The 288,358-nt window shown below is 35.9% G+C and overlaps 9 protein-coding genes and 1 long non-coding RNA gene across 11 annotated transcripts; 4 read left to right on the top strand and 6 right to left on the bottom strand.

Annotated features, from left to right (window-relative positions):
- The first annotated feature begins 61,601 nt into the window (after positions 1-61,601).
- Positions 61,602-63,507, top strand: LOC145806830 (protein FAR-RED IMPAIRED RESPONSE 1-like). The gene is made up of 5 exons (XM_082904662.1): positions 61,602-62,601; positions 62,678-62,832; positions 62,915-63,001; positions 63,081-63,305; positions 63,409-63,507. Exons 1-5 carry the CDS (start codon positions 61,602-61,604, stop codon positions 63,505-63,507), a joined length of 1,566 nt encoding a protein of 521 aa, XP_082760788.1.
- A 6,411-nt stretch (positions 63,508-69,918) lies between these two features.
- LOC145806689 (pentatricopeptide repeat-containing protein At1g18485-like) lies at positions 69,919-72,372 on the top strand. Its single transcript, XM_082904264.1, has one exon. The coding sequence runs from the start codon at positions 69,956-69,958 to the stop codon at positions 72,368-72,370; it is 2,415 nt and encodes an 804-aa protein (XP_082760390.1). The 5' UTR covers positions 69,919-69,955; the 3' UTR covers positions 72,371-72,372.
- A 640-nt stretch (positions 72,373-73,012) lies between these two features.
- On the bottom strand, positions 73,013-76,774 carry LOC145806690 (uncharacterized). Of its 2 annotated transcripts, none has more exons than XR_014350119.1 (4): positions 76,446-76,774; positions 76,102-76,337; positions 75,250-76,023; positions 73,013-73,638 (listed from the first exon to the last, which is right to left on the bottom strand). It is a non-coding gene; the product is annotated as an uncharacterized LOC145806690 (long non-coding RNA). The 2 variants fall into 2 exon arrangements; XR_014350120.1 differs by having other exon boundaries at positions 76,441-76,575.
- Positions 76,775-106,200: 29,426 nt separating this feature from the next.
- On the bottom strand, positions 106,201-133,315 carry LOC114291083 (transcription initiation factor IIE subunit beta-like). The gene is made up of 7 exons (XM_082904661.1): positions 133,161-133,315; positions 110,077-110,113; positions 109,651-109,710; positions 109,422-109,493; positions 107,242-107,373; positions 106,970-107,086; positions 106,201-106,857 (listed from the first exon to the last, which is right to left on the bottom strand). The coding sequence occupies exons 1-7, from the start codon at positions 133,313-133,315 to the stop codon at positions 106,645-106,647; spliced, it is 786 nt and encodes a 261-aa protein (XP_082760787.1). The 3' UTR covers positions 106,201-106,644.
- A 7,224-nt stretch (positions 133,316-140,539) lies between these two features.
- On the top strand, positions 140,540-170,359 carry LOC114279426 (stomatal closure-related actin-binding protein 1). Its single transcript, XM_082906614.1, has 13 exons — positions 140,540-140,842; positions 141,856-142,151; positions 142,784-142,912; positions 144,889-144,981; positions 146,690-146,830; positions 147,670-147,738; positions 161,332-161,415; positions 162,865-163,045; positions 167,441-167,557; positions 167,725-167,783; positions 168,431-168,565; positions 169,646-169,795; positions 169,915-170,359. Exons 2-13 carry the CDS (start codon positions 141,873-141,875, stop codon positions 169,957-169,959), a joined length of 1,482 nt encoding a protein of 493 aa, XP_082762740.1. The 5' UTR covers positions 140,540-140,842; positions 141,856-141,872; the 3' UTR covers positions 169,960-170,359.
- A 220-nt stretch (positions 170,360-170,579) lies between these two features.
- LOC114273606 (molybdopterin synthase catalytic subunit) lies at positions 170,580-173,408 on the top strand. Its single transcript, XM_028215432.2, has one exon. The coding sequence runs from the start codon at positions 172,678-172,680 to the stop codon at positions 173,236-173,238; it is 561 nt and encodes a 186-aa protein (XP_028071233.1). The 5' UTR covers positions 170,580-172,677; the 3' UTR covers positions 173,239-173,408.
- An 11,844-nt stretch (positions 173,409-185,252) lies between these two features.
- LOC145807902 (uncharacterized) lies at positions 185,253-186,659 on the bottom strand. Its single transcript, XM_082906900.1, has 4 exons — positions 186,579-186,659; positions 186,399-186,503; positions 185,919-186,295; positions 185,253-185,459 (listed from the first exon to the last, which is right to left on the bottom strand). Coding segments are annotated over exons 1-4 (540 nt in total). The 5' UTR covers positions 186,636-186,659; the 3' UTR covers positions 185,253-185,458.
- Positions 186,660-188,071: 1,412 nt separating this feature from the next.
- On the bottom strand, positions 188,072-188,959 carry LOC145807706 (uncharacterized). The gene is made up of 2 exons (XM_082906369.1): positions 188,461-188,959; positions 188,072-188,346 (listed from the first exon to the last, which is right to left on the bottom strand). The coding sequence occupies exons 1-2, from the start codon at positions 188,734-188,736 to the stop codon at positions 188,152-188,154; spliced, it is 471 nt and encodes a 156-aa protein (XP_082762495.1). The 5' UTR covers positions 188,737-188,959; the 3' UTR covers positions 188,072-188,151.
- A 14,285-nt stretch (positions 188,960-203,244) lies between these two features.
- On the bottom strand, positions 203,245-205,048 carry LOC145806829 (serine/threonine-protein phosphatase 7 long form homolog). The gene is made up of 3 exons (XM_082904660.1): positions 204,943-205,048; positions 203,740-203,816; positions 203,245-203,631 (listed from the first exon to the last, which is right to left on the bottom strand). Exons 1-3 carry the CDS (start codon positions 205,046-205,048, stop codon positions 203,245-203,247), a joined length of 570 nt encoding a protein of 189 aa, XP_082760786.1.
- An 8,937-nt stretch (positions 205,049-213,985) lies between these two features.
- LOC114273767 (G2/mitotic-specific cyclin S13-7) lies at positions 213,986-217,077 on the bottom strand. Its single transcript, XM_028215663.2, has 9 exons — positions 216,786-217,077; positions 216,334-216,466; positions 216,076-216,121; positions 215,751-215,972; positions 215,518-215,643; positions 215,179-215,427; positions 214,918-215,085; positions 214,627-214,811; positions 213,986-214,474 (listed from the first exon to the last, which is right to left on the bottom strand). The coding sequence occupies exons 1-9, from the start codon at positions 216,826-216,828 to the stop codon at positions 214,324-214,326; spliced, it is 1,323 nt and encodes a 440-aa protein (XP_028071464.2). The 5' UTR covers positions 216,829-217,077; the 3' UTR covers positions 213,986-214,323.
- Positions 217,078-288,358: the final 71,281 nt, after the last annotated feature.

The following is a 288,358-nucleotide window of genomic DNA, read 5'->3' as shown; positions in this document are numbered from 1 at the left end:
AGGAAAGTGGGTGGACGAGCTGCCCAATATGCTCTGGGCATATCGAACTACGCCGAGAATATCAACAGGGGAATCCCCCTTTGCCATGGCTTATGGCACAGAAGCAGTTATTCCGCTGGAGGTCAGCATCTCAGGAATCAAAATCCAGGGAGTAGAGAACGGAACTAATGATGTACTCTTAGCCCGAGATCTGGATCTTCTAGAAGAACAAAGGGAGAAAGTTGCGATTCAACTCGTAGCGTACCAGCAACAGCTTGCCAGAGCTTATAACAAGAGGGTTAACCCAAGAGAGTTCCAAGTCGGCGACCTGGTCTTGAGAAAAGTCGTCGGCAACAAAAAAATCCTAGAGAGGGGAAGCTTGGCCCAAATTGGGAAAGACCCTACAGAATAATCTCGATGCTGGGTAATGGGGCTTATCGGCTTGAAGATAATGAGGGCAAAGAGTTGCCAAGGCCTTAGAACACTTGCAATTTGCAATTTTTCTATTATTAGAATTCCTTTGTTTTTTTGTCATTTACCGAAGTAAATAAATAAAGATTCAGCTTGGTTTTCTTTTTAAGATACTTGACATTGTCTCTAGAATACATGTATAATGAGAACCCAAGTAGAACTTAGGTTCACATGAGGGCAGAGAGAGGCGAAATCATTGTTTAACACTTGTTGAAATTTGTGGACAATTTACAAGTTGAAATTAAACTGAAATCATTATTTAACACTTGTTGAAATTTGAGGACAATTTACAAGTTGAAGTTAAACTGAAATAATTGTTTAACACTTGTTGAAATTTGTGGACTGTAACAACCCCAATACTGTTTACTGATTAATGACTGATTGATTACCGATAACCATCGATTACCGTTAAACTGAATTGATTATGACTGATAATTGAACTGACTAAAAGTACGGAACTGACTGACCGAAATTGAAACTGAATTGAACGAATACATCTGTTTGAATTGCATTTTATCTGTTGACTGTTTGTTTGACCTGTTCGTGTTATATGTTTAAACTGCTAATTGAAGGCCTTATCGGGGAGCGAATCCGGAATTGATTAGTGTTTTATGATCCTCATAATTAATGTGATTTTATGGTATAATTATTTGAAAACTGATTAGGTATGATTAAATTAGATTAAAATAAGCCAATTAAAAAGTTGGACTTAATTACCGTTTTGCCCTTGAGTGGGCCACTACCTCTATACCTTGAGCTCATTATACTTGAGCCAAAAACATTTTCCTCAGCCCATTCCTTGTGCTCTAGCCGACCTTAGAGAGAGAGAGGAGCTAGAAGAGTTGAGTTCAACTTGCTTCATTGTGAATTGGCTAGAATTACTTGAAGAATTGAAGGTTGATTACTAATTTGAGCTCCCTCACTTCTAATTCTACACCTAAGGTAGATCGTTCATCATCTTAATGATGTCATTGAGCTAGTTCTTGCATGATTCATGCTTCATTGTAGAACTAAGTCATGATTTGGTTCATTGTTGTTGAATTGAAGCTTAATTGTTGCATGCATGTACATATATTGAAGTTTTGAGGTTGTAAGTCCATGTTTCCTCACATGCATGTCCATCTTTTGGTCATACTCCATGAATTCATCATGTTCTTGAAGAAATGAGTCCATTTGAACAAGCTTTGAAGGTTGAATTTGGTTTGAATCCATGCATGTTTGCATGTTCTTCATATTCTTGAAAATGGGTTTGAATATGGTTTTAATTGACTCACCTTTGGGGCTTGAATTCATAAATTGAGCTTTGAAACTTGTTATACATTGAATTTAGTTATGTTTTCCAGAATTTGGGCCCAAGAGGTCGAGTTTGGAGTGGTAGAATGCTTGGTTTGAGCTTGGGAGGCAAATCTGGAAATTCCAGATTTGGCTTCCTCGCTCGAGCGAAGGATTCCCCGCTCGAGCGAGCACCTTTGTCCAGGGCTCCGCTCGAGCGACCATCGCGCGTAAAATCACAGCATCCAGTATTTTTACTGTTTCGACAGACCGCTCGAGCGAAGGATTCCTCGCTCGAGCGAAGCCTTTGATTTTGGACTTCCGCTCGAGCGAAGAAAGTCTCGCTCGAGCGAGGCTCCTATTTTCAGCAAAGTTTGCAAAATGTTTTCTAAGTGTATTTTTGCATTCTCATCCCATCCTAGGCATTCTTAGGCCTAGTTTAAGACATCTTGATGAGGATATCGTTGTAGAACACACCAAGGCAAATTAGGGATTAAGTTATGATATTTCCCAACTGTGTAGCTTAGTGTGTGTTCAACCTGTGAACTGTGTAGGGTTGGCGACTGGGGAGACACGCTCTAGCATACCGTAGCCCAAACTCTGTGAGTAACAATTGTGTAAAGATATGTTCAACTGATATCTTTTGAATACTGAACTGAACTGTTTACTGAACTGGTATTACTGAATGAATGTATGTCCTTTATTTCTGAACTGTACTGTGGCATCCTTAGTACCTACTGTTTACTGTTACTGTTACTGTTACAGAGATCTCTGTCGGTTCCCTCGTGGAGCCACTACTGTTTACTGACTGATGGCCATCATTATTGTTCGGTCTTTTAAGACCTACTGTTACTGTTATGCTAATGGATGTACCACATGTGACTGTTTACTGTACTGAACAACTGAAATACTGATTGAATTGAACTGTTTTCATTACCGTAAGGACATTCATTCTAAACCTCTTTACGCATTATGTTATTCACTGGGCTTTAGCTCACTGTTTATATATATATGTAGGTGCTCAGCCACCAGATCGGAGCTAGGAGCGTGGGTTAGACTCCAGTTTTGTCAAGCCAGCCTTTGTGCCTCACTGCGAGGTTCCGAGTTGCCATACTATGGCTTTGGGGTGTTTTGTTTGTTTCCCCCGTCTGTCTCCTTACTGTTTGGATTACTGTATAGACTGTCAGTTACTAACTGTACTGTTATCAAGGGATTAGGTCCCTGTACTGTGTGACTATAAATTTTGTATAGACTGTACTGTTTGTAACTGTTTGTATATGTATGAATGCATGAAAAAAATCTTTTTGGCATACAGACTGTCACAGCTCATTGGACATTGTTTAATTACTGTATTGGCTTCCGCCAGGCCCTGTACTCTGTTTTACTGTATTACTGTTAAGCAGGCCTTCGATAATCTCGGATTACTGGCCGGTTACGGTGCTAAACCCATAGGGCCGGGTTTGGGTCGTGACAGAGTGGTATCAGAGCGATACTTACCACGAGTTATACCGCACATACGTGTCCAAATGAGCTATAGGGTGTCCTAGAAAAGTGATTAGGGCATCTCATGAGCATGATAAGTGTGTGGTTATGTTATGACTGAATACATACTAATGTGGTAAACTGTTAAACAAATGACTGCTTATGTTTAAAACTGTTATAACTGCTTATAGTGAAATGGACAATGCAAATGAACCTGAATCCTCATCTACTGAGGCAAGAATGGAAAGAATGGAAAGAATGATGGAACTGATAACTGCTAGACTTGAACAACAACAGAACCAACAGCCCCCACCTCCTCCTCCTCCGGTACAGCCGGAACCTAATGTGAATGTGAATGACGGGGATATAATTGCTCTGACCCAGAAGTTCAACAAAATGAAACCGCCATCCTTTCAGGGAGGCCTTGAACCGTTAAAAGCTGAAGCTTGGGTTCTGGAAACAGAAAAATTATTCGAAGTGTTTCCGTGCTCAGAAGCGAACAAAGTATTGTTAGCTACCTTCACCCTACAAGAAGAGGCTAGAAGGTGGTGGATGTTGATCCGTGATACAAATACTGTTATGACTTGGGCTTAGTTCAAGGAGTCCTTCTTTGAAAAGTACTTCCCACAATGTGTCAGGGATAGGAAAGTAACTGAGTTTGAACAACTGAAACAGGGCACCACGTCGGTTGCCGAATACGAAACAAAATTTACTGAACTTGCCCGTTATGCACCGCATATGGTGGATACTGAGTATAAGAAGGCCAGGAAATTCGAAGGTGGCCTTAATGTTGCAATCCTTGATCGAATAAATGTGTTGAAACTACCGACTTTTGTGGGTGTTCTCGACCGGGCATTGATGGCCGAGTCGAACATTGCAGCAGTGAAACAATCTGAAACACCAACAACTGAATGGCATGGTAAAAGGCAGGGTTTCAAATTCAAGAAAGGCAAGCACAACCCAGCCAACAAGAAACAGAATAAGGGGTCGACAACTAGCCCCAGCCAAGGGAGTGGTTTCATACCACCCTGTCCTGAGTGTGGCAAGAAGCACAAGGGGGTCTGCTACAAAATATCTGGAGCCTGCTACCGGTGTGGCAAGGTGGGCCACATGGTTAAAGACTGCCCCTCTGCTCCACAAGCCAGTAGTAAAGCTGCACCAAGCGCAGCAGCATCAACTGTAGCACCAAAGCCTAACCCCAGAGCTACCGGGAAAGAGCCTGTGAGGCAAGGCCGAGTGTTCGCACTAGTACCGGGAGATGTGCAGAATACCGAGACCGTTGTGTCAGGTATTCTCTCTATTTGTACACAAAATGCATATGTATTGATTGATTCGGGGTCTACACATTCTTATGTATCGCATGCTTTCTCACGGAAATTGAATAGACCCTTAGAACCTATGAACTATCTGCTAGCCGTATCATCACCCGTAGGGGGATCCATGACATGTGCTTATATGTACCCCGCATGTGAAATTATTGTTGGGGATGTGCATCTGTTTATTGATTTACTGCCATTGAACATTGATCATTTTGACGTAATATTGGGGATGGATTGGTTACAAAAATATCATGCCACCATAGACTGTGTAACGAAACAAGTAGTTTTCCGTCCACCTGGTCTACCTGAATTTGTGTTTAATGGGGTTGGAGTAGTACCTCCCCCGTATCTGATTTCATCTGTGAAAGCTGTTAAACTGATTAGAAAGGGGTGTAAAGGGTATCTGTGTTCTGTATTGACTGTGTCTACTGATGATAGTGTTAAGACTGATGTGAATTGTATTCCTATAGTCAGAGAATTCCCAGATGTATTTCCAGATGATCTTCCAGGGGATTTGACTGACAGAGAGATTGAATTTACCATTGATGTAATTCCGGGTACACAGCCGATATCTAAAGCTCCTTACAGAATGGCTCCAACTGAGCTGAAGGAGTTGAAAGTGCAACTACAGGAACTACTGGATAAGAAGTTTATCAGGCCTAGCACTTCGCCATGGGGTGCACCTGTTTTGTTTGTAAAGAAGAAAGATGGCTCGCTGAGACTGTGCATTGATTACCGTGAATTGAACAAGGTAACCGTGAAAAATAAATACCCATTACCGCGCATTGATGACCTTTTTGACCAGTTACAGGGTGCACAAGTGTTTTCCAAGATTGATCTTAGATCGGGATATCATCAACTGAAGGTTAAACCGGAAGACATTGATAAAACTGCTTTTAGAACGAGGTATGGACATTACGAATTTTTAGTTATGCCTTTTGGAGTCACGAATGCACCAGCTGCTTTTATGGACCTCATGAACAGAATTTTCAAACCATACCTTGATGACTTTATTATTGTATTTATTGATGACATATTGATTTACTCCAAAAGTATAGAACAGCATGAACATCATCTGAGACTTGCCCTACAAACCTTAAGAGAACAGAAACTGTATGCTAAACTGTCTAATTGTGAATTTTGGCTTGACCATGTTATGTTTTTGGGGCATGTTGTTAGCAAAAATGGAATTTCTGTTGATCCGCAGAAAATTGAAGCTGTAGTGAACTGGCCTAGACCAACAAATGTGACTGAAGTCGGAAGCTTTTTGGGATTGGCTGGATATTACAGAAGATTTGTCAAAGATTTCTCCAAAATTGCTTTACCATTGACTCAGTTAACTCAGAAGGGGACATCATTTGACTGGACTGACCAAAGGGAATCAGCATTCCAAGAGTTGAAAACTCGACTTGTGACTGCACCGGTTTTGACCTTACCATCAGGTACGGATGGTTATACTGTATTTAGTGATGCTTCTCATAAGGGTTTGGGATGTGTTTTAATGCAGAATGGGAAGGTTATTGCTTATGCTTCCCGACAACTGAGACCGCACGAAAAGAACTACCCGACCCATGATCTGGAACTTGCTGCAGTAGTATTTGCACTAAAAATCTGGCGTCACTATCTGTACGGGGTGACATGTGAAGTATACACCGACCACAAGAGTTTAAAGTATTTCTTCACACAGAAAGAACTGAACATGAGACAGCGGAGATGGCTGGAACTGATTAAAGACTATGACCTACAGATATTGTACCATCCGGGAAAAGCCAATACCGTTGCCGATGCATTGAGCCGGAAATCGATTGGAAACTTAGCCTGTTTGCTTACAGGACAGAAAGAGTTGCTTTGTGACCTTGAAAAATCTGAAATCGAAATTGTTTTACGAGAACAAGGTGGAATCTTAGCTGCTATTTCTGCTCAACCGGCGCTGATTGAGGAGATTAAAGAGAAACAGCAACTGGATGACTTCTTGAAAAGGATCATCGAAGAAAGAGAATCTAAACCGAGACCGGGATTCAAATTTGAGAATAATGTACTGAAATTTCAAGAAAGACTGTGTGTACCAAATGATACTGAACTGAAAAGAAGAGTTCTGCAAGAAGGCCACAATTCGAAATTGTCTATCCATCCGGGGAATACGAAAATGTACCAAGATCTGAAACAGAATTTCTGGTGGCCGGGAATGAAGAAAGAAATTGCCGACTTTGTGTCCAAATGTCTTCATTGCCAACAGGTCAAAGCTGAATACCAACGACCTGCCGGATTATTGCAACCCTTACCCATACCAGAGTGGAAATGGGAGCATATCACGATGGATTTTATCGTTGGGTTACCTCGCTCCAGAAAAGGTATGGATTCAATTTGGGTTATTGTTGATAGACTAACCAAATCTGCTCACTTCTTACCTGTCAAGACAATCTATAATGCGGATAAATTGGCTGTTATCTATATTGATGAAATTGTGAGACTGCATGGAGTGCCTGTATCTATTGTTTCTGACAGGGATTCGAAGTTTACATCAAGGTTTTGGCAAAGTCTACAGACTGCATTGGGTACTGAATTGAGGCTGAGTAGTGCCTATCATCCTCAGACAGATGGCCAGTCGGAAAGGACCATCCAAACTCTGGAGGATTTACTGAGAATGTGTGTCCTTGATTTTCAGGGAGATTGGGAAAGTCATCTGCCATTAGTTGAATTCGCCTACAACAACAGTTACCATTCGAGTATTGGTATGGCGCCTTTCGAGGCATTGTATGGCAGGAAATGTAGATCTCCGATTTGCTGGGCAGAAGTTGGAGATGGGCCTTTGCTTGGGCCCGAGATTATTTATGAAACAACTGAGAAAGTGAAACTGATACAGCAAAGACTGAAAACTGCACAGAGTAGACAGAAAAGTTATGCAGATGTCAGAAGACGGGACAGAGAATATGAAGTGGGTGATCACGTTTTTGTGAAAGTGACACCGATGAAAGGCCAGACTCGTTTTGGAGTCAAAGGCAAGTTAGCGCCGAGATATGTCGGACCGTATGAGATTATTAAGAAAATCAATCCGGTGGCGTATCAAGTTGCGCTTCCTTCTGAAATGGAACACATGCATAATGTTTTCCACATTTCTATGTTAAGAGATTATCTCCGGGATCCCTTCCATGTAATAGAGCCTACCCGCGTAGTGTTGAGTGATGACTACACTTACGAGGAACGGCCTATACAGATTGTAAACAGACGAATCAAGAAACTGAGGAACAAAGAGATCCCGTTAGTGAAAGTTGACTGGCAAAACCACGGTGGCGTGTATGCCACTTGGGAAAGGGAAGATGACATGCCCAAACGATATCCTGAACTGTTTCCACTGAATCCTGTTTTCTTCCAGAATGAAGGTAACTCGAGTTTAGAGGACTAAACTCTTTTTAAGGAGGGGAGACTGTAACAACCCCAATACTATTTACTGATTAATGACTGATTGATTACCGATAACCATCGATTACCGTTAAACTGAATTGATTATGACTGATAATTGAACTGACTAAAAGTACGGAACTGACTGACCGAAATTGAAACTGAATTGAACGAATACATCTGTTTGAATTGCATTTTATCTGTTGACTGTTTGTTTGACCTGTTCGTGTTATATGTTTAAACTGCTAATTGAAGGCCTTATCAGCGGGCGAATCCAGAATTGATTAGTGTTTTATGATCCTCATAATTAATGTGATTTTATGGTATAATTATTTGAAAACTGATTAGGTATGATTAAATTAGATTAAAATAAGCCAATTAAAGAGTTGGACTTAATTACCGTTTTGCCCTTGAGTGGGCCACTACCTCTATACCTTGAGCTCATTATACTTGAGCCAAAAACATTTTCCTCAGCCCATTCCTTGTGCTCTAGCCGACCTTAGAGAGAGAGAGGAGCTAGAAGAGTTGAGTTCAACTTGCTTCATTGTGAATTGGCTAGAATTACTTGAAGAATTGAAGGTTGATTACTAATTTGAGCTCCCTCACTTCTAATTCTACACCTAAGGTAGATCGTTCATCATCTTAATGATGTCATTGAGCTAGTTCTTGTATGATTCATGCTTCATTGTAGAACTAAGTCATGATTTGGTTCATTGTTGTTGAATTGAAGCTTAATTGTTGCATGCATGTACATATATTGAAGTTTTGAGGTTGTAAGTCCATGTTTCCTCACATGCATGTCCATCTTTTGGTCATACTCCATGAATTCATCATGTTCTTGAAGAAATGAGTCCATTTGAACAAGCTTTGAAGGTTGAATTTGGTTTGAATCCATGCATGTTTGCATGTTCTTCATATTCTTGAAAATGGGTTTGAATATGGTTTTAATTGACTCACCTTTGGGGCTTGAATTCATAAATTGAGCTTTGAAACTTGTTATACATTGAATTTAGTTATGTTTTCCAGAATTTGGGCCCAAGAGGTCGAGTTTGGAGTGGTAGAATGCTTGGTTTGAGCTTGGGAGGCAAATCTGGAAATTCCAGATTTGGCTTCCTCGCTCGAGCGAAGGATTCCCCGCTCGAGCGAGCACCTTTGTCCAGGGCTCCGCTAGAGCGACCATCGCGCGTAAAATCACAGCATCCAGTATTTTTACTGTTTCGACAGACCGCTCGAGCGAAGGATTCCTCGCTCGAGCGAAGCCTTTGATTTTGGACTTCCGCTCGAGCGAAGAAAGTCTCGCTCGAGCGAGGCTCCTATTTTCAGCAAAGTTTGCAAAATGTTTTCTAAGTGTATTTTTGCATCCTCATCCCATCCTAGGAATTCTTAGGCCTAGTTTAAGACATCTTGATGAGGATATCGTTGTAGAACACACCAAGGCAAATTAGGGATTAAGTTATGATATTTCCCAACTGTGTAGCTTAGTGTGTGTTCAACCTGTGAACTGTGTAGGGTTGGCGACTGGGGAGACACGCTCTAGCATACCGTAGCCCAAACTCTATGAGTAACAATTGTGTAAAGATATGTTCAACTGATATCTTTTGAATACTGAACTGAACTGTTTACTGAACTGGTATTACTGAATGAATGTATGTCCTTTATTTCTGAACTGTACTGTGGCATCCTTAGTACCTACTGTTTACTGTTACTGTTACTGTTACAGAGATCTCTGTCGGTTCCCTCGTGGAGCCACTACTGTTTACTGACTGATGGCCATCATTATTGTTCGGTCTTTTAAGACCTACTGTTACTGTTATGCTAATGGATGTACCACATATGACTGTTTACTGTACTGAACAACTGAAATACTGATTGAATTGAACTTTTTCATTACCGTAAGGACATTCATTCTAAACCTCTTTACGCATTATGTTATTCACTGGGTTTTAGCTCACTGTTTATATATATATGTAGGTGCTCAGCCACCAGATCGGAGCTAGGAGCGTGGGTTAGACTCCAGTTTTGTCAAGTGTAGACACCCCATTTTTGACCGACCTTGAGACTCAGACGTCACCAGTTGAGCACTTGGTGATATTGCATAATGTGCTCGTTCAGAAGTTTCAGAGTTGCGGCCGTGAGCCCTGCCTCCGGACTTCCGAACCCTCTTCTGTGCCTTGTCTCGGTTTGCGAACCAGACTCGGTTTTCTCTGTTTCTTTTCCTGAGGGGAGGGAGAGGTCCCGTAGACCATCTCTCAATGTCCGTAGGCTACATTTGGTGGCCGTAGGCCATTTTTCCCATTTCGAAGCCCGGTTCCCGGTTTTCGAAGCCGTCAGGCCGTGTGCCTCAGTTCGGGACCGCTTAACCATCTCCTATTGCTCTGATTTTTGGCATACATCTTATTTAATCCCTTTTGAGGGACACTGGGGTCTGAGAAACCCACTTCGTGGCCGAACGCCATTTTCGGCGCTTAACAGCCCATTTTCGGGATCCCGAACTGCGTGTTTTGGCCCCCGAACATTCGTTTTGCATCGGTTTTCGTTCATTTTTGGCAGGTACCTCTGTTTTATCACCAGGGAGGTCACTGAAGGGTGGGAGGCCAGTAATTGTTGCAGCAACCAGTTATCTCTCCTCCGGAGCCTCCCGGCGCCCGTTTTTCCAACTTCCGGGCTAATGTTGAACACCCTAGGGTTAGTGTTGCCAACTTTCAACCACATATCTGTGATCTACACACATGGGAGGCCCCTAAAAGTTGGTGGTCGGCCATTAAGGTTACCTGACCCTTTTGACCCCTTTCTTCCGGGCTAATGTTGAACCCCTTGGACCCTTTTTCTTGAACTTTGAACCACATATCTGTGATGTACACACATGAGAGGACCCTAAAAGTTCATGGCCGGCCAGTAATTCAAATTGACCCTTTTGAACCCCTCTTTCCGAGCTAATGTTGAACCCCTTGGACCCACTTTCTTGGAATTTTAACCACATGGTTGTGTTGTACACACATAGGAGTACCTCCCCAGTAGCTGGCCGGCCAGAAAATCTCATTGAACCTTTTGACCCCTAGCCGGCCGGCTAGGTGGTGTGGCCGGCCGGCCACCTCCAGCAAAAGTGATAGGCCGGCCGTGTTCCTCGCACTGTGCACTTTACAGCTGTGGGGCAATATCCCCCAGACAAGATATTTATCCAGGGGATATTTTGTGGGGGAATTTTGCTCTCATTTTCCCCTACCTTTACACCCCCTTTTGAACCCATATAACCAGCTGGTGGCCTCACGTACAAGGGTTAGAAAAATTGCTCTTCAAGTCTCCATACTCAACTCCATCTCCATAGCTCTCAATTCTTCAAAAAACCCTAAGTCCCTAACCATCATTCCTTCTACACCACCAAGCTCCACCACCACCACCTCATTTCCAGCAACAAGGAAGGTTTTCCAAAGGCAAAAGAAGCTGCAAATCCATCCAAGAAGCAACAAAAGCTTGAGTCTTCAAGGGTAAGTAATACTTTTACCCTTTTGACCCTTTTTCTTGATCTATTTCTAAGCCCCACTTGCTTTTTGTTTCAAGCTCCGGCCCTAACTGAAAAGGGCCTTCTTTTGAGCTCATCTTCACTTTTCATTAAGGGCTCAACCCTGTTTGAGCCCTCCATAATACACTTGCTTCATTGATCCTCTTATATGTCATAATTTTGCATGCTATTTTTGGCCCATGAGCAATTTATTTTCGAGCATGTTGTAAACTGACATTAGGCTTATTTTGAGCCCCTCTTCAACATTGGAGAAGGGCTCAACATTGTTTGGTACCTCCATGTGTCACTTGTAGTTATATCCCTTATTTGGCCCCATTTTTGCATAAATTGGCAGCCCCCTTTGCTTCTGTTTTTGGACCTTGGTCCGAACTGAAAGTGGCCTTATTTTGGCCTATACTTCATGTTTCATTAACACTTTTTTTCTGTTTGGTGATTATTTTATATACTTCATGTTATAGCACCTTTTGAGCCTCATTTTGCATCACATTTTTAGCATGTTTGTATACTGATTTGAGGTCTGCCATATACTTTAAATATTCATATTTTTGGTCCCTCTTCAGTGTTGTAGAAGGAATTTTTTCAGTTTGAGTTTTTCTTATATCACTTGCTTCATTACCCCTCTTTTGGCCCCTATTCTTGCATGCCATTTTTGCCATACCTATGCTTGCTGTTTGGCCATGTTTATAACTGTGAAAGTGCATCTTTTGGGACTGTCTAGCTTCTGTCTTTGCATTGCATGTCCATGTTGTGCATGTTTGGCATAGCTATAGGCCATTTCGGGTGTCTAATGTTGCATTTCGGGACAATTCCTTGCATTTGGTGTCATTTCGCCTCATTTCGGGGCTGCTTTCCCTATGTTTTTAGTGCTGAAATTTCATTAGAATGTTTGTATGTCATTTCCATGTCATTTTATCATATTTTGTCATCGCCTCGGTTTGCGTGCCCGTGTGCACGCATTTCGAGGCACTCCTTTTTTTATCCGCCGACGTCCTATGTGAGTGTGGCTGAGGCTCACTCATGTTGGTATAAGCCCATTTGTCATTTCCATGTCATTTTATCATATTTTGTCATCGCCTCGGTTTGCGTGCCCGTGTGCACGCATTTCGAGGCACTCCTTTTTTTATCCGCAGGCATCCTATGTGAGTGTGGCTGAGGCTCACTCATGTTGGTATAAGCCCATTTGTCATTTCCATGTCATTTCATTGCATTCTGTCACCGCCTCGGTTTGCGAGCCCGTGTGCACGCATTTCGAGGCACTCCATTTTTATCCGCCGGCATCCTATGTGAGTGTGGCTGAGGCTCACTCATGTTGGTATAAGCCCATTTGTCATTTCCATGTCATTTCATCGCATTCCGTCATTGCCTCGGTTTGTGTGCCCGTGTGCACGCATTTCGAGGCACTCCATTTTTATCCGCAGGCATCCTATGTGAGTGTGGCTGAGGCTCACTCATGTTGGTATAAGCCCATTTGTCATTTCTATGTCATTTCATTGCATTCTGTCACCGCCTCGGTTTGCGTGCCCGTGTGCACGCATTTCGAGGCACTCCATTTTTATCCGCCGGCATCCTATGTGAGTGTGGCTGAGGCTCACTCATGTTGGTATAAGCCCATTTGTCATTTGCATGTCATTTCATCATATTTTGTCATCGCCTCGGTTTGCGTGCCCGTGTGCACGCATTTCGAGGCACTCCATTTTTATCCGCCGGCATCCTATGTGAGTGTGGCTGAGGCTCACTCATGTTGGTATAAGTCCATTTGTCATTTCCATGTCATTCGCATTGTTTCTGCCATTGTCTCGGTTTGCATGCCCGTGTGCACGCATTTCGAGGCACCTTATTTTCATAGCATTTTACCATTGTCTCGGTTTGCGTGCCCGTGTGCACGCATTTCAAGGCGTCTCATTTTCATAGCATTTTACCATTGCCTCGGTTTGCGTGCCTGTGTGCACGCATTTCGAGGCACCTAATTTTCATAACATTTTACCATCGCCTCGGTTTGCGTGCCTGTGTGCACGCATTTCGAGGCACCTCATTTTCACAGCATTTTATCATCGCCTCAGTTTGCGTGCCCGCGTGCACGCATTTCAAGACATATCATCGCCTCGGTTTGCGTGCCCGCGCGCACGCATTTCGAGACACATATCATCGCCTCGGTTTGCGTGCCCGCGCGCACGCATTTCGAGACACATATCATCGCCTCGGTTTACGTGCCCGCGTGCACACATTTCGAGACACATATCATCGCCTCGGTTTGCGTGTCCGCGTGCACGTATTTCGAGGCATCTCATTTTCATAGCATTGTGCACACTAGGTTGTATCTTAGATTGCATTCTGTCATTTTCTCGGTTTGCGTGCTCGTGTGCACGCATTTCGAGGCATCTCATTTCCATAGCATTATGTATGTTAGGATTGTATCTTAGTTGCATTTCATGCATATCATGCATATTGCATCGTGTCCGGAATAGGAGTTAGCCCGGGCACGGGAAACGAGGTACATTTCGTACTCCGAGTGACGGAATGTGTTTCAATTCCCCAGTCACCGACACTCCGGATTATCCATGATGGAGTTAGGTTTTAGATGAAGTTTCATATGCATTCATCCTATATTGAGTTGTGCATTTCGACTCCTCTACCATCATGCCTCGGTATGCGTGATTGGTGGCACGAGGATCGAGACATGCATATATCTGTGCAAATACATTGCTATGCCCCTTTCCTGCTCTCTGTTGCAGCAAAATGAGGAATCAGCAACCTTTTGGGGCTTGGCACGCATTTCAAGAACAGGTGTAAACAGAGGCTAATTGGGGCATTCCGGTGGATTTCCGCGCAAGACAACCCGGACATGCATCATCCATCAGAAGCAAGGCAGTCCCTGGCTTGCACGCCAGTTTTATCTGCTTTCTTAGTTAATTCATTAATTAATTAGGAATTTGTAATATTCGGACTGTAATATTCTTTCATTCGGGACTGTATTATTTATTCGGACCCTCCGAGCGAGGGCATAACTGTAATAAGTGTGCATGAGTGTGATGTATGTCTTCCAACCCCACGTCTTTCTCCATTTTATTTATCCGCTTACGATGGTTAGATTAGGGCATATTTCGATTAGCATACAGTATGATAGCATGTTTGCATCATTCATCTGTATTGCATGCACCGGGCTCGACGCATCATACTAACTGCATTGTACCTTCAATTCCAAATTGAATACATGATAGTTGTAGCATTTCATATGCCATCTTAGAATAGCCGAGCCTGCTGTAATTGCATTTTGCATGTGTTGCATTAGGCATTTCTGTATAGTTAGGATCATGCATGATTTCTAATGAAGTTTCTATTTTGGCTTGGAGTACTCGGTAAGTTCTATGCTTTAGCATCCTTGCATGCGTGTGAGTGACTGCCATGAATAGCATGCTTACCATGAGGCTAATTGCTAATGTGATATAACTGCCTGAATGCCTGTGGGTGAAGGTCGGGTTGTTTAAATTGGAACAAATCATTGACTGTGAGTTTTAAGCCCACTAGATAGTGGCAAAATCACATTTTTCTAAGCCCACCTGAGGGTGGCAAATCCACGTCTTAGCCTACTTGCGAGTAGCATCATCAAACCATTTTCAAATAAACAAGCATGAAATGTTTTGTTCCAATTCGGGCGACCCAGTCTATACTTATATGTTGTGTGCATCACATAGTAACCTAGGCTAATAACCGGAATAAGAACTCGCAATGTTTTCAAAAATTGATATCATGGTTAGTAGAGGCCGGTCTATGACCGGGCGAGCGGGGGTGCTCACGAAGTGACCTTCCCCAATCGTACCCAAGTTCCCGAGCCGAGGCACCTTTGGTGATGACGGACACGTGCCCTTTTGGCACCGAGTCAGGGTTTCCTAAATTTCCCAAAATAAAATATTTAGGTGGCGACTCTGTATCTGGCAAAGCAGTCCATGTTTGGCACTTCTTTCAAAAATCTGTTTTTTCTCAAAACGATTTGCCGGATTTGGACTCTTTGGTTCAGACTTAGAACCGTGACAACAAAGTCGAGTCCGAGCTGTAGCGAGGTCCCCCCGCGGGCTTGTTACATCAAGCCAGCCTTTGTGCCTCACTGCGAGGTTCCGAGTTGCCATACTATGGCTTTGGGGTGTTTTGTTTGTTTCCCCCGTCTGTCTCCTTACTGTTTGGATTACTGTATAGACTGTCAGTTACTAACTGTACTGTTATCAAGGGATTAGGTCCCTGTACTGTGTGACTGTAAATTTTGTATAGACTGTACTGTTTGTAACTGTTTGTATATGTATGAATGCATGAAAAAAATCTTTTTGGCATACAGACTGTCACAGCTCATTGGACATTGTTTAATTACTGTATTGGCTTCCGCCAGGCCCTGTACTCTGTTTTACTGTATTACTGTTAAGCAGGCCTTCGGTAATCTCGGATTACTGGCCGGTTACGGTGCTAAACCCATAGGGCCGGGTTTGGGTCGTGACATGGACAATTTACAAGTTGAAGTTAAACTGAAATCATTGCTTGAACACTTGTTGAAATTTATGAACAATTTACAAGTTAAAGTTAAGTCAAGGTTAAACACTTGTTGAAATTTTATGAAAAAATTTACAAGATGAAACCAAGGTTATGCCAAGAAAAGTACTTGGGTACTTGCCGAGGTAAAACATCAGTTTGTATAACCGAGGTGTGTCACCCCGAGAAGATTGCACGAGGATTGAAGTATATATTAAAGATATTCAAAAATATTCCAAGTATGGAGGCATACAAAGCAAGCATGCAAGCATTCAAAAGCAAAAGAGTTGTTGTATTAAAAACACATCGGCAATGTGGAGAAGTTTACAGTACTTCAAAAACGAAAAACAAATTACAAGAAAAAACGGGAAAAACATAAGGCTAAGACTCCTCAGCAGTAGCAGTTGGTTCAGTTTGAAGTTTAGACGATTGTTGGGAAGATATCTCAGCAGCCTTATCCGTCACGAGCTCGGCGTCAACTTCTGCAAGAGTTTCATCTAGGCTCTTGTCGGCAAGGGGAACGGCGGTCGATGTCTTCTAAACCGCAGCATCTTTTGGGACCTCTTCACCCTCCTCATCTTGAGTCAACTCCAGGACTTGCTCATTCAAAGAAGGGGACTTGGTCCCAATAGTCTCCTTCGATTTCCTCACCAAAACTTCCTCCACAGCCTCATCCTTAGAATCAGATTCGTTGTCAGATTGACTGGGAGGTAGAGTTGGAGGGAATGGCAGGGGAATGGCATCGACGTTTATAGCGATCCCGGTTGTCCCTTTACTGTTCTGTTGTATTCCGGACTCGATTCCGTGATGTTGGTGGTGGTATACCTTGTTGTCATCCTTTAATTCCACTTGATTGAGTTTTAGGATGTATTGGACAGAGTTGTTACAGGTTGGTTGGGCTTTGGTTTCAATTCTTGTTGCCCAGTTTTTAGGAGGTCCGCTCGAGCTGGTCTTCTTGCGCTCGAGTGGAGATTGCACACTCCTAGTTTTTCGTGTCCCTACAAAACTTCTGCAGGTGTGATTTTTATGCTTGAGCGGGTTTCTTTACGCTCGAGCAGTGGCGCTCGAGCGGGTAGTACCTTTGGGTGTAAGTTCTGGGAGGGGGAAATCTACGCTCGAGCGGACTGGTTTTCGCGCTCGAGCGGATGTACTTTATTCTTGTGTCTTGGCGCTCGAGCGGGCCTTATTGCGCTCGAGCGGACCTAGTTTTTTGTTCTTGATGCTCGAGCGTTGTGTTCTCCGCTCGAGCGGGAATGTCGCATATCAGTTGGCAACTGGGCTTTTTAAAATCACTTTTTACATTCTCTCTCTCTCTCTTACTTTCTAAAAAGACGTTTTGAGAGTTCCTCTCTCTAGAAACTCCCTTCTCTCTAGGGTTTGATCTAGTTAGAGTGTTTCCCTTCCCTTCGGCCTTTGTAAGAGTTGGGTTGATCGTCGAGGGCTATCCATTGATCCGAAAATATTGAGTTTTGGAGCACGTCGAGTTTCCTCACCTTCTTTCCTTGAGCTCCGAATTTGAGGTAGGGATTCCTACTCACTCTTATGGTCTTTGACATAAATTTTTGGTTGTTTTGATAAAGTGTTGAAGTTGGGTAATTTTGGGACTTAGGGTTTCAAAATGTGTTAAAGAGGGTTTTGTGATTTTGGGCTCATAATATGTATTTTGGGTTTCAAAATGGTATTATAGGCCATTGGGTCAATATTGGGAAATGGGGTAGAGAATCCTAATTGGTTGTATAAATTAATTGGTATGATTAATTTGAACAAATGGTGGTTATATGGAATTGAGTTGGAAATAATGAAATTGACTCATTATATGGTTGAATAGTGGAGTTAGATTTATTAATCGCTCACTTTTGAAAACATTGATATTTTATCTGTTGAAGCTTTTATTATCTGTTTAGAAATAATTGCTTGGGCTACCGGTGGAGGGTAGTTTTGATTGTTGTAGACAATGCATGATGATTAGGCAAACTAAAACTAATCAATTGGACATATCATAGAGTATGATGGTTGATAGAATACATTAACGTTATGTATTAATTAATTGTGTATATGACCTTTGTGTATATACATTGTGTGTGTGGGAGGAGATAGGGGATGTACTCCACGGTTTAGGGAAAGATAGGGGATGGACCTCTAAACCGGATGTTGTTTGGGAGGAGATAGGGGATGGACTCCACTGATATAGCTCATATGCTTGTCAGATTGTCACGACCCAAACCCGGCCCTATGGGTTTAGCACCGTAACCGGCCAGTAATCCGAGATTACCAAAGGCCTGCGGAACAGTAATACAGTAAGACAGAGTACAGGGCCTGGCGGAAGCCAATACAGTAAATAAATAGTGTCCATTGAGTTGTGACAGTCTGTATGCAAAAGATTTTTCCATGCATTCATACATAAACAGTGCAGAACAGTATACACAATATTTACAATCATTCAACTAGGGACTCAACCCTACAGAACAGTACAGAAAACATTCCGTCTGTACAAAACAGCACGGTCTATACAAAACAGTACGGTCTATACAGAATTTACAGTCACTCAGTACAGGGACCTAATCCCTTTATAACAGTACAGTAGTCCAAACAGTATGGAAACAGACGGGGGAAAACAAACAAAACACCCCCAAGCCATAGCATGGCAACTCGGAACCTCGCAGTGAGGCACATAGGCTGGCTTGACAAAACTGGAGTTACCCTGACGCTCCTAGCTCCGATCTGGTGCCTGTACACCTACATATATATATAAACAGTGAGCTAAAGCCCAGTGAATAACATAATGCGTAAAGGGGTTTAGAATGAATGTCCTTACAGTGATGAAAACAGTTCAATTCAATCAGTATTTCAGTTGTTTAGTACAGTAAACAGTCATATGTGGTACATCCATTAGCATAACAGTAACAGTAGGTCTTAAAAGACCGAACAGTAATGATGGCCATCAGTCAGTAAACAGTAGTGGTTCCACGAGGGAACCGACAGAGAATTCTGTCGCAGTAACAGTAACAGTAAACAGTAAGTACTAAGGATGCCACAGTACAGTTCAGAAATAAAGGACATACATTCATTCAGTAAATAATACCAGTTCAGTAAACAGTTCAGTTCAGTATTCAAAAGATATCAGTTGAACATATCTTTACACAATTGTTACTCACAGAGTTCTGGGCTACAGTATGCTAGAGCGTGTCTCCCCAGTTGCCAACCCTACACAGTTCACAGGTTGAACACACACTAAGCTACACAGTTGGGAAATATCATAACTTAATCCCTAATTTGCCTTGGTGTGTTCTACAACGATATCCTCATCTACATGCCTTAAACTAGGCCTAAGAATACCTAGGATGGGATGAGGATGCAAAAATGCACATTTAAAAGCATTTTCAGGATTTTCAGAAAAACAGAGTCCCGCTCGAGCTCAGGTTTCCCCGCTCGAGCGTACAGGCAAACAAAGGTACTCGCTCGAGCGCAAACTTTCCCGCTCGAGCGTACTGTAAAGGTACTGGATGGGTGAAATCCCCGCTCGACGCCCGCTCGAGCTTGAGACATGACTCCGCTCGAGCGCCCAATCCTCCGCTCGAGCGGACTGTAAAACAGTGCAAGATGCTGGAAGCTCGATTTTCCCGCTCGAGCGGCACTTCCCTCGCTCGAGCGGACGACGGAAATCTGGAAATCCCAGATTCGAGCTCCAGGTCCAAAACCAAGCTCAAAAGCATCAAAACCAATCCTCTTGGGCCCATTTTCTGGAAAACATTTATAAACACATAGGATATCATGTTTCAAAGCTCAATTTTAAGAAATCAAAGCCCAAGGGTGTTTAATTCAAACCCAATTTAAACCATTTTTCAAGCACAAGATGAACATGCAAACATGCATGAATTCAAACCATTTTGAAGCTTCAATTTGATGCTCTCAGGAGCCAATTCTTTTCAAAACATGGTGAAATCATGGACTTAAACATGATTATGAACATGCATGTAACCCTTTGCCATGAAAACAACTCAAACATCTACAATACAAACATGCATGCATGAAATGAGCTTCAAATCAACAACAATGAACCAAAATATGACTTAGTTCTACAATGAAGCATGACTCATGCAAGAACTAGCTCAATTCACAAACAAGAGAGTAATTACTCTACCTTAGGTCTCCAATGCAAGGCTAGAGGCTCAAATTAGTGATCTACACTTCAATTACCAAGCAATTCCACCAACAAACTCGAACTCAACTCAATTCCCTCTCACTCTCTATTTCTCTCTCTCTAGTCGGTGCTGTGCTCAAGAATGAGCTAACAAAATGTGTATGTATGAATGTAATGAGATGAGCCAAGTAGTGGGCCACTCTAGTGGCAAAATGGTAAATAAGACCAACTATGCAATTTAACTCATTTTAATCTAATTCAATCATACCTAATCAGTTTTCAGATAATTATACTATAAAATCACATTAATTCTAAGGATCATTAAACATCAATCGATTCCGGATTCGGCCGCCGATAAGGCCTTCAATTAGCAGTCTAAACACTAAAATACGAACAGATCAAATAAACAATCAATAGATAGAATGCAGTTCAAACAGATGTATTCATTCAATTCAGTTTCAATTTCGGTCAGTCAGTTCAGTATTTTAATCAGTTCAATTATCAATCATTATCAGTTCCATTTCGCAGTAGTCTATGATTAACGGTAATCATTCAGTCATTAATCAGTAAACAGTATGAGGGTTGTTACACAGATATTGTGTTGATATAGCTCATATGCTTATCTTTGGAAGTGTTGATACAGCTCATATTCTTATCTTTGGAAGTGTTGATATAACTAATATGCATATCTGTTGAAATGTGGATACAGCTTGTATGCTTATCTGTTAAGATATTGATACAACTAGTATGTTTATCTACTGTAAAAATGGGAAATGTTTAATATGAGTCACTGTCTCATATAAATGGTTGGCCAGGTTCTGAGCCGTTGATGTAAACTGGGAGATTGATAAGAAATGGAAACTGAAATGAAACATGAACATAGTGGTCATAAAATTGAAATGAGTTATGAATTGGTTTATGAAAATTGAACATTGTGTGAAAACCCATCTTTTAATTATTCTTTAAAGAAAATTTATTAATTAATTTTGTCTACAGTCTATCTGAATTATACATTAGTGTAAAAGTTAGTTTTAAATTGACTCAAATCAATCACTAACAAGACATTATTAAGAATAATAATTTTGTGGGTGTTCAATATTTGTTGTTTATAAATTATTTTAATTATGATTCAATATAATAACTATTCTTACTAAATACCTTAGTTAAAAATCTTAGTGCGTCAATTTTCAGAAACCCACACAAAAAAAAAAAAAAAAAAAATACAAACAAACAAACCATGGGCAAACAACCCATAGTTCCTACCAAACCCACCATCCTTTATAAAATTTAGGGAAGAACTTATAAAAATTAGAGAAAGTTTGCTCTTAGAAATTGGAGAAAGGGAATGGAATGTTTTTGAGGAAATAAAATAATGGAAAGAATGAGAGGGAGAGAGAGATGTCTTCAATATTTATATGCATGCAAGCCTTCCTTGTGCATGCAAGCATCCGGTGACAAAGAAAAAAAAAAAAAAAAAAAAAAAAAGAAGAGAGAAATCCCCAAAGCCACCAAGCTTGGTGTTAGGAGAGGAAGAAGAGTAGGAGATTAAAGAAGCCAAAATTCTCAACCATATTGTCACTCTATTACTAAGTAAGAAAACCCTCTCAACCCTCTCATTTTGTTTTTATATAATTGAAAATTTTCAGATTACGTACATTTGATACATTGTCTGAAACTGTGTTGAGAATAATCTGTCTTGAATCTGCCAGTATGTTACCCGAATTTTTAGACAATTTTATACTCAGAATCTCGAGATGATTTCTTCTATAAAGTTGTTGGTAATGATGTCTAGTTTATCTAGAAATTTTTGGAAACAATTTTTGAGCTTTCTACGAATTTATACAAAATTTTAACTAAATCTGAAACTGTGTTGAGAATAATCTGTCTTGAATCTGCCAGCATGTTGCCCGAATTTTTAGACAATTTTATACTCAGAATTTCGAGATGATTTCTTCTATAAAGTTGTTGATAATGATGTCTAGTTTATCTAGAAATTTTTGGAAATAATTTTTGAGCTTTCTACGAATTTATACAAATTTTTAACTAAATCTGAAACTGTGTTGAGAATAATCTGTCTTGAATCTGCCAGCATGTTACCCGAATTTTTCGACAATTTTATACTCAGAATTTCGAGATGATTTCTTCTACAAAGTTGTTGATAATGATGTCTAGTTTATTCATAAATATTTGGAAACAATTTTTGAGCTTTCTACAAATTTATACAAATTTCTAACTGAATCTGAAACTGTGAGACAGATTTTACCATGTATTTGAAAATTTATTTAAAATTCTATACTAAGCCAAATCTGGTAATTTCTGACTAGAAGATGAAATTTGAGAAGTCTAGTTTCATAATAAATCCTTAGATTATGGGTTTGATCTATAAATTTAAGCATGGAGTTAAAATAAGGAAATGTGACAAATCTGTGTCATAAACACCCTTGGAATTTGTTTAGAATTATTTATAAGTTATTTTTGGGAAAAGCTTTCTGAAAAATAACCATAACATGTTTATTGAGTATCCTGTAGATTAATATGAATTTTAGAGTTGTATAAGTAATGTATTTATAATTTTATTTGCAAGATATATACTCTGAAAATTTTCTGGACAGAATAAAATCAACACTTTAATATTATGCTAGTCTAATTTTGTAAATCAAAAATTTGTGCATGTGTGTGTTTAGGGTTTAATTCTTGTATCTAAGTTATTATTTCACACCATGGTTTAAATAAATTGTTTATTTAAATTCTGTACTTTTATTTAGTATTGTGTGACACATGCAATATTTTATGATTGGGAATTTTAATGAGTTGTATAACATTACTTGTGATTAAAAATTTGGAGTTATTTGTGATTAATATCAAAATTAACTGAAATGATTAACGACATATACAAAGTTAACAATTGACGGTTAATACCAGTTGTTCGGGGTGAGTCTTGGTTTAAAGACTGTACGGAATTAAGAGTTGACGGTTAACACCGGTTGTTCAGGGTGAGCCCTGGTTTTGAGAATTCTCACGTAAATTGTGTTGCGAAACTCTAAGATGGCACGGGACTTATTTGAACCCTTTTCGGTATTCGGTTTTGGAATAAGGGTGGATGTGCAGGTGGCACACAGGGAGGTTGCTTACCCCTGGCAGACCGTTTCCTTGGGGCAGACCACGGATGCCACTACTTGGGTATATAACTCCGGACGTGGGCATCCCTGGTAGTTACGGTTGGTAACACTTAAATATTTGACCAATGGAGGGTTTCAAATTAACCGTTGCCATGCTTAGTGGTTGGTGAGTTAAATCTCTTTGGTGAGATTTCGAGTGTCACCTAAATTATTAAAATTATTGAAACTATTCTAATGGTTGTAATTTCTGTGTATAATTATATTGTTATCTCATGTTTAGAATATTATTATTTGTCTCTTAAAAAGAATGGTAGGTTGGTTACGTTTTCTTACTGTGTTGCAAAACTCATGGCATATATTTTGTTGCCCTGGCGTTTCATGCCAGATTATGTTGAAGAAGGGACTGAGGCTGAAATTGGAGCTGCTGCCAATATCGAACCTTGGCTGACTTAGAGTCAATATTTTGTCGGAATAAAATCCTGTTATCCCTTGTATTAGGATTTAACTATGTTGTGACGTTGTGTGTGAACTTGTAGTTTTATTTTGTAGTTGGACTTTGGCTTTGTAAGAACTTAAAAGTTCCTAATTAGTAGTTAAAACTTTATCTAGCAAGTTATTGTTATTTAAATCTTATGATGTAAAAAAAAAAAAAATTTGGGGCGTCACAGCATGGTATCAGAGCTCCAGGTTAGAATACCTAGGGACGGTGGGAAGAGGTCTAACCTCAGTTGAGGAGTAGTATCATATGTTAGAAGGAATAGAATTATGTAACTCATAGTTTATGAGAGCTTTATGCTAATCATAGTGACTATCCTTGTTTGATCCTAACTAGCTTGACGCCAAATTTGTCGGATGTAAAATCATCACTTCTCTATCTTCATTGAACCTTTCCAATTCGACAAAGTATTGCCTTAAGATGATCAATTGGCAATTTTTGAGCCATGTTTATTGTATCTTGTATGTTGTTCTCTTGAAAACCGGTTACGCTCTTTTAATCCTTATAGGGTGAAGAATCATAGGTGTTTGGTTTGAAATGTGTATGGCCAAACACAATTTCAATTCAAATATCTAGTTTGGTCACCAGCTCCATAATCTTAACCCTATTAAAAGTTCAAAACCATCACGTCATTCGACTGTACCGTCTGTTCAAATTCCAATTGAATTCCTATGCAAGTTATGCTATTGTCGTAGCCACGTCATACTCTTTCTTCTCTACTGTGACTGTGTGAATCTTGGGATTAGAGCTTGAACGATTAGAAACACCTATAAGTGTAGCTTCACTGCTAAAAGGTCAAACTCGAGTAGATCTCGTATGCAAATCATGTGAACTAGGAGTCTCTAGTTTGCGTTTAACTTGTCTGTGACTCTAGATTATCTGAGACTATTGGTTCAAGTTTTCTTTACCAAAAAATAATAATAATAATAATAATAATAATAATAATAAATAAATAAAAATAAATGAATAAAAATCAAGGCAATGAATTAGGGGCATAGTTGAGTCAGTGATTCTATCTTCTCTCCCGCTCGAGTCACCTAGTCAGTGTATTCATACCGGTCAGGGTATTCATACCAGTCAGTGTATATAAGTGTGTTCCTTTCATACCAGTCAGTGTATTTATACCAGTCAGTGTATATAAATGTGTTTGGATTGTTTTGCTTCGTTTTTCTTTCGTTAAGTTATTTTGTGATTCAGGTCAGTATGGAATCAATGTCCAATTCGGAGTTCAAATTCAATCATTCTCAAATTCAAATCAAACAAAATTATTTTCAAATTCAGAGTGATGTGCCAGTCACGCCATTGATGTACAGAACCTAAATTGATTTTATTGCAGTCTGGGAGGACATCCCCGATTACAGAGACTCCAAAATAAAATAAAATAAAATAAAAAGACCCAGAAAATATATATATATATATATAAAATAAAATAAAAAAAAATAAAAAAAGAGGGATCTTGTTCTTCTTTCTCCTCCGGCAGACGGCCATACACCGACCTCATTTGCTTGACTCTCCCGTCGTTTTCTTCATCTCAATTTCGCTCTGGGAGACCTTCGAAGGCCCTGCCTCAGTGTTTTCACCAAGAGAATTAACTCTTCGCCGACCATCAAAGGCAAAATACGACGGTGCTGCAAACTGAGCCATACAAGTGGCCTGTCGTTTTACCTCTTTATTCTCCATGGAGGTAGCCTTCCGTTTCAATTCCTTGTTCTCTGCCTTCAGTGCGCAAATCTCCGCTCGCGCATCCCTATACATATGTTGAAGCAAAGTGAGTTGGGCGTTAACCCGATGTACCTCACACGACTTGCTTTGTAGACGGTGAGACAGGTTAGTGACCGCGGCCACTGTCTCCATACACGACTTCAACGTGTAGTGGTTGGCCTCAATATCAGTTTGAGCAGCCATCACTTGCTCAACTGTTAGTGTAGGAAGACTAGGATGAGTAAGAGCAGGGGCACTTGGCCCAGAGGAGCTCGATGGATCATTAAGATCTGGAAAAAGAGAGAGAGGGCGAGACGAAGCCATGTATGGAAAGAGAGAGGAAAGAAGGGAGACGCAGAGAAATGGCAGAAAATAGAAGATGAAGAGAAGAAGGGGAGGAAAGATTGATGGAGGAGAGACAGAAGAAGAGAGTCATTAAGAAGAAGAGAAAAGAGTGATGAAGAAGAAGAAGACAGAATGGAAGAAGACAAAGAGGGAGAGAGAGCCGAGACGAGCTTGCAAATCGAGGAGGCTTACTTTTGTCGGCCAACCGACGCAAAAGTAAGCCCGCGTGTCAAACGCGGTTTTCGAAGGAAGAGAAAGAGGCGGGAGAGTTGTATGCATATATGTATATGAATTGTATATCTATGTATTATATATATTTGTTTACATATTTGGTCACAAGAGTGGCTTGGGTTCAGTGGTTCGGTTGTTGAGAATTGAAAGGCTAAGCCTGAGGTTAGAGGTTCGAGCCCCCATAGCAACGAGTGTTTCTTTTGTTTTGTTTTGGTTTTTTTTTTATATATATGTGTCTCGTATACCTATATATATATAATTGTTTGAATATTTTGTCACAGGAGTGGCGTGGCTTAGTGGTTGGAAAAAAAAAAAAAAAAAAAAAAAAAAAAAAAAAAAAAACAAGAGGCTAAGTCTGAGGGCAGGGGTTCGAAACCTCGTATCCCCACATCCATGCATTTTGAGTGTTTCCTTTCCTTTTTTTGCGTGTTCGGGAGGAAGATATTCTTAAGACTGCATTTCGAACGCGTTACGACCGCTATGAACTAGTAGTGATGCCATTCGACCTAACCTATGCACCAGGCGTGTTCATGAGCTTAATGAACAACATATTCACGCCTTACTTAGATCAATTTGTGATAGTTTTCATAGATAATATTATGGTGTATTCCGAGTCTAAAGGAGACCATGAACAACATTGAGAATAGTACTTCAAACTTTAAAATAAGGCTAGTAAATGTGAATTCTGGATGGTGGAAGTAAAGTTTTTGGGTCACGTGGTATCTGACAAGGGAATATTAGTAGACCCAACTAAAGTAGAAGCATTGACAGAATGGAAGCAACCTAAGAACACATTTGAGATTCGTAATTTCTTAGGATTGGCCGGTCACTATCGAAGATTCATTCAAGACTTTTCAAAATTGGCCAAACCAATGACACATTTGACTCAAAAGAGGGTAAAGTTTGAATGGAACGAATTTTGTGAAAATTCATTCCAAGAACTTAAGAAAAGATTGACGAGTGCCCCTATTCTCATAGTGTCAGATCGTGATTCTCGTTTTACGTCACAGTTCTGGCAAAGTCTGCAAAAGGCCATGGGTACAGAGTTGTGTTTTAGTACAGCTTTTCACCCTCAAACTGACGGTCAATCGGAAAGAAAAATTCAGACTTTAGAAGACATGCTTCGAGCTTGTGTGATGGACTTTAAAGGTAGTTGGGAGAAATATTTACCACTAGTCGAATTCTCTTACAATAACAGTTTTCAAGCAAGTATTGGTATGGCACCGTATGAAGCTTTGTACGGACGGCCTTGCCGATCACCAATATGTTGGACAGAAGTCGGAGAAGCACCTCTTTTAGGGCCAGAGTTAGTTCAGGAAACTACCGAGAAGGTGAAACTAATTAGGCAAAGGCTTGAGACCGCTCAGAGTAGGCAGAAAAGCTATGCAGATCAAAGGAGAAGACCTTTAGCATTTAAAGTTGGAGATCATGTGTTTTTGAAAATACAGCCTCGCCGAGGAGTTGTTCGTTTCGGAAAGAAGGGAAAGTTGTCACCTCGCTTCATAGGGCCTTTCGAAATTTTGGACAAAATAGGAGAAGTGGCGTACCGTTTGGCTCTACCGCCTCAACTGGCTGGAGTGCATAATGTTTTCCACGTCTCTATGCTACGGAAATACGAGCCACACCCTTCTCACATCATCAATTGGGAGGAAATTAATCTTGATGAAGACGTGACATTTGAAGAAAAGCCTGTCAAGATTTTAGATCGTCGCAAGAAGAAATTACGAGGCAAAACTATACCATTGGTTCGAGTTCTTTAGGGACATCGTGGGACGGAAGAGTCAACGTGGGAGCGAGAAGATATGATACGTATCAATTACCCTTAACTATTCGAGTCTAAAGGTACGAATTAATTTCGAGGACGAAATTTTCTTTTAGGAGGGTAGATTGTGAAAACCCATCTTTTAATTATTCTTTAAAGAAAATTTATTAATTAATTTTGTCTACAGTCTATCTGAATTATACATTAGTGTAAAAGTTAGTTTTAAATTGACTCAAATCAATCACTAACAAGACATTATTAAGAATAATAATTTTGTGGGTGTTCAATATTTGTTGTTTATAAATTATTTTAATTATGATTCAATATAATAACTATTCTTACTAAATACCTTAGTTAAAAATCTTAGTGCGTCAATTTTCAGAAACCCACACAAAAAAAAAAAAAAAAAAAAAAAAAAACAAACAAACAAACCATGGGCAAACAACCCATAGTTCCTACCAAACCCACCATCCTTTATAAAATTTAGGGAAGAACTTATAAAAATTAGAGAAAGTTTGCTCTTAGAAATTGGAGAAAGGGAATGGAATGTTTTTGAGGAAATAAAATAATGGAAAGAATGAGAGGGAGAGAGAGATGTCTTCAATATTTATATGCATGCAAGCCTTCCTTATGCATGCAAGCATCCGGTGACAAAGAAAAAAAAAAAAAAAAAAAAAAAAGAAGAGAGAAATCCCCAAAGCCACCAAGCTTGGTGTTAGGAGAGGAAGAAGAGTAGGAGATTAAAGAAGCCAAAATTCTCAACCATATTGTCACTCTATTACTAAGTAAGAAAACCCTCTCAACCCTCTCATTTTGTTTTTATATAATTGAAAATTTTCAGATTACGTACATTTGATACATTGTCTGAAACTGTGTTGAGAATAATCTGTCTTGAATCTGCCAGCATGTTACCCGAATTTTTAGACAATTTTATACTCAGAATCTCGAGATGATTTCTTCTATAAAGTTGTTGGTAATGATGTCTAGTTTATCTAGAAATTTTTGGAAACAATGTTTGAGCTTTCTACGAATTTATACAAAATTTTAACTAAATCTGAAACTGTGTTGAGAATAATCTGTCTTGAATCTGCCAGCATGTTGCCCGAATTTTTAGACAATTTTATACTCAGAATTTCGAGATGATTTCTTCTATAAAGTTGTTGATAATGATGTCTAGTTTATCTAGAAAGTTTTGGAAATAATTTTTGAGCTTTCTACGAATTTATACAAATTTTTAACTAAATCTGAAACTGTGTTGAGAATAATCTGTCTTGAATCTGCCAGCATGTTACCCGAATTTTTCGACAATTTTATACTCAGAATTTCGAGATGATTTCTTCTACAAAGTTGTTGATAATGATGTCTAGTTTATTCATAAATTTTTGGAAACAATTTTTGAGCTTTCTACAAATTTATACAAATTTCTAACTGAATCTGAAACTGTGAGACAGATTTTACCATGTATTTGAAAATTTATTTAAAATTCTATACTAAGCCAAATCTGGTAATTTCTGACTAGAAGATGAAATTTGAGAAGTCTAGTTTCATAATAAATCCTTAGATTATGGGTTTGATCTATAAATTTAAGCATGGAGTTAAAATAAGGAAATGTGACAAATCTGTGTCATAAACACCCTTGGAATTTGTTTAGAATTATTTATAAGTTATTTTTGGGAAAAGCTTTCTGAAAAATAACCATAACATGTTTATTGAGTATCCTGTAGATTGATATGAATTTTAGAGTTGTATAAGTAATGTATTTATAATTTTATTTGCAAGATATATACTCTGAAAATTTTCTGGACAGAATAAAATCAACACTTTAATATTATGCTAGTCTAATTTTGTAAATCAAAAATTTGTGCATGTGTGTGTTTAGGGTTTAATTCTTGTATCTAAGTTATTATTTCACACCATGGTTTAAATAAATTGTTTATTTAAATTCTGTACTTTTATTTAGTATTGTGTGACACATGCAATATTTTATGATTGGGAATTTTAATGAGTTGTATAACATTACTTGTGATTAAAAATTTGGAGTTATTTGTGATTAATATCAAAATTAACTGAAATGATTAACGACATATACAAAGTTAACAATTGACGGTTAATACCAGTTGTTCGGGGTGAGTCTTGGTTTAAAGACTGTACGGAATTAAGAGTTGACGGTTAACACCGGTTGTTCAGGGTGAGCCCTGGTTTTGAGAATTCTCACGTAAATTGTGTTGCGAAACTCTAAGATGGCACGGGACTTATTTGAACCCTTTTCGGTATTCGGTTTTGGAATAAGGGTGGATGTGCAGGTGGCACACAGGGAGGTTGCTTACCCCTGGCAGACCGTTTCCTTGGGGCAGACCACGGATGCCACTACTTGGGTATATAACTCCGGACGTGGGCATCCCTGGTAGTTACGGTTGGTAACACTTAAATATTTGACCAAGGGAGGGTTTCAAATTAACCGTTGCCATGCTTAGTGGTTGGTGAGTTAAATCTCTTTGGTGAGATTTCGAGTGTCACCTAAATTATTAAAATTATTGAAACTATTCTAATGGTTGTAATTTCTGTGTATAATTATATTGTTATCTCATGTTTAGAATATTATTATTTGTCTCTTAAAAAGAATGGTAGGTTGGTTACGTTTTCTTACTGTGTTGCAAAACTCATGGCATATATTTTGTTGCCCTGGCGTTTCATGCCAGATTATGTTGAAGAAGGGACTGAGGCTGAAATTGGAGCTGCTGCCAATATCGAACCTTGGCTGACTTAGAGTCAATATTTTGTCGGAATAAAATCCTGTTATCCCTTGTATTAGGATTTAACTATGTTGTGACGTTGTGTGTGAACTTGTAGTTTTATTTTGTAGTTGGACTTTGGCTTTGTAAGAACTTAAAAGTTCCTAATTAGTAGTTAAAACTTTATCTAGCAAGTTATTGTTATTTAAATCTTATGATTTAAAAAAAAAAAAAAATTTGGGGCGTCACACATTTATCAATTGCTAATGTCTTAGTTATTGCTCATACTGTGTTTAGCATATCTCTACTGGGCGTTGGCTCACCCTATATGGGACATTATTTTCAGATACAGGTAGTATGCCACCTCCAAGGACATAGCTTGGACGATGATGAGAGTTGAAGACTCTTTTTTGTTTATTTTGTTTGTATTACATGTATATCAAGCCTAGGGCTTATTTTGTATAGAGTTAGTACTCTTCTTTTGTGTAACCAGGTGTTGACTTGGAAAGCTGTAAGCCCATAGGGCATTTGCTTTTGTTGTTAACATGTAATACAGTGTAAGAAATACTCTGATAAATAAAAATGGTTGGTTTCTTTTCTATCAATGTATGTTTAAAGTGATGGGTTTTATGTATTTTTTTTTAGGGCGTTACAACTTGGTATCAGAGCGTACCGGGTTCGAATACTTTGGGTACGTGGGAAGTGATTAGGATCACAATGGGTTTGTCTCGCTTGATAGAGACTTAGATGTAGTGTCATATGCTATGTGCTTAATTGATAATATGCTTATGTGACTATGTGGGTATGGAATGTAGTTTCTAGGATGTTGATTGGATCCTTGGGTTTCTGGGAGTCTTGTTGGAAAAGCACTAGATCAATGCTGTTTCTAACCGGAACTCTAGTAACGCCTCGGGACTATCATTATCCGAAAATGAAATTCGTAAGTGCTTATGTATTTATGTGCTTATGTGGAGTGAATTACAGTTGTCCATGTATTAGGACGCGAGTGTTTAGTTTTGGCACATTTATGAATGTGCTAACGTTCTTCATTACCTTTATTAGGATGTCAGGACGAGGACGTGGTAGACAAGGTAGACGTGGTAGGCAGGAGATGCCTTTACCGGATGATATTCCGGCACAGCAAGAGGGGGTTGGCCGGGCCAATGTGGCCGAGCCAGCAGGTCAGGAGGCTATGGGCGCTTTAGCCCGAGGGATAGGCGATGCTTTGAGGGAGTCTGTGGGTATTTTCCGAGCTGAGAATCCAGTTCAGGCTCCAGTTCAGGCCCAGGTTGTTGAGACAGGGCCTTCCTTCTTGAAGAGGGAATTCTTCCGGTCCAATCCGGACGAGTTTGTTGGGATCCGAAGGAGCCACTTAAGGCTGACAAGTGGTTGGAACAGATGGAGAAGACGTTCGAGATGCTTGGCATCGAGGACAGGGCTTTAAAGGTGACCTTGGCATCCTTCCAGCTGAAAGGAGATGTGGGTCAATGGTGGAAATACGAGAAGGGTAGTGTTGGTAGTGCATGGGAGGCGTTTGTGAATGCTTTCCACGAGAAGTTTTTATCTTCAGCTGCTACGGAAAAGCTGAGAGAGCAGTTTTGCCAGCTTAGACAGCAAGGCTTGTCAGTGGCCGAGTTTGAGGCTACTTTTACTAGTCTGTCCAGGTTTGCACCTGAACTGGTGGCGTCCGAGGAACGCCGTTGCTTTGAGTTTGAGTGAAAGTTGAGGCGTGGACTCAAGTTGAGGGTTGGAGGGTCCTTTATCCGAGAGTACAGACGTTTGGTTGATGCTGTTGCTCATATGGAGATTATGATGCAGGAGGAAGAGGAAGGGCAGAGAGGCTCCAAGAGGAGCCAAGATGGTCAGGGTGACGGCAGGAGACAGAGGGGTTCTAACCCTCAGCAGTCTCAAGGTGGTTTGACTAGATCGACCTTTCCGGTGCCGAGTGCGGGCTCTGGGACAGGTAGTCAGGGAGGCTTGACTTGTTTTGCGTGTGGCCAGCTGGGTCACAAGTCTTCGGTTTGCCCGCAGAAGGGAAGGGGTCAGCGAGCTGCTTCTTCTTCAGCTAGACCTCAGGGCCAGAGTCAAGGCAGGGGCCAGCCTTTGTCTTGCTATCAGTATGGTCAGCCTGGGTACCTGAAGAGGTTTTGCCCACAGTTGAGTGCTACTTCAGGAGCGTCTGGTTCTAGGCAGACGCAGAGTTATCAGCCAGCTCAGTCTGTGCAGGCCTCGAGGGCCAATCAGGGAGCTTCGTCATCCTAGTCAGTGCAGCAGTCTTTTGCTCCTAGAGGTGAGCAGGTAGATCAGGGGCCTACAGGGCGCGTGTATGCTGTTACCGCGCAGGATCTAGTACCGGCTGCATCAGTTGTGAGAGGTACTTTCTTGTTTTGCAACTCGATCGCTAATGTTTTGATTGATACGGATGCATCTCATTCTTTTGTGTCTGCTGCATTTGCATCTGTTTTGGAATTGGAGTTGGCATAGTTAGCATCTCCTATATGTGTAGTATCGCCTATTGGTGGTGAGTTGATCTTGAAACAAGGTGTTAGAGGTTGTGATATAGAGGTCGCCGACCATAGGCTTCCTTTTCCATTTATGGTCATGCCCATGAAGGGTTTTGATGTTATTTTGGATATGGACTGGCTATCGTCATACCGGGCTGTTATTGATTGCTACCGCCAGAGGGTCACGGTTTGTACCTTGAGCGGGGAGTGTTTCCATTTCTTGGGGGATCGGGTTGGTAGTGTGTTGCCATCGATGTATGATCTGCGAGGGCGGAATGAGCTTAGTGGTCTACTTGCTAGCTTTATGAGTGATGAGTGTGATGAGACCCAGATTGTATTGTCGAGGGTGGTTTGTGAGTATTCGAATGTTTTTCCTGAGGATCTCGTTAGTTTACCACCTCATCGAGAGATAGAGTTCTCTATTGATTTAGTGCCCGGCACAGCGCCGATTTCTATGGCACCTTATCGTTTTGCCCTAGCCGAGTTGAGTGAGTTGAAGATTCAGCTCCAGGAATTGCTAGATAAGGGTTTTATTCGCCCTAGTGTTTCACCGTGGGGAGCACCGACCCTCTTTGCTAAAAAGAAAGATGGTACCTTGAGATTGTGTATTGACTACCGGAAGTTGAATCGGGCTACGGTCAAGAATAAGTACCCTATGCCCCGTATAGATGATCTGTTTGACCAGTTGAAGGGTTCCCGTTTTTTCTCTAAGATAGACTTGAGATCGGGTTACCACCAGTTGAGGGTCAGGGAGGAGGATATTCCTAAGACGACATTCCGTACACGATATGGCCATTATGAGTTTCTGGTGATGCCATTCGGGCTTACCAATGCACCGACAGTCTTTATGGTTTTGATGAACCGGATCTTCCGGGAATTCTTGGATCGATTTGTTGTCGTTTTCGTGGATGACATTCTTATCTATTCGCCTTTTGAGGAGGAGCACGAGGAACACTTGAGAGTGGTGCATGAGTTGCTTAGAGCCCATAGACTGTATGCCAAGTTTAGAAAATGTGCGTTCTGGCTAGGAGAGGTCCAATTCTTAGGCCATGTGGTATCCGGGAAAGGGGTGTCTGTTGATACATCCAAGGTAGAGGCAGTGCAAGATTGGGCACAGCCTAAGAGTGTGTTTGAGATTCGAAGTTTTCTGGGATTAGTTGGGTATTACCGTCGGTTTGTGAAAGATTTCTCCAAGCTAGCGTCGCCGTTGACGAGATTGACACGGAAAGGTGTCAAATTCGTGTGGAGTGAGACTTGCGAAAAGTCGTTCCTAGAGTTGAAGGTTAGATTGACCACCGCTCCAATTTTGATTATTCCGGAGAGAGGGTTGGGTTATGCGGTTTACTGTGATGCCTCACGAGAGGGTTTGGGTTGTGTGTTGATGCAAGAAAGGAAAGTGGTAGCTTATGGCTCACGTCAGTTGAAAATACACGAGAAGAATTATCCTACACACGACCTAGAGTTAGCAGCAGTGATCTTTGCCTTGAAGATTTGGAGGCACTACCTTTATGGTGAGAGGTTCGAGGTGTTCTCAGACCACAAGAGTTTGAAGTACCTGTTTACACAGAGGGACTTGAATTTGAGGCAGAGGAGATGGATAGAGTTCATTGAGGACTATGATTTTGAGTTGTACTATCACCCGGGAAAGGCCAATGTTGTGGCCGATGCCCTTAGTAGGAAATCCATTAGTGATGTAGCTTGTATAACCATCCGGGAATAGGAGATGTTGGGTGCACTTGGCGAGTTTGACTTGCTTCTGAGGGAATCAGTTGAGGCTGCGGCCTTGTTTTCTGTTGTTACGTAGCCTACACTTGTGACCCGAGTGTTAGATGCACAGAGAGGTGACCTTGAGGTAGAATCCCTCCGAGAGAAGATCTCAAATGGGAAGGTTGAAAAGGGTTTGACGGTGTATCCTGACCTGAGTGTGAGATACCGAGACCGTTTGTTTGTGCCAGAGTCATGCCGAGAGGAAGTACTCCGAGAGTTCCATCATTCACGTCTTGCGGTGCATCCGGGGGGCATTAAGATGTATCGAGATTTGGGTCGCCAGTTTTGGTGGCGGGGTATGAAGAGGGATATGGCTTTTTTTGTATCGAAGTGCCTTACTTGCCAGCAAGTGAAGGCCGAGCATCAGAGGCCAGTGGGTTTGTTGCAACCCTTGCCTATTGCCGAGTGGAAGTGGGAGCATGTCACTATGGACTTTGTTGTAGGTCTTTCGAGGACTCAGCGAGGTTGTGATGCCATTTGGGTGGTTGTTGACCGGTTGACTAAGTCAGCGCACTTTATTCCTATGTGCGTGAGAGATTCGGTAGATCATCTCGCCGACTTGTACATTCGGGGCATAGTGAGATTGCACGGGGTCCCAGTGACAATCGTCTCAGATAGAGATCCTCGTTTTACTGCTAGGTTGTGGCAGAGTTTGCAGAGTGCCTTGGGCACTAGGTTGACCTTTAGTACGACTTATCATTCTCAGACTAACGGGCAGTCCGAGCGTACTATTCAGATCCTTGAGAACATGCTTCGAGGTTGTGTCCTTAACTTTAGTGGGACGTGAGAGAGGCACTTGCCCTTGGTGGAGTTTGCCTACAACAACAGTTTTCAGTCTAGCATCGGTATGGCACCGTTTGAGGCCTTGTATGGCCGACCGTGTAGGTCTCCAGTGTGTTGGGCCGAGGTGGGTGATGCACCTTTGTTGGGTCCGGAGTTGGTTAGAGAGACGACGGAGAAAGTTGAGCTTATCCGTAGAAGGCTTGTTACAGCCCAGAGTCGCCAAAAAAGTTATTCCGACCGTAGGAGGAGGCCTTTGGTGTTTGAGGTAGGTGATCATGTCTTCTTGAAAATATCACCTAGGCGAGGTTTGATGAGGTTTGGGAAAAGTGGGAAGTTATCCCCTCGGTTTATCGGTCCCTTTGAGATCCTTGAGAGGATTGGGGAGGTCGCTTATCGTTTAGCTTTACCGCCGCAATTGTCCGGAGTGCATGACGTGTTTCATGTGAGTATGTTTCGGAAGTATGAGCCGGATCCGTCCCATGTGTTAGATTGGACCGACTTGGAGGTAGATGAGGATGCCTCGTATGAGGAGAGACCGGTTCGGGTCTTGGATAGGCGGGATCAAGTCCTGCGTGGCAAGACCATTCCTTTGCTGAAGGTTTTGTGGAAACATCATGGAGTGGAGGAAGCCACTTGGGAACGTGAGTTGGAAGTCCGCGAGAAATATCCGGACTTGTTTGTTGATATGTAACCATGTATTGGTAATTTTGTAATATCGTTGAACTTTAAGAACATCATATGTGTCTTAAGTTGTAAAACATTGTGAATGTTTTGGGTTAATGGAAATTTGTTATAACATTGCATATGTTCAATGTATTGTGAAAATGCAGGCATGATGTTAATGTTGCATGTCTTATGGAATTGTGGAAAGTGAGTTGAAATTGCTAAATTTCAAAAGAATGCATGTTGATAATGCAGGTTGTTATGAATAATGTGTTTTGCCTCTTGAAAAGAGATGGGATTGACCAGTAATGGGTCGGGTTGTTTAATAATATGTTGTAACATTGGTGAAAATGGAGAAAACTTGTTTTTTGAAAAACTTGTGTTTAATTTCGAGGACAAAATTCTTTAAGGGGGGGAGGTTATAGCGATCCCGGTTGTCCCTTTACTGTTCTATTGTATTCCGGACTCGGTTCCGTGATGTTGGTGGTGGTATACCTTGTTGTCATCCTTTAATTCCACTTGATTGAGTTTTAGGATGTATTGGGCAGAGTTGTTACAGGTTGGTTGGGCTTTGGTTTCAATTCTTGTTGCCCAGTTTTTAGGAGGTCCGCTCGAGCGGGTCTTCTTACGCTCGAGCGGAGATTGCACACTCCCAGTTTTTCGTGTCCCTGCAAAACTTCTGCAGGTGTGATTTTTATGCTCGAGCGGGTTTCTTTACGCTCGAGGGGTGGCGCTCGAGCGGGTACTTTGGCGCTCGAGCAGGTAGTACCTTTGGGTGTAAGTTCTGGGAGGGGGAAATCTAAGCTCGAGCGGACTGGTTTTTGCGCTCGAGCGGATGTACTTTATTCTTGTGTCTTGGCGCTCGAGCGGGCCTTATTGCGCTCGAGCGGACCTAGTTTTTTGTTCTTGACGCTCGAGCGGGAATGTCGCATATCAGCTGGCAACTGGGCTTTTTAAAATCACTTTTTACATTCTCTCTCTCTCTCTTACTTTCTAAAAAGACGTTTTGAGAGTTCCTCTCTCTAGAAACTCCCTTCTCTCTAGGGTTTGATCTAGTTAGAGTGTTTCCCTTCCCTTCGGCCTTTGTAAGAGTTGGGTTGATCGTCGAGGGCTATCCATTGATCCGAAAATATTGAGTTTTGGAGCACGTCGAGTTTCCTCACCTTCTTTCCTTGAGCTCCGAATTTGAGGTAGGGATTCCTACTCACTCTTATGGTCTTTGACATAGATTTTTGGTTGTTTTGATAAAGTGTTGAAGTTGGGTAATTTTGGGACTTAGGGTTTCAAAATGTGTTAAAGAGGGTTTTGTGATTTTGGGCTCATAATATGTATTTTGGGTTTCAAAATGGTATTATAGGCCATTGGGTCAATATTGGGAAATGGGGTAGAAAATCCTAATTGGTTGTATAAATTAATTGGTATGATTAATTTGAACAAATGGTGGTTATATGGAATTGAATTGGAAATAATGAAATTGACTCATTATATGGTTAAATAGTGGAGTTAGATTTATTAATCGCTCACTTTTGAAAACATTGATATTTTATCTGTTGAAGCTTTTATTATCTGTTTAGAAATAATTGCTTGGGCTACCGGTGGAGGGTAGTTTTGATTGTTGTAGACAATGCATGATGATTAGGCAAACTAAAACTAATCAATTGGACATGTCATAGAGTATGATGGTTGATAGAATACATTAACGTTATGTATTGATTGATTGTGTATATGACCTTTGTGTATATACATTGTGTGTGTGGGAGGAGATAGGGGATGTACTCCACGGTTTAGGGAAAGATAGGGGATGGACCTCTAAACCAGATGTTGTTTGGGAGGAGATAGGGGATGGACTCCACTGATATAGCTCATATGCTTGTCAGATATTGTGTTGATATAGCTCATATGCTTATCTTTGGAAGTGTTGATACAGCTCATATTCTTATCTTTGGAAGTGTTGATATAACTAATATGCATATCTGTTGAAATGTAGATACAGCTTGTATGCTTATCTGTTGAGATGTTGATACAACTAGTATGTTTATCTACTGTAAAAATGGGAAATGTTTAATATGAGTCACTGTCTCATATAAATGGTTGGCCAGGTTCTGAGCCATTGATGTAAACTGGGAGATTGATAAGAAATGGAAACTGAAATGAAACATGAACATGGTGGTCATAAAATAGAAATGGGTTATGAATTGGTTTATGAAAATTGAACATTTATCAATTGCTAATGTCTTAGTTATTGCTCATACTGTGTTTAGCATATCTCTACTGGGCGTTGGCTCACCCTATATGGGACATTATTTTCAGGTACAGGTAGTATTCCACCTCCAAGGACATAGCTTGGACGATGATGAGAGTTGAAGACTCTTTTTTGTTTATTTTGTTTGTATTACATGTATATCAAGCCTAGGGCTTATTTTGTATAGAGTTAGTACTCTTTTTTTGTGTAACCAGGTGTTGACTTGGAAAGCTGTAAGCCCATAGGGCATTTGCTTTTGTTGTTAACATGTAATACAGTGTAAGAAATACTCTGATAAATAAAAATGGTTGGTTTCTTTTGTATCAATGAATGTTTAAAGTGATGGGTTTTATGTTTTTTTTTTTTAGGGCGTTACAGCGTTCCTCAAGGAGGAGTCCTCAGGGGCATCAAGTTTCTTCAACAAAGTCATCCAACCAAGGGAGAAACCCTTGCTGCATGCTTGCTTGACTTGCTTTTCATAGGCCTCCGTGACATCTGCCATGCCCTGGGCATACGCCTTCTCGTCGGCGTCCTTGATTTCAGCCTCTTTGGTGGCCAAGGTGTCTTGAAGCACTTTTTGGGCTTGGGCCACTTTATCATCGGCCTCCTTCAGCTGGGCTTGAAGGACTTTGTTTATCGCCTCAGCAGCACTAACCTTCTCCTCAGCTTCGTCTTTTGCTTTGATAGCGACCTCAGCCTGATCCTCCAGGGTCTTCATCTTGGATTGTAAGTTTTTATTGATTTTTTGAAGGCTGGAGACCTCCCTCTTCTTTTCGGCTAGCTTCTCACAGTTCTCAAAAGATTGCATTGAGAAAGAGTGGACATGCTTGATGGCCTAAAAGAAAACAGAAGTATTAGAAAATATTCTAAGTATGAAATGAAGAGAAAGAAAGAAAAAGTACCAAGCAAAAACACTTACCTGACCAGAGCGCTGAAGCATCAGAGCGTAGTTCTCGTACTCGCTGAACTCGGCGTTTCACTCCAGATCGCCTGGAAGAAGCAAAGCAGTACTAAGGGCAACACCGACATTGATGTTATCGGCGCTATCACTAGCCATAACAGGCTTATCTTCCCGAGTGATTTCGGGGGCCCAGGGGGCATCACGCTTTTTAGACCCCGAGGTCATTGCAGAAGATGATCTCGCCCTTTTGGATTTGGTAGATTCAGATGGAAGTGTTTCAGCGAACCTCTCCGCAGGGACAGAGGCAGTTTTCTCACTTGGAGCCAGTTTGGAAATTGGCAAGGTATCCTCAGAATCGATCTGAGGCACCTTTGCCTTTGGCTGAGCTTTTTTTATTCGTTTTGGCTTTAAAGGAGGCTGGGTTTGTGTTAGCTGAGCGTCAACAGCAGAGGGAATGTTGGCTAAGAGATCTTTAGCAACCAGTTTTGGGCGGCCCATCTCAGCAGGAAAAATGGTTCGTTGCCAATGTTGTCGTTGGGATATCGGGATCAAGTATGGAGCCGAGGTTGACGGCTGCTCAGCTGGATCTGAGGTTGATCCTTGGTCTGTCCGAGATGTGGACGCACCTTGTGCTGTTGTGGCAGAAGGTGGAGAAAGACTTTTCTTCTTCTTTTTTGGGACGTCGGGAAGAGCCGACTTATACGTCGGAATGAAATTAAGAAGCAGAGGGGCCTTCCGCTTGTGAATTAGCAAATTCAGTAGTTTCTTCAAGTCTTTGCTGGGGAAGAAAGACTGACAAAATCCCTTTGGTGGTTGAGGGAGAACTGCAAAATAGAAAGAAGCATAGACATTAGAGCAAGAATGTTGAAAACTTTATGCAAGAAAGCAAGAAAACTTGTGAAGGATGGCCCTTACTAGCTCCTTCCCCGAAAACTATTCGACTTAAGGGATAAAGATGAAGGTCATCGTTTGGCTGAAACTCCCAATTACCCGAAACGATAAAGGAATCATCACCCGCTCCCTTGTTGGAGTCAGGGAGGTCGGCAACAATTTTGTATTCCGTGCACCTTGGCTTAAGGTAATAGATGTGGCCTTTTTCTGATTTCAAGCGACACATGGTATAATAGAACTGGAAGTCGACAAGAGTAATCCTATTCTCTTGTTTTGCTAAGGCTATGGTACCGTTAATAACTCGGTAAGAGTTGATGGCAAGTTGCATTGGGTTTAACTTATAGAAATAAAGGATTTGACAGAAAAAATGGTCAAGTGGAAACCTAAGTCCACACTCAACAAACGCAACCACTGGGAAAGGCATGAGGTTTTCATCGGGCATGATAGAGTCATCCTCCCCAGCCAACCTCAGATGAACGTCGGCCGGGATTTTGAACTCCTGCCTAAAGTACCCTAATTTTTTCGGGGTGTTTACCCTATGTTCCCACATACCCATGACATCGGCTTAAATAGAGATATTGGATTTCAAGATGAAGTATTTTTGAAGGGTTTAAAGGACCTCGGCTAGAAATCTACAAATATGCTATGATAAGGGTTTGTATGGATCTAGAAGGAATTCGTTTCAGTTTTTCCTAGAAATTGTGGGTTCTACAAACAAGTCCCAAACCTAAAGCTATGGAGATGAGGATTGAAGGAACAAATCTGGAAAACAGAAAAACAAGGATTCGTTTCAGAAACAAGAATGGTGATGACGACATCAAGAAATCAAGACAAAAAGTTTGCACAAGTGTATCAGGCCAAGAACAATGGCAGAAACCAATAAGTATGTGAACAATGCGAGTATTCAAGACATGGACAAAGAGCAAAATTATGAAATAAACATGCTCAGATACATGATTCGCGAATCAAATATTCGAATAAAACAGCAATGACAACTAATGATGAAGCAAAATTTCATGGAACACGACAAGAACTGAAAACCAGGAGGAATGGTGACTTACCAGAGAAAAGAAGCCGATGCTTGAGATCGCCAAAGTCAGAAGAACGGCGGCGGTAGAATAGATTGGCAAGAACCACGCTGAAAGAGGTGAGCGGTGGCGATGGCAGAGCTTCAGAGCTTGAAAAAATGGAGGAGTAGAGGAAGCTAGAGAGAGAAACGTTCTGAATGAAGACAATGTAAAGTGAAAAAAAAACGAAAGGGGGAAACAAGTTTTGTCAAAAACTTGAAACAATGGCAAAAGAGGGCAATTAATGCGCCTGGAACAGCAAATGCGTCAGACGGCGCATGTAGGCGCGAAACGACTTATAAGCGCATCTAGAGTACAATTCAGTAAGGAGAAAACACGTGGCTAAACGATTGAGTTGTTATGCATAACAGTTCATACGCGTGAAGAAGCTTTTGGAATTCTTGATCTCTGAAAAAGACATATCGGCCTGTGATGATGATCTCGGCTAGGCCGATGTACTGGCAGGAAGGAATGATATAGGTTCCATCACCTCAAAATGCCGAGGTAATAGAACTTAGGGGGCAGTTGTGGGGATATATTTTCTGAGTACCAAACACGCGGCTAAGGTGACGCCGACGTGTCAGCCGAGGTGCCACGTATCCTGCTCATGACGCCGAGGTTATCTCAGCGAGGCCGAGATTACCTCTGAAGATATCGGAATCCGAGATAAGCGGATAAGGCACAACAATCCTAGAAATGGGGAAGACTATAGTTGGGAAAGGATAAGACTCTTAGGGAGTTTATCCCAATCCTACTGGGAGTCCAAGATTAATAGTAATCCTAAGTCCATTAGAGCTAGGCTCCTATTGGAATAAGGATTGAGTTAGCTATAAAAGAGAGGCACCCCCGTAGGTCTAAGGTACGTAATTTTATATTCTGAACAGTGAGATTTGCACTATTGATTATCTTTGAGAGATATACTGACTTGATCGCCGGAGTGCCCCCGAGTAGACGAACCACCGCCGGAATCTTCTCTTTCTGTTGCAGGTTAGCCAGGTGTCATCTTTTCTACGAGTGTTCTCCAGTTGAATACTGAGTTGGGCAGTGTGATCGGAAAATCACTCACACAATAAATAATAAATGTAATTAGAGATCGGATGGACTGCTTTTGTCTCCACTACTTATTTAATCATATAGTCCTATAATTAGGATATGAAATTTGTCATTGATTAATAATAGAGAAAATTTGTTTAAGTATCCTGATATTAAAATTTTATAAGATAAAGAATATGTAATATTTTTATAATAATGACTCCCTCAATATTTTTGTAGAGAAATTTTGATCCAGAGAAATTCAGATTTAGAGAAATTTTGATCAAGAAAAATTTCAGACAAAATTCTCTGTGCTTTAAAATTTCTATAGTTTGAAATTTCTCTGATTTGCTCATAAATTTCTCTATGTTTTGACCAATTTTTTCTAATTTACTCACAATTTTCTCAGTATTTTGAACAAATTATAGAAAATTGAGCTACTCAGAAATCAAAAACGGAGAATTTAATTACCAAAGCTACACTATATGTAAACAAAAATACAGAAAAATAAAATAGCTTAATTTCATAGACAGATGTTATGAATCACAATACCAATACCAAACCGCTTTGCATCAATCATAGAGCAGTTTAGTTGGGAAAAAACACATGGCGCTTGAACTGCAACGGGCGAGAAATTGTGACTGTATGAGGAGTATCATAGTAGGTGATCGAAGCCTCGAAGAAACGAGAACCAGAAGCCTCAAAGATCTCGTCAGTTCGATACTGGTATTGCAATTCATAATCTTTGTCTGTGTGTGACCTTTGCTAGTGTTGGAATCAAATCTGGAGCGAAGATAAGGCTCGGTGGTTATGACAATCACGGTGGCAGAGGAGGTGTCTGCAGGGAGGAGAAGAGAGAATGAAAGGGTGAGAGTAATATGTGAGTGTAGGTGAGATATAAACTCATAAATGAGTGATGGACCTTATGCTACAAAAATATATATATATATATATATTGTGAATCTCTTTTATTACTAAAAGTTAGAGAGGAATGTTAGACTAAATATCACTTAATAGTAGTGCCATTAAATAATTTCATCTTTATATCAAAAATTTATTATTATTATTATTATTATTATTATTATTATTTTATTATTATTATTTTGGTAAGGTATATCAAATAGGAAAATTTAGTCAAAACCCCTTCATTGAATCCTTATTTGGTGAAACGGACAACTCAATTTATTTTGTTTCATAAACCCCCTAAGGAGACACATAATTGAATAAGGACAGAGAAAAAAAAAATATTGGATAATATTGCCTATATATATATATATATATATCTCACAGAATTATTTTGATGATGAACACTTTTTATTTTATTTTATACAAATTTAAAAATATTATGGAATAATGTTTGAGAGCTCGAAAATCCCTGCCCCCTAATCCCCCTAATGTCCAAAACGACGTCGTTTTGGGCATTAGTTTTTTTTTTTCTTTCTTTCTTTTTTTCCTTCGATTTTCAGTCTGCAGAGAGAAAGAGGAGAGGGAGAGAAAGAGAAAAGAGAAAGAGGAGAGGAGGAGAGAGGGAGAAAGAGAGAGGAGAGGAGAGCTCTGATCGTCTCGCCGCCCACCGTCGTCGCCTCACCGCCAGCTCCTCCTCCCCGCCGTTGCCCCGCCTCTGCCTCTCATCGCAGCAGCAGCAGCTCCTCCTCCCCGCCATCGCCCCACCTCCGCCTCCTCCTCCTCCGAATATTATGCCCCCTCCAATCCCTCCTCCTCCTCCCTCCCTCCCTCCTTCCTCCTCCTCCCTCCCTCCCTCCTTTCTTCCTTCTTCTTCTCCGAGCTTCGTTCTTCTTCTGCAAAAAAAAAAAAAAAAAATTCAAAAATGACAAAACGACGTCGTTTTTGGTTCGGGGGATTAGGGACGGCTCAGTTTCGAGCAACATAGTACGGTTGAATATTATGTATGTATGTTTTGGTTAATTCATCTAGTACATACTCTTTTTTTTGTAACAGTAAAATGTTATTATGAATCAGAATAACATACGACTGTGAGACAAAATAACATGTTACTATTTAAGTCAATTTCGACGGTATTTTTTATTTTTTATTTTTTAAGAATTTTATGGTCAACATAGATCTTATTTGATAGATTTTGATGGAAGAATTCTAAAAATACTAATTTTATTAAGGATAAATTGTTGAAAAGTCCAAACTAAAGAAGGTATAAGTCAATTGGTCTACTGAATATTTTTGTTGGTGAAAAATCCATTTTTTATAAAATAATTTGGTGAGAAGTCATCTTATTTATTCTGAAAGATATTTTGTTTCTAATTTACCCCTTAATTTATCTATTGACATTTTTTTTATGTGTTTTTTCGTTAACTATTTGTTCAAATTTTTTTCTAACTGTTTAAATTATTTACCCTATCTGTTTAATTTTTTGATCTTTTCAATTCAAATTTCCCTTATCTATTCAAATATCTGTCAAAATAAAATCTATTTGCTGAAATTTATCTGTTCAAAAAATTTTATCTGTTAATTTTGTTAATTTTTTTTATCTGTTCAAATTATTTTCTAAATGTTCATTTAGGTTGAGCACGCGCACAGAAATTTTTTCATCAAAAATAACAAGAAGAAAAACAACAACAAAGAATAAATAGAATTTTTTTTCTATCTGGTTCTCTCTCTCTATTTGTTTCAAAAATTGAACAAAATTTGTTTATCTCAACCTATTTGAGATCTCAAAATTGAAACTAGATCTGAACAAATCCGGACAGATAACCACACACAAAAATTTAAAAAAATAAAACACACCAGATCCCCTGTGAACTCTCGCTCCCCTCTGAAAAATCTCTCAAAGTGAACAGAAAGAATGCTATAATACTACCTAAACCTCACATGTTAGATCTGAGTAAGGTTATAAGTAAGCAATCAACATCAAAAGGTTTAGCCAAGATTGCTTAAGATCAGTATATAAAGCTTAACAAGTCTCTCACAAATGCGAGCAACATCTATTTTCTTTACTTCACTTGTTGCTCCATAATCAATTCCTTCGACCGTGATAAACACAAACACAGAAATCATATCCAAACAAGGCAAAGAAATCCAAAAGTTAATAGAAAATAACAAAAAATGATCTGAATAGATAAACACACACACACACACAAAGATAACCACAAATCTGAGATCTGAGATTTGTGTAGATGGCGGAAGAGTCGCTTGCTTCGTTCGGAACGCCCTCACACTCGGCGGCCACACAGATCTGAGGCGATTTCGACAGTGGTGGAGAATCTGGATTTCGAGGAAGAGAGGGAGAGAGAGACCTCAAACAGAGGCCGGATCCGGTAAGCTCCGGCCATATTCCGGTGTTGAGGACTCCAATGATGACGTCGTCGGCGTAATCGAAGTTAGGCCAGAGGATGCAGGAATCAATGAGGCCGAGAAAGCGATGGGTGTGAGTGAGGTGGATGTGGTGGAGATGGTCAGTGAGAACGAAGACGATGTCGGGGACACGGCGGAGGTCGGCGCCTTAGGAGGCGATGAGGCGGGCAGAGAAGCCGATGGTGGTGGTGTCGGAAATGAAGAGAGATGAGATGAGAGGAGAGATCGTCGGCGGTAGTGTTAGAGACAATGGTGTTGGAACGGTGGTGGTGTTAGAGACAATGGGGTTGGGACGGTGGTGGTGTTGGAGATGATGAGAAAGAGAGAAGAGTGAGGTTTGATTTTATTTTTGTTAACCTTTTGGCGTATATATATATATATATATATATGCAAGAATACTTTAGTCATTTTAGAGGAGATTATTGTCCTGATGGACAAAGTAGTTTAAAATTGGATTTATAGATTGAATCTTTTATTAAAAAATCACATTAGAAGTTATATTTTTTAAAATATTAAATAAAAAATATTATAAGTTTTAATTTTCTATTAAATAAATGATCAAATGTCTCATATAGTTATAGAGTTCTCAAAATTGTAGACCCCATGCCCACGTAAAACATTTAGTCATTTATTTAGTAAAAAATTTGATATCCTTAACATTACTCATATTATATTAAATTACTCACTAACTATATTTTGATAATATTTTTATGTGTTGGACTTTTTAAAATATATATATATATATATATATTCTTAATGCATTAAAATTTTATTATGAAAGAGTTTTGATTAAGAGGTTGTTTGGAATGATCTAAATAAGTGTATTTTTTGACTTTTTATAAAATATAGATTGGGTTTAAATTAAGTTTGAAGTGATATGTTAGAGAGGTGATGTGACTTAAATAGATGATGTGACCTAAATAGAATAGTATCTTTTTAATTTTTTTTTAAACTTGTAAAACCAGCCCTAAATCTCCTATATTATTAGCATCAGAAAAACATTCAAAAATTAAAAAATTCCTATAATCGCATACTCCTACCTCCAGAAAGTATTTCCTATTCCATCTATAAAGACTTTCCATATTATGGAAAGGAAAGATTTTCCCGGAACCGAAACACTTTCCATAAAAAAAGCCGCAACAAAACCCTTATAAAACCCCAAACCCTAGTCTTAAAATTTCAATCAATGTGTGTAATAACCCTAGAAAACCTTTGAGTCCTTTAACAATGTTACTCACCATGAAAAAAACCTCTTACTACAACTTCATCCCAACCAAGGCAGAAGAAGAAGAAGAAGAAGCGCACAACCTCACCACCACCACCAACCACCGCCATAGAGCCACCAGAGTGGTGGTGGAGATCAGAGATGTGTACCCACCACCAGTTTTTAACCCCCACAACCCTTTTCACATCAAGAAAGTCCTCACACCAACCGAGGTCACAACAGCGAGGATTGCGCTGTCGTTTGCTGACACATTCGATTACGTGTTCCGGTATTGGCCGTTGGAGGCGGTGAAGCAGGTGGTGGTGGTGGGGAAGAGGAGGTGTGTGCTGGTTTGGGATGTTAGTGATGAGACTAATCCTAAAAGTTATATCAATGAAGACATGTTTTTGGAGAGAGGGTCTAGGAGTCTTGATCATGAATGTTATGTTTTGGGGTGCAAGGAATTGGTGAAAGAATGCCGATTGAATGGTGGAGATGAGATTGGGATGTTCTGGGAGATCAAGACTGCTACTTTCCATTTTAAAGTTCTTTATCGAGCGATTTGATTAGGTTTTCATTGGACTGTATTTTTTTTTTTTCTCTTCTTAGTGGTTAAGATCTTAGGCTTCCTTTGCCTTCCAACTTTAAATATGATTTTTTTGAACATCGTTTTTTGTTTTTAATTTTTTTTTATTTTAAAGAAGAAGAAAGAACTTTTCTAACAAGCTGCATGGGTTGGTGGGATTACAATTCAGGTGTACAATGAAAAAAAAAAAAAAATAGCAAGCAACTTGCAAAGGGGCAGGTTCCAACTCAAAAGAAGTAGGGTGCGCCCCTCCATGTTTGCTGTAATCTTTTTTATCCAGTGAACCTTAATTCCCTTCGGCCGTTTTTGTTTGGCCTTTTAGAAGAGAGAATTAGATTAGGCCTTTTAGAATAGAGAATTTGATTAATAATCTGTGGGACCTATTAAAAGTATGATTAATGATTCAGCCTCGAATTTGCCTCGAAATTTATTATTTTTTTTTTTTTTTCTCTCTTTGCTTTATAGGGGTGATTATGTATAGCGGTATGCTAAAAAATTAGACATTTTATAAGTGAGTTGGGTTGGACTGACTGATTGGATAATAAAATTGACTGATCATAATTTTTTTTTAATTTTATTTTATTTTATTTGTTAGGCTGTGTTGGTTTTTTTTTTTAAATTTTTTTTTAAAGGTGGTTATGTGTACGGTGTGTCAAAAAATTAGACATCCTGTACTAACTCATCGTACAAAATTATATGGAATTAACGAATTTTAACCAACAGTCTAACTGATCAGTCAATTAAATTGGACTGGTTAAATGATAAAATTGACTGATCAGTTAAACTATTAATTAAATTTTGTTAATTTCATATAATTTTATATGATGAGTTGATGTGAAATGTATAATATTTTATGTTAAACTTTAAAAAAAAAAAAAAAAAAAAACACGACATTCGAGCCAAATTCGAGGCCTCTATCACGACTGTAAAAGTATATTTGGTTGAGTTAAATTGTTATAGAACTATTAGTGCAATTGGACTACCAATTCCTCCAAAGGGTGGGATTAGCATGTTGGAACAATCTTCTGTGTAAAATAAAATAACTTGAAATAATTCAAACAAAATAAATAAATAACGTACCAAATTTATTTATCGAACCAAATTAAAATTAAAAGACCAAGTCGAGTGTGTGACACTCTGTCCTTAAGACAGATTCACGCCGTTACGGTGCTTACGGTTGAGTGGCGTCCATCTCCCAGGATACAATGATCTTCACAAATTTGTAGAAGCACTTCAAACAAATTTGTTCGGCGAACCAAACCTATGTTCTAATACTCTCTTTATTTAATTCTAAAACTAGAATGTAGAATAATGCAAACAAAAATAGTTTGGACAGCAAGACATTAATTTCAGACTGTTTTCGGATAGGAAATTGGATCCCCCAAGACTGTTGGATTTATGGAGTATTTATAGACAAAATCAATAGACCTGAATAGGTGCAATATGAAAATGAACAAGTGCACCACTGTTTTGAATAGATTTGATTCAAATAAACAGGTGCACTAATGTCAAACAATTTTGACCGTTTGCCATTTGAATACTTTATTCAAACTTTTGAAAACTGTTCCGTTTGTAACTGTTGGAACTAATATCTATTAATCAAACTATTTAAAATATATATATATTAAACTATTTGAATATATATATATATATATATTAAACTATTTAAATAGTTTAATAAATAAAAGAAGAGGTATAAATTTTAAGAAACCACTTAGGAATCTAAAATTTGAATATAGAATTAAATTAAATTCCCACAATTATAAACTTTAGGAAACCACTTAGGAACCCAAAATTTGAATTTAGAATTAAATTAAATTCCCACAATAATTTTTATTGAAAAAAAAAATTCAAAAGAATTTTATCTAAAAAATTAATGTTAAACCCGAAAACGACGTCAACTTCCCATTCACTCATAAATGGTTTTGACGTTCCGTCTTCACCGTGTGACTTGCCACGTGGCAAGGAACACTTCACCTCTTCGGACCCACCCCAAAAAAACGTTTGGGGTCCACTCAAATTTGGGCTAAAAAATATGCCTATATTAAACCATTTTTCCAACAATCCCCCACATGAATAGAATTTGACGGAGAGAAAATGCAACAACATGATCTAAATACAGAGAGTACAGAAATTGGAAATATTCTGCAAAGGATAGGTAGCTTTTGGCTTTGAACCTTCCCTTGTGAGACACTATCAGATTTACTAGCTAACCAGTGAATATGATGTCTTGAACTGTTCAGCCGTTTGTGTAAACCAAGACAATAGAACCCACACAGTATATCTCCAGACACAGTTTAGTTCTTACTATTGTATTCATTTTGGCCCTGAACAACCTGGTCTTTCATGAGTGCTCTAGAGAATTGTAGCCCTTCACAAATCTTATAGAACCGGCCCAGTTTACACTCACATAGGTGATTCTTATGAAAAGTATCATGCCATACTCCACTAGGTTTACCTAGATATAAGAATCATTAAAAGTATTACTTAACCTAAATCGCTGCAGACATCACTTATTTCATCATAGAAATGGGTAGGAGTTGGACTCCACAGTGATCCTTCTGAGTCAATCACAACTCGGTTGTCCCTTTGAACCTAGATCTTAGGATCTCCAGTCAACTAGGTTGGGTTGCCGTTATGGTAACTCTTATTTAATGGGCTTAAGTCCCATTCCCCTCGATGAATTCTCAACTAACTCTCTTGCTAACCCTTTGGTTAGTGGATCCGTTATGTTGTCTTTAGACTTAACATATTCTATGGACATAATTCCATTAGAGAGTAGTTGTCTTACGGTGTTATGTCAACGACGAATGTATCGTGACTTACCGTTATACATATGACTCTGTGCTCTACCTATAGCTGATTGACTATCGCAATGTATGCATATAGCAGACACCGGTTTTGACCATATTGGAATATCTTCAAGGAAGTGGCGAAGCCATTCTGCCTCTTCCCCAGCTTTGTCTAAAGCTGTGAATTCAGATTCTATAGTAGACCTAGCAATACAAGTCTGTTTGGAAGATTTCCAAGATACAGCCGCCCCACCAAGGGTAAAGACATACCCACTAGTGGACTTTGAGTCTCTTGTATCCGATATCCAATTTGCATCACAGTATCCTTCAAGTACTGCTGGATATCTAGTATAATTGAGCCCAATGTTACGAGTAAATCGGAGATATCTAAGAACCCTTATAATTGCTTTCCAGTGTTCTACTCCCGGATTACTCGTATATCTACTTAATTTACTTACTGCATAAGCTATATTTGGGCGAGTGCAGTTCATCAAGTACATTAAGCTTCCAATAATTTGGGCATACTCTAATTGAGAAATAATTTCCTGTACATTCTTAGAAAGATACAAATGAACATCTACAGGAGTTCTAGCAAGATGATCATCATCTTTGCTGAATTTGTCAAGTATTTTCTCAATGTAATGAGATTGTGACAAAGCATATCCTTCTGATATTTTTGGAAATTTCCATACCAAGAATTACATCAGCAATGCCCATGTCTTTCATGTCAAAATGTTTATTCAACATTTTCTTGGTAGTTTTAATCATGTCATTATTACTACCAATGATGAGCATATCATCTACATAAAGACATACAATGACATAACCTTTATCTGTGTTTTTAATATAAACACATTTGTCACACTCATTAATTTTAAATCCATTTGACATCATTGCCTTGGCAAATTTCTCATGCCATTTCTTTGGCGCTTATTTTAAACCATATAATGATTTAACCAATTTACACACTTTCTTTTCTTTCCCTGGAACAGAAAAACCTTCTGGTTGTTCCATGTAAATTTCTTCATTTAACTCACCATTTAAGAAAGCGGTTTTCACATCCATTTGATGAATTTCTAGATTGTATAGAGATACAATAGAAATTAGCATTCTAATGAATGTTATTCTAGTAACCGGTGAGTATGTGTCAAAGTAATCTAGACCTTCTTTTTGTCTAAAACCTTTGACTACAAGTCTTGCCTTGTATTTGTCTATTGATCCATCCGCTTTCAATTTTCTTTTGAAAATCTACTTGTACCCAAGAGGTTTACAACCTTGTGGCAAATCCACCAATTCCCAAGTGTGATTTTGCAAGATAGATTCAACTTCACTGTTGACAGCTTCTTTCCATAAATGAGCTTCAGGACTGGACATAGCCTCTTTAAAAGTTAAAGGCTCATTTTCTAACAAAAATGTTAGGAAATCTGGACCAAAAGATTTTGAGGTTCTAGCACGTTTACTACGCCTAGATTCCTCTTCCTCATTTTGATCTAACTCTTGCTCTTGATCATGTTCTTGATCATTACTAGTAATAGCATCAAAAGATCTTTTATTGTTACTAGTCTCTTGTCCAGTCTTCTCTGGAAATACATGTTCAAAAAATGATGCATTCCGAGACTCAATAATAGTATTTACATGTATTTCGGTATGTTCTGATTTATGAATCAAAAACCGATATGCACTACTATTCTTAGCATAACCAATGAAAATGCAATCAATGGTCTTACGACCTATCTTAGTCTTTTTAGGACTAGGAATAGCCACTTTAACCAAACACCCCCACACTTTTAAGTATTTGTAGGATGGTACTCTTCCATGCCACAATTCATAAGGTGTTTGATTCAGTTTCTTTCGGGATACTTTATTAAGTATATAATTAGTATAAAGTATTGCTTCCCCCCATAAGTTCTGAGGTAATCCAGAACTGATTAACATAGCATTCATCATTTATTTTAAAGTTCTATTTTTCCTTTCAGCAATTCCATTTTGCTGAGGTGAGTAAGGAGCGGTGGTTTGATGAATTATTCTATGTTCTTTACAAAATTCACCAAAATGTGATTCATATTCACCACCTCTATCACTTCTAAGATTCTTGATTTTCTTACCAAGTTGATTTTCAACTTCATTCTTATATTGAATTAAAGTTTCCAAAGCTTCATCCTTGGTTCGAATTAAATAAACATAACTATATCTAGTATAGTCATCTATAAAAGTGATAAAATACTTTTTCCCACCTCTAGTTTGAATTGATTTAAAATCACAAATGTCACTATGAATTAATTCAAGTGGTTCCGTACTTCTTTCAATTGAATGAAAAGGAGTTTTAGATAATTTTGCCTCAACGCAAACTTCACATTTATGATTTGAATCAATGTTAAATTTAGGTAAACATTCCATATTAATTAATCTACGCAAAGATCCATAATTAACATGTCCTAGTCTACCATGCCATAAATTTGAAGACTCAAGCAAGTAAGAAGAAGATGTAGTATTATTATATAACTGAGGGTACAACGGTCATTACATTTAACTTGAAAAGGCCATCAGACATGTAACCTTTTTCCTACATACATCCCGTTTTTGGTAAGTCCAAACTTGTCACTTTCAAAAACTAGCCTAAACTCATTCTTACTCAACAAAGATCCGGAAACTAAATTCTTGCGAATGTCTGGTACATACAGCACATTGTTGAGAGTGAGTTCCTTTCCAGATGTCATCTTGAGTACAATCTTTCCTTGTCCTTCAACTTTGGAAGTTGAGAAGTTGCCCATAAAGAGTTGTTCACCATTGTCCACTATAGAATAAGATGTGAACATCTTTTTGTCGGCACAAATATGGCGAGTAGCACCAATGTCCACCCACCATTCTTTGGATTTCCGAAAAGATTTGCCTCGGAAACAACTGCAGAAAGATTGATATCATCTATACCATTGGAAATATTGTCCACTTCAGTCATGTGGGCTTGAGTAGGCTTCTTGCTTGTTCTTCTTTTGCTTTTGCCTTTGCCACGGCAATCTTTGGCCCAATGTCCCTCTTTGTCACAGATGTAACATTTGCCATTAAACTTGTACTTTTTATTATCCCCCCTTTAGAGCCTTGTGATGAACTTTCTCCAAAAGACTTTCGTTTCTTGATTTTTGAAGCATGTTCCACCACATTTGCCTTAGACTCCATAGGATGCTTACCAGCCCGCTTTTTAGAATTGCGATTGTCCTCCTCAATTCTCAAACGCACAATTAATTCGTCCATAGAAATTTCTTTGCGCTTGTGTTTGAGGTAGTTCTTGAACTCCTTCCAGCCTTTTGGTAATTTTTCAATTAAGGCTGCAACTTGGAAGGATTCACTGAGAGACATGTCTTCTGCGTGAATGTCATGCAGAATAAGTTGGAAATCTTGAGCTTGGCTGATCGCAGTTTTTGAATCAACCATTACAAAATCCAAGAATCTATCAACCACAAATTTCTTTAAGCCGGCATATTCCGTTTTGTACTTTTTCTCCAACGATTCCCAAAGTTCCTTTGCTGTCTTGATTGGACTGTAGACGTTGTATAATGTGTTGTCAAGTCCGTTCAAGACGTAATTCCGGCAAAAGAAATTGGCATGTTTCCAAGCATCAACCGCAGCAACCACTTGCCGGTCGGTTTCATCCTCTTTCAGGATAGGAGCATCTTCACGGAGAAAACGAGCCAGGTTCAGAGTTGTAAGATAGAACAACATTTTCTGTTGCCATCTTTTAAAGTCAGCTCCTGAGAACTTCTTTGGCTTTTCTCCATGATTTATTGGTACTGTCATCACAGGAGAGGGGGTTGGTGCAATTGCAGCCACCACAGTAGTACTTGTTTGGGCATTTGTTTCAGTAGCCATCAATTCTAATTTATAAAACAAAATTATAATTAGAATTTACACTACACAGAAAATTAAACCAAATGCACAGAATTAAATTCTGTAAAAATAAAAGAAACAAGAATGTAATTTTTATTTTCCAATTAGTTTGGAAATAAAATAAAATTTTATTCAACCAAATTAATTCCACACAAGAAATTAAATTCTGTAAAATAAAAGAAATAAGAATATAACTTTTATTTTTCAATTAATTTGGAAATAAAATAAAATTTTATTCAACCAAATTAATTTCACACAGAAAATTAATTTCTGTAGCACTTTAATAATTAAAATACTAAAACAGAATTTTAAGTAATGAAAATTTAGAAAATAATTTCTGAAACCCAAAATTAATTTCTGAAAAAATTTCACAAAAATATATTCTGAATTATTAATGACACCAGTATCGTACTACTAGTTGTTGTCAAAGAAAAGAGACAGTATATTACTACTATCTATCAAATAGCATATAAACACTATTTGTTTTTCCAACCAGAATATTATTTTATAAATCCACAGAAAATAATTTTTTTTCCGAAATTATTTACGAAGAATGAAAAAGGGAAACAAACGAAAAATTCTATAAACAGAACAATTCGAATCTGTTTTAAGATTGTTGGAACAATCTTCTGTGTAAAATAAAATAACTTGAAATAATTCAAACAAAATAAATAAATAACGTACCGAATTTATTTATCGAACCAAATTAAAATTAAAAGACCAAGTCGAGTGTGTGACACTCTGTCCTTAAGACAGATTCACGCCGTTACGGTGCTTACGGTTGAGTGGCGTCCATCTCCCAGGATACAATGATCTTCACAAATTTGTAGAAGCACTTCAAACAAATTTGTTCGGTGAACCAAACCTATGTTCTAATACTCTCTTTATTTAATTCTAAAACTAGAATGTAGAATAATGCAAACAAAAATAGTTTGGACAGCAAGACATTAATTTCAGACTGTTTTCAGATAGGAAATTGGATCCCCCAAGACTGTTGGATTTATGGAGTATTTATAGACAAAATCAATAGACCCGAATAGGTGCAATATGAAAATGAACAGGTGCACCACTGTTTTGAATAGATTTGATTCAAATGAACAGGTGCACCAATGTCAAACAATTTTGACCGTTTGCCATTTGAATACTTTATTCAAACTTTTGAAAACTGTTCCGTTTGTAACTGTTGGAACTAATATCTATTAATTAAACTATTTAAAATATATATATATATATATATATATATTAAACTATTTGAATATATATATATATATATATTAAACTATTTAAATAGTTTAATAAATAAAAAAAGAGGTATAAACTTTAAGAAACCACTTAGGAATCTAAAATTTGAATATATAATTAAATTAAATTCCCACAATTACAAACTTTAGGAAACCACTTAGGAACCCAAAATTTGAATTTAGAATTAAATTAAATTCCCACAATAATTTTTATTGAAAAAAAAAATTCAAAAGAATTTTATCTAAAAAATTAATATTAAACCCGAAAACGACGTCAACTTCCCATTCACTCATAAATGGTTTTGACGTTCCGTCTTCACTATGTGACTTGCCACGCGGCAAGGAATACTTCACCTCTTCGGACCCACCCCAAAAAAACGTTTGGGGTCCACTCAAATTTGAGCTAAAAAATATGCCTATATTAAACCATTTTTCTAACATAGCATACCCATGAGAGAGTTGGGATTGGTAATCCAATCCCCTTGTATTAAAATGTTTTTATTTTATTTTTTTCCAAATAATTTATTTGTGAAACAAATATTTTTAAAAAAATTTATTACCAAAGTTTAAGTATATGATTTTTTTACTAAAAAAATATGATCATTTTTTTGTTATATTTAATGAAATTTTAAATGATTTTTAAGCAAAAGTTATATTTTTTAAGTCTCTCTAAATTAAGTATACTTAAAAAGCATTAAAAAAATATTAATTTTATATGTTAATACTATTTATAATATTACTAATCCGGTTGCGTACTAACAAATACTCTTTATTCTACATCTACAATTCAATACTAACACACTAATAATCTTCTTACTCAATCTCACTCTCACTTTCCTTTTTATTTTAAATGGAGAAAAAATTTAATATCACGAATCACGATATATTAACAATTAATAATAAATTTACATACGAGAGGGTAGACCCTACAATTAAAATGTAAGCATCCACTCTGACATAATTATGTAACTGACGTGCCGGGGTTAATCATATTTAAGTGAATAATTTTATACGCATCAATTAGTAAATTAATTAGTAAATTAATAGATAATGTAATATAATTTTTAAAATTTTAAATATTTATAATTTGTATAATAATGTCATAACATCAATTAATATACTAATTGATACATGTAACATCATCGTATTTAAGATAATAATTTGTTATTCGATAGTGATATTATGTAGAAGTAATAATGTCATATTACTACAGGAATTTGGTTAAAACTCCTCATAATAAAATTTTGGATAAATTACAAACATACTTCCTGAAGTTTGCTTAAATTAAAAATTACACCATGTGATTTTAGAAATTACATTATGTCCCCTAAGGTTTCTAATTTCATAACAAATAGGTCTTTTATTAATAAATTATCAAGTTAATTAATAGTTTTTAATAATGTTAAAATTTTATTTAAATTAATAATTCAGATAATTTTATTATTATATAGGTGAATAGTTAGAAATTTCACTTTTTCAATTAATTCTGTTAAATAAAAAATTCTGATAATGAGGTATTTGTAATTTTTCAAACCACATAAGGCAATTTGTATTTTAAGTAAACCTCAAGGGGTGTACTTGTAATTTACTCTAAAATTTTAATATATTAAGGACAAACATAAAAGTTTTTCTTGAAAAGTCCAACACATGTCATTATTACGAATGTAATAACCCACATTCATGTCTTAGTCATGTTCATGTACATTTGTATGATTTCGTCTTGTTAAGCTTGCATTTGTAGACTTAGACTTGTTTTGCCTAGGTAAAAGTCTCTGTCTTGTTTTGTGCTTCTGTGATTTGTCTAAGTGTTGTATGTATGCTTTGTTCCTTACTAGGTCATGCCAAGCGTAGGTCATGCCAAGCCTAGGTCATGTTAAGCATAGGTCACACCTTTGAACCTCTTACACCTAGGACCATCTTGGAACCACTTTGGTTGACCTCCACCTTCACCCTGGCATATTGCCCGAGATGTGTATCATCTAGGCCGAGATGTTATCATCTAGGCGTCCTAGATCCTTGATCCTTGCACCTAGTAATCTTGTTCCTGGACTGGTATGACCTAGACCGAGGTGTGGCACATCTAAGCCGAGGTGTGGCACAACTAGGTCAAGTGTTATCCTTCCTAGCCGAGATCATTGAAACCTTCTTGCCGAAGCCTATGTCTTGATCCGAGGTCATTGCCTTGATTAGAGTGCCCATGCCACATTGCTTGTTGTACACCCTTTGTCATGCTCTTGTCTTGTCATTCAGTCACTTTTTTGAGAAAACCCAATCTGATAGTGCCACATGTCCCAGCAGAGGGTTAAGTCTGCTGCCAGTAGAGAAACCCACATCATTTGTCATATCTTTGCCTTTATATAGAGAAGCTCTAGGAAGTGAGGAAAAGGAGTTCTTGAGAGAGAAGTAGATTTCCAAGCTTGATCTTCACACCTTGAACCGTTAGATCCGTGTTTTGATGTTAGATTCTTGATCTACTCTTGTCATTCTTTATGTTGATCCGATCACATTGCATGATCTAGCATGATTCATGAGCCATGCATTGATTTAAAGTTTGTTTTAAAAAGAAAAAGTGATGTTCATGCGTTCTTGAAAAAAAACCATGTTTTGATCCGAAAGCTTGTATCAAAATCCAAGTTTTTGTGTTTGCTTTCATAAGATTTTCAAGTATGGGTACCCAGGTCCATGTTTTCGAACTCATCTCATGAAATCTCAGGTTTTGAATAAAGAAATTATGATTTTAGCATTCATGTTCTTCACGTTCTTGTCCTTCATGTTCTTTATGTCCTTCAAGGAGGAAACCCAAATTCCAGACTTCACATTTCCCTAGGTGTGGTCACCGAGACCACTCTTGCCTAGATCTCACACCTAGGCCAAGTATCGTATCTCACCTTGGTCAACCTTGCATGATCACTTGCACTTTAGTCTATCTTGCATGCACACCTAGGCTAACCATTGCACACCTAGGCCAACCATGGTACACCCTTGCCGATACCTTGTAACACCTCGGCAGGCAGCTGCACGCCGAAGCCTAGGTAACCACACCTTGGCCAAGATGTGTGGGACCTCAACCAAGACCTCCTGAGTTCACCCAGCTAGGTCATTTTGCCGAGATCATTTCTGTACATCCATTCCAAGACCTGGTTGGTACCCAGCATGTTTTCCCTAGATGAAAAACAGTGATTTAACTCCCAACATGTTTTACTTTGTCTTGGCTTGGTTTTGAAAAGAAATGCCGGGATCATTTTCATTCATGTAAAGCTTGTTTTGAGAATACATTGCATAGCCATCTTTGAGCATTCTTTCTTGTCTTCTTGAAATGCATTCAATAGACTTTTCCATGTATTTGTAGGTCTCGGATCCTTGCCTTAATCCCTACACCCGAAAAGCTATGTGAGTGGTATTTTTAATAAAGCTATGTTATAAAGTTTTGATAAAGCTTTGCTTCGTTTTGAAAAAGTATTTGTTCAAGTATGAATGATTATCCCTAGTTTTGTATCAAGTATTATCTTGTTTTGATGACATTCTTGGAAAGTCCTTTTATGCTAGAGGACTATAAGCCCATGTAGCACCATGTTTGAGAAATCTCTGCCATCGACGGTCTTGTACGGATGGCCCCACTGACGGCCTTGTGCGGGTGGATTTGTCTAATCGATTCCGGGTCGATTATTCTCTTGTTTTGTCCGAAATGTCATCCTCCATGTATTATGTAGATGTTATTAAACATCCCAAGAAGATTTGAAAGATTTGATTGATGAACTCGATTCATCCCATGTTTTGTTACAAGCTATGATATGTATTGTTTTGATAAAGATCTCGGATATCATTCATTCAAACCTTTATTAATTATATCATTCACTGAGTATCCAAACTCACCCTCCCCTTTATATATATGTAGGTGGAGAGCAAGAAGGCGGTGACGCCTAAAATGTTATGTGCAAGATGTTTTGATTCATGTTTTGTATCATCTTGAAGATTATGTTTCTTAGTTTTAATTCACTTCTTTTGTATATGTCGACTTGAGAAGCCTTTTGATCAAGATGTAATATGTACTTTATTTTATTTGTATCCAAGTTGTAAACCATGTTAAAATGTATGTCATTTCATTTGATCTATGCACAGCTCTTATGGACTACCTAGATTTAAATTTATTGCTTCCGCACATGTAAACCCCATATATATACTCTGATTGTGTGTGAATCTTTGTAAGTTGGCCTTTGGTAATCTCAGATTACTGGCCATCACGGCACCATTCTACTAAGGGCGAAATGGGGTCGTGACAACCAAAGTATTAAATTTTAAAATAATATAACTTTTGATTTAGATGTCAGTTTTGAATCAGTAATGCTACAGACCCCAAAGAGATGACCAAATAAATGACCAAAAATCTAGTTGGACTGCCACCTAAGATTAGTGGCCCCCACCACTAAACAATTCTCATTTTCCTCTCACGTGATAAAAAGAAAGAAGCAGAAACGAAAAAAAAAAAAACAAAAACAAGAAGGCGCCAAAACCCCCTCAACTCCTTTCAGACTTTCAGTCCATTGAATAAAGCATAATCATCACCGAAGAAAATAGCCTCCGTGGAAAGAAGAAGGTGATCAAGTAAGTTTTTAATTTGTGGGATCTACTTTTTTTTATATGATCTAACTTGTTAAAATTATAAATTTTAATTTATTTTTAAATTTCTGGAAAGCTTCTTTTTCTTTTTCTTTTTCTTTTTCTAATTTTTGCAAGGAATTGTGTATATTTTTAGGTTTATTATTTTTTGATTGAACAATGATTTTTTTTTTTTTTTACTGAGAAATTCATATTCTAACATTGTGTTTGGTTCATAGATTTGAATCAGATTTGAAAAAAGAAATTGTGTCCCACCTTTTTATTTTTCATTTTCAAATTCCTAATGATCTGGTTAATTCATAAACTTAGATAAAAATTTAGAAAAAAAAATGAAAAGGTGGGTAAAACATAAATGAAATATATTTATATTTCATCTATTTTTTTATTTTATTTTTTAAATTTTTACTCAAATCCATAAACCAAACATGCCTAAATATTTGTTAAAAGTCTTAAAAGAAAAAAAAAGGTTGAAACGGTGAACAATATCATTGTGTTGTGCTCTCTTTTTCAATCTTAATAAAAGTTGTGCTGCTCTACCTTAATTTTATTTTATTTTTAAATATGTGGTGCTCTGTCTTAATATCAATTGATGGAATTCGGTTATATTTCTTTTTGTACTCCTCTACTTTACATAAATAAAATTTTTAATTTAACTTTAATATTTGTCAAAAGTCTTGGAAGATTATTTTTTGGTTTGAGAGATTTGTACTAAATAATAAAGCACTATTTCTGTTCAATTTTGGTGGGTTAAATGTTTTCCAAATTTTAAAATGATGTTTATAATTCTTTGTTATATTTTAAAATGATGGAAGACAGAGTAACAAGTGATTATGGTAACACAGAATGTAATGGGGAGGATATTGAGAATGAAATGGAAAAAGCAAGTGCAGAAGTGATTAAAGATATGTAATCGCAGTGGAAAGCAAAAGGTCCGATCAAGCAACCTTGTTAAGTTGCAACCACAATTGAAGACAAATTGCAAGGTAAGGGTCACGGCAAATCTATGCACTAGTGGAAAGTGGAGGTTGAATTTTGTTAATCTTGACCATAACCATGGACTAAGTTCAGGGAAAACTCAATTCTTCAAATGCAATCGAATACTTCAACCACATGTCAAACGAAGGCTTGAATTGAAAATGAATCAAAATTTTAATTCATTTGTAGTTGAGGGAGGTGGACATGAGAAGCTAACATTTTGGAGAAGGATGCGAGAAACTATCTTAATGGAATAAGGCGTTTACAGCTCAAGGGAGGAGATGCTATTACAATGGAAAACTACTTTCTGAAAATGCAATCCAACAATTCTAACTTCTTTTCCATGATTGATTTGAATGAAGAAGGCCGATTGAGGAATGTATTTTGGGCAGACGCGAGGAGTAGAGCGGCTTGGCGTGAGTTTGGTGATGTAGTAACATTTGATACGACATATTTGGTTAATAAATATGGCATGCCATTTGCTCCTTTTGTTGAAGTGAACCACTATGGACAATCGATATTGCTAGGATGTGGGTTAATCTCAAGTGAAGACACAGAGTCATTTACATGGCTATTTTAATCTTGGATCACATGCATGTTTGAAAGCCCCCCGAGTGCAATAATCACATATCAAGACAAAGCTATGCCAAAGGCTATTGCGAAGGTTTTTCCTAATGCACGACATAGGTGGTGCTTGTGGCACATCATGAAAAAGGTGCCCGAAAAATTGAGAAAGTACAAAGAATATGAACCAATCAAATTTGAAATGCAAAATGTTGTTTATGATTCATTGACCAAAGAAGAATTTGAAAAAAGATGGGATAGGTTCATTGAGATGTTTGAACTTCAAAGTAATGTGTGGTTACTTGGGTTATATGAAGAGAGACATCGTTGGGTGCCAGCTTTTGTCAAAGATATATTTTGGGCAGGAATGTCAACAACTCACCGTAATGAAAGCATGCATGCCTTTTTTGATGGCTATATCAATTCGAAAATCACTTTGAAACAGTTTGTTAAACAGTATGAGAATGCATTGGCAAAAAAGATGGAAAATGAAAATCTTAAGGAATTCAATTCTTTTAACTCATGCATCTCATGTATAAGTCATTATGAGATAGAGAAGCAATTTCAAAGTGCTTACACGAGAGCAAAATTCAAAGAGTCCCAGCGAGAGATATTAGGAAAGATTTATTGTGATTTGACTACATGTAAAGAAGGTGGTGGCATTTCAGAATATACAATTGATGAATATGTCAAAGTTGGAGAGAGCCATCAATGTGCAACTTTCATTGTTGTTTTTAAGGATGATACAAAAGAAGTTAATTGCAATTGTCAATTATCTGAATTTAGGGGAATATTGTGCAAGCATCAAATCACAGTCTTCATGCATAGAAAGTTTGACCAAGTACCGGAGAAGTACATCTTGAGGAGATGGGATAAAAATGTTAAAAGGAGCCATATGAAAGTTCGGATTAGTTATGCCAATTTTTCTACCAAACCTAAAGCCCATCGATTTAATAAAATTTGCAATGCCTTTTATGAGGTTGCCGATTTAGGGGTTGAAACTGATGATAAGTATGACAAGATGATTGAACGGATACAACAATTGAAATGGGAGTTCACAGAAGTTGGAGATGTTTATGGTAGCAATAAGCCAAGATCTACAAAGTATTCATAATTGTTTTCCCTCATGTGGTGATGGTATAATAATTCCAAAAGAGAGTAAAGCCATTCTTGATCCATTGGCTCTTCGTCAAAAGGGGCGACCTCCATTGAAAAGAAAGCAATCCATCATTGAAAAAGTTGTTAAGAAAAAGAAGGAAAGAAATAAGAAGCAAAAGACCACCACTTGTAATAAGGAAAATGTAGTGAAGGTAATCAATATCATATATTTTTTTTACTTCTTTTATTGATTATTTTTTTGTTACTAACTTTTTATTTTTAATGCTTAAATAGGACTTTGAAGAGACTGAAAATGTTCATGTTACAACCTCTACTACGGGTTTTGGTGTGACTAGAACACAAGAGGGTTTTACCTTAGATGTAAGACACTTATTTATTTTAAATACAATTATGTCAATAGGATTAAAGTATAATGGATGCAATATTTTTATCAATGTAGGAGACTGAAATGCAACGGTCACAATATATTGGTGGAGAGAGTTACGCCTTTAATAGGGGATCATTAATGTGGTCGAACATGTCTGCCTATCCAAATTTTTCTGGGATACCTCCATATTATGGTCATCCAAATATGCTATTAGGTGGAAGATATCCATTTCAATCAAGTACAAGAGGACAAGGCTTTGACACGAACTCGATTTTCTTCAATGGTAGTGAATCCCAGGTACATAACATGCTCTCCATTTTATTTTATTTATTTTTATATAGATTATTAGGTACAATTTCTTAAAATATGCATCTTATACTTTCTATTATTTTTATTGTAGAGTAATATTCATCCATCTTGGAGAGCCTGTTATGATTTAGCTCCTACTTCCATGCCGTCACCAGAAGAAGATAAAGTTGAAGAGGGACCAAAGATTTGAAGTCAAAATTGAATGATGAAGTAAGACCAAAGATTTGAAGCATTTTATGATTTTGTATGGATGCTTCTTTTTGTTGCTACAATTTTTTTGAATGGATATGATATGTGATTAATGTACATGGTGGAAATACTTTTCCAGCTTTTGTTTTTAATTTGACTCTTGGAACAATCACATTTAGAATCTTAAATGAAGCTTCATAATTTGACAGATTGTAATAGTCTTAATTCATAATCTGAAATAGATTTTTGATCATTTGATCATCATTAATTTGGTGAGTGTTATTGCAGAAATTTCTTCAAGTTTCAGGATTGTTTAACCATAAATGTTGAACTCTTTTTCAATGTTAAAATATAAAATTTTGCAATTTTTCTGCAATGCTCAACTTTTCAATCAACCACCATCAACCACAAATAATAAACCAAGTAGCAACACAGACAAATTAACCACAAACATAACACCAAAATTACACAACTTCATTACAAAAAGATACATAATCATTTGATCTTGTTTTACATTCATAAGTTCATAGACACTGCTATTGATTACATACATTTGTGTACATTTTAAAGATTAAAAAAATAACATAAAAAAAAAATTGTGTACACTTTCATATAATGCCAAGCAATATTCAAAAAATATTTGGTTCATCTCCTAGAGTGAAGTCTCTAAACCATCATTCTTACTTCATTTACCATCTTTAGCATCTACTAGACCAACACCTCTATTAGAAACACCCAAATTAAAATGTCAAAAAATTGCATCTTGCATCAGCACATGTCAAGTACAATCTATCAAGCCTCTCTGCAAAATTCAATATTTGAACTAATGCTCGCCACTCTCATTTTTCATTGTCTATTCCGAAACTTTTAAGGTATCGACATTGTTTGATCTTATGCTACAGCATGGAATTTTTTTCTTGTTATCAAAAAAAAATAAAAAAATCAGTTGACATGTCATTTAATAAACAAAGTTACAATTTCTCAAAGGACTTCAACAACCACCTTGAAGGTGCCACTAAATAAACAAAGCTACCATTTTTCAGTTAATTTTCAACAAACAACTAGAATGCCTCAAAATAGGAAGAGAGAGGGAAACCCCCAAAAAAAGAAAAAAGGAAAAAAGGCACAAATCAAACATGATCCACAAATATTCAACTAGAAATGAAAGGTTGAACTCTAAAAATCAAAAATCCTAAAATAAATTATTACAAAAGGATGGAAATGAGGATGTATAGTTGAAATTAATAGTTGAGATGTTGATTTTTGTTGCTAAAAAAAAATGATTTAGAAGCTCCTGGCATCTTTACAGAGAACAAAAAACTAGCTGGACTGAGGTTGAAAAAAACTAGTTGCAAATTATAGTGATTTATAATTTTAACAAGTTAGATCATATCAAAAAAAAAAAAAAAAGTAGATCCCACAAATTAAAAACTAACTTGATCAACTTCTTCTTTCGACATAGGCTATTTTCTTCGGTGATGATTTTTTTTTTTTTTTCCTTCGGTGATGATTATGCTTTTTCAATGAACTGAAAGTCTGAAAGGAGTTGATGGGGTTTTGGCACCTTTTTGTTTTTTGTTTTTGTTTTTTCTTTTCTGCTTCTTTCTTTCTACCACGTGAGAGGAAAATGAGAATTGTTTAGTGGTGGGGCCCACTAATCTTAGGTGGCAGTCCAACTAGATTTTTGGTCATTTATTTGGTCATCTCTTTGGGGCCTGTAGCATTACTAGTTTTTAATAGTATTTTTAGAATTCTCTCATTAAGATTTATCAAATAAGATCCATATTGATTATAAAATTCTTCAAAAAAAATATTATTATTACTATCGAAATTGATGTAAACAGTAACATATTACTTTATCTCATAGTAACATATTATTCTGGTATACAGTAATATGTTACTCTGACAATATCGTCTAAAAAAAATGATATTTTACTTTGTCCTTACTCAATCATGCATTTCCTCCTTAGGGGTTTATGAAAAAAATAAATTCAACTATCATTTTCACCAAATAAAAGTCCAATAGATGGGTTTTGACTAAATTTTTCTATTACTATTGAATTAAAAAAAAATTCATGTAAATGGGATAATTATTGGGTATTCTTGGAACTGTAGCGTTGGTTGCATAGTGTTCAAAACTATTCACGTAACCGGGATAATTATTGGGTATTTTGAGAGTATGGTCACATGGTGTTTCATAATATTATAATTGATGAAGAAATTGAGATATTATGATTTTATATTGTATAATTGAGAAACATAAAAAGATATAATAAATGATTATTAGTGAAAGAATATGAATATGTAATACTCCAAAAAATACCTAATAATTTTCGTAACAAGTTATGAAAAATTTTACAAATGCAATATGATAAGTTATCTTTGCTAGGTAGAGAGAAGTGATTGTTGCAGTTTTAACATTACAAAATAATTTGAGACTACCCAATAATTTAATGTGTAAATGAATATAGAGATGGATTTAATCGTGGCTGAAGTATATCAACAAATCTCAAAATATAATTTTATGAACGATTTAATTTTTTCTTTTTTCTTATAAACCCAAAGGTCCCATTCAAGTGGAAATTACATAAACGAGTAGTCACTTACATGTTTGGGTTTAATTTTTTAGGAATAAAAGTGATTTTCTCAAAAGGTAAAATTACACATTTGGACAATTTGAACTATAGAAGTTTTGAATTTTCCCACATTCTAGAACAAATCACACATTACGAACAAAAACCTAACACTCTAATGTAGCACTCCAATAATGTAACACTTCAATCTAACACACTAAAAAACTCATTTGTATACTTTTCCAAAACGTAACAACGTAACACTTAAAAAAAATTCTTTTGTGTATTTTTTCCAAACATAACGCTCCAATGTAAAAAAAAAATTCTTAGTGTACTTTTCCCAAACGTAGCACTCCAATATAACACACAAAACAGTAAAAAAACTCCTTAGTGTACCTTTTTTTTTCAAATGTGACACTCACAGTTTGAAATTATATATTTGTTCAAAACTTACTAAAGAATACGTGCTCCTTTTGGAATGGTTTGAAGAATTTCACATTCTTTTTTTTTTTTTTTTAGTGTTACATTAGAGTGTTATGTTTAGAAAAAGTACACTAATAATTTTTTTTTTATGTGTGTTACATTGAAGCGTTACCTTTGGAAAAAGTACACTAAATAATTTTTTTGTGTGTTACATTAAAGTGTTATACTAAGGAATTTTTTTGTAGTGTTATATTGAAGTGTTATGTTTAGAAAAAGTACACTAATGAGTTTTTTTTGTGTTGCATTAAAATGTTACACTACGAAGTTTTTGTGTGTTACATTAGAGTGTTATACTAAGGATTTTTTTAGAGCATTATATTAGAGTGTTACATTTGAAAAAAATACATCAAGAAATTTTTTTGTATGTTGCATTAGAGTGTTACACTGAGGAGTTTTTGTGTGTGTTATATTAGAGTGTTATATTAAGAAATTTTGCTGTGTGTTATATTAGAGTGTTACGTTTGAAAAAAATACACTAAGAAATTTTTTTGTATGTTACATTAAAGCGTTACAATAAGAAATTTTTTTGTGTTACTTTAGAATGTTTGTAACAATCCAGATTTTTAATTATTCTGTAAAATTTATACTAATATTATTTAATCTCAGTTCAGAAAATATATAATTTATTATATCTTATGATGCGTAATTTTATAAAATAATATAATTATTTAAAAGTTTAGGGATCAAAATATAAATAATAATAATATAGATAATATTAATAATAATAATAATGAGTGTGGTAGTAAAATAAATAATTTATTTTCTGTTGGTATATGGTAAAATGTAATTTAATTAAAAATTATTTTATTTATATAATTATATTAAAATATTGAATCAAAAAGTAATTATCTTAAATATCTATTAAGGATAAGAATAAATCTTTATAATTATTATCGAATCTGCCACGTATGCTCTCTCCTCCTATAAAAGGGATGAAAGAAAAGAAAGAAGAAAGAAAGAGATAAAGAAAGAAAAGAGAGAAAAGAAAGAAAAAAAAATAGTGGAAGGTGAAAGGATTTTTTATAGTGGAAAGAAAGAGTAAGGTGTTAAAGTTAAGGTGAGTTATATTATATCTTGAGTTACCAAAATGTATTTTACTTATATTTTGACTTACCAAAATCTATTTTACAGAAGTTATGTTTTATTAGTATATTAATAAAAGTTATGTTTTATAAAGGTTTCAGTTACGTGGTTTTATTTCTGAACCCTATTTGCTTAAAAGGAAATCCATGGATATATTTGTTTATATTTAAAAAAATATTTGGCTATGACCTTATATAAAATTATGCTTTGTAAGTACCACCACGGGAGTCTCATGCCTTGGGGACTTAAATAACCATTGGTCTCTGTTTGACCACTTTGTGGTCCTCTGTTTGTCATGGATTCATTGACCTCTATTCTGTGCAGACCAAAGTGCTGTGCAAAGTTAAGTGCTATACTATTGTGGGAGCCACCTCTAGAATCTGTACGAGCCACCTCTTGAATCCGTACCTCTGTTGTGTGGACCAAAGTGCTGTGCGGAGCTAAGTGCTACACTATTGTGGGAGCCACCTCTAGAATCCGTATGAGCCACCTCTTGAATCCGTACCTCTGTTCTGACTGTCACTTCTGTGACCTCTGTTCTGTTATGTTCTGTACCGTGGTTATGGTTATCTATTTATATAATGTCTGTATTCCAGTTTCTGCTACTAAAATGATTTATGTACCAAACTGAGTTATATAAATGTTTTGGCCTAATTAATTGTCCATGGTTATTTCGTGTCCCTTATACTCTTGGTATAATATTTCTCACTCTGCCATGTGCTTATAGTTGTTTACCAATTTTCAGGAATTAATGCACTTCAAAAATAGCTTTTTGGAAAGTCGGGCTGCGGAATAGACACACGTAGTATTTTTTTATGATATTATTTATATGTAAATATCGACCGTTTTGGTCAATATATTTTGTAATAAAAATATAAACTCCAATGATTATTTTGATACCCTTTTTTAAATATTACTTCCGCTCGCGTAATTTGATTTGTTTAAGAATTGGCCGTAGGTAACCTCAGTTACTGGCCATCACGATACTTAACCCTTGAGTACGGGGAGCGGGTCGTGACAATGTTATACTAAGTAGTTTTTTTAGAATTTTATATTGGAGTGCTGTGTTTGGAAAAATTATAGTAAGGAGTATTTTTTATGTGTTAAATTAGTGTTACGTTTGAATGTTAATTAATATCAATATTACAAAAAGGAACGAACATCACACCAATAACACCACAAACGGGATAACATCATCCACCTACAAATCACTCTACTAAATCTCCACAAAAAATATGTAAACGTAAAACTTACCTTACCTACGCACACCCAATATTAGGAAAAAATTCAAACAAAATCACACACATAAGGGCAAACAAGTAAATTTTCAAGCCTCAAAACAAAGAAATACGATACTTAAAATAAAAAGGACTAATTGGTTTAAAAAAAAAAAAAAAAACTTCTAAGACTAAATAGAATAACTTTTCTCCAAATGAGATTAATGAATAATTTTTTCCTTTAATCATAATGTTGATAAACAATATGCAATATACTAATAAATACTAATTATATTTTTTATCTTATTTTTTCACTATAAAATACACATGAGTCATTTATTTATGTGTGTCCCGTTATTAGAGAATTTTATTATACCCACCTCATATATATACATCCTTGATTATTCATTTTCTTCTTTAGTTATAGTAAGTTTTATTCTTTAGTTATAATATTATTTTGAGATATTTGGTTATGACTTTTTTTTGTTTAATTATATATTTTTTTTAATTATAGCTCATAAAATATGAAATTACATCATTATCCTCGTTATTTTATTTTCTAAATAAGACATAAGATATATATATATAGTATTACGTTTTTTGATCGGAATATAGTATTACTTATGTATATATATTCTAGTATGCAATGCTATATATATTATTATATTAGGTGTGACTTAAGTTTAATCTCTTAAAACATCTGTCACGTGTAAACTGAATAATATAAAATATAAAATAAAAAAAATCATATACTTACACACGTTCTTCACAATAGTTTAAGGCAATTTCAAATTTTGAAAATTAAATTTACAATTTACTTTTAAATTTAAATAATAATATGTTACATACGTAATGTGTGCACCGTTATCATATACATAAATGTTATATTTGGTTAGGATATTTAAAAAGAAATTTCAAAAGAAAAAAAAAATAGTTAAAACATGAATAAATATATGTACAATTTATCTAATTTTATACATTTTTTATTTATTTTCTTTTTAAATTTTTTCTCAAATTTCCTAAAGTGTTTCTTAAATTCGCAAAAACAGGCATTGCCAACATCCTATGTTGTACTAGTTCAAAAAAAAATCCTATGTTCTACTCCTATGCTCGTATTTGCCGCAGCTTAACTCGTACCCTTTCAACCCAATGCAAACTAGTTCAAATTCAAACCCAAAACCAAAACCAAAACCCATCTCTCTCCCTCACAACCACCGCCGCCACCATTGTACAATGGACCGACCTTTCATCAGCCACCCAAAGCCACTCTTCTCTCCTCCCACTCTGCTCCTCCACACAATCCCTCAAACAAACCCAACAAGCCCATGCCATTGCTCTTCTCAAAGGACTACTTCCCAACTCTGTCTCCATCTCTGCCTCTCTCATTCTTCGCTACGCCACTTTCGGAGACCCATCAACTTCACGCACTCTCTTCCAACTCACCGTCCCGTTTTCTCGCTCCGCCTTCTTGTGGAACACTCTCATCCGAGCTTTCTCCATTGCTGGACTTCATGATGCCTTCGAAATTTACAACAGGATGGTTCAAAGTGGAGTTGAACCCGATGACCATACGTTTCCTTTTGTTCTCAAGGTGTGTGCGGACTATTCGGAGGTTCGGAAGGGTAAGGAGGTTCATGGGTTGTTGTTCAAATTGGATTTTGATTCGGATGTGTTTGTGGGGAATACCCTTTTGTTGTTCTATGGAGGTTGTGGTTGTTTGAGTGATGCAGAGAAGGTGTTTGATGAAATGTCTGAGAGAGACATTGTGTCGTGGAACACGATTATCGGGGTGTTTTCAGCTAATGGGTTTCATTCCAAAGCACTTGAATTGTTTCAGGAGATGAAATCAAGGTCTAGGTCTATGCCAAATGTTGTTGGTATTGTGACTGTTTTGCCAGTGTGTGCCGCATTGGAGGATGAAGTGACGGCGAGTGAGACTCATTGCTATGTTGTGAAGGTAGGTTTGGATTTTCAAGTGACTATCAGTAATGCTTTGATTGATGCCTATGGGAAATGTGGGAATGTGAAGGCTATGAAGCGGGTTTTTAGTGAAATGGTTGAGAAGAATGAGGTTTCCTGGAATGCGATCATAACTAGTTTTGCTTATAGACACAATAACAGAGATGCCTTGCACATGTTTAGGTTGATGATCGATGCAGGGATAAAACCAAACCCGGTCACTCTTTCTAGTATGATACCGGTGTTGGTTGAACTAGATTGTTTCCTTGCCGGGAAAGAACTTCATGGTTTTAGTCTAAGAATGGGAATGGAATTTGATATATTTGTCACCAACTCACTGATTGATATGTATGCAAAATCAGGGCACTCAACTGAAGCTTCAACTGTTTTTAACAACATGAATACAAGGAATGTGGTCTCATGGAATGCCATGATTGCTAATTTTGCTCAAAACAGTCTTGAGTTTGCAGCGGTAGGACTTGTTAGAGAAATGCAAGCTCATGGTGAGATTCCCAACTCTCTCACCTTCACAAATGCTCTTCCTGCTTGTGCGAGAATAGGCTTTCTTCGTGCAGGAAAGGAAATCCATGCTCAGTCGATTCGAAAAGGGTCTGTCTTTGATTTATTTGTCTCAAATGCTTTGATGGATATGTACGCAAAATGTCAATGCCTAAACATTGCTCAAAAAGTGTTTGACATTTCCCTTAGAGATGAGATATCATACAATATACTAATAGTAGGCTATTCCCAAACTAGTGACTGCTTAACATCTCTAACTTTTTTTTTGGAGATGGGACTGATGGGAATGATGCATGATACCGTTTCTTTTGTGGGCATTCTCTCGGCTTGTGCAAATCTCTCTGCTATCAAGCAAGGAAGGGAAATCCATGGATTCTTGGTAAGAAAGCACTTTCATACACATCTCTTCATTGCGAACTCACTTTTGGACTTTTATACCAAATGTGGGCAGATTGATCTTGCTAGAAAGGTTTTTGATCAGATCCCTCATAAGGATGTAGCTTCATGGAATACCATGATTTTAGGCTATGGCATGCTGGGCAAGTTGGGTATTGCCATCAATCTCTTTGAAGCCATGAAAAGGACAGGTGTAGAATATGATTCAGTTTCATATATTGCAGTTTTGTCAGCTTGTAGTCATGGAGGATTCGTTGAGGAGGGAAAGAAATATTTTGACGAGATGAGTGCTTGTGATATTAAGCCAACACAGATGCACTATGCTTGCATGGTTGATCTTCTTGGCCGAGCTGGCCTTTTGAAAGAGGCGGCAGAGCTTATTAAAAGCCTTCCAATTACACCAGATGCTAGTGTTTGGGGTGCTTTACTTGGGGCTTGCCGAATCTATGGGGATATAGAATTGGGGTGTTGGGCAGCTGAGCATTTGTTCAAGCTAAAGCCAGAGCATTCCGGGTACTACATACTTCTATCAAACATGTATGCAGATGCAGGGAGGTTTAATGACGCAGATCATGTTAGAGAATTGATGAAATCAAGAGAAGTGAAGAAGAATCCTGGTTGCAGTTGGGTTTGAAAGGAAGAGAGAAAATGGAGGGATAATAGGTGCTATTTGTTGAAACAGAGAATTTTTTTGTTATTTATTTTGTTTTTTAGATGTGATTAGGGTGAAACAGAGTGCACATTTGTGAACTTGCTGTAATTACTAATTATGCAACTGTCTATGCATTGCTTTTGAGAGTTGAGGCAGGACAGTTAAACCCATTGGTCATGTTTGATTCACAATACTAATAGTGAGGTATTAATAATCCTATCAAATTAGTGTGGTATTAACTATCCCACCCCTACCCCATTACTAATTATCCTACAAATTTGTTGGATTAATTATCCATTGGATTAATAGTCCTAAACCAAATGTCAAAACAAACATAGGATGGTTGGGCCCACGGATTAATAATCCTAATCCCATACTTTAATCCTTCCAATCAAACATGCCCATTGATTAATGGATATCAGTGTACAATATACTAAAATGTTATACAAATTATTTGTCCTAGCAACTGTGCTGATTTATTTCTGGTTTTAGGCGTTATATTTATTTTGTTTTAATGTTTTTTTTCACTGAGGGTTTCTTAACAGGAAGAAGAATCCAAATAAAATAAAATGCACATAAACATTAGTAATATCAATCCACAAAAAAAAACCCACAAAGCCGTTATTGACCTGTCTGTCGCAAACTAACCCAAACTTGATTGACATACATAGCAGATGACATAAACAAAAGACAATTATTCATAGAGTTCCAAATATACATTATCAAAAAGCTTGCTAAACATACTCGCAACAAAAAAAATAATATTAAAATAGAGTTAGCTATAGGGGCAAACTTGATGGAGGATCAAAACTTGGAAAAAAAATTGTACGCCAACTTGATAGGTAGGAGGTATAATATCATCCATGTGTTTGATTCTTTTGCTGAACTTAACTGTTTTAAAAGGACCAATGGCATAGGAGGATAAGTGAACAAAATTAGACCCAGCCGTGTGAAGTCTCCCACAAATAAACTTTATTTTTTATTCCAAGATCATGTGAAGAAGCTTCCCTGTAATGTGATGATTATCAATATAGTGAGGAAAAGGCACAAGTCCGTCATCAATGTCTTTTGCATCCACCAGCAGAATGTAGTACTAGTGATGCTTCAGTTCATCAATGGTCATATTTGGAAGCTCTAAAGCAATCTTTTTGCCAATCCTCGTCTTCTGAGCCAGTATTCCGAGTTCCAAGCACATCGCAATGCCATTCTCAAACTGTCTTCTTTCCAACTCCAGACTACTACTTCTGCACCTGCACACAACATTGTTTTCTTCATACTTAGTTCAATCAAAGAGTTTCCAAAAAATTTGTTTTACCAAAAATAAATAAATAAATAAATTTTCTGAAAAATCAAAAGTTAATAAATTTTAAATGGTATATGGAAGATTTGATATTCTAATACTAAGAAGAGCTAATTACTGAATCTTGGATTTGGAAAGTTTTGTAGTCACTAGAGCAATAACGGATTTCTGGAAAGAATTCATCAACTTTTTTAAGACGGTTACATAATTACTTGTTTTTGGTAAAAAAAGTACTTAAATTGTTAATGATATGAGTTCTGTTACCAACACAAATGAGACACAAACACTCTTTGTTGTTTTATTTGTATGTGCTTAGGACTAGCATAATACATGTGCTAAGCACCGTTTAAACAAATAACTAAAAATTAATTTTGAAATTAAACAGTTAATTTTTTTTTTAATGTACAGGAAAATTTGTTTAGAATCAAGTAAACTTCAGGGGTGTTTTTTGTTGTTCTACCAATTTTTTTACCACTCGGTATCCGGCCCACTGGACCGACTAATCCAAGGGACCATTAATTGCGTGCTCTGAGTTTTAAATAACAAATACATATGTAATAACGTAATTTGTAAAAATTAAAGAAAAGATATGGTAAATTACATAATTTGCACTTACCATAAAATTTATCTATACATACCATCCTAAGAATTTCATAAATTTAGTTTGTCCTATATCAGATTTCATCTGATGATAAAGAAACTGCATTTATCAGTATGCCAATTACCCTTTGCAAACAAATACATTCATTGGCATGCTACTATAGACAATGGCACATCAAAATCTGGTAACTGAATACAAAACGACCATGTAAAAAATTCATGCAATGAAATGAAAAGGAAAGTGAGAGAAATTGGGAGGAAATGATGGATAGATCAGGGAAAAGCGAAGAAGAAGAAGAAGAAGATAGGTAGATGGAGGGTGAGTAAGTGAGTCAACACATGGAGCAGAGGAATTGTTCAAATGGTTTGAATTCCAGAACGGTTTTGGCTTGAGTCAAAAATGGATGGAAGAGAGGTAGATGGAGGGTGAGTAAGTGAGTCGACACACAGAGCAGAGGAATTGTTCGAATGGTTTGAATTCCAGAACGGTTTTGGTTTGAGTCAAGAAAGGATGGAGCAGTGCCATTTCCATTTCAAGATCGGAGAGAATTCCAAAACATCATTTGCAAATAGAACCATAATATATAGTTACTATTACTACTATTCTAGGTTCGATTTCACTATTGCATGCAGGCAAAGATTTGCAACCGCAAAGATGCTCTACAAGTCATCACATGACACCTGTGATTTGCTATTAAATTTCTATTTCAATGACATGTGATTTTTCTTGATTCTAAACAATTGTTCCTATCTATTCTAAAAATATTTGTTATTACTAGTACTAGTACTAGATAACACAATTAAACTCTCCAAAATGTCACGTAAACTTGGGTGATATTTGATATTGAAACCCTTAAAAAGAATGTGAAAACTACTTGTTTTTATAAATAAAAAATGTGAAAAATATTCATACAGAAAGATTAACCATGTTAAACATTGATGTGAAAAGTTAAAAACTTACACTTGCCGCCGGATGTTATGACTGGTGACAAACAACAGCTGAGCACGAAGAATCACCATCTATGATCCACATGCCTAATTCCTCAAGGTGTTTCCAAATTAAATCCAATCCCATCTCGAAGGACCAGAAAACCATTTTTTTTCCATCCCTCAAAGAGGTTTGATTAACATTACTAGCATTGATGTTCACACCAAAGCTCATCTCATCAATGCCCTTAATTTTCACACCCTTCTGTTCTAATACTTTTGCCACTATATACACGAAGTTCCCACCATCCATTGAAAATAAATCCTTACCTTTCTCAGTCCCAACCATCATAGCAACCTTGCAGATATTATCATCAACCCAATTTTTCTTAGCAGATGATTAGCACTTAACAAAGAGAATTTTAAAGGTCTTTCCAACATAGAAATCATAGCTGGGATCAATGGAATCAAGAAACAAATCACCACTAAATGGAAGCATGTTACCATCTAGCACCCATATATTGTAGCCAAGTTCTAATGTCTTCTTAACTACATATGCCTTCACTCCTTGATCAATTCCATGCTAGATTGTTGAAAATCCATTGACTTGTAAGCTTGCACATTGTCAAGAAATTGGTCCACATCGATAACAGGATGGCCTCGTCTTGCAAGATCAAGTAAGAAATCTGATTTCAGGGCCCACCAGTATGTCGTTTTGAATATTTAGCCTCTCAAAGTGGCAAAGCAAGTTTCTTGTTACCATTTGTGGTAACGTAAGTAGGCTTACAAGTATAATAGTCTCCAGTTTCTGCAGAGAACAGACCCAAGTTCATCGAAACTATTTACGACTCTATCAGGAAGTACTTGTATGAAACAAAAATCATACCACTTCAATTTGCTCAGAGGATGCATTTCCAAGAGATTGAAATCTTCATCCAGCAAATATGAGTCTGGCCCAGCTGTTTTCCCATAGTTAACACCCGCATCCCTATGGGAGATACTGAATGCTCTCTCTTGTGAAAAATTGGTATATAGATTAGAGTATCCACGAGAATGAATAAATTTAATGAACCAAGGAGTCCATATTTTCTCTCCCATCTTTTTGTACCATCCTGTTGTCACCTACAAAAAATAAAATAAATTAAAATAAAAATAGTTCACATACGAGTATTGATTTTCACTAATTCCCAGGAAAATAATAATAATAATAATAAATGGGAATTACATTACCATCCCCTGAAGGAATGGCTTGATGCCCTTGGCCTTGTGTGTGTCATACCACAAACAGAACTCTTTCCAAGGTCTTGGAAACAGAAGCTGGCCCCAAGTGCAACGAGCTGGTACAAGAAAAGGCTTGTACCACTATCCAGTTGCAATTTGTTTCCTCGTTTACTTGAAATCGATCGATTGGACAACGAAAGGATGAAAACTAACAGTGAAACTCAGCACAAGAATTTTAATAAATGCGGGAAACTGCAATAACTATTACATGATTAGAGACTTAAACTATGAAGATATTAATAAATAAAAAAAAATTCAGTCAGCAAATAGAAATTCGACTGGTATGTGTTAGGGAAAATCGATGTGATTCCCCATAAGTAAATCAATCAATGGGAATAAAAACTAATGCGGAAAAATTAAATCAAAGGCAACACAAGAATTTTTACGTGGTTCCCTCAATGTGAGATACGTCTACGGGATCGAAATCCGATTCCACTATCAACCAAATAAGTTTCAAACGATTACAAACGAGACACTAATGGTCTCACAAAACACCCTTAGGTGAATTCCAAATAATCACAAATAAACAAAGAGGAAAGACCTCACCAAATAGAAGAACCAAAATCTTCAGAACCAGAGTTGTAGAAGATCCAAAATAACGAACCAAATCAACACCGAAAAACGAATCAGCCGCTTCAAAGTAGAGCACCAAACCAAGGCATCAATACTTGATTGACCCAATCAAAAACCCAGAGCAACAATCAGTACTTAATTGAAAAACCCAACAAGTTAGAGTTATACACTAAGCACAGTTGCCGTAACAAATTTGTTGCTGCCGCTAGATCTATCACATGGGAAAAATAATACACCCAAAAATTATATTGTGAATCTAGGGTTTTGTAATCAAACCTAATTGTTACCAAATTAGATTGGGTCTCCTTAAATATAATATATAAAAATATATTATACCTAAACCAAGCCAAATTGAAACTCTTTAACAAATCAATTGGGTCCCACACTCCAATAAGGAGGTATATCCCAACAATTCTCCCCCTACCGACTTAGGTGGAGATATCAACCATACCCGCCAAAGTTCGACACTTTAAATGTTTGTCCCTCGACAAAGTCTTTGTCAGCATATCTGAAATATTATCATCTGTGTGAACCTTTTCGAGTTGTAACAATTTCGAATCTAACACATCACGAATCCAGTGGTATCTCACATCAATGTGTTTCGATCTCGAATGAAAAGTAGAATTTTTACTCAAGTGAATAGCACTTTGACTATCACAATGAAGCACATACTTTTCTTGCTTCAAACCCAATTCTTGCAAAAATTTCTTCAGCCATAACTCTTCTTTGCAAGCTTCCGTAATGGCAATAAATTCAGCTTCGGTAGTTGAGAGAGCAACACATTTTTGTAATTTAGACTACCATGCCACAGCTCCCCCTGCAAAAGTCATCAAATACCCCGAAGTAGATTTCCGAGAATCAACATCACCAGCCATGTCAGAATCTGTGAACCCATCAAGCATCGGCTTACCATCCCCAAAACACAAACACACCTTCGAAGTCCCTCGAAGATACCTTAGAATCCATTTTACCGCTGCCCAATGTTCTTTACCCGGATTAGAGAGAAACCGACTCACCACACCAACTGCGTGAGCAATATCCGGCCTTGTACAAACCATGGCGTACATCAAAGAACCAACTGCTGAAGCATAAGGAACTTTCTGCATCTCTTCCTTGTCTTTCTCACTTGTAGGACATTGATTCGAACTAAGCTTGAAATGACCCGCAAGTGGACAACCAACCGGCTTCGCTTTATCCATATTGAACCTCTCAAGAACTTTCTCAATGTAGCTTTCTTGAGACAACCAAATCAGCCCCTCTTTGCGATCACGAACAATTTTCATACCAAGAATTTGCTTTGCCGGTCCCAAATCTTTCATAGCAAAAGACTTGCTTAACTCCAATTTCAACCTGTTTATCATGGTAGAATCTTGACCCACAATTAACATGTCATCAACATAAAGCAAAAGAATAATAAATTTACCATCTGAAAAATTTTTCACAAACACACAATGGTCCGAAGTGGTTTTAGAAAAACCATTATTCATCATGAAAGAGTCAAATTTTTTGTACCATTGTCGCGGGGCTTGCTTGAGGCCATACAAACTTTTCTTCAATTTGCAAACAAATTTCTCTTTCCCTTTTTCCACAAATCCTTCCGGTTGCTCCATGTAAATTTCTTCTTCAAGATCACCATGCAGAAATGCGGTCTTCACATCAAGTTGCTCAACTTCAAGGTTCATACTTGCAGCCATGCCAAGTACAACCCGAATAGAAGACATTTTTACAACTGGCGAGAAAATTTCATCAAAATCAATACCTTTCTTTTGCCCAAAGCCTTTCACGACAAGACGTGCCTTGTACCTCAGATTCTTGCCATCATTCTTCAATTTGAAGACCCACTTATTTTTCAGAATTTTCCTCCCCTTAGGCAACTTCACTAAATCATAAGTGTGATTTTCAACTAAGGAATTCATCTCCTCTTCCATGGCCTTTTTCCAATCACCTTTCTTTGCATGCTCAATTGCTTCTTGGTAGCTCTCCGGCTCCCCTTGATCAGAAATCAACACAAATTCATTAGGAGGATACTTTCTTGAAGGTTGTCGGTCCCTTGTAGATTTCCTCAACTCAAGTTGTGGTGGTGGTTCTTGAGTTGGATGCTCTTCCTCAATTTCTGGCTCAACTTCATTAGAATTAGCATCATCCTCTATATCTTCAATAGGTGGCTGCACATCTCCCCCGTTTTCATCATCAACTGAAGATGAAGGAGATGGATCCATGTCAATGAGATCACTAGTTTTTTGCTCCGGTTGATCACCTTTGCCAAAGTCTTCAATTGTTTGGTCTTCAAGAAACACAACATCACGGCTTCGAATGACTTTCTTGTCGACCGGATCCCACAATCTATATCCAAATTCATCACGCCCATAGCCAAGAAAAATACATTGTCTTGACTTACTATCAAGCTTGGACCTCTCATCTTTTGGAATGTGAACAAAAGCTCGGCAACCAAACACTCTCAAGTGCTCATAAGACACATCTTTGCCGGTCCAAACTCTTTCTGGAACATCACCATTCAAAGGATAGGAAGGAGACAAATTGATCACGTCAACCGCCGTCTTCAATGCCTCGCCCCAAAAGGATCTTGGCAATTTAGCTTGTGAAAGCAAACACCTTGTTCTTTCCACAATGGTGCGGTTCATCCTTTCGGCAACGCCATTTTGTTGAGGAGTCTTCTTAACTGTCTTTTGGTGCCGAATACCTTGGCTGCGACAATACTCATCAAATGGCCCAATGTATTCACCACCATTGTCTGATCGGATGCACTTCAATTTCTGCCCTGTTTCTCTTTCAACCATGGCCTGAAAATGCTTAAATACTTCTAGAACTTGATCTTTAGTTTTTAGTAGAAAAGCCCAAACTTTCCTTGAATAATCATCAATGAAAGTAACAAAATAAAGTGCACCACTATGTGTTCTAACTTTTAAAGGACCACAAACATCCGAATGAATCAACTCCAAAACATTTTCTTTTCTAGAAACAACATTTTTATGAAAAGAAACTCTATGTTGTTTACCCGCCAAACAATGAACACAAGTTTTAAGATGTGTACCTTTCAAACCGGGTAGAAGCTCTTTCTTGAACAATACTTGCAGCCCCTTTTCACTCATATGGCCAAGCCGCTTGTGCCATAATTCAGTAGAAGTATCTTCTTCAAGTGCATTGACAACACCTTTACAAATTTTTCCTTGCATCGAATAAAGTGTATGAGTCTTCTTACACTTAGCCACCACCAAGGAACCCTTTGTGAGCTTCCATATTCCATCACCAAATTTGTTGTTGAAGCCTTCATCATCTAGCTTCCCAGTAGAGATCAAATTGAGGCGAATGTCGGGAACATGCCTCACGTCTTTAAGCAATAACTTGCAGCCCAAATTTGTTTCCAAGTAAACATCACCCATACCAATAATCTTGGACAAACCTTCATTACCCATTCGAACAGAACCATAATCTCCTGCAGTGTAGGTAGTGAAGAAATCAACTCGAGAAGTCACATGAAAAGAAGCACCGGAATCAATCACCCAATTGCTCTCTTGGCCCACAAAATTGATACAATCATCTTCACAAACGACCATGAGATCACCATTGGTAGTAACTGCCGTTGTGTCTTCTTGCTTCTTGTCCACACTTTTGTCACGCCTTTTCTCCTTATTCTTGAGCTTTCGGCATTCTCGCTTCATGTGCCCTTTCTCATGGCAATAATAGCACTTAATGTCTTTCTTTGAAAAAGAACCATCTTTTGATTTGTCACGGCTTTGATCACGACCATGAGGAGTCTTACTTCTCCCCCTTGTTTTGCTTCGGCCTCTCACAACGAATGCTTCCGAATGAGAGGAACCCGCTGATTTTCTTCTAGTTTCTTCATTCAACAGGCTACTAGTGACTTGGCCCATTGTGACAACTCCATCGGGCGCTGAATTACTGACGGTCACAACCAAAGTCTCCCAACTTTCGGGCAAAGAACTAAGTAGCATCAAAGCCTGCAACTCATCATCAAAAACAATTTTCATAGAAGCAAGTTGGTTAACAATACTCTTTATTTCATTCAGATGTTCCGGAATAGGGCTGCCCTCTTTATATTTTAAATTAACCAACTTACGAAACAGAAAAGCTTTATTTGTGGCTGATTTCCTATCATAAAGGCTCTCTAATTTTTTCCATAAATCATGTGCTAAAGTTTCAGTAGCAACATGATGAAACACACTGTCATCAATCCATTGACGGATAACACCAACGGCTTTTCGATTAAGCCTATTCCATTCATCATCTTTCATACCCTCGGGTTTGCCAGAATCACCCTCAATGGGTCCATATAAATCTTTACAAAATAATAGGTCCTCCATTTTAGTTTTCCAAGTTACCCAATTACTTCCATTAAAGCTAGACATACGACCCACATTCCCCTCCATTGATTTACACAAATAAATAAATCCAAATAAACCGTAAGCTCTGATACCAGTTGTTAGGGAAAATCGATGTGATTCCCCACAAGTAAATCAATCAATGGGAATAAAAACTAATGCGGAAAAATTAAATCAAAGGCAACACAAGAATTTTTACGTGGTTCCCTCAATGTGAGGTACGTCCACGGGATCGAAATCCGATTCCACTATCAACCAAATAAGTTTCAAACGATTACAAACGAGACACTAATGGTCTCACAAAACACCCTTAGGTGAATTCCAAATAATCACAAATAAACAAAGAGGAAAGACCTCACCAAATAGAAGAACCAAAATCTTCAGAACCAGAGTTGTAGAAGATCCAAAATAACGAACCAAATCAACACCGAAAAACGAATCAGCCGCTTCAAAGTAGAGCACCAAACCAAGGCATCAATACTTGATTGACCCAATCAAAAACCCAGAGCAACAATCAGTACTTAATTGAAAAACCCAACAAGTTAGAGTTATACACTAAGCACAGTTGCCGTAACAAATTTGTTGCTGCCGCTAGATCTATCACATGGGAAAAATAATACACCCAAAAATTATATTGTGAATCTAGGGTTTTGTAATCAAACCTAATTGTTACCAAATTAGATTGGGTCTCCTTAAATATAATATATAAAAATATATTATACCTAAACCAAGCCAAATTGAAACTCTTTAACAAATCAATTGGGTCCCACACTCCAATAAGGAGGTATATCCCAACAGTATGTTCTAATTGAAATGAGAATAAAACAAACCCTAACAACCAGGCCAGGAATGCTCTATTTGGGCAATGTAAAGGAAAGTCATAAGCCCCAGAATCTTGAGTTCTACTACTTTCTAGAAGTAATAATTTAATTGTGCCTTACAATTAGACTAAGATAGGCCAATTCATCAGAGAGAGTCCCAAATTTAACAAGTCTACTTACATCACAGGCCTATTATGCATAGCCATCATGGCAAGCCATACTGCTCTAAATGGTCAAGCACATTTCTAGGTGTAGGTATATGGTCTATATATGTGACGTGTCAGCTCCGTATTGGCAACCTTGTTTGAAGGTGACATGTGCAAGTCTCCATGTACTCCTCTTGTTTCCTCAACTAAAACTATTGCGTTTAAAATAACATATACCAAGGGACATCCTCTTGAGTGTTCCTAGTAATTTCATCCACTAGAAATGCAAAAAGACAAGGATTTGATGTTGTTTCTGTTGAATTCACCCCATGTGAAGGGGAAATTGTCTTGTGAACACACCTTGGTTGGTCAACAAGGAAGTAGGCTACCAACCATGTCAAAGAAGGAGGCTGCCGAAGTCAAGCATGGAGGCTACCCAATGGCACTCCCACCTACTCCAAGGTGTATAAAATGGAATGGTGATGGTGAGTTGTAGACAGGGCAAATGGCAAAACACATTGCTGAGAGAAAGGCACAAAACAGAGAGAGCTAGTGAGAGCTATTTTCTGTTTGTCAGAGAGTGTGAGTGAGTGTGTTATATAGAGAGACAGTGAGTTGAGAGTGTGTAATCTCCTCCATTTGTTGATATATAACAACATCGCTCCCGTGGACGTAGGCCGGTTTGCCGAACCACGTTAAAACTCTTGTGTTTTTGCTTGTGAGTGTCCCCTGGTGTGCCCACGATCCGCAACAATTGGTATCAGAGCCCGGGTGGAGAAAAATCGAGTTTTTTCCGAAAGTGTCCAGATTTCGAAGTGGTCGAAATCCACTTTTGAGCATACCAGGAGGAAGGCCAGGAGGAGAGGAGTCCAAAACTTCAAACCACAGGCCAATCGGAGGTGTAACGCGCCGCCACGCGCCACCTGAATATCGCGAGTGACGACCACTCGCACACACGCGCCCCACGCGCCGACGAAGGAAGAAGACGAGTGGGGGCGCGCGTGAAGCTGACGTCAGGCTGACGTCATCCTGCGCCGAGCCGAGCCGAGCCGTCGAGCCGTTGACCGCGCCGCTGACCTGGCCGAGCCGTGCCGGAGCCGCGCCGCCAGCCAAGCCGCGCCGCTGAGCCGCCGTTGACCGCGCTCCTGCGCCGTTGACCGAGCCGTTGACCTGCCAATCCGGAGGAATTATCTGGTGCTTCTCAGGCGCACCAGATTCAGCAAATCTGAACCGTTGAAACTGTTCTGGCTAGATCTAGGCCATTCGGAGTCCGTTTTTGGCGATCCAATAGTGAGTTCCAACTATTTGGAGTATTCCGGACACATCCGTACGGTTAGTTTTTGAATCGGAGGCATTCAAACTCTTTTGGCTAGATCTAGGCCATTCGGAGTCCGTTTTTTGGCGACCCAATAGTGCGTTCCAACTATTTGAAATATTCCGGACCCATCCGTACGGTCAGATTCTTAAATCAGAATTTCTTTAAAAAGGGAAGAAATTTACAATGGCAGGAAAAGGCGCAAGTTTCATGATTGAGCCTTTTAATGGTAGTAATGACTTTACCCTGTGGCAGCAAAGGGTGAAAAACATTTTAACACGAGAAGGTCTGGTGAAAGCTCTTCTCAAAAAGTCCAACAAACCGGAAGACATAAAGGATGACAAGTGGGAGGAGTTGAGGGAATTGGCAAACAGTACAATTCAGTTGTATCTCGGGAACAACACACTCCGGGAAGTCATCAGTGAAGTAGATCCGGCGGAGCTATGGGCAAAGTTAGAGATGAGGTACAAGTCAAAATCTTTGACAAACCGGTTATCTCTAAAGAGGCAGCTATATACACTTAGAATGCCAGAAGGTGCGAACCTCACAGAACATCTGGACGAGTTCAATAGGATCACAATGGAATTGGACACCATTGGAGACAAGACCCAGGAGGAAGATAGGGCTATGATCTTGCTGGTCTCTCTACCTGCATCATATGAGCATCTCAGGACAACTCTATTGTACGGAAAGGATGCTCTTGGACTGGATGAGGTGATTGCTACGCTCATTTCTCATGAGTCGATGAAGAAACAGGAAGGTAGCAGTAGCAAACACCCAGAAGGAAATGCCATGGTTGCCTCAGAAAATGAGCAAGGCAGAGGTAGGTCCAATGATAGACGGGGTAGATCCAAATCAAGAGGACGTTCGCAATCAAGGTCAGGCTTCAGGAGAAAGTGTTATTACTGTGATCAGGAGGATCACCTCATAAAAGACTGTGCAAAGCTCAAGGAGGACAAAGCACAAAAGGAACAGGCGAGCTCATCAAATGTCGCTGCTGCAGTAAATGCTAAGGATGAGTATGCATTTACAGTTTCGTCGAGTATGACGAAACCTGACTGGATCTTAGATTCCGGAAGCACATATCATATATGCATGGATAAGAAACTTTTTTCTACCTACCAAGCCAAGGATGGAGGTATTGTTCGAGTGGCTAACAACACTGTGAGTAAGATTGTTGGCATGGGAACAGTACGGCTGAGAATGGAAGATGGAAAAAATTTCACGTTGGATGGAGTCCGACACGTGCCAAGACTGAAGAAGAATCTAATTTCCTTAAGTATGCTAGACATGAAAGGTTATAGCTTCACATCTAGCAAAGGAAATCTCAAAGTCATCCATGGAGATACGGTGATGCTACATGGACGACTGGAGGGGAATCTGTACAGGCTTGTGGAGAAGGTTGTGACAGACGGAGCTACTGTCACTTACCGGGCAAGACGTACAAGACATGCACAGAAGAGACATAGGGCCCAGCAGACATGGCAACCAAAGTGTACAAGAACGCATGGAGGCAGTTCGGAGGTGCACAAGACGGAGCCATTGCGGCCAATTTTAAAGACAGCTCAGAGCAAAGAGACCAAGACAGCAAAGCATGTCCCAGGAAAGAAAGTTTCTTTTGCTCCTGAATTAGAGACATATTGGGATCTCTCCAAGACTGGATGGAAGGGAGAGATGCCATCTCAAAGAGTTGCAAAGTAAAGCTTTGCATGGCACCCCAGTGAGGGGGTGCCGGGCACTCCAGGCAAGGGGGTGCAAGCATCTCAGTGAAGAGATGCAGACTTTGTTGAATTTGGGCGTGACAAGATTAGCAGCAGTGTGTGCAGTGGATCACCTCACATGGGTTGAGGGGGTGATTTGTTGAATTCACCCCATGTGAAGGGGAAATTGTCTTGTGAACACACCTTGGTTGGTCAACAAGGAAGTAGGCTACCAACCATGTCAAAGAAGGAGGCTGCCGAAGTCAAGCATGGAGGCTACCCAATGGCACTCCCACCTACTCCAAGGTGTATAAAATGGAATGGTGATGGTGAGTTGTAGACAGGGCAAATGGCAAAACACATTGCTGAGAGAAAGGCACAAAACAGAGAGAGCTAGTGAGAGCTATTTTCTGTTTGTCAGAGAGTGTGAGTGAGTGTGTTATATAGAGAGACAGTGAGTTGAGAGTGTGTAATCTCCTCCATTTGTTGATATATAACAACATCGCTCCCGTGGACGTAGGCCGGTTTGCCGAACCACGTTAAAACTCTTGTGTTTTTGCTTGTGAGTGTCCCCTGGTGTGCCCACGATCCGCAACAGTTTCTTGATGTAAACCTATTGTCATTGGAAATTCACTTGTCTCTCCCCTTACTATTCTCAAACTAGCCACGGTTTCATCATGTCTTTAATTCTATCAATATATCTAAGTTAACTGATACTTCTTTCTTTTTCCAAACTCTATATTATCTCTCTAGGAACCCTATCATATTCTTTTTCTAAGTCAATAAACAGCATATCAAGGCCTTTTTCTTTCCTAAAATCATTGACACATGTCTTAATTTCCACTCAATTGCTCTCTTCCAAAGTTTCATTGTATGACTCGCATAAGTTTAACACCATGATAATAAGTGCAGCTTTAAACATCACCTTTTTCTTATATATTGGAATTATACTTTCCATCTATTTGGCAGGCATTATCTTAATATTCAAGATCTTAGTCGGCCAAACTGCACCTTCATCATCCAAAGACTCCCAAATTTGAATAGGAATTCTATTTGTCCTACAGTTCTTTTACTTTCATCTTCTCCTTCGACTACTCTGATCTTGTGAAATAATTTATAATTAATATCATGTCATCACTTTTTTTTTTCACACCCCTTTCAATTTGAAAATAATGTGGCATAAAAGAAAAAATGGCAGTAGTACTATATATCAAAAAACGCCTGAATTCATAGGGCTAATGGAGGAGACAATGTTTTGTAATATCCAGGGGTTTGTCCAATTTAAAATTCAAACTGGGGATTGAGTGACCATTAATTCCATACTCCCTAACTTTCCCCATACTAATACAATTACTTTATCAAATGTGTGTGACAAATCAAACAAATGGTTTCTTCATATATCTAGGTTTATAATATGTGACTTATGTAATGACGAAGGAAATGAACACTTTCTAGCTTGACAACAACATTTACATTTTAGTTGAAGTGTTCCACACCTGTACTGTCCACTCACAGAGATGTTGAAATCTGCAGTGGCCAGTGCTTCCAAGAAAGCACCTATCAAAACCCCATTAGGCTAAGAAATCTTTTCAGAAAATATGGATAACATACTGTATACAGGTATGCTCATTATCCCTTATCTATAACAGCAAAGCTCTTAAACATGAGCTGATCAGCCTATGTCAACCAAATAATCGAACATCCATAAGCATTCCCCATCCATCAATCCTATTGCACCAGTAGATACCAAATTGCTAAAGCACTGATGGGGATCATATAGACGAGGTTATGGCTGACGGCGAAAATTCTATTTCTCAAAACATATTTGTTCATTTGAAAATTGCTCCAAGAAGATTCAAAGATAGCACCAATTAAACAAAATAGTGGACTCCTAGATTTTGAAATTGTGTCCCTCATATGAAACACTGAAACAATTAGGTCACATTCAATGTCTCAATGGAAATTGATTCACTCAATCCCATTTAACCAAAAATTTAATAGTATATCTAAATCTGCCAAACTCCCACACCTTGATCAACACAAATCAGCAACCATTAGTGCATTGAAGCTTAATTGTGCACCGGTGCATGTTCAGGTCGAACCAACAAATACTACTTTTCTGCTCTATATTTTGGATAAATTATTATTTGTCCTTTTTGTTATATATAACTCAAACATAAATCTTAATATTATAATATATTTTTTATATTATGTGATAGTGAATGTAATATTTTTTGTCTAATTTTAAATAAAAGTTAAATTTAAAAATAAATATAGAAAAAATTAAAATGTGAAAGATTGAAGTGAAAAATAATAAAACATAAATGGAACAAATTGTAATTTACCCTTTTTATTTTGAAAGTATTGTTAATCCATGTCATTTATCAATCGATTTATCTACGTGTACCATCATATGCTCCGGTCAAGACTTTTACGTTGTGTTTGGTTGGAGGATTTAAAGAGGGATTTGAAAAGAGAAAGGAAAAAGATAGGTAAAATGTGAATAAAATATACCTACATTTCACACACTTTTTCCCTTTCTCTTTCCAAATCCCTCCCAAAATTCCTCAACCAAACACAGTATTATGGTATTTGATTATGACATATTGTGAGATTAGTTATATGTATTATAGTGTTAGTTTTGACTTATTGTGATTTTAGTTATGATTTAAAAAAATTTCTGATTAAACCTTATATATGTGTTTGGTAATGACTCAATATTTTTTTTTTTTTTTTAAAGTTATGCAAAGGATCTAATTATGACATTTGTGATAAACAATACCACAAATATCATAACATTGTCTCCTCCATTAGCCCTATCCAAAACATTGTCTCCGTCAACATTTACATTTGTGATAAACAATACCACTAACATTGTCGAGCATCAAGCTTCGCCCAACACCGCGAAATCCACTGAAAAGGAGGATCACTTGATTCGAAGCACTAAGAAGATTAAAAGTTCAGACACATCGGCACCCAGTGAAATGGACACTGAAGTGACCATGGCCACCATTATAGGAGAGGAAGACCCTATATCGCAAAGCCTTCCGTCACAGGCCACCCCCCCTGCTAAATCTTTTAAGGAAGCCCTGTCTACGGCCCGCAACTATGACTACACGTTTGATAGTCGAGTGGAGGTTTTATCCTCAGATGAAGAAGACGATGAGCAAGAGGGACGCACCTCAATCGAACACTCTACTTCGGATCACATGGGTATACCCAAGGTTTCTCTCCCTAACAAGCTGCTACAAAAGATCCGGAAACCATGGGCAAGCTCACTAATCATTCGTCTTCTGGGCAAAAGTATAGGCTATAAAATGCTCTGCACTCGAGTCAAAAACCTCTGGGGTCTCCAAGAAGAGTTTAGTGCTATTGATCTAGGGTGTAACTATTTTCTTTTTAAATTCTCCAACCCTGAAGATTTTACTAAAGTCCATACTGGAGGACCGTGGGTGATCATGGATCACTATCTTACAGTTAGATTATGGGAACCTAATTTTAAGCCTTCGGAAGCTTTTGAAACCACAACTGCGATTTGGGTTCGGTTTCCGGAGCTTCCGATAGAATATTATCATGATAAGGTCCTCTTCGCAATAGCTAAAACCATTGGTAAACCTCTGAAGATTGACTGGACAACAGCAATAGTTACCAGGGGAAAGTTTGCAAGAATCTGTGTGGAAATGGACCTCACAAAGCCATTGATCCCCAAGTTTGTGCTTGAGGACAAATGTTATAGTATTGAATATGAATCCTTACATTCCTTTTGTTTTCTGTGTGGACGAATTGACCACAGGAGGGAAGCTTGCAGATTCAAAACCCACATTGCACAACCGACGGGGGAGAAGCTAGCCGTTACCAGTGACGATAGTCGCGGCACACCCACCACGGATGCTAACGGTAACCTGCAACCTCAGGAAGTCAGGGAGGATGAATTTGGGCCCTGGATGTTGGTAACAAAACGTGGGCGTAGACCGATTCAACCCAGGAAAATCCAAGTCCCTTCGGGCCCAACTACAAAGCCCAATAAATTTTCACCCTTAGATGATGGCCAGAAGGGGCAGGATGATCACCCAAGGGGAAGGAAACATAACAGAGCAGGTGCTGAGAAGGCTCCAAACAACCAATCCATCTCATTGAGCCCACAACCAAGCCATGACCCCAAAGGTAAAGGCAAAATCGATCAGCCTCAATATTTAACCACGGAGCTAAATATAAATGCCCACCTACCTCTGATTACACCAACTGGTGCCAGCTCTTCCAAGCCAGAAAAGGAACCTTTTCCAGACTCACCAGAACATGAGCCTATCGAAATAGACAACTTCACCACTACGGAACAGACACAGCTTGGTGTGACTGACATGATCTGTGTCTTGGAAACCAACGCACGGCAAGAGGACTTAACCATGGTTACAACACAGACATTTCAAACCCATCCTAGTAACTCCATTCCATCTTCAAATATAAGCACTATTCCAGAGGAACAGCTAAATACAGAAAAAGAACCCCCAGATCCCGGAGATCCCCACAATGGAGAGGGAAGGAGATTTGAATTCAGGAAATCTGAGGCCGAGGGTGGAGGAACACCTGAGGCAGACCAGTTCGGTGGGACTGTTGTTAGAACCAGAGAGCGAAGCTCTTCACCTAGTCGCTTTCGACTGGTGGATAGAACAAATTCGTTTGAACATAGCACCCAGTTGGGAGGACAACCCAACCCAGCCATTCCATTCAATCCAAATGGCCTCCCTCAGATCAGTGGAGGACGATCATCGGCGGATACGCAGTATTGTAGACCTTGAAGGTAGTCTTCCTCCTACATTCCCCTCTATGGATTTATTACGAATCTTGTTTTGGAATTGCCGCGGTGCCGGCAATAATAAATTTAAACGTAACCTGGTGGAGCTCATTAAGTCGCACAAACCTGAGATCCTGATTCTCATGGAGACTAAAGTGGCTTTTAGTACAATGAGTAATTTCTTCAACAGTCTTGGCTTCACGGCTTCATCAACAGTTGATCCTGTGGGCAGAATGGGCGGGATATGGATTGTGTGGGACACCACTCAAGTAAACGTTAGAGCATCTACAGTTAATTCGCAAGCCATACATGCTACTGTCCATAAGGAAGATTATGAGGAGTGGGTGTTGGCTGCTGTCTATGCTAGCCCCAACCCCACCCTTCGAGACCAGATGTGGCATGATCTGACTGCGGTAGCCACTAATATGAAGAAGCCTTGGCTGGTTGCTGGAGATTTCAATGATTATGCCAACCAAGGGGAAAGACGGAGCTTCTCGGCTAATCATAATTCTAGAAGGACTCAGAAATTCATTGACCGAATTAACAGCTGCAACTTGATGGACTTGGGTAGCACTGGGCCTCGAATGACTTGGACAAACAACAGGACAGGGCTGGCTAATACCATGGAACGACTGGACAGGGCGATGTGCAATGCAGAATGGAGGACCATGTTTCCAGAAGCTACAGTTAGAGTTCTCCCTAGAACCTATTCAGATCATTCCCCTCTCGTGGTTTACACCCAAGGTATGCACTCTTTCAACCCTCGCAATAGGCCTTTTAGATTTGAGGCCGCTTGGATGTCTCATCCCGGGCTTATTGAAGTTGTTAAATCATCTTGGCATTTTATGAATAATAAACTTCTTGACGCCACTGCTGAATTTACTCATCGAGTCAATGTCTGGAATAAAGAGATATTTGGGAATATTTTTAAACGGAAAAGGAGGCTCCTTGCGAGGATAGAGGGTATCCAAAAAGTTCTTGCGATGCAATTTACCCACAACCTCCACCATCTTGAGAATGATCTCGTTAAGGAGTATAATGAGACCCTGCTTCAGGAAGAAATGCTCTGGTTTCAGAAGTCTAGAGCCAAACACATTACCCTTGGTGATAAAAACACACGGTATTTTCACATTTCTACAATTAACAAGCGGAGGAAACTTAAAATCAATGCCCTAAAAAATGATAACGGCATTTGGATTAGTGACACTGAGGGGGTGAAGAATGTCATTCTTGATTATTTTAAGAACCTATTTAGCAAAGGGGATTACCAACACCTCGATCATTGGGAGAATACCACTCCTGTTCAATTCACTAAGGAGGATAATGATGGCTTCCTGAAACCACTTTCTAATCTTGAAATTTTCCAAGCTGTGAAAGATATTGGAGCCTTTAAAGCCCCAGGGAAGGATGGTATCCCGGCCATATTCTATCATAAATATTGGAACCTTGTTGGCAAGTCTGTTTGTGATTTCATAAACCTTTGCTTTCATAACAACTCTGTCCCCGACCAGATTAATGAGACTATCATAGTCCTTATTCCTAAGATTGACAATCCTGAGAATATTAAGCAATTTAGGCCCATCAGTCTCTGTAATGTCACTTATAAAATCATTTCCAAAATCATTGTGGGAAGACTTAGACCACTTCTGGATAGTTTGGTGAGCCACAATCAATGTAGTTTTATTCCTGGGAGAAATACAACTGATAACATCATCATTACCCAGGAGATTCTTCATACTCTTAGACATAAAAAAGGTAGGAGGGGAGGCATGATTTTCAAAATAGATTTGGAGAAGGCTTATGACCGCTTGTCCTGGGAGTTCATTCGGGATACACTCATTGAGTTTAATATGAATGAAAAGTGGATACACCTTATCATGAGTTGTGTCACTAACACCAAATCTGCTGTCCTATGGAATGGGGAGATCCTTGAAGGGATCAAGAATGAGAGAGGGCTGCGTCAAGGGGACCCTCTCTCTCCTTATCTTTTTGTGCTTTGCATGGAAAGGTTGTCTAATATGATCAATTCTAAGGTGAAGAGTGGTTTGTGGCAAGGTATTAAAGCAGGTCGCAACAGCCCTCCCATCTCACACCTTTTCTTCGCTGATGATCTTATCTTATTTGCCACAGCGGACCAAACTAACTGTGAAGTTATCATGGGGGTTATCTCTGAATTTTGTGATATATCCGGACACAAAGTCAATTATCTTAAGTCTAAGCTGTTTGTTTCACCCAATCTGTCTCGTAACATAGCTTCATCTCTAAGCTCCCAATGTGGAATTCCTTTAACCCAAAACCTTGGGAAATACCTAGGTTCCCCAATGCTCCATGGGAGAGTCAATCGAACCTTATTTAGAGATACCATGGAGAAGTTAAAACTTAGGTTGTCAGGTTGGAAGGCTAGAAATCTCTCCCTTGCTGGGCGAACCACCCTTATCCAGTCTGTGACTTCGGCTATTCCTAGCTATAACATGCAGACCATGGAACTCCCAAGGAGGCTTTGTGACGATATAGACAGACTTAATAGGAACTTTTTTATGGGGGGAGACTGAGCACCATAAGAAAGTCCATCTTGTTAGTTGGGACAGTGTCTGCAGAAGCAAGGCGGACGGGGGGCTGGGAATTAGAAAAGCTAGAGATCATAATGCTGCATTATTAACTAAACTTGGGTGGAACATGCTGCGTGATACGAACAAACTTTGGTGTAAAGTGCTTCACTCCAAGTATTTGCAGAAGAATACCTTATTTAATTGGCCTCTCCATAAGAGATCTTCTCATGTTTGGAAGAGCATATGTAAGAATAGAGATTATTTGAAAAAGGGAGTCAAATGGAATGTGGGTAATGGTGAGCATATATCATTGTGGTGTGACTGGTGGTGCGGTAATCAACCTTTAGCTACCAATTACATTTCCCAACAAGGTAATGGTCTCCAAAAAGTTAGCTCTGTCCTCGACGATGAAGGCAATTGGGACACTGCTGCCTTGAATAATCTGTTAACTCCTCAAGATGTCCAAGCAATTCTCACACTTCACAGGCCCAGATTCGTCACTTACACAGATGCACCTGTTTGGGTTGGCTCCAATAGTGGCAATTTCACTACCTCCTCTGCGTATAAGATCATTGCAGGGCAGGATGAGGAGAACGGTGATTGGAAATGGCTCTGGAAAATTAGGGTCCCTCAGAAATTAAAATGTTTTATCTGGCTCATTCTTAAGGGGAGATTGCTTACTAACCACATGAGGCTTGTAAGGAACATGACCACATCTGCGATATGCCCTCGTTGTGGTGTAACTGATGAAACTCTGAACCACCTTCTCAGAGAGTGCAGCACGTCCAAAAATATCTGGACAGAAATTAAAAACATCACCTGGTGGGAGGATGGCTGTGGTAGACCTCTACTTGAATGGGTTACTTTTAATTTAAAAACCAACAGTGAGTTTATTTTTGGAACAAAATGGCAAACTGTGTTTATTTCTACCCTTTGGCAAATCTGGACAGATCGAAATAAAACTGTGTTTGAGAATCTAACTCCCTCCATTCAAGTCAGCCTCAAGTGCATAAGAAATTATGCTCATGAGATTGAGGAAGCTTACCAGTCCAGCCTCCACCCCAGGCCTTATCAGCCGCGACTAATACATTGGCTTCACCCCCCTGCAGGTAAGCTTAAACTGAACGTTGATGGCTGCTCCAAAGGTGATCCGGGACAAGCTGGCTATGGTGGACTGTTGCGGGACGAAACTGGCATATGGCTCTGGGGCTTCTATGGAAAGTTGGGCCACTGTTCCAGTCTTGAGGCTGAGTTGTGGGCTATATATCGTGGCCTCACCATTTTATTTCAAAAAGGCACTAAAGGAGTAGAAATCGAATCCGATTCTGAACTTGCTATTGACCAAATACAGCACGGTCCCAATACCAACTCTCCATACAAAGCTCTGATCGAAGATGCAAGATTCCTGCTGAAAAGATGCGATTGCCTTCTGCGACATACACTACGGGAGGGCAACAGATGTGCTGATAAGCTTGCAAGCCTAGGTGTGGAGCAAGGTGAACATGTGGTGCTGCTGGAGGACCCTCCTGAAGAGGTGAAGAATCTGGTCATAGCAGATATGACCGGAGTTAGTGTCCTAAGAGACTAGTTCGTAGTTTATCTGTTGTATCTGTTCTTGTTTCTGCTGTTTTGTCTTTCTGAACTTCCTTTGAATCAAAAAAAAAAATATCATAACATTACTAATCTTTCTATCTATCTATATATCTATCTATTTATCTATTCCATTATAAAGTGAACACATGTGGTGTTGTTCTAAAACTTCTCTCTTCTTACGTGTCCAATGTCTATTTCTCCATTCAAAAAATATATAAATAGATAAAGGAGAATGCGTGGTACTCGAATATCAAACATTTTCTTTGCTGAAGAAGACTCTTACACAATACATAATAAATATTTTGTTTTATTTTTATTTATTTAAATTACACACACATCGCGTGTGCCAACTGCTATATATGAATATTAGAATTGGTGTTGGTGTCTCATTTTTTAGAATTTTTTCAAAATATCCCTATTAGTCGCATGGGCAATTATGCCCTAAATTCTAGTCTCTTTTTTTTTTTCTTTTTTTTTCTTTTTGTGTTTTTGTTTTTGTTTTTGTTTTTGTTTTTTTTTTTTTTTTGTGTCTTTCAAATATGTCAACTTCTGATTTTTTTTCTACTTTATTTTAATCTTTAGTTTTTGAATTCTATCATACAATTTATAATATTATTTTTCTAAAACAAAATAATCATATATGCACAAATCGTGGGTGCCACCTTGTGTGCCATCACTTCTAATCTATTCTATTATAATATGCAAAGACATGAATTGGTGCTGACATTTTTGTGTCTCATACTTTTTATTTCTAAAATAAGTTTAAACAATTTTATAATTTCCACACATATAATTCTGTTTCTATGTTTTTTCATAATTTTATTTCCACTTGCACACGTGGTGCATGCTCAACCACTAGTTAAGATATATGTTAAGAAGTTTAAACAAAATATAAATTATGCATAAAATTAAAAAAATGTTATTTTGAAAAATATACAATCGATTTAGGAAAAATTTACAACTCTTAAATATGCACATTGTAAAAATGTTATTATTTTTGTGATAACAATTATGAATATTTGTGAATAGTGAATTTATGGCATGCACCAAAAAGTTAGAAATGATGAGTTATGATATTTTGTCATTTTTGTTATATTATTTTGTAATTTATGTGACAAAATTTTGTCAAAAAATTATAAAAGGCATATCATATACATCATTTGAAGGGTGTATATTGTAGTCTCTCCTCTCTATTTAAGTTTAACTAGTGTCGTTAATAAAGTCCTATTTTGAAAAATATTGGGAATTTGAAACAGTTGTTGTTTTATGCTTGTGGGGACATATTTTTGGGTAGTTCATGTGGCCGAGGTTGTTAGCCGAGGTGCCACGTGGGCAGACCATGATGTCAAGATATGGTGCAATAATACCGGAAGCTGAGATATTTGGATAGAGGATTAGAGTCTTAGATGATATCAAACTATCTATTTGGATAGAGGACTCACTACAAGAATAAACACTTTTGGCAACAAAAAAATTGGTCGCTAAAAGTCAATTTTTGGTCGGCAAAAGTTATCCGCGACCAATTTTTTTGGTCGCTACTTTGGTCGCCAATTGAGGGTCGGCAAAAGTAATTCGCGACCAAAATTGTGGTTGGTTGGCAAAAGTTGGATTTCGCGACTAAATTTTTAGTCGCTAAATGTTTAATTACCGCGACTAATTTATTTTGTCGCCAAAACACTTTGTGTCACGACCCAAACCCGGCCCTATGGGTTTAGCACCGTAACCGGCCAGTAATCCGAGATTACCGAAGGCCTGCAGAACAGAAATACAGTAGAACAGAGTACAGGGCCTGGCGGAAGCCAATACAGTAATTAAACAATGTCCAATGAGCTGTGACAGTCTATATGAAAAAGACTTTTCACACATTCATACATAAACAGTACAGAACAATGTGCAATATTTACAATCATTCAGATTAGGGACTCAACCCTACAAAACGGTACAGAAAACATTCCGTCCATACAAAACAGTGAAACAGTACAGAAGGGGGAATTGTAAAACACCCCTAAGCCCTAACACGTTAGGTTCGGAACCTCGCGGTGAGGCACGGAGGCTGGCTGGACAAAACTGGAGTAACCCTGACGCCTCTAGCTGCGGTCTGGTGCCTGTACACCTACATATATATATGAGCAGTGAGCTAAAGCCCAGTGAATAACATAAAGCGTAAAGGGGTTTAGAATGAATGTCCTTACAGTAATGAAAACAGTTCATTTCAATCAGTAATTCAGTTGCTCAGTACAGTAAACAGTCATATGTGGTACATCCATTAGCATAACAGTAACAGTAGGTCTTAAAAGACCGAACAGTAATGATGGCCATCAGTCAGTAAACAGTAGTGGTTTCACAAGGAAACCGACAGAGATCTCTGTGACAGTAACAGTAACAGTAAACCGTAGATACTAAGGATGCCACAGTACAGTTCAGAAATAAAGGACATACATTCATTCAGTAAATAATACCAGTTCAGTAAACAGTTCAGTTCAGTATTCAGAAGATAATCAGTGGAACATATCTTTACACAATTGTTACTCACAAAGTTCGGGCTACAGTATGCTAGAGCGTGTCTCTTCAGTCGCCAACCCTACACAGTTAACAGATTGAACACACTAAGCTACACGGTTGGGAAATAACATAACTTAATCCCTCATTTGCCTTGGTGTGTTCTACATCTATATCCTCAACAAGATGCCTTAAACTAGGCCTAAGAATGCCTAGGATGGGATGAGGATGAAAAGATGTACATTCAAAAGCATGTTCAGAATTTTCAGAAAAACAGAGTCACGCTCGAGCGTATGCTTCCCCGCTCGAGCGGACATGCAACAAAGGTACACGCTCGAGCGTAAACTTTTCCCGCTCGAGCGTACTGTAAAAGTACTGGATGGGTGAAATCTCCGCTCGACGCCCGCTCGAGCTTGAGACACATGATTCCGCTCGAGCGCCCAATCCTCCGCTCGAGCGTACTGTAAAACAGTGCAGAGATACAGGATGCTCGGATTCTCCGCTCGAGCGCCAATTTACCCCGCTCGAGCGGAAGTGCGAAATCTGGAAAACCCAGATTGCACCTCCAAGCTCAAAACCAAGTCAAAAAGCATCAAAATCGATTCTCTTGGGCTCATTTTCTGGAAAACATTTATAAACACATAGAATAACATGTTTTAAAGCTCAATTTGAGAAATCAAAGTCCAAGGGTGTTTAATTCAAACTCAATTTCAAACCATTATTCAAGAATAGGAAGAACATGCAAACATGCATGAATTCAAATCAGTTCAAAGCTCCAATTTGATGCTCTAAGGAGCCAATTCTTTTCAAAACATGGTGAAATCATGGATTTAACATAAACATGAACATGCATGCACCAATTACCATGAATTCAACTCCAAACTCATTAATTCCAACATGCATGCATGAAATGAGCTTCAATTCACCATTAATGACCCAAATCATGACTTAGTTCTACAATGAAGCATGAACCATGCAAGAACTAGTTCAATAGCATCAATAAGAAGATAGGATCCTTACCTAGAGCTTGAATTAGAGGACTAGGAGCTCAAATATGCAATCTATACTTCAATTCCTTCAATTCTCCAAACAATTTCAAGATGAAAACCAACTCCTCTAGTCTCTCTCTCTCTAAGGTCGGTTGAGGCTCAAAATGTGAGAAGAAATGATGGTTTAATCAAATACGTGGAGTGTATACAAGGTTCATGAGGTGTGAGGCGGTGGCCACTAAGTGGCGAGATGGTAATTAAGCCGAACTATGCGATTAATTAATATTTAATCTAATTTAATCATACCTAATCAATTTTCAGGTAAATATACCATAAAATCACATTAATTACGAGGGTCATTAAACATCAATCAGTTTCTAATTCGGCCGTCGATAAGGCCTTCAATTAGCAGTTTAAACATATAAGCATGAACAGATAATCATACAATCAAACAGATAGAATGCAATTTAACTAACATATACTCAATCAATTCGGTTTCCAATTTTCAGTCAGTCAGTTCAGTACTTTTGATCAGTTCAATTATCAGTCAGTTATCAGTCATTATCAGTTCCGTTTAACAGTAATCGGTGATTATCGGTAATCAATCCGTCATTAATCAGTAAACAGTATGGGGGTTGTTACAGTCTCCCCTCCTTATAAAGAGTTTAGTCCTCTAAACTCGAGTTACCTTCATTCTGGAAGAAAACAGGATTCAGTGGAAACAGTTCAGGATATCGTTTGGCCATGTCATCTTCCCTTTCCCAAGTGGCATACATGCCACCGTGGTTTTGCCAGTCAACTTTCACTAGCGGGATCTCTTTGTTTCTCAGTTTCTTGATCCGTCTGTTAACAATCTGTATAGGACGTTCCTCGTAAGTGTAGTCATCACTCAGCACTATACGAGTAGGCTCAATCACATGGAAGGGATCCCGGAGATAGTCTCTCAACATCGAAATGTGGAAGACGTTGTGCATATGCTCCATTTCAGGAGGGAGCGCAACTTGATACGCCACCGGATTGATTTTCTCAATAATCTCATACGGTCCGACATATCTCGGCGCTAACTTGCCTTTGACTCCAAAACGAGTCTGGCCTTTCATTGGTGTCACTTTCACAAAAACGTGATCACCCACTTCATACTCTCTGTCCCGTCTTCTGACGTCTGCATAACTTTTCTGTCTACTCTGTGCAGTTTTCAGTCTTTGCTGTATCAGTTTCACTTTCTCAGTTGTTTCATAAATAATCTCGGGCCCAAGCAAAGGCCCATCTCCAACTTCTGCCCAGCAAATTGGAGATCTACATTTCCTGCCATACAATGCCTCGAAAGGCGCCATACCAATACTCGAATGGTAACTGTTGTTGTAGGCGAATTCAACTAATGGCAGATGACTTTCCCAATCTCCTTGAAAATCAAGGACACACATTCTCAGTAAGTCCTCCAAAGTTTGGATGGTCCTTTCCGACTGTCCATCTGTCTGAGGATGATAGGCACTACTCAGTCTCAGTTCAGTACCCAATGCAGTCTGTAGACTTTGCCAAAACCTCGATGTAAACTTCGAATCCCTGTCAGAAACAATAGACACAGGCACTCCATGCAGTCTAACAATTTCATCAATATAGATGACAGCCAATTTGTCCGCATTATAAATCGTCTTGACAGGTAAGAAGTGAGCAGATTTGGTTAGTCTATCAACAATAACCCAAATTGAATCCATACCTTTTCTGGAACGAGGTAATCCAACGATAAAATCCATCGTGATATGCTCCCATTTCCACTCTGGTATGGGTAGGGGTTGCAATAATCCGGCAGGTCGCTGATGTTCAGCTTTGACCTGTTGGCAATGAAGACATTTGGATACAAAATCAGCAATTTCTTTCTTCATTCCCGGCCACCAGAAATTCTGTTTCAGATCTTGATACATTTTCGTATTCCCCGGATGGATAGACAATTTCGAATTGTGGCCTTCGTGCAGAACTCTTCTTTTCAGTTCAGTATCATTTGGTACACACAGTCTTTCTTGAAATCTCAGTACATTATTCTCAAATTTGAATCCCGGTCTCGGTTTAGATTCTCTTTCTTCGATGATCTTCTTCAAGAAGTCATCCAGTTGCTGTTTCTCTTTAATCTCTTCAATCAGCGCCGGTTGAGCAGAAATAGCAGCTAAGATTCCACCTTGTTCTCTCAAAACAATTTCAATTTCAGATTTTTCAAGGTCACAAAGCAACTCTTTCTGTCCTGTAAGCAAACAGGCTAAGTTTCCAATCGATTTCCGGCTCAATGCATCGGCAACGGTATTGGCTTTTCCCGGATGGTACAATATCTGTAGGTCATAGTCTTTAATCAGTTCCAGCCATCTCCGCTGTCTCATATTCAGTTCTTTCTGTGTGAAGAAATACTTTAAACTCTTGTGGTCGGTGTATACTTCACATGTCACCCCGTACAGATAGTGACGCCAGATTTTCAGTGCGAATACCACTGCAGCAAGTTCCAGATCATGGGTCGGGTAGTTCTTTTCATGTGGTCTCAGTTGTCGGGAAGCATACGCAATAACTCTCCCATTCTGCATTAAAACACACCCCAGACCCTTATGAGAAGCATCACTAAATACAGTATAACCATCCGTACCTGAAGGTAAAGTCAGAACAGGTGCAGTCACTAATCGAGTTTTCAACTCCTGGAAGGCAGATTCCCTTTGGTCAGTCCAGTCAAATGATGTCCCCTTTTGTGTTAACTGCGTCAGTGGTAGGGCAATTTTGGAGAAATCTTTGACAAATCTTCTGTAATATCCAGCCAATCCCAAAAAGCTTCGGACTTCAGTCACATTTGTTGGTCTAGGCCAGTTCACTACAGCTTCAATTTTCTGCGGATCAACAGAAATTCCATTTTTGCTAACAACATGCCCCAAAAACATAACATGGTCAAGCCAGAATTCACATTTAGACAGTTTAGCATACAGTTTCTGTTCCCTTAAGGTTTGTAGGGCAAGTCTCAGATGATGTTCATGTTCTTCTATACTCTTAGAGTAAATCAATATGTCATCAATAAATACAACAATAAAATTGTCAAGGTATGGTTTAAAGATTCTGTTCATGAGGTCCATAAATGCAGCTGGTGCATTCGTGACTCCAAAAGGCATAACTAAAAATTCGTAATGTCCATACCTCGTTCTAAAAGCAGTTTTATCAATGTCATCAGATTTAACTTTCAACTGATGGTATCCGGATCTGAGATCAATTTTGGAAAATACTTGTGCACCCTGTAACTGATCAAATAAATCATCAATGCGCGGTAATGGGTATTTATTCTTTACAGTTACCTTGTTCAATTCACGGTAGTCAATGCACAGTCTCAGTGAGCCGTCTTTCTTCTTTACAAATAAAACCGGTGCACCCCATGGTGAGGTACTAGGTCTAATAAACTTCTTGTCTAACAGTTCTTGCAATTGCGCCTTCAATTCTTTCAGTTCAGTTGGAGCCATTCGGTAGGGAGCTTTAGAAACTGGCTGTGTTCCGGGAATCACGTCCACGGTGAATTCAATCTCCCTGTCAATCAAATCCCCTGGCAAATTGTCTGGAAAAACATCTGGGAATTCTCTGACTATAGGAATACAGTTCACATTAGCATTATCATCAGTAGATACAGTCAGTACATAACACAAATATCCCTTACAGCCCTTTCTAATCAATTTTAGAGCTTTCACAGATGAAATCAGATACGGGGGAGGTACTACTCCAACCCCATTAAACACGAATTCAGGCAGACCAGGTGGACGGAAAACAACTTGCTTGGTCACACAGTCAATAGTGGCATGATATTTTTGTAACCAATCCATTCCCAATATTATATCAAAATGATCAATGTTCAATGGCAGTAAATCAATAAACAGATGCATATCCCCAACAATGATTTCACATGCGGGGTACATATAAGCACATGTCATGGATCCCCCTACAGGTGATGATACGGCTAGCAGATAGTTCATAGGTTCTAAGGGTCTATTCAGTTTCCGTGAGAAAGCATGCGATACATAAGAATGTGTAGACCCCGAATCAATTAATACATATGCATTTTGTGCACAAATAGAGAGAATACCTGACACAACGGTCTCGGTATTCTGCACATCTCCCGGTACTAGTGCGAACACTCGGCCTTGCCTCACAGGCTCTTTCCCGGTAGCTCTGGGGTTAGGCTTTGGTGCTACAGTTGATGCTGCTGCGCTCGGTGCAGCTTTACCACTGGCTTGTGGAGCAGAGGGGCAGTCTTTAACCATGTGGCCCACCTTGCCACACCTGTAACAGGCTCCAGATATTCTGTAACAGACTCCCTTGTGCTTCTTGCCACACTCAGGACAGGGTGGTATGAATCCACTCCCTTGGCTGGGGCTAATCATCGTCCCCGTATTCTGTTTCTTGTTGGCTGGGTTGTGCTTGCCTTTCTTAAATTTGAAACCCTGCCTTTTACCATGCCATTCAGTTATTGGTGTTTCAGATTGTTTCACTGCTGCAATGTTCGACTCGGCCATCAATGCCCGGTCGAGAACACTCACAAAAGTCGGTAATTTCAAAACGTTTATTCGATCAAGAATTGCAACATTAAGGCCGCCCTCAAATTTCCTGGCCTTCTTATACTCAGTATCCACCATGTGCGGTGCATAACGGGCAAGTTCAGTAAATTTTGTTTCATATTCGGCAACCGACGTGGTGCCCTGTTTCAGTTGTTCAAACTCAGTTACTTTCCTATCCCTGACACACTGCGGAAAGTACTTTTCAAAGAATGACTCCTTGAACTGAGCCCAAGTCATAACAGCATTTGTATCGCGGATCAACATCCACCACCTTCTAGCTTCTTCTTGTAAGGTGAAGGTAGCTAACAGTACTTTATTCGCTTCTGAGCACGGAAACACTTCAAATAGTTTCTCTGTTTCCAGAACCCAAGCTTCAGCTTTTAACGGTTCAAGGCCTCCCTGAAAGGATGGCGGTTTCATTTTGCTGAACTTCTGGGTCAGAGCAATTATATCCCCCTCATTCACATTAACGTTAGGTTCCGGCTGTACCGGAGGAGGAGGAGGCTGTTGGTTCTGTTGTTCAAGTCTAACAGTTATCAGTTCTATCATTCTTTCCATTCTTTCCATTCTTGCCTCAGTAGATGAGGACTCAGGTTCATTTGCATTGTCCATTTCACTATAAGCAGTTATAACAGTTTTAAACATAAGCAGTCATTGGTTTACCAGTTTAACACATTAGCAGATATTCAGTCATAACATAACCACACACTTATCATGCTCATGAGATGCCCTAATTACTTTTCTAGGACACCCTATAGCTCATTTGGACACGTGTGTGCGGTATAACTCGTGGTTAAGTATCGCTCTGATACCACTCTGTCACGACCCAAACCCGGCCCTATGGGTTTAGCACCGTAACCGGCCAGTAATCCGAGATTACCGAAGGCCTGCAGAACAGAAATACAGTAGAACAGAGTACAGGGCCTGGCGGAAGCCAATACAGTAATTAAACAATGTCCAATGAGCTGTGACAGTCTATATGAAAAAGACTTTTCACACATTCATACATAAACAGTACAGAACAATGTGCAATATTTACAATCATTCAGATTAGGGACTCAACCCTACAAAACGGTACAGAAAACATTCCGTCCATACAAAACAGTGAAACAGTACAGAAGGGGGAATTGTAAAACACCCCTAAGCCCTAACACGTTAGGTTCGGAACCTCGCGGTGAGGCACGGAGGCTGGCTGGACAAAACTGGAGTAACCCTGACGCCTCTAGCTGCGGTCTGGTGCCTGTACACCTACATATATATATGAGCAGTGAGCTAAAGCCCAGTGAATAACATAAAGCGTAAAGGGGTTTAGAATGAATGTCCTTACAGTAATGAAAACAGTTCATTTCAATCAGTAATTCAGTTGCTCAGTACAGTAAACAGTCATATGTGGTACATCCATTAGCATAACAGTAACAGTAGGTCTTAAAAGACCGAACAGTAATGATGGCCATCAGTCAGTAAACAGTAGTGGTTTCACAAGGAAACCGACAGAGATCTCTGTGACAGTAACAGTAACAGTAAACCGTAGATACTAAGGATGCCACAGTACAGTTCAGAAATAAAGGACATACATTCATTCAGTAAATAATACCAGTTCAGTAAACAGTTCAGTTCAGTATTCAGAAGATAATCAGTGGAACATATCTTTACACAATTGTTACTCACAAAGTTCGGGCTACAGTATGCTAGAGCGTGTCTCTTCAGTCGCCAACCCTACACAGTTAACAGATTGAACACACTAAGCTACACGGTTGGGAAATAACATAACTTAATCCCTCATTTGCCTTGGTGTGTTCTACATCTATATCCTCAACAAGATGCCTTAAACTAGGCCTAAGAATGCCTAGGATGGGATGAGGATGAAAAGATGTACATTCAAAAGCATGTTCAGAATTTTCAGAAAAACAGAGTCACGCTCGAGCGTATGCTTCCCCGCTCGAGCGGACATGCAACAAAGGTACACGCTCGAGCGTAAACTTTTCCCGCTCGAGCGTACTGTAAAAGTACTGGATGGGTGAAATCTCCGCTCGACGCCCGCTCGAGCTTGAGACACATGATTCCGCTCGAGCGCCCAATCCTCCGCTCGAGCGTACTGTAAAACAGTGCAGAGATACAGGATGCTCGGATTCTCCGCTCGAGCGCCAATTTACCCCGCTCGAGCGGAAGTGCGAAATCTGGAAAACCCAGATTGCACCTCCAAGCTCAAAACCAAGTCAAAAAGCATCAAAATCGATTCTCTTGGGCTCATTTTCTGGAAAACATTTATAAACACATAGAATAACATGTTTTAAAGCTCAATTTGAGAAATCAAAGTCCAAGGGTGTTTAATTCAAACTCAATTTCAAACCATTATTCAAGAATAGGAAGAACATGCAAACATGCATGAATTCAAATCAGTTCAAAGCTCCAATTTGATGCTCTAAGGAGCCAATTCTTTTCAAAACATGGTGAAATCATGGATTTAACATAAACATGAACATGCATGCACCAATTACCATGAATTCAACTCCAAACTCATTAATTCCAACATGCATGCATGAAATGAGCTTCAATTCACCATTAATGACCCAAATCATGACTTAGTTCTACAATGAAGCATGAACCATGCAAGAACTAGTTCAATAGCATCAATAAGAAGATAGGATCCTTACCTAGAGCTTGAATTAGAGGACTAGGAGCTCAAATATGCAATCTATACTTCAATTCCTTCAATTCTCCAAACAATTTCAAGATGAAAACCAACTCCTCTAGTCTCTCTCTCTCTAAGGTCGGTTGAGGCTCAAAATGTGAGAAGAAATGATGGTTTAATCAAATACGTGGAGTGTATACAAGGTTCATGAGGTGTGAGGCGGTGGCCACTAAGTGGCGAGATGGTAATTAAGCCGAACTATGCGATTAATTAATATTTAATCTAATTTAATCATACCTAATCAATTTTCAGGTAAATATACCATAAAATCACATTAATTACGAGGGTCATTAAACATCAATCAGTTTCTAATTCGGCCGTCGATAAGGCCTTCAATTAGCAGTTTAAACATATAAGCATGAACAGATAATCATACAATCAAACAGATAGAATGCAATTTAACTAACATATACTCAATCAATTCGGTTTCCAATTTTCAGTCAGTCAGTTCAGTACTTTTGATCAGTTCAATTATCAGTCAGTTATCAGTCATTATCAGTTCCGTTTAACAGTAATCGGTGATTATCGGTAATCAATCCGTCATTAATCAGTAAACAGTATGGGGGTTGTTACACTTTGGTCGCGAAAAGTGATATTTTCGCGACCAAAAAATTTGGTCGCCAATTATCACATTCAACGACCAAAAAGTTTGGTCGCCAATTGTGACATTCCGCGACCAAAAAATTTGGTCGCCAATTGTGACATTCTGCAACCAAAATTTGTTTGGTCGCCAATTGTGACATTTCACGACCAAAAAATTTGGTCGCCAACTGTGACATTCTGCGACCAATATTTTTTTGGTCGCCAATTGTGACATTTCGCGACTAATCAATTGGTCGCCAATTGTGACATTCTGCGACCAAAATTTGTTTTGGTCGTCAATTGGGACATTTCGCGACCAAAAATTATGGTCGCCAATTGTGACATTTCGCGACTAATCAATTGGTCGCCAAAACTATAAAAACCAAACCAAATTTTGGTCGCCAATACCCAACAAAATAAACCTGTAATTTATAATAATTCATCCAATTTATTCAATATAATCTGTAAAAAGAAGAAATCATTCAAACCAACAAATAAATTGAATCATCAACATTCAACAAAATACATATATCAACCATTTCTGAACCTGTTTAATTAAAGTCAGCAACTATTATAAGTTTACATCCGCAAATAATTCGAAACTACATATTTCATTTAGCATAAAAATTATACGTTTATCATCGACTAGAGAAACAATTTCTTCACACATGACTGCAAATTGGATACAACTGAGTTATGGTTGATGGGGAGGCCCCTACCAGAGTGTAATGCTGTTCGAGCTAAGTCTGCCAAATGAAAATGGAGTCAAATTTTGTACTAGACAGTTCATCCTCAGAGAGTATGTCTTGGCTTGATGACTAAGAAAATGATACATGAATATTTACCCCCCTTTCTTTTTACCTCCTACGTACGAACCATATGTATAAATATAGGACCTATCATATCTATAAAATAATAAGATCCACCATTATTTTTCAACGGATCATGCTAATGACAAATTAATGTGTAGTCTAGATTTTTGCAGTGTTTGTGGCGGGCTTCATCCCATTCTTTTGAAGATTCTTCTCAATGTCAATCATATCACGTGGTAGTTCAATTCCCTGGAATAGCAGTTTCAGGTCGTCATCAACCTTGATTGGCACTCGAGGGTCATTTGGATAGGCTATGTCCTCTTGCGAGTCGAAGTTCGACAACAGCCAGATTTGACCAGCAGCTTTCAAAGCCTATGAAGAAAATACAAATTTTGCTCTAAAACTCCAAGAAAAACGAAAATTAAAGGTTATAATGCAAAGTCCATGCAAGTATTTGGCTATTATTTTAGGCGGTAACACAAACCTGTAGATCCTCCATGACAGTTGGGTATGCATCCTTGAGATCAATAACAGCAATGCCCTCTGGAAATTTACGTATTAGGATGAGTAGTTGATTCTTGTCCTCCAGAGCATGTTTGGACTGTAATCAAATAAAGACCAAGTAAATTCTCAGCACAAAGACAACTTTTTTTCGAAGCTTTTTGGGCAGGCACCTGTAACAATCTATGAACTCTTGGGGAAGACACAGAAGTTCAATTGTCTGCCAGGGTTCCAGGTGAAAAGATTAGGATTTACCTTGTAAGCGAAGCACCTCCCATCATAGTTCACTTTTGGGTTATTCCTCAAACTGTCAAAGACAGCCTTGTTGGAATTAATGTCAACATAACATGCTTCATTTATTTGCTCTGGTGTAAAGGCTTGCCTTGTCTGCAGAACAAGAAACATAAATAATTAAGGTGTAATTAATCCCTTTCAAGTGAGCCTACAAAAAATGAGAGGACAAATCAACCAATGACTTCCCACATGCCCCTGCCTCGCACACTGGCATCCTGCAGGTGTAGGTGGGTTGTGCAGCAAGTATCAGCAGCAGGAATAAGTTCAAGGCTCACAGCATAAGAAGTATTGGAGGAACTATAAAACTTCTACAACCTCTATATTTTTTTGCTAAGTCTATAACATAACCTCTATATTTGAACACTGTAGATCTACCCAAAGAAATCTCACATTATCCAACCCCCAGCTGGATGAAAAATCTCGAGAGATAAATAATGCTCAATATGTAAAGAGCCCCAGAGAAATCGGTGTAACAAGTATTGTCAGACTTGTCAGTGTTGGGAACCATAACCAGTTTCCTCTTAGCCAATATCATTGCTAACAACTGTTATGTTATGTGACTAAGCACTTTGCATCCTTATTGATGAAACTGATAGTTTTCATCTAACATGTCCAAAACATCAAAGGTAAATATAGAAATTTTCAACTTCTCATGAAAGAACTTGTATAAAATCGATATTTTCAAGCACTTTCTACTTATCCATCCCCCCGTGATAGATTTAGTTACAACGTGTCCGTGAATGTTCTCACAGAGGCAGAATGTTCATAAGAAGTGGTATGAAAGAGCACCTACAAAAGGGAAAAGAAGAGATATCCAGACTTTCGATCATATGTAAGTCAACATTTTAAAAATAGAATGCATTACATAACCACGTGTGAGAAGCTTAAGCATGCATGTGGAACACTGTAAAATACCTAGTATGCAAAATTACCCAAAGGTAAAAAAAGCCAAGACTGCAAAAACTGCCCAATTAATAGATTTCAATGCAATTAGATAATGAGGCAGCTCTGTCTGTTCTGAGCTGCAGCCTTCGCTATGGCTGCTAGCTGCTAAGGTGTGGCCTTGGTTGCTAGACTGTGGCCTTAACTGCTCTGCCTTATCACTGTGGCCTTGGCTGCAGCTATCTAGTTTTCACTGCCTTGACTGCTGTGGCCTTGGCTATGGCTCGCAGCTGTGGCTGATCTGTATCACAGACAAGGATACCAATTAGCCATTCTCACTTTAATGAGATCACACAGCCACCCTAACCTTCACTACTTCACCCAACTCAACACAAGAAGGCTGCCCATTATTAAATACACAGTCATTCCTGAGTTTCCATCTCCTCTCTTCTCTCCCCAAAAACCTTCATCCAATGTTCCTAAATTGGAGACCATTGTTGAAGAAGGATCCAACAAGTTTGACCTAGTGCATAACCACAAGTTGATGTATCTTCTTCCTGTGGTTCTTTCTATTGTTTCCTACATATTGATAGACAAATACATCATTGCTTGAATTGTAGTCCTTTTCACACATATCATATCCCTACTTTGATGGACGAAGAACCCCTTTGTCGTTCTACCTCAAAACAATCCCAACCGTTTGATCATTTGATGACCTGAAGCCATGATCTAATTGCTATGAATATTTCGGGACAACAAGACAGATGAGGTGAGATATGTGTGTTTATGAAAAAACTGTGAGATTGTACCTGCCCTTTCAAATCTCTCCAAAAACATTCATTCTATAAAAACAGACCCATTTCTTGAAGAAAAGATCTAACTAGTTTGATGTTGTGCACATCATGTTTATGTGATCCTGTGTTTCTATCTTTTCTCTGTATAGCTAAATAGATATGTTCTGTGCTGTATCATATCTTTTCTCTGTATAGCTAAATAGATATGTTCTGTGAGATTGTGCACATCATATACCCCTTGTTTGCTGTGCTGTATAAAGGAACATAATCTATGTCTGATAGACAAAAGAAAAGCTAAGACGAACAGCATTTTCTAGTAAAATAAATTATGAATGGAAAAGAAAATTAAGGTAGGTTCTTTGAGAGGCAGATTAGCCAGTGATTAATGTAGAACACTGCAGCAAACATCAATTGTGTGGCCAAAAACTGATTACAAAATATTATTATGAACAATATAAAGCATACCTGCAAGAGGGCAGTGATAGTACCAAAAGTGTTCGACAACAGTGGATCCAAATCTTGAAATAATTCTCTCTTCTAAACATATAAACAAAGACAAACACAAGGCATGAGTAACAAGGCATAGTACAAAACAATTCTCTCTTCTTTCTAGATTTTTTTCCCTTCTTGGTAAGGTACAAGAGGAAGGGGAAAAGTTGACACAGTAAATGAGCTTTAGCTCTAATTTTAGAACCTGGTTCGAGCCTTCAATCCAATTCTTAATCAAAACCCTCAAGCCTTGAATTCGAATACCCTGAATTGGTGTGAATTTGAAACTAAGATTTCATTAACTAAAAAGAAAAATTAACTTAATCAATTCAACAAATTGCCACAGTATTTGACCAAAATTTTGACCAATGAACTAGTGGATAACCCAATATATGTGAGAATGAGGAAACATATCAAAAGGATCATTATCAAAGGTCAAAAAAAAACTTGATGTAGCACCAAAAGAACAAAAGAGAAAGAAACTGTGGAATCAAATCCCAAATTAATATACCAATATTCAAAATCATATCCTAGTCCAATAAAAACCAATTACATAATGCTACCAATGCCTTTTCGATCCCCTTAAGTAATAGAAAAAACATGAGAAAAAGAAATTAGGAGAGGGTCATACCCTTTCCAGTTTGATGCCAATAAAGCCCCAAATTCCCCTGTTTAATGTCAAATAGTGAGCAAAATGAAGAAAATAATTAGCCCCAAATCGAAGGAGACAAAGAGAGGAAGACAGAGAGACACACACACACGCACAGAGAGAGAAAGAGAGAGAGGGCGAAATAGAGGACATACCTACCCGAGACAAAGCGACGGTGGTGCTAACCCTTACGGTGTGCTCACCCAACCCTTGCGTTGTGCTCATCTAACCCTTGCGGTGATGCTCTAGTAACAGAGAGGAGGGCAGCGTGAGGCGTGAGAGAGAAGAGATACAGAGGCGTGAGGCGTGAGGCGTGAGAAAAGAGAAAGGGGGAGGTGAGGTCATGTAGGGTGAGGTTTGGAATCTGTGTGTGAGAGGAACAGATATATCTAAAGGCGCCAATATATTCATTTCCCCCAAACTTTTGGCGATCAAAAGACCATATTAGTCGCAGAAAAGGTACCTTCGCCGACCAAAATATTTTTGTCGCCAAATCTCAATCAATGGCGACTAAAATATTAGTCGCTAAAAGTATTAATTTGGCGACTAATTTTTTTTGGTTGCTAAAAATAAGTTTTTCGCGACCAAATTTTTGGTCGCCAAAAAATATGTGACCTTCCGCGACCAAATTTGTAGTTGGTCGGCAAAAACATATCACTTTCTGCAACCAAGTCATTTTTTGGTCGCCAAAATATAACCTTCTGCGACCAATAATATTTGGTCGCCAAAAGTAATGATCATTTGCGACTAATTAATATTTGGTCGCCAAAAGATAACTTTTAGCTACCAACTTTTACATTGGTCGCGAAAAGTGGTCGCGAAAAGTACAGATTCTTGTAGTGACTACAATCCTAAATTATATCAATCTATCTATTGGGATAGAGATGAGACTCATGAGAAAGTTTATCTTAATCTGAATAGTGTGAGTTGTGATAGATGTTATCCTTGTAAAGGATAGAGTCCCATGAAGTAAGACTTTTAAGAGAAGTTGGACACTGACCACTATAAAAGTGAGGCACCCCGTGGGTCTAAGGTATGCTTTTTATATTCTGTCTAGTGAGTTAAGTACTATTGGCTATCTTTGAGGGATAATTACTGACTTGATCGTCGGAATGTCCCTGGGTGGATGAACCACCGCTGGATTCTTATCTTTTTATAGTAGGTTGTTCGGTCTTAATTTATTCTGCTGGTGCTCTCCTGCTGAGTTTTCATGTTTCGTTGTGTAGTCAAAAATCAACACCCACACTTTTATTTTTTTAAATCTTGACATTAAAAGCATAATAACGGTTTTTTATTTTTTTTAAATGACTAATAATTTTCAAATTTGAGGAGAAAAAAAATTAATTTCATTTAAAAATAAATAATGTTTCCCTCCTTCGTCTCCCGCCTCTGCGACCACTCTCATTCTTTGCTCACTCCCCATCCAAATAACTCACTGCATTTTTTTAATTATTTTTATTTGTTTTAAAAAATATGTGTGTAATAAAACATCTTATTTGTTCATGTTTTATGCAACAAAAATAAAATAAAAACAAGCAAACAAACAAATAAAAACATATTTCCATAAATATAGCAAAGAAAGTGTGAATGGTATAAATTTGTCCCACATCTGTTCATTAAGGACTATTGACTCACCTTATAAAATGTGTCAGATATGCTCACAAACTTTCAAGCGGTATTTTCTAGTCAAGAAACAACAAAATCGTGTATGTCCCGTTGTTAGTTACATATTTTGTATAAGCCAATTATAGTTCAACACGTGGCTGGACAAGGGCAATATAGGAAAACAATTCAAGTTCTCAATCATAATCACGTGGCAGTTAGTATTGGTTTTTTGTAGATCTGCATTGCACTGGATCAGTAAAGAGATGAAAGATAAAGTGGCTTCAACGGTTACTCATATTTAAATTCAAAATCAGGAGGGAAACCAAACTGTAGATATGGCATAGTGGAGCTAACTATAAGGTGACATGATCAGCGACCATGGAAGAGTGGTTCGACAGTTAGAAATGCAGTTCGACGGTTGTCATTAAAAATATAAATAGCAGAGGAGGCCCTAGAAAGCCCCCCTAGACTCAAATTCAAAAAACTAGTTTTATCTACTTTATTTCCTTTCTAGTTTTTACATTTCTTGTCCTTTATATTTCTGTACTTCAAATTCTTGTACTGCACTTCGTTCGTAGGAATAGTTTCAAGTAGTTTGTTGTTGTAAACCTCTACGAGACTGATTTGGATCATTTTAAGGGTTGGTTTGGGATGTCCTAAAAAAGTGCACTTTTTGTCTTTTTACAAAAAGATGTGCAGAAAAATAGAGAGGTGATGTGATGGAAAAAAGATAAAAAGATAAAAAGATGGATTATATAGTCTATGCCAAACAACCCCTTTTCATTTTACTTAATGAAATGCTATAATTGTTTTTCATTTAGTTATTGTCTACTTAATTTTTCTATACAAAGTCACTAGTAAAAGTCCTCTTCATTGAGGCTGAAAGAACTAAAACACAATCGTCTGATAATTAGTTGGTAATTAATATTCTGTAAGGACTGATTGATCCTTACTAACACGCTCACAATTACAAAAATAACCTGCGAAAGTCAAAAAGCCACCACGCGTATAACATTTTTTTTTTGTTTACAAAATACTACATTTCCTATTCATAAAAAACGTTTTTGTTTTGGTTACAGAAATGGCCAGAAGAAGATTGTCAAAGGGAAAGAGTATCAGGGGTTGTCGAATGGGGAGTGCCCGAGTGTTAGTAAGCGAGTGACTAGATGGACAGGTTGCCAAAGTATAAGAGAGTGAGAAAGAATGAAAATTATTTTCAAAATAAGTTAAAACACATTTTTTTTCCTGTTTCAACAAACCTATATTTTTTTTTAAATCGTCAATTTCTTGGAACGAAAGTAGCTATTAAACGTATATTTGTTTCTAAAAAATTAATAAAATAAAAAATAAAAACATCACCAAACTAGTACTATTTATATTTTCTAGTTTGCTCTTTTCCTTTTATTTGGGAAAAGCAATTCGACATTGGCCCACCCCAAGAAACATGTCGGATATGAAAATGGATCAAAGGAGCTCAGTGAAATAAGGGTAAGTTTGGCTACTATAAAATAATTCATCTTTTTATTTTTTTTCATCACATCACCTTTCTACTTTTCTGTACATCTTTTCATAAAAAAACAAAATGTACACTTATTTAGGTCATCCCAAACAACCCCTAAATATGTATCGATGAAACAAAGGATGAAAAGATGCGTATCAAAACTAGATCATCCGATATTTGACAAACCAAATGAATGGTTAGATTTCGGCCTAAGAGAGCATTCACAACACTTGTTAGCACATAGATTTCTACCAAATTTATGTTCAAATACGGTCAATCAATTAATGACACATAAAGAGCCTATGATAGGATTATTGTAGCTAATCACTTCCTAAATTGATCAACTTGGTCAGTTGAAGTGTATAAATAAAATAACGTCATATCACAACGACGTTATTCAAGATACTTAAGTGACACGTGGACTCTACGAAAGATGACACTTGTAGAGCCCACAGTAAGGATACCAAACATGATGAAATCCAAATGGTCAATACAGTTAATTAGATATGGTTGTACCCAAATTCAGATGGCGCTATCATTCAAAATTCAGATGGCATTATTATTCAATTTGAAATTTGAAAATCAAATTGAGGATGAGGCCTTCCTATCACCTAGATGACCCATTATAAATATAAGGGATCGTCACACAATCAAGGGATTGAAAAATCAGAGGTTAGAAGATCACAGAGAGAGAGAGAAAAAAAAAATTAAAAGCTAAAGAAGTCACTACAAAAAAGAAGAAGTCAAGAGGTAATACACTACAAGCATCTGGTACAATGACAAGCATTAGGTAAAGGATTCCAAACCCAACTATTGTATTTTTGTATCTAAGGATTCTAAATCCTTACAATTTCAATAAAATATGTCTTTTTCTTAATTTGTTTTTTGTTCATGTTTTTTTGTTCTTTATTAATCGGAGGTCTCATTTAAATAAAATGTGTAATTAACGATCAGAAATACATATCGAAAATAAGAACATGTTATTCAAATAATCAACATTGTTTAGTCTAAAAAACTAAGTAGTGAATATTTATAACATGAATTTTAAAATGTATTGAAATACTTCACATTTTGAAACTTGTGTCTACTAGAAAAGGAGGTGAACCATCACACACAAAAAGAAAAATAACAACCAATTTCCTCTATTATTTCTCTTCTTGATCAGTTATTAACTTGATCGTCCAAAAGTTCTCTTGACTCTCACCAAGTTGGAAAGACTTTCAACGGTCTTGTTTGTTTTGCAAGTTAAGAGGAAATCCTGATGTTGTATCTTGCTCTCATGTAGAGGCAAACCCACACTTCACATGAATAAATAATCAATCTTTTGCTACTGACAAAAATTTACGAATGACCTTTCGGCAATAAGTTTATATAAGTGATCAATTGAGTTAAGTCTAGTGTATTTATTGATTAGCCTAATCGATTAATCGACATGTGCTTAATTTATATAAACAAAACTAGAATTTTTACAAGTATTACATGCAATCGGAAACGTAATACCTAGAATATTATAAGTAGTGAATATTTGTGGCCATTTCATGATTTAGCAGTAATTTGTGGAGTAAAAATAATAATAATAAAATATTTTTATCATTTTTTTGGGGAGAGGGGAATTACTGCCCAATGGGGCAGAAGAAATTTTTTTACAGAAACATATGGACTTGTACCCCCCCACAAATTTTTACGTACACCTTACTTAGCCTTCATTTGGGAAGGAAAAATGCTTGGGAGCATTAATTAGTGCTCCCACTAATTATGTGGCAGTGGGTCTTGCCATTAATGATGTGATGTTTTGATTTTGGAGTTGTATTTTTTTTTTTTTTTTTTTTTACTTTTTTAATGCATTAGTGCTATTAGTGGTGATATTTTTAGTGGGATGAATCATTGTTGTTTGGGAAGTGGCTTAACTTTTTAGTTTTTTTAGTTATTTTAATTTGGGTTAAAAAGCTTAGGCCTCGTTTGGGAACAGGCTAATTTAATAACTTTTTGGCTATTTGGCTAAAAAGGTAGGTGAAAAAAACTTGTATGTTTGGGATGGCTTTTTGACTAATTACGAAAAGATGTGTAAAAAGTAGAGAGAAAAGAGAATCTTTGACTTTTTGGTATGGGTTGTTGGCTTTTTGACTAATTTAGTAACTTTTTGGCTAATTGACTAAAATAGCCTCTTGCCAAACGAGGCCTTAGTTTAGAAAGAATTTTTTGATTTATTTTTGAGAGAAGAGTGTTATAATTATGTGTTGGATGTGATATTTTGTTTGTTGTAACTAAAATAACTTATTTTATTTTTTGTGGTTATTTTAATCCCAAAATTACTTGCCAAACACCACAAATTGCATCTATGTGTTTATAATTTTTTTTTTACTCTGTACTGGACGGTACTTTTCCCCTGTTTTTTGTGAAATTACAAGACAGTGGGAAGTGAAAATTTTATTTACCAAGAAGTGAGGGTGTAATTTTTGATGTGATTTATTTGCATAAAAAAAGTTTCACTTCCTATTTATTTGTCTTATTATATTTTATACTGATTTATAATTTCTCTCCTTTTTTTTCTTAATAAAACTTTACTCAAATTTAAAATTCAGATACAATAAATGGTGCCCATCATTAAAAGTGATAAATTCTGTTTGAAACATCTTATTAAAAAATAAAAACATTTGAAATATTTAAAATCACATTATATATATTCACTTATCTTCCACATTTTAAAAAAATACTTATCGCTTTGTTTATTTTTGGTTTTTCAAAAACACTTTTCATAAAATTTTACTTCTTGTTTTCCATTTTTTTTATTTTTACTGATTTTTTTTTATATATTTTAAGCATTTTTTTTTAAATTTTTAGATACACCTAATATAAACACACATAAAATGTATAATTTTGTGAATTTTTTTTTAAAAAAATTTACTAAATATCAAATGTATTTATTAATTTTTTAAAATATTTTTTCACAAGTTTTTTACTTTTTAGATATATCTAAGTAAGGCACATCTAAAAAAGTAAAAAAAAAATATTTAAAATTTAAAAATATTTACTAAAAATAAAAAAAAATACAAAAACTAAAAAATTCAATTTTTAAAAAAATTTATTCAAAAACTTCAGCCAAACCGATAGTATATTTTTTTGAAACATGTTTTACCATCCACTTTAACATCATTTCATTTGTCTACTTGACGGAGTTGACTTTTTATCATCTATGTTAAAGGGTTTGACTATGGTGTCGTTTGGGAAGTGAGTTGATTTTTTGGTTTTTTTTAGTTATTTTAGCATGGGTTAAAAAGTTTGGTTTGGGAAGGGCTTTTTGACTTTTTGACTTTTTTTATGAGAGAAAAGTATAATGATTATGGGTTGGATGTGATGTTTTGTTTGTTGTGACTAAAATAGTCTATTTTGTCTTTTGTGACTAAAATAACCAAAAAAGCTTCTAACCCACCTTTCCAAACGGTGACTATGTTTGGTTACTTCTAAAAGTCACAGATCTCCAATCGAAAGAAATGAAACTTGAGGAATGACATTTGAAATTTTCTTCAGCTTGAGGAACACAATGATTATTTAGGCAAGAAATTTTTATTTATTTATTTTTGATATACTGCCTCCTAATTGTTTTATGATGAGAGGTGGTTTGGGATGCCTTTTTATAGTGATTGATTTACTTATTTATTAACTTTTTGTGTGTAAAAAAAAAAAAAAAAAAAAAAAAAAAAAAATTGACGCATTTGAGAAGTTGTGCGTGTTTTTTTCCTTTTTTTTTTTTTTTTTTTTTAGCAAACAATTTGTGGGCGTTAGAGATTATTTTTTGGACACTTAGTTCATAAATTCAAATTTAAACTTTCTTTGTCCAGAGGTCTACACTCTAAAACATTAGGATTATTTTATAGGATTGAACTATTAGGCTAAGTTTGGCATATTCAAAAAAAGTCAAAAATCACTATCCTATTTAAATCATATCATCTTATTTAAGTCACATCGCGTCTCTATCACATCACTTCAAACCCAACCCATATTTCATAAAAAGTCAAAAAATACACTTATTTAGAACATCCCAATTCAGACTAATAGTTCATTGTTTGGTTCAATTTTTTTGCTCCGGATTAATAATTCCGTCGAACTATTAGTTCCTCATGAGGGATTATTGTATCCTAAGGGGGAGGTGAGATTATTGTTGGAAATGGTTATAAAATTTTGGATAAAATTAGAATTTTTTCCTAAGTTTGGTCTATTTTTTAGGTGGGCCCCGTGCATCGATTTTCACAGGTCAAAGTGGTAACGCATTCTATGCTGCGTTATGATTCACGTGGTATATTTGGTTGCTCAAAACCATTACCGAGTGAATGGGAAATTGAAACCAAAGTGTGCTCCATGGAAATCGAATTTTGGTGAAAATTCCTTAAGGTTGTAAAATGGCTTGTCCCACATTGATTTTGTGGGAAGTTTTGAATGGGTTTATAAGGCTTGGGTTTGGTACTTGGGGTGTGCCCCAAGGGGTACCCAAGTGTTTTAGAGGGAGAGGTTATGGGCAAAATGGGCCAGACCCATTGGACCCAAAAATCACCACATGCACACCGCCGCCGTCCGGTCGAGCAAGCTTGGGCTTGGGCTTGGACGCATGGTGTGAGGTTGGGTTAGGCTTGTTCGGCCCAATACTAATCTTTTTGGATCAAAAATATTTGAATTTAATTTTATTTTGTATAAAATAAAATCCAGAATTCAAATTAAACTGAAAATAAACTGGTTTGGTTTTACTATACATCCAAACAGGGCCCTTCCCGAAATAAACTAATCTGGTTTTTTACGTACATCCAAACAAGGCCCTTCCCGTTTTTTGTAACAGATTCAAATTTGTTTGAATTCAAAACCAACAGGTTTCATACATGTTCAATTCAAAACCAGCAGCCACTTTTACATCTATAAATAGACTATCCTCCCATTTGGATTTTACTCCAATTTTCGTACTCCATCCTCTGCTATAAATCTCTGCATTTTGCTGCATTTAATTTCTAAAAGAAAGAGTGCAAACACTTAGTGTGTTCGTAAGGCAAACAATTTGTAGTGCTGCTATTGTTTGTAGTAGATCATTTCATCATGGGAGATAGACGTCCGAATTCTAAAAACACCGTGGAGAGGACGAATCTGTCTTAAGGACACAGTGTCAAACACTGGACTTGATCAGATTATAATTCGAAAAAATTAAATCAAGTAAGTTATTTAATTTATTTTCAGTGTTATTATTGTTTATTTAAATCATATTTTAATTTTATTTTTTGTAACAAAATAAAATCTGTTTTTATTTATTTATTTTTATTTTGAGTTTGTTTTTTGTAATCAAACAAATCCTCTCATTTCCTTTATTTCTTTATATTCTGGTTGTTGTTCAGTATACAACAGAATTTAATTTATTTAAATACACTGAAGATTGTCCTACAATTATTTCTATGAGATTGGTATCCCATGTGACTAATGTGTGAAATATTCATTTTACCCTCATGTTATTACTTCATAAACAATTGAAAAATGATAAAATAGTCTTTTTAACATTTATAAATTATTTTTTTAGTGTTGTTAATTTAAAATTATATATTAAATAAAAATAAAAATTATAAACTATAAATTAAATTTAATTAAAAATAATAAATTAAAAATTATGGCCTTATAATTTTTTTAGTGTTGTTAAAAAATTAAATTTATATATTAAATAAAATTATTTTTTTAATGTTGTTAATTTAAAATTATATATTAAATAAAAAAATATAAACTATAAATTATAAGTTATAAATTTAATTTAATTGAAAATAATAAATTAAAAATTATGGCCTTATAAATTAAAAAAATTTAGTGTTGTTAAATTATAAATTACAAATTTAAAATTATATATTAAATAAAAATTATAAATTACAAGGGTAAAATAGTCTTTTGGACATTTATCCTTATCCAATTCGTCCAACCAAATATTGGATTCACTAAAAATAGTTCAATCCAGACATCTAATCTCATGACTAAACAAGTATAAGATATAAATCCAGTCTAACCAAATAGTCTGGGGACAATGTATCCTAATACTAACAGTCCGATGGATTACAATCTCCCTTATCCAATCTGTCCAAACAAACACACCCTATTTTCATAAGGACAAACTCTAATAAAATGACCAAAATACCCTCACCAAAACCCATTTTTATCTTTGTTTCTCATTCGCAATCCTCCACAACTCTCTCTGTCTCTCTCTCTGTCTCCCCTTCTCCTCTACCACATCCGGCAACAACGCTTCCACCGCCGTGCTGCCTCTTATGAGGCTAAAGACACGATGTTGAAAATAGACCTGTCTTCACCATCTTCACATCTACCGCACTACCACCACCACCACTGTCTTTACTATCTTTGTATCTTTCTCGGACAACGGAGACGCCACTGACGATCTAAGATGTGAGGGCTCCAGATCTATTAGATCTATGGTAGATCTAAAATGTGAGAACTCCAGAATCTGATCCAATATGCCACCATCGCCATTTGAAGTCACCCACTTAGAGCTTTCGCAGAAAAATGCATATACCGCTCCAACACTCATACTTTTGCCTTCTAATCAACAAATCTCTCTATCCTTTCACTGTTAGTTTCATTATTCTCTGCTTTTTGTTTTTTCATCACAATCTGTTTACTCTTTTCTTCACTCGTATTTTTGTCATTTATTATACTATTTGCAGAAGAAATTTGTTGTTTGTTTAACCAAAGAGAGCAAGAAGGACCTTATAATCGTTCTCTTTCAATTTACCAGTGGTGATAATCTTCTTGGAAAAGAGTATTGAGGATTTGCATAATCTGCAATAAGAAGTTGAATGTTTATTTAAATAGATTTTTCTTGCATAGTGAGAGAACATATCTGCATCTGCAGTTTGTTGATTTTTCTTGCATATGATTCTTGTCTATCATTGTTGAAGAAAAGAGAAAAAAACTCACACAGATAAATTCAATGATGTTTTAGATCCAGATCCTAAGAATGGTAATAAGGCAGATAGTGCTGCAAATTCACACAAATATAATTGAATTGTTGAATTGTTAAACAGATATATCAGGAATAATCTATTTGTTTATTTTTTTTGACTACTTGTTGAATTGTTATTTTAACAGATAATTTTTTTTGAACAGATAAAAAGATTCAATAGATAGTTTCAACAGATAAGAATTTTTTAACAGATAAATTTCAACAGATTGATTTTAATAAATCATGTTCATTTTTCAAGTTCTTTTTCTTTTTCATTTTTTTTCCTCTTTTTTTCTTGGCTCAAATATGGTTATTGTTGTTGATGTTGATGATGAAATAAATTGATAACTATTTTTTTTTTTTTTTTAAAAAAAGATAAGACAGATTTGTTCAAAATTTAAACAAATAAAAAAATTAAATAGATAATTTTTTTTTTTGAACAGATAGGGTTTGGTTTGCACATATTTGTACAAATAAGAGAAAGATATAGATATATATGTATATATGAATGTATGTATGTAATATGCACAGATAAGAAATAGACAAACAACAAAAATTGGCTTAGTATTTCAACAGATCACTCTTTAAATTTCAATAGATGGAATTTTATTTAGACAAATATTTGAACAGAGAGAAATTTGAATTAAAAAGGTTAAAAAAGTAAACAGATAGGGTAAAAAATTTGAACAAATAGTCAACAAAAAGTCAAACAAATAAAAAAAAGGTCCAAGAGTAAAATTAGAAACAAAATGTCCTACAGGACTTTTCACCAAACTATTTCACAAAGTATGCACATTTTACCAACAAAAAATATCCATTGAATCTAATGCCTTAAACACTCTCTAAATTGGATTTATCACCAATTTTCACTTATTTTTTGGGTATTTTTTTGCTGGTTTATTTTTGCTTTTAGTGAATTTTTGTTAAATTTTTTAAAAATATTTTGGTTTTTAAATTCTAGTAGACGAGAAGAACTGAAAAATAAGAAGAAAATTTTTTAAAAAAAATTAGAAGACAAATAAGCATTAAATAGTAGTTTTTTTTTTTTTTTTTGGGGTCTTATTTTGGTTTTTTCAATTTTTTTAAAAATTTCAAATAAAATTTACATTTTAAATTTCAAAAAATAAAATTTGACATAATTTGGGGGGAAAAAAACTCACTAAAGGCAAAAAAAATTCAATTTTTTTTTTTTTTGACTTCTTTAAAAATTCTCAAACACCAAATAACTTCAATTTTTTGACTTATTTAATCAAAATGACTTTTTAAAAATATTTCAAACAACTCCTACATTTATCCGTCAAACTTTTAATGGATGTTGTTAATGCCATTATTAAAATGTCATTTTTTTATTTATATCTTTGCAGCAGAAATGTATGACATATTGTGAGTGTTTGGGAAGTTACTATTTTAGTAGATTATTTTAATTTTTGGCCATTTTAATAAGTTAAAATTTATGTGTTTAGAAAAATGATTGAATTTTTTTATAGTTGAATATAATATTTGTGAAAGAAAAAGTGAAATGATTATGATTTTGATATGACATTTTGTCTTATTAAGTATTTTAATTTATTTTATTTTTTTGTGAATTTTAGTCTAAATTGAGCAAAAATCTCACTTCCTAAATGACCCCAATATTTGGCGCTTGGTGTTATTCTAGGGCCATGGATACTCTGTAGTGGTTTTCTTGTAATGTTTCCTATAGTACACCAAAATGAAGTCATTGTGGTGCACACACTCAAAAGAAGGGAAAAAAAAAAGGAAAAGAAAAACAGAGCTTCCTTCCTTCCTCATAAGTTTTGCAAACCCTACAATCAACGGCAGCCAAGCCAGTGCTGGCACGGGCATCCCTTTCCCGCCTTCCCTCACTGGCATCCAGTTTTGTCCCACCACCGCTAAGCCCCCCCATGATTGCTGATTTTTTTCCCCCATCTAATTTTCCTCATCTGTTTGGTATCAAAATCATGAACCTCTCGCTAAACAACTTCAATGGCAAAGTGGGTCAGACAGAGTTTAGAGATTTGGAAATGTGTTTTTCTTTATGTTTATAATTTCAATTTTAGCACTTCAAATGTCCAAAAATTCATAAACCCACCTCACAAAAATCACCAGGAAAAAAAAAAACACACGCGCACACACACACACACACACACACACACAAATCCATCTAGAAAAACATCAAAAAACAAAAACCCAAATAAAAAAGCAAAAAACAAAGCTTTTTAGTCTTGGCTTTGTCAAATTCATCATCATCAACTATTGTTTTGGCCATGGTTGTGGGTATGACCACAGCTTCAATTCGATCTCACACGTCAACAATGGCCAAGCTCACCGCTGAGATTCTCCCTGTATCTTCCTTTAACGAATATCTCGTACATTAACAGGTGACCCGTCGGACTCGCTCGCTGTCGTTCTCCTCTCTCCGATCCGTCGCTTTACTCTTCTCGTCGTCTCCCTCTTTCGACTTCACTATGCTTCGTTCGGGACTTAAGTTGTGGTGGAAAAAAGGAATAAAAAATGCAAAACGACGTGGTTTTAATAGCACTACATAATCCCCAGTAAGAAAATACTGTAGAGGATTCGGACTCGTTATTCTAGGTGATCAATTCTAGACAACATTGTGGGTGTTTGGTAAAACTTAATTTCAACTTAAAGCAGCTTTTAGCTTAAATTAAGCTGTTATGCGGTGTTTGATACAACTTATGAGGATAGCTTATGGCTTAATTTAAGCCAAATTTCAGCTTAAATTCGAAGCAACTCAAAGGGAGCTTATGAATTCGGCTTATGCGCGCAGCTGATCACTCTTGGGTCAAAATGACTAAAATGTCCTTCCCATTTGAATCTAATTACAAGTGTGCCAGGTATGTTAACCAAAATCACTCATTTTTTCTCTTTCACACAAATGGCCCAGGCGATTCCCGGCGAATAGTTATTCTTCTCTCTCTCTCTCTCTCCGGCGAAGCTCTGTTATCTTTCTGTCTGAACCATCGCGATCTGTCAACGCCGTCGTCGCCGTCGCCATCGCGATCGCGAAGCTCCGCCTGAAGTTCTGTTTGAACCATCGCGAAGCCTTAGTTCATCGCGATCTCTCAACGCTGTCGTCGCCATCACGAAGCTCTGTCTGAACCATCGCAAAGCCGCCATCGCGATCTGCCAAACCGCCGTTGATCTGTGCTACCGGAGCTAGGGTTTTCAAACCCTAGAAAATAAATTGAAAAAAAAAAAGAAAAAAATCAATATTAATGTTAATTAAAAAAGAAAAAATTACTTTTCAGAATTAATATTTACTTTTCAAAATAAAATGAAAAATAATTTATTTCAAAATAAAATAAAATAATTGTAATGAATTTTTTTAATAAAAGCAGAATTAATTTAAATTGATATTACAACATTACATTGAATTAATACAAAATTAATTGAAATAAAATAATATGCAATGACATCACAACATTAATTGAAATAAATTGATACAACATTACAGAATTAATTGAAATAAATTGATATTACAACATTAATTAAAATAATATGTAATGACATCACAGATTTAATTTTAATAATTAAACTGAATTAAACGAAATAAATTGAAAACAAAATAATAAAAATAATATTGAACAAAATAAATTGAAATAAAAATAAATTAATCAAAATAATAATTAAAATAATTTATTAATATTGAAATAAATTGTGCAATTTATATCTATTAAATAAATTACACAATTTAATTGTAATGAAAAAGAATAATAAATTAAAGAAATAACAATTGTTATATTATTAATTGTAATAAAAATTGTTGATTATTAATATTATTTGATACTAATAAAAATTAATTATCAATATTAATTGATACTAATTAATAATTTTAGTAGTAATTCCGACTAATTAAGCCATTAGTTGATACTAATTAAGAAATTAATTGATACTAATTAATTTATAATGGAAAAAAATTATTACAATAATACTACTATTACATTTTTATCAAGTGTATCAATTTTTTTATATTAGTTTATACTAATTAATACTATTATATTAACTTTTATTACTGAAATAATTTTTTAAAATTAAAATTGAAAAAAAATGACAAAATTATCATTTTTATATCATATAAGGGCAAAAAAGTCAATTATACAGAAAAAGTTATTTTACAGCTTATTTACCAAACACTATTCTGCAACTTAAATTTATAATCTCACAGCTGCACCAAACAGGTTACCAACTTATGCTCACAGCTATAAGCTATAATCTATAATCATTTTTCCACAGTTCTACCAAACAGGGCCATTATTGACAATTCACCATGTTAATTTGAAATATATTTGTTTGCCTTTAGCAAATGTATATATCCTTAATTTTGTATTATTTTTTAGTGGAGTGATGGAGACCCCCTTCTATCACCACTTCACCACCCCACACACACGTGACAGGTAGTGATTGGAGGACAAGGGAAACAAAAAAAAAAAAATTCAACCAATGAGTGAGAGAGAGGAGGTCAAAGGGGGTGGAAAAAAAAGAGTCTTAGACATTTTTGTATTTTTTTTATATAGAATCTAGTTACTTCTAGACTAGAAGTGTCTAAATTTTTTTTTTAAAAAAAATGATCAAATCAGTTTTAAAATAAAATTACAATAAAGACAGAAGGCCAGCTTCCTTGACTTTTCAATAAAATTAGCTTTTAAAATTTTTTAAATTAAAATCCATTTTCTAATTTTTAGCAGTTTTTAGCCTAGAAACTCTTAATAAAAAATTAAAATATGTACCCAAAAAATAAATAAATAAATAAATGACTAAGAATAAAAAGTCAAAAAGGCCGAGCCAAGTGGGAAGGGACGAATATAATCACGGGAATAATACTGGTATGCAGGACTCTTTTGACAATTGATTTAAAATCAGTTTTTTGTGAATTTTTTAGTCCATAAAAATTAAAAGCTGAATTTTTTTCCCAGTAAAATGTCCATTATTTAAATAGAAAGCTAAAAACCAACTTGGACCAATTAATAACAAATTTCTTTTACTAAAAATTCAAAAATTAAAGTGGTGGATGGAGATGGTTGCCACAAGTGGAAGGTGATTGGTGGTAGCTGGAAGTGGTTGCCGGCAATCAAGAATGATAGTCAATGGTTACCTAAGGTGGTGGTCAAAGGTCGTTATCACCGGTGAGAGATGGTTGGAGGCGACAGTAGGTGGTTGGAGGTCGAGAGATGTAGTTGTTGGATGAAGTTATTGACAATGATGGTGGTTGTGGTGGTGATGAGTAATGAGTAGTAATCAGAAAGAGTGAGAAAAAGAAGAAGAAATGGAAAAATATATATATACATATATAAACAAGTGAAATTAAAAAAAATTTCATTACAAAAAATTAATAAATAATTAAAAAAATTTACAATTTTTTAAAGGGTGAAATACCAATAAATCTTAAAGTATGATCTTTTGATCTGTTTAATCCTCCTTTTTTCTTATGAACCCAGAGGTCCCATTAAAATGAAAATTACACAAACAGTAGTCACTTACACATTTGGGTTTAATTTTTTAAAGATAAAAGTGAGTTTCTCCAAATATGAAAATTACATATTTGAATAATCCGCACTATAGAGGTTTTGGATTTTCCCTCCTTATGCAACAAACCTCACATTACGAATAAAAACATAATACTCCAATATAACACACTAAAAAATTAGTTAGTGTATTTTTCTCAAACATAACAACGTAACATTTCAAAAAAACTTCTTAGTGTACTTTTCTCAAACGTAAGACTCTAATATAACACATAAAAAATTTCTTAATGTATTTTTCCTAGACGTAACACTCTAATCAATGTAATCCCAAACGTAACACTCCAATATAACACACAAAAAAATATATATTAAAAATTTCTTAGTGTATTTTTTTCAAACGTAACATTTACAATTTGAAATTATACATTTACCCAAAACTTACTAAGAAATTTTTGTACTTCTTTTGGAATGGTTTGAAGAATTTCATATCTTTTTGGAATGATTTGAAAATCTCACATCCTTTTTTAAGAGTGTTACATTTGGAAGAAAAAAAATATACTAAATTTTTTTTTTTGTGGAATACATTGGAGTGTTATAATAATGAGTTTTTTTTGAAGTGTTATATTGGAGTGTTACGTTTGAAAAAAGTATATCAAACAGTTTTGTTTTGAGTGTTACAGTTTGAAATTATACATTTGTCTAAAACTTAATAAGGAGTTTTTGTACTCATTTTAAAAAATTTAAAGAATCTCATATCCTTTTGAAATGTTTGAAAATCTCATATTTTTAGTATTTTTTGTACTCTTTTGATATGTTTTTTCAAATAAAAAAGAATCTCATATAAAATTCATCCAAAATTTGTTTCTCATATATTGTGTATTTTACCTTTCTAACACAAAAGGAAAAAAAATAAATAAAAATAAGGATATAACCGTAAATCTAACTTTTAAATAATATATTAAATCTATCTTTCCAAAATTAATAGGACTAATTGGTCTATAAAAATATCCTTGAGATTAAACGGATCATCATTCCTCAAGATAGGATTTATAGGTAATTTTCTTTTTTTAAAAGAAAAATAAATACTAGACTTTTTTTTTTTTAACATTTTCAAAAATTCTATAAATATATTAAAAAACATAAACATAAATGTCATCAATCAGACACTAAAAATATTATTTGTCAAATAACTTGCTTTTTTTTTTTAAATTTTATTTGTTTTAAAATGCTGCACTAACAAACTTTGTTTATAAAACTATTTTACGACAACAAAATTATGTATTTGAAAGGTGATTCGTTAATATTAAATGATATAAATAACTTAGCTTTGACTATAAAAAATAAAATAAAACAACTTAGCTTTCACATCATTAGTTTCTAAGCTAAATAAAAAAAAATATATATATATATATATACATACACTTATAGGTAAAGTACCATAAGGTTCTAATAATTAGATTTAATTCTCATCAAATCCTAAAAATTGATAATTAGTGATTTTTTTGATCACGATTTTTATAAATTGTCGCTAAAACTTACAATTAGTGATATTTTTCTATGACTAATTTTTTGAATTGTCACTGATGATACTAGTGATACTATCCGTCCCGGGTGGATGGGTCGGGCTGGTCCAGACTCTTCAAGTTCCGGTTTAGGGGTGATGATTCTTTCGAATGACCTGCATGCAAGTCCAAAGGGGAACGGGGTAGTCCCCCAGTGAACCCTCCGGCGTGAGAATTAGTAGAGGAAGAGGAAAAATGTAGAGAGAGAGATGGAGAGATAGAAAACTTAACATTTCTCTTGTCTTCCTATTCTTGCTTATATCCTTTGGTAATCATTTCAATGTCCCTCGTCCCCACTCTCACCTTCCATAGCCCTTCTTTCAACCACTTCATACCTTAATCTTACATCTTGATGCTACTATTTCCACTCTTCTTACTCAACCCTTTTCCCCACCTCAAATCCAGCCTCATCTCCCTACTATTGTAACACCCTAATCTTCTTCTCACACCTCCGTGACACCCCTAATCTTTCTCATTACTACCGACGGTGCTCCAACCCTTCTTTATTTCCTTCTAACTAGCCCCAGCCCCATCTACCTACCACTGCGATACCCCAGCCTCCTTTCTACACCTCAACAACACCTTTAGCCTTCATTCTTACCGCCAATGACACCCTAGACCTCCTCAATTTCCCTTTGTCCAACCTTAACCCTAACACCATTTATTCATTACTGTGACACTACAACCTTTTTTTCCACACCTTTCTGACACCTATAGCCCTTGGTGTGTCGCAAACCAATCTTCCCAAACTCTGGATCGTCAACGACACACGGTGGATCAATGAATGATGCAACAGATCTTGTGAAAAACAATGAAAAATTTTGGGTTTTCAATTGCTCGCTTGTGAGAGTGAATTACCTAGTAGGCTGCTCAAAATAATGCATAACTCAATTATTTCATTGCTTAACAACATACACTGTTCGTAATCACAACCTGCTTCGCGAATTTTATATGCATTATTATTTCAGGCATGGAGATATTGCTATAATTTATTATCCTGAATTTTTATTATCTGTAGAGCATGAATTTTATGTATTATTTCTCTGCACATAAAGATATCTTACTATGTATTGTGACGAACTTTTGTTATCTATGAAGTATGGATTTTATTCATTGAGCTTGGAGATATTATTAGCAGTTATTATATCAGATTTTTATTATAGGCGGAGCACGAATTTTGCTCACCGAGAAACAAGTTGGTATTTTGGTAGTTCCTAACTTGGCTAGGCACTTTTTGAAATAAGTCATAGCAAGGTAGACATTCTCAGAATAAGTCCTAACGAGGATAGGCATCCTTAGAATAAGTCATAGCGAGGTTAGGTGTTCTTGGAACAAGTCCTAGCAAGGCTAGACATTTTGGAATAAGTCATAATGAGGTTAGGCATTCTTGAAATAAGTTTTAGCAAGGCTAGGTATTTTCGAAATAAGTCCTAACAAGACTAGGCATTATTAGAATAAGTCCTAGTGTCCATATATCGTTCTTGCTAGGCAATATTACATAATTATTTTTATTGGAATAATAATAGAAAGCTTTCACTCTTTCACTAGGTTTAAAGAGAATGAAAGTTGGGGACAATTGAGTGGGAATAAAAATAACCACAAGAATTATGTGGATCCAGACAAAGCCACGCGACAGAGTTATGGATTATCATGTGTATAGCAATTGCCAAATCTTCGTAAAACACTGCATTAGTATTTTATGTTATGCAAAACTCATCTATAGATAAAATCTTATTGATATAGGAGTCATAAACAGTGGCGGAGCTAGGATTTTGATTCATGAAAGGCACCATTAATCCTTAGCGATATCAATTACAAAACTTAACCAAATTCAATTTTCATTTGGTGATAGAATAACCAAAGATCAACGTGATGTCAAAATTACGTGTCTTAGATATGTTTTAATTAACCGATGCTTCTTTTATTTGCTATTTTAGTTACTAAATATAATGATAATCACAATTTAAAATGTAATAACATGCATACAAAAAAATATGAAAAAAGAAAAAAAGAAGAAGATAGATGTGAAGAAAAATAAGAGAGAAATGAGAGAGATAGAAATAACTATAAGAGAATATTTTGATAAAATTAAACATTTATAATGGTAAATTATAAGGAATTTATTAAAAAGAAAGAGAAAACAAAGATGAGATATAAACATTTTGATACATATTTGAAAATTAAAAAGGAGTTAAAAGAAAAACTTTTTATAATTAGAGGTAAAAGCGTAATTTTCAAAAAATGTGAGGGCACCCTTGCCCCTCTTTGGACCCTATGTAGCTTCGTCCCTAGTCTTAAACAACTGGAAATTGTTTGGGATAAGATGTTTGAAACATTCAAATTACTTACCAGACAAGTTGCTGGATATTATAAATATGCAACACCCCTATAGATTGAGGTACAATATTTCTCTCTATGAATTTGTTCATTAAAAAGTTTGATAATATTAGAGGACTGACTGAGGCTCGGAGGACCCTCGGTTACGGCTAGGGGGGTTTTGTCTTGTAGATAATGATCGCATGGTGTTATTGTTCATCTTTTTTGTTGGATATATTTATCATCAAATATGGTATTTTTTTATGTGCATATAGTAGCTATATTTTTTTTAGAAGATGTAACTATTTTTAAAGCATCACATTTTTTGAAATTATTTTGTATTCTTTATATCTTTCTATTATTTTTTAAAGGTAGAGGCTTCTCTCCAGTCAATATCAGATTGAAGAGAGCTGTTGGGACTCCATGGGCTCATTAAAAAGCCCGCATCGATGATCTGAATCGTTTAATATGTAGAACTCATCAAGTGCTTCATCCCTGTAAAAAATCATCCGATCAACATAATTTTTTACAATGATGACATACTCGACAAATTTCAAATATTGAACAATTCAGTATAATTGCTACAGCCTCTGCAGTGGGCCTACAGAAACCCAACAACGCCACCCAACTAAAAAACCCAATTCAAAAAAACTCAAGTACTTTTTTTGTTTAAAAAAGTAAAAGGATAAGGCTCTATTTGGTTTAGTTTTTGAAAAGAGTTTTAAGTTGTATTTTGGAAGATAAGTTGTTGAAAAGAGTTTTGAAAATTGAAAATTTGTTTGGTTATAAGTTTTGAAAATAATTTTGGGATGATTTCTTCTTGTTGTTTTTTTTTTTTTTTTAAATAGTTGAATAGATGGGTGTGACATAAAATTTGATTGATTGATATGTAAAATGTGAGAGAATGAGAGAGGAGAGATGAGAGAGAAAAAATAATTGATTGATTTATTAATGAAAAAATAAGAATGAGAGAGAAAAAAAAATTAAAAATGACACTCGGTTGAGAAGTCCAATTTCGAATTTTCTTAGTTCAAAGGTCCAAGCGCTGATTTTCTTCGTCCATAAGAACAAGATATGTAAAATCACCACTATACTCTTCGGTATGTAAATCATATACACTATCCAAACCCTAAACACTCACACTCATTTCTCTTTCTCTCTCTCTCTCTCTTCCCTCTACTCTCTCCCACTCTCTCTCTCTCTTCTCCGCCTCACACACGGCGATGATGACGTCGACTCCATCACCTCAGTCACTGATTCTGCCACCACCACCTTCGTCACCGCCCCTTTCTCTCTTCTCCTCTTCACAGCCATCTACATTTCCACCTCTAGCCTTGTCGTCGCCGTGTGTGTGTGTGTGTCTCTCTCACACCACCGATCTCCATTATCTCTTTCTCTCTCGCTTTGGTTATGAATCCCATCGTCGACTCCATGACTCTATCGTTAATCGCTGTTATGGCTTGCGCACCAAATCAAATCTAGTCTCTTTTACTCTCACGCCGTCAATCTTTTTTCTTTCACTCTCTTTGTTTTGTTTCGGCCATGAGTCCCATCGTCGCCTCACTAACTCCATTGTCGATCACTGCCATAGCCTGAATGTAACGCCCCAAAAATAATACAATAAATCTAACTCATAAACGGAAGAATAATATAAATGAGGTGCATTCATTTATTAGAGTTTGTTTACGAAAGTTAACACATGCGATATACATTTACAAATGTTCATTCCAAATCTATAGCATGTATTACAATGTTGAGAGAATTGAAACTAAACATATAGGCATATGCCCTGTCGGCTTTCATCTTTCCAAGTCGTGGCTTGGTTACACAAATATGAGCCTAGCTCAATACAATTTAAGTCCGTGGCTATACAAAAGAATAAAACAAAATAAAGAAACTCTTGCTCCTCAAAAGTCCCTCCACGCTACTACCTTGGTGAAGGCATGTTCCCAACACTTGAAAATGGTTCCCAAGTAGGGTGAGCCAAAGCCCAGTAGAAACATACTAACACAATGTATGAGAATTAATAAGATATAAGTATGGTGCACATCTTCATTGTCCTATGACAAAATCTTTATAACTCTTTCCAAAACCATGTTATGCCGAACTCGTATATCAATTCATTCATTTTGGTTCAATAGATACATCCACTGTATTTAACCCATCAACAGAGATTACACCTCACAAGTTTTCAACAGATAAAATCATCACACAAATACATTCACTTCTATTTGCCATTTTACGAAAATTTCCTCTGCGAGAATCGGCACCAATGTATACAAATGGTTTTTGGGACTTTCACCTTAGACACATAGGCCAACTTAGTTCAACGGAATCCATCCATTTTTTCCTCCTCAAAACATGAAGTACATCTCTTTTTTTCTCCCAAATATCATACATATACAATGTATATCATTCATCATCATATTCAATGATAATGGTTAAGGGATTAGTTTCAATTCGCCTAATCCACATACAATGTCTACAACAATCATGATTATCCTCCATCAATAGCGCAAAGCAATATTTCTAAACACATATACAATCTCTATAACAGATAAATCACCGAATTCCCATAAGTGAGTGATTAAACAAATCCAACAACACAATTCATATATATATTCTCCCAATTTCATATTTTCCATACTAATTTCATTATTTATACAAAACAATCATTCAAGACATTTTAGGGCAAAGCTTTTCATTTTGCAAATATCAACCCAAAGGCCAAAATCAACTATTTTAACAAAAGATAACCTCATATCTAAACCCCATAATCATTTATATAACACCCACATAGAAACCCTTCTTTTCAAACTTGAACCCAAATCCTAGGTTTGCTCAAAACACCCCCAAATCTCACAATTTTCACACAATAACCTATAACCAAGTTAAAACCTATATTAAGGTGTAGAGAGTCCATACCTCAAGTGTAGAAGCACAAAGGAGAAGTGGAGAAACCTCAAAGATGTCCAAACTCGACTTTATTCTGATCAAATGGGAGCCCACATAATGCTTTATCTTTTTATCAAAGAGAGTAGGGTAGAGAGGTCTCTAGATCTAGGTGTATTTACAGAGAGAAGTCGGATTTTAGAGAGAGAGGGAGTTGGTCTAGGGTTTGTGAGTGAAAAGATATCAAAAAGAGATGTAAAAAGGTATTTCTGCGAACTGATATACGCGAGGGTCGCTTGAGCACAAGAGTTGTCGCTTGAGCGACCACACATAAGAAGTCGCTTCGCTTGAGTGCAAGAAGAGTCACTCGAGTGCAAAATACAAACTTCCAGAAGTTTTACCGACAGAAGGCCGTTGCTCGAGCGCAAGAGTCCTCGCTCGAGCGAATAACAACACCCTCCCAGTATCTCTGCAGGCCTGTGAAAGGACTGTAGATCACAAAGCTCGGTTGAGCGCAAAAAGCTTCGCTCAAGCGAAGAAGCCAAAATCTAGGCAAGAACAATTTGCGCTAACTAGCAACCAACATGTTTTAAACATGCCCAAGACATCCCAATACTCAAACTCAAAGGGTGAAAGGAGGAAAAAGACATGAACGACAACATTAAACCATGAGACCCGAGTCCCGAATACAATAAAGGTTGGGTCAAAACCGGAATCGCTATACTGGGTACCAGATCGAATCTAATCCGAACTCCTCATCATTAGCGAGGTACTCGGCTATGGTCGCAATGACAATGGAGAGTATAGAAGCATCGTCCTCCAAAACTCCCTTAAAGTCCTCCTCATTACCGGTCCTCAAACTGATAAGGCTTTTCAATTTCTTCATTCTTTTTCATTCTAGGGCTTTCTCTTTTCCACTCTACTTTGCCTTGCTTTGCTTTTGTTTGATTTGATTGATGATGCCCTTAGGGTTTGCTCATTTCACATTTGTTTTTTCTTCTTCTTCTTTAGTGTGTTGCTTTCATAAATGTTGGTATTGGTTCTTTTAGCGATCCCGACGGTCTTGAAGGCCTCGCATTTGCTCGGTGAAAGTAATTTAGCCTTATTCTGCTTTGCGTACAAATTCTTTAGTATTGTTCGTGCTTTGATATTTAGTTTTGCTTACTTTGATCTTAATTGTTACAGATCATATGTTGTTTTATACAAGTGAGAAATATACATTGAAGGATAGTTACTCAAAGTACATTACTGAAGAACTACTACACTTGTTTTAATTAGTTTTTCGATCTCATGTTTCATATACATGACTATTGTTTTGTCTAGGCCAAATTTTACTTTACACTTGTGGTTTGGGCCATACAGTTTACCAATTAGTTTTGGTTGGAATTTTTTTTTTTTTTTGGTGAATACGGTTGGATGATAATTCCTTCAACAATTGAGTTTTGAAATAGATAAACCTTTATTTGTGTTCTGTATGGGTGTGTTGGGATTGAGAAGCAAGAATGATCAACCAAATTTCTTAGATTTCTTATATTTCAAATTTCTTTATTGTGTTATTATTGTTGTTGATGTTGTTGACGATGACGATGATGATGATGATGATGATTGCAACAAATTTTGAACAAATAGAGGTTTAGTGTATTTTAATCACAGAAATAAATTTCAACAGATAAAAAAATATACAATGACTTGTAAAATTCAACAGATAAAAAGAAAAATAGGCACAAAAATTTAAACAAATTAGGAAAAATAATTTTGAATTTCAACAGATAAAAAAATTAGAACAAAAATTTTAACAGATAGAAAAATATAAGATAAGAATTTCAACAAATAGAATTTTACACAGATAGGAAAAAAAAATAAGGTAAGAATTTCAACAGATAGACAAAAAATTTGAACAGGTAGAAAAAAAATTGAACAGTTGGTCAATGAAAAAGTCAACTAATAAATTAAGCGATAAAATTGGAAATAAAATATCATCCAAAACTAATAAAAAAAATTTCTTACCAAATTATTTTACAAATGGTAGATTTCTCACGAATAAATAATATTTATTAGACTTAATACCTTAGACACTCTCTAAATTAGATTTATCTTTAATTTTCTCTTTTAAAAAAAGTTTTAAAATTTATTAATCAAATATATTTTTTAATTTTTTTATCTAAATATTAATTTAAAAATTAAACCTGACATTATCCTAACTTTAAGTCAAACTCACAAAGAGGGAGTTTGTTGTACGACAAAAGACTTCCAAAAATTTGAGATCATCCAACCTCAAAACACGCGTAGCTCTTTTTGAATGGACAAGGTTAGAGATTATTAAAAGTGAAATTTTAAAACAATTATTAATAATGTGACATTTATTTTTTTTTTAAAAAAACAGATATAACAACATTGTGGTAGTGGGTGTTGTTGTGGCAGTGGGTGGGACCCACTACCACATCATTAATGATTACACTAATTAGTGCTTCCACTTATTTTTCCTTTTTGAATAGCTTTTGCCAGTCGTTTTCAACTTGGCATTTTAAGGCCTCGTTTAACATGTTGATATTTTAGTTAAAAAGTTAAAAAATTATTAAAAAAGTTAAAAAGTCTATAATTTATATTAAAAAATTAAAGATTTTCTTTTTTCTTTACTTTTTGCATATCTTTTCGTAAAAAGATAAATAGTTCACCCCAAACATACTAATTTTTTTACCTCATATTTTAGCCAAAAAAACTAAAAAGTTACTAAAATATTCTGTTCCCAAACGAGACTTAAGTCTATATTTGACATTATTATTTTTAGCTATTTTAGTTCAAATAAATAAATTAATTAAAAAATTAATAAGATAAAATATCAAATTTAAATTATAATTATTTTATTTTTTCTCTTACAAAAATAAAAAAAGTCAAAAAATCCATCTAAAATGAAATTTTTTAATCTCAGACTAAAATAATTAAAAAATCAAAAAATCAACTTACATCCCGAAAGCTAATAAGAACTATTCAATTCTTTCAATTACCCTATGATCTTGAAATTATGTGCATTTAAATTGTTTTAAAATTCTGTAAAATTATAAAAAAATAATAAGTATTTTTCTTATCAAATTAATTTATAGTTTTAAAAAAAATTAGAAAATGAAATTTTATAAACCAAACGAAACAGAGAGGGTGTTTGGCAACACCAAAAAAAAAAAGTCAACTTCTTTTAAAAATTCAAAAATTAATAAATATTGACAATTTTTTTTAATAACTTCCTAAACATATTAACTAAAAAGATAATTAAAAAAGTAAAAATAACTAGATAGGAGTATGTCAGTATTTTTTAGAAAATAAAATAGAAACAAAATAAACTTACAACCATATATCACCAAGGGGCTGGTCTGGTAGTCAACACTTAAGGCTTAAGATTGTGTCTCCTTTATAGTCTCGGATTACTTTAATTAGGCTGCCTCTTCAGAGAGGGTGACATTGATTCCTCATATTAGTCCGTCTTTAAAATCGGATACATAATTATATTACAAATGTTGTGATATATGTTTAGAAAAACGACTTCAAATTTTACTTAGACATGTAAAACATGAATAAAATTTATACTGCATTTGACTAATAACATACTAATTTTAAATTTACATTATAAATTTAACTTTCATACTAAAAAGGGAGAAATGCTAATGGGCTATCATTAATATTAAAAAATATTTAAAATAGGTTGAAACATGTAAAAATTATGTGGAGTTTTTTTTTTGGATTTTTTATTAATAAATCTCATTTTAGAGGTGTTTTAATCCAATAAGTCTACCAAAGAAAATTATAGAGTGCTGCTATTAGCACCCTATAAATTATTTTGGATTCCCAATTTTTAACTTTTTTTTAATTACAATAATAACCTCAAATAAAATTATTACAAATGATATCATTAATTTTGGAACACCTCATCTCGCAATTAAATTGCACACCCATTACACCATAAATTAGGGTTTATGAGAGTACCGACCTCCATCACCATCTATCCATCTTCTTCAAATCCTACCTTCAAAACCTACCCACCCGCAAAATCTTGAAACCCTTTGGTGGTAATATTCCAGCAGTAACGGTGACAACCATTTGATTACCTAAACTTCTCTAGTAGTGACAATGAATAGAAGTTTGTCTAGTAACCACAACTCCATAAGACAAGAGGTGTACAATAATAAAAACTTGGAGGAGATTCATAACTTTGATTTTGTTCTTAGCTCATAAGAGATTAACCTTGTAAGGGTAAGTTTCTTAAAAAAAATGGCAAAAATAATAAAATATGTTTGTCATTTTTTTAGGACTGAACTCCCGAACATATGATTGAAATTCGGGAACATAGGCTCGATCATTATTTATTTGTTTGGGAACCGGTAATCAAACATTTATTATTTGTTTAGAAACAAATAACTGAACATTATTCATATGTTTGGACCTGTTTTACTAATAAAACTAAACCAATTATTGTAAATTTTTTTTGCAAGAGAATAATTTATTATGAGAAATTTAAGAAATTATGTGTATATATATAGAGCGAGAGAAAGAGAGAGAAAGCATACCAACTGTGACAATGGTATATGAGTCAGCAGAAACAGTAATCACATTGCCTCTTCTTCTTCTTCTTTGTGGGCTTTGTTAGGGTTTTTTTGGAAGTAGGGTTTTTTTGAGGTGTGGAGGGTGTGCATTTAATGGGTGAAATGTTTTCACAAAGATAATTTTGGTATTATTTGGGGAGTGAAAATAAATTTTAATGATTTTAAAATATATAAGTGGGGGTCCAAAGAAATGAGGGGCCCAAAATAATTCATAAGGTGCTAATAGCACCACTCAAATTATAACCTAGCTAGTCCCATATATTTATACTTTTATTCCATGAGGTCTATTATACCTTTATGTCTATTTTTGATATTGTTGGTTTATTTTTTCTACGAAAGAAAACATCATAAATGCGAGCGTGCCAGCAAATATTAAAAAATTCTTACAGATTAAATTCAATCAAATTATCAAGCAATTGTGTTGACGGTTCTTTTGCCTCAATGAAGAGGATTTTAAAATTTCTAAGTGTAGAGAAAAGAAAAATTAAAAGAAGGAGGAAGACGGAAAAAGATGATTAAATGAACAATCAGGGTGATTGTGTGAACAATCAAAATAATAATTAGGCCTCCTTTGGGAACATGCTAATTTATTAACTTTTTGGCTATTTGGCTAAAATATGAGCTAAAAAAAAACTAGTATGTTTGGGATGACTTTTTGGCTTTTTCCGAAAAGATGTGCAAAAAGTAGAGAGAAAAGAGAATTTTTGACTTTTTTATATGGGTTGTTGGCTTTTTGGCTAATTTACTAACTTTTTGACTTTTTGACTAAAAGAGAGGGTTCCCAAACGAGGCCTTAATTACCTCTACTCCTATGCTTTGAAAAGGAAGTGCATAAAATAAAGTGTGTGAAATATAAATGACAATTAATTATGTCTACTCCTATGCTTTGAAAATGAATTGCATAAAATAAAGTGCATAAAATATAAATGACAAGAAGAATAGAAATCAATTGTTTTTTATTTGAGTTTGACCCCTTTTACAATGTAGCCATGAATGACTATTTATAGGCAAATATTTGTAGGAAAAACTACCTAATAACTACCATATTGTTCCATCTGCTACACTTTACACTTCATGATCTTTCACTTCATCTCTATGTTTCCATAATTTCCTTTAACCTCCAATTCATGCTCCATGATTTTCACTTTGTCCTCCATCATCTTTCCACATGTGTTTAATGATTCATAACTTCTCATAACCTCCAAATGAGTAGGAAAGTGCCACATGTTCTGCAATTATAGATAATAACTAATAATAAAATTATTTATTTATGGTGCCAATAGATATGTATTACATAGAAAAAAGATATATACATTTTCTTTTTGTTACTACATTTATTTGGTAGTTACAATTATTCACATTTTTCTTTTTTATCAATTTCATTCACATTTGTGATATTGTTTCATTGTGCTAGGGTTTTGAAACTCTCTATTTGGTAGGGTTTAAACTCTAGTTTACATATGGTGGTGAAATAATATTATGTTCCTCCATTACTGCAATGAAACTTTGTGTTCCTCCATTGTCACTTTGTGTTCAAAGTTTTGTATTCGTCCAATGTTGTTCTGTGTTCGAAACTCGATGTTTCTCCATTGTTGTAAGTCGAAGCTCTATAGTCAATTTTGTTACAAACATATTCTTCAAAGGTGGGTTTGGTTTAATCTGAATTGGTGGAATGGTGAAATTACATGGGTTGTTAATGATAGTGATAATGCTAAAGATGATGATGAAGATGAGGATGTGGGTGATATTTTTTTTGTTTTTGTGTTTTAGAGTGATTGAGTTTTTTTTTAGATTTCTAACTCTATTGTTGCCATTGTTTCTTTCTTTTTTTTTTGTGTATGTGTTGTCAATCAGTGTGAATGTTCATATTTCACATTGTTTGAAAGTCTGAGAAATAAGTGTTGAAATATAGATATGGACATAATTATATATTTTGTAAGATGTGAATATTTACATATTATTGGTGATTTGTTATTATACTTGTTGTTTGAACAATAATTTTTTGTTACCATTAAACAATTGGAATGGTCATTTTGTTTTTTCAATTTTGTTTCATGTTATAGTGTGAATGTCACATTGGTATGAATTTAGTTTTTCTAAGATTAGTTGTATGTTAATTGTAAACTGTGAACATTCACATTGTATTTTGGTATGAGTTTTTTTTTGAAATTTTTTCGAAAGTTAATTATATATTTTTATTTTTTTACTATGTTTGTTGATTGGACAATTATTTTTGTTACCATTGAACAATTGAAATAGTCGATTTTCACTTTTTTAAATTTTATTTTATGTTTTTACATTGCAGCGTGAATATTCACATTGGTATTAGTTTATTTTTTTTTAAACTAGTTGTATATTAATTATAAATTGTGAACATTCACGTTGTATTTTAGTATAAGTTTTATTTTTTTGAAAGTTAATTGTATGTTTGTTATTTTTGTTTCCATGCTTGTTAGTTGAACAATAATTTTTATTATCATTGAACAATTGAAATAATCGATTTTCACTCTCAATTTTGTTTTATGTTTTCACATTGCTGTGTAATGTTTACATTGGTATAAATTATTTTTTTGAAAGCTAGTTGTATGTTAATTATAAATTATGAAATTGTATTTTAATATGAATTTTATTTTTTCAAAGGTTAGTTATATGTTTGTAATTTATTGTAAATATTCACATTGTACTTTAATATGTGTTTTATTTTTTCAAAAGTTAGTTGTATGTTTGTTATTTATTGTGAATATTCACATTTTATTTTGATTTTTATTTAGATTTTTTGTTGCGTTATTTTTAAAATTTTCAAATTATAAAAATATTCAAAATTCATAATTTGAGATTTTCTCCATGGAATGAGGAAAGATTTTCTCCTTAAAATAAGGGAGAAATTGTCTCCATGGAATTTGTGAAAGATTTCCTTTTTAAAATGAGAGAGAGATATTTTCTCCATAAGATGAGAGACTATTCTAATGTATTAGTTTTAAAATAGAAACATGTGTAAAAAATTAGAAAGGATGATTTAGGGCTGGTTTGGCATATTTGAAAAAAAGTCAAAAAGCTACTATCCTATTTAAGTCACATCATCTTGTTTAAGCCACATCACTTCTCTAACCTATCACTTCAAACCCAATTCAAATTTAATCCATATTTATAAAAATTCAAAAATACGCTTATTTAAATCATCCTAAATAACCTTCTAGTTATATTATATTAAACATGACTTAATGAAATATTAAAAAAAAATATGAATTAAGTAGAATAAAATACTTAAATTTTTTTTTATCAAAAAATACTTTTATTTTTTTATATATTTTTGTTGTTGTTATTATGAGTTATCATAATGATCATTTAATTTGTTTTAATTGCTTAATGAATTTTGGTCAAAATTAGGACACAATTTATGGCCATTTGGTTGTTTACCTCCAATAAGGTTTAAAAAAGTGATGAAAATGAAGTACACACGGACCCCACGCGGGCCAACTTCACGGAATTTTTAAGGATTTTGTTGTTAACCCCAAAACGCGTACCCAACAAAACGACGTCACTAACATTTAACACAGAGATAGACAAAAGCGAGAGTAGTGTGTGTTTTCGTTAAGGCGGCTTTTTCTTCGCCCTTCTTTTGCTTTTAAAAAGTAAAACCAAGCCAAGCCAACCCAACCCAAACACCTCCATTCTCTTTCCCCTTCTTTTATCTCTCTATTTATTCAGAATCTCTCTCTCTCTTCTCTCTCTCTATAGAAAACATCATTCAAGTCTGCCTGCAACCGAGACCAAACTTCGCCATTGTTCATCTCGTCTGTTAGTACTTAATTACGTGATCTGTGAGTACAGTCTTACCCTTTTTGTTTTCATTTTTTTCTCTCATTTCTATCTTTGGTTCTTTCTTTCTTTCTTTCAATACCTTGTATTTTCACGGTTTGGGTTTGGGGTTTTTTTTTCCTTCTTCTTTAGCATTTAGTTTTGAACCACTGCTCTGATCATTCAGCATAGTGATTTTTTATTTATTTTTGTTCTCTTCAATTTTCATGTTTGTTGATTTTCAATATTCCTCTCTGTGTATCTATGATCATTATGTTTCGTTCATTGTATTAATTGATCATTTGATTAAGCATGTCAATTACTCTGAAAAATTATTTCTTGCCTTTAGGGGTCTCTTTGTTTGTTGATAGACATAGTTGTTCAATTTCAATTTTCAGATTAGTTGCTCAATTATTAGTAATTTGGGTTGGTAAGCATTGACCAATACTGGAAATTAGTTTGTTTTGGTAACTTAGGCTTTCTTTGGCTGTTAGGTAAAACGCTAGTTTATTGGCTTAAAATAAGTTTACAAAAAAATAATGCTAAAAATCTTGTTTTTTTTTTTGGGACACATTTCTAGCTTTTTTGGCTTTTCTAGTGGCTTTTTAGAACAGCTTAAAGTAAGCTTTTTGATGAGAAATGGGCTTGTCAAATGAGGCATGAACTTTCCTTTTTAGTCAAAAAGTCAAAAAGTTACTAAATTAGCCAAAAAGCTAACAACTAATACCAAAAAGTCAAAAATTCTCTTTTCTCTCTACTTTTTGCACATCTTTTCGTAAAAAGCCAAAAAGTCATCCCAAACATACTAGTTTTTTTTAGCTCATATTTTAGCCAAATAGCCAAAAAGTTACTAAATTAGCCTGTTTCCAAACGAGGCCGGAGTTAAATTTATTTATTTATAGCAAAATGGACTTTTTTAGCCAATAAAAGTTGGCTTTTAAGCCTCTGCCAAATGAAGCCTTAAAATTTTGTAAATAAATTTATGACAGTTCTCATCATGAATGGTGGGTTATTTTTCTGCTTTTGTTGGTGACAGAAATTAAATTTCGTATCATGACGAGGGTAGGCCGTGATTTTGCTGATTCAATGAAAAAGGAGGCAGTTCCTCCAGTCTCAGCAGATGTGATATTTGCTACTAGCCGGTTTCCAACTTATAAAATTGGTGCTAACAACCAGATTGTGGAGGTGGAGGATCCCAAAGTGTTAGCCATGAAGGAGGTCATTGCTCGAGAAACTGCCCAATTGCTGGAACAGCAGAAACGTCTCTCTGTTCGCGACCTTGCCAGTAAATTTGAGAGGGGTTTGGCTGCAGCAGCTAAGTTGTCTGATGAGGTTTCGCTTTGCCAACTTTTTGGGTTTATTTTTAAGTTTCGTCGCGTGGTTTTGTTCGTGCATCTATGGAAACTGGTATATCAAATAGGTTTTCAAGTGTGAGAATTCAATTCTTACAATTAGAAAATGAGGGACTAATGTGAAATTCAAATGAAAGTTGGAGGGTGAAAAATTTAATTTACCCTACTAAAAAAGTTACTTTTTGTTATTGGAAAAGATTAGTGGGGTTTGAATTATTATTATTATTTTTACTTTAGTGAATTTTTTAGTTTTTTGACTTTTCTAGTTTTTAGATCCTTCTAAATAGCACTTGAAAAATAAAAGAATAAAAAAAAAATCATTACAAATAAAAAAAGTTTGAAAAAAGTATGACTATTTGAGCACTTGCCAAATAACATGGGTATTTGAAATATATCTTCGTACTTTTTTTTTCCCCTTACTAGTTTTCAGCCAACAAATGAAGCATTAATGAGAGGTGGAACCAAATTTTAACATTTTGAGGGGTCAACCATTGATGCTTCTTTGGTTTGATAACTTCTAAGCTTGGGTTAAAAACTTGATCACATTTAGTTTCAGTAATAATGTAAGACCGTTTTTTGTGGTTTTAAATGCTTTTCATTCATCTAATACAGGCTAGACTCAGGGATGCTGCTTCTTTGGAGAAACATGTACTTCTAAAGAAGCTTAGAGATGCACTGGAAGCCTTAAGAGGCCGTGTGGCTGGTAAAAATAAGGATGATGTAGAAGAAGCTATTGCTATGGTTAGTTCTTTTTCCACTTTCTTCCTTTCTTTGTTCCATAGAAAAGTTGATCATTGAATGACTTCACATGTAAAACAATACTGCTATTGCATTTGACTATACAAGTTTTTTGAGAGTAAAAAAGTTATTACCCTTCAATTTTTTTTTGTGTAAGAAAATAGTACCCTTCAATCTTACTAAAGTATTCAGTTCTTTGTGAACATTGCATGCCATTCAACTTTTTGACTGATTTACTTGCAAAGTATTATAAGCATCCAATATGGTTCTTTGCAATGAAAACAATTCAGTAAAAGACTTCTGTAGTAAAACTTGAAAGTACCAAATGGAATCTGTGCAACACCTGGTGCAATGGCAAACTCATCAAGCTACCTTAAAATTTTATTGAAGAGAAAAGAAAACAGGGTGATAAGGCCTCTAACAAAGTGGAGACAACCGAAAAGATTAATGGAGGAAAGCTCAAACAGGCAACCAAAGAATGTAAAATCTCCTTCTACACTGATGCAAATCCCATTGCATTTATAATATGACAGTCTTGGTTTTGCCGCTGGGTTAGGGAATGAACGGCACATCAAAAGAGCAAGAGTTTGATTTGTTTTCCACTCTTGAGACTTTGATGTGACCTACTGAAAGGTAGTAACATATGTTTGTTTTCAAATTTCCTGAAGCAATGTTCTCTTTGGATTGGAAAGCTTTTATTTTACACTCCAAAATGAGGTCTACAAGGGAGAACAATAAGATCCATTTATGGATTACGTACCTAAATAAGAGTTTGTCAATTTAAACTCTTTCTTTCCTAAATGCCCCTGGCTATTTAAAGTGAAGTTAGATATTTTCCAAGAATGATCAAGTGGTTTGCTCAGTTCTCGTGAGATATGGTCATTATCACATTGGTTCAGCTAACATAGGAAAGCAGAACTGGCTAGGCTAAGGAAATGCCAGCAGTTGAACCCAAGAGCTTTTGTTAGCACTCGAACCTTTCGCACCGTGCTGTCCTTAATTTGTTTTTGAAGTATTATATTATAGATGATACAGACATAATGTTGAGCAAGTTACATGTTGAACCAAGCTTTAGGCTTGTGATGAAGTCTCTTTGGCCTTGACATCTTAGCTTGATCCCTGGAGAGCCAAATGATGCACATCTTAGACAGTCCATTGTTCAGGTTGAGATGGCTGAACACTTGGACCCGCTAAAGTAAGGCCTATTTACAACAATAAGTTGGTCCACATCAATATTCAACTACAATTAAGGCCAACAAACTCAAGACATGAAAATGGTTCTAATTTTTCATAACTTACTGAAAGGAACACATCCCTATTGCATTCATGACCGTAGAGATGATGTAATTCACGTACCTTTTTGGGTTCTGGGATATGGCACTCGGGTTTTCTTAGCAAAATCCACCTTCCTCCAAATGGGGGTAAATCCATTCATTGAGCATAGCATATGTAATAATCTTTTTCTATGATATGTCTTCTATTTCATTTGTTGGATTAGCTAAAAGCCAAAACCTTTTGAATCATTAGATGGTTTGCTGGGATATATTTTTTTCTTAGCCCTTTTACTCTGTTATGGCCATTTTCTTGTTTGTTTCCTTTTCTTTTCTAGTAGTTTTGATACAGTAATTGAAAAAGTACTGATTATTTTCCTTATGTGGGATTATGAAATTTGCAATTTTGTCTCCATATCATAACTTTTCATTAAAAATGGCTGCTAGGATAATATGATCAAGGTTTGAGTTTATGATTATCTCTAATATTGCTATACTCTCTCTCTCTCTCTCTCTCCCTCTCTAAGTGAGCATGCTGGAGGGTAATATAATCAAGGTTTGAGTTTATGATTGTCACTAATATTGTTATGCTCTCTCTAAGTGAGCATGCTGTAGGATAATATAATCAAGGTTTGAGTTTATTATTGTCTCTAATATTGCTATTTTCTCTCTAAGTTAGTATGCTGTAATTCTGGCTATATCCTCCAGGTTGAAGCTTTAGCAGTTCAGTTGACTCATAGGGAAGGAGAGCTAATTCAAGAGAAGGCAGAAGTGAAAAGACTCGCCAATTTTCTTAAGCAGGTAAAATGGAAAAGTTGGGTGTTGGTTTATGGCTGTGCAAAAGAATAGATCTATAAAACTTTTACTTTTGGGACATTGGGATGCATGTGCTCCAGCTGTAAAAAGCATCCACATTATTTCAAAATAGGGAAAGCATAAGCTAATGTGTCTACTAAAAAGAATAGACACTTCTAAGAAGATAAAATGTCGTTTTTGACAACGTGTCAGACACCGACATGACACGACACTCATCGGACACTTCACTTAGACACACATGAAACAATACAAGTTTGAATAAAATAGCTTGAAATTCAATGATAAAATAGAAATAATGTAAATTTATATTCTTTTTTAAACTTTAAAAATTATTATATTTGATTTAAATATTAACATTTATGATATAATAATTTATCTTTATATATAACATATAAATTACATATTTTGCAAGTGTCCCCTACGTTTCGTGTTCTACATTTTTTGAAATTTTTCATGTTGTGTCACGGGTCCATGTCCGTGCTTCTTAGTGTGTCTATGTATAAATCATATAATATGTGTAGAATCAAGCAAAAGTATGTTCTAGCAATATATTAGAATGTTTTCTTGCTTCTTTTGGTTCATGTTCAGTGGTAAGAATAACTGGCGATACTATCTTTTTACAGCATGCTCTTTCATGTTCTTTTTGGGCACTTCACACATTATGGACTGTCTATGTGCATTGTTCTGTTCATTATTATGATTCTTGCTTGAAAAAGGAAGATAAGATTCATAAATCAGGGTAGGGCTTAAAGAAAATTAAATAAATTTATTTTATTTGTATGTCTATCATTTGGTATTAAATAAGGGTACATGTTCATTATTGGTATGCCTTATCTTTTTTTTTTTTGTTAAGTAAATTAATTATATTGAAAAGACGCAGAAGCATAGCCCATGTACATTGAATGTATATAGTGTAGTCTAAGGGGCTTCAAAAGAAAGCTCTCCAAAAAAGTCGACAAGAGCAAAAGACAATACATAAAAATTTTCTTTAAGCCAAAAATGAAAACTGTGCCAACATGGACTTTAATCTATGTACTGACAACTTTATCTCTCTTCAAAGGTGTGCCTATTCTTTTCCTGCCATACATATCACATGCATTGCCTTCCAACCTTTACGACTCTTCTTGATGAGCACCCCCTACCCATGACTAGTAAAACATTCAAAACATTGCAGACATGACCTAGGTAGCTCCAAAAATATACAAAAGTAAATTCTGTAACTCTCTTCACCACTTCATTGTGACAAAATAAATGATTCCTCATCTTTGCAACACATACAACACCAACTAGACAAAAAGAAGTCTCTTCCCTCATCCTCTTTTTGTTAGTGCTAAACTCTAATGATGCATACATTCCACATTTCTATGACAATGCAACATTATCCTATCTTGTTTGCTAAGAGTAAAGAACGCAAATTGTTTCATGCAAAATGATCTAGATTTCATGTTAACCTTCCTTCTGCTTGGTATTCAAGGTTCTACTTAATAGTTTCTTCTTTAATTACTCTTCATTCATTGTTGTTACTGTGATTACATTTTATCTTTAATTACTCTTATTCTGCAACTCAATTTAATTCATTGTTTTTATGTTCTATTGGTCTCTTCTCTTCTGATTTTTATTTTTATTTCCCCCCATACAAAACTTTTAATACACATGAAACTTGTCCTTTGTTTCTTTCTGAATACATCTGTAGGCTTCAGAAGATGCTAAGAAACATGTTGATGAAGAAAGAGCTTTTGCTAGGGCAGAAATTGAGAATGCCAGGGCGGCAGTTCAAAGAGTGGAAGTGGCGCTTCAGGAACAAGAACATATGTCCCGCGCTTCAGGGAAACAGGTAAATATGACTTACTTGAACTTATTGTTCAAAGATTACACCGAATCATGCATTTTGATGTGGCTATATATATTGCCTAAGCTGTGTTTTTCTGAATGATTTGCTTGGAAATTTTATCGCTTAGGGAAACTTTCAGAAAGACAATTTTAGGAGAAGATCAATCACACTAACTTTGTGGTAATCAGTTGTAGAGGAAGCCCTCTTTGTTTTCTTTTCTTCCTTCCTTCTTTTTGGATGTATTTTCTTCCTTTCTTCCGTCCATTTTGGGTTTCTTCTTCTTCTTTTTCTCATTCTTTTTCTCCTTCTCTTTTGCGTCCTTCTCCTTATCCTTTTCTTCTTCCTCCTCCTCCTCCTAGTCAAAGGAGCTGAAAGGAAGATATTTGTTGAATATCATGAATCACTCACACCAATGTGAGTTGCTACATAATTGGGCATCATACAAATATATATATATATATATATTTTTTTTTTTCGCATCATAATTTGCTAGAACCTTGAGGTTATGGGTTCAAGTCTCCGGGCAGCCACTTTGTGCACTATGCCAAAGGTTAGGTGTGTACCCAATCTTTCCCCTCTCAAACACACATTAATGTGTACAATTTGGGTGTTGTTTTTGTTTTTGTAACATAATTTGCTAGAAGTTATTTTCAATTAAAAATGTTGCAAATAAAGAAGTTGCTGCAATCCAATAGAATATTTGTATTCTACTTTGGTAGAGAAGAAAATTGCACAAACAATCTAAACTTTTATTCTCATTAGGGGCTTTTGTTTGGGAAACTACTTTATGTTATGCTAATGTCTTTATTTCCCAACTTCGACATTTTGTGTTAAATATTTAGGATTTGGAAGAATTGATGAAGGAGGTTCAAGAGGCTAGACGCATCAAAATGTTGCATCAGCCTAGCAAGGTATGTACACTGGTTCCTAACACTGATTCATGGAACTATCCTAGTAAATAATTCCAAGTATTAAAGAGTTTAGTCTACTTTGTGGACCCTTTCTTCTTGTTTATTGAAATTAATCCTGCCAATGTTTCACGTTCATTTTATGTATGTGTATAAATAAATTTCTAAATAGGGAAGGCATGTGTTATTTGATCTTATAGTAAGTGCATTTGCTGACTACCACTTAACTGAAAATATATTAAAATGGATTAAATTGTTTTAGGGGGGATTTGGTCAAAGCTCCCTCATAATAAAACTTTAATACTTTAAGGACAAGTGCAAAAAGTTTTTCTTGAAAAGTCCAACACATACCACTATTACCAAAATATTAAACTTTAAAATATTATAACTTTTGATTTAGATGTCGGTTTTTAATAAAATTAGTATTTTTAGAATCTCTTATCAAGATTTATCAAATAAGATCCATGTTGACTATGAAATTCTTAAAAAAAAAAAAAAAATTATTATTGACATGGATAGGCCCACAAGGCACACGGCCCACGGTAAACCACCCCGAACCCAGTGCTTGGGGCCAATGGCACAACCCGGTTGCTTGGGTGACAAGGCCCAGAACAGCTGGAGGCCACCTAGACATGAAGGGCCAACGGCATTTAGGCACACGGCAGGTGGGGCACGGGCCACATCAGCAGACAAAGATCTGCAGAGTTATTATCACAACACATCACCATTAATGCAACCCATCACAGCATTTATTACAACAGCACTCCCCGCCGGAACAGAGCCTCCATCACCCTAAACAAGATGAGCTATGGCACAGGCTTTCGGCGGAAAAAGCACGTCACAAGAGACAGGAAAAATGATGACCAAAGGATATAAGCAAGGATAAGAGAAAAAAAAGGAGGTTAGGTTGCTCTCTCTCTCTTGATCTCTCGATATACAGTCTTTTCATACTCTGCTCTTCTAATTCTTGCACCGGAGGGTTCACTGGGGGACTACCCCGTTCCCCCCCTGAACTTGCTTGCAGGTCATCTGACGGAGCCAGCCTTCCTGAGCCGGAGTCTGGAGAACCTGGGCCGGTCCGACCCATCCACCCGGGAATCAATTACATCATCAGTTGGCGCCGTCTGTGGGAAGTTACTGGTTTATTCGCGCGGTAGTTGTGTTCACTACCGCCGGAGCCCTCCCTTCTCACTATCACCTCTCCTTTTTGCCCATCTAGGTGCATGGTCACGACTAGGTCCATGGCTTCTCACCACAATGCCTCCGGCCACCAAACAGACCCCTCCCACCCAATCAATCCACCACAATACATCATCGAGCTCACCAACAGCATTAACCGCATGGCCGAGCAAAACCAGGCCCTGATCAATGCGTTACTCCAAAGAAACCCCCCCGTTCCACCTCCAAACGTTCCCCCCAACCAAGGAACAGCCCCAGACCATCCCGCTCCACAGCCCCCTCCACCTAACCCAGAAGGTTCGCAGCACCTTCCTCCCCAACATGAAAACATACCACCTCCACGCCCGCCGGTTGCAGTACTGACCCCTGAGGGGGAAGCTAGCAGCGTCCAGCCTCCATTGGCCGACCATGGCGACACCACCCCCCTCTGGGACGCTGAAATCCGAGCTATGAAACTCCAACTACAAGGGGTCATGCAGAACATCCAGCACAAGCCCTCGGCCACCGCCAACTCACCTTTTGTTGCCTCCATCCGCGACAAACCATTGCCTGCCAAATTCAAGATGCCTACCATTGACTCCTTCGATGGCACGACGGACCCAGTCGACCATCTGGAAACCTACCGCACCCTCATGGTCCTCCATGCCTTTCCTGATGAGATCATGTGCCGAGCTTTTCCAGTGACACTAAAGGGATCAGCTCGGCTGTGGTTTAGCCAGCTACCAGCGGAGTCCGTCTCCGCCTTTCAACACCTCAGTGACTCCTTCCTGAGCCATTTTATTGGAGCCCAGCGTCAGAGGCGCCCGGCCACCCAGCTCCTTAACATTCGTCAGACGGAGGGGGAGTCGCTCCGCAGCTTTGTCACCCGTTTCAATACCGAAGCCCTTCAAGTAGCAGAAAATGACGACAAGGTCATCCTCACCGCCTTTATGGCCGGCCTGCGGTCGTCTGACTTCCTCTTCTCCCTCTCCAAAAACCCCCCAACCACCATGGCAACCCTACTATCCAAAGCTCAGAAATACATGAATGCTGAAGATTCCCTGGCCGCTCGACAAGAGCCAACCCCTAAAAATCCGACTCCCAGAGAGAAGAGGAAAGACTCCGAGCCCAGAACCGCCCAGTATAATGACCACCCCCCCCGAACTGACCGATCGATTCCGACCCGACCGCCCGGTCGGTTCGAGCGGTACACCCCTCTCAACTCCCCTATGGATCACGTCCTAAACCAGATCCAGCGGGATTACCCCCTCAAATGGCCCCTACCGTCCCGAAGCCCTTCCACCCGGAAAGATCAGTCCAAATACTGCCGTTTCCACCAAGACCATGGCCATACCACCGACGAGTGCATTAACCTCAAAGACCAGATCGAGACCTTCATCCGCCAGGGCCGTCTCAGCCGATTCACAGACCCCCGTCCCCCACAGCGACAAAGAACTGACCATCCCAGGAACAATCGCCGACGCACACCGCCCCGCAATCCAGACCCACCAAACGAAGGCCGCGATCGCCCCCCACCACAGCCTCGACCTCCGGGCAATCCCCCCCCACCAGTCGGCGAAATTAGAGTCATTTCAGGAGGCCTTGCTTGCGGGGGGCCATCCCGCTCCGCCCAGAAGGCAGAACTCAGAAAAATCAGACAAGGCTCAGACAAAGCAGTAATGACGGTGGACCGACCTCCCAAACAGTCAAAACAATGGATCGAACCCATCACCTTCACTGATACCGACTGTGCCGGAGTCCGTTACCCACACGATGACCCCCTTGTCATTTCCGCCATCCTCTCCAACTACAAAGTCAGACGAGTCCTCATAGACAACGGCAGCTCTTCGGACATCATCTTCCTCAATTGCTTCCGCCAACTCAAGGTTGGGGAAGAGAGCCTGTCCCCTCTCCAAACCCCTCTGGTCGGCTTCACCGGAGACCGAGTGACCTCCATCGGCTCCATCGATCTGCCTATCACCATCGGTGAGCACCCGCGGCAGACCACTAAGCTGCTCACCTTCCTCGTGGTCGACTGCCCCTCCGCTTACAACATCATCCTTGGCCGCACAGCCCTAAATACCTTCCAAGCCATCACTTCCACATACCATCTGGCCATGAAATTTCCCACCGACCTCGGCGTCGGAACCGTCAAAGGCGAACAAACCACAGCCAGGGAGTGTTATGTCGCCTCACTCAAAGAAGTCAAGCTAAAAGAGGCCATGATCATCGAAGGGCTTGACGTCCGAGACGAGGACGAGCTGGTCAGAGGTGAACCTGTAGAGGAACTTGTTGAAGTCAACATTGATCCCACCAATTCAATCAGAACCGCCAAGATCGGCAGCCAATTACCCGCTCAAGCCAAGGCCGACCTTACTGCCCTCTTAACCGAGCACAGAGATGTATTCGCCTGGACTCATTCTGACATGCCAGGCATCGACCCCTCCTTCATAACCCATCGCCTTAGCATCGAACCCCATTTTCGACCCCACCGCCAGAAACAGCGCATCTTCCATCCGGAGCGCAACACCCTCATAGCCGCCGAAGTTAACAAGCTCCTCGAGGCCCAATTCATCAGAAATGTGGACTATCCTAGGTGGTTGTCCAATGTGGTCCTCGTCCGAAAACACAATGGCAAATGGCGGCTTTGTGTCGACTACTCGGACTTGAACCGAGCATGTCCTAAAGACAGTTACCCCCTCCCTCGCATAGATCTGTTGGTCGACGCCACCGCCGGTCATCAAATGCTCAGCTTCATGGATGCCTTCTCTGGGTACAACCAAATCCTAATGCACACATCCGACCAGGAGCACACATCATTTATTACCGACCGCGGTACTTACCATTATCGGGTAATGCCGTTCGGATTGAAGAATGCTGGGGCCACTTATCAGCGGCTGGTTAACACCATCTTCCATCACCAAATAGGCCGGAATATGGAAGTCTACGTCGACGACATGCTAGTCAAAAGCAAATACTCCTCCGACCACCTCACTGATTTACGAGAAACCTTCACCACCCTGCGTAAGTACCAGATGAAGCTCAACCCAGAGAAGTGCACGTTCGGTGTAGGATCTGGCAAATTTTTGGGCTTTATGGTCAGCCAACGCGGCATCGAAGCTAACCCTGAGAAGATCAAAGCCTTGGTCGAGATGCAGTCACCTCGGACGGTCAAAGAAGTTCAGAGGCTCACCGGCCGAGTGGCAGCCCTTAACCGCTTCATATCCCGCGCGACAGATAAGTGCTTGCCCTTCTTCAAAGTCCTTCGGCAGACCTTTGAATGGACAGCTGAGTCCGAAGAGGCCTTCCAACAGTTAAAGCAATGCATGGCTAACCCCCCCCTTCTCTCTCAAGCAATCACGGGAGAGCCTCTCTTTCTCTACCTAGCAGTATCAGAAACCGCAGTCAGTGCGGCTCTCCTCCGAGAAGATGGCTCAGTCCAACGACCGGTCTATTACATTAGCCGAGCTCTCAGGGGCGCGGAACAGAACTACCCCTTGCTGGAAAAACTATCCCTGGCCTTGGTCATTGCCTCTAGACGACTCCGCCCATACTTCCAAGCCCACTCCATAGTGGTCCTCACCGACCAGCCCCTGAAGAAGGTCATGCAGCAACCGGAACTCTCAGGCAGATTGATGCAGTGGTCAGTAGAACTCAGCCAGTTTGACATCTCTTACCGACCTCGGACAGCAATCAAAGGGCAAGCTATAGCTGATTTCATCATGGAATTCACTAAACCGACCCCGACCACCACACCCCCGCCCTTACCAACTCTAACAGAGCCAGAAGACCCTCATTCCTGGACCCTCAATGTCGATGGGTCGTCCCGAAGAGAAGGAAGCGGTGCCGGCATCATCCTCACCTCTCCTGAAGGCGGTCACTTCAAATGTGCCCTCCGTTTCCTGTTTGAAGCAAGCAACAATGAAGCCGAATATGAGGCATTATTAGCAGGACTCCGCCTCGCCAAGGACATAGGGGTCAGCCACCTCCGAGTCTTCAGCGACTCCCAACTCGTCGTCGGTCAAATGACGGGGGATTTTGACGCCAAGGACGATACGATGCGAGCCTACAGAGACCTGGCACTCCCTCTTGCTCGCCTCTTCAATACCTTCCACATCAAACATATTCCTCGGGCAGACAACTCCAAAGCAGACGAAATGGCTCAGCTGGCTTCAGCTGACCATCCTACTCTCAGCCATGACGTCCGCATAGAATACCTACACCACCCGGCCGTTTCACCGAGTCTACAAGCTATACAACACATTCAAAATGAACCTATCCCATGGGCATCCGACATCCTCCTATTCCTGACCACAGGAGCACTCCCAGAGGACCAGCAGCAGGCTTCCAAAGTCCGATCCCGAGCGTCCAATTACGTCATCATCGACGACATATTGTACAAACGCGGTTTCTCCCGGCCATACCTACGCTGCCTCAATCCAGCGCAAGCAACTTACGTAATGCAGGAAATCCATGAGGGGATTTGTGGCAATCACTCAGGAGGCAGGTCCCTTGCCCAGAAGGTACTCCGTACTGGGTATTTTTGGCCAACGCTCAGTCAGGATACGACTGATTTCGTGCTCAAATGCGACAAATGCCAACGCTTCGCCAACATCCCTCATGCTCCTCCTACAGAGTTAATCACACTCTGCAGTCCTTACCCGTTTGCCAAATGGGGGATTGACCTGGTCGGTCCATTTCCCACCGGTCGAGGTCAGACCAAATTCGCAATCGTTGCCATCGATTACTTCACCAAGTGGGTCGAAGCTGAACCCCTTGCCACAATCACCGAGCGGAACACAACCAGGTTTATCTGGCAATCGATCATTTGCCGATTTGGCATCCCTCAAGCCATCATCTCTGACAATGGCAAACAATTCGATAACGCGAAGTACAGAAAATTTTGTGCAGATCTCCAGATCCAACCGTGCTTCTCCTCCCCCGGTCACCCCCAGGCAAACGGCCAAGTTGAAGTCACCAACCGTTCCCTTCTCAAAATCATCAAAACCAAGCTCGAAGCTGCTAAAGGCCTTTGGGCCGAGGAACTGCCCAATGTACTCTGGGCTTACCGAACCACTGCTCGCACCCCCACCGGCGAAACCCCTTTTCGTTTAACATATGGCGCTGAGGCGGTTATCCCGGTAGAGGTCGGCCTCCCCACTCCTAGGGTTTTACACCCGGATCTGGCCTCAGCCGAAGAGCTCCATCGAACACACCTCGATCTAATCGAAGAGCTCAGAGAAACCGCTGCTGTCAGATTGGCTTCTTACCAGCAGAAAATGAGAACACACTACAACCGCCGAGTCCGACCTCGGGAATTCTCCGTCGGGGATCTTGTCTTACGAGAAGTGACTCTCGCCACAAAGAATCCAGCCGAGGGCAAACTAGCAGCCAAATGGGAGGGCCCCTACATCGTCAAAGCCCGACCACGACCAGGCACTTACCGACTCCAAGACATGGAAGGCCGAGACCTGCCCCATCCCTGGAATGCAGAACATCTGAAGCGTTACTATCAATAAGTTCATATTTTTATATTACCAATATTGTTGAATTCCCCTTTTCTTTATATATAAAGCAAATTCCGATTGCAGATCTACACTGTCATAATTCAAATGTTTGTATGACGATCCCAGCAACTCAAAACTTCACAACCTCGGCCAACCTCAGCACTTCAAAGCCTCGGCCAGACCGAACACTCAAAGCCTCGGCCAGACCGAGCACTCAAAGCCTCGGCCAGTCCGAGCACTTCAAAGCCTCGGCCAGTCCGAGCACCTCAAAGCCTCGGCCAGTCCGAGCACTCAAAGCCTCGGCCAGTCCGAGCACTTCAAAGCCTCGGCCAGTCCGAGCACCTCAAAGCCTCGGCCAGTCCGAGCACTTCAAAGCCTCGGCCAGTCCGACCACTTCAAAGCCTCGGTCCTCGGCCAGACCGAGCACTCAAAGCCTCGGCCAGACCGAGCACGTCAGAGCCTCGGCCAGACCAAGCACTTCAAAGCCCCAGCTAGACTGAACACTCGACCAAGCACTCCAAAACCAAACAAGGCTACATCTTTTCACACTTGGTCACATTTTTAAACTTCCCCACAACACTTACTTACTCTTACCTTCATGTTTACACTCTCACTCGTCCGTTTTGAAACCTCCTCATAACACTTACCTTTTTCACATTCACTTTCAAATTTACACTTAACTGTCTAGCTACTACTTGTAACTTACCCTTTACCCTCATTTGTGGACTTTTACTGCACAAAATTTCTTACTCATTTTTACCGCACAAGGTTTTTATTCACTTTTGCTGCACAAATAGTCAGCTGCCAACAGACACAAAATAACATTCGTACACAAATTCATCTTAACCAAACTCTTCACGTATTTATTCATTCACTCATAGAATTACAATGTAAAAAAAAAAAAAAAAACAAACAATGCACAAAAATTACAATGTATACACTTAACCAAACCCCACAGAACACGCCCAGCTCTTCTTCTTCTTGGCTACTCTTCCTCGCTGGACGCTAAATCCTCTTCTTCAACGCCTTCGTCCAGGGGGGTCTGGGCCACATCATCTTCGCCGATTGTCACACTACTCAGGTCCAAGTCTGGAAACAGCTCCTCAGCTCTACGCTTGAACATTTTCCAACCACTGTCCCAGTACTCGGCCATTTCATGCTTATAGCAGTCGGACTGCTGGAAGCTTTCAATCACCTCTGATTCTGTCCTACCTCCAGCAGTCTTCCTTGACGGGCCCAACCCCCCAGGCTCTTGACCAGCCAGACTCCTGGCGACAGCAGCATCCACCTCCATTTGAAATTCGGAGGACCCTTTATACTGCTCCACTGCTGCGACGCATAGATCAGGGTAGGCCGCCTTTTCAGACGCCGCCTTCGCCCTCTCCTCGTCCAGCTCCCTTTGCAGAGCCACCCTTCCAGCGGCTGCCGTCATCCTCTCCTCTTCCATCCCCTTCCTCAGACCCTCTAGCTCCGCCGCCATCTTCACCTTCTCCATCTCCCATTCCCTCAGAAGCCTCCCCTTGTCCTCCTCTGCTCTGGTGCGCTCCTCCCCCAGCTCCTTCAGCAGGTCTCCAATTCTGGAGTCCGCTTCATCCTTCTGCCTGACCAGCTCTTCATTGCTGGTCATAGCCTCCTCATGCCTCTCGACCGCCACCGCGCAGGCCTTCTCGGACTCTTCCAATTTTTTGTGCTCACCAGCCAGTTGGAACTCCAGTGACACAACCTTACGGCGTGTGTCCTCCAGTTCCAACTTGACTGCTGGCAGGTCGGCATAGGCAGTCTCCCAGTCGGCACTATCCTCCCTCAACTTGGCCAGCTGGACCCTGACCTCCTCAGCCTTCAATTTGGCGGCCCCAGCTTTCCTGAGAAGAGCCCCCGCTAAGGTAGTCACCTCCATTTGGGCGGAGCATAACCCCCTCAGCAGGTCGGCCTCACTATACCCAGATGCCGCGCGCAGAGCTCCTTCGTCCACAATCCTCACCAGGCGGTCGGCTCCCGCCCTGGCTGGGCCTTCTTCTCCCTCCATCCTCCCAGCTACCGCGCGCGCATGATAAATAGCCGTGGCCACACGAACCCCCCCTTCCTGGGGGTCGGGCCTCCCCTGAACCTGTTCCCTCCCGCTCGGCGCCGCCTCCCCCACCCCAGCCTCCGCTTGTACTGGTGGACCCACCTCCACAACCTCCACCGTTGGGATGATCTCCACTTCCTCTGGGGCGTCCTTTGCCGCAGACTCCTCTGCATCCGTTGGGGCCACCTTCGCCCTCTTGGCCCCAGACTCCTCTGCAGCCTCCTCTGGAGCCCCCCTCTTCTTCTTCTCCTTCTTTTTCTTCATGACCGTCACAACCCCTCTGGCCTTTTCCTTTATAGGGTCTACAGGCGGCGGAAGCGGCTCAAAGCTACCCAAGTCTTTTTCCCCCAAAGGCCTAGGGCGCGGTCGGATCCTCTCCCGCGAGAGCGGTTCAGCCGGTCGGCCCCTCTGCGCCTCTATCAACTTCGCGGCCTTGGCCATAATGGCTCGATCCTCCATCTCCTGTGCTCTTCTCCTCTCTTCCAACTCCCCCCGGTCGAGGTCTCCACCTTTCGGCTGCGGTCCCAACCCCGCCTCAAACAGTGCTGACGGCTGGACAAGATCGTCCCATCTGGCTTTCTCTCTCTCTCTCCACTCCCTCACTTTCTTCACCCTCTCTTCCGCCACCACCCCTAGCCTAGACTCCATCGACCGATTTGGCACCTTCCACATGGTGCGCACCCCCATCCCCCCATTAACTGACACGAAAAACCACCGTGGCCGCCACCCCTTGATCGACGTAGGCAGCCCCGACACCAACCCCCTGCCCATCACTGCTTGTAGGGTGACCCACGTTTCTTGCTGCCCCGACGCTTTGTAACATGAGAAGAACTCGTCGATCGTCATGGCCTCTCCTCCATTCGCCTTAGGCCACGCACTCGCACAAGCCATCAGAATCTTCCACGCATTGGGCATCAACTGCCCCGGCGCTACCTCCAGGCGATTTAGCACATCAACCACCACTTGAGGCAATGGCAGCCTCAGCCCCCCTTTCAGCGCCTCCTCGTACAGGGAAAACTCCCCTGGCTTCACCATAGACGGCCTTTCCTCTGACGTCGGCAACCGTAAATCTACCTCCGCCGGAATCTGGTATCGCCCCCTAATCGCCTCCAAATCCGCCACCGTGAGCGTGGATCTGTCCGCCTTAGTGTGCCACTGCCCCGACTCCACCTGGTTTAATGGCTTTGGGGCCAATATCAAGTCCGATGCCTCTGCCCTGTACTGCGCTGCTAACTCCTCCCCATCATCGTCCCCCAACGGGTCTACCCTCACGTTAACTACTCCTTCTTGTGCCATTTCTAGGGCTTGCTCACAAAACACTTCTGACGCAACCACAAGAAAGTTGAGAGAATGCTACACAGATATGTCGCACACCGTGCAAGAGTTGGATATTTTGAGTTCTTGTCCCACGGTAGGTAAAACGCATTATACCTAAAACCTACGGTTTTGCCCGTATTCCACGGATCCACATTAATTTTCACCCGTTTCAAAACCTTTCAAATCAACCGCCAAAACCGCCTTTTTCAAAACCCCCCCTGACCTATCGCTTCATTTCCTGCCCCAACGCTTCATCTTCCCCCACGACACTGCCACGTGTATGGCCACGATGCACTGTCCCCTACCCTTACCCTGTCTTTTCCATTTTCACATCAGCACATTTTAGAACCCCACGCCCCCCTGGTCGGCACACCTCACGGTCGACCCCCGCCGCTCGGCCACCCTCGTGGTCGGCCCACCTCACGGCCGACCCCTCCCGCTCGGCTACCCTCATGATCGGCACGTCTCACGGTCGACCCCTGCCGCTCGGCCACCCTCGTGGTCGCCCCGCCTCACGGCCGACCTCTCCCGCTCGGCCACCTTCCAGTCGGCCTCTCCACCCGTTTCACACTTCTCTCCCTTCTCACTATTCCCTTCGTTGGTCTAAAGCTGCACTCGGAAATGGGGGACTACTGACATGGATAGGCCCACAAGGCACACGGCCCACGGTAAACCACCCCGAACCCAGTGCTTGGGGCCAATGGCACAACCCGGTTGCTTGGGTGACAAGGCCCAGAACAGCTGGAGGCCACCTAGACATGAAGGGCCAACGGCATTTAGGCACACGGCAGGTGGGGCACGGGCCACATCAGCAGACAAAGATCTGCAGAGTTATTATCACAACACATCACCATTAATGCAACCCATCACAGCATTTATTACAACAGCACTCCCCGCCGGAACAGAGCCTCCATCACCCTAAACAAGATGAGCTATGGCACAGGCTTTCGGCGGAAAAAGCACGTCACAAGAGACAGGAAAAATGATGACCAAAGGATATAAGCAAGGATAAGAGAAAAAAAAGGAGGTTAGGTTGCTCTCTCTCTTGATCTCTCGATATACAGTCTTTTCATACTCTGCTCTTCTAATTCTTGCACCGGAGGGTTCACTGGGGGACTACCCCGTTCCCCCCCTGAACTTGCTTGCAGGTCATCTGACGGAGCCAGCCTTCCTGAGCCGGAGTCTGGAGAACCTGGGCCGGTCCGACCCATCCACCCGGGAATCAATTACATCATCAATTATTATTGTCGAAATTGATGTTGACAGTAACATGTTACTCTGTCTCACAGTAACATGTTACTCTGGTTCACATTAACATGTTACTCCAGTAATGTTGTCCAAGAAAAAAAGAAGAAGATATTTTATTTTGTCCCTACTCAATTATGCGCCTTCTCCCTAGGGGGTTTATGAAGCAAAATAAATTGGGTTGCCCTTTTCATCAATCAAGGGTCCAATGGAGGGGTCAGCTAAATTTCCCTTGTTTTAGTTGGAGAAGTTTGACTCGACATTGAATGCAGAAGATGCTTAGTTAAAGGTGATTTTAATCCTAATTAAATTTTTTTTTTTCAATTTTGAGATTCAGCTCCTGAAAGACTTCAGCTACTAATATGGCATTAAAATATTCCCGTACCATATTTTCAGTTTCTTCAGTTGGCCATGTACTCTTGGATTTTAAGTTTTACTCAGCCAAAATGATACCGTTTCCATTTGTACATTGGAAACTGTTGTCCAATTAATTTTTGGTTTAAACTTGATCTCTGGAGTAAGTTTCATGCATGGTATAGTGAGATGGTGGGGTAAAATGTATTCTGATGGCGACAATAATATTAGCTGTGAACCATTTCAAAGGAAGATGATGTCAATGTCATTGAAGTGACTTTTTAAGGTTCGGTTGAAACTTAAAGGACTAAAGCATGCCTTGTCAAGCTGAATGGTTCTCTTTCCCTAATAGCAATGGACATGTCTTTTCCATTTGAAAGCATTCAAATACATTTAGTATTTAGAACTAGTCTCCCATGCTGCTCCTGACTCTTCTCTAGTATAAATGGCAACTATTTGATTTAAATTACTAAAAAGATGCAGGTTCAAGTCTATGGTTTTCTTATTGACAATGATACAATAAGAAAGGGATTGCAGCATGTTTCCTGAAACAAGAAACTTTACAAGAATGTAATAGTTGCAGGAATAAAGTTGTATTTTTAACTTTTAAAATATATCCTCCTATGAAATAAGTCAATTTTTCTTCAGTTTTCTCCATGAAGAAAACCAACAATATGATAAAGAAATTGCTGCTAGCTCTGGGCACTTCCAAGCAAGCAGAACACTAGTACATCTTTCTCTCTGATTTAAAATATTCCAGTGCTGTAAGAAAAGAAAGAAGACCATTATTTTAGGTTGGTTTCTGACTGCTGTAAATAAGCTGATTCAGGTTATGGGTATGGTCCTAATTTTATAAAATATGTGTTCTTGGAAACATAAAGAGTTTCATATATTTCGGACAATAACTTATTATATGGATGAGTTGAATAATATGAGCTGAGAAAATTATGGTCTTGCACAAGATAATGAAGGCTGCTGTTTAAAGAGATGTCCTGTTCACAAGTGTAGTTTTTTTTGAAAGGGATAGTAGGATGATGTAGGACAGTGTTGTTAGGGGCTGTTCTTGGGCTGTGAAAACACTGAAATTTAAGAAAGAAAGGAAGGGAAAGAAGAAGATAGTTCTAGGAATTACTCTTAAAGGCCTTAGGCATCATACCTAGGGTTAAGCATTGCATCACACAAAACCAAAGAGGCTTCAAAGCTCTAAAAATTCTATAAAATATCCACTCTATTAAATTCGAAGTATTACATGGCTTTATATAGATTTTGGAAATATTTCAACTAGAACAAAAAAAAGAATATTTTAAAAATATCTCGGCTTTCAAAATCAATTTAAGACCAAATAAGAAACATAAATAAAAATCAATTAAATAACTTGACCCTCAAGACAACCTATGGGCGACCCCTATAGCCTTGTTAGCAAATATGAAAATTACCAAAATATCCCTGATCTAAAAATCCTAGAAAACATAAAAATAATTGTAAAATAATACTAATAATAATAACATTAGAAACATAATTATATAAGGTTCCTATTGGCTTCTCTTTGAAATCATGCCAATGTCCAAATATCTTTACTTCTTTGAATTTAGCCTTCCTTGAGCTTTTTATACTCTGTATCACTAAAACTTGACTAAATACAAGCAACCATGCCACTTTCCTGTTAGTGCCTAATTAGGTAAACGTTCTTGTTATGCACGTATGCTGTATTAGTTCTAATGAATTAAACTAGGCTCCTTTTACATTGTATTTGCTCTCAGCATTGTTCTCATTGCGCTGCAATGTAAATATAATTTAATTTAATTTTTTGTTTTTGTTTTTATTAGTAGATAATTTAGCTTGTTTGGGTTCATAGTAATGTATGTTCTTTACAATTCAAACATTTAGTTTTGTTTTTGGATATAGTTACTTCTATTGCATAAGTGAATTAAACATAAAAATTTGTAGGTTATGGACATGGAGCATGAGCTTCAAGCATTGAGACTTCAGCTTGCTGAGAAATCTAAACATTCTCTTCTGCTTCAGAAAGAGGTTTGTTCGTTTCTTCGTCTCTCTCTCTCTCTCTCTCTCTCTCTCTTAACTTTTGTTGATTTCTTTGTATGATCAATCAATGTCTGTTCATGTATGCTTGATGTGTGGGTGGTTCTTTATGTTATTCTTTTTTCAATGGCCCCCAAGTATCAGAAGTTGAGATTAGTGTTTAGCTGCATGAACTGTTTTCCCAATATTAAGTTGCTGCATCAACTCTTAAAATTTTATGTAGATCTATTTCTTTTTCTCTTGATGTAGTTATTGTCCTGCTCTTTTGCCTTGGTTTCATAGGTTGGTTAGCTTGTTTAAAGGTTCCCCAAGTAATTTGTGCTGAAAATATAGTCTAAGATCTTGAAGCAAGCTAAGTACATATGTTTACAGGGCAAAGAATTGCACTTCTGACAATTTTTGAGTGTTGAGGTCCTTGAATCTGGGGTGGGGGTGGGAATGGGAATGAGTTGTTTCAATTCTAGCATCGGGGGCCCATGAGGTTTAAGAACCTCACTTTAGCTTCTTAAACAGCATGTTGAATTGTATTAGTGGAGTTTTTCTATAAACCCCTCAAGTTGGTAGGCTCATATTATAAACTGAATGATTGGTAGGATTTACTTAGAAATGGATTCAGGTTAAACTTATGCTAATATAACTAATATAGTGCAATACAATATCTGTCTAGAATTGGATTTGTTACATAGGGTTGGAAATTGCCACCACACCTTGAAGAAATTAAACAAATATTTCCTCATGTTCAGAATTATTTATATTATTTGAAGGACAAAATTCTAATGACAACGTCCTAGACCTGCATAGCTTAAATTCTGGGATCCTATGCTTCAAACCAAAATGCGAAGATTCACCTTGAACCTTGCCTATCTACTCTTTTAATCAATGCAGGCTGTGGAGTACTGGTTCACTTCTCTGGAACCTGTTTACCATGTACAGAGTATCTCTTTTTTCCTCATTAAACAGACTTCCGCTTTATTGAGACCAACCTAGCCATTGCATCCTCTGGATCTCTTGTGTTCTTTTTTGTTTAGTAAACTAGAACAACCTCATCGACCAAGGAGTTTAGGTTATACATGGATCGGTAAAGCTAAAATTTCACATGGATCCACTTGATCTTTTGAGTATTGGAACGGTCCATGTTTCATGTATATATATATATTCACATTTTAATCTTAATTTTATATTTCACCTTTGTTTTGTTTTGTTTTGTTTTATTTATTTTTAAATCGTGGTATGGATAGTCATCTGCTCCTCTCTCTCTCTCTGAATCTTTTATTGTTATAGTGATAGGGAGTGTAAGCCAAATCCAACCAGTAAAAACTTCTGTTATGCTTGTACTTCATATTTTCTGCATTTTTAGACCATATTCGATGATGCAGAGATGTGGAGATATGGATGTTTTGTGATTAAAATATTGCACTCTAATTTCCATGACCTTCTCAGCTGGCAAAGAGCAGGAGGGGTGAGGAAAACTTGGCTCACTCATATGAATTAGATGGTTCTGAAACTTTGGGTTCATATTTAAGGATTCAACCTTGCTCTGATAGTGCTCCAGAACTTTCGGGATGTTCAATTCAATGGTATCGTTTGGCAGCAGAAGGTGGCAAAAAGGATCTTATTTCAGGTATGTATGCAGAAGGTGGCTGCACTTTCTTGTCACCATTTTGTGGGAAGCACTTAATTATACTAGATGGATCTATTTTGTTTTGTCAACTTAACTGATCTTTTGGAGAATATTGTGCACAGTGATAATTGTGCTTGTTAATTATATTAGTATTCCCTATCTTAGATGAAGAGAGAGAACCATGGAATTTAGGTTACAAATACTTGTGGTTATTTCGCATGCAAGTTAACATATGTAGGTTTTTGCTTCATTTGTCTTACTCAAGAATCTGACAAGCGGTTGCAGTCGCCGTAATGGTGGCGGTGACGCAGTTGCGGTTGCGGGGTGTAAAGGCCGTAGTGTGTGAAATTTGCATGCGAAATTTTTTATCTGTATAGTAATGGTAAAGATTTTACCATTACTATGCAAAAACCTACATATGTGAAATGGAAAAGATTTTATTGTGTGAAATTTTTTGAACTAGATAATATTTTTGCAAACTGGAGCAGTGCTTGACCATATTTAGGCCAAGTTTGGCATGTCTCGAAAAAGACAAAAAGTCAAAAAGTCACTATCCTATTTAAGTCACATCACCTCTCTAACACATCATTTCAAACCCAACTCATATTTCATAAAAAGTCAAAAAGTGCACTTATTTAGATCATCCCAAACAATCCCTTAGATTTACATATATAAAGCTTGCTTCATCACTTTTTGACTTTCAGTTTTGATGTTATTGACATTGTTTCTGCATTTTACTCAAATTATTGTAGGTTCTAATGACTTCTTGAGCTTCTTGACAGACCTTTTAATTAAGCCATTTGCACATGGCAATAGATCTATTATTTTGAAATCTGGACCACTAAGTGAACTGGCAATAGATCCATTTTTATATAACCCTTATATTTGAGTTTCTAAATCCTTAAAAAAAATTAAATTAAGACAAGTATTTAAGAAATATAAAATATAGCTGTGTCCTAGTGTCTATAACATGAGAATGAGATGAATCCGACACAGGGCTGGCCCTGAGTTGTTAGGGGCCCTAGGGGAATTTTTGAAATGGGGTCTTTTATACATAATTACACCGCCCCCCCCCCCCCCCCCCAAAAAAAAAAAATGAAAAAAAGAAAAAAAAAAGGGTAAACTACTAATAGGTCCTAATAGTTAGATTTAATTCCCATCAAGTCCTATTGAAAATAAGTCTTGGTAAATTTGTCGCTAAAAATAATTTTTTTGTGACAATTTTTTATATATGTCGCTATAAATTGATAATTAGCGACTTTTTTTTTTGTCATGATTTTTATAAATTGTCGCTAAAACTTACAATTAGTGACTTTTTTATGACAAATTTTTTCCATAAGACTTATTAGACAATAAGTCCATTTATTAGGACATACACGTAAGTACCCAAAAAAAAAAATGATAAAAGATAAAATGCTAAGTACTTGTAATTTTTTTAATTGCTAATACCTACACAAATTCTGCTTATATATATAATTACTAAAATTATAAACTAAATTTAATCACATAGATCAAGACATGAAGAAATCATTAAAAAACTCAAAAAGACAAAAAGAATAGTCTTGTTTTATACTCTTACAAATTTCAATTTACAACAAGAAAAAAACATCGTGTAATCTGAAAAAAGAGAAGAAAAAATAGGAAATGAAATCTAAAGTAATTATAACAAATAAAAATTGAATCTACTACAAAAAAGTATCAATTAAGTATTACACTTCTGGCATTTTTGGATGCAAAATAACTAATTAAGATTACATAATCTATAAGGGTCCTTTACTTTAGTTCTATGTTACATGGACCAGGTACGAGTATCGAGTGCGGGTGCGGGTGCGGATGAGGATGCGGATTCAAGCGTCAGACCTTCATAAATTTAAACCTTAAGATCTTGGGATACATATCCAAAATTGGATATGGGTACGGGGACGCGTCATATACACATATATATTGCATATTATATAATATTTTCGGATGAAATGTTGTAAATTATATAGACAAATACTTGAAATTGAATAGGATTTAGAAAAAATATTAAATTTTTATATTTAAATCATCTGAGAGACTAAAAATATTATTTTACTAGCAAATGTGAGTTTCTTCTTCTCATATATTGTAACAAATTAAAGGATCCGAGTGTCGAAATTGGGTATGAATGTTGGACACATATCCCACACCCTTACCCATGTCATATCCAGTGGACACGGCTACTGTGGGGGAAATAGAAGAGTCCATGTAACACAACTTGAGTTTGTGAACTTGGATTAGTTGGACTGAATTTTTATTTTTTAACCTACTAAAGCTATAAGAGCTAAAATTAGTTTGGGGCCCTTCAATTTTGTTAAAATTTAGGGGCCCTAATCCGACACTATACATAACATATCTGCACCCGACACCCACCCGAGTTCATGTAACGTAGGATTTGATTACCTCGTTCTCTTTGAACAGAGATATTTGCTTACTCTAAGTTTGATACTCTGCTTAAACCTCCACTATCAATTTTTTTATGGGTACGAGGATTGAAATCAACTTCTAGTAGTCCATTTTTTTTTTTTTTTTTTGTGTGAAAGTATTTAAGTTGGTTGTTAATAATTAAGTTTTTCTTCTTATGTATTTAAATTATGGTGGTAGATTTTATATTTTTTTAAAAAAATATTTTTATCAGTATGACTATCATCAAAAAAAAAAAGAAGAAAAAAAAAGTGGCCAATTAGTAAACATTAATGTGTCTTTGGGAGGGGAAAGATTGAGTACGTACCTAACCTTTGACATAATGCACAAAGGGATGGTCTCAAGACTTGAACCCATAACTTTAAGGTTATTAGGCTAAGGTTATCAGTATGACTATCATCATTATTTTTAATTATTATTATTATTATTATTATTAGAATTATTTAAAATTATCCTGAATTCTTTATTTGTGCATGGTTATTTTTTTTCTTATCCATTTTTATTTTGTTCAACGCTGTTATCCAACATGAGTTTCCTTTATTTTTTTTTTAATTTTATTTAATAGTATCTATGAAGCACGGACACGGACACGCAACATGACACGGACATGCAAATTTTAAAAAAATAGGAGACACGACACGTTTAATATATATAATTAAATTTATTTATTATATGTCATAAAATTATAAAAAAATCATTGAAAGGTAATAAAAAATACAAAATAACACATATCATTAAAATTAACAAAACTAATTAGAAAATATGTATATATAATCAAATAATAGAGACAGAGAGAGAGAAAAGAAACAATAAAATAAAATCGGGAAAAAAAAATAGAAGAGAGAGAGAGAGACAGAGGCAGAGATGTTACAATCACTATATAAAAGAAAAAAAGAAAAAAGAAAATAAAAGTTGAAGATCAGAGTAGAAGAGAGAGAGAGTGATTAAGAGAGAGAGAGAGAGCGAGCGACTGAGAGAGACGACAGAGAAGATCGGAGAAGAAGAAGAAGATCGAAGAAGAAGAAGAAGAATGACGAAGAAGATCGAAGTTTTACCTTAAATAACAGTAAGAGCAGCGGCTAGTGACCACCGATCACTGACGAGCGACGATTGACCAGTGAAGAGCTACCCAGTGTGTCTGACGAGCCCCTCTCTCTCTCTCTCTCTCCTATTTTGTTCAATTCTAAGTTGACAAATTGATCTATTTTTGTTTTTTACAAATGGACCCCAACAAAAGTTTCATAAATTATGAATTTCACCCCGCGGTGTCCCGAATGTGTCTGTTGCATGTCTGGTTGCAAAAAATAAAAAATAAAAAAATAAAAGGGAACATCTTCTACTGCGTGTCGGACACATGTCCGCTACATGTTTGTGTCCGACACTGATTCGCCAACGATCGACGATTGACCAGTGAAGAGCTACCCAGTGTGCCTGACGAGCCCCTCTCTCTTGCTCTCTCTCTCGTATTGTTCGATTCTAAGTTAACAAATTGATCTATTTTTTTTTTTTACAAATTGACCCCAACAGAAGTTTCATAAATTATGAATTTCATCCCGCGGTGTCCTGAATGTGTCTGTTACATGTCCGGTTGCAAAAAATAAAAAATAAATAAATAAAAGGGGACATCTTCTACTGCTTGTCGGACACATGTCCACCGCGTGTCCGTGTCCGACACTAATTCGCCGCTCTCGGAGAGGTATCCGTGCTCAAAGAATAGTATCATTTTTTGCTTATATAGTATGGGTGTAGATTTGACATTGAACACCTGTTTTGCACTTGAAGAATTTTAATGTTTATTGTTCCTTCATCTGGGGCATCACTGTCTCCCACTCTATATTGCATGTTATTTCTGAAGAGAATACAGTTTTTTTTCCCCTTCTTTTTGAATGTTTTGGGATATTAGATAACAATTGGTAAATTACTGAACCTAACCGAGTTCCAATATGCCAGGAGCCACCAAATCAGTGTACGCTCCAGATCCCTTTGATGTCAGTCGAATTTTGCAAGCTGAAATTATTGTAGATGGCCAGAAAATAGCATTGACAACCACTGGTCCAGTTGATCCCGGTTTGGTCTCTTGGATTCCCAACTCTATTTACAAGAATTTGAATTATGTTGATTCAGTTTTGTATATTTCCATTTTCAAAAATTAAAATTAAAATTGCAGCTCACTATGCATATTAATGCTACGTTTCCAGACTTGAATGACTGATGCAATTATCCATCCTAAACAGCTGCAGGATTAGGAAACTACGTGGAATCATTGGTGCGAAGGCATGACACGGAATTCAATGTATGTTATCCTTTTTTTGTAAAAAAAAAATTGGTTATTGATAGTGGCATGTTGACTTAATTTATAGGCAGACAAACAAATATGGGTATATATATATGTGCATCTTGCTAACTTGCCTGTTCCTTGGGTAGATTAACAATATATGCACTGATGAATTGACCAGAAGTTCAAAATTTGATGTCTTTGACTTGCATAATTATAAGGAAATAATTGTAATTTATCCCCGTATTTAACTCTCCTACTATGTTGCTCGTTGATGACAAACTACATATTTTAATTGTTTTGTTTCTTCTTCCAAACAGTTAGTTATGTGTTGTGTGGATTTGAAAAATTGCACATTTTGTTCGTGTTTTTGAGGTCTCTCTTAAATGTCCCATTAATGTCAAAATGCCAAATTTTATGACGTGGATTTGCCCAAACTGGTGCCTTTTTTTCCACAACTCTATCTGGTTTTATTTCTTAGCTTGATTTTTCCCGAAATTCGAAATGTTCAAATTATTTCAGAGTCCAACTTAGTCTGGAGAAAGTGAATGTAATGGGCCTTACTGACACATCATAATGTTTCATCTCATCTTTTAGTGTTAGCATGACTTCATGTTTTATATCATTGTTTAGCCCTGTTGATTGTCTTTTATGTTGCTTCCCAGGTAGTCATTGCTCAAATGAATGGGGTAGATTACCCATCACAATCTATCCATGTACTTCATGTGGGTAAAATGAGGATCAAACTCTGTAAAGGCAAAACAACAGTAGCTAAAGAATACTATTCCACTTCAATGCAGGTAGTGTAACCTTTTTTTGTACTTTGATTTTAATTTATTTTATTTTCAGTGTTCGTGCGTGTTAGTTTAAAAATGAAGAAAAAAACAAAGGAGCATGACATAAGAACAGTTTGGCTTCTGTTTGGGCGACCTAGTGTTTGGTCATACAGCTGGTTAGGTATTGAATCTGGAAAGGTTCAATTTCCTATATAGCATGTAAATCGTATACTGAATGCACAATCGCTTTTTCTAAATTTCTTAGGAGATGGTTATTCGATAAAATACTCACACCAATTATGGTTTCATTATTTGCTGGACTGTCTAACTGCAAACTTTCCTTGGTTCCTTTTCAATATTATTTTTGTTAAGTCACCAATTGTCCCAAAAGCTTAAACTATTAGGAAATGGGTCCAACTATGTATATCAAGCTAACACTCCCCTTCAAGAGCAACCCTGTCTCGCATGTGGAGTGACAAACAGACTGAGAAACATGGTGAATGAAGACAAACAGAATAAAGTGTACAATGACAGATACAGTGGGGGGCAACAATACTTGCACCCAGGATCTCCTTGAACCAGAGTTATGATGCCGAGTTAGATTTAGAGAGAAGAAATAAGAGCAAAATAGAAGATAGAAGATAGCTAGAGAGGTTGAGAGAGAGAACTATAGGGGACAAAAGAAAAGAGAGTAACTTAGGGTTCTCTCCCTCAATTAATCATATTTGTATTAAAAACGTTTAAGTACAAAAATACGCTTACGTAGAAAATAACACAACGTGACAATTTCAAATTACATAAGTTATGTACCTAATTCTTCTGTTAACCATCTATAGGTGTGTCTTTATGTAACACAATCCTTAGCGTCATTTGTAATTACCAACTTCTAGGCTTTTAACTGATGTTTGAATACTTGCTAATTGATTAACATGTTAAGACGCAGTAATTGGTGTTCGCCGAAGGTTTTGTTTTATCCGAAGCTAGTCACGGCCTCTATTATAGGCTTAGGCATTTGTGTTAAAATGTTAATTTTTATTTTTTTGGACCCTGATGGAGACAAAAACCATGTTTATAGTACTTCTGACTTGCTTCCTCATCGTTTAGTTATGTGGAGTTAGAGGTGGTGGGAATGCTGCAGCTCAAGCATCATTTTGGCAAGCAAAAGTAGGGCTTTCTTTTATATTGGCATTCGAGTCAGAGAGGGAAAGGAATGCAGCCATCATGCTTGCCAGGAGGTTTGCATTTGATTGCAATGTGAGTCAAGTTTCTATTATATGATTTACATGGAATAATTGTCTATAATTTACTCATCTATGCTTTGAGTCACCGAAATAGCCTCCCCGGAAATCATGTAATTATTTATAAAATGACAGATCATGCTTGCCGGACCAGATGACAGAGCTCCTCCAGAAACATGACAAATCTATGTTCTACTCTCCTCAAGAATTGTAATTATATTTGATTTCCTAGCGTTCATCTATTTACAGGTTTGTGAAATCTGACATTTCAAGATTGTAACCACTCTTTTAACCTGTGTCTTTTGTTTTTTGGTTTTTTACTCTTGTCAACACCAAGGCATCCTTTTATTTGCCTCTTTTATCTGATTGTAACAAGTTTTCACCCTTATATATTTGAAGTATGTATGTGCAGTGGTCTGCCAATCTGGGCAAACACAATCTTTGAGTGTAGTTCATTGACAGTTGATGACTTTTGCACGATGGCTAAATTGCTATTCGATCCAAAAAATAGTTATCATTGTAATTTCTTGAGTTCTTTTTGGAAAAAAAAGGCAAGTGTATGAATTGGACTCTTTTTCTATGTTTTTGGCTGATGGAATCGGAGATATACTTTTATGAGTTTGATATCAAGTTCACCGGGTGTGTTGGTTTTTCTGTCCGTACTCTTTGTCTCGTGTATTCATCATTGACGCTGCAGGCAACCATTTCTCACTTGTTTTTGTTAAAACACCTTACCACATTGAAAGTGAACCAGGCCAACAATTTATATCTAAAATTTTTCCGTTTGACATGATGGGTTGGGTTGAGTTATTTTAGTCATGAAAAGATAAAATAATTTTTTTAATTTAATAAAACGAAATATCATATTCAAATCATAATTATTTTATTTTTTATCATAAAAATTAAAAAAATTAAAAAGTCCATTCTAAATGAGATTTTTTAGTCTTTAGTTAAAATAATTAAAAAGTCAAAAAATTAAAAAGTTAACTCAGGGAGTTAAGTTTTGTACGATTAGGTATACAACAAATTAAAATTTGACACTATACACATCACATCATTATCAGTTGAATTTTGGGAGCTTATGTAGGGAATTTAAATATTGCCTTTATTTGGTGTTATTTATTATAAGTTAAAAATTGATAATAAAAAAAAAAAAGTTAGAGCACCTGTTTTCTAATTGCTAAATAATTAATTTTTTTTAAATTGATAATTTATTTAAATTATTTATACAAAATAAGTTGTAAGCAAAAATTGTATTAAAAAGCCCGTTACAAACATTCAAAATCTAGCTCAAAAAAATATTCTTAAATTAAAATAACTTATAATCAATTCATTCAAGCAAACAAAGTCATTATTTTTCAAAAATTAGTGACCAGCCAATTGCAATTCAACAACACTACAAACCCACCTTTATCAACTAATTTATCTAGAAAATAAATTAATAGTTTAAATTTATTTTACTTGGAGCTCATATATTAATAATTTAATCTCTATTATGCAAACTAGGGTTGGGCATAAGATTATCCGAACCGCCCAATCCGAACTGATCCGCATACAAATAGACAGTTTTGTAGACATAATGAGGAAAGATACAGTTTGAAATATGGCACCAGCACTCATAAGAATCCACCCGAACTTACACCTTAAAAAAAAACCCTAGACCGTTGTTATTTAATTGTTGTATTTTAGATGAAAGTAAAAGTTAATAAAGAATTACTAGTAGGTAAACTTAAGATTTTGAATAATTTTACTTTAATTGTATTGTTAGGTAATATATAATGAATGAGATTGATGATCTAATTTAGGATTTTGTAAGATGTACTTGTTTTAGTTTATGATTTGATTTAAAAGTTTATGGTCTATTTGATAACTATTTCGTTTTTAATTTTCGATTTATATTTACAAAAATTTAAAAAAACTGTCATAAAAACTTGTTTGATAATTTTTTTGATTTATAAATAGTTATCTCAGTTTATAAATTTGAGGAAAATCATAAATTCAAAAAATGAGTTTACTTGATTTTTAAACAGAAATTTAAAATTTTGACTAACAATTTTTTTTTTTCAATTAATTTTTTTTTTCAAGTAAATTTTTCTTTCAATCAATTTTTTTTCAATTAATTTTTTTTTCAATTATTACGTGTATGATTCCATTGTCATAAATAATAAAATATAAATATAAATATTTTAAGCCGGAACAAACATATTTTTTAATTTATGTTTTTAAATTTTTTAAAATATTTTGTTCAAACCAAACGCATTTGTAATTTATGTTTTTCTAAAAATAAACAAAAATCAGTTTATAAATTTTTTGTAAATATAAATGTAAACGTTACCAAATGCTACCTTAGGATTTTGAATAATTTGTTTGTGTTAAGAATTGATTTTGTTATGTTTTTAATTTTATAAGTTTTAATTCATTAATTATTAATTTTGGAGCATTTTAGAAAATGAGAAAAAATGACTCAAAATAAATATTTACAAAATAGTAAAAAAAAAAAGCTCCAAAATAAATTAAAAAAAAAAAATTTCAATCGGCAAACCGTTCACAACCATCTGCACATCTGTGAACCCTATCCACGCAAACCGATTGCAGGTTAAATTTTTTCCAAACTACATACATACAAACACAGGTCCAAACCAATTTACAAACCATCCAAAACCCAACCGCAACGCCCCTAATGCAAACACATGCAGGGTAAATTATGTATTGATTGGGTTCATAGCATTTTTTATTGCAATTAAGCCTCGAGTGGTTTGCGTAATTAGTAGTGAAATAGGACCCCGTGAATTGCAAATTCCATAAATTTTCGGTTGCTAAAAAAATCTCTCTCTCTCTCTCTCTCTCTCTCTCTAGTTCTGGTTCACAAGCAACTTGCAAGCAAACAAACAAACAGACATGGCGAACGAAGAGGATGAGAAGAACCTGATCGAAATCTTAGAAGAGAACGTTTCAATCGACATAGCCAAATACATCAACTACGTCCAATCTCCAAGTTGCGGCGCCATAGCTACTTTCTCCGGAACAACCCGCGACACCTTCGATGGCAACCAAGTCTTAGAGCTCAGATACGAAGCTTACTTGCCAATGGCGATTCGCTGCACCAAATCCATCTGTTCATCGGCTCGTTCCTCTTGGAATCTCCACTCCATCGCCGTCGCTCACCGCCTCGGCCCCGTTCCAGTCGGCCACACCAGTGTCTTCATCGCCGTCTCGGCTGTTCATCGTGCTGAAGCTTTGGATGCTTGTAAATTTCTGATTGATGAGATCAAGGCTTCGGTTCCGATTTGGAAGAAGGAGGTTTATGTTAATGGAGAGGTTTGGAAAGAGAATTCTGAGTTTTTGGAGAGGAGGATTGACATTGTTAAGGGTAATGGTGTTTGTAGTGAGAGGAAGAAGGGTTGCTGTGCTGTGAAGGTGAAGGTGGAGAGTGGAGCTCCTGATTCTTGTGACAATTGAGGGCTTGGAGAATGGAATTGGGTAAGGGAACTTTGTTGAAATTGTATTTTCAAAACCCTAGTTTTTGAAACAACATAACCACTTGATTAGAATGCTATGAAATGTGGTGTATCACTGTACTGTAAGAGTGACTAATGTTGACTGAATTGATTGCTGAGCTCTTTTGTAAATTTGATGAAAACTCATTCACTATGCTTGCTTATTATTTTTCAAAATCACTTTTAAAAAAATTTATTTTCTTATTTTTCACATTTTTTTATTTTTATTAAAATTTTTAAATATTTTGAGTCATTTTTTTTAATTTTTAAACATACCTGACATAAATATATCTAAAAAGTAAAAATAATTTGAAAAAAACATTTTAAAAATTTACTAAATATTAAAAATATAAAAAAAATATGAGAATTTAGTACATTTTTTATATTTTTATATATTTATTAATTTTTAAAAATATTTTTTCACAAATTTTTTACTTTTTGAATACATTTAAGTAAGGTGCATCTAAAAAAGCAAAAAAAATGTTTAAAATTTTAAAAATATTCACTAAAAACAAAAAAATACGAAAACTAAAAAACTCAGTTTTTAAAAAATTTAATTCAAAAAACTCAAATCAAACATACTGATTCTTTTTCCTGCTCACCAAACTGAGGATGGTTGGCCGCTTTCATCAATTTATTGTTCATAGCCGTTGCATTTTCACTACCGGATGTCTTCAGATAACCACTTCTTTACAAAAATTTGTGAAAAAATTACATTGTCCAGTCGACCGGCTGGATATCCGCCCGATCGTCCACCTAGATAAAAGTTCAAAATACTCCGTCAGAGCACTTGATATTAAATGGAATTTTTACTCAAATTTAGTGAGAAAAAAAAATACACCGTTAGAGATACTCTAAGTTATATGATTATATATCATGGAAGACCAGAGTACATTGTACCTTTTAAGGCTGTGTTTGGCTAGATGATTTAATGAGAGATAAAAAGAGAAGAAAATGCAATCCTACTTTTTGCTTGGTTATAGCGGAAAGAAAGTAAGAGTGAAATGCAATCTCACACTTTTTGTCTTTTGGTTTAGTTAGGCTCTTCTCTTTCTTCATTTTCCAACTCAACCAAATATAGTTTGAAATTCGGATCCTACTAATTTTTTTATTTTTATTTTTATGTTATTTATTTATTTTTCTCTTTATCTCTTTTCCTTTTTCATTTTCCTTATCAAATCCTCCAACCAAACACATTTTTAGATTTTAGTTCTAAAAATTAAATTTATGTTGTAATTTAATCCTCTGTAGTGTTCTGTTTCATAATTGCCAAGGTTACATCATGAGCTTACTCTTAGATTATCAAAGTGGATAGGTTTGTTTTTATACAATCTCATCTAGGATCCAGCCATGCTCATAGTATTTTGACAATTCAATTTCAGCATTTGAATACTGCAAATTGGACTTCTTGTGATGCTTTCATGGCTAAACTTTATTGCTTTTTCGATATAGTGATAGGGTCTTACTTCTTGGTGTTGAGCTATGGTATGCTCTATGTGCCTGCAAAATCATTGATCCTAGACCTGGTGTGTCCCATTTTGTAGATGAAGTGTATTCAATGCCCTGGATTAGATTAATTAAATCATTTAATTCTTACAACATCTCACAAATGAGGAAAACCATTGTAAGTTTCTTCTAAAATGCATTCAAATTGGACACCTAAGGCATTCGAGCAAGCTAAACTCTGCAGACTTGAAAACATGACCAATTTGTGAAACTGATAGATGGTAACAAAGGATTTAGCCTTTTCTCTCAGGAGTAAGTATAATTAAGTGAAAGATTTAGAACCATGAAAATTTATCTTTTATAGATGTTAATTATATTGTCAATTTTTGAACAAATTAGCCAAAAATATTATCTTATGCATCAATTGTTGTGGCTTGAGGACCCAAAGGAACCATGGGCAGACAGAAAACTCAAGAAATAAATGAAGAGGGAAAATGACATGAAGAAAGGTGCATTGAGTGTTACCTCTTGCTGCTTGCTTTATTATGTTAAATACAAAAAGGGCTGCTCTCTCTTACCTTCCTATTCATATATTGTGTTGTGGTGCAGCCCTAGTAATAGTTCAGTTCATCTGTTATTATCATCAAATTGTCCTCTGGGGATCCTGCGCTGTCTTTGGTGATTTTGATTGTACCTTTTGTTTGAAGTAAGGAAGGAGAGAGAGATGCTAGCTGCATAAAGGAAACTGTGTAACTCAAATGGAGGTCTTTGGAAAAATGATCTTAGATGAGAGGAGATTTGAGTGATTCAGTCTTAACTGCGGAGAAATGTTTCTTCAGGAAGGAAAGCATTTGAAAATAAACTGCTAATCCTGGAGAGCCATGGAAAAAGAAATTTTTGTTGAAACGACTTGTAGGTAGTATAGGAACAGGACAACACTAGTTCATAATGAACTTGGTACTGGACATATGTAATCTATAAGTTGGCACATACTTCTTACAAGTGCGAAAGGAGTGGATTTTAGAGGCTCAAAATTAAGAAAAAATTACTGCTCTAGAGATCTCTCTTTGTAAAGCTTCATAATTACCTATAAAATACATGACCCTTGTACTCTTAAATTTAGATTTATTAGTTTAATGAGAGTAGATCCGTGTCCAAGTGCAATTTCTTTGTGATATATTTCCTTGAAAATTTTATCAAGGAAAGGACATTTTGACATGACTATTGTAAATAGATTGATGAAGTTGTGAGTGGTTGAATATGTCTGGTGGTGTTGTGGTAGTTGTGAGGAGGACTGGGTGAGGAATGAGGCAAGTTTTAGTGAAATAGGGTGTGGCAACTGAGAGCCTGAGAGAGAAAGTACAGAGGAAATCCCCAAATACACTTGTATTGTACTTGTTGTGAGGTGTCTTGTATTCACCATACCCTCACTCGAGGGGCGGGCCCCTTGCGATGCCGAAATTGATATTTATGGGCCTGTGATGTTAATTTCGGCTCATTAAACTATCAATTTATACGTTTTTGGGTTAAGAGAGAAAACAGAGAGAGTTGCAGGATGTTTTTGTAATCCTTATTGCGTATAGTGGATTTGATAGTTTCTCCGCCGCAGATGTAGGCATCTTGTCGAACCACGTATATCTTGTGTTTGTTTGTGCGCTGCTTCTTCTTGTTATCGTTTATTATGTGATTGAAATCAGGTTCTTGCATAACAGTACTATTGTTTGACACAATTGAGCGGCATGTGTCAGGGAATGCTAGGTAGCAGTCTCTGGGGGCTTTTCCCATATTAAACCTATTTTGTATCTTAATTCCCAAACTAGGCCTAGTTTGGACGGAATTCCCAAACTAGGCTAAAGCGCTATTACAAATCCCGTTTTCACTGTTTGGAGCCTAAAATGTGATGACTAGTGAAAGCGCTATTGCAAATCACGCTTTTAATTAAGAAAGCGTGGTTGCAAATCACGCTTTTAACATAAATTTTTTTTTCTGAAGAAAGCGTGATTCCAAACCACGCTTTCACTGTGCATCTCGTTTAATCATTTTCTGAAGAAAGTGTGGTTCCAAACCACGCTTTCACTGTGCAAATAAATTTTTTTTTTTTTTTTGAAGAAAACGTGATTGTGAATCACGCTTCCACTGTTCAGCTAAAGAAGCGTGGATTGTAACCACGCTTTCACTGTTCACTACAGTAAGCGTGGATTGAAACCACGTTTTTACTGTTCATTTATTTATTTATTTATTTTAATATTTTGTTTTTTTTTTATGTTCTCATTGTTTTGGTGATAATGTAATTCATAAAATTTTTTTGGCTTTACTAAAGCTGTTCTCATGTTAATTTTTTTTTTCTTTTGTCTTTGTTTTGGTTTAAAAGGTGTAATTCGGAAATTTTACATAATATGGGAAAAACCTCTTCTTTTCATATATTAATTTGTGTTACATAATATGAGAAAAGCCTCTTCTTATATATTAATTTTACATAATATTTTTAACTAATTACTAAGCATTTGGGAATTAAGCCAATTTATATATCATTTAAATTTTTATGGGAAAGGCCTCTTTTCATATATTAATTTTACATAATATTTTTCATATATATAATTTTAAAATCATGTTCATTTAGATATTATTAAGCCAATCATGTTCATTTACAAAATTCATGCTTTCACTGTTCACTACAGTAAGCATGGATTGAAACCACGCTTTCACTGTTCATTTAAATTTTATTTTATTTTTTTAAATTTTTTTTTCTGTTGTCATTGTTTTAGTGATAATGTAATTCATAAATTTTTTTTTGGCTTTACTAAAGCCGTTCTCATGTTAATTTTTTTTTTTCTTTTGTCTTTGTTTTGGTTTAGAAGGTGTAATTCAGATTTTTTTTTTGTCTTTACTAAAGCCGTTTTCATATAAATTTTTTTGTTTATTGTTTTGTCTTTGTTTTGGGTTAGAAGGTGATAATGTAATTAAATTTTTTTTTTGGCTTTACTAAAGCCGTTTTCATGTAAAATTTTGTTTTTTTTCTTTTGTCTTTGTTTTGGGTTAGAAGGTGTTATTTAGAAAATTATTTTGGCTTTACTAAAGCCGTTTTCATTTAAATATATATATTTATTCTTTTATCTTTGTTTTGGGTTAGAAGGTGAGAATGTAATTTAGAAAACCAGTTTAGAAAAATACCCATTTTCATTATTTTTTTTTTCTTTCGTCTTTGTTTTGGGTTAGAAGGTGATATGCATGCTCTACAGTCCGAAACACACCCACACACTGTGCAGTTCGACGAGCAACGACGAAGGGTGAGACGCGAAGAGCACCGCGGAGTAGGCCAAGAAGATGAAGGCCACCGCGAGAGCTCCTAAAGTAAATTTTGTCAACATCTTTGTAATAAAACTTAATACATGATATACGAAGTCACTAATTTACTAAATACTCATACAGGCATGAAAACAACATAACTGAAGTTGCAAATGTAACAGTTTTTAGCTACATAAGTAGTACAGACATAAGTCTCCCACAAAAATATATTTTGGACACCATGAACTGAACACACATTACATACATCCTGGACACCCTGAACTGAACACACAATACATAAACATAACAGTTAGACAGACAAATATTAGGCAGACAATCTGACAAACTCATTACGGAAACACTTAGTCTAACACAGACATTACATATTAATGCCGACCTAATATTGCCGAAGTGTGGACATTAACACCTAATTCGCGCTTAAATCGGCAAGTAGCTCAGAGTCTAAATAATTCGAAAGCTTAGCGTCAGAGACAAGTTCATGATCCTCCATGATACCCTTGATAGCCGCAACATTTGGTTCTGTTTTGTTCTTCTGGGCATCCTTCTTAACTATGTATAGCTGCATATCGCGGGCTAACCTACGGCGCATTTGAGAAATCTCACGTTGTAGTCTTTCATATAGTCGATCAACATTATCAGGATCTTCCTTTTGGATCTCAACAGAATGTGCTTTTGGCACCTGAAGTTGATTTTCCCGACTTAAGGTTTCCAGCTGTACCTGCTCTATAAATAGTGCGGGTCACTTGAGACGAGCAGCGTCAGATAAACCATATCCTGTTTGATTGTCAGATGGCTCCATACATGAACCTCCTTGAATTGGATAATACTTGGGCATCAAAAAATGTCGCTTCCCAAACCTATCACGATAACCACAAGCATAATCTAAAACAGGTATTCCCACTCCCTCCCATGAATCGTCTTCAGCATCGCCACATCCCCTTCTCCCTCATCGTGGTGAACTGTCACCCCTTTGCAAGTTCCTACCACCTCTGCGATTCCCACTCCCTTCCATGAATCGTGTAGCCATGCTAATTTTTTAAAACAAATGAATGATAATTTCGTAGGGTGAAATGAGTTGTAAGGTTGTGTCTTCACCTTTAGTCGTTTATATAGTTTGGTTATGAACGGCTTTAGGAAGATGCCTCTGCATGACAATCCCACATATATGAATAAGGTATGAGTTGTCACTAGAATGAAAAAACAGAGAAAAGCAAATACTGTGTACCAAGTCACGTGACTTGACAATCCATCTGCATATACCGACAAAATAAGGGCATGCTCAATGTAAGGTAAATCAGTGAATTCACTGTTGCCATGTGACTTTTTGAATTGAGAATCCCACATATATCAATAAGAGATGAGTTGTCACTGTAATAAAAAAATCGAGCAAAAAATCGAGAAAACCAAAGCCTGTGCACCAAGTCACATGACTTGACAATCCATCTGCATATACGGACAAAATAAGGGCATGCTGACTGCAAGGTAAATCAGTGAATTCACTGTTGCCATGTGACTTTCTGAATTGAGAATCCCACATATATCAATAAGAGATGAGTTGTCACTGTAAAAAAAAAAATCGAGCAAAAAATCGACAAAACCAAAGCTTGTGCACCAAGTCACATGACTTGACAATCCATCTGCATATACGGACAAAATAAGGGCATGTTCACTGTAAGGTAAATCAGTGAATTTACTGTTGCCATGTGACTTTCTAAATTGAGAATCCCACATATATCAATAAGAGATGAGTTGTCACTGTAATAAAAAAATTGAGCAAAAAATCGACAAAATTAAAGCCTGTGCACCAGGTCACATGACTTGACAATCCATCTGCATATACTGACAAGTCTCTCCACGATTTGACTACTCAATGTGTGGAAAAATAAAGCTTATGTAGGCAATGTTGTGTTTCACTTAGCTATGCATCATTCGTTGTTACGACCTACTATTTGTATTTCATTGAAAAGTATGACTATTTGAATTTTTGTTGTCATTTGGAATTATTTTAAAATCAACTTTTGAATATTCAATTTGTAATATTTTGGGAAATATTTACAATCTCAACTTTTGAAATCAACTTTAAAATAATGGTGGATCTTGTGAGTGAAACGTGGGTTAGGCAGGAGTACTTGGCCACCAATGTTTGTGAATATCATGGTGCATTCAAATCTGTCCAGAAAACTGGTGCATTCAAATCTGTCCAGAAAATTGGTGTTACATAGTAATTTCGGAAGTGTTGTTCTCTTTGGGTATAAATTCGAAAAATAACAAATCAGCGTCATTAGAACTAGTTACAAGTCTAGTTTTTTACATTTTTGGCCTTGCGTTGATTGCTATTCTATACTAAGAGAATCGTCAATTTCTTTAAAAAGGTGCAGAAAACAATCTGTTTCGGTATAATTAATTATAAATAGTGATTTTCACAAGCAAATCAAGTAAAACCAATTGGGTTTTAAACTTAATCTCCCAACTGGACTAGCCACTTGGCTTTAAGCTTGTTTGTCCAGCCCCCGAAGTTTAGTTTTCTGTCAACCTCCCATTTCTTACCAGAGTCATCATTTGTACTGGACTTACAGGAATTGGAAGGTGACTCTTTCTTCTTTCCTGATGGAGATTGAAATTCTTTACGTAGAGGATCCCTATTTGACGAGCCCCAGTTAAGGGAAACTTTTCACCGAGTTACCTGTTCTGTTTTATGTGTTATTGAAGGCGGTAGTTCGTTTGTGTGAACTTTATTAGTCCCTCAATTGGACCAACCACTTGGTTTTGAGCTTGTTTGTCTAGCCCCCGAAGTTTAGTTTTCTGTCAACCCCCCATTCCTTACCAGAGTCATCATTTTTACTAGACTTCCAGGAATTGGAAGGCGACTCTTTCTTCTTTCCTGATGGAGATTGAAATTCTTTACGTAGAGGATCCCTATTTGACGAGCCCCAGTTAAGGGAAGCTTTTCACTGAGCTACCTGTTTTGTTTTATGTGTTATTGAAGGCGGTAGTTCGTTTCACTGAGTTTAGTTTTCTGTCAACCCCTCATTCCTTACCAGAGTCATCATTTTTACTGGACTTCCAGGAATTGGAAGGTGACTCTTTCTTCTTTCTTGATGGAGATTGAAATTCTTTACGTAGAGGATCCCTATTTCACGAGCCCCAGTTAAGGGAAGCTTTTCACCGAGCTACCTATTTTGTTTTATGTGTTTTAAGTATTCACATAATTCAACATACATTAATCCATTTATTAATCCAGAACATTCATTAACTCATTACAATTCAATAAAGAAAGTCATGAAGATATACGGTGGTTGATCTATATTCAGCAATGGGTCGCTATTGGGTTACAGATGGAGATGAATTTCAATACCCATTAAATCCAAATTTGCGTTACTCACGTGCCACCGTCAATACCATGAGAGTTGAGTGGAAATTTCGCATAACTCGAGCAAACGTTCTTGTTGAGTTATGTCGTGAAGTTAATATTAAATTTCCTCGTCGGTTAGCCATGCGTATGCTAACTGACACTCCACAGTTGTTGCAAAGGGCATTGCATCGTATCTGCGACGAAGTTAATCGCATGAACCAACGTTTGCAAAGGTCCTCACTAATGAAGACCACAAATGAGCGTGCCCAAGATGGGTTAATGGATGATGCACACCAGTACTTTGCCTGGAGTATGGATGTTATGTATGAATCTGATATTGAGATGTCAGATGATGATGATAATGAATGAAATTGTTTGGATGAATGACCAAACCATTTATGTTGTAATGGATTTGTAATGCTTATCAACGACTTATCAATGAAGGGGGATATTTCAATTATTTTTGAAGAGTTCTTGTAATTCTACAAATAACAAATACCTTTGCTTTCTCTCCGTTATTGTTATTTTGAAGAACACTTTCAATACCAGCCACTCCATGCACTCACTCTACACACTCACTTTTCTCTTTTCTCTCTCTCTCTTTGACACACAAACCCTCATCCCACACACACATACCAAACCACACACACACACACACACCAAACCAATATAATTTTTAATATATATAAATTTTATTTTATAAAATGAAGACCAATATTAAATATATATATAATAAAATTTATAATAGCAAATAATAATCAACTATATGAAATTGAGATCAATATTTTCAAATAATTTTTTTTCAATTCATTTTTTGTCTAGTTATTTATTTTTTTTCAATTAATCTTTTAATTCAGTTAAATATTTTTCAATTATTTTTTTCAATTATAATATGTGTGATCCCATTGTTATAAATAATAAAAATAAATATAAATATTTTAGGCCTGAACAAACATATTTTTTATAATAATCAACTTTATGGGTTTTTAAACATTTTGTTCAAACCAAACGCGTTTGTAATTTTTGTTTTTCTAAAAATAAACAAAAACCAGTTTTTAAATTTTTTGTAAACAAAAACAAAAAACGTAAATGTTACCAAACGCTACCTTATTTATTTTTATTTTAGGGTTTAGGATTTATAGTTTAATTCTTAATTTTTTTTAACTTCAATTTTATAAAAAAATAAATCCTAAACCCTGAAAAATAAATTTTATAAGTAAGAATAAAAAATTGTGAAATTATAATTTCGAATAAATAAGTATGACACATTTACATCATCTGTACAAGTTTGATTTACAAAAACTATAACAATTACTACAAAAATATATATATATATATATACACTCCATATCACACTCGCTAATGCCCTAACCTGCCCCCAGTCCCACAACCCCGACCGTGGGCCTCCCTCCTCGGTCTCCTGCGGTAGACTCTCTGAATATCTGGCACTCCCTCCCCTGCATGTGGCCCTCCACTGACTGCCTGTGGAGCCTGTGAGTGTGACCCCTCCTCTCCTGCATGTGCTGCCCCTGATCCTGTCTTTGCCTGAAGATCGGATACTGCTGTGAGCTGTGAAACTCCCTCATCTGGTGTAACTGTATCACGATCTGTAGCTGGACCTCTGTCTCTGCCCTCACCCCGACCTCATCCGCGACGTCCGTCACGACCATAACCTTGGATCCCTTCGTACAATAACTCTCGGATCTCTGCAAGGGCCTGCATCGCATGCTGTCCATCACGTCTGAAAAGGGTGTTCTCAGCCAAGTGATATGGCCTCCCAGCTCGAACGTATTAGGCTATAGTTGACTGAAAGTAAATCAATTATGATCTTAACAATTATCTGACACATACTATGATACTCACCAATGTCTCGAGAGAAGGCCCAAGTCCCTGATATCCGGAGTCAGACAGGTGGCTCGAATTATCGACGAGTAGGTGTGTATGTCGCCGATACCACAACATGTAAGGGTCCGATGAGGGGAGGACCTCATCGCTCCAGTTAGCCTGTACAATACTGTCGCGAAGGGAATCCCACGGCTGTATATATCGCATATGATGTAGACTCCAGTCAGTGCCAGCTCGGTCACGTCTATTAGTCGCATGCAATAGCCACTCGGTGTCGCACCGATCTGGCACGGACTGGACCCGACCAAACTGTCGGAGGACACGATCAGGGAGATGCCACTCAACCACATCAAAACAAATGAGTGGCACTCTCGCTATCCATATCTCCTCACCTAGTCGGCAATAGTCTAGGAGCGTACCGAGGACCCCAGCATAAGGCTGCCAAATAAACTACAATAACGACAAGTCTATTAAAAATCGCTCATGAACATATACATTTCATATGACAATTAAAATTTAGGTATTTAAATTTTATACCTCGCCCTCTATCATCCGGTCAAGCTAGTCTCTATACACGACGACTACGTGGGTCGATACGACCTTGTGGCCCATGTTAACCCTCCACCGGCTACCCCGAGGTCCGGTTGGCAACTGCATGTCTCCCTGGCCGATGGGAACCTCACCAGGAGCAACCAGTTGCCGCCTAGACGGGGCAATGCGAATCAATCTCTCCCACGCCCAGATCAGCAATAGTTTGAACGCAATTACAATACTGATATATGCCATACAATATGAATTGACATGTACAACAAATTTGGGATTTAAAGACGAAACAAATTTGTCCCAAAATGTATATATTTCGTCACCCAAACTAATTACGACGAACATTTTTCGTCACCCGTTTTGTCTCCAAAGGGTCGTCGCTAAAGGGTCTTAGAGACGAAAAAAAAAAATTCGTCATTGAAAATGATAAATTTGTGACGAATTTTTTTGTCTCCAATACACTTTGTTGGGAACATACTTGTAAGTAATTAGCGACAAAATATTTTGTCATTAAAGAAGAAATTAGAGACAAAAGTATTTCGTCATAAATATAAGAAATAGAGACGAAATAATCTTGTCACGTTTAATATAAACGAAGACGAAAATTTTTTGTCAAAGAAGATACCAATAGAGACAAAAACAAATTCATCATTAAAAATGATAAATTTGTGACGACTTTTTTTGTCTCCAATACACTCTGTTGGGAACATACTTGCAAGTAATTAGCGACAAAATATTTTGTCATTAAAGAAGAAATTAGAGACAAAAGTATTTTGTCATAAATATAAGAAATAGAGATGAAATAATTTTGTCACGTTTAATATAAAGGAAGACAAAAAAAATTTGTCAAAGAAGCTACCAATAGAGACAAAAACAAATTCATCATTAAAAATGATAAATTTGTGACGAATTTTTTTTGTCTCCAATACACTCTGTTGGGAACATACTTATAAGTAATTAGCAACAAAATATTTTGCCATTAAAGGAGAAATTAGAGACAAAAGTATTTTGTCATAAATATAAGAAATGGAGACAAAATAATTTTGTCACGTTTAATATAAACGAAGACGAAAATTTTTTGTCAAAGAAGCTACCAATAGAGATAAAAACAAATTCATCATTAAAAATGATGAAATAATGTCAAAAAAAATTCGTCACACATTGAGGGTAATAGTGACAAAATGTGACAATATTTTTTGTCATAACAAATTCATTTAGCGACGAAATAAAGAATTTATGACAAAATTAATCATCCACCTAAGCCAAATAAGAGACAAAAAAACCTTCTTTAGGGATGGAAAATTTTGTCAATAATTTCATAATATTTTTTTCCACATTATATATCTATTTTTATCAAAATCTAAATTTTAGTTCAACAAATATAACCATGTTCATGTTGAAACCTGTTGAATATAACAATTCCATCACAACTTAACCTAACCTGTTATCAACACATTTACGAATTAACAAAATGAAAATATCCATTCATCATTACAAATAATTTCATCCTGATATAATAAAATAGTGAAATATCCACAAAATATCCAAAAATTATAACTTGTTCAATTCCACCAAAAATCCAACAATAACTAGTGTAACTCCAAAAAGTATGTGTATCCTTATCAAACAAAAATGAACATTCAAACAAATTACATCATTGTTGCACGTCAAAAATGCCACCCCAATCCAATCTACAAAAAAATAAATTAAAAGTTTTAGTAATTAATCAATTATACAAAAGATTAAAAACATTAGTAATTCATCAATTTACAATTAGATCAATTATACAATTTATCCCTGTAACAGACTTTTTTTTAGATTACGAGAACAAAAAATTAATTTTAAGGCTAATTCACAAATAGTGCATCCCATTAATGTGCCGTAAGTTCATACAACTTATATTGGTCCCTCCTAAGGTGTTTCTATTGGTTCTTGTACAAATCTATAATTGTGTGATAATTTAGCATTTCGACAGCCTTTTTCAAGCTTTAAGTATAGAGAAAAAAATATATTTTTTAGACTAATTCACAATTTATACATCATGTGCACCTGTACAAATTGGATGTCATATGCATGTTTCCATTACTTCATAATTCTTCAAACATGTATTCTTTTATAAAATTTGTTATATTAAAGTTAATATATTTTACCAAGAAGTATGTCCACTTGTGGATGAGTCCCCTCCACTTCCAAAGTGTCCAGTGAATCCTTTGGTCCTCAAAAAATTGACAACATCAGCCATTATCTCCCCTTGCTTCTTCTTGCCCTCTTCAAGATCTTCTATTTTATTTTTCTGCATTTGTATTTGTTCCTTTTGTGTCTCTATTTGCATCTCAAGGCGCTTCACATAATCATTTGTTTCAGCATATATGGTAGTGGCTCTCCTAATAGAGGATGAAGGTCTCATGCCAAGTCCCTTCACATAGCCAGACCTTGGCTTTAGGACTTTAATTGATAGCTCTTCTACAGTCAAAGGGGTTGATCCTGGCTGTGAGAGGTGATCAGCCTGTGTCTGTATCATATTTTCCTATCAAATATAAAAAAAATTAAATAATTATTAGAAAATTAAATAAGATTATAACAAATAGTATTCTAAAATTTTGTTAATAAAAATTGCAATATATACGCACATAATTACACTGAGCTTGAGATGAGATCCACTCATGTGTTTTCTCATTATAGTGAGTTTCCTTGTACAACTCTGCTAGATCATGTAGCATCTTCTTTTCTCGTGCCTAATTCGATAGACCAAATATTCAATAAATAAAGCTAAGAATCTAATATAATTCTGAAAGTGCAAGGATACGTACCAGTTTTTCTACTCTAACAGGGATTGACCTAGAACCACACCTACGTTTTGTATACATCCTTTCTCTGTTCACAATGTTGGCCTTTGATTGTTCCTATAAGGAAGAATGACCAATATATCATTAGTAAGACAAATATGTTGGCTTTTGATTGTTCCTGTAAGGAATAATGAACCAATATAACAATGAAATGTATCACTAGTAAAACAAATTTAATGGTTGATAATAAAGAAATTGTATTGTTCCTCTCTATCATTTTCTTATATATCATTTCAACTTAAAAGATATTTCAAATTATTCACTAGTTTCATTCAATTCTGTGAAAAATAGATTAGAGGACTTGTTGAGATTTCATCATAAGACGGTTTTTCTGGGTGAAAAAAGAAAAACGAGTAATTTACACCGTTCACAAATAGGGGGCATATAAGCATGGACAAGATAGATTGTGAAAAAATCCATTTACATTTCACAAGATATGGAACAATTACTGATACCAAACTCATAACCCTTTCTTTCTTCCGCAACTCTATCAAATCTAAAGTTCTGTCTCAATACCCTATATTAGTTACTTAGCTAGTTGCTTACCATTATCATGAAACTTCAGACCAAACCCAAGAACAAACAGAAAATTGATACAATCATAGAAACTGAAATCTTAGTTCTTTATTCTATGATGTGAAAGATGCACTTTAAGGAACCATAAATTAATCTCCTATTATGCAAGCCTTCCAATCCATGTTTAATAGTTTCCATTTCTCATTTTTCCACTTATTTGGTTTTTATTATGTTCCACTTACATGCCTAGAAGATAAAAGGAAAAGAATACATATGGAATTTCACAGCAAATTGATTGTGTTCTTTCTAGTTGTTTTAGAATCTCTCCCTATTCTAATCAAATTCTTTCTTCGCTAATATAATAAAAAAGATGCAAATGTTACCAGAAACTCTTTAGTGTTCCACTTTTTATCAATAAGATCTATCCACTTGGTAGGATTGACATTCTTTGGTGGGTGGTTTCTTGCATACTCCTCCCCTTTAGCCTCCTTCAGCTCCATGAATTGTTTGTGCAGCCTATAGGTATGGTTACTCAATCTCCGGCCAAATTTTGTGTTCATTGCCTTCTCTATATCAACAGGGTCTCCTTGTAAATCAAATTGATCCTGCAAAAAATAGATAAGTCATAGATAATTCTTATAAAAAATAAAATAATTACAATAAATAATTAAGATTTCTAACCTATTATAAAAATGAGTAAAATCTCCTATAAGTAGACAACGAACTTACATTCAAGCGTTGAAACATTGCCTCCTTAACGGAGGCATCAATATACTTCCACCTACGAACACTTGGATTTGGTAAACGAGTTCGCACTTCTACACCAATCTTTGAGGCTAGTTTTGAGGCATATTCCCCTACCGGTACACGAAATTCTGGGGGGATAGGCACGCTAAGCTTTCCGTCTTTATCAACAAGGCCTTGAACCTCTTTGCCTTGAGTCGGGCCACGAGCACGCTTAGCAACTGATATTGTGAAGCCATAATATTGAAATAGTATGTGAACAAATTTAATTAAGATCTCAAATCAATGTAAATAAAGAGTGTGTCTTACCAATAGTATTACCAGCAGTCACCTCAAGTTGAGGCTCCACATTGAGAGGTGGTGGCGGATTGCTAGTCACCTCAGGACGTGAAGAGGTATCCCCATCTTCTAATGCGTGGGTCAATGCCTCATGATGAGATTGTGAACGGGCTCTCGATGGTATCTCTAACAGCTGAATATAACATAATAAAATATGAATATATGTACAAAGATATACATGTCTATGTGTGTATGAATTGGAAGTAACAAGAAAGAATATATTTCACAATGCATAAATGTATAGTACCTCATGCTCAAACGAATCATAGGTTTCAGTGTCACTACCATCTTCAGCCTCTGACGGTCGATAATCATCATCATTTTCCTCAATTGGTATTTGTTTTTCCTTCCTCAATTTCTTATGTTGAACCGTAGCCTTCAAACAAGTTGTTATATTCTTCACTCCTAGAGCATTCATTCTCTCACGGTTTTTATTAATATTCTTCATTCTTTGTTTCTCATAGTTCGTTACCTTCTTAGTTGTGGTACTTGGTTTGGTCAATTGCTTTTTTGTAGCGTCCATTTTGCCCAACTATAAAGCATAATTGAACATTTTTTTAGTGGATACGCATAATTGAACATTAGATGTAAAGAAAAGATAATTATATATTTCTATACATAAAGCATAAAGCAACAACAATCTCAACAAGTGGATATGTCATATAGGCTCTAAATCATTGAAATATGGCTAGAGTGATATGGATGATTTTTGTTTTTACCATTTACTTATCATAGAACAAATTAATTACAAACCAAGCCCTGGAATTATTTATCTTCACTTTGACTTGTACACTAACAACCACATGTTCTCTACCTTTTGTCGTCTTCCATGGTAATTTTCTAATTTTTCTCTATATTTTTTCATCATTTTTTATTTTGTAGTCATTAGCTAGCCACTTTGTCCTTTGTTAGTGCTCTACTCTCACTATGCTCAATTTGGTTCAATTAATTTACTGTTTGATGTTTAAGTGCTTTTACCAAGTTGGTTTGTGGAATGTAACAGTTTGGTTGTTTTGGATTGTGGCTTTATGAAATTTTCTATACCCTTATTTGCTGTGCTAAAAGCTTAAATTTTTAGGACTATTAGCATTAATACGAACACAGAAATTACTTTCAAGTCACTACTTAATTCATGACCTGTTTGGTAATGTTGTGTGTTTAAGGTTGGACAGTTGTTGTCAAATTTTGTCTTCCTTAAGTTGAGAAAGATAATAAGCTGAGAAAGAATGGATTGAGATGGTTTGGTCATATACAATGAAGACCAGTGGAGGCAGTAGTGAAGAGATGCAATAAAGTGACGGTAGATGGAAGTGTTAGGGGAAGGGACAGACTTAGATTGATGTGGGCTAGTGTAGTAAATAGAAATATGAATCTCTTTATTTTTACTAATCAAATGGCCTTTGATAGAATTGAGTGGAGAAGAGGATTCATGTAGCTGACCCATTTGATGGGACCTAAGGCTTGGCTTGGTTTGGTTTGGCTTGGAAAGAGAAGAAAATAACAGACTCACTGCAAGCTCTTCTTCTATTTACTCTTGAATGATTTGTTTACATCAATAACGCCCATATATATAGGGTGAATCGCTATCATTTTCCACAATTTTTATAATTCTAGACTAGTGATTGGAGATAAAATCAAGCCACAAATTATGCAACCATAAATCATGAGATTCTATCTTCAATGTGTTTTTATCTTCGACACTCACACACACAAACCCCCCACCCCCCACCCCAAGTTGGATCATGAAATTGTTGAAGTGTCAAACTTGAACTCGGAAATTAAATTATTGCCGGAAAATGGTTGTTTAAGTTTGCACAAAATGACACATTATGCAAATTCACCAAGTATGCAGCCATACTAAATTATTGGTAGTGCGACTTTGCTGAAAAATGCACGAAATGACACATCATGTAAAAATGGATCATGATAATGAAACCCTCTCAGTGAAATTTTGGGAGAAGACGAATCAAACATCTTGCAAACATGTAAGTGTGCAGAGAATGAGCAATATGCAAACACATCAGGCACGAAATGAACATTGTGCAAATGGCGGTAAGTCAATCTTCCTCTAAATGACAAATAGGGCAAGATATGTGCACAAAATTAGTATCATGCAACCATAAGAAAATGATGCAAGAAATAAGACATCTTGCTAATGGAATGCATCTATGGATTGAAAGAAAATGTGACACCATGGGCCAACGAGAAATGGCATTAAGGGCCAATAGGGAATGGCACTTTGGTCCTATGGGAATGCCATTATGTGCCAGGGGACTTTGGCTTTGAAATATTTTTTTGGTAGCATTTTGTTGCAAATGAACTGAACAGTGGCAAAAACAATGCATGGTTTGTTGTGGACGGGAGAGACCATGACATAAGAGACCATATGAAAGAAACGATACTAAAAACATTGTATTACTACTTAAAAGGAGGCAGAATCAATAGATAGTTAAAAGTGGATGCAAATGAGTCATAAGTAGTTGGGAATGGTCTGATGTGAGAGGAAGACAAGTGCCACCAACCCAAGTAGGAGTTTCTCGCTACTAAGGTTCCATCAATCTTGGCTTATGTCCACACATAAAGCCACAGTGGGCTACATGATTGTATTACTACTTGAAAGGAGGGTAAAACCAATAGACAGTTAAAAGTGGATGCAAATGAGTTATAAGTTGGGAATGTTCTCATGTGAAAGGAAGACAAATGTCACCCAAGTAGGAGTTTCTTGCTACTAAGGCTCGATCAATCTTGGCCAAGGTTTTAAAAAGCGGCCGCAACCGTTACGTAACGCCGTTACGTAACGGTTGTGGTCGTTACCGCCACCCGTTACGGCCGCTTTTGCGGTGTGATTGAGATTCACAGGTGTATCGGCTGTAGCGGCTGCTATAGCGGTTGTAATGGTGCCGTAACGGCCGTAACGGCATGTTACGCACCGTTACGTAACGGTTCCAAATTGCTTTTTTCGAAAAAAAAAAAGTTGAAAATACAGAAGAGAGATAGAGAGAGAAGAGGGAAGATGAAGAGGGAAGATGGAGGAACAAGAGATAAAGAGAGAGAAGAGGGAAGATGAAGAACATGTTATTGATTTGTTGAAGCTGTAAGACTTATACTATTATATTCAGCTGCTATCACTCAACCATTTTGCTTGTGTGTGTCTATCTATATATTGTTTGATAATAATAATAACAAGTGTGGTCATTATCTATTTGGCTTGATTAATATATATATATATATATATATTTAGGCTTTTATTTATTCACTTACTTTTGTCATTGTTTATCTTATATATAATAGTTAGTGATTGATTTTTTATATAATATAAAGTCATTAATTATTAAAATAAAATGTAAAAAACTCAGTTTGTAATGATTTAAAAATATAAAATATATTGGATCAAACTAAAAAATTTATAAAAATTAATCAATATTTATTTTAAAACTCAGTAAATATGATCATGGAAAAAAAATGTGCGTATCGGTAAGTTTTTTTTAAATTGTGCGAAAAATAAAAAAATTCACGGTTCCGGTTACCGCAACTGTTACGCTACGGCCTTTACACCTCGCAACTGCAACCGCTCCACCGCCACCGTTACGGCGACCGCAACCGCTTTTTAGAACCTTGATCTTGGCTCATGTCCACACATAAAGCCACAGTGGGCTACATCTTATATTCACTCTTGAATGATCTGTTTACATCAATAACATGTATATATAGGGGTGAATTACAATCGCATCCAGTAATTTTAGTATTTTATGGCCCAAAGAACTTACTGTTTAAAGCTTAAAGATGGAATTGAAATCTTATTAGAAAGAGAGAGGAGTTTTTGTAGTAGGAAGTCTGATCTCTTAATATACAAGTGCTAGTGTTCTTAATGTTGTTAATAGGGTAATTTTTTGTTTAACATTTTTATTGGTGTTTCATATTTTAAGCTAATTTTAAAACTTGACCTTCATTATCTACATGATTGTTGCTTTTCTGCACTTGGTTTTGCAGCAAGCTTTGACTCTGGTTTTTGTGGAGACGAAGAAAGGAGCTGATTCACTGGAACATTGGTTGTGTATGAATGGGTTTCCTGCTACTACCATTCATGGTGACAGAACACAGCAGGTAAAGTTGTTTTAAGCATTATCTTTTGCTGGGGTATTTATTATGATATTGGTGGTGTATATTTTGGACAAATCACATAAGTAACTCATTCAGTTATAATTAAAAAAAGAAGAGAAAAGCTTGTGGATAGCACTGTAAGCAGATTGTGGAAGAGCAGAGGAAGTTTGATGGTGTTGAAGATTTGTACTGTGAGAGTCCCTTCCAGTCAGATTGTGGAAGAATGCAGCCGATCCGTCAGCCGTGGGTTGCAACTGTAAGCACACCAGAGGAAGAGCAGAGGAAGTTTGATGGTGTTGAAGATACAGCCTTTCAACTTCTCAACTTTCAATTTTATTTGATTTCATTTTTTGAACCGACTGCATTTTCTTCTTAGCCTTTCAACTTCCTGTACAGTTGCCTCGGTGTGCTTAAAGTTTACAACTCTATCTATATAAAGTTTAAACTTTATCAGCCTTTCAACTTAGAGGATATTAAAATATTAAAATAAATCTTGGAAAATTTACCCATAAGTCCTAGTTTTTGAAACGTTGAACCATTTAGTCCTAAAAGTTTTCTTATGCTCCATTTAGTCCCATTTTTACATCAACTTGATGTGAATGATGTAAATGATCTGATGTTTGATTCTATAATTTCAAAATTTATTGAAATCTGATGAACATTAGATGTTTTTCATCCTATATTTTCAAACATTATTGAAATTTGATGAACATTAGATGTTTGAAATCCAATGTTTGTAACATGACTCTGATGTTATTAACATTGTATCTGATGTTATTAACATTGTAATGGGACCTTTCCGTCTATAAGAAAACTTTTAGGACTAAACAGTGCATAAGTTATTAATTTGAGATTTATTGGTACATCCCCTAAAATCTTTACGTATGCAAAGATTTTAATAAAGTTTAAAGTTTACAACTCTATCTATATAAAGTTTAAACTTTTTGAAAGTCTATATCTATATCCTCGAAAAGTCAGATTAAAAAAATATTAAACTTTATCCATTGGGGAAAATTTACTTTAGCATATCAACTTTTCAGCCTTTCAACTTTTCAGCTTCCAAAACTACCACTAAGTTGATGTTAAGAAAATTTATTTTTATAATGGCAAACATAATTTAAATATGATTTTTTAAAAAAATTTTTTAATTTAAAATTACAATAAAATATTAAATAGAATAAAAATAAATTTCTTACAAAATAAAAGTATTTGAATAAAAAAAAGGTAACAAGGAAATTTAATATGGTATTTTTATTTAATCTGAAAATAATTTTAGATGAATAATAAATTATCACCTATAACCCTTTTCTTTTTTTAAAAAATAAAAAATTTTAACGAACTATCACTTTTAATAAAAAAAGAAAAGAAAAATTAAGGTTTCTTTCTAATTTATTTTAACAAAAGTAACTTTTTAACAATTTGAGCCAAATATTTCTTTATTCTTTATTTTAATTTCTTTAATTGATAATTGAGATAAATAAAAAAAAATCTAATAAAATTCACCATGTTTAGTAAATACTAAAAAATTTATGTTTTGTTCTTTTTTTTTAAAAAAAAAATTATATTAAAAAATATTATTGTTCAAGTCCTTATAATTTAGAAGGATATAATTTTTTTTTATAAAATTTAAAACAAAAAAAAAAAATAATAGCGATTAATAATTTGAACACATGTATTTAACACAAATTATATTTAGACCAATAATATTATGACACATGTAAATATTGAACTAATTCTAATCGTAGTAATATAATTTGAAGAAGAATTCACATTTGAAATTTTATTTTATAATTTAATAAAGGATTCAAAATTTAAGGAATGAATATTGATCTCATTCCAATTATAGTAACATAATTTAAGTAAGAATCCAAATTTGAAATTTTGTTTTCAGAATATAAAATTAATTTATAAACCAATCATATTGTAACACGTATTAACAAAAAATTAAACAAAATAAAAAAAAATGAAAAAAAGGAATTGCAACTTTCAACCTTAATGAAATGACAATATTTTGAAATTATAATAGTATATAGATAAATCATGGAATATATCATTATTTAAAACTTATGTATTATGGGATAAAAAATAAAAAATTTAGAAATTTAGATTGGAATATTGAAGCTCCCATAGATCTTGGGGGTTAAAAACCTCATTTTGCTTAACACGGAATAATTATAAATATTTATATTTGTATTAGATTTTTTTTAATATATAAATTATGTTTTTTAAGATTTTTTATAAAAATAATTTAACAATCTTATCACTAAGCATAGTGTATGAGAGAAGTTAAAAAGGATACTGCAGTAACTATACACGGATTGTATCTATAATTATTTGTATGAGGGGATTTCAAATGCTGATCAGGGGATTGTATCAATAAATGCAGGCATGTGGAAAAACATGTGGATTGAAAAAAGTTAATAAATGTTGATCAGGAAATTTTGACCAAATCAATAAATGTTGAGTTTTTCTTTTTTTAATAAAACATATAAAAAATTTAGATTCGGATATTGAAACTCCCACGGGCTTTGAGGGTTAAAAATCCCTTTTTGCTTAATATATAGTATAGATATAGATAGATAGATAGATATAGATATAGATAATATAATATAGATAGATAGATGTGTTGAAATTTTCAAGGATATAATTTTTTTTTATAAAATTTAAAACAAAAAAAAAAATAATAGCGATTAATAATTTGAACACATGTATTTAACACAAATTATATTTAGACCAATAATATTGTGACACATGTAAATATTGAACTAATTCTAATCGTAGTAATATAATTTGAAGAAGAATTCACATTTGAAATTTTATTTTATAATTAATAAAGGATTCAAAATTTAAGGAATGAATATTGATCTCATTCCAATTATAGTAACATAATTTAAGTAAGAATCCAAATTTGAAATTTTGTTTTCAGAATATAAAATTAATTTATAAACCAATCATATTGTAACACGTATTAACAAAAAATTAAACAAAATAAAAAAAAATGAAAAAAAGGAATTGCAACTTTCAACCTTAATGAAATGACAATATTTTGAAATTATAATAGTATATAGATAAATCATGGAATATATCATTATTTAAAACTTATGTATTATGGGATAAAAAATAAAAAATTTAGAAAATTTAGATTGGAATATTGAAGCTCCCACAGACCTTGGGGGTGAAAAACCTCCTTTTGCTTAACACGGAATAATTATAAATATTTATATTTGTATTAGATTTTTTTTAATATATAAATTATGTTTTTTAAGATTTTTTATAAAAATAATTTAACAATCTTATCACTAAGCATAGTGTATGAGAGAAGTTAAAAAGGATACTACAGTAACTATACACGGATTGTATCTATAATTATTTGTATGAGGGGATTTCAAATGCTGATCAGGGGATTGTATCAATAAATGCAGGCATGTGGAAAAACATGTGGATTGAAAAAAGTTAATAAATGTTGATCAGGGAATTTTGACCAAATCAATAAATGTTGAGTTTTTCTTTCTTTAATAAAACATATAAAAATTTAGATTCGGATATTGAAACTCCCACGGGCTTTGGGGGTTAAAAATCCCTTTTTGCTTAATATATAGTATAGATATAGATAGATAGATAGATATAGATATAGATAATATAATATAGATAGATAGATGTGTTGAAATTTTCAAGGATATAATTTTTTTTTATAAAATTTAAAACAAAAAAAAAAAATAATAGCGATTAATAATTTGAACACATGTATTTAACACAAATTATATTTAGACCAATAATATTGTGACACATGTAAATATTGAACTAATTCTAATCATAGTAATATAATTTGAAGAAGAATTCACATTTGAAATTTTATTTTATAATTAATAAAGGATTCAAAATTTAAGGAATGAATATTGATCTCATTCCAATTATAGTAACATAATTTAAGTAAGAATTCAAATTTGAAATTTTGTTTTCAGAATATAAAATTAATTTATAAACCAATCATATTGTAACACGTATTAACTAAAAATTAAACAAAATAAAAAAAAATGAAAAAAAGGAATTGCAACTTTCAACCTTAATGAAATGACAATATTTTGAAATTATAATAGTATAAAGATAAATCATGGAATATATCATTATTTAAAACTTATGTATTATGGGATAAAAAATAAAAAATTTAGAAATTTAGATTGGAATATTGAAGCTCCCATAGATCTTGGGGGTTAAAAACCTCATTTTGCTTAACACGGAATAATTATAAATATTTATATTTGTATTAGATTTTTTTTAATATATAAATTATGTTTTTTAAGATTTTTTATAAAAATAATTTAACAATCTTATTACTAAGCATAGTGTATGAGAGAAGTTAAAAAGGGTACTGCAGTAACTATACACGGATTGTATCTATAATTATTTGTATGAGGGGATTTCAAATGCTGATCAGGGGATTGTATCAATAAATGCAGGCATGTGGAAAAACATGTGGATTGAAAAAAATTAATAAATGTTGATCAGGGGATTTTGACCAAATCAATAAATGTTGAGTTTTTCTTTTTTTAATAAAACATATAAAAAATTTAGATTCGGATATTGAAACTCCCACGGGCCTTGGGGGTTAAAAATCCCTTTTTGCTTAATATATAGTATAGATATAGATAGATAGATAGATATAGATATAGATAATATAATATAGATAGATAGATGTGTTGAAATTTTCAAGGAATTTTCAAGGATATAATTTTTTTTTATAAAATTTAAAACAAAAAAAAAAATAATAGCGATTAATAATTTGAACACATGTATTTAACACAAATTATATTTAGACCAATAATATTATGACACATGTAAATATTGAACTAATTCTAATCGTAGTAATATAATTTGAAGAAGAATTCACATTTGAAATTTTATTTTATAATTTAATAAAGGATTCAAAATTTAAGGAATGAATATTGATCTCATTCCAATTATAGTAACATAATTTAAGTAAGAATCCAAATTTGAAATTTTGTTTTCAGAATATAAAATTAATTTATAAACCAATCATATTGTAACACGTATTAACAAAAAATTAAACAAAATAAAAAAAATAAAAAAAGGAATTGCAACTTTCACCCTTAATGAAATGACAATATTTTGAAATTATAATAGTATATAGATAAATCATGGAATATATCATTATTTAAAACTTATGTATTATGGGATAAAAAATAAAAAATTTAGAAAATTTAGATTGGAATATTGAAGCTCCCACAGACCTTAGGGGTTAAAAACCTCCTTTTGCTTAACACGGAATAATTATAAATATTTATATTTGTATTAGATTTTTTTTAATATATAAATTATGTTTTTTAAGATTTTTTATAAAAATAATTTAACAATCTTATCACTAAGCATAGTGTATGAGAGAAGTTAAAAAGGGTACTGCAGTAACTATACGCGGATTGTATCTATAATTATTTGTATGAGGGGATTTCAAATGCTGATCAGGGGATTGTATCAATAAATGCAGGCATGTGGAAAAACATGTGGATTGAAAAAAGTTAATAAATGTTGATCAGGGGATTTTGACAAAATCAATAAATGTTGAGTTTTTCTTTCTTTAATAAAAAATATAAAAAATTTAGATTCGGATATTGAAACTCCCACGGGCTTTGGGGGTTAAAGATCCCTTTTTGCTTAATATATAGTATAGATATAGATAGATAGATAGATATAGATATAGATAATATAATATAGATAGATAGATGTGTTGAAATTTTCAAGGAATTTTGTTTATGCTAGTTTTTAATGCATTAAAGTTTAATTATGAGGGGGTTTTGACCAAATCTGCCAAAAGGTATGGAGATTGGGAGAAATTAATAAATGCTGAGTTTTTTTTTTTAAATCAAAAAATTAAAAAATTAGGATTGGGATATTGGAGCTCCCACAAGCCTTGGGGGTTAAAACCCGCTTTTGCTGATTGGGAGAAATTAACAAATGCTGAGTTTTTTTTTTTTTTAAATCAAAAAATTAGAAAATTAGGATTGGAATATTGGAGCTCCCACAAGCCTTGGGGGTTAAAACCCCCTTTTGCTTAATATACAGTATAGATTAGCATATCACCCGTGCTATGCACGGATTGTGTTTACAATTATTTATATATGTGAATTGCGATTTTTAAATGTCTTCTTTTTTTCCTTTTTTATATTATATTAAAGTTTAATATTTTGATAATAATCATATGTGTTAGACTTTTCAAGGAATTAAATGTCTTTTTTTTTATTGTTATATAATATTAAAGTTTAATATTTTGATAATAATCATATGTGTTGGACTTTTCAAGAAATTTTTTTTATGCTTGTTCTTAATGCATTAAAGTGCTATTATGAGAGATAATAATCATATGTGTTGAGACTTTTCAAGGAATTCATGTGTTAGATTTCAAAGAATTTTTTATGTTTGTTCTTAATGCATTAAAGAGTTATTATGAGGGTAAGACTTGGGGGTTGAGAGAAGTTAATAAATGCTAAGGTTTTTTTTTTTTTTTTAAATAAAAAAATCAGGAAATTTAGATTGGGAAATTGAAGCTCCCACATGGCTTGGGGTTAAAAACCTCATTTTGCTTAATATATAGGATGGATGGATAGATAGATAGATAGATAGCTATAGACATATAGATAGATAGATAGATAGATAGATAGATAGATAAATATAGATATGGCACATACCATTTATATGACACAAGGACCAAAGTACTGGGACAATTGCTGCAATTTGCCCTCTTCTAAATTAAAGGGATATAAAAAGTAAAAAAAAAAAATTATAATATTAAAAAATGTTCACTAAAAAAATATAGATTAAAAATTAAAAATTAATTATTGAAAACTCAATACTAAACAAGGTAATGTTTTCTATTAATTTTGAAAATTAAAAAATGATTATTAATTTTTCCTCTGTTTTTTTTCTCACAATTTTTTTTTTTTTTTTTTTTTTTTTTTTTTTTTTTTTTTTTTGTGGAGAGGGGTTTTGACCTGCGATTTTTCTAAAATGAGTCTTCTAGACGGAAAGGGTAGAATTGGTTCAGACAATGAGAAAAAGTGCTTATGCAAAGGGCGCCTTCACTATGAGAAAGAATAGTCGGTTTTGCATAGGGTGCCTTTTTGGATAATAGCTTCAATACTGGCATGCATGAAGGGCTTAAGTGTGAGACATATGAGAGGGGCTTTGGTGCGAAAATAAAAGAAATGGTTTACAGAGTGTCTTCTTGCTTCACGACTTCAATACTTGTGAGAGAGGAGTAGGCTCAAGTGTGAGAGAGAAATGAGGGTTTCTAGGAAGTGTCTTCTTGGGTTGCGACTTGAGTGTTCGTGCACATGAAAATGAGTGATAAGGGTCAGAGTGTGTCTCTTGGGGTGACGGTTTCAGTGCTCTGAAACACAAAACCATAGCATTTTAATAAAGAGAAATAATTAGTGATAAAATATTTTTGTCTCCTTAAATACAAGAACAAAGAATTTATTATTGTGACGAAATATTTTTTTCTTCCACAACATAACCTTATAAGATGAAAAATATATTCATCGCGCAATCAATCAGAATTTATTAGTGACGAAATATTTTCATCTCCCACAACTTATTCTTCCAAGACAAAAATATATTTGTCGCCCATTTAATAGAAAGATGAAACGGCATCGTTTGCATGATGGAATGTTTATTGGTGATGAAATATTTTCGTCTTCCATAACTTATCATTCCTAGACAAAAATATATTTGTCGCCTAATAAATGGAAATATGCAACGACATTGTTTAATAGGTAGGAATTTATTGGTAACGAATTACGTTCGTCGCAAAAAATATATATATTTTGTGACAAAATGTTCATCTCCAATGAGCTAAAATAATTTGCGCCAATGCAAATGAAATTGGAGCCTGAATTTTGCAGACGAAATTTTTTTTCGTCTCCTATACGTTTGAGAAAAATTAAAACAAACGACAAAATTAATATTTTGTCATCTTTGGATTAAATTTTAAGTCACCAAATTTTGTCACAATAGCCTAGATTTCTTGTATTTTGTTTCCTTGTTTTATTATTATTATTATTTTTTTGTTTTTGTGGAGAGGGGTTTACTGTGAGAAAGAATAGTAGCTTTGCACAAAATGTTTTCTTGGATAACAATGTTTGCATGCACAAACAGCTTAAATGTGAGAGAGAATAGAGAAACTTCAGTGCGAAATAGAAGAGATGGTTTATAGAGATTGTTTTCTCGAGTCACAACTTCAATACTTATGAGAGAGGAGACTTAAGTGCGAGACAGAAATGAGGATTTGTAGAGGGTGTCTTTTCGGGTCACGACTTTAGTATTTGTCTGTGTGTGAAAGTAAGTGATTAAGGTAAGAGCGTCTCTTAGTTTCTGACGACATTTTAATAAAGAGAAATAATTAGTGAGAAAATATTTTCATCTCAAACTCATATGTTCGTTGCCTAATCAACAAAAATACAAAAACAATGTTGTGTGGGGATGGAGAATTTATTGGTGATGAAATATTTTCGTTTCCTTTAACTTAACTTTATGAGACGATAATATATTCGTCGCACAATCAATCAAAATGCAACACGACACATGGAGAATTTATTAGTAACGAAATATTTTCGTCTCCCAAAACATATCCTTCCGAGACAAAAATATATTTGTCGCCTAATTAACAAAAAGATAAAACGAGCATGAAGGGTTTATTGGTGATGAAATTTTTTCGTCTTCCATAACTTATCCTTCCCAGACAAAAAATATATTTGTCACCAAATAAATAAAAAAATGAAACAACATCGTCTAATAAGTTTGGAATTTATTGGTGACGAATTCCTTTTGTCGCAAAAAACTTTAAATTTTGTGACAAAAATGTTCGTCTCCAACGAGCTAAAATAATTGGCGCCAACAAGAAAAAAAATTGGTGCCTCTTTTTTTTTTTCTGACAAATTTATTTTTTCGTCTCCTATAGTTTTGAAAACAATTAAAAGAAACAACAAAAGTAATATTTGGTCATGTTTGGGTTACATTCTAAAACGAAAATAAATTTTATCACCAAGTTTTAAAAATTAATTATTGAAAACTCCATATTAAACAAGGTAATGTTTCTATTAATTTTGAAAATTACAAATTTTTTATTATTTGTTTCTCTGTATTTTTTCTCACAAAAAAAAAAAGCTACATTAATTATCTTTTATTTTTTTTTTGTTGGAGAGAGGTTTTGACCTTCGATTTTTTTGAAATGGGTGTTCTAGACGGAAAGGGTAGAGTTGGTTCAGACAATGAGAAAAAGTGCTTGCGTGCAGGAGGGCCTTCACTGTGAGAAAGAATAGTGGGTTTGCATAGGTGCCTTCTTGGATAATAGCTTCAATGTTGGCATGCACGAAGGGCTTAAGTGTGAGACAGAAGAGATAGGCTTTAGCGCAAAAGAGAAGAAATAATTTACAGTGTGTCTTCTTGAGTCACGACTGCAATACTTGTGAGAGAGGAGTAGACTCAAGTGTGAGAGAGAAATGAGGGTTTGTAGAAAGTGTTTTCTTGGGTCACGACTTCAAGGTCCTTGTACATGAAAATGAATGATAAGCATCAGAGTGTATCTCTTGGGATCACAATTCCAATGCTTTGAAACACAAAACCACGGCATTTTAATAAAGAAAAATGATTAGTGATAAAATATTTTTGTATCCTTCAATACCAGAACAAAGAATTTACTATTGGTGATGAAATATTTTTGTCTTCAACAACTTAACCTTATGAGACGAAAAATATATTCGTCACGCAATCAATTAGAATTTATTAGTGACGAAATATTTTCGTCTCCCACAACATATTCTTCTGAAACAAAAATATATTTGTCACCTATTTAATAGAAAGATGAAATGACATTGTCTGTATGATGGAGTGTTTATTGGTGACAAAATATTTTTGTCTTTCATAACTTATCCTTCGCAGATAAAAATATATTTGTCGCCTAATAAATGGAAATATGCAACGACATCGTTTAATAGGTATGGAATTTATTGGCGACGAATTACGTTCGTCACAAAAAAAATTATATTTTGTGACAAAAATGTTTGTCTCCAATGAGCTAAAATAATTCGCGCCAATGCAAATGAAATTGGCGCCTCATTTTTGCACACGAAATTTTGTTTTCGTCTCCTATACTTTTGAGAAAAATTAAAACAAACGACAAAATTAATATTTCGTCATCTTTGGGTTAAATTTTAAGACAAAAAAAATTTCGTCACCAAATTTTGTCACAATAGCCTAGATTTCTTGTATTTTTTGTTGATTTTAAGCATTTGGTGACGAAATTTGGTTTTCCTCTCTAAAAATAATACATTTGGAGACGAAATTATTTCCTCTCTAAAATTTTTTACAATGGTGACGACAAATTTCGTCTCCAAAATGGCGCCTAATCTTCCACCAAATTTTCCAAAGGCGGGAAATTGTTTTCTGACGAAAAATAAAATTTAGAGATGAATAAAATTTTCGTCACCTATTGTTTTATTTGATTTTAAGCATTTGGTGATGAAATTTGGTTTTCGTCTCTGAAAATAATATAATTGGAGGCGAAATCTTATTTTCATCACTAAAACATGCATATTTGGAGACTAAATATTTTTTCGTCACGCGTTTTCGTCACCATAGACCTTTTTTGTTGTAGTGGGGTCCTCTGATCTCCTTCGCACCCACCTGAGTTGCTCGACATAGCACTGTACAAGCATGCCAAAGCCGTGGCGCCCTAGCTGTACTGCCCGATCGCATCAATGTCTCTCAACAGTGGCAAGTACATCAGCTTGAGCAGGTTCTGTGACTTATCAGGGAGAAGTACCCCCCCAATAAGCCACAGAATATATGCTCGGGCATGCTGATGTACTAACTCATCTGGCGCATGATCTGGAAGGTGGCCTTGAAACTGCTTGGACAGCTACCTCACCCTCAGTCTACCTGCCTGCAAGTTTGCAGATGTGGGTGCTACTCCCAGTAGCTCAGTACATAGGACTATCCACTGGTCCCTTGTCAATGGTGAGTCAGGTCCAGTGACTGCTAGCCCATCAATCCGTAGACCATATAGGACAGATACGTCCTGCAATGTGATGGTGGCCTCCTCGATCGGAAAATGAAATGTATGAGTCTCTGTGCGCCACCTCTCGACGAGAGCAGTGATGAGTGGGTGGTCCAGTCTAATATGGCCTATATGATAGACACCATAGAAACCCGCGCGTAGTAGACATTGCAAGACTCTATGGTCCAATGGATGCTCCCACAGTCTGGAATCTCCTCGCTGGCATGTCACTACGGTGCGTGCCTTGTCCTGCATAACAGAAAGACTAGTTTAAATTATAGCATTATCATGTAATATAAAACAAAATATAGGGTAGTTTCATTGTAAGCGTAAAGTCCAACAAACGTTATTGCATACCGGATCCTCCCATATACTGTCAGCCCAATGTGGATGACTGAAAAGTGGTACCTCATCAGGTAGATGTGCCATGAAGCCTGTACAAGTGAAATACTAGATCATAATAATAAAAGTCTCATTTAATCATAAAATGAAAACTGTAATTATTCCATAAATTACGATTTGTAAAAGAAAAGTTTTTTGCACTGCTATTTACAAATTTATATTTGTGTGACACCATATATGGAAGCAATTCACTAAAATGTAAATAATTTTTATTTACAAAAACTGTACTGGTGAGCATGTAATTTAACTATAACAATTAAACTCAAATTATTCCATACACGACGACTTAAAAAACAAATGTGGTCGATTATTTTAAAATTCTCAATTTGTTTGCCACTAACATGGAAATCATTCACTAAAATCTAAATTTATCAATTTATGTGCCATTAAATATGATAAGCAATTCAACAGAACCTATCGTTATGTATGCTATAACTAATATAGAAATCTTTTACAAAATCATTTAAGGGTCTCAGTTACATAAGCTTAATAATGACTAGTAACAAGTAGATAGTTTTCATACATAAATATTTGCGAAAAAATTGAATAAGAATTTTTTGTTCAATAAGAGATTGCTAATTACATTCATGGCATATTTTACAAAACTTCATTATTGATTTTGTAATGGTAAAAGTTCCAATCAAGTATAAAATTTGTAAATTACGTAGATCTGAGTCATAAATTGTAAATGTCAAAAATGCTTGTAGCATTCGAAAATATTAAATTTATTCATAAATAATAAATTTTAAAATGGTAGAAGAACTATGTGATTTTCACTAAAATTTTGTAATAGACATTTTCAATCAAGTAGAGAATAAAAAACATAGGCCTATGTGGTATAGTTAAATATTTTTGCATACATATTTAGTTTAATTTATTTGTTTAGTATGTTAGTTGTAAATTTTTTTCAAGGAAATCAAACAATTACAATATATAAAGAATAAAAAAATAGAAATGATCTATTACAAATAAAAAATGATCTATTTAAATGTACGATCCCGTTTACAAATAATGAATTACAAAATAAATAATTAAATGATCTATTACAAATAAAGAATTAAAAAATGATCTATTACAATATGTAAGTATTACATAGTTTTCATCGACCAAGTCGCGCCGGACATGTTCGCCTGTCATGACCCGTCTGCTGGCACTCACTGCAACGAGCTGTCAAACGCCTATCTGATATATCCATCTTATTTGGAATACAAGACATAGATGTACGGCCCCATTTTACTTCTCGCAGACGAAGCACATTAGGCATTAAGGTCCACTGCGGATCATCCCAAAAATCTTGATGCGGTATTGGATTGAATTTTGTTTCCCAAACCCTCATGTATGTAGGAAGCCTATATACTGGATCAACGTACTCGAATGGATTGTCACCGCATTCAGACATTATAGCAAGCATACGGGAACATGGATAGTGTCTTATCTCATATTTCCCATAACTACATGTGGGTTGATTCATCCGCACAATTTGTGTATTGCGACCTTGTCTATGGCGAAAAGATGTTTGCACCTCAAATACGCGGCGTGGCCTATCAGAAAATTGTAATATAAACTAATCAAGTTCATGTTTTTAGGTGTGCTTAACTTCACAACATAATAACAACAATTTAGTTTATATTGCAAACTAACCTGTCATACGATATCAACTTGAAAGTATTTGCCCTTGCGATGCCATCCTCAATACTTTTTTGCATCTCTCTAGGGTATTGGAACTCATTTCGTACATCTATTTCAGTTTCGGCTCCCATTTCGTCAAAATATTTTACGAGCCGCCGAAATGTAAATTCTACCATAGCTGAGATAGGTAAGTTCCTTACACCTTTCAAGACGCTATTGAAGCACTCTGCATCGTTGCTGGTCAATACCCCCCACCGATATCCACCGTAATACGAAAGGGCCCACTCCACAGGATTCATCTTGTGAACCCAATTGATGGCATCTTGGTTAATAGCCTGTATCTGTTGTAAGTAACCATTACACTTTCGTCGTTGATGGGCACTCCCTGCTTTCCATAGAAGTTGTTTCGGCTTCTTATTTTTGAACCTAGTGTTAAAGTTATTACAAACATGTCGAAGGCAGTACCGATGATATCCAACAAATTGGAGCGAGGGATTTAGCCAATGCCACCTCACAGCAGCTAAAATACTCTCAGCTCAATCAGATATGAAAGTCACTCCCTGTCGATCCATGATAATATGTTCCTTGATATTTGAAATGAAGAACGACCAAGACTCCAAACTCTCCCTGTCGACAACAGCGAATGCAAGCGGTAATACTTTGCCATTGGCAGTGACAATCGTTGTTACAAGCAACACACCAGTGTATTTCCCGTATAAGAATGTACCATCTATGGTTATAATAGGCCTACAATATCTGAATCCATCGATGACGGGTTTGAAAGACCAGAAAACAAAGTGGAAGACGGACATAATGGTTGTATCTCTGGTATATCTATGCTTCCATTGCACGATGGTGCCAGAATTAGATGTTTGTAATACATGCATGAATTTAGGCAACATCCTATATGATTCATCCCAATCCCCGAATACCATTCTAATTGCCTTTGCCCTTGCATGCCACGCCTTCTTGTATGATATACTATAGTTCATGGTCTTTTTGATATCTTCGATGACATTCTTAATTGGCATATCAGGTTCATTCTGCATATGACAATACCTATGAGTCAGATTATTTTGGTGTGAACACTATAAACAAACAAATATGTAAACATTTATTTTGTATACTCACCGCAACTTGTCCCAAAAGATGAGAAGCAATGTAACTGGAGCTAATATTAGTATAGTGCCTGTTTATTCGTGGATATAAACAATGGTGAGGACCCCTATACTGCTTTATTTCAAAAAGACCATGTATCCTACTAAGAGATGCACGCAACCACCATCTGTAATCGTGCTTGCAAGCACACACCCAAACATCTCGCTTGGAGGTTACAACTTTATACTCTCGATTATTTGTTGCATGGTACAATTTCACAGCATGTACGAGTTGCTTCTTATCAACGAAAACCATCCCTTTGTCCAACTCTGGATTTTCACCATTCCATATTTGGTTACGGGGAACGACATCGCGGTTACTAATGTCAAAATCACCACCCATGTGAATGTTTTCATAGAAAGGGATTTCAGGTCTAGGTGGAATAGGGGCATTCTGAATATCAACGGGAGCGTCGGCATCATCTTCTTCATCATCATCTTCTGATCCGCCCAATAAATTTTCTTCATCACACATTTCGTTCTCATCATTCTCTAGGGCGGCATCAGGACTGTACATGTCACTGTCAACAAACTGCACAGAATTAACCGTTTCAGCCATATTACCAACAACTTCAACTTGAGTGGTATGATGGTTGTAGGTGGGCACATCTTCAATGTTATTGTGAAATTCCGTCTTATATCCACCACGTGAACTTGATTCTCCACCATGGCCCTGAAATGTCTGTTGTGTGTAGCCCGCTGCATAACATTCATTTGATTCATACATAGGAGACTGAAACGCTGTCGTGTCAATTCCATGTGTCAGCAATGTAGTGAATGGACGAGAATCCATGTGTGTCATATTCGGGACATTGTGTACAACCTCTTTATCAATGTGCACTTCCAAACAATTTGGTGGTTGGAAACTTCCACCGATAGTTAATACGGTGTTCAACGCCTCATCGTCATTGATCAGTAATATTTTGTATTTGCTGGTTGCTTGCCACTGGCGATAAGGATATCTACATTTGAAGATCAATCGGACAATTTTTCTGTAACTTGCCACCTTGGACATAAACATCTCCTCCAAATTGGTAAGTGTGGTGCCAAGTTGCACCCCATATATCCCTTTCAGCTTAGCATCATATGACACACCTTCATCGGGATCCCGAATTATGTTTCCTCCCTTAGTAGAAGATAATTGGAATAGTTGCCATATACTTGCTTCAATGAAACAATAAACATTAAAATATCAACAATATCTGTATATCGAATTTTACTTCTAAAATAATTATATAAATTTAAATCATTTAATTAGAATTACTTGTGAGGCAATAACTTTATCTAAGTAATCGGTAATTGGACAAGACATACAAACATTTTAAATCATAGTGTAAGTTTTGTATGAAATTATTATTTTTCTCATTGAGTTGAAAGAACTCGATTGATTTGAACAATATAAAATAGAGGTTTCAAACATTGTTCTTCATTTTTTAAAACTGGTGATCCAATTCTTCAAATTTATGGACAATTAAAGATAAGTTAATTTGATTTGCTCAAACTTGTACCATTAGGGACCTTAATGACAAAGTTATTTCCTATGTGAAATAGTAACCCTCGTCCACTTTTTAGATTTTTAGAGGTCATAAAGGCTTTGTTATGAAATTCAAACAAAAAGCTCATTTTGGCTCGTTCAATATCCATTTCAAAAACTTTTTCAAATTTTCTTAAGTTTTGCGACGAAATTTTAATTTCTACTATAATGCTATTATATGTATTACACATTTAGCTCATTAAATTTTTAAAAATTTCTATTATAATATTATAAAATTAAATGTTAGTATTTTATGATATTCTTACCACTATTTGAATCAATCTCCATTTCTTCGCATTAAAAAATTACAGTCCAATATTCATTAACCATTTACAGTTTCTTTGTCAACAATGCAAGTCTAAAAAACAGAATGAGTTTTGCTTTTGAAAATAAATTTTTTTGGTATTACAAAACAGCTCTAGAGTACCCTTTCAATATTATTTTTTTCTTGTAAAAATCAATTCATGATGCAAGCTCTGGTATTGAAATTTGATTACAATTTCCAAACAACTCAAAATCTAAAAAACAAAAGGCAATTTGTCAACAACTACTACATCAATGTGCATATCTTAAACCTAGAAATCAATATTCCACAAATATGGTAAAATAGAAAATAGAAGGGAGTTTCCCCTGACGAAATTTCAAGAACTTCATATAACTCGAAGTATTGTAACTTAGAATTATACAGTTTTAGTAACAAAATTCATATTTTAGTATTCAAAGAGGGTATAGAAAAATAAAACTCATTAAAGAGAGATCTCCAACCTCTAGCAATCCACGATTGAATCCTTAAACCTCTTTTGATGCTTCTCTTTAATTCATTTATGTGAAGGAAAAAAAAATATAGGATAGAATTGTTGTCTTAAAGGCATAAGAGCAAGGATGATAGACCATTGAGTCAAAATTAAATATATTTTTTTTGAATAATTTCATTTAGTAAAGATTAGTTTCATGAAATTTAACTTAGGAAAAAACGTTAATCTTTCCATACACTTAGTATTTTTATTTGAAATTCATATTATGAAATTCATATTTGTCATTTTTTTGAAAGATAAAATTGACTTTAACTCCCTTTGCTTTACTCCATGTGTGATTTACCTTTGATATTTGAAAATAAGAAAATAACCCCCTTATGACCTAGCACATGTTTCACACTTGATGTGAATTTGGATTGAACGTCTGACGGTATACTTCATTTAGTCCACAAACCAGAACATTATAGTTATTTCCAAATTATATGGGTAGTTTGCACATGCACATTGAAGTAAAATTTGCCCTTTATTAAATATGCACAATGTCTTGAATTGAATAAATACACCTAGAGGGTAAAATAGTATAGTCAAATAATAGACGGCAGATTCAAGTATACAACCCCACCTTGATATTACCAAGTGAAATACTGAATAAAGGTGTATATATATCTAGTACTATTATAAAGAGAAGTCTTCTCTAGGTGTTTATGTCTCATATTTTGGGTTTTCTATTACATAATTAGATAATTTTCTCAGTTTTATTAGATAATTTCGCAAACTGAGAAATTGTTAGTTTTGTATAACTAAAAAAATAATATTTTATTTTTATGAAATTTTATATTCAATATTGGTCATGTTTGATAAATCTCATTGTGTAGACTCCAAAAATATATATTTTATTAAAAATAAATGTGTAAAATAAAAATTATGAAATTTGTAAGTTTTGAAAAAAAAAAAAGAAAGTAAAATTCTACATCAGCAATACTATTTGAATAAGAGAAAAAATCTAGTACTTTTAAGGCATGGTTAGGTGATTTTCAAAATATTTATGATTGATGGGGAGGGTGGGGCCTACAATTTTGTATTAGGGCATAAGGTATAATGCTTGGTGATTAGTGGATTACATTGTCATGTGGTGCACTTGTAACACCTAATAATTTTCTACTAACGCTCAAGGAATTGACACAATTCCTTATTCTTTTAATAAAGAGATGAGTTTTATATAAATAAATATTTTTAAAATAAGATTTTATGGGTTAACAAAAAAGAAAGAGAACTTAATGGAACATGAACATTCCCAATAGGACTTTTAAGTAATTAGCCCAATTATTAGGACTTCTTCCTTAAAATTTAAGAAAAACAAAAAGAAAATTTGATATTGAAGATTAAATTTAGAAACAAAAAATTAATAGAGCAACGATGTATACCGACAAAATTTGTATAAATTTTTTGGGTTTGATGTGGATCTTTCCCCTAAAAAAATGTAGATGATTTTCATTTGTAATAAAAGGCAAATTGAATCCCTAGTCGTGCAGTTTGCTTCTTGTCTAAAATCAATGTGATTCTTGAAGCTCTAATTGTATCAGCTTTTATCCTTTAATTTTACACAATGCATGAATTAAGTGCAACGGATAATATCTATTAAGAGATTAGACCAAAATCAAATGCAAAATAATTCATTCAAAAGGGAATAGATCACTCACACTAATCCCTTAATTAGTTTGAGAATAATAAATTGACTATTTTAGTCTTGATTTTAATCCAATTTCTAAACACTAAATAAAGGTAAAATACTGAATAAAATTGACTTTAAGAGAACATGATTTCTTTTTTTAAAATTGACTTTATGAGAACATGATCTTTTTTTTTATTATCAAAACTCTCAAATTTTGAATTTTTCAGATTCATTTCAATTTTCAGATTTTGAATTCAATCATACAGTTTACAGTCTTATTTTCTGGAACAAAATGATCATATATATGTAAGCATGTGGATCTCGAATTGAAATTGCCAGACCACCTTAATTCTCAATTCATGAATTTCATAATATGAATTTCAATTCTCAATTCTCAATTATATGAATTTCATAATATGACATTAACAATTCTGAATTATATGAATTTCAATTCGCATAATTTTATTCTTAATTAAAAAAAATTCCTTTTATTAACAAGCAATTTTATAAAATTTCCAATTCAACAAATATAGGTTGGTTTATTCACAATACAAAATTTCAAACCCTAATTTCAAAAAATATACAATAATTTCAACAAATCGAAAACCCTAATTCCAAACATTAACAATTCTGAATTATATGAATTTTAAGTCACATAATTTTATTTTTAATTAAAAAAAATTCCTGAAAACCATAGAGCATAATCCTAAACCCTAACATTTTACAATTCAAAACCCTAATTCCAAACATTAACAATTCTGATTAACAATTCAAAACCCTAACACAATTATAATTTCATTTTGTTCCAAACATTAACAATAAACCAACCTAATCATAATTTCTGATTTCACAATTCAAAACCCTAACATTTTATGATTTCATAATTTCATAACCACACATTTAAAACCCTAACACATTTCATAATTCCAAACCCTAACACATTTAACCACACATTTCATAATTCAAAACCCTAACACATTTATAATTTCATAACCCTAATTTCTAATTTCAAATTTAGAACCACACATTCACAAACACAATAAACACATAAAATTGAAATGAGACACAGAGAGATAGATGCCATACCACGGACAGAGAGAGAGAGCAGAGTGAGAGTCTGAGAGCAGAGGGAAAGGGAGAGCGAGAGTGCGAATCAGAGAGCAGAGGGAGAGCTCGAGCAAGCAGAGGAGTCGTCTGAGAGGGAGGAGATCGAAATAAGTGTAAAAACGTGATTGCAAATGAGGGCTTTTCCGTGTTTTATATAAGTTGTAAAAGCGTGGTTCCAATCCACGCTTTCATTAATGAACAGTGAAAGCGTGATTGTGAATCACGTTTTCTTAACAAAATTATATGAACAGTGAAAGCGTGATTCACAATCACGTTTTCTTCAGAAAAAAAAAATTATATGCACAGTGAAAGCGTAGTTTGGAACCGCGCTTTCTTCAAAAAACATAAACGAGATGCATAGTGAAAGCGTGGTTTCTTCAGAAAATTTTTTTATGTTAAAAGCGTGATTTGCAACCACGCTTTTAATTAAGCGTGGTTTGCAATAGTACTTTCACTATTCATCACATTTTGGGCTCTAAACAGTGAAAGCGCGATTTGTAATAGCGCTTTAGCCTAGTTTGGGAATTCCGTCCAAGCTTAATTTGGGAATTAAGATACAAAATAGGCTTAATATGGGAAAAGCCTCCGGTCTCTGTGCAGTCATAAGGTATTGTTGGGAACTCGTGTGCTTTGATGGTGAGAAATGGCAGGGGACCATTGATTCTTGAAGCCACAATGGATCCCCATTTTTCTGACCTGCTTTGTTCCACTTACAGTTTTCTGTTATATGTGGATTATTGTTGGTCGAATATGCTCATGCGCTACAATTCCTAAAGATTTGGAGGTGGCTTCCACTTCTATGGAAACAGGTCATGGTACACTTGTGATACCTTTTAAATCTCAGCCCTACTCCAATATTTAAACTATTTATTTGATAAGGATTTTTCTCATTTAAGTTTTATAGATGCTTTTTTAATGTTATGAGAAGAAAAAGAAAAGAAAAAAAGAAAAGAGATTAAATCTTTTATAGATGTTTTTTTAATGTGATGCCTTAATGTTTTTTTAATATTTATAGATTCTTTTATAGATGTTTTTTGGGCAAATTACATATACACCCCTCGAGGTTTGGCTAAATTACAAATACCCCCCTGAGGTTTGAGAAATTACGAATTCCCCCCTGAATGCTATATTTGCATAAGAAATTAGGGGGTAATTTGTTATGAAATATAAACCTCATGGGGTAAATTGTTATGAAAATACAAACCTCAGGGGGCGGGATGTAATTTCTGAAACCTCAGGGGTGTATATGTAATTTGCCCATGTTTTTTTAATGTTACAAGGTTTCGTCTTAATTTTTTCAAGAGATTAAATCTTCAAAATTCACTCTAACAAAAGCTCCCTATCTTGGTTCCAAAAAAAAAAAAAAAAGAAAAGCGAAAAAAGAAAAAGAAAAAGAAAAAGGAAAAGAAAAAAGATGAAAAAAGCTCACTATCTCACTTTTTATTAGACGGTTGCTTGATTTTGACTTCCTAACCTTTGAATTGAATGATTTGGAGAGGAAAAAAAAATGAAAATTGATTTCAGTCAATTTTAATCACTTTTTTATATTAGTAAAATATGAAAGAAATTGATTGAATCAATCCAAGATTGGAGAGATTGTGCGAAAAAAGAAATAAGATAGATGGACATTTTTCAAGTTTTTTTCTCAAACACATTTAAAATATATATTTCCTTTAAGCAATTTTGAACTTTTAATTTTCAAATCCCCTATATACCCCTCGAGGTTTGGCTAAATTACAGATACCCCCCTGAGGTTTCAGAAATTACATCCCGCCCCCTGAGGTTTGTATTTTTATAACAATTTGCCCCCTGAGGTTTATATTTCATAACAAATTACCCCCTAATTTCTTATGCAAATATAGCATTCAGAGGGGAATTCGTAATTTCTCAAACCTCAGGGGGGTATCTGTAATTTAGCCAAACCTCGAGGGGTGTATATGTAATTTGCCCTATTTCGTAAAATCTCATATTAACATATTTCTTAAAACCACGGCTTTCAACTAATATGTAGAACTCTTTATTATTAGAAAAATGCTTGGGAGCACTAATTAGTGCTCCCACTAATTAGGTGGCAGTGGGTCCCGCTATTAATGATGTGATGTTTTGGTCTTGGAGTTGTATTTTTTTTTTTTTACTTTTTTAATGCATTAATGCTATTAGTGGTGATGTTTTTAGTGGGATGAATCATTGTTGTTATTATTATTATTATTTTTTTTTGGCAAACATAATGAAAACTAATAAGTTTCTTGAAATACCTCAAATTTAGTAAATAACTCAACATTTCTTGTGTCCCTAAAATCACACAACTAAATTCATTAAATAAAAAGAAAAAGAAAACAGTGAAACATGCATAGTAATCACACACCATTTTCATTTCATTTCATAAGATGAAGAAATGCTGTTTTGTCGTTACATAATAATGATGATTTTACCAGAAAGTGAATCAATCAATCAAATCATAATAATGAAGTGTTCAAAAACACCTCATCAAAAATTTCAAAAGCAAATCACTCAACTATTAACATATATTAGCTATGTTAGACGAGATCATAACAGCCCACAATGATCTCAAATTCATCAAACTCCTGCTACTTACTAATACTAATCTCAAATTCAACAAACTCCTACTACTAATACTATACCACTCCATCATCCCATTTGGAAGTGCCAAATCAGAGACTTTCTTTAAAGCACAAGAAGAAGACTCCTTGCTGGTGGAAAGAGAGCAACAGAGCCTCTGTCTGGACTTGAGAATTTCTTGTACACTGCCTTTAGCTTACTTTTCTCTACACCACCTCCATCTGAGTGAAACCTTGCCAACATCTTTGCACAATCCCTGTCATTACATGGAAAAAATACAAAAAAAAGACACATCATATATTATATTACTTTAGTTAGTACACAACCAATCATAGAAAAACATAAGTGAAGCAATTTGAGTGAAACAATTCTGTGTCTGGTGTGGTGCTTCAGAGTTTCGGTGCTTACCCCAATTGATCTTCAGAGTAACCGGTGTGGTGCTTCAGAGTTTCGGTCCAGAGAGGGTTACTGTTGAGGGTGCACCGTGCAGCGTAAACAGCCGAAGCAGCAATCATTGACGGGCAGTACAATATGATGGTTGGGTAGTGCATCAGACCAAGTTCAGCCAGGAAAAACACCATATTCTCCATCTCCTAATATTATCATACAAAAAATATAAATTAAGCAACCAAATTGTTTCCCAAATTTTATTTTTTATTTTTATAAAAATCAAGAAATTAAATAAAAACCAAAGTATACCTCACGATGATCATTGGATGGAACAGAAGCTTTGATAAAGCGAACGAGGAAGACATAGGGCGTAGGAACGGTTAAATACCATTCTAGCTTTCCCAAAATCGCCTTCTCCATGATAAGAATCTGTTCCCTAACATAAGCATTGTCCGATATGACAATGAAGTCACTAACCTACAAAATTCCCAAAAGGCACAGAAGATTACTACATTTCAGTGAAACCAAACACATTTTTAGATCAGACATTTTTAGATCAACACTAATTACCTCTGGTGCCCAAATTTCTTCGTACTTGCAAGCAATTAGCATTGAACTAATGCCGACCAACTGAAGCTCCCTCCTTGGGACAGCATTCATTGAAAGGTACCGATCAACTATGTTAATTGTGAGGTAAAGGGTCTCAGGCATTAGTTCAAACTTTCTGTGAACCTCTGTCAACCAGTCTATGAGAATTGATCTCATCTTTGAATTGATTTCAGGCTGTGAATCCATGTAATCGTGAACTCGACTCTCGCCCTACCATCATAAATTCCCATTAATGAGCAAAACATGTCGATAGACAGAGAAGGTAAAAAAAGAAAAAGAAAAAAAAGGCCAAAATAGCACCTCTGTTAGCTTGTAGAACTTGTAGATGTCCTCAACATACTCCACAACTGCCAATTCATTATCAACATCTGCTGCATCAATGTCTGCTATTGGATCCTTCGGTTTCGTGGTGGGTCCACACAACGCCTGAGGTGGATCAAATTAAGTAACAAGGAATGATATGTACAGAGGGGAAAAAATTGATGATGAAATTGAAATTGAAATTGAAATTGAGAGAAGTCCACACTAACAACCTTGCTTCGAGCAGTGAGGATCGAAGTCATGGTCCTAGAAGACCCAACTCGCGACTTTCTTGCAATGACAGCGACAGGCTTTTTTTTCTCCTCGGACTCCAATTCCTCATCAGAGCTTATGACAATTACCGTCTCTGGTTTTGGAGGATCGTAATGCTTCTTGTGTGCAGCAGCTGCTGCTTTTACTTCACCTCCACCATTAACAACTTCTGCAAGTGGTTTCTGCAGATAACATAATAAAATCAACGTGCTGGTTTAATGGGACTATGATATATGTTTAACACATTATAAATTTAATAATAAAAAAAAGGGGTTAATTTGTTACCTTGTTCTTTTTCTCTGCTGCTGCTGCTGGTTGTACACACAAACTCCTGAAAGGCAACCATGTTGTTAGAGAGAGAGAGAGAGTAATTCCGCTATGAACACAGAAATTAAACATGAATGGATACATTTTACAGGATTTGATAGTGTGACACAGTTTTTGAAATCTTGTCCATCCATAGGCATTTTGTGTTCAGTTCTGTAACCGATTTATGTGTTCTCAGATTTATTAGAGAGGGAGGGAGAGAGAGAGAGAGTTGACCTTGTAACCGGGCGAGAGATCTGATTTTGGGGCTTCTCTTCTACAGTAGGAACAGGCACAAGGTTTCCAATATCTCTAAGAACGCGCCGGTTTCTTCCTTCTGCTTGTCCATTCTTCTGCTTACCTCCTCTCCCTAAAGAATATTACAAATTAAATTGTAAGACTAAGAACAAAAAGAAGAAGAAATGAGACCCACGCAAAGAAATTCATCCATAAGCCCAAATGTGATGCATCCAACAGAAATTTCAGAAAAAAGAAAATTTCTTTCTTGGCAAACTCACACAATAGGTAAAAAGAAAATCAACTTTCAGTTTCAAGAAACACGAATCACAAAATTCAAAAGCACAAGGATTATTATTAACAGATCAATCATTATTAACAAAACCCAGAAAAGATGAGAGATGAACATCACACAGAAAGAATCAAAACAAAAGAAAATCAATGAAACATACCTCTGGGTTGTTGGTCTGGAACAACAACAGCTCTTGAACCCATGTCTGACTCTGATTCAGATTCTTCTTCGTTATGGCCAAAAACCCCTCCAAGACTCGCCAACAAAGACGATAAAAACGATTGGAGACGACCTATCGTCTCTTGTTCTGGGTTTTCGGTCGCCACCGCTCCGAACCCAAAACAACTGTTCGATCAATATCTCTCTCTCTCTCTCTCCGTCGTGGTTGTGTTCTTGTTTTTTTGCTCTGTTTTCTTTCTCAAAATTCGGTTTATGGAATGAGATGTGAGAATGGGTTTAAAGGTCGATCATTCCCTTTTAATCTGCTAAGTGACGCCGCTCTCCAGCAACGGTCACATTGTTCGTTTCAAACTGCCACCGTTGGATCTCTCTCGCATGATCTGACGGCTTACAAGGTGCTTCTCACTGTGCAAAGCGCACTTTCGTAGCCGTTTGTTTGTGATATGCGGGTACGAAAAAAATTACCGTTAGACACTGATCACCTTTTCCCCTAATTTGTTTTGCAATGTAAAATGTAAAATAATATTGTTTAATTATACCAATAATCTTATTTATTAACAAATAGAATTTTACCTTTGTCTATATGGGGGTGTCTCTAAATGCACCCCAATTGTTTGGTTGGACATTTCAATTTTTAGTTTTTGTTTTTGTTTTTTGGGTAAATTACATTGACACCCCCTAAAGTTTATATTTATTACAATTTTTTCCTTACCTTTTGAAAATTACATCTCCCTTCTTCAGGTTTAAAGTTTCATTACAAATTCCCCATTCAGCAATTTAATTTTTTTAAATACCAATTTTTCCCTCATTAGGTAAATTACATTGACACCCCTCACATTTTAGGAATTACAATCCTCTCCCTAAGGTTTAAAGTAGTATTACCAATTGCCCTCTCGGTTAGGATTAGTTGGAAAAAAAATTCATTGAAAAAAAAAATTAATTGGAAAAAAAAATTAATTGAAATTTTTTTTTTCAGTAAAATTTTTAAATTTTTGTTTAAAAACTAACGTAAACTCATTTTTTGAATTTACGTTTTTTCCTCAAATTTACAAACTAAGACAACCATTTATAAATCAAAAAAATTATCAAATAAGTTTTTATGACATTTTTTTAAAATTTTTGTAAATATAAATTGAAAACTGAAAACGAAATGGTTACCAAATAGGTTTCAGATGGTAAAAATATCGTAAAATTAACAAATAATTAAATAAGTTACCAATGTAAGAAATGACTTATCAAAAGATTCTTAGGCTATGTATGGTTTGATTTTTAGAATTTTTTTTAAAAAATTCTAAATTAATTTGGTTACAAAATAAAAATAAAAAATAATTATCATTTAAGGGTAAAAAATAATTATCATTTTAACTTTTGGGCAAGTTATATACATACGTATAGATGTTTCAATTTAATTTGTAAAAAAATATTTCTAACCACTTGAAAGATAAAAATTATATAAAAATGATAATTATTTTTTATTTTTATTTCTTAACCAGATTAATTTTTAATTAAATTTTTTTTTTCTAAAAATCAAACCATACATAGCCTAAAAATCTTTTGATAAGTCATTTTTTACGTTGGTAACTTATTTAATTATTTGTTAATTTTACGACATTTTTACCATCTGAAACCTATTTAGAACCATTTCATTTTCAGTTTTCAATTTATATTTACAAAAATTTAAAAACTGTCATAAAAACTTGTTTGATAATTTTTTTTGTTTATAAATGGTTGTCTTAGTTTGTAAATTTGAGGAAAAATCGTAAATTCAAAAAATGAGTTTATGTTAGTTTTTAAATAGAAATTTAAAAATTTTACTAACAATTTTTTTTTCAATTTACTTTTTTTTAAATAATTTTTTTTCCAATTAATTTTTTTTCAATGAATTCTTTTTTCCCAACTAATACTAACCGATGGGGTAATTAGTAATGCTACTTTAAACCTTAGGGAGGGGATTGTAATTTTTAAAATGTGAGGGGTGTCAATGTAATTTACCTAGTGGGACAAAATTGGTATTTAAAAAATTAAATTGCTTAGGGGAGGAATCTGTAATGAAATTTTAAATCTCAGGGGGAGATGTAATTTTCAAAAGGTGAGGGAGAAACTGCAATAAATATAAACCTCAGGTGTGTCAGTGTAATTTATCCTTGTTTTTTTTTTTTAAATATCATTTTATCCATTAGATACATGATCCAAATGTCCAAAAACTTAACTTTGGCCAACTCTAGTGAGACTCTAAACTTCGGCCACCTATTCTTAGATCTGACAACTCCTTCCCAACCCTTCTCGCCACAACCTAGCTTTTCCTCAACTCTCTGGTGCCACCCTATCCCTTCTTTACCCTTTGGCATCACGTACGAGCCCTTTCTCGCCATTTTCCATCGCTACTGCATCACCGGTAGCCCCATATCTTTGCAACTCACGAAATACCCCTTACAGCTCTCTGCTCGCCTAACCCAAACCTTCTTCTCTTACCACGACCTCCCCCCATCGCTGTCGTCGTTTCTCCTCCACTCCATAACCCTAGATTTTAGACCTGAAATCCCTCCAACTACCCATCTACCGTGATCCCATCTTTTGTGGCCTCGTTTTCATTCTTCTCTTTTTTTAAAACCCTTTTTTGGGTGAATATCCTTTCTAAAACCCTAGATTTCAGATCTAGGATTTTGGTAGAAAAGTATAAGAAGAAGAATGAGGAGGAGGATGATGAGGATGAAGAAGATGTTGAGAAGAAAAAAAAGAAGAATAAAGAGAAGAAAAGATTTGGGAAGGAGGCAATGATGAAGGTGTAGCCACGGCGAATAGAGGAGGTGGATGTCCAGAGGCAACGTCAAAGGTGATTCTGGCGGCAAGTGGTTGAGGGGTGAAAGTAAGATTAATATGATGTTTTGGGTGTTCAACAAAATTCAAAATTAGGGTTAGGATGCTCAACTAAATTTAGGGTGCATTTAGACCTACCCTTGTTTATGAATCTAAAATATTTGGGTAAATTACATTTTACCCCCCTTTATGTTAGATATGGAGTCGTTGTTGTGCATGAGACACGACAATGACAATTGTGCGCCTCTTGAGGTCTATTCAAGGCTTTATTTTGATAATTCGAATCGTTTATTTAAAAAAAAAATATTGAGTAGACCATATCTATAAAAAAAATCAAGTTCATCGAATATCGATAACCTTTTTTGTCTAATTACATTGGTTTTTAATTTTATACTTACAATCATATTTACAATTTATTTTTTTACTTACAAATGTGATTTGATAAAATTATTATTGATGGCCGACTAACTTAATTTTTTACATGTATGTTATACTTGATATTTTCTACAAAATGAATGATTTAGATTATTAAAATAAAACCCAAAATGAGCCATATGAGGCGCACAATAGCCATTGTTGTGCCCACTGACCCCAAATCCCTTTATGTTTAGCCATTATCTCATTTTCGATTTTTTTTTCCCCTTTACTTTGGCTCTTCATATTTTAAGTTTTTCTTAATTTATTTCTAAAGTTAATTTTTGTTCAAAATTAAACAAGAAATGCCACTTTAGGTGTCACATGATATAAAAAATATATTATTATATTGATATTTGAGTTTCTATAAGATGTGTGAGTTATATATAAACCAAACCAAACCAAGTCTTAAGTCCCATCAAATGGGATCGGTTACATGAATTCTTCTTCTTTACTCGACTTTATCAACGACCATTTGATTAGTCAAATTAAGGAGATTTATATATCTATTTACTACACTAGCTCACGTCAATATAAGTCTGCCCCTTCCTTTAACACTTTAATCTACCGCCACTGCCTCACATATCTTCACTACTGCCTCACATATCTTCACCACTGCCTCTATTGGTCTCCATTATATATGATCATACCATCTCAATCTGTTCTCTCTAAATTTATCTTCTATCGGTACTACTTCTACCCATTCACAAATATACTCATTCCTAACTCTGTCTTTTATACTCTTGTCACACATCCACCTTAGTATCATCGTCTTAGCAACACTCATCTTATTTACATGTTGTTTCTTAGTTGCCTAACATTCTGTCTCATACAACATCACTGGTCTAGTAACCGTTTTGTGGAACTTTCCTTTTAGTCTAGTGGGTACTCGTTGTGAACACTGCATTTTGACCAGCCTTAAGACTTGGACGCTTTCTTTTGATTACTTGATGACAAAAACAAGAATGTGTTTCTCACAACATCCTTAGTAAGAAAGATGGAATTTATGCTTCATTCCTAACCCTAAGCCTATTTTGGCCAAGTGTTTAAGTCTTGCTCAAAATTCTTTTTCGAAACTTTCTTTCTGCACTTTGTTTTGAGTATTTCCGTAGTGTTTTGAGGCTCATTTTTAAACTTCAAAATAAAATATTTTTTTAGAAAATTGAGCAAAGAACAATGTGGAAATAGGAGGATGGGATGATAATTTTGTCAAAAAATCCTGTTTCATGCAAAATAGTTAGGCTACGGCCAATATTTTGGCTAGCCAATCAATTAATTTGCTGACCAGCCAACTTTAGCCGACTTGCCAACTTTTTGGCTGGCCAGCCAAGAAATTGGTCGGCCGGCTAATTTGTCCAGAAAATGGCAGTTTCGACATAATTTTTGTTGAATGCGTGTGGGACATGCCATTTTAAATATTTCTGATATGTTTAGGTATGAATTATGTGTCCACTGACCCTCCATAGTCAAAAGAGCTTGTCTCTTGCAAAAAAAGAGTATCCAATGCAAGGGTCAAGTCTTTGATCCTTTTCACCCCATCATCATTTGTCTTCCACCTTGTTTACTCTCACCTGCTCCATTGAGTCTTGCATATTGTATACCTACTCATCCTCCATTGTCAAAAGAGTTGGTCTCTTTAAAAAACAGTATCCAATGTAAGGGTCAAGTCTTTGATCCTTGTCACCCCATCATCCTTTGTCTCCCACCATCTTCTCCATTAAGTCTTTCACCCTTGTCTATATAGAGAGGATCAGAATGTATGTTGAGGAGAGGAAAAGAGATTGAAAAAATGAGAGAAAGTTTTGATTAAGAGAGAGTAATTGCCAAAATAAAGAAGTTTTTATAAACCTCCATTTTCCGTATGCACTGAGATATCATCTTGAGAATTGAGAACAAACTTCCGAAACTTGAGAGTGATTAAAATGAAGTTTGGAAATTAAAAAGTTCATTATTTCCTTGGAAGGTGAATTTTGCAAACTTTCATTTTCTTGCATTCTCTATTTTATATTTGTTTTTCTTGCTTCAATTCTATGTTATAAACCTGTTATAAACTAACTGGAAGTGGTTAGTTGAGCCACCTACATATTCCCCGTTTGTTTGTTTGTTTGTTTTTTTGGTGTTGCAACAAAACAGAGTTTCTTGCCAGGCCTAATTGGCTGGCCATCCAATTTATTGGCCGGCTAGCTCACGTTTTGGCTGGCCTACCAACTTCTTTTGGACAGAACTGAGCAATCTTCCAACATTGAGCAGAATGGTTTCTGGTGGTCTCCGAAGCATCTGAAGTTTATGTTTTTCTTTTAATTTGAGAGATTTGTGAGGGTTTTTTTTTTTTTTTTTGTAACATTTTCTTTCTCTCCTCCCTTATTGAATATGTAATTATTCAAAGTGTTGTAATAATTTCCCGCCCCTTCTTTCTATCCTCTTCTTTTACTTGCTTTCCTTATTTGTAAATATGCGTCATATATTGTCTTTTTTATCCTATCTATGCTTTACATTCATGTTTCATGCATCAAGATTCGACCAAATTTGCATCTGTGGGCTTGATCGATTATTATGTGATTTCTGAGCCACCTCATGTCTTGAGATGATTCACATGTCATTTATTAGAAGCCAAATCTTTAGTTGCATTTTATGAATGAATTGCATTAGAATTTTGTACATAGGATCATGCATGTCATACTAACTTTGTTTCGTAATTGTTTGCGGGACATCAGTAAATATGTAAGTTTTTATGCTTCAGTATTCCGCGTGTGTGTATTTTCTTTACTATGTTTAGCATTCTACCATGAGACTATTTGCTTATTTGATATAATTCTACGCATGCCGGTGGATGGAGGTTGTGTCGATTAATTTGGAATGATGTTGATTTTCAAGTTTATACACTTAATTTCTTTGGGTTGTACATCCTCGAAACTCTTTCAAAATACATGAAATTAAATTGTTCCAAAATAAATGATACAATCTATGTTTGTTTGCTTTACATAGTAAAATTTAAGATATATTAAATAAATCGGGATATGAATATATAAAGCAAATAAAACTCATATAATGGCTTAGTAGAGGCTGATCTTTGATGGGGTGAGTGGAGGGTGCTCAATTAATGACCTTCCCTCCTCATACTTAAGGTTCTGATGATGTAGTCCATTTCTGGCAAAAGTTTTGTAATAAAATAGATTTTCTATAAAAGTTGTCAAATCTAGACTCTCATCTATACTTCACGTTGTACTCGTGAGACTAGATCAAAGAAATCGAGGGTTCGAACTGTTTAACGTACACGAGAACCCCCCAGGCATGTTACACTCGTTTATTGCATAATACCCCAGACGTACTCCTCTATTTAAGCCATCATGTCTTAATTCTATGGACTACATTTGCTCCAATCTCCCTAACCGTTGTGATAATTGATCATAAATAACGACAATGTTCACTCTTAGGTAGTTCTTGGTTCTCAATCTTCACTTCTCCTTTGCTTCCATTGTTACTATTACTAAAATTATGCTCCATGTACTTCTTCTTAGTTTTGTTTATCTTAAATCTTTTAGATTCAAGTGCTTCTTCTCTCCAAGTCTCTAACTTAGTGTTAACTCATTGCCTAGTCTCATCCACTAACCCGATATCATCTACAAAAAATATACACCACGGCACATCATCTTAAATATTTCTCATCAACTCATCCATAACTAAAGCAAAAAGACAAGATTTAAGGTTGATCCTTGGTGTAACCCCACAATAATTGAAAATTCACTTGTCTCTAGCACCAAACTTTCATACATGTCTCTAATTACATCAATGTAACCTTTTGTTACTCCTTTATTCTCTAACACCCATCGGATTATATCCCGAGGCATTCTATCATATGCTTTCTCAAGATCGATAAATACCATATGAATGTTTCTTTTCTTTCTCTATACTTTTCTATTACTCTTCCTAAAAGATATATCGCTTCCATTATTGACCTACCAGGCATAAATCCAAATTGATTCTCTGATACCGCTGTTATATCTCGCAATTGACGTTCCATCACTCTCTTCTACACTTTCATTATATGACATATCAGCTTGATTCCTCTATAGTTGTTACAATTCTAGACATATCCATTATTCATATAGATTGACACTAAAATACTCTTCCTCCATTCCTTTGGCATTTTCCTAGTCAACAAAATCTTACTAAATATCCTAGTCAACCAAGCAACCCCCTTCTTATCCAAATATTTCCAAGCTTCAATAGGGACATCATCAAATTTTAAAGCCTTATTTGATTTTATCTTCTTAAGTGCAATCTCCACTTCAAAATTCATAATCATGCGATAGAACATGTAGTCTACGTTTTCTTTATTATTAGCTACTTTCCCCATTTTTGACATTCCTTCATGTTCCTCAACAACTTCTCAAAATAGTTCTTTCATCTCTTCTTAATCTTTTATCCTTCACTAACACCTTAGAGTCCTCACCATTAATGCACTTAACTTGATTAAAATTTCTTGTTTTCCTCTCTCTCATCTTAACAAGTTTGTATATTCTCCTTTCTCTCCTTACTATCTAGTCTAGTGTATAGATCATCATAGGCTTTCAACTTAGCCTCTCTTTCTACTTTTTTGAGCTCCTTATTAGCCAATCTGTGGCTTTTAAGAATTTCCTCTATTCTATCCTTCTGTCACTTTTTGAAAGCACTCTTTTTTCATTTTTACTACTACTTTAGCCTCTTCCCTCCACCACCAAGTTTCGTTAGAGTTGAGTCCCTTTCCTTTCGACTCTCCAAGGATTTCCCTTGAAATTCTCCTTATACAATTGGTCATTAAGTTCCACATAGTGTTAGTATCATCTTCCAAATTTCAAGTACCTTCTTTATCCATTCTATTATTAAATATTTCTAATTTATCCCTTTTTAGGTTCCGGCATCTCGTCTTATAACTTGGTATTGCCCTTTAAAGCATAAATCTAGTACCAAAATCCTATGTTGAGACGTTAGGCTCTCTCCAAGAATCACCTTACAATAGGTGCATTTTAGATGGTCCATTTTTCTTATTAAAAAGTAATCTATTTGGCTCTTAATTGATCAACTCTTAAATGTTGTCAAATGCTCCTCTCCTTTCTTATACATAGTATTTTCCACCACCAGGTCGAAAACCAACGTAAAATCTAAAATACCCTCTCTAGCCCCAACATAAAATCTAAAATACTCTCTCTAGCCTCATTTTTATCACCAAAACCATACCCACCATGCACCTTCTCATAACTTAGTTTATTTATTCCTACATAGCCGTTGAAAGCTCCACTTATAACTAGGTTCTCTCCTATGGGTATCTTCTATAATACCTCATCCATTTGGTCCAAAAAATCTCTTTTAGTCCCAAAAATCTCTTTTAGTCTACTTGAAGAGTGTCTGCACTAATAACGTTCATTATATTCTCTCCAATAACTAGTTTAATTAACATAATTTTATCATTTTTTCTAATGACCGCGACTACATTTTCTACAAGACCCTTGGTAACTATTATTCCTACCACATTCCTGTGTCTAAACTTTCTCACCCGTTCACTTAGTTTCTTGTACGCTAGCTATACTAACTCTCCTCCTAATCATGACATCTATCAATTCCATAGTCTTACCAATTAAAGTTCCTACATTCCATGTGGCTACCTAAACCTATAGTCTTGGACTAGTTTCTTTATCCACGCTCGTCTAGAAAAACGGAGAAACCTTTGCCCATTTTTCACCACACCTAGGCGTCGATACGGCGACCCTGACTCACTTTTCGAAACACTCGGAGGCATACGTCACTTACGGGGAATGACCTAGAATTTAATCGATTCAAAGTATGATTCATTTTCATAAGGGATCTGAGCGACTTTTTTGCGTGTTAGTTGTCAGTTACCTAACACACAATCCTCCTTATTTACCCTGGCTTGGGACCGACAGAGTTGTTAAACAACCTTGGCGGAGTTGTGAGTTTTATATAATAAAATATATTTATGCTACATTACTGTGAAGGTGTTTTTTGCCTAATACAAAAGTTAGCTTTTAGAGTAAATTGAAAAAAATTTAAAACATGAAGGACAAAGTGAGGAAAAAAACACACTTTAAGGACCAAAGTGAAAAAATAATAGAACATAAATGGATAAAGTGCAACTTACCTAAAATATTTTAATGTTGTCAACTTTAAAAATACATCATTTTTACTCACTCTAAAAAGGAGGGCTAGAAGTTATCCTGTTTTTTGACATGCACGAATGGAGCCAATTAATAAGAGGTCACTAGGAAGCTGATTTTGGAGCACAGTTCACTAACTTCAGACAAATATTTTCTCTTATTGCATGGTTGATTCTTTGGAGTTAGTAAGTATTTGTATGGTTTTTATACCTTAGAGTGTTAAAATGTACAAATTTATAAATAATAAGCGAACATTGTAGTTGGCTATTATATTTCAATAGGAAAAATGCTTTTAGAAAAACGAAGAGGCAGTCAGACAAGTATAGAGACCCAACAATAGAGAGAAAGAGAGAGACCCAAAGATATAGAGAGAAAAGCAAAAGAGACCGAAATTTGGAAGAACCAGATATAGAGAACGAGAGAGACAGAGGCACAAACTTGATTGTCGATCGTCTCTCACTAGAAGTCGATGTGGAAAACCACTTCTTTTGGAGACGAGAAGCTCAATTGTATTGATTCCAATCAAAAGTGAAGTAAAGAAGATGGATTGTCTATTTCTAAGTCATTAGGTGAAGAGATTCTCGATCACTTTCAATACTCTATGCACCTCTCTTTCTCTCTCTCTCTAAGCTTTCCCAGAAGATCTCTTTATCTCTCTCGATTGGTAGCTTGTCATCGAGCTGGATATAAAGCTATATCTCTATTATTCAATGTGCCTGTTTGGTGCAGCTTAAAAGCTGCTTATTTAAGCTTTTAGCTTAATTTAAGCTACATATTATGTTTGGTATAGCTTAATTCATCAAATTATAGCTTTATTTAAGTCATTTTCAGCTTATTTTGGAAAGCATCTCGCGGGGTGCTTATAAATTTTGACTTATGCGCGCAGCTGTTGGGAGGGGCTAAAATGACTTAAATGCCTCTCTAAAATTGAGAAAATTATGAAATTGCCATTATATATACCCCACTTCTCAGTTGCCCTAATGCTCTCCTCTCCCCTCACACTAGGAATGGCAACGGGCCGGGGCGGGGCCGGGGATCACACTTCCCGTCCCCGATCCCTGATGGTAGAAATTTTCCCGTCCCCAGCCCCGATCCCCGACGGGAAGCCTATTACCACCCCCGCCCCCTAACAGGAATCGGGGATCCCCGACCCCGAAGATTCCCCGATAAAAAAAAAAAAAAACATAGATTTTCAATAACAACAGATCTGAGCATATTTGTTCATCATCAACAACAACACACCCATACATCAAATTTAACATATATATTCAACAAATCGCACAGATCGGAAATCAGATGTAAAAAATAAAAAATAAAAAATCAGAAACATTCACAGAGAGAGAGAGAGAGGTCAAGAACAAGCACAAGAGTTGTCAACAATGGAAGCCGAATCATCATCTTCCTCATCAGCCCCAGTTCTAAAAAATTAATACCCAACAAACATGCCCAAAAACATGAGATCGGCAGGGAGAGAGAGAGGAGGAGGGAGATCGGCGGGGAGCCCGAACAGAGCCGCCGTGGCCAGCCTCTTAGGGCTATGGTTGCGGCAGAGTTTGGAGAAGAGGGGGGGTCTCGTTCGCCGGTCGAACTGAGGAAGAGGAGAAGGGAGATCAGCGAGAGATCTGCGGGTAGAGGAGGGAGATCGGCGGGGAGAGAGAGAGGAGGGAGATCGGCGAGAGATCGGCAGGGAGAGGAGGGAGCTCGGCGGGGAGAGAGAGAGAGAGGCAGTGTGACTCACACCGTGTGAGAGGTTGTGTGTGTTTTAGGGTTTGATTTATATATATATATATAGGGGTATAATAGTAATTTTATATCGGGGAAACGGGGACGGGGCTAGGTCGGGCCGGGTACGAGGCTGAGACACTTATCCTCGTCCCCGGCCCGAAACTGATCGGGGATTAATTTTTGAATACCATTCCCGCCCCGTTGGGGATATTTTTTGGGAAAAAATCGCTCAAATCGGGGTCGGGAGGTCGGGTCCCCGTCGGGCCGGGTTTAAATTGCCATCCCTACCTCACACTCTCATCTCATCTTCTCCTCTCTTCTCTGGCAACTGACAACGAACTCCTACACATCTTCAAGATTGCAGCCGATCGTGAAGTTTGGCCCCCTATTGTTCTTTAATCTGCACAAAAAAGTAACATTTCATGTCTTTGTATGTTATAGATAGATATACACATCGATCAGGCTCTTCTTGCCTCTTTCTTGAACCCTCTATCACAAGCACCACTCTAATCAGGTCGTTCTTTGACCTTCTCACCCTCAAATCTCTGTTCTCAGGCCCATTTTTGCTGTTGTAGTTTCCTTTAAATACCTTAATCTTTTAGTTTGACCTGGGAATTTTGGAGGTTTCTAAGGTTAAATCAAATTTTGGAGGTTTCCTGATAATGATTTGTGGAACCTTATTGATGGTGAAGAGAAAAGGAAGGCTAATTTTTTGCTGTAGTGTTAAATCAAAATCACTTTTGGTTCAGTGTTCTTGTTCGCTTTTGGTTTCTTACTTCTAAACACAATCCAAAGGTTTCTCACTTTTGGTTTCTTGTAGGAAATTTGGTACGATGCTTGATTAATATTATATAAACCAAATCGTAGTGTTCCCAAACAGAAAGATAGCCAAGCAGACTCTGCATTGTTTAAAGCATGTTAATTAGATTAAAAATTTCCGTGCCAGTCTCATGATTTTTTTTAAAGCACTACCATTGAGACAATTGGAATCTTGACAGCTTTAGTATCATCAAATAATCTAAACCCCTCATGTGGCCTTGATAAATTATATTTTGATATATATGTTTAAATTGGCAAAAGTAAATAGTACAGTTCAATTTTTTTTGATTAAAATGAAAAGAAAATGAAGTATTTTTATTTAGCGCTAGATACCTGCTAAACCCAACAAGTCACAACACAAGAAATTCAACTGTGCAAGTAGACTTTAATTTTGGAAGAAATTTGGCCAAGCTACTCGAATTATTCACCATCCAAAAGTTAGCCCAAACTTGCAGACTGATTCACTTGAAACCCAGATAGTTTTTACTTACAAAACACATTATTCTTGTGAGGAAAAAATATAAGTACTTCATTATTGAAACGGTGCATTCATTTGGTTTAACTAGCACAGTTGATGTTGTTCAGCCACAAATCCCCTGCCAAAACTTAGAAATAATTAGCTCGTTTAAGATTCCCTGGTTTCCCAAACTTACTGTAAGGTTGGACTCACAAATATTAGACTTCATTTTTTGTTTCTTTTCTTAGCTGATAATAATTTCATTGTGTCATAATGAATTTGATAATTGCCTTGGCTGATTGTTCTTGTTTGTGTAGGATTTCATTTCATCATCAAAAGCCCTTCACGAGTTAAAAAGTTACAAATTCCTCTCGGAAGGCCTAAAGATTGCTGGTCAGGTTAGGGTCGCCATTGGAGTTCTTCGGCATGAATTAACAAATGTGCAAAAGAAAACTCCAGGAGAGGAGTCATGGCGATTGGTCTTCAAGCATGAAATCGATGAGGTGATTGCACTGTGTAGACACCCCATTTTTGACCGCCTTTAAGACTTGGACGCGACTGATGGTTTTGGAAGTTGTGCAGTGCAAAGGGTCGATTTCTTCGGCAAGAGGAGAGTCAAATCTTAACTTCGTACCCCTTTTTGGACCAAAACAATCTTGATCAAAAGATTTTAGACCTTAAAACCCTCTCTTTCAAAACGTTTTTACGATGTTCCGAGGCTCGCATTTTGTCAAATGTTGCGCTTTTCGGTAAACCGAGCAAGGACAAAGTGGAAATGAACGAAAGAAAGATGAAATCTTTGAAAAATATTTCAAAACACCTTGTCTAGGGGTTTGGAGTTGAAGAAATGAGGAGAAGAGAAAGCAAAACTAGTTTGGGAGAAATTCGGCATGAATCCAGATAGGACCAAATCTGCGTAGCTTCACCGAAACAGGCATAACTCTTTGCACAGGAGGAATTTTAATGCGAGGTTGGAGCCATCGGAAAGCTAACTTCTGGGGCTTCAATGTGGCCACATGGAAAACCAGAAAATCAGATGGTCGACCAGCTTTTTTGGTCAAAAGTGGTTCAGTATGAATCCGAGAAGGAGAGAAAACATCTGCGCGGCTTCACCGAAATGGGCATAACTCTTTACACAGGAGGAATTAAGATATGAGGCCACCACCATTGGAAAGCTTACTTCCGAGGCTTTATTTTTCAAGCAAGAATCTCCTAAGGACAAGTCCAGGTGGGGGAGATATGGTTGGTTGAAGTCTGTTTGGACCAAATCTGTGCGGTTTCACCAAAACTGGCATAACTTTTTGCACAGGAGGAATTTTAATGCAAGGTTTGCGGTATTGGAAAGCTAACTTCAAGGGCTTCATGGAAGACCAGCTTTGGGGCTTGAACCTTTTGACCCCTGGTCGGCCGACCAGGGGGAGTGGCTGGCCGGCCACTTGAACTGGCCGGCCTGCTTCTTGCTTTTTGCCCTCTTTGAATGCTTTACAGCTGTGCTAGCTGGGGGGCATTTAGTGCATCCTCCATACATGTGTATGGAGTATCTTTGAAGCTTCCAAGAGAAGCTTTGGCCTCTTTTCTCTATAAGAGAGGCCCTCCTCTTCATATGAGTGGGTTGAACATTTTTGCTTAAGGCTTATAACCTCCCTCCTCCATTATTACTATTCCAAGCTCCAAAACCCTAATTTTCTTGGTCCATTTGCACTACAACCCTTAGCACCACACCTCCATCATCCATTCCAGCACCTTGGAAGTCATTTGCAGAGGTTGAAAGCTCACCAACTTGGTCCAAAAGCTGCTGGAGGTCGGCTCTTCAAGGGTAAGTGCCTATTTCCCTTAAACTTGCATTTTTTTTGCTTCATTACTTAGCTTCACTTGAAAGTATTTATAGGCTTTGTCATAAACTATAAAGTGTCATATTTTGAGCTCCTCTTCAACTTTGTTTACGGGCACTTTGCTTTTTGAGGCCATCTACTTCCCCTAATCCTCTATCTCTCTTTTAGGGCTATTTTTGCATCATACTTTAGCCTTACTTGTGAACATTTTTTAGATTTGTTATAAACTGGAAAAAGCCTTGTTTTGACCTCCTCTTTAAGTTTTCTTGAGGTCACTTTTCTGTTGGGAGTCATCTCCTACCTTGCATGCTTCATTCCTTCATATTTAGGGCTATGCATTAGAGCATTTGCATTGGACTTGTTTCGGCCTCTTAGCCACTGAAATCCAGGGGATTTTCAGTAGCTTTGATGAGGTTTTGAGCTTTGAAATCATAGAGGGGTGACCCTCTCACCCCTCATTTTTTTTACTAGCATCATTGGCTTTCCAAAGAGACCCTATTTTTCATGCATCAAAGTCTTGTTTTAGGCCTCATTCTGTGGGTTGTAAGGTCTTCCTTGGCTCTGTCCAAGGCCCTTTTGGCCATATTTTATACCTACAATGCATGTGTAGAACAATTCCATTCAAGGCTCTTCAAAGGAGCCTTTCTTTGTATGTTTCCTAGACTGATTTCAGGGCCTATTTGGTGAGTTTTAGGGCTTTCATAATCCATTTACAGAGTTGGTTTTGCCATTCTAAGTGTCTATCTTGTATGTGCTTAACAACCCCTTGAATGGCCTTCCAAAGAAGCCCCTCATTTTTGCATGCATTGGCTGCATTTCAGTGATTATTTGGGCATATTTTGGCATGTTTTATTCACTATTTTTGGCTAGTTTGATGAGTTCTCATTTGCTTCATATACATGCTATGTAAACCATGCTTGCTAGCCAATGTTGCATGCTATTTTAGTCCATTATGTTAGCATCTTTTGGCCATGCTCTAAACTAGAAATGTGCATGTTTTGGAACTGCCTTGGCTCTATCTTTTGACTTCATGATCAAATAATGCTTTCTTTGTATACTTATGGTTCAATACATGTGCCTAGTTTTGAGTTTCGAGGCTTATTCCATGCATCGGGTGCCATATTTCCATGTTTCGGGATCATTTAGCATCATGTTTTAGTGCTGGAAATTACATGTTCATAAGCCATCTTTTCATCCCTTGCCATGCTTTGGTAGAGTGGCATTTGATGCCTTAAGTTCGGTCCTCGGTATGCGTGCATGTGTGCACGCATTTCGGTTGTCTCATTTTCATCTAATGGCCACTGACGTGAGTGTGGCTGAGGTCCACTCATTTTGGTGTAAGTCCATCGTGCATTGTGTATGCCATTTCATAGCATTGCGTATGCTCGGTTGTATGTTAATCACATTGTGTATGCCATCTCATTTGCATTGTGTTTGGGATAGGAGTTAGCCCGAGCACGAAAAACGAGGGACGTTTCGTACTCTGAGTGACGGAACGTGTCTCAATTCCCTATCGCCGACATTCCGGATTACCCATGATGGAGTTTAGGTCTTGTTGTGTTTTCATGTGCATTCATTTCATATTGAGTCGTGCAATTCGACTCTTCGGCCATCATGCATCGATATGCGTGATTGGTGGCACGAGGATCGAGGACTACACTCCTTGAAGAGTAGTCATGCGTACATATGTGAAATACTTTGCCATGCCCCTTTGTTGCTCTCTGTTGCAGTAAATCAGAAATCAGCGGCCTTCTGGAGCGTTGCGCAATATTCCGAAAACAATTGCAAACAGAGGCGAATCGGGGCCTCGCAATGGATTTCCGCGCCAGGCAACTCAAGCATGCATCATTCATCATTTGGAACAGAGCTGAGGCGGTCCATGGATTTGCGTGTCGATTTACCTGCTTTCTTAGATTAATTTGTTAATTAATTAGGATTTTCTATTTATTCGGACTTTAATTATTCATTTCGGACTGCATTATTCTTTCGGACCCTCCGAGCGAGGACAATATTGTAATAAGTGTGCGTGAGTGTGATGTATGTCTTCCAAACCCCACGTCTTTATCCCTTTTATTTACCAGCTTATGATGGTTAGATTAGGGCATGTTTCAATTAGCATACAGTATGATAGCATGTTTGCATCATTCATCTGTATTGCATGCACCGGGCTCGGCGCATCATACTAACTGCATTTGTATTTCAATTCCAAGTTGAATACTTGTTAGTTGTAGCATTTCATATGCCATCTTTAGAATAGCCGAGCCTATCTTAGTTGCATTTTGCATGTGTTGCATTAGGCATTTCTGTATAGTTAGGATCATGCATGGATTTCTAACATAGCTTCTGTTTTGGCTTGGAGTACTCGGTAAGTGTTTATGCTCTAGCATCATTGCATGTGTGTGAGTGACTGCCATGATAGCATGCTTACCATGAGGCTAATTGCTTATGTGATATACCTGCCTAAATGCCTATGGGTGAAGGTTGGGTTATCCGAATTGGAACAATTCATTAAATGCAAGTTTTAAGCCCAATAGATAGTGTCAAATCATCTTGTTTTCTAAGCCCACCTGAGGGTGGCAAATCCATATTTTAGCCTACTTGCGAATAGCAAACCGTTTTCAAAACAAACATGAGATATTTTGTTCCAATTCAGGCGATCCAGTCTATACTTGTATGCTGTGTACATCACGTAGTAAATCTAGGCTAATAACCGGAATAAGAACGCATAATGTTTTCAAAACTAGATATCATGGTTAGTAGAGACCGATCTTTGATCGGGCGAGCGGGGGGTGCTCACGAAATGACGTTCTCCAATCGTACCCAAGTTCCAGAGCCGAGGTAACTTTGGTGATGACAAACACGTGGCCTTAGGCAACGAGTCAGGGTTTCCTCAATTTCCCAAAATAAAATATTTAGGTGGCGACTCTGTATCTGGCAAAGCAGTCCATGTTTGGCACTTCTTTCAAAAAAACTATTTTCAAAAACGATTTGCCGAATTTGGACTCTTTGATGATTTCATCGGTCTTGCATTGCACTCTACGAGATTAGATACAGGACTGTGACATTGAGTCCTGAACTGTAGTGAGCCCAATGAACAAAACGGGGGGGGGGGGGAGATTCCCTCTCGGGACGCTCGGGGACGTTTACACACTGCTGAGAAAGTATGAACATGAGAATGATTTTGTCTAGCGTGAGAAGATTCTGGATCATGATGAGTTGCCAATACCGGAAGGTAAGAAAATCGTGAGTTACATAGCTTATCATCCTCAAAGATGGGAGAGATCACTTGTTTTTAAAATTTGAGTGTACAAAAATAATTTTACAGGTATTATAGTTATATTTTGGGGGAAGGAAAGGTCATCACACTTCTTGATGTTTTCTCATTTTCTTAGTTTGCAAAATGTTGGAATGTAATTTAATAATAATGGTACTATTTTTGTGAGGAAATTAAGTTATATTTTTATTTACAAGAGATTGGCAAAGTTTTGTTTAGTTGTATGAACTAGAGGGTTTATGATGAAAATTGATACTCTCTCTCTCTCTCTCTCTCTCTCTCACACTTTCTCTCTCTCTCTCTCTGTGGGATTATCATTAGTGCTTATCAGTGTCTATTTGATGAGTTACTTGTAAAATTCAGAATACATGTTGAAGCAAGACATCAATGTATGCATGAACCTTTTCTCTTTGTTTGTTTTTTTTTTTTATTTAAATAGAAAGTATTTTTGTACAATGTTTTTTCTTCACTATGCTACTTCTGAAATGCAAAAGACAATAATATGTATTGTGTGAGTGATTTTCTGACCACACTGCCAACTCAGTATTCAGCTGGAGAGCACTGGCAGAATAGATGACACCTGTCTGACCTGCAACAGAAAGAGAAGATTCCGGCGGTGGTTCGTCCACCTGGGGGCACTCCGACGATCAAGTCAGTATATCTCTCAAAGATAATCAATAGTGCTAAACTCACTGTTCAGAATATAAATTGCGTACCTTAGACCCATCGGGGGTGCCTTTCTTTTATAATTAACTCAATCCTTGTCCCAACAGAAGCCTAGCTTCAATGGATTTTAGCTCAGTGCTTATCCAGGACTCTTCAATAGATAGAGATAAACTCCTTAAGAGTTTTATCTTTATCCAGGCTGAGTCCCCTCATCATTCTAGGACTCTTGTGCCTTATTCGTTTATCTCGGATTCCGATATCTTCGGAGATAACCTCGGCCTTGCCGAGATAACCTCCGCGTCATGACCAGGACACGTGGCACCTCGGCTGACATGTCGGCGTCACCTTGGCCACGTGTTGGTACTCAGAAAATAGATCCCCACATGTATGGTTAATAAAATTGAATAAAACGTAGGCAAAAAAAAAAAAAAAAAAAAGAAAAGAAAAGAAAAAAATTTGAATAAAATGATTTGAGCATTGTCTCTCCTCATTTTTTTTTTTATTTAAAAGAAACAATTTTGTCAAAGCTATTTTTGAATTGCAAATGGCATGCATGGTTATCAACATATTGAATAAATAAAAATGATTTGAGCACCATGTGCATTTGTGAAGTTAAAGAACTACAGTTATTTGATTGTTTATTGTTTAAGATTATGTTTGGTTTATGAATTTAGAGATGGATTTGAAAAGGAAAAAGAAAAAAGTTAAGTGAAATGTTAATGAAATATAATTATATTTAGCTCTGAAGAACTCTTGCTTACAATTTAACTAACTTGTCATTCATTGTTTTGAAACTTCAGTAACCTACAAAAAAAAAATAGGATCATGTAATCTCTCCATAACTTGTACATATGTGCCAACTTATCACCCTGACTAAGCCTTGTAATAGTAATTAACCCTTTAAATGAGTAGGTATTTAAGTAATGTAAAAATATACCAAATTAGGTACTAATTAATCAACTTCTATTAATGAAATAATTTTTTAAAAATTTAAAGTGAAGAAAATGACAAAATTACTATTTTTATATTCATAAGGGTAAAAATGACAATTACATAGGAAAAAATTATTTCACAGTTTATTTACCAAATACTACTCTGCTACTTAAATCTATAATCCCACAGCTACACTAAACAGGTTACCAGTTTATGCTCAAAGCTGTAAGTTATAATCTGTAAAGATATAATTTATAATCACTTTCCTATAATTCTACCAAACAGGGCCAATGTTGCCACTCCTATGCTAGTAGTTCCTTTTCTCTCATCTGAGTAGATAGTAGTGCTATCCCATGGAATACTGGGAATCTCTCTCTTGGCTGTGCCTTTATTTCTTCTAGGATGAAATGACCTTATCTCTCATGATCTCTAGATGACAGTTGGTCTTACAATCATGATCTGAATGACGATGATGAGATCACGATCTAGACAGTGGTGAAAATAGAGCCTCATAATGAAGATCTTGACTATTTAGACGATAATGGTTTGATGAACTCCTCTCTCATCAAATTTCCTTTCTCCATTTTCTCAGGTAATCCGGATTGCATGTCATGATTTCTTGATTTACGTTTCTATTGATTTATTGATACTATTTTTATTTTGTGTAAATTTTAAGATATTTCTTAATTTTTTTGATTTTTCTAAGGTTATTTTTTGTGACATTGGTATTAAATTCGTGACATTGTTTGTGAAATGAGTCCATGATATTTGTGATTTGGTTGTGAAATAAGTTAAACATAAACATGATTTTCGTGATGGTTGTTTGCGTCAACATTAATAATAATACGATATATGTGATAGTTGTGTTCTTGGGAGAGTGAAATCTAGTTGGGATTGATGTGGCAGAGTATAGCATTGTCAATTGTGGTTGTTTTGGGTGGACGTTTTGGCAACCTCCTAGAGAAGAGTTTTTTTAATGGATCTGTTATAATTTGGCAAGGGTTATATTTGGTAACTGTGTGTGTCAATTTCTGACCACATTGCCAATCAAGCACTCAGCTGGAGAACACTGGCAGAATAGATTAAGCCAGAACGACCTGTCACAAAAAGAAGAGATTCCGGCGGTGGTTCGTCCACCTAGGGGCACTCCGACAATCAAGTCAGTTATCTCTCAAAGATAGCAAAAGTGCTTAACTCACTATTCAGAGCATAAAAAGCATACCTTAGACCCATGGGGGTGCCTCCATTTTATAGCCAACATAATCCTAGTCCCAATAGAAGCCTAGCTCTAATGGACTTAGGATTACTGCTAATCTTGGACTCCCAGTAGAATTAGGATAAACTCTCTAAGAGTCTTATCTTTATCCAAACTGAAGTCTTCTCTCATTTTAGGACTCTTGTCCCTTATCTGCTTATCTCGGATTCTGACATCTTCGCAGATAACATTGGCCTAGCCGAGATCATCTCGGAATCATGACCAGGACACGTGGCACCTCGGCTGGCACTTCGGTGACACCTCGACCACATGTTGTCATTCAAAAATTATGTCCCCACAACTGCCCTCTAGGTTCTATTACCTCGGCATCCTGAGGTGATGGAACCTATATCATTCCTTCATTTAATCATGACCCCGGTTTAACTTCAGCTTGTAAATTTTTCTTAAAATTTCAACAAGTGTTAAACATGACCTTAGTTTAACTTCAACTTGTAAATTCTCTCGGAATTTCAACAAGTGTTAAACATCATTTCGACTTAACTTCAACTCGTAAATTCTCTCAGAATTTCAACAAGTGTTAAATATCATTTCGGTTTAACTTCAACTTGTAAACTTTTCTCAAGTTTCAACAAGCGTTAAACATCATCTCGGTTTAATTTCAACTTGTAAATTCTCTCAAAATTTCAACAAGTGTTAAACATCATTTCGGTTTAACTTCAACTTGTAAACTTTTCTCAAGTTTCAACAAGTGTTAAACATCATCTCGGTTTAACTTCAACTTGTAAATTCTCTCAGAATTTCAACAAGTGTTAAACATCATTTCGGTTTAACTTCAACTTGTAAACTTTTCTCAAGTTTCAACAAGTGTTAAACATCATCTCGGCTTAACTTCAACTTGTAAATTCTCTCAGAATTTCAACAAGTGTTAAACATCATTTCGGCTTGTGAAATTCTAACTCCCAAGCATCATTCTTCAGCCCTTTGCCCCCTAATGTGAACTTAAGTTCCACTTGGGTTCTCATTAGGCACGTGGCTTTGACCTTGATATTATGGGCAGGGGATCTGCCCCCTGCATGGCTTCCACATACTCCTTTGTGGAAAAAATTCTTTAACTTAGGCCAAGTTCTTCTCTTCTCGAACTTAATCATCTAAGCCGAGATCTTGTCTTCTGGGATCTGGGATCTGCTTACTTGGGCTGAGCTCTTGTCTTCTCGTATCCAGTGTTATCTCGGCTTGACAGGTGAGGTTACTTTGGCATCTTGTCGTTTTCTCTGGAGGTTATCCCTCAGATCCTCCTTGGTTCGTCCAGGAGCTCGGCTATCTCCGAATTTCAGCCTCTTTGGTGTACTACTTCCTGTGTCATTGCGAGTCCTTTTGGACCTCCCTCCATTAGTCGCGTCGAAACAGAGGTCCTTTCCCTGAACATGCCGATGTTCTTTGGAGTCAGCTTCCTTGGTGCGATGTGTCCTCTGTGAATCTCCCCTTCTTGATTCTCCTCGTCCGACCTCCCTTGAAGGCCGGTGAGAATATTCCTTGGTCCTATCGTGCTGAGGAGTCGTAGGAGTTGTCTTCTGCCCCCCTGCCTGGGCATCTTTCTTGGCTACTGGAATCGGCGTATCTTGTGACGGGAACGGTGGCTGCATGACATTGTTCTATATCATGAAATTGACACCGTTTGCAGGTCTGCTAATTTGTTTGCCATTTCTTTCATCTCATCATCCCTTCGTAAGTATCTTTCTTTCCATACCTGGAGGTCGTCCTCGTTATAATACTTGCTTCGGTCTGATTTCTTCGGCACGTCGCCCTCCTGGCTGACGTCCTCTTCTCCGTGATTCTTATTACGAGTTTCTTCGTTGTAGTTGTCTTCTTCGATGCCAAGGTCAATATGTTTCCCACTCTCAGTAGGGGTGTCGTCCCCAACCTTTTCTTTTGGTCTGTCGTTGGCCATCTATTCTTCTTTCGTTCCCACAGACGGCGCCAAATTGTGTGTGTCAATTTCCGACCACACTGCCAATCAAGCACTCAGCTGGAGAACACTGGCAGAATAGATTAAGTCCGAACGACCTGTCACAAAAAGAAGAGATTCCGGCGGTGGTTCGTCCACCCGGGGGCACTCCGACAATCAAGTCAGTTATCTCTCAAAGATAGCAAAAGTGCTTAACTCACTATTCAGAGCATAAAAAGCATACCTTAGACCCATGGGGGTGCCTCCCTGTTATAGCCAACATAATTCTAGTCCCAATAGAAGCCTAGCTCTAATGGACTTAGGATTACTGCTAATCTTGGACTCCTAGTAGAATCAGGATAAACTTTCTAAGAGTCTTATCTTTATCCAAACTGAAGTCTTCTCCCATTCTAGGACTCTTGTCCCTTATCCGCTTATCTCGGATTCCGACATCTTCGCAGATAACATCGGCCTAGTCGAGATCATCTCGGCATCATGACCAGGACACGTGGCACCTCGGCTGGGACTTCGGTGACACCTTGGCCACGTGTTGTCATTCAAAAATTATGTCCCCACAGTAATATTTATAAGTAAATCTATTTAACTTATTTGTTTCAAAAAAAAAAAAAATTTCTTGCAACGTTTAGTTGCACTTTTAAATTATAGTTTATCATTAAACATTTTCTGCCTTTTTATTTTTTATTTTTAGATAGGGAAGACGGAGAAAACACAATTCTAAAGCGGTACTTGTGAGAGATTGGATAAAAGACAGAATATCTTCTATCCAAACTCGCACTACAAGAAAACTGGGTATATGAGACGGAACTATTTGCGACGGCAGAAAATGCTGTCTCAAAAAAGCAGAGTATTTGCGACGGCATCATTTGCCGTCTCAACAAAGCAGAGCATTTGCGACGGCACTAAATACCGTCGCAAATACTCTCATTTTTTGAGACGGCAAATAGTGCCGTTGCAAATGCTCTGCTTTTTTGAGACGGTAAATGGTGCCGTCGCAAATACTCTGCTTTTTTGAGACGGCATTTTCTGCCGTCGCAAAAAGTGACTTTCGTGTTTTTTTTTAGTGAATATTTTTAAAATTTTAAATATTTTTTTTAGATGTACCTTACTTAGATGTATCTATAAAATAAAAAAATTATGAAAAAATATTTTTAAAAATCAATAAATACATAAAAATACAAAAAAATGTATTGAATTATTGTATTTTTTGTATTTAGTGAATTTTTTAAAAAAAATTTTACAATTTTTTTAATTTTTAGGTGTATTTATGTTAGGCGTGTCTAAAAATTTTAAAAAATACTTAAAATATTTAAAAAATTCAGTAAAAACAATATAACACGGAAAACAAGAAAGTTTAATTTTCTCAAAAGAGTTTTTGGAAAACTCTAACCTAGCATAGTGATTGTGGTTTTGAGATAGCTTCATATATATACAATCACAAAATGGTTTGAATAAATTCAACGGTATTTTTCTGTCGCAAAAAAAAATTAAAAAAACAATGTCGTCTTACTCTTTTGATATACCATTTCTCTTTTCATTCATTTTTTCATCTTCCCGTCTCTCTGTCTCTATCTCTCTCTCTCTTCTCTTTATCTCTTTCACTTATCACTCTTCTTTCTATGTCTGCCTGTTTCTCTCTCTCATTCTCTTTGTGTCTCTCGCCTATCTCTCTTCTCGCTATCTCTCTCATTTCTTTTTTCTCTCTCTCTCTTATCTTTCTATCTCTCTCGCTCATTTCTCTTCTCTTTCTGTCTCTCTCTTTTTCTGTGTCTCTCTCTCACTCATCTCTTTTCGCTCTATTTCTCTTTCTTTTTGTCTATCTCTCGCTTATCTCTTGTTTCTCTCTCTTTTACTATCTCTCCATCTCTCTCTCTCTATCTCTTTTTCTGTCTATCTCTCTCTTCCTGTCTCTCTCTCTCACTCATCACTCTTCTCTCACTCTCTCTCTGTCTATTTGTCTATTTCTCCCTCACTATGTTCGCCTTGTTCACTCTCTTACTCCCATCTTCTCTATTTACCGAGCTCCTTCTCGATTTATCGATCCACTATAAGAAAATACACTTTTAGCAACCACTTTGTCTATCTCTCTCTCTCTCGCTCATCACTCTATCTCTGTCTCTCTCTCTCTCTCTATCTCTCTTCTTTATCTGTCTCTCACAAAATTAAAATATTTTTAAAATATTTAAAAAATTGATTTGAATTAAGTTTTGAAAAGAGTTTTGAATTATCTGTCTTCTTTATTTATTGAGCTCCCTTTCGATTTATCGATCCACTACAAGAAAATGCATTTTTAGCGACCACTTTGTCTCTTTCTCGCTCATCATTCTGTCTCTTTCTCTGTCTCTCTATCTCTTTTCTCTATTCGTCTCTCACTCATCTCTCTTTCTCACCACCCATCTTCTCTACCACATTTACTACTACTGCAAATGCCATTTAACTACCACCACTCTTCTTTCTCTGTCTGTTTGTCTATCTGTCTGTTTGTCTGTCTGTCTGTGTGTCTTTCGTTCATCTTTCTTCTTTCTATCTCTCTCATTTGTCTTCTCTCTATGTCTCTCTCACTCATCTCTCTTCTCTCTTCTCTCTATCTCTCTCATCTCTTTTCTCTCTCTGTCTCTCTCGCTTATCTCTTTTTTCTCTCGCTCATCTCTCTTCTCTCTATCTCTCTATTTTTCTATTCTCTCTCTCGTTCATCTCTTTTCGCTTTCTTTCTATATGTCTCTCTCATCTCTTGTTTTTCTCTATTTTCTATATGTCTCTCTCTATCTCTTTCTCTCTTTGTCTCTCTGTCTCTCTATATCTCTTTCTCTTTATATCTCTTTCTCTCTTTATCTCTCTCTCACTTATCACTTTTCTCTCTTTCTTTCTCTCTGTGTGTCTGTTTGTTTGTCTCTCACTCTTTTGTTTCTCTCTCTTTCTCTCTATGTGTCTGTCTGTCTGTTTGTCTCTCTCCCCTATTGTGTTCACATTACTCACTCTCTCCCTCATCGCTTCTCTATTTACTGAGCTCTCCACTACAAGAAAATGCACTTTTAGCGACCACTTTGTCTCTCTCTCGCTCATCACTCTGTTTCTGTCTCTCTCTCTCGCTTTCTCTCCTCTATCTGTCTCTCACTCATCTCTCTCTCTCTCTCACTACTCATCTCTTTTACCAACTTCACCTCTACGACTACCATTACTACTACCATTGCCACCACTCCACTACCACCACTACCACTACTGCCACTACTACTACCATTACCTCTCTTTCACCCCTGCCACTCCATTTACACTACCACTACCACAACTTCACCACTAATTTCTTTCGCTATCACCACCACCACCACCATCTCTTTTTCACCTTTTTTTCATTAAAATATTTTTCATTAAAATATTGCCCCTACTTCTACCAAATAAAAAAAAAATAATATTTTTTTTCATTAAAATAAAAATGAAAGAAATAAATTTTCAATCTTCGTAACTAAAAAAAAAAGAAATTTTTTTAAAAAAATTCATTAACTAGAAAAAATATATATTTTAACAAAAAATAAAATTTTTTGACGATAGCAACCCCAGTCTCAAAAAAAAAAATAAAAAATTAGACGGCGTTATTTTGTTATTTAAATTTCATTTTTGACCCTTAATATATATATATATATTTTTTTTATTTTTTTTTTGTTCCCGCCCCTCTTTTTTTAGCTTTCCCGCTCCCTCGCCCCCAAAAGCAAAAAAATCCCCAATCTCTCAAACCCAAAAATCCCTAATCTGTTCTTACCCCCCTCTCTCGAGATAGACGGCGACGGCGGAGACAACCGGTGACTCCACCACCGTTCCTAACCTAAATGACTTCCCGGACCTCATCCTTCTCCTCATTCTCTCATTTCTCCCCACTCTTGATGCCATTCGAACCACCTGTCTCTCTCACAAATGGCGAAACCTCTAGTTCTCTCTCTCCTCTCTCAACTTCGACTACCCTCTCTTCCCTCCCTCCGACACCCGTCGTCTCTTGGGTAGGTGAGGATGGAGGGTATGGTGAAGAAATATCAGCAAAAATTTAGAAAAGTCGTCTTCTCTATCTGTCTATCTCTCTCTTTTTCTCTATGTCTCTCGTCCATCTCTCTTCTCTCTATCTCTTTCATATATCTTCTCTCTCTGTCTTTCTTCTCTCTCTCTTATTTTTTTCTCTCTCGCTCTCTCTCTCATCTCTTTCTGTCTCTCTCTCTCTTATTTATCTATTTTTGTTTTTTTTTCTCTCTCTCTGTCTCTCTCTTTGTCTATATCTTTTCACCCATTTTTTCATCTTCTTCTCTCTTTTTTCTTTCTCTCTCTTATTCATCACTCTTCTCTCTCTCTCTGTCTATTTGACTCTCTCTCTCTCTCTGTGTCTCTCATTCATTTATCTCTTCTCTCATTTATCTTCTCTCTTTTTCATTGACCACAAAAAATTAACTTTATTTTAATAGAAAATATTATTCCTACTTTTACCAAATAAAAAAAAAAAAATTTTTTTATTCATTAAAATAAATATAAAACAAATAAATTTTTAACTTTACCAAATGAAAAAAAAGAATTCATTAACTATAAAAATTATTTTAATAATTTTTTATTTTAATAAAAAATTCATTAACTATAACATTTGTGGGTGTGTGTAGGGTTTTGTTTGAGAACACACACACAACACAAACACAACAAGCCGTCTCCTCTCCTCTTGCTCGCTCTCTGTCTCTCTCTCCATCTAGGGTTTCGCCTTCCTCTCTCTCTCTTTCACACAACGACGGCGCCGATCATCCGTCACCGCCGATCCTCCCTCACTCCCGATCCTCCCTCACCGTCGCTCGTACTTCACTGTCGATCCTCCTCCCTTACCGTCGCTGCTGCCTCCCTTTCTCTCTCTCTCTCTCACAAACGACGTTGACAGTTGCTCGCCCCTTACCGCCACTCCTCCCTCACCGGCGATCTTCCCTCACCGCCGATTTCAAAGGGTATCTCTCTCTCTCTCTGTGTCGGGATTTCGGATATAAGGGGTTTTCATACACACACACACACACACACACACACATATATATATATATATATATATCTGTGAGTGTATATAGGGGGGTTTTTGATCTGTTACATATATATATATATATATGATCTGTTTTTTTTTCTTCATCTGTTTTTCCCATACAGATCTGCCTAGTACTGCTACTCATACCAGCCTCTCTGCTGTAGACGAACACGACAGCCTTCTTTTAGAAGCAATTGGAGAGTAATTCAATTTCTATCCTTTAAACTTTACATTATACATTAGCTTAGCATACATATCCTTTCTATTTATTTATTTTAAATATATATATATATATATATATGAGTTGATCTTTTATTGAGTTTTTGATCTGTTACATATATATATGATCTGGTTTTTTTCTTGATCTGTTAAATAAATATATATATATATATATATATATAATTGATCTTGGAAATATAAATAAATATATATATATATATATATATATCTGTTAAATATATCATTCCCTTTTTGATTTATGGGGATGCAATGTCATCTTGGTTAAGCTATCTTGTGATTCAGAGTGTGTTTTTTATGAGGATGCAATTGTCATTTTTTACAATATACTTAATTAAGATGAAGTGAATTTGTTTCATAAGCACTGTGTTTCATTTGTAGTTAATATCCAAGGAAAATTTTCATAAGTTTTACCTTGTGCAATTAATAGGGTTTGAAGAGTGCATTGGCCTCTGGTGCTGATAAAGATTCAGAGGATTCAGAGGGAAGGACAGCATTGCATTTTACAACAATAGATAGTGTTTCAAGCCTCATATGATCCTCACAAATCAAATAGTCAACGAAAGTAAGTATAAAATAAATATATATATAAATATAATGCAATCATAGTAGTTATAAAAAAAAAAATCATATAATCATGATCAAATAAATATTTAATCAAATAAAAGTATGAATCCATACCTATAAAGAGTTTGTAACTTGAAACCAATTTAAAATATCTAAAAAATATGATAATTCCCCAATTAGTTAAAAAAATCTTAGATGAATAGTTCAATCAAACATAAATTTAAAATAAAGAGGAAAAGAGAGTACCATCATTGAAAGAGTGCTTCTCCTAATTAGTCAAGACTACATGATAACAAGGTGGTTTATTTTAGTTTTGTGCTAGTGTATGGGCAGCATTGGAGTGTTTTTGAATCATCCAGGAGCTTTTGGCTCAGGGAAAAGCAAAAGAGAGGTAAATAACTTCTTTTAATTCTTGTCTTTTGCTTACAATTTTGTGGTTTGCATATTATGTGATTATGTGGTCAGGGATCATTGGATCATTTCAAAAATCAGCATTAGCTTAGAACTGTGATGGTGAGCTAAGCTAAAATACTGCTTAGATGTTTTTAACAGATAAATTTGGTAGATGGAAATTTGAACAGTTGCCACTTCTACCACCCTAGCACCAAGTGTCTAAGAATTGGGTGTAGTTTGATTTGGTTGTTTGGAATTTATGAACTGATCTAACATGGTCATGACACTTCACTTAATCATAGTTTGATTTGAATAGGTCATTGCGAAGTCACATACCAGAGGAACTTATAATTGGTGAACATATGCCAGAAGTGGGCGTGGTTGGGGTGATAAATGCATATGTCTGAATCAGCACAACTAAAAGGTGTAGCGATTGTGTTTGCATGGAGATGAGCCCCATACATACTACCAAATCTGAAATATTTGTTGTATAAATTTAGAAGTTGCTTTGAACAGCCTTTTTGAACAACACACGCAAGTGAGGGCAGTGGGATTAGCACCTTCATACAGTTGTTAAATGAGGATGTAATCGTCTTGTATTTAAACACATTTCCTTTTCGGTAGATAAATTATCCACGTGTCAGATGCAGGGGGATGTTCTGTTATTGTGTCTACCACACCAAGTTTTATAGTCTTCTAATGTATCATAAGATAAAACCATGAGAAACCCCTTATCAAGATCATATTTATTCAATTCCATAATAGAGAACACGACTATAGATTCTAACCACACAGCCAACTGTTTATGAATTTATCTAGTTGCTTCAGGTCAATATCATTAGCTCGTTATATAGCTATCTTTGTGGTATATACTGGAATCAAATATTTTTTACTACTATATAGCATTGGTAAACTGATGCTTTTGGTTGATCTTAAGAGGAGCTGAGTTTCTTAATATCCCGACTGTTAAAACAATGTTTTTGTTTACATCTTTGCACTTCCCTCCCTCTTAGTGCCACTGCTGCTGGTATGCTAGCCTAGCATTTAAGAATGTGATGATCTAGTGGTATGATGAGATTATGCGAATCACTAGAAACATGTGAATTGTATTAAATTTTGTTAAATTGCGATTAGAGTGGACTACTAATAATACTTATCAAAAGGGAAAACAAAAAAAAAAAAGAAAAGAAAAGCAAATTACTCTTCGATTGAGTGATAAATTTTATTATTTGTATGTTTATATTCCATGGTCTTGCTGGCCGATATTGCAGATAATTGAGTTACAGCTGCCTTCATTTTTCAACAACTTTGATCCTCGTGCTACTGCTGCTAATTTCCCTTCAGGTAATGGACTTTCTAATTTTACCATTAGCTTCTCAAGTATTCATCACTGGGGTTTAGCTGGCTCTCGGCTGTGCTTACAGCTTGAAAGTGCTAACATTTTAAAAAATCTGACATGTCAGGTGTGCAAGCATATTTGGCTGGGCTTACATTCGCATTAGTTGCTTCACCTTGCAGCACTCCTGTGCTGGCAACCCTGCTTGGATACATAGCTGAATCCAAGGTACTTTTAAATGTTTATTGATATCAATTTCCATCTGAATTATTACCTTTTCGGACTGCTTTATACTAATCGTTCTGGGCCTATAATGATGGGTTAGCACTCTTATAGGAAGCAAAAAAGTCTGCCCAAGAAAAATTTTGAGACCCAGGAGGGGCCATGGCCCCCCTTCATCCAAACATAGGCCCACCCTTAGATCCATCTTTTAAGTTGATAGTTTGCATAATGCTGTTCTGATATTTTGTTTTGAGTATGGCATTTCTATTACATATGTGGTTTTAAGATAAAATGTCCAACTTGCACTCTTGGCATTATTTGAGCATGTTTGACCCAATTTTAATTGAGCTTGGTCTGATCCAATTTTGGAGTTTTTATGGCAACATGAACTGCATGGCACGGAGTGGTGCTTGCTTGAGTCTTAACACTTTTTTGGCAAATTGACAGTATCATTTCTCAATTACCACTTAGCTTGCTTTCATATATTAGATTATAACTTTTGTTTTTCAATTACATTTGGAACAGGGAATATATGGTTATCCAATTGAGATCCAGGCCCTTTTCTTTTTTGCACTGAGGTGTGCACAACAAATGTTAAAACCATAGGGTGGTGGCAAGGAATTGATTGAGCGGATTGACAAGAGGATTACAACCCTGAGCTTCCACATACAAAATTACTACTGGCTTGATTTCACTCAATTGAATATTGAATTTGAACATGTACAATTTAATTATTCTTTGTAAAATATTGAATTTGATGGTTTGATCAATTTTTATTTTTATTTTCTGTTATGATGCTTTTGTGAATGGAATGTAAATAATCAGCTCTTAGAGAGTGAGAGACGGCACCACCGTCGGAAAAAATAGAAATTTTTAATATTTTTATTAATTTTGTTATAGGTTTTACTTTTTGCGACGACATTATACTGTCGCAAAAAATAGAAATTTTATTATTTAAAATAAAAATTTTATTATTTTTTAATATTTTTTGCGACGGCATTACACTGTCGCAAAAAATAGAAAATTTCATATTTTTTATACTTTTTGCTACGGCACCACACCGTCGCAAAAACAGTGTTTTTTTTTAAAAAAAAGATTATTAGCGACGGTATTTTTTGCCGTCTCAAATAACATTTTTAGCGACGGTAAAATAGGACCGTCGCAAAAAAGTCAAGAAATTTCAAACGTTATTAGCGACTGCACGGTGACGTCGCAAAAAGGTAAAAAATGCCGTTGCAAAACATTAGCGACGGCACTTACCGTCGCAAAAACTCTTTTGCAACCCCTGCAGTTGCGACCCCCCTCTTGCCGTCGCGAAAAGTTATTTTGCCGTCGCAAAAAGTATTAACGACGGCATTAAAAGTATTAGCGACGGTATTTTACCGTCGCAAAAAGTCAATTTTTTTTGTAGTGTCGCATTTTCTCAAACTGAATCACCATTCGAGCTAAATAATGAGCCACCCGATTATCCCCTCGACGCACCTGCGAGAGCTGGCGGGACAAGAAGCTACCCAGCAGATGTGAATTTTAGAAATAAAGTGCCCATACGGAGACAAAATAGATTCCACCTCTGTCCGTTCAATGTCCCTTAACATTAAGGCAATCTCCTTCCAAGTGAATGGAATTGAGCCCCAGTTCTTTGGACATTTCCATAATAAAGTTATTAGTCGCCAGGGATGCAACTTCCGCAGCCAACTTATTTTTTCCTTCAAAGAGACTAGTTTTGGTTCAGCCATAATCCCCAACAAATCGAAAATATCAAATTGTTCCAAAAAAAAGTAATTTTTTCTTAAGTTACGATTTGTAACTTTTTCAATTTATTTTAGAATTTTTGAATAACCTTTCATGTTTGATTGACATGATTAGAATATGAGATTGTGATTATTAATCCGTGGGCCCAATAATTCTATATTTATTTTGAAATTTTGTTTCAGAATTATTAATTTAATAGATAATTAATCCAACAAATTTGTAGGATTATTAATAATAGGGTAGGATGAGATTATATATCCTAAGTTGAGAAACAAAATAAAAAGACTTTTATACCCTTGACTAAAAATTAAAACACTTATTATTTTTATATAATTTTATATTTTAGAAGGATAAAAATAATTTTCAAAAATTTAAAAATATTTTTTGATATTTATTTTATCAAATTAGTTTATATTTAAAAAAAAAAAATTAAAAAACAAACCAAACATGGCTTTGTATTTTGCATTTTTTATTTTGCTTTTATTTATTTATTTATAATTTTTTTCAAAACCACATTTATGAAAATTTTTTGATAAAGTAAATATTGTGAAGAAACATTGATGGAGAGTAAGATTGGAAAATAAGATAAATATAGTTGTAATTCTACATTCATATGTTTTCTTATCTAATGCAAATCAAATAACAGACCAGAGATAATTTATCCTACTAATCCAATTGGATAGTGAATACCATACTAATTTGATAGAATTATTAATACTTCCACTGTTAATTTTGTGAATTAAACATGGACTAAGAGTATTATGGCTATTTACTATTTGACAAAAGTTAAAATAACTTTTTCATCAAACAAGCCAAAAACAGAAACTATTCTATTTTAGTACCCCACAAAAATATCCAAAAATCAGAAGGTAAAAAACTAAGAATAATTCTACATATATTAAGAATTTTACTAAAAATATAAGAAATAAATGTGATTGGTTATTAAAAAAGCAACACTTTTTAGTCTTGGTCTATTTGTTGGCTTATTACAACTAGAGGCGACAACTCACAAAAAAGATTTCTTAGCCAATTAAAAGTCTTTTTTAGTCTTGGTCTATTTGTTGGCTTATTACAACTAGAGGCAGCAACTCTCAAAAAAGATTTCTTAGCCAATTAAGTTTTACGGATGGACCCAAGGCAATGTTTCTTTGTTGAATTAGGTTGGAGGGAATAGTGAATAGTAGGATTGAAGGAGAAGATTAGTAATATGGTGCTATTTAGTTGGAATTGTAAAATAAATTGTAATTTGTGCACTAGTATAATGATATTAGTTTGTTGGAACTAAATTTATAAAATTACATTAAAAAAACTCCCATTAAATATATGAAATCGTGTTTGTTTGTTTGCTGGATTATAATTAGGTTTTTTTGTTAACATATGCCTAAGAACACATGTTAAGAAAATATTAAATGAATACATTTATATCAATTTGTATACAAAATAGCACAATTTTGAAAGCTATCTTAATTAATTTTTTTTATATTTATAATAAGAGTAAAACACCCTTTTTGCTTTGCACCCTCTCCTCCCTTATTTTTGTATGCCTCTTCACTTTTTTCTTCAAATTTGATATTTTATATTATTTTAGTTTGGTGAAAAAAATCAAATAATATTATTTTCATATGATTTCTTAACATAAAATAATATTTAAAAATTCACATATATATTAATATTTATTTTTGTCAAAACAATTTATAATTTTTTAAAATAAATTCAAAATACAAATTCTAAAAATTAAATCAAATAAAAATATTTTGTACCAGGCAAATTACACTAACAGTCCCTGTAGTTTGAAACTTGTATCACTTTAGTCTTTAACCTTTCAATTATGATACATTTGACTTTGAATTTTGAATCTTGTTCCAAATAAGGACAATTGAAGACATCGTTACTCCATTTTAAAGGCAAAATCTTTAATTTAATAAAATATAAACTAGTTTGACAAAAATAAATGTCTAAAAATTATTTTTGAATTTTTATAAATTATTTCTATCCACCAAAAATAAAATTATATAAAAATGATAAATCTTTTACATTTTTATTTTTTATTTTTTTATATTAATTTTTAGTATGTGTTGGGATGATAATCATGTAATGAATGGTTATTTTTGTTGATGTTTTTAGATGATTATCATGTAATAGATTGTTGTATTTTTTGTTAATAGATATTTTTTTATGGTTATCATGTAATGCATGGTTAGTAGATTTTATTGTGTAATCGATATGCTTAATATATAAAATATTTTTAGTTTTGAATTTTTTGATTTAATGGATTAGTATAATAATGCCATTAAAGTTGTCTCTACGTTTGACTTTTGAAAATATTGAAACTAATTTAACAAAAATAAATATCAAAAAAATTATTTAAAAAAATTATTTCTACCCTTCTAAAAGATAAAATTATGTAAAAATGATGTGTTTTTAATTTTTTTTTCACCAATTTAATTTGTAGTGTTTTAGAAAATTTTTCTGAAAATAGATTCTAAAAATCAAACCAAACAAAATTTTATAACCAAGAAAGTTCCAGAATTATTCACTAAAAAAAAGTTCATTACATTTCAAACAACATACAAGTTAATTAATACAAAATAAGCTGTATGACAATTTTGCCCTTGAAATTGACCGTTTGCAAAGGAAATATTTTTCATTATCCTTGTTTGGAACAAAATTCAAAATTTTGGATCAAATGTATTATAATTGAAAAGTCAGAGATTAAACTGACACAAATCACAAACTATAAGGACTGTTAATGTAATTCGCCCTTTTGCAACCAAAGTTTTTCAACATTACCTTCATATATTTTGGTGGGGTTTTCATCTTATTAAAAACAGTTAAGAAAATAAGAGTAATGCTAGAGGCTCCAAATATTTTACCAAATGTTTTACTAAATGTCTCACATGAGTGTGGGACCAATACCATATTTTACCAAATGTTCTACTAAATGTCTCACATGAGTGTGGGACCCACATGTGGGTCCCACACTCATGTGAGACATTTAGTAGAACATTTGGTAAAATATTTGGGATCTAGCATTTTTCACAGAGGTACTTTATATCCATATAGAGAAAAAAATTAACTATTAAAATCATCATAATTAATTTCTCTCATATCCTTACATTCCCTATGCAAGGGGAGGGAGTTAAAAGTCATTTATTGCTTTCTTAACATGTGTCCTTAGGGCATATGTTAATAATATCCTATGGGCATATTTGATTGGGTGGATTAAAGTATGAGATTAAGATTATTAATCAGTGGGCCCAATTATCCTATGTTTGTTTTAACGTTTTAGTTTAAGATTATTAATCCAATGGATAATTAATCCAGCAAATTTGTAGGATTATTAGTAATGGGGTAGGCGTGGGATTATTAATCCAATGGATATTAATCCAATTGGATAGTGAATATCACACTAATTTAATAGGATTATTAATACTTCACTATTAATTTTGTGAATCAAACATGACCTATAATTAATGGTATTGTGAGTACGTTGGACTGAATGAATGGATCAGTACTGTGGTGGTATTAACTGTATTTGTTTGTGCACTAGTGTAATGATATTAATTGGTTGAAATTAAATATATGAAATTACGTTAAAAAAAAACTTTCATTATATAAAATGTAACTTTGTTATTTTTGTAAAATGAAAGACAAAATCATATTTTCCACATGCAATTCCATGGAATTGTTAAAATTCCCTTGGATGATATTCATAATGGCATGAGATTATTAATTCTTTGCCATTTTTCAAACAAACATGAATTTTGTGGAACTCATGAATTGGTAATCCAATCCTCCCTCTCCAACCCTATAAACAATTTGAAACTTATTTGAGAAAATCTATGAAACAATATCAGTATTTAAAATAAATTCTTCTAAAAAATTGAAAAACTACAAAATTATATAGTTTTTAAAAATTTGAAAAATTGCCTAATTTTGATAAATTTTCACACTTTCACAAACTATGAAATTTTGCAATTTCTTAAACACAAAAACTTAGAAATTTAATAGTTCTTAAAAATTTAAGAAAATTTTTCAATTTTCAAAATTTCACATTTTTTTTACAAAAACTGTAATAAAAAAAATTGTGAAATTTCACAGTTATGTGCAGAAATCATGAAACTTTGCATTTTCTCAAACATTAAAACTCTGAAATTTTGGTTTCCCAGTCACTTAAATGGTGGTATTTTATCATTTTATAAAGTAAGAAATTTCATGAGAAATTGAGAATTTTGATTTTTTTGTACATGATTTCATATCCAATATTGATATTGTTTGATAAATTTTATCAACAATATATGTAAACAATGAAAGTTATGACAATTTTAAGTTGAGAGATTTATTTATAAATCTCATTTAGAGGATTTATAACTCAATAAGTCTATAAAGTATTCTTGTGTTCCACCTAATTTTATATATTTGAACTTATATTTCAATAGGTCATTTTTCTCATATTAGAAGTATTATGTGAACTATTTTACCCTTATAAACTTTTATTAATATATATATATATATATATATATATATTACCATATATTTAGGAGAGAGAAAATTATTATATGGTAATATATATATTACCATATATCCAGTTTTCCAAAACATTTTTCAGAAAATTCTACTTTCTTATTTTCTGTGTTTTTTTTATTTTTACTGAATCTTTTTAATATTTTAAGCAATTTTTTTACTTTTTAGACACACCTAACATAAATACACCTAAAAAGTAAAAAAATTGTAAAAAAAATCTTTAAAAAATTCACTAAATACCAAAAATACAAAAAAATACAAGAATTCAGTACATTTTTTGTATTTTTATGTATTTATTAAAATTTTAAAATATTTTTTTCACAAATTTTTTACTTTTTAGATACATCTAAGTAAGGTGCATCTAAAAAAGTAAAAAAAAAATGTTTAAAATTTAAAAAATATTCACTAAAAACAAAAAAACACAAAAATCAAAAAAGTCAATTTTCAAAAAACTTAATCTAGAAAACTCAAACCAAACACAGTGATTATTTTTAGTATTTTCTTTGCCTCAATGTGAGAGATTCACTTGATCAAAGATCTTTTTTCACCATCATTTTACAATAAAGTCCTGTCATGGAAGAACATTTGGAAGAGAATGTTAGTTATTCATGTAGACCAATAATAGAGACGATGATGAACTTAATATTACTTATAAATATAGAAGATTATTATTCTTAGTATTTTCTTTACCTCAATGTGAGAGATTTACTTGATCAAAGATCTTTTTTCATCATCATTTTACAATAAGGTCATGCCATAGAAGGATATTTGGAAGAGAATATTAGTTATTTATGTAGACCAATAATAGAGATGATAATGGGCTCACAACAGAGATGATAGTAAACCGGCGATAAACAATTGTTTTTTTTTTTCCCATTATTATACATAAACCGTAGTCTCTTCGTCGGTTTGTGTAGTTTATTCGCCAGTATTATGTCGAAGTTGATTATATACAATTTTTTTTCAAAAAGTGCATCAATATATATGAACTATTTGATAATTTTTTATATATTGTTTGATGATTTGTTGTATATTAATTGTTACTATACTTTTTAGTTAAGCAACATTTTTATTGTCATTGAATAATCGAAAAAGTCGATTTTCATTTTTTTAATTTTGTTTCGTGTTTTCACATTGTAGTGTGAATGTTCACATCAGTATGAGTTTAGTTTTTTTTTAAGTCTAATTGTATGCTAATTGTAAACTGCGAATATTCATATTATAGTTTTGTATGAATTTTGTTTTTTTGAAAGTTAGTTATATGTTTGTTGTTAGTTGAACAATCATTTTTGTTTCCATTGAATAATCGAATAGTCGATTTTCATTTGTTTTTAATTTTTAATTTTTATTTTTTCACGTTGCAGTGTGAATGTTCACGTTAGAATGCGCATAATTTTTAAGGATAGTTATATGTTAATTGTAAATTGTGAATATTCACGTAGTATTTTGATATGAGTTTTATTTTTTTGAAAGTTAGTTGTATGTTTATTGTTTATTGTGAACATTCACATTATATTTTAGTATGTGTTTTGTTTTTTTGAAACTTAGTTGTATATTAGTAGTCATACTAGCACAAACATAATGTGTACATAAAGGTGTGAATGTTCTATTGAAAAATGACTTTGTAAAACCTTATTTTTTGCTAACTTTGAACATTAATTAAGGTAGGACCCAAGCGTTATTTTTAACGTTTCTAATTGGGTTTATGTTTAATGTCATGTAGTGAATAACATCGTGTATTTGGTTGCTCAAAACCATTTCTGGATGAATGAGAATTCAATGCGCATTTTTGAATTCGTGGATATGGTTTTAGGTGCGTTTCCTGCACATTTGTGAAATGTGCTTGTCCTACATTGGAAAAGCTTAAAGATTTATATGGGTATATAAACTCTAGCTTGGGATACTTTGGATGGGCCCCAAGGGGTACCCAAGTTTGTAGAAGGATGAGGTTATGAGTAAAGTGGACTAGACCCATTGGACTCAAAACAAAAACACGTGTGCGCGTACTACCATCGTCGTTCGTCCAAGCGGGTTGGGCCTCGGCGCGTGTATGTGGTGTGAGGTTGGATTGGGCTTGTCCGGCCTAATAGTTAACTTTGCATTTTATTTATTTAATTTTGAATTTTGGTTTCAAAATTCAAATTAAATCTGTCTAGATTTTTTCTCCACCTAAACAGGTTCATACCTGTTGAATTCCACCCGAACAGGTTTTTTACCTCTTAAATCTGTCCAAACAGGTTTTCTATCTGTTGAAACCTGTTCGGAAAAGCCACATGTTCTCCTATATATACCCTGTCATTCCAGCAATTCTTAGAATCCAATTTTTTCTTAGCATTTTGTCTTTATTCTTCTATTCGTCTCTGTGCTCTTGCATCTGTCTACCATTTAGTTTATAAGAAAAAGAAAAAAAGAGTTACAACATTGTTTGGTTCGCCAGACTTGGTTTTGTAGTGCTGCAAATCAAGTTGATAGTCGTTGCATCTTGGGAAGTAGACGTCGTTAAATCTCGAAGTACCGGAACGAGGGCGAAATCTACTTTAAGGAGATTGTGTCCAACACAAGCCTCGACTTATAATTTTTGTAATCAATTGATTCGGAATTTAATTTATATAATTATTTTTTGAATTAATTATTTTTTATTTTGTTGTTTATTTTATTTATACATTTATTTACACATACACAAATCCACTGTGGGAATAACAATCTTAAAGTAGATTTCTTTTCTTTTTTTTTTTTTTTTTTTTTGTGTGTATGTGTATGTGTGTTAGATAGATGGATATTTTGTTTCGAAAAGTTAAATAATAGTCATATACTATTTAATTTCTTAAATAGTAGTAATATACTGTTTAATAATTTCTATGATAGCATAACAATCATATACTGTTTATCATTGAAATTTTGTTACAAAATATTATTCTGTATATTTTGTGTCACGACCCGAACCCGCCCCCGTGGGTTAAGGACGTAACCGGCCAGTAATCATGAGATTACCTACGGCCTCAAACTGTACTAAACGTATTTTAACAGAGTTAATGGGGGCCAAACGGAAGCAAAATTAAAAACTTTGTCCATAGAGCCGTGCTTATATGCACATCAAACAAACCATACTCAGATACGTTAATAACTCACGTCAAAAGTACAGCTTCACAAAATTCATTACAGACAGGATCGTCCAAAACGAGTCAACCTATAACAGACTATGTACAGACATGCACTGGGTCCTTGCCAACAAGACAAAACATAGGTACATAGTAAAAGGGCAAGGATGGTCTCATGCGCGAGGCACAAGGCTGACTCTCCCAAAACTCCTGTTGTTCCTAGCAGACTTCACTGGGGCTGGGTTTGGACTTCCCTTGGCTCACCTACAAATACATGAATGAGCGTGAGCGATAGCCCAGTGAATAATATCAAATATAACAGTTACATAACAATATGTAGATCAACATGCTCCAAACGGCCTTGGGCCCAATTCATACTTCTGTTTAACAGCAAAATATATATAACTATACGAAATGCAAGTCAAGCAGCTGTAGTTCCAAACATTCTGGCCTTTGGCCCATCCGGGTTTCCATTCATGGCAAAACGGCCTTCGGCCCATTCATTCATGTCAAACGGCCTTTGGCCCATTCATTCATGTCAAACGGCCTTTGGCCCATTCATTCATGTCAAACGGCCTTCGGCCCATTCATTCATGTCAAACGGCCTTTGGCCCATTCATTCATGTCAAATGGCCTTTGGCCCATTCATTCATGTCAAACGGCCTTCGGCCCATTCATTCATGTCAAACGGCCTTTGGCCCATTCATTCATGTCAAACGGCCTTTGGCCCATTCATTCATGTCAAGCGGCCTTTGGCCATTCATTCATGTCAAGCGGCCTTTGGCCCATTCATTCATGTCAAACGGCCTTTGGCCCATTCATTCATGTCAAGCGGCCTTTGGCCATTCATTCATGTCAAGCGGCCTTTGGCCCATTCATTCATGTCAAACTTTTGTCCACAATCCCAATTAACAACTCATAATATTTATAGGGGAATAACAATTGGACATTGACAAGTTTTCAAATATTGATATTACTCACAGTGATCGGCTTGTGGATTTGCCCTGGAGCTTGACCCTACACGTTTCATGAACACAAAAGGGTCATTAACAGTTCAATCCGTTCTTTAATTCACATATTCCTCTTTAGGCTTTATTATTATCTCATTAACTCATTTACAATGCTTAATATATGCCTAAGAGTGCTTGCAAGTGAAAGAGAACGGAAAACAGAACACAAAATGCAAAAACAGAATTTCAGAAAATAGGGTCCCCGCTCGAGCGTGGACTTACCCGCTCGAGCGGACCCTTAAGTCTGCGAAAGTACTGGTTGCCTTCTATTCCAGCTCGAGCGTGAACTAGGCCGCTCGAGCGGACTGCCTGCCTACACAGCTCCCTGCTCGAGCGTAAACTTCCCCGCTCGAGCGAACACCACATCTGCAGAAAATGCTGGGAGCTCGATTTCTCCGCTCGAGCATAACTTCACCCGCTCGAGCGTACATCGAAAATCTGGGTTTTCCAGATTGAGTTCTTGAGCTTCGTCTTGACATTCAAAGGCTCTAAATGCATGATTTCGGCCCAAATTTCACATAATCATATACTAACATGGTACAAACATAGAATTACAACATATTGAAGCTCAATTTCATAATTTATTTACATGCATGGCTCATTTTCCACCAACTCATTACCAATGTAGCCATTTCATGCATTCAAAGCTCATATCTTCTCAATTTGTACATGCATGTGATGGATTAGCCACATTCTCAACTTAGATAACACCAATGGTGATCAAGACATGAGTTTCCTTTAATATTTCACATGGGTTATACACATTTGTGCTCAAACATGCAAATTTCAAAGTATTTCTTACATGCATGCACATATTAAGCTTCAATTCAACAAACACAACTCAACTTCATTACAATCTTGTTCTTGATCACCAAGATAGCTTGGACATGCACAAAATTACAATTATAATCCAAGAATCACTCACCTAGGAGCTTGATCCTCACAATCTATGATCAAATCTTGAATTAGACTTCCAATCTCCAAGTTTCAAGACCAAAGTTGCATAATCCCTCTTTCTCCCTCCTATGGTCGGCTCTCCCTCTCAAATTGAGTTCAAGAATCAGCCAAAATAAGCCAAGGGAGAGAAATAAGGTGTAGTGCTCAAATATATTAAGTCCCACTAAGTCAATATAATAATATAAAATAATGGGGTACTTAATTTATCATTTCAATCAGTTTAAATTGACCAGAATCAATTTTCAATTAAATTTCACCGTAGGCTCTAAAAATTATGCCAACCACAATGGCGTAATCGATTTCGGGTTCTGTGGCCGATAAGGCCCTCAATTAAATTTCCAAAGCTGATTATTCAAACAGATATTCCTACGGTGAACAGATGGAACTTCAAATCACATATTTTCACATAGTGGAACACAAATCATATCAAAATACATAATCACATCATGTTAAGGACCAATTAACATATTACGGAACAGGGGTATTACAGTCTTCCCCCCTTTAGGAAGTTTGGTCCTCCAAACTTAATTTACCTGTAGTCGAAAATAATTCGGAATACTTTCTTATTCAACGGTTCCATTTTTTTTAGATAGCCACTTACTTAGCCCCAAAGTCAAACAAAACTCAGTTCTTACTCGGTCAGAGACTTACCTTTTCTTCCATACAAGGCCTGTATGGTGCCATACCGAAACTAAAGTGTAAGCCGTCGTCGTGAGTAAGGTCTGCCAACGATGAATAGATCTTTCCAATTCCTCGAAAATCTAAGGTACACATTTGGAGCATTTCTCCCAGAGTCTAACAAGTTCTTTCTGATCATACATCAATTTGCGGATGGAAAAACGGCGCCGAATCATAATTCAGTTTCGTATCAAATTCGTAATTTGTCCAGATCATATACAGAAATCATAAGTCATGATTAAGTTTACGTGACACATCCATTAGCATTAACAGAACAGAACAGAACGGAATAGTACAGAACATATACATGTGAGGTTACGAATAACCAGTTTCACAAGGGAACCTTCGGGTCCGGGTAACATAACAGAACAGAAGCTGAGCCCCCATTGCCTTTTGAAGGCTTTTCCGGATTCAAACACATTTTAGAATTTCTGTCTAAACAATAGGTACTGGGACTCCATGTAAATGAGCGATCTCATCGATGTAAACAGTGGCTAGTCTACAAGCATCATACAAAATTTTATAGGGAGAAATGGGCAACTTCAATAATTTTACCTACAATAGCCCAAATGGGACTTATACCTTGGGTGCTCAAGGTAGCCCCACAACGAAATTCGTAGCCACATATTCCCATTCCCGTTCCAAAATGGAGAGATTGAAGCAGTTCTGCCACCACTGATATTCGACTTCGACCTGTTGGTACCGAAAATATTCAAACACAAATTCACTAATTGCCCCATTCATGGTAGGTCACCAACAAATTTATTTTAGATGTCGGCTAATTTTATCACAGAAGTTCGGTCTATTCTGTGTCACAAAAGTTCAATTCATTCTTCAATAATTTCCCCAATTCACGATCTGATTCGGTATTTAGTCCAGTGACTCATCACAATTATCCAAGGTCAATTAGCAGTCTTCAGGAACATAAGATGGATCCAGATACTGATTCCCGAAACAACAAAGGTAACATCGAAGTAATTACCCACACAATACACATAGTCCAGACATCCCCATAATACTGATTGTAAGGTACAACAACACTGAGGCAATCGACTTCTAATAGAACACACGTATTCTCAGTTCATTCAACAGTTTACAGTTTGCAATTCACAATTCAGTTCAGTATTCAATTCTCTGTTCCATCAAGTCTTTCTACTTTATCTTATAGTCGTTAAAAGCATAAGGCAATTCATATATAAACCTCCATAATGGCAAAGGTAGTATCAAAGGAGTCAATCACATGTTAAGCACAATTTACACATCCTCAGGGCCCCAATTACAGAATATGATGGCGCTGGGCAGGCGTTCACATGGTGCACTGAATTCGCACACTTATGGTTGATCAGGATTTTTCAAAGCTTCTTGGACGTCTATAACATTTACATAATGCCAAAGGATGACATTCCAAACAAAACAAAGGAATAATCGTCTCGGAATCGAAGCACACCCGTTTGCGACCGTCGGCGGCCGATTCCAGATCGATTAGTCAAACCCACCCGTACGAAACCGTCGGTGGCAAAAGGTATCTCAATCAAAGGTGCTACATAGGCTTAACGTCCCCTAGCATAAAAGGACACTCTAAGAATGTCATCAAAGCAACACAACACCATTCACTATAACCTGATTTCTCCAAAATCTGATAATACTGAAACAACCACTCTCCCTTACAAAACATGTTCTGATCAGTCAAAGACAAATGTTCAGTACTGCTCAAAATCAAATCAGTCTACCGTCATCGGTTCCCATAGCGTCAAACAAACAAAATGGAACAACACTCCTTACGACACCCAATCACGGGGTTTGTACAATTCCGTTCGTTTTTAACACGTATGTTCTCAATAGTTGGGGATTGGTTCTCAACGGTGTTCATAGTCAGATCAATCTGTTGATAGCCCACAAAAGGTCTTTCAAATAAATCAAGTATCCCAAATGAATTCAAGTTTTGGGTCTATCAGTTTTTCTGCCAAGAATAATCTGGCTATTTATTCACAAGCCATTCTTAATCCCCTTTTTTACAAAATCAAATTAGATAGAGGGTCTTATCGGTCGATCCAAGCAACGGTTTTGTCAGATTAGATCGAACAAAGGTTCCATCAAATTATATCAAATGAGGGTTCCATCGGAACAATATCAGGCAAAGGTTCTACCGGATCGAATCAGATAAAAATTTTCTCAAATAGGCACATTCGGTTCTGTAAGGCATACTTCGTTTGCTTAGGTACTTGGTTGATAGTTACACAACTGTCCTAAGTCTATCAGTTCCCAAAGTCAAATCAGGGTCATTCATCACAACTGTTTATATCAAAATGACTCAGGTCACGTACAATACGACATTGTTCACATAAGTCCAGGTGTAGATGCATTTGCATGCAGTTGTTCATATAAAAAGGTATGTATCATAATAAAATCAGCAGTTCCCAAATAAGTCTTATATGCAAGTACATAGTGCACAGTAACACGGTAAACAAGGTTCCTCAGTTACACATAACCTAGGATTGTCACGCAAAGGTTCCAAATCGGTCACAAAACAAAGACTTACGAGTCAAGCTCAGTTTAGTCACGCAGTTCAGTCAATTTTCTACCAGTTCCACATACATGATCCATAATTTGCAGAGTTTATTATCTGGGGTGCTCAACTTAGTTATACAATCACAAGGTCACAATTCCAGTGGTTTAGTCATTGACGACGATAACATAATAAATCACCCTGAGCTTAGGTGTAGATAGATATATGTGCATGTGCAGAGTCCATCAATATCCCAAAACGTATTTCACAAATTTCCCAAACGGGGCATATACCTCCAATGAATACAGTCTCGATCATGTGGGTCTAACCAATCTAGATACACATGCAGCAGATATGAGATATATGCCGATCCGAATCAAATAATATCCCAAGCGAAGACATACAAACGTACTAATTCAGAATCAATCAACACATAAGCATTCGTTTTGTAAACAGTATAGATACCTGGGATAATGGTTACAACATTCTGAGTGCTTTCTGGGATGAGTGTGATTACTCCATCCTGAGTAGCAATTCCTACCACTGGTACGGATTTAGCCAAGGCAGAGGATTCATTCACACTTCGTTCAATCCGGGGACAGTTCCTTACCGTATGGTCCATTTTACCATATCTATAACGAGCCCCAGGAGTCTGATAACAAACTCCTCGGTGTTTCTCACACTGGTGGTGGCAAAGGTTCTTGCCGTAGCGGCAACTGACGCTGTTGTCTCAAGATCTCTGCCAATTCTTGTACTACTCTTTCCGAACTATTAAGTCGGGCTGTGGAAGAACCTTCCAACCCGTATGCCCTTAATTTGCCCACACTCTACACAAATTCTTATCAAACTTTACCAAATACTGGGATGCCCAATACGAAATTAAACACAAAATCACATGAGTACATTCGCACATAGACACATTGTTATATTCTCCTTTCACATATCGCACGCAATTAATCACTTACGTAACAGATAATTACATATTTATCAAATATCGCATGCTGAACATTTACTAAGTAATTATATACTCAAATCATGTTCATATTTCACATAGACACCCGTAGGCAGAATTGGATGCACATAAACAACTTTTCATGGGTGTGCATTTCAACAAAACAAACTTGTTTGACACGTTAGTGTAACAATTCATATCTCATATTCAAGTCATGTGTGGTACTTCCCTTAGCGTAACATATCATATTGGTCAAGCACATCAAGTTCCATAAGGGAATCTTCGATACTGGCAACATGTCTCATACATAGGCCACGGTATTATTTCCCCCGGGCTAGGGCCTCATGACCATAAGCCACAGTATTATGTCCCCTGGGCGAGGGCCTCTGCTAAGGATACCACAATTATGTTCAAGGAAAATTTTGAACAATCATTAATTCATACCAACATAACATTTTAGGGGACTTTGTCATTTCATATCATTAACAAATATTTAAAGTTAAACACAACTTTACGGAGTTCTTATTCACCGTCTGATTAAACTTGCATTATACAATATACAAAAGATTCTACGAATATGCATATACTAGAGAGTATATGTAATCAAACAGTTTGCAATGCAAGTACAACACAACTTATAGCACATAATTGCCCAAATCAAAACACTTAAGCATATTCTCGATGCTTTCGAATTCATACTTATCTCATGAATGCATCCTAGATCTTTTCTAGACGCTTATTGCTCTTTTGGACAAGTGTGTGAGTTATTAACTCGTGCTCTGATACCACTCTGTCACGACCCGAACCCGCCCCCGTGGGTTAAGGACGTAACCGGCCAGTAATCATGAGATTACCTACGGCCTCAAACTGTACTAAACGTATTTTAACAGAGTTAATGGGGGCCAAACGGAAGCAAAATTAAAAACTTTGTCCATAGAGCCGTGCTTATATGCACATCAAACAAACCATACTCAGATACGTTAATAACTCACGTCAAAAGTACAGCTTCACAAAATTCATTACAGACAGGATCGTCCAAAACGAGTCAACCTATAACAGACTATGTACAGACATGCACTGGGTCCTTGCCAACAAGACAAAACATAGGTACATAGTAAAAGGGCAAGGATGGTCTCATGCGCGAGGCACAAGGCTGACTCTCCCAAAACTCCTGTTGTTCCTAGCAGACTTCACTGGGGCTGGGTTTGGACTTCCCTTGGCTCACCTACAAATACATGAATGAGCGTGAGCGATAGCCCAGTGAATAATATCAAATATAACAGTTACATAACAATATGTAGATCAACATGCTCCAAACGGCCTTGGGCCCAATTCATACTTCTGTTTAACAGCAAAATATATATAACTATACGAAATGCAAGTCAAGCAGCTGTAGTTCCAAACATTCTGGCCTTTGGCCCATCCGGGTTTCCATTCATGGCAAAACGGCCTTCGGCCCATTCATTCATGTCAAACGGCCTTTGGCCCATTCATTCATGTCAAACAGCCTTCGGCCCATTCATTCATGTCAAACGGCCTTTGGCCCATTCATTCATGTCAAACGGCCTTTGGCCCATTCATTCATGTCAAACGGCCTTCGGCCCATTCATTCATGTCAAACGGCCTTTGGCCCATTCATTCATGTCAAACGGCCTTTGGCCCATTCATTCATGTCAAACGGCCTTCGGCCCATTCATTCATGTCAAACGGCCTTTGGCCCATTCATTCATGTCAAACGGCCTTTGGCCCATTCATTCATGTCAAGCGGCCTTTGGCCATTCATTCATGTCAAGCGGCCTTTGGCCCATTCATTCATGTCAAACGGCCTTTGGCCCATTCATTCATGTCAAGCGGCCTTTGGCCATTCATTCATGTCAAGCGGCCTTTGGCCCATTCATTCATGTCAAACTTTTGTCCACAATCCCAATTAACAACTCATAATATTTATAGGGGAATAACAATTGGACATTGACAAGTTTTCAAATATTGATATTACTCACAGTGATCGGCTTGTGGATTTGCCCTGGAGCTTGACCCTACACGTTTCATGAACACAAAAGGGTCATTAACAGTTCAATCCGTTCTTTAATTCACATATTCCTCTTTAGGCTTTATTATTATCTCATTAACTCATTTACAATGCTTAATATATGCCTAAGAGTGCTTGCAAGTGAAAGAGAACGGAAAACAGAACACAAAATGCAAAAACAGAATTTCAGAAAATAGGGTCCCCGCTCGAGCGTGGACTTACCCGCTCGAGCGGACCCTTAAGTCTGCGAAAGTACTGGTTGCCTTCTATTCCAGCTCGAGCGTGAACTAGGCCGCTCGAGCGGACTGCCTGCCTACACAGCTCCCTGCTCGAGCGTAAACTTCCCCGCTCGAGCGAACACCACATCTGCAGAAAATGCTGGGAGCTCGATTTCTCCGCTCGAGCATAACTTCACCCGCTCGAGCGTACATCGAAAATCTGGGTTTTCCAGATTGAGTTCTTGAGCTTCGTCTTGACATTCAAAGGCTCTAAATGCATGATTTCGGCCCAAATTTCACATAATCATATACTAACATGGTACAAACATAGAATTACAACATATTGAAGCTCAATTTCATAATTTATTTACATGCATGGCTCATTTTCCACCAACTCATTACCAATGTAGCCATTTCATGCATTCAAAGCTCATATCTTCTCAATTTGTACATGCATGTGATGGATTAGCCACATTCTCAACTTAGATAACACCAATGGTGATCAAGACATGAGTTTCCTTTAATATTTCACATGGGTTATACACATTTGTGCTCAAACATGCAAATTTCAAAGTATTTCTTACATGCATGCACATATTAAGCTTCAATTCAACAAACACAACTCAACTTCATTACAATCTTGTTCTTGATCACCAAGATAGCTTGGACATGCACAAAATTACAATTATAATCCAAGAATCACTCACCTAGGAGCTTGATCCTCACAATCTATGATCAAATCTTGAATTAGACTTCCAATCTCCAAGTTTCAAGACCAAAGTTGCATAATCCCTCTTTCTCCCTCCTATGGTCGGCTCTCCCTCTCAAATTGAGTTCAAGAATCAGCCAAAATAAGCCAAGGGAGAGAAATAAGGTGTAGTGCTCAAATATATTAAGTCCCACTAAGTCAATATAATAATATAAAATAATGGGGTACTTAATTTATCATTTCAATCAGTTTAAATTGACCAGAATCAATTTTCAATTAAATTTCACCGTAGGCTCTAAAAATTATGCCAACCACAATGGCGTAATCGATTTCGGGTTCTGTGGCCGATAAGGCCCTCAATTAAATTTCCAAAGCTGATTATTCAAACAGATATTCCTACGGTGAACAGATGGAACTTCAAATCACATATTTTCACATAGTGGAACACAAATCATATCAAAATACATAATCACATCATGTTAAGGACCAATTAACATATTACGGAACAGGGGTATTACATTTTGTGTGTAAATTATGTTCTATATAAATTTGTGATTAGTGCATTATTATTTCGTCAGAAGTATGACTACTGAAGCAAACAGTACTGAGATTGTTCATACTTCGAGCCCCACACCCGTTGTGCAGTACCGATAAATCATGGAGAGAAACCGGAAAAATTCAATGGAAATGATTTTCAAATATGGCAACAAACGATGATGTTTTATCTTACGACATTGAATTTGGCTCGCTTTACTCATAAAAAAGCTTCGGCACTGAATGAGGGAGAAATTGACCGGCAAGTGGTTGTCGCGGTTGATGCATAAAAACATGGTGATTTTCTGTGTTGAAATTATATCCTCAATGGGTTGGATAATACACTGTATAATGTGTATAATGTCAAAAGCACTGCAAAAGAATTATGGGAATCTCTAGATCATAAATATAAGACAGAGGATGTTGGTACAAAGAAATTTGTTATTAGCTGTTTTCTGGATTTTAAAATGATAGATTCCAAGACGGTTATTAGCCAGGTTAAGGATCTCTAATTAATTCTCCACGACATACATGCGAAAGGGATAGTTCTCAGTGAATCTTTCCAAGTAGTGACAATCATTGAAAAATTGCCACAATCTTGGAAAGAATTCAAGAATTATCTAAAGCATAAGTACAAGAAAATGAAATTGGAGGAACTAATAGTGCGACTCAGAATTGAGAAGGATAACCGCGGTACTGACAAGAAGTCAGAAAACCATATCATGCATGCTAAAGCAAATGTTGTGGAATATGGACAAGGGTTAAGATTCAGCAACAAGAAGCAGAAGCATGATGGCAATGGTCCCAAACAAGGGTCTACAAGTAAGATCAACAAAGGGATCAACAATGGGTTCAACAGGAGGTTCAAAGGCAAGTGTTCTGTGTGTGACAAAGATGGACATCGTGCTAAGGATTGTCACGTTCGCAAGAATGGAGGGAGTTCAAGCAAAAAGCCAGCATAAGACAACATAGCCAAGGATTTTATCTTTCCGATGGAATGGCAAACATCAATCTTGTTACAGTAGTCTCTAAAGAAAATTTGGTGGGCAATCCCAAGGAGTGGTAGGTGGATACTAGACTCCTGCCATATCTGTGCAGATAAGAAGATGTTCACAACTTACAAAGTGGTAGAAAGTGGGGAACAACTTTTTATGGAAACTCCTCCACATCAACTGTGGAAGGACAAGGAAAGATTGTGCTAAAAATGACCCTGGGAAAAGAACTCACTCTTAACAATGTACTCCATCTGCTGGAAATTCGCAAGAATTTGATTTCTGGGTCATTGTTGATCAAGAATGGGTTTAGATTAGTCTTTGAATCTGATAAGGTTGTACTCTCCAAGAGTGAAATGTATGTGGGGCGAGGTTACATGAGTGATGAGTTTTTTAAGTTCAATGTAATAACTATTGTTCCTAATTTGGCTATTAATAATAAGAACATATCTTCTATTTGTATCGCTAAGTCTTCCTTTTTATGACATGGTAGGCTAGGACATGTTAATTTTAATTCTTTGCGTAGACTCGTTTCTTTAGAATGTTTGCCAAACTTAGAGTTTGGTCCTAATTATAAATGTGAGATTTGTGTTGAGTCACTAAGGCATCATTCAATAAAGTATAAAGAAGTACTGAACATCTAAGTTTAATTCACACAAATATTTGTGATTTAAATTTTGTTCAAACTAGAGGAGGTAAAAAGTATTTTATTACTTTTAGTGATGATTGCACTCGATATTGCTATGTTTACTTATTGACAAGTAAATATGAAGCCTTAGAAGCTTTTAGGCAATATAAACTTGAGGTTGGAAATCAACTTGGCAAAACTATTAAGGTAGTGAGAAGTGACAGAGGTGGTGAGTATAATGCACCATTTGAGGAATTTTGTTCTGAACATGATATTATTCACCAAACCACTGCACCATATTCTCCTCAGTCAAATGGAATTGGTGAGAGAAAGAATGGAACTCTTAAAGAGATGATGAATTCCATGTTGATTAGTTTAGGGTTACCTCAGAACTTGTGGGAGGAGACAATTTTGTCTGCTAACTTTATCCTTAACAGGGTATTTCACAAGAAAATCAATCAAACACCTTATGAAGTATGGAAATGTCGACAACCTACCTACAATTATCTTAAAGTATGGGTGTGTTTGGCCAAGGTGGCAGTCCCTAGTCCCAAAACGACCAAGATAGGACCAAAAATCATTGATTGTGTGCTCATTGGTTATGCAAATAATAGTAGTGCATATAGATTTTTAGTTCATAGAATTGAAAATCCTGATATGCATGTAAACACTATTATTGAGTCAAGGAATGCGTCGTTTTTCGAACACATTTTTCCTTGCAAGGAAACTAAAGAGACAAGTTCAAATAAAAGAACTTTTGATACAGTTACAAGTGGTAGTGAAGATCAAAATGATAATGAAGCAGATAAACCTAGACATAGCAAGAGGGCTAGGATCTCTACATCATTTGGTCTAGATTTTCTGAAATACCAGTCAGAAAATAAGCCTTAAAATTTTAAGGAAGCAATGTCAAGTCCTGAAGCTCTGTTGTGGAAAGAGGCTATGAACAGTGAAATTAAATCTATTTTGCAAAATCATACTTGGGAACTGGTGGATCTTCCAACAGGATGTAAATCTCTTGGATATAAATGAGTATTCAAGAGAATAATGAAAGCAGATGGTTCAATAGATAAATACAAGGCTAGGCTTGTTGTTAAGGGATACAGACAGAAGGAAGGTCTTGATTATTTTGACACCTATTCACTAGTGACAGGAATAATATTTATTCGCATGCTAATTACGATTACAGCTTTGTATAATCTGGAAATACATCAGATAGATGTTAAAATATCTTTTTTGAATGGTAAGTTAGATGAGGAAATCTATATGGAACAACCAGAAGGGTTTCAAGTTCTCGGCCAAGAGAAAAAGGTTTGTAAACTTGTTAAATCTCTTTATGGATTAAAACAAGCTCCGAAACAATGGCATGAAAAATTTGATGACGTTATGATTTCAGACGGTTTTAAGATAAACGAATGTGACAAATGCGTCTATGTTAAACACATACACAAAAGCTATGTCATAGTTTGTCTTTATGTGGATGACATGCTCATTATTGGAAGCAATAATGACATGATTAAATTCATAAAGAAAATGTTGAACAAAAAAGTTTGACATGAAAGATCTGAGAGTAGCAGATGTAATTCTAGAAATAAAAATTACTAGAACATCTGAAGGATATGCTTTATCTCAGTCTCACAATGTTGAGAAGATTCTAGAGAAATTTGGAAAGCATGACGACCGTCCTACTAAAACACCTGTTGACACTAGTCTTCATTTGTCAAAAAATACAGGTGCAGACATATCACAATTAGAGTACTCTCGGATAATCGGAAACTGATGTACTTAATGAATTGCATTAGGCCAGATATAGCCTATGCTATAAGAAAATTGAGTAGGTACACAAGTAATCCAGGGTCTGATCATTGGAAAATGATAATTAGGGTACTTAGTTATCTAAGACATACCCAAAATTCTGGCTTACATTAAACCAAATATCCAGTAGTACTCGAGCGATACAACGATGCAAATTGAATATCAGATACTAAAGACTCAAAATCCACTAGTGAATATATCTTTACCTTGGGAGGTGCTACAGTCTCTTGGAATCTTCCAAGCAGACATGCATAGCAAGGTCGACAATGGAATCTGAGTTTATCACATTAGATAAAAGAGGAGAAGAAGCAGAATGACTTCATAATTTCTTAGAAAACATTCCATTGTGGCTTAAACCTGTGCTAGCTATATGCATTCACTGTGATAGTGAAGCAGCAATAGGACGGACACAAAATCATATGTATAACGGTAAGTCTCGACACATTCGTCGAAGACATAATACCGTTCGACATTTGCTCTCACATGGAATAATTTCCATAGAATATGTAAAGTCAAAAGAGAATATTGTGGATCCAATGACTAAAGGGCTAGATATAGAGCAAGTGTACCATTTATCGAGGGGAATAGGATTTAAGCCTATTACTTAAAAGTCACCATAATGATAACTCAACCTAGTTGACTGGAGATTCCAAGATCTAAGTTCAAAGGGACAGCCGAATTATGGATGACTTTATGTATCACTAAGGAGGTTTACTCTTATTCATTTCTATGATAAGAAGAGTGATACCTGCAGCGTTAGTAGGATAAGCTTTACTTTTAATGATTTTTATAGCTTCGACATCCAAGTGGGGTATAACAGGATACTCTTAATAAGAAGTCACCTATATGAGTGTAAACTGGATCGATTCTATGAGAATTGAGAAGGCTAAATTCTCTAGAGCACTCATGAATTACCAGGTGTTGTTCAAGGCCAAAATGAACACAGCCGTGAGAACCAAACTGTGTCTGCAAATACACTATGTATAGTCAATTGTCTTGACTTACACAAACAGCTGAACAGTTCAAGGCATCGCGTCCACTAGTTAGCCAGTAAGTCTGATAGACTTTCACTAGAGAAGGTTCAAAGCCAAAAGCTACCTATCTCGATGTGGTGTATCTTCTTAATGTACTCTTTCTTTGTCTGCATCTTGTTGCATGTCCGTTATCGTGAACTCCATTCATGTGGGGGATTGTTGGAAAATGGCTTTGTAAAACCTTATTTTTTGCTAACTTTGAGCATTAATTAAGGTAGGACCCAAGCGTTATTTTTAATGTTCCTAATTGGGTTCATTTTTAATGTCACGTAGTGAATAACATCGTATATTTGGTTGGTCAAAACCATTTTCGGATGAATGAGAATTCAATGCGCATTTTCAAGTACGTGGATATAGCTTTAGGTGGGTTTCCTACACATTTGTGAAATGTGCTTGTCTCACATTGGAAAGGCTTAAGGATTTATATGGGCATATGTTAGACTTATTTATTTTGATGATTTATTTAATTATATTTTAATCAAAATTTATTTTGATAATTTATTTGAGGGAGAAAAATAGAATCCAAAATTTATTTTGATAATTTATTTAATTATATTTTAATCAAAATTTATTTTGATAATTTATTTGAAAGAGAAAAATAGAATCAAAATTTATGTTGATGATTTATGTGAAAGAGAAAAATAAAATCAAAATTTATTTTGTCCTATTATTTCTCACCTAAACCTTTATCCTAAATGTTATTAGAATGTATTTAATATTTGATTAAATCAGGAGTTCAAACAGCCCAAAACAAAGGTTCGAACAACCTAGCACAGTAGTAGGCCAAAATGTTCAAAAGGTTCAAGTGGAAGATATTCAAATTTGTAATGATGGAGTGAAAGATATTCAAATTGGTAATGATGAAAGTACAACGGCTATAAATTCAAATGACTACAATGGCTATAAATTCAAATGAATACAACGGCTATAAATGACTATAATTTTCATTATATATACCAAAGCCTCTAATGTAAACAAGTTACAAAAAAACCTGAAAATATTCTTTGATCTATAATTACTCACATCTATTCTTAGAAATTATACACTGAGTCTTATAACATTAAGCTCATCTTTCCTGTGTGAGATTTACATAAAAATCAAAGTTTCATTTTATATATTTATCTTTGAGAGATATTTATTGTATGCTTTCTTTGAAAGCAAAAATACCATTTTATTTTGTAAAAGTGTTGCAAACACTGTGTTCTTGAAATCTTGAGAGTGATTGTGAATCACCTAAGATTTGCAAGGGTTTGGGCTAGTGAAGTCTGTGTAAAATCCGTGGAGGATTGCTCCATTTGTAAAGAGGTTGCTAGCACCCCTGTGAAGCTAGAAAAAAGTAAAAAATCTCAAGTGAAGCTTGAGGAGTGGACTAGGCCGAGTTGAAACCGAACCACTATAAATTTGTTTGCCTCTCTCTCCCTTATCTTTTTATTTTATTGCCATAGCTATATTTCACATTTTTACTGTGCTAAAATCATTAACTGGCATAGTTATTAAGACACTTGTTTTAATTATTTTTATTTCATTAATTATATTTATCTATTGTGCTAGTCATAACTTTTATTAGGGTATTATTAATTTTAATTGTAAAAACCTAACTCACCCCCCTCTTAAGTTTTCTTTTGGGTAACAATTGGTATTAGAGCCTAGACTCTTGTTTTAGACTTAACCATCTAAGAGTTTCGATTCATGGCAACCTTAGCTGAAGGACAAGCCACAAATAAGCCACCATTGTTTGACGGAAACAACTATAGTCAATGGAAAGATAAGATGGCCCTATACCTATAAGCCACATATTATGCCATGTGGATTATTGTCACCAAAGGTCTAAAAATTCCTACCAAATTAGTAGACAATATTAGTGTACCTAAAACTGAAGATGAATGTGATGAGAGAGATCATAAATTATTGCAAGCCAATGCTAAAGCCAAACTCACTCTTGTTTGTGGATTAGACTCTAATGAGTATAATAAAATTTCATGTTGTGATTCGGCAAAAGAAATTTGGGACAAACTTGAGGTAACGTATGAAGGTACAAACCAAGTGAAGGAATCTCGTACTGATATACTTGTTCATAGTTATGAATTGTTTAAAATGAACTCTGATGAATCTATTTCAAGTATGTTTACTAAATTTACTGAAATTACAAACTCTTTGAAATCTCTTGGCGAAACTTATACTAACAGTGAGTTGGTAAGAAAAATTCTTAGGTGTTTACTAAAGAATTGGGAAGCAAAGGTCACGGCTATTATAGAAGCCAAAAATCTCTCCACACTTGGATTGGACGAGCTTATGGGTTCCTTTATGACTCATGAGATCACCATAAAAGGACATGAGGATGTTGAAAACAAAAAGAAAAGTGGAATTGCATTCAAAGCCTCATCAAATGAAGAAGAATATGATAACTCCAGTGAGGATGAAAGTTATGCCATGTTTAGTAGAAATCTCAAAAAGCATTTCAAGAGAAACAATTATGGAGAAATAAGACATTTCAAAAAGGAGTACAACAAAGATAACAAGAAAGAACCTATTATTTGCTATGAGTGCAAAATCCTGGACATATGAAGATGGATTGTCCAAAATTGAAAAATCATGGAAAAGACTACAAAAGAAACAAGAAGGCCATAGTAGTAGCTTGGGGAGAAAGTAAAGATAAAAGCTCAAGTGATGAAATTGAAAATAAAGTAGCCAACTTGTGTCTCATGGCTCTTGAAGATGAAGACTCTACTCAAGATGAGGTAACTACTCTTTACGAAGAACTTGAAAGTGCATTTCATGAACTAAAAGATGAATTTAGAAAAGTTTGTGCCAAAAATAATGTGTTAAAAAAATCTATTGCATCTTTATCTAGTAATGTAAAAGAATTAAAGAAAGAAAAAATTGTATTGAAAAATGATTTTGGCACCATCTCTAATGAGAAAACTGCTTTAAAAAACAATGTTGATGATTTAACAAAAACACTTGAAAATTTTGTAAAATGTAGAAATAATCTCAACATAATTCTTGAAAATCAAAGATGTGTTTTCGATAAAGCGGGCATTGGATATGACCCTATTAAGAAACAAAAGAATCTCAATACAATTTTTGAAAGGGCACCTCACATGACACACCCTCATATTACTTGTCATTATTGTAGAAAGAAAGGCCATTATATATCTTATTGTCCATTCAAAAAGAATACGAACATTGGAATTAAAAAGATTTGGATTATTAAGGGATCTAACAAAATTAACCAAGAAGGACCCAAGAAACTATGGGTACCAAAAACCAATACTGGATTGTCATCTTGTAAGTTTGCTTTAAGTCCAAAGCTAAAGAAGGGAAGTGGTACCTTCATAGTGGATGTTCCAGACACATGACCGGAGACAAATCCTTCTTTACTACACTATCATCCAAAGATGGAGGCATTGTTACTTTTGGAGATAACAAGAAAGGAAAAATCATCGGTATTGGTAGTATCGATATTTCTCCTAACCCTTCTATTGAAAATGTTATACTTGTTGATGGACTTAAGCATAACCTACTTAGTATTAGTCAATTATATGATAGAGGTAATCGAGTTATTTTTGATAAATCACATTGCACAATTAAAAGCACAAATGATTATTATAGCGACCCCGGTCTTTTCCCATCTGATTATTGTATCCGGACTTAGGTTCCGTAGATTCTGTCATTGTATATTGTTGTTGTTGTCCTTTATTTTCTCATTTGGAATTATAGGATGTGTTGGGCAGGTTTGTTTCAGGTTGGTTGGGTTTAGAAACCAAGTCTTGATGTCCGGGTTTTTGGTTGTTCGCTCGAGCGAGGAGGTTGTCGCTCGAGCGAGATGTCTTTTTGGTTCTTCGCTCGAGCTGGGGTTTGTTCGCTCGAGCGAGAGTTGGCGTCCAGTATGGACCTGTAGCTTTGCATTCTTGGCTCGAGCGAGCTTTTCTTCGCTCGAGCGAGTTAGTTCATCCTTCGCTCAAGCTATAGTTCCTTCGCTCGAGCGTGTGTCTGGTTACAGACCTGAGGGTTTGAGTTCTTCGCTCGATCGAGCTTTCTTTCGCTCGAGCGAGCTTTTGGGTTGTTGGCTCGAGCAAGGATTCCTTGGCTCGAGCGTGGTTTCTCTGTGTCTGGTCGCTCGAGCGACCAAGTCTTCGCTCGAGCGAGCTTGTCCAGTTTATATACACAGCAGCGGGATTTGATCAGTCTTTTTCATCTTATTTTGATTCCAAACCCTAGGTCCGACTTCTCTTTCTCTCTACTCACCTTCTCTCTTAGATTTGATCCACTTAGAGAGTGTTTCTACCCTAGATCCTTCATTAAAAAGATAGAGTGAGTTGAGGGCTTCCATTTAATCTGAATAGTTGGCGATTTGGAGCACTTTGGTATTTGGGGTATCATCTCTGTCTTCTCCTTTTGGGTTGTTTTCTTCAAGGTAGGGATTTCCTACTCCATTTTATAGGTTTTGCTCTAAGTTTTGGTATATTGATATGTTGGGTTTACTTTGGTAATTTTTGGGAAAACCCTGGTTGTAATATTAAATTAATTTGTAAAATTAATTTAAGGGAATTGGGGAATATGGCTAAATTCATTGTATTGGGGGAAAATATTGAGTAAATGGTGTAGTTGGTTAGTTTAATCACTCACCTATGAAAATGTTGGAATTATGTTAGTTGATGCATTTATTTCCTGTTTAGAAATAACTGTTTTGGGCTATCGGTGGAGGATAGTCGTGATTGTTGTAGACATTGCATGTGGATTAGGAACAACTGAAACTAATCACATTGGTTAAGTCATTAACTTTGACTATTGCATTGATACAGAAAATATGTGTATTGATTGAGCATTGCATTTGCATACATTGTTTTGTGTGGGAGGAGATAGGGGATGTACTCCACGGTTTAGGGGAAGATAGGGGATGGACCTCTAAACCGGATTTTGTTTGGGAGGAGATAGGGGATGGACTCCATTAGCATCACTTTTATGTGTGCTTATTATATAGAAGTGTTTTTATTGATACAGCACTAAAATGTGTATCAATTTGGAAGTATGAAGTGTTGTGAATTGAGCTTGAGTCTCATTTGTTTGTTGATATTGGAAGGATGTGAATATGGTATATGTAATTCACTGTTGTAAGTTTGGCCAGGTTCTGAGCCATGTTGATAAAATTGGAAAGTAAATTGTATCTTAGACAATAGTGTCATGAGACTGTAAAATGAAGTGGTTGATTATCTTGGTTAACCATCTGTCAAATACTTTTGCTTTATTCATTTCTTATATGTGGTTTAGTATGTTTCTACTGGGCTGTGGCTCACCCTTTATGGGAACATCATTTTCAGGTTCAGGTGATAAACTACCTCCAAGGACTTAGCTTGGGAGGGTTTGGCTTCTGGATTGAAGAAGACTACCTTTAGTTAATTGTCTTAATTATTAATACATGTAAACATTCAAGCCTAGGGCTTTTCTTGTATTGAGATTAGAACTTATATTTTTGAATCCAAGTGTTGGCTTGGAAAGATGTAAGCCTGCAGGGCATTTTATTCGATGTTACATGTAATGTTTTATTTAGTAATACTCTGATGAATGAATTAATAAATTGTCTTCTTTAAATAATGCATGTCAATGATATATAATGGGTTAATTTTGAGGGCGTTACAATTATAAATCTTTATTCGTTGGTAATCGCCATGATAATGTTTATGTTTTTCATCTTAATGATCTCTATGCTAATGATGTTAAATGTTTATATGTTAACAATGAAAATAGTTGGTTATGCCATAGAAGACTTAGTCATGCTCATATGGATTTGATTGCTAAAATTTTGAGAAATGATTTGGTTATTGGACTTCCAAAAATTAAATTTGAAAAAGATCATCTTTGTAGTGCTTGTCAACAAGGAAAACAAACTAAAACATCATTTAAATCAAAATCTCATATTTCCACAACTAGACTTTTATAACTATTTGTTAATTATATTATTTACTTTTGATGATGTCTAAAATATTATTTGCAACAATTTGGATTTTTTGAATATACATGTTATTTGACACAAAATATTATCTTTTTAAAATATATATATTTGTTAAATATTATTTAAATAAAAATATTTTTGAACACTTTACTATTCACTTTTTGAAAATTTAGGGTAATCACTATTCACTTTTTGACAAAATTAAAATTGATTAATTATATTATTTTGACAAATGTGATATTGATAATTTGTTTTCTTTTGATATGATCACATACGATGAATGCTATATAGCAAAATTATTTGATTTATATTTTGCATGCTAAGTGAAAGTTACTCAAGTGGTGTTTGAAAACAAATCATATATATATATATATATTACTATAATAAATAAGAAAAGATAAGTGTAAAAGTTTGACAAAATTATTGCATCTTATATATATGCATATATATGCATGATATTATATTCAAAAGTGTTGATTAGATTATATATTCAAACCTTGGTGATTTGTCTGTAAAGTTTGAAAAAGTGAACAAAGAAAATTTCTACAAAAGAAAAGGTGCCCATGATTACAAGAGAAGACTTATGTAATTGTAAATCAATCTTTGAAGATGTTTTGCCTATAGAATTAAAAAGAAAAGTTGAAAAATGATTTGAATTTGCTTGCATAAGAAAATAGACACAAAATCATGTAGTTCTTGACTTTAAGGAGTCCATAATGATGGAGCAAAATCAATTCCCTATTTGAATTCAAAGATGTGATTCAAATTGTCTACAAATCGGTGGCTCATATTTGAATTTTGTATCATGTCACACACACACACACACATACATATATATACACTAATGAAACAAGAAGAAAAAGTTGAAGCAAATTATTGGCTTGGTTGAAAGTTGTGTTTTATATCAAAATTTTCTAAAACGGTGGCTGCATTTTTGACTAAACAAAAAGGGAAAAGAAAAAGTTACTCTTACTAATTATTTTCATCTTTTTCTTTATTAACATGTGCTGAATATTTAAAATTAAGGAGCGTGCTTATGTAAGCCATGACGTCAGCAAGGAGCATTCAACGGGTATATTTTTGTGTATAAATAGAAGTGTTGTGTGTGGAGAAAAATCAAGAACTTGAAGACAGAATTTTCTTAAGCTCCAAAATTCTGAGTACATTGTATTCTGCTATTTCACTTTCAGATCTAAGTCAAGCCTTTGTTCTAGGGGTGAGCAGCGGATAAACCGATCCGCCAAAACCGACCGAACCGAACCGAACCGAACCGAACCGATCCGTCGCATTTTGGACGGTTGCGTGATGACAAGCGGACGGTTGCGGATTGATTTTCTCCAATCCGCCAATTTGGCGGACGGATGGCGGATTTGAGATTCCTTTGGCCGCAACCGAACCGCCAAACTGCGAGCACCCTTAGTAATTTATAAGATTTTGTATTTTCAATTTGTTTAAATATTTTGTTTGTATTTTCAATTGAAAAAGAGTTCAAATATTCTGTTGAAAAGAAGTTTTCAACTTGAATATATTTTTTGAATTGAAAAAAATAAAAGTATTATTTATCTATATTTTTTTGTTTTTAAATCAAATTCTAAAAGTAATAAATAAAAAATATGATATATACTGGTTGGTTTTTGTTTTCAAAAACATATATAAATGTAACAATATAGAGACATACACAATCTCTACTATTGCTTTGTTCATGGTTTTGGTGGTTTGAATTGTTTTTATATTTTAAGAACCACAGATTGTAATAATTTATGTGGATGAGGCATACTGTGATTGTAATATGCGGATGAGACATGCAATGATTGTGATATTCTAAACTTTCAAACTTTCTTTCTTTGGATGATGCATGCAGTAATTGTAATACTTTTTTAAGTCATTGACTGTAATACTTTTTTTTTTTTTTTCAAGAAATGCACAAGTTGAATTATGTTGAAAATTTATAAAATTTCAAACCGCTAAACCGATTCGCATCCATCCGTCAAACCGCCAATTTGCTCAATCCACATCCGCCGGATTAGCGGATGGATGCGGATTAATTTTCTCCAATCCGCCAATCTGGCGGACGGATGACTGATTGGAGGTTTCATGCCCGCAACCGACTCGCGCCCACCCCTACTTTGTTCATACACTTTCATATCTACTATTTGTGAGAGAATTATTGTAAAAGAGGGTTTAAGTACCACTTATTTTTATTCCTTATTTTTGTGAGAGATTTTGTAAGGGTAAGACATTTATTATTGAGTGAGGCTCAATAGATAAGAGTAAGTCATGTGTCAAATCCACAAGCTTGATGGTGTATTTATTCAATTGATAGTAAAGAAATTCTCAAGGAGGTTCCTTGGGGAATGGACGTAGGCCTGACGTACCGAACCACTAGAAATCGCAGTGTTTGATTTTCTCTCCCTATCTCTCTTACTTTTATATTGATAATTATTATTCTGTTTTTATTTATTTATTAAAATTCTGAATATTGTGTTAATTTTAATATTGTGAAATTTTTAATAACCCAATTCACCTCCCTCTTGGGTTGCTTATTTGGATAACAATTGGTATCAGAGCCTAAACTCTAGTTTGTGTGACTTAACCGTCTTAGGGCAGATCATGGCAAACCCTAGTTATTCTTTACCCGAGGGACAAGCATCCAATAGGCCACCACTATTTAGCGGCACAAATTTTAGCTATTGGAAAACTAGGATGACCATACATGTTCAATCTAATGATTATGAATGCTGAAAAATTATTGCAATGGTCCAAAAATTCCTACCAAAACCGTATATGGACTTAGGGTACCAAAACCTGAAGATGAGTGGGATGAATCAGATACTAGAATGGCCCAAATTAATGTCAAAGCTATAAACATGTTGTACTGCGCCTTAGATGCCAGCGAGTTCAACAGAATTTCTACATGTAAAACCGCAAAAGAAATTTGGGACAAGCTTATAGTGACTCATGAGGGAACCGAACAAGTTAAAGAACCTAGAGTCAGTTTGCTAGTCCATAATTACGAACTGTTTAAAATGAAGCCTGATGAGACTATTCCTCAAATGTTTACTCGCTTTACTGATATTATTAATGGTTTAACTTCTCTTGGAAAAATATATACTAATGCTGAAATTGTAAGAAAAGTGCTTAGGTCATTGCCAAAAAGTTGAGAGACAAAAGTCATTGCCATTATCGAAACCAAGGATTTATTAAAGCTAAGTCTAGATGAGTTAATGGGATCTCTCTTAACTCGTGAGCTCATAATGCAAGAAGGAAAGGAAGAGAAGGACAACAACAAGAAGAAATGAATAGCTTTCAAATCCACCTTGAAACATCAAGAGGATAAATAAGATGATTTAGATGAGGATGAGGAAATGACATTCATCACCAGAAAGTTCCAAAGGTTTGTGAGAAAGAAACAAGGCGTACAAAATTTTTTCAGAAAAGACTTCAACAACAGGGATTTTCAAAGAGGAGAAAATCACAAAAAATCTGAAGTAACCTGCTACGAATGCAACAAACCTGGACACTACAAATCAGAATGTCTAGAACTTAAGAAAAAATTCAAAAAGGACAAGAAGAAAGCTATGATTTGTAGTGTCCATGTTTGTTGCATTCGTAGCAGGTTACTTCAGATTTTTTTAAGAAAAAATTCAAAAAGGACAAGAAGAAAGCTATGATTGCAGCATGGGGAGAAGATAGTGATGAAAGCGACATAGAAACCGAAGTTTGCAAAAATGAGGTTGCTAACCTATGCTTAATGGCACTTGTAAACGAAAATGAGGTAAATGACGAATCCTTTACATTTGATGAATTACATGCTGAATTTAAGAAACTTCAAGTTTATCAAAAGAAAATGAATCATTGACTTCCAAGATAAATGTTTTAGAAAATGAAGCCATGAAAATGAAAAAGGGAAATGAGATTTTAACTTGAAAAGAGTCTTCAATTTCTGAAAAACATTTAGTTGTATTGCACAAAGAAAACGAGTCTTTAAAAAATGAGGAAATTATTTTGAAAGAAAATATTGAAGACTTGAAAAATACTCTTTCAAAATTCACTCAAGGTAGAGAAATTTTAGATAAAATTCTTAAAAATCAAAATCGTACTTTTGGTAGAGCCAAAATTGGGTATAAACCTTTTTCAAAAGTAAAACTGTCAAAAATGACTTTGTGTATGCATCTTCTAATCACTCTCATTTCACATGTCATTTTTGTGGTACAAAAGGTCATATTTCACCTTTATGTCCTGTTAAAAGAAATCCTTTTGCTAAAATAAAAAAGATGTGGGTCCCTAAGGACATTTCAAGAGTATCAAATTCTAACTTTTATGGACCCAAGAAAAAATGGGTACCAATAGAAAAATCAAATTTTTGTACGTATGTTTCAAGACTAAATCCAATAACGATAGATGGTATCTCGACAGTGCATGTTTGAGGCACATGATTGGAAATAAAGCTATGTTCGCCACATTTCAACCAAAGGATGGCAGATATGTGACTTTTAGCGACAATAGCAAGGGTAAAATCATTGGTGTAGGAAGTATTGGTAAAAATCTCTCTCCTATTATTGAAAATGTTTATTTGTTGAAGGTATAAAACATAACTTGCTTAACATTAGTCAATTATGTGATAAAGGTTATAGAGTTATTTTTTAGAAAACTCATTGCACTATTGAAAACACCCTAGAAAACAAAACTTTGTTTGTAGGTTATAGACATGAGAATGTATATGTGTTTGATTTACATGATTTATCTTCTCATTTTAACATTAAATGTTTATCTGCTATAAATGATAATGGTTTGCTTTGGCATAGAAGATTAGGATATGCTCATTTTGATTTAATTTTTAAACTTTCAAAAAATGAGTCAGTCATAGGTTTACCAAAAATTATTTTTGAAAAAGATAAACTTTGTGATGCATGTCAATTTGGAAAACAAACTAGAATTTCTTTTAAATCCAAAAATATCGTTTCAACTACTAGACCGCTTCAACTCTTGCATATTGATCTATTCGGACCATCTAGAACATTAAGTTTAGGAGGAAATCTTATGCCCTTGTTTGTGTTGATGATTATACTAGATATACATGGGTAGTATTTTTAGCACACAAAAATGAAGTTTTTTTTATAATTTCTCAAAACTTTGTAAAAGAATTCAAAATGAGAAAAATCTTAATATTTATAGTATTAGAAGTGACCATGGTAGAGAATTTGAAAATAATGATTTTATTATGTTTTGTGATAACTTAGGAATAGATCATAATTTTTCAACCCCTAGGACTCCTCAACAAAACGGTGTGGTTGAAAGAAAAAATAGAACTCTTGAAGAAATGGCCCATACTATGCTTTGTGAAAATAATTTGCCTAAATATTTTTTAGTGGAAGCTGTTAACACTGCATGCTATGTTATAAACTGTGCCATGATTAGACCTATTCTTAAGAAAACCCCTTATGAACTTTGGAAAGGTAGAAAACCTAATATCAGTCACTTGCGTGCTTTTGATTGTAAATGCTTTGTATTAAATAACAATAAAGATAACTTAAGAAAATTTGATGTTAAATCGGAAGAAGCTGTATTTCTTGGTTATTCTATGTCCAGTAAAGTTTATAGAGTATTCAATAAAAGAACTCCACTTGTTGAAGAATCTGTACATGTTGTTTTTGATGAATCTAACGATATTATTTGCAAGAATCTTGTAAGTAATGATATTGTAGAAAATCAACCAAGCATGGAGAGCATTTACAAAAAGGAAAATGAAGAAAATCCATTATGCGAACATGAAGAAGAAATGACAATGGAGAAACTTCAAGAAATATATGCTCTTCCAAAAAGTGACTCAAATCTACCAAAAGAATGAAAGTATGCTCATGGCCACCCCAAAGACCTCATCATAGGTGATGTGGCGGAAGGTATAAAAACACGTTCCTCTGTTAGAAATATTTGTGGTAACATAGTGTTTGTTTCACAAATTAAATCAAAATTATTTTTAGAAGCTGAAAATGATGAAAACTGGATTTTAGCAATACAAGAAGAATTAAATCAATTTGAAAGAAATGAAGTTTGGTTTTTGACCCCTCGACCTAAGGATCATCCCGTTATTAGTACAAAATGGGTTTTTCGAAATAAAATGGACGAATCTGGAGTTGTTACTAGAAATAAAGCTAGATTAGTAGCTCAAGGCTATAATCAAGAAGAGGGAATTGATTTTGATGAAATTTTTGCGCCAGTTGTTAGACTTGAAGCTATTAGAATGTTACTTGCCTTTGCGTGTTTTAAAGATTTTAAATTATATCAAATGGATGCTAAAAGTGCTTTTTTAAATGGGTACATTTTTGAACAATCTCCCGGTTTTGAAAATCATAAGTACCCGGATCATGTTTTCAAACTTTCAAAAGCTTTATATGGCTTGAAACAAGCTCCTAGACCATGGTATGAAAGATTGAGTAATTTTCTACTTGACAAAGGTTTTTGTAGAGGAAAAATTGATACAACACTTTTTATAAAAATCAAAAAAGAAGATATGCTAATTGTTCAAATTTATGTTGATGATATCATTTTTGGTGCTACTAATGAAATTTGTGCAAAGAGTTTGCTAAAGACATGCGGGGCGAGTTTGAAATGAGTATGATGGGGGAATTAAATTACTTCCTTGGTTTACAAATTAAACAAACTAATGATGGAACCTATTTAAATCAAACGAAATATATCAAAGATCTACTCAAAAGGTTTGAAATGAAATCATCAAAGCCTACAGCAACTCCAATGAGCACATCGATAAAAATCGACAAAGATGAACAAGATAAACCTGTAGATGAAAAGAAATACCGATGTATGATTGGTTCTTTCCTCTATCTTACTGCAAGTAGGCCCAACATAATGTTTAGTGTTTGTATGTGTACACGTTTTCAATTTGCACCGAAAGAGTCACACATCACTGCAGTCAAACACATTTTCAGATATCTTGTCAGCACTCCAAATTTGGGATTGTGGTATCCTAAGGGAACCACTTTTGAACTTTTTGGTTACTCAGATGCCGATTTTGCGGGATGTAGACTTGACCGAAAAAGCACTAGTGGCACTTGTCATTTTCTTGGACACTCACTCACTTCTTGATTTTGCAAAAAACAAAACTCAGTGGCTCTGTCAACTGCTAAAGCAGAATACATTGCAGCCGCTGGGTGTTGTGCACAATTGCTTTGGATGAAACAACAACTTCAAGATTTTGGACTTCACTATGATCATATTTCTATAAAATGTGACAACACAAGTGCCATTAACCTTTCAAAAAATCCTATTCAGCACTCACGCACTAAACACTTTGAAATAAGGCATCATTTTCTAAGAGATCATGTACTCAAAGGTGACATTGAACTCGAATTTGTGTCTACAAATCGTCAATTAGCTGACATTTTTACCAAGCCTCTAAATGAAGAATAATTTTGTTATATTAGAACTGAACTTGGTATGATGAATACTCCAATATAGTGTTTATATTAAAAAAATTATAATTAAATAAATAATAATAATTTAATAATAATAAATAATTAAATAAAATATTTCTAATAATAATTATAAATAAAAATAATAATAATAAAATTATATACATATATTTTCTCTCTCTCACCGCTCTGTCTCTATCTCTCACCTGCTCTCTCCTTTACTCTCTCTTTTTCTCTTTCTCTTGCTATCTCGTTCTCCCCTTCTTCATCATACCCTCAGCCGACTCCATCTCTACCCTCACCATAGCTTACAACCAGCTCCACCATCCACCATCCACAAAATCATCCATCACTTTCATCACAACCACCATCTATCCAAATCCCTCACCAATCTTCCGAACTCCATCACTTCTCTACCCGAAATCTGCATCACCATTTTTACCGATTCATCAAGTTCCATCAAGATCCATTGGCGATCTACACAAATTCGTCACTGATCTACCCAATCTTCTTCATTTCTTCCGATCATCAAGGTCATCACCGATCAACATGTTAAAATTCTTGTTGCACTGTGTTATATTTTTTTACTTGTTGTATGTGCTCCAAATTCTCTTGGATTTAGTAATGGTTGCTTCTACCTTGTCTGAAGAAATTACTTTTATTTTTATTTTTTCCCTTTATGCTAGTGCACCTAGTGTAGTTGTTTATGGCCGGATCTTCATGGCCCTTGGTATTATAGATTGGTGATTTGTTTCTTCAAATTTATGTAATTTTTAGTGCATTAATTCAGGGGGAGACTCATATATTTTGAGATTAACAATTATTATAAATATATATATATATATATATATATATATATATATATATATATATATATATATATATATATATATATAAGGGCATATATATATTTGGTGCATAATTTTAGGGGGAATATATATACATATTTTTTTTTATCTGCCATACTCCTTATTTGCACCAACAAACAAAATTTTTTTGTGCAAAGACAGAATTAAAAAAAAATTAATAATAATAATAAAAATAAATAAATAAATATGGAAGAAATGCTCGCAATTTTATTTCAGAAAAAGAAAAATACTACTCGATTACATGTTAATTTTCAGAAGGCTTCACAAATTTTTTCTTTCTCACTTCTTTCAACAATTTTTCATGAGCCTCTTTTACATGCTTCTCTCTTTTTTCGATTTTTGTAAGTCTTGGCACTATCACCGTTGCATAATAATGCACTGCATTCTCCAACTGTGTAGTTTTCCTTTTAGCTCTTTCTTCTCCTTACACATATTAACTACTTGTTGTTTTAACAAGCACACCTCATCTCTCCATTGCTGATTTTCTTGTACTCTTGCTTGTAATCGTCGCGCCATATTGAAAACTGCAGTCATGGCCTGTGTACTAAGAGCCATAGTGTTATTGATAGCATCGATATCATTTCGATTACCAATAACACTAGAACCCTCATTTACAAGCATAGCATGTGCCTGCACCATTGGTAATCTCTCATTTGTCTGCATTACAGACACCTCATGCAGGTCCGACTCATTGATAGATAAGGTAAGGAGTGACATGATTACAAAAGACGGTAAAACAAAAATTTCTCTCCAACACTTAATGATTTCGTATCTTTGCCTATGATCTGTGTCACTTTTTATACACTCAATCGATCCATTACTCGATACATATCTGCTCAAATCTTTTGTTTGTCAATATTTTCTGCGCTCGAGATGCTCCAAAATCCCCACAATGATTCCGACAAGACAGAACGCCCATTATTTTATTTTTGGCCGCTCAGATTATTTTATCAAATGTGTTTGTTTCATCTCTTTATCTTTTATTTTGATGATGTCAAAGGGAGAGAAAAAATATGATTTTGCTTTTGAAAATTATATGTTGCAGTATGTTGCAGTGTTATCAAATATTTTGTTAATTTTATTTTGTGTCAAATCCATACAAATATTGTCATCATCAAAGAGGGGGAGATTGTAAATCATATTATTTACTTTTGATGATGTATAAAATATTATTTGTAACAATTTGAATTTTTTTAATATACATATTATTTGACACAAAATATTATCTTTTTAAAATATATATATTTATTAAATATTATTTAAATAAAAATATTTTTGAACATTTTACTATTCACTTTTTGAAAATTTAGGCTAATCACTATTCACTTTTTGACAAAATTAAAATTAATTAATTTTATTATTTTGACAAATGTGATATTGATAATTTGTTTTCTTTTGATATGATCACATAGGATGAATGGTATATAGCAAAATTATTTGATTTATATTTTGCATGCAAAGTGAAATTTACTCAAGTGGTGTTTAAAACAAATCATACCTTTATATATATATATATATATTGTAAAAAGAAAAGGATGAGCAAATCATTATATATATATATATTACTATAATAAATAAGAAAAGATAAGTGTAAAAGTTTGACAAAATTATTGCATCTTATATATATGCATATATATACATGATATTATATTCAAAAGTGTTGATTAGATTATATATTCAAACCTTGGTGATTTGCCTATAAAGTTTGAAAAAGTGAACAAAGAAAATTTATACAAAAGAAAAGGTGCCCATGATTACAAGAGAAGACTTATGTAATTGTAAATCAATTTTTGAAGATGTTTTGCTTACAGAATTAAAAAGAAAAGTTGAAAAATGCTTTGAATTTGTTTGCATAAGAAAATAGACACAAAATCATGTAGTTCTTGACTTCAAGGAGTCCATAATGATGTAGCAAAATCAATTCCCTATTTGAATTCAAAGATGTGATTCAAATTGTCTACAAATCGATGGCTCATATTTGAATTTTGTATCATGTCACACATACACACACACACACATATATATACTAATGAAACAAGAAGAAAAAGTTGAAGCAAATTATTTGTTTGGTTGAAAGTTGTGTTTTATATCAAAATTTTCTAAAACGGTGGCTGCATTTTTGATTAAACAAAAAGGGAAAAGAAAAAGTTATTCTTACTAATTATTTTCATCTTTTTCTTTATTAACATGTGTTGAACATTTAAAATTAAGGAGCGTGCTTATGTAAGCCATGATGTCAGCAAAGAGTGTCCAACAGGTATATTTTTGTGTATAAATAGAAGTGTTGTATTTGGAGAAAAATCAAGAACTTGAAGACAGAATTCTCTTAAGCTCCAAAATTCTGAGTACATTGTATTCTGCTATTTCACTTTTAGATCTAAGTCTAGCCTTTGTTCTTATACTTTCATATCTACTCTTTGTGAGAGAATTATTGTAAAAGATGGTTTAAATACCACTTATTTTTATTCCTTATTTTTGTGAGAAATTTTGTAAGGGTAAGACATTTATTGTTGAGTGAGGCTTAATAGATAAGAGTAAGTCCTGTGCCAAATCCACAAGCTTGGTGGTGTATTTATTCAATTGATAGTAAAGAAATTCTCAAGGAGGTTCCTTGGGGAGTGGACGTAGGCCTGGCGTGCCGAACCACTATAAATCGCAGTGTTTGATTTTCTCTCCCTATCTCTCTTACTTTTATATTGATAATTATTATTCTGTTTTTATTTATTTATTAAAATTCTGAATATTGTGTTAATTTTAATATTGTGAAATTTTTAATAACCCAATTCACCCCTCTCTTGGGTTGCCTATCTGGATAACACTATTGCATATGGATTTATTTGGTCCCTCAAGGATATCTAGTCTAGGTGGTAAACGTTATTGCCTTGTTATTGTTGATGATTATTCAAGATTTACATTGGTTATGTTTTTAGCACACAAAGATGAAACATTTTCTTCTTTCACAAAACTCTGTCGTAGAATTTAAAATGAAAAAGGCTTTGTTTTTACTAATATTCGAACCGACTATGGTAGAGAACTTGAAAATGAGAAATTTGAATTGTTTTGTGATGAGTATGGTATTGGACATAATTTTTCAACACTTAGAACCCCTTAACAAAATGGTGTAGTAGAAAGGAAGAATAGAACTTTAGAAGAGATGAGTAGAGCAATGCTTTGCGAAAATAATCTTCCTAAATATTTTTGGGCCGAAGTCGTTCACACCGCATGCTATATTTTAAATCGTGCATTAATTAGACCTATTATCAAAAAGACTCCTTATGAACTTTGGCATGATAGAAAGCCTAACATTAGTAACTTCCATGTTTTTGGTTGCAAATGTTTTGTGCATAATAATGGTAAGGAAAACTTAGATAAATTTGATTCAAAATCTGATGAAGCAATTTTTCTTGGCTATTTCTTAACTAGCAAAGCTTATCATGTTTTTAATAAAATAACTCTCGTTGTGGAAGAATCTATACATGTGGCATTTGATGAAACTAACATCTCTGCTCAAAAACAAATTGTTAGTGATAATATAGACTTGGAACCAAATGTGGAAGATTCAAGTATTTACAAAGAAGAGAACCAATCATGTAAGTTGAACAAAGAGATTGAACAACCTATTCTCCCACCTCAAGAAGAAGGAAGAAACAATGATGATTTGCCAAGAGAATGAATGTTTGTTCATAATCACCCTAAGGATTTAATCCTAGGTGACCCTACAAAAGGTATTGAAACTCACTCTTCACTTAGAAACATTTGTAATAACTTGGCTTTTCTCTCACAGATTGAGCCTAAAAACTTTCAAGAAGCCGA

The sequence above is a fragment of the Camellia sinensis genome, chromosome 14, assembly GCF_055761805.1.
Source record: "Camellia sinensis isolate YWXY chromosome 14, ASM5576180v1, whole genome shotgun sequence".
Classification (NCBI taxonomy): Eukaryota; Viridiplantae; Streptophyta; class Magnoliopsida; order Ericales; family Theaceae; genus Camellia; species Camellia sinensis.
The sequence above is the reverse complement of the archived record's forward strand: the minus strand, read 5'-3'. Positions and strand labels throughout refer to the sequence as shown.

Bases quoted from the DNA above. Each gene is read 5' to 3' on its own strand.
- LOC145806830 (XM_082904662.1), top strand. From the start codon at position 61,602: ATGCCAAAGGCTATTGCGAAGGTTTTTCCTAATGCACGACATAGGTGG. The intron at 63,002-63,080 runs GTAAGACACTTA...TTATCAATGTAG, and splicing joins AAGAGGGTTTTACCTTAGAT to GAGACTGAAATGCAACGGTC. The intron at 63,306-63,408 runs GTACATAACATG...TTTTTATTGTAG, and splicing joins TCAATGGTAGTGAATCCCAG to AGTAATATTCATCCATCTTG.
- LOC145806689 (XM_082904264.1), top strand. From the start codon at position 69,956: ATGTTCTACTCCTATGCTCGTATTTGCCGCAGCTTAACTCGTACCCTT.
- LOC114291083 (XM_082904661.1), bottom strand. From the start codon at position 133,315: ATGAAGAAATTGAAAAGCCTTATCAGTTTGAGGACCGGTAATGAGGAG. The intron at 109,711-110,076 runs GTATGACCCTCT...ACACCAATTCAG, and splicing joins TTGGCATCAAACTGGAAAGG to GGTATTCGAATTCAAGGCTT. The intron at 109,494-109,650 runs GTTCTAAAATTA...TTATATGTTTAG, and splicing joins GGATTGAAGGCTCGAACCAG to AAGAGAGAATTATTTCAAGA.
- LOC114279426 (XM_082906614.1), top strand. From the start codon at position 141,873: ATGACGAGGGTAGGCCGTGATTTTGCTGATTCAATGAAAAAGGAGGCA. The intron at 161,416-162,864 runs GTTTGTTCGTTT...TGACCTTCTCAG, and splicing joins CTCTTCTGCTTCAGAAAGAG to CTGGCAAAGAGCAGGAGGGG. The intron at 167,784-168,430 runs GTATGTTATCCT...GTTGCTTCCCAG, and splicing joins GGCATGACACGGAATTCAAT to GTAGTCATTGCTCAAATGAA.
- LOC114273606 (XM_028215432.2), top strand. From the start codon at position 172,678: ATGGCGAACGAAGAGGATGAGAAGAACCTGATCGAAATCTTAGAAGAG.
- LOC145807902 (XM_082906900.1), bottom strand. From the start codon at position 186,635: ATGTATACAAAACGTAGGTGTGGTTCTAGGTCAATCCCTGTTAGAGTA. The intron at 186,504-186,578 runs GTACGTATCCTT...CTATCGAATTAG, and splicing joins CTGTTAGAGTAGAAAAACTG to GCACGAGAAAAGAAGATGCT. The intron at 186,296-186,398 runs GTGCGTATATAT...TATATTTGATAG, and splicing joins CTCAAGCTCAGTGTAATTAT to GAAAATATGATACAGACACA.
- LOC145807706 (XM_082906369.1), bottom strand. From the start codon at position 188,736: ATGGACGCTACAAAAAAGCAATTGACCAAACCAAGTACCACAACTAAG. The intron at 188,347-188,460 runs GTACTATACATT...TGTTATATTCAG, and splicing joins ATGATTCGTTTGAGCATGAG to CTGTTAGAGATACCATCGAG.
- LOC145806829 (XM_082904660.1), bottom strand. From the start codon at position 205,048: ATGCCTAATGTGCTTCGTCTGCGAGAAGTAAAATGGGGCCGTACATCT. The intron at 203,817-204,942 runs GTGAGTGCCAGC...TCACTTGTACAG, and splicing joins GCGTTTGACAGCTCGTTGCA to GCTTCATGGCACATCTACCT. The intron at 203,632-203,739 runs GTATGCAATAAC...TCTGTTATGCAG, and splicing joins ACAGTATATGGGAGGATCCG to GACAAGGCACGCACCGTAGT.
- LOC114273767 (XM_028215663.2), bottom strand. From the start codon at position 216,828: ATGGGTTCAAGAGCTGTTGTTGTTCCAGACCAACAACCCAGAG. The intron at 215,973-216,075 runs GTAACAAATTAA...TGTTATCTGCAG, and splicing joins CAGCAGAGAAAAAGAACAAG to AAACCACTTGCAGAAGTTGT. The intron at 214,812-214,917 runs GTATACTTTGGT...TGATAATATTAG, and splicing joins CATCCAATGATCATCGTGAG to GAGATGGAGAATATGGTGTT.